At 43.1% G+C, this 224,567-nt stretch overlaps 4 protein-coding genes across 11 annotated transcripts; 2 read left to right on the top strand and 2 right to left on the bottom strand.

Annotated features, from left to right (window-relative positions):
• Positions 1-43,708: 43,708 nt before the first annotated feature.
• On the bottom strand, positions 43,709-98,711 carry LOC117424614 (caspase-2-like). The gene is made up of 5 exons (XM_034041151.3): positions 98,337-98,711; positions 48,455-48,582; positions 47,723-47,872; positions 46,866-46,975; positions 43,709-44,172 (listed from the first exon to the last, which is right to left on the bottom strand). The coding sequence occupies exons 2-5, from the start codon at positions 48,498-48,500 to the stop codon at positions 44,038-44,040; spliced, it is 441 nt and encodes a 146-aa protein (XP_033897042.1). The 5' UTR covers positions 48,501-48,582; positions 98,337-98,711; the 3' UTR covers positions 43,709-44,037.
• LOC117424612 (tyrosine-protein kinase STYK1-like) lies at positions 55,657-122,726 on the top strand. 5 transcript variants are annotated; one of them, XM_058992521.1, is made up of 16 exons: positions 55,657-55,734; positions 55,887-56,037; positions 57,458-57,804; positions 58,770-58,994; positions 73,441-74,235; positions 91,518-91,577; positions 100,124-100,256; positions 105,307-105,427; positions 105,781-105,942; positions 106,284-106,523; positions 111,265-111,446; positions 111,781-111,867; positions 120,810-121,021; positions 121,285-121,325; positions 121,410-121,506; positions 121,754-122,726. In XM_058992521.1, exons 9-16 carry the CDS (start codon positions 105,867-105,869, stop codon positions 121,947-121,949), a joined length of 1,131 nt encoding a protein of 376 aa, XP_058848504.1. In that variant the 5' UTR covers positions 55,657-55,734; positions 55,887-56,037; positions 57,458-57,804; positions 58,770-58,994; positions 73,441-74,235; positions 91,518-91,577; positions 100,124-100,256; positions 105,307-105,427; positions 105,781-105,866; the 3' UTR covers positions 121,950-122,726. The 5 variants fall into 5 exon arrangements, with proteins under 5 accessions (XP_058848504.1, XP_058848502.1, XP_033897040.1 ...); XM_058992519.1 differs by lacking the exons at positions 100,124-100,256; positions 105,307-105,427 and adding an exon at positions 100,439-100,455 and having other exon boundaries at positions 105,765-105,942; XM_034041149.3 differs by lacking the exons at positions 100,124-100,256; positions 105,307-105,427.
• A 343-nt stretch (positions 122,727-123,069) lies between these two features.
• LOC117424538 (gamma-aminobutyric acid receptor-associated protein-like) lies at positions 123,070-185,130 on the bottom strand. Of its 2 annotated transcripts, XM_034040963.3 has the most exons (6): positions 182,765-183,546; positions 181,380-182,314; positions 149,002-149,107; positions 148,426-148,504; positions 125,063-125,181; positions 123,070-124,810 (listed from the first exon to the last, which is right to left on the bottom strand). In XM_034040963.3, the coding sequence occupies exons 3-6, from the start codon at positions 149,089-149,091 to the stop codon at positions 124,748-124,750; spliced, it is 351 nt and encodes a 116-aa protein (XP_033896854.1). In that variant the 5' UTR covers positions 149,092-149,107; positions 181,380-182,314; positions 182,765-183,546; the 3' UTR covers positions 123,070-124,747. The 2 variants fall into 2 exon arrangements, with proteins under 2 accessions (XP_033896854.1, XP_058848525.1); XM_058992542.1 differs by lacking the exons at positions 123,070-124,810; positions 125,063-125,181; positions 181,380-182,314; positions 182,765-183,546 and adding exons at positions 127,974-129,425; positions 184,894-185,130.
• On the top strand, positions 183,594-191,460 carry LOC117424537 (gamma-aminobutyric acid receptor-associated protein-like 1). 3 transcript variants are annotated; one of them, XM_058992543.1, is made up of 5 exons: positions 183,594-183,635; positions 184,650-184,748; positions 185,544-185,622; positions 190,313-190,431; positions 190,957-191,460. In XM_058992543.1, exons 2-5 carry the CDS (start codon positions 184,659-184,661, stop codon positions 191,020-191,022), a joined length of 354 nt encoding a protein of 117 aa, XP_058848526.1. In that variant the 5' UTR covers positions 183,594-183,635; positions 184,650-184,658; the 3' UTR covers positions 191,023-191,460. The 3 variants fall into 3 exon arrangements, with proteins under 3 accessions (XP_058848526.1, XP_033896848.1, XP_033896849.1); XM_034040957.3 differs by having other exon boundaries at positions 183,603-183,763; XM_034040958.3 differs by lacking the exon at positions 183,594-183,635 and adding an exon at positions 183,740-183,879.
• The last annotated feature ends 33,107 nt before the right edge of the window (positions 191,461-224,567 follow it).

Below are 224,567 nucleotides of genomic sequence, written 5' to 3'. Positions count from 1 at the left end.
GTTAGGATCGTTCACACTGAAACGTGTAAGAAATAAAGAAATTGCAATATTGTTAACGATTTTTCGCTTCCCATTATGATCTACCTGTGTGTTCACAGGACGCGGGGCGGACTTGGCATGATTACTGTATATGCTATGTAGCCTAGCTACTACACACATAGATGGGGTAGAGGACATCTACTATGTAATAGTAACCTGTGTATTTACGTAGAATGAACTTGCCTCTCGACATATCTTACTGCCAGCTGACCTCTCCAGCGGCCAGCCTACTAATAAAATTATCATTTTTTACGGATTGTGCTTCATCAAGGGACGGTAACCAAGTCCATCCAGGTCTTGGAGATGGAGCGGTAAATGTACAACCTATTATTAATTGAATAACTAAAGAAATAAATCAGAATGAAAACAGTTCTGGTCGCTGCTGAGAGAGAAACAGCAAAACTGTTTCAATTCCATGAGTTTGGTTACATATTTGTTTTCATTCTGATTATTTATTTGGGCTACAGCGCGTCTCTCAGCTCAACAAAGCCTGATAGGCTAGCAAATGTCAGTGCAGTGTGATACCATAAAAATGAGTGGCTGGATTTGCTGTCAATCAACCAAAGTTTTTTTGTTGGCTCAACTGTTCGTACATTTTTTTATTTTTTTTATTTTTTTATTTTTTTAAAGGTGCTGTAGTTATACTTGTGCACAAGTCCCTCCTCCCCCGAACCTCCAGAAGATTAGGTACCACCGGCAGGCCTGCGTCAGTCAAACGGTAATTAAATTAGGATTTGTGAAATTAAATAACATGGTTTGCTTTGCTTTGAACACCAAATGTTAGTTAACAAAAATGAACAACCACAAGTACGAATTAAATTATATATAGTTTTTTTTTTTTATTATCATAATGTGAAATTGAAATCTGATGCGCATGTTAAAAGTTCAAGTCCTTTGCTTTGTATTTCCTTTTTTGCTTTTAATCGGAAGTGTTCTAAACTGAATCTTTTTTTTTTTTTTTTTTTGCACAACAGTGTATTTGGTTATTGGATTTTCTGTTAAAAAATTGTTCTTTATTTTTCGAAAATAAAACAAATGCACTAATAAGAAATCAGGTTGCCAATTGCACCACTGTGACTATTCACCTTAAAAAAGTTTCCACCCTCTCCTGAAAAAAAATCCTGGCTACGCCCTTGCCAGGGTTTATTATTTAAAAATACGTAAGTGCGCAGTTTATTTCAAACTTTCAAAACTTAATAACATAACCAAAGAGTGTCTAAGACCCTTCACCGTTACATTTGTTCTCGTGTGAGACTTTCACTTTTTCAGTCAGCGAAAATATGTGCTAAAAACAGAGTGAATTTGATGTAGCCCTGTTAAAATGGCAAAAAGACAGCTACGTTTGGAGTTTTTCTACAACAAAAAAGCTAAACCACCAACGTCAGAGACGTCAACAGAAACTAAACCTGACTTCTGTAGTTCAGAATGTTATTAACAGCACAAGAGTGTGACGATACTTCCATTTCAAACGCTCAGGTTAGTGCAGGTGCTGCTGTCTGTCAATAAGAGACCCTTGCCTGTATTGTTGTTTGCAGCTCTCTTGATTGTGACAATCTGGTGTATAACTGTTTGTGATGAAAGATCTGGTGATGTTAGAAACCTAGATTAATGTTTACATAAAAATGGTTTAAACCGGGTAGTGGGTTTGAGCACAGTTTCGTTTTCTTTTTTCTTTTTTTTTTTTTATTCAAGCCAGGAGTCGCCAATGGGTTAAAGTATTCACCAAAAGAGAAAGTGACTGTGACTACTTTACTTGCAAAGAAACAAAAAACGGTGACTTCCATGTTCCAAAAGTCCACTGAAAACCCTTAAGCATGAAACACATAAAATTTTGAGCTGACAGAGGCGTTTGTTTGCGCAAATATCCCTCTTGAAAAACCAAAAGTTACATAAATTCTTCAGACTGGGTGTAGCAGTAGGTAAAGTGATTCCTTCATCAGCCCAGCTGAGATGTGAATATTTACCTAAAGTTGCCGAGTATCACAAGCAGATTATGGAATTGGTAAAACAGTTTGGTTGCTTGCCAGTGGTCACTGACGAGTTGACTGATGCCCAGTATGGGTTACACATTGTATTTGTTTTGCAAGACCTAAGGTGAACATGCATCTGACGTACTGTCCTTATAGGCTCTTAATTACAACACCGTTTCACAAGCTATTGTAAAGTGTTTGAATAACTTTGACGTTAATTTTGATTATGTCAGTGCATTTATCTCTATATTTGATGTTTAAAAAATAATAATCTGTATGCATAATTTATAAAATAGTTCTGTGCACATTCTGCAAAATACAATACTTTACCTGTGACACTGCTGAGAATTTTAAAGAAAATGTCAGTGATTTTCACAGTGCCTTATTTATAATGTCAGTGATTTTCACAGTGCCTTATTTATAATGTCAGTGATTTTCACAGTGCCTTATTTATAATGTCAGTGATTTTCACAGTGCCTTATTTAAAATGAAGGTGGAGTCAGGGTCCATTCTGCAGGAACAGGATCGCTGTCGCTTGAAAAACTTTGTTGCAAAAGCTTATGTGGTCTTAAAAATAAACTGTTTAGAAGTGTTTGTTTGTTTCTTTGTCTGGTTTTTTATTGATTTCTTTCCTGTGTTTTTCATCCCTTTTTATCCCAATGAGCAATTTTTTATTAGGAACTTTTTATGTAAATGGCTCTTAAGAGAGCCTCTGTTTCTGAATATCTGACACAGAAGAAAAAAAAAAACAGTTCGACTGGGAAAAGGAGTGGAAAGGGGAAGTAGTTTTGAGCCACTGGTCTAATGTGAGCGCTGGAGTGGAAGTTTTATACTATGTAAAAGAAGTAATGAAAGGGTGTCTGGTCACAGTGAAGACAATAATAGGTGATCAATCTTTTTGTTTTATAAATGTTTATGCCCCTAACGGTGGCAAGGAAAGACTGGACTTTTTAAAGAATTTAGATTAGGTTTTAGAAAACTACACTTTAGAAGAAGGATTATTTTTAGCAGGTGATTTGAACTGTCCAGTGAATTTTAAAGAGGACAGAAATCATAGTCCAGCTGATGTCTGGAAAAAACTCATTTTTTACAGCAGACAGTATACTTTACATGGGTACAAATTAGCAACAGTACTATATATCTGGCTAGATAAGATTGTGTTTATGTTTTTAAACAGCCGTTAAACTTGATAAAAATGTCACATTTTCGCCACTAGCCTGATCATAATCTCGTATCTCTCTCTGTTTTATTGCCCTCTTGTAAACACAGCCTATTCTGTTGGAAATGTAATATTAAGATAAGATTGTCTTTGTTTTTTTTTCTGGGAGAGATGGAGGGCTTATAAACAGTGGTGGGATGTGGGAAAGGTTTTTGGGAAAACATTAAAACGAGTGTTAATGAGTCTCTGCATGAACTGGAGCAGGACTTCTTAGAGCTCGAAGGGGCTCCGGACTGCAGCCCAAATGACAGGTTAATTACAAACCTGAAACATAAAAAAACTGCTATTAGCAGATCTATTAGATGTGAAGCTGCAGGGGGTGCTGGTGAAGTCCAGGATGCATGGCTTCCTCCAGGGTGTGCAGGGTCTAACTGAGGCCGAGACAGAGGAGCTGGGGAGGCCACTGTCTGTGGTAGAGCTCTCTAGCGCCCAACAAGGACTAAAAGGAGGCAAAGAATTGATGGACTGCCCTAGAGTTTTTTAAAGATATTTTGGGACTTATTAAAAATGACCTATTCAGCATGTTTGAAAAGAGCTTTCAGAAAGAAGAACTGCCTCTGAGCTGCAGGAGAGCTGTCATCATATGCCTACCCAAGAAAGGTGATCTTTGCAGTATAAAGAATTGGAGGCCCGTAACGCTGCTGTTCACGGACTATAAGATCCTTTCAAAAGTCCTGGCCTGATAGACACAGAGCAGTGTGTCAGCAACTCCTTTCCCTTCTCTGCCAGTCTCTCCAGTAATTAACCAAACCAATGAATTATTATTATTATTATTATTTATTTATTAGCAGACGCCCTTATCCAGGGTGACTTACAATTGTTACAAGATATCACTGGGTTTTTACTGGAGCAATCTAGGTAAAGTACTTGCTCAGGGGTACAACAGCAGTGTCCCCCACTGGGGATTGAACCCACAACCCTCCAGTCAAGAGTCCAGAGCCCTAACCACTACTCCACACTGCTGCCCTGAAGAGACTGGACAGATCTTAAAAATGAAGGACTTGTTTGAACTTTACCTGCCCAGTATGGAAGGAAAGAAACTGTATCAGATCTATGTGAAAGTCAAGCACCAGGATTGGCTTAAGGCTCTACCAGACACTGGAGAGAGCATCTGGGGGTGGGAGAGCAGGACAAGCCAGCCTGGAGGACTCTGTACAAACCCCCCATGTAAAAGATTGGGCGACCTGCAGTGAAGACCTGTTAACCATCTTCACTGTTCACTCCTTCCTCTATAATAAACCCTCAATGCCCCTTCTGCTCTTCTGCTGTTTTTCAGTCTTACATGTTCGACCTGCTTGTTATCCTTTATTCAGAACTGAATTTGTTGTTCACAAAAATGTTTTTATCTTTAGTGTTAACGACACAAAAAGGAAAATGTACTCAATCCAACTGGCTCATTTTCTTTTAGGGCAGGCTAAGTTAGCCATCTTAAAAAGCAGAAAAAAACAAGTAAAAAATGTGTCTCTGTCTGATCGTTTTTCTATTCATGACTATAGCATCTGTCTATCTATTTCTACTTAGATATCTATCTACTTACATGTTTCTATATCTGCCTGATTGTAGAGTCTATCTGACTCTTTCTCTCTCTCTCTCTCTCTATTTCTCTCTCTCCCCCTCTCTCTATTACTACAGTGTCTGACTGCTATCTTCCTGTCTATCAATATTTCAAGTCAATGTCCCTGATAGGCGCTCTCAGTTTGCTTCTGTGTGTCAGTGCCAAGGAGGGAGGGGGTAAACAAGATGATTTGTACTCAAGGTCGACCGGCAGCTCAGTTTACTGTATGCTAATGAGAGAGAGAGAGAGAGAGAGAGAGAGAGAGAGAGTAAAGGAAAGGGTGAGGGGAGAGAGAGGGGAGGAGAGAGGGGAGAGAGATGGAGAAAGAAGAACAGTAGGTAAGAGAGGGAACTAACAGGGGAAGGGGGAAAGTATATATGCACATATCGGAAAGGCAGCGCTATAGATGAAACATTCCCCTTTAAAGGGGGCCAGTGATCATGTTAATAAAGTTAACAGGTGAGAATGTTGCCAGTGGTAAGCTAGTGAGTTAAGAAAAGAGATTTTCTCAATGTGTGTTGGAGTGTGTATCAGTGTGTGTGAGGGTGTCTCAGAATGTGTGTCAGTGTGAGTGTGAGTGTGTCTGTGTGTGTGTGTGTCTTAGTGTGAGTGTGTGAGTGTGAGTGTGCGCTCCCCTCACCTCTGCACTTGGAGTAGGGTTGCTGTTTCTTGCTCTCCGTGGTAATCCTGCTGTCATTGGGCACTCTCTTCTCGGCTGTTCTTTGTTTCCTCCATTCTCCCTCCATCAGCAAGCGAGCCGCCTCCTTCTTAGCAAAGTTCCCAAGCTGCTCTGTGTACTGACCGTACAGCTACCGGAGAGAGGGACAGAAGGGGAGTCACGTACTGGACAAACATTTTTCTACTTCTAGTTCAAGTTTCTTATACAGTAGTCTCTGTGTATAGGAACACCTCCTAAGAGAACACTTCGCCTAAGAGAACACCCTTGTGGTGAAACAGATTTTTCCCATTTTAAATGTTCTGCTAAAGGAACAGGAACTTTGCTTTAAAGAACACCTGTTTGGCATCACTAGTGATTCGTTCACAACTGATACAGTACTGTTTTGTAACGTGATAACTCATCATCATCAAACTTAAATTCAAATAGTTTATTCAATCTTTTCAAATGTAACTTGTCATCGCGAGAGTGTCTTAAGGCACACTGATTGATTTATTAAATATTTTCAGAACTACCATCATATCATTGCCTCATTTAGTATTCTGATTTCCACAAGTGCACTTCATCGCTACAAAATGACATGTAAACAAACGGTGACATGCGCCGCTGTTTCTCGAGCCCCTGAAAAAAACCTGAATCAGACACAAGTCGGCAAGCAATTTGGTGTTTCCTGTTCTGGAAAGTTGCTTCACTAGAATCTAGAGCTGCTGCTGCATTTGTTAACATGTGTAGGGGTGCTATGTTAATTTAGTTTGACAGTTAGTTTGTTAACATTAGTTTGTCTGTTACTTTATTATTATAGTTTATTAACATACACGTGCCTATTGCTTTTCTCTTACTTATTCTATTCATTTCATATGTTGATGCACGTGCTTCATGGGTCATGCAGTAATAAATATCTATTTATTTATTGATTCATATTGTGTCTAGTGGCTATCTCCGTCTTAGAGAACACTTTGGTTAAGAGAACACTTCGCTTGCTTCTCGGGGGGTGTACTCTTAGCCGGACTACAAGTCCGGACTACTTATTACATCTCTGTCACATAGCCACAATGGGAAAAATAGACATACACAGAGGCAGACAGACAGACACCATTCGCAGTTCAACCCACAAAATGGCAACTTAAAATATCCAGGAGTGCTAGCCAAGGGTTCTTTAATATCCATTCTCTTAAGCTTTATTAACATTGTCACTGGTCCCCCTTTAAAGGAGTGCTAACCATCTTTAAAACCCATTCTCTTACCTCTTATTAGCCTCATTAACATGATCACTGGCTCGCCTTCAAAGGAGTGCTACACAATAAAATGTTGCATGTTTCAAAAGGTACTTCGTAATTTAATAAGAAATGTAATATAGTATGTGCAGCACATAAGGCAAGCAACTGGATATAACAAAAACATTGTGGACTTACTTGGTTGATGTAATTTGTAGAAAAAATATTTGGAAGCTGAAGAGCCGGTTTGAAAAACCAAACTGCGAATACTCAACCATTTAGTTTTTTTGTACCATGAGCAATTAAAAGGCAATTTTGTTTTGGTCCTGCCTGTTGAAGAAGGTCCAATTTAGGCTTTGGATGACCTTTATTGTTATTTTATATTCTTATTTTTTCCTCAATTGAAAGCAAGGAAAATGGTGTATTTATGTTGTAGATGGTGTATTTTCCATCTACAACGTACTGTATGGAAATCAAAACTTAACAGCGTAGCCTCACATGACCCAAAATCTGCCTGGCACGTCAAGATTAAGTCTAATTATGAGTGGTAGAGGCTAGCCGCAAGCTTGCATCATGTAGCCAATACAAATACAGAAAAACTGGACAGACAGAGGGTGGTTGCAGGTAGAATACACACAGAATCCCACCCATTTCGAGGATACATTAGCCACCAGCAATACATTTTTATATAGAACCGCTTATCCTATGATGCTTGGACATTCTTTAGCTTTTTAAATCTGATTAGAGTTAGACCTTCAGAGTGACTTTGAACTACAACAGACCCAGGCAGCGCCATCTTGGTACTAAGAATCAAGTTTCTTTTTTTGTCTTGCTGTGCACTAGGTGGTGCTGGCTCTTTAACCCTTTCAGTCCTGAATTATTTTTGTCGAGCTGAAGCATAAACTCCCTTTATTGAGTATACATGAGAACATGTTTTACATATATTTCTACACTACCTCAGACTGGGACCTAGGAGTCCTGTGAGGTTCCAATGTGATTTCCAACGGCACATGTAAATACAGCGGTCCAACTAGGACTGAAAGGGTTAAAGACACTGATGATCTAGACTGGGTTACAAATGTTTATGGCAGACAAGTAGAACTGGAGAGGAGCTGCCGAACTCAGGTCATAATATAGGAAATATAAAAAGAAAGACACAATGCTGAGCAGTTGCAATAAGAAGCACTCTGAAATATTATTAATATCATGAAAAGGTGAATAGCAAACAGAAGAATAAATACATGTGAATCAGCTTACACCAGATCCTGTTAAACAAGTACCAACACCAGTATTGTGAATATTGCACAGACCTGCTGGTTACTGCCTCTGCGATGCATTGGGAGCCTGTATCGATTGTTCCTCAGCTGTTTCACTGAAGCGCAGGTGAGCACAGCTGTGGTGCATCAGAGAGACAACCCAGTTATATAAAACACTGCCGGATTAATTATTGAACCAGTTCTGGGGTGTGAGGGGATGTGTCAAATAAATTGTACTGCCAAATTGGTAAAAAAAAAAAAAAAAAGGAAAAAAAAGAAACAACAGCGAGCTGTCATAAATAGATCATTGAGAAATATTCAGCCTGACAGACTAGTGGAGGGAGCTATGATTTATTACACATTTTACGATAGGATACTTTTATAAAGGTCATTAGAACTACCCTTTTTTTAACCATTATTTTTATTCCTTTTTCCAATTTTTATCCAAATTTGGAATGTCGAATTATTATTCAACATGGCTCACTGTCGCAAGCCCCGAACAATCTCTGGAGAGACGAAAATGAGCACTTGCATCCTCCGAAACAAGTGCTGTCACCCATCCACTGTTTTCCGCTCTGCAGCCATATTCTGAACTTACAGCGTCAGAGGACCGTGCAGTTTCTGCAGGCGTCCGGCTAGCCACAGGGGTCGCTGGTGTGTGGTGAGCCAAGGACTCCCCAGCCAACCTAACCCCTACCCCGCTTGGCCAATTGTGCACCGCCCCCTGGAAACTCCTGTCCACTGTCGGCAGTGGCATAGCTTGGATTGAACCAGCGATCTCCAAGCTATAGGGTGCATCCTGCACTCTGGGCGGAGTGCCTTTACCGGATGCGCCACTCAGGAGCCCCAGAACTACCTTGTTGAGAAGACGTGCCACTGTGCCACTGCCAGCAGTAACCAGACCCCATGCATAACCCCTCCATAGGTACCTCTGAGGTCAGTTAGAGGCCTCTCACTCAGGTTGTCAGTTCAGAGTCAGATTGTTCAGGCTACTGTTGGCATCGTTTTAGAAACTGTTCTTCTGCTACCTGTGTAAAAGTATTACAACTCACATCATCCCTCACTGTTACTGCAGGCATACAGGCATGCTGGGAGGTGTAGTTTTTACTTTGACTTGTTGTAACGCTAGTGTCAGACTTTAGCAAGAGCCTAATTGCTCTGGTTGCTGCTGGCAGTGTAGTCCCATTCATTATATACTTCTATGGTGTTGTTATAAAAAAAAAATATATCGTTCCTATGACCCTTTGCTGTTTCTAAAAGTATGTAGGCATGCTGGGAGATGTAGTTGTCATTCTGATTCTGGCTGCTCATTATTCTGATTGCTTCTGGCACAGTGCTGATCATTTTAACAGCTCTCAACAAGATATCTGAAAATAAAATCTCTTCATTTTATTTCCATTTCTGTTTTACTTCCCAGAGTATATATGGCATTCCTATCATACCCCCCTGCTGCTGCAGGTCATAGACGGAGGACGATTGTCTGTCTGTCTGTCTGTCTGTCTGTCTGTCTGTCTGTCTGACTGTCTGACTCTTTAGTTCACAGAAAGCAGCTGTGAGCAGTTAAAACTACAGTATCAGAGGACATAAAAACAAACTGGAAAGACAACAATGTCTGTATTGTTTGAAAGCAATGACTTTTGCTAAAGAAGGACCTTAGCAAGTTTAATCAAAATTCGATAAGCGGTTCTGTGGATATATGTAAAAATGTATGTAGACAGACAGACAGATGCCTCCATATACTCCTAGATACACTGAGTTTGTCTCAGTTTCTTATAAGTATTTCTAGTACAGCCTGTATGAAATTGTATAACTGTAAGCACAATCCTTCAGATTCGAAATTTGCATAGAATTGTATGGAAGTATTCATAACATGTTGTCAAAGGCGTTGTTGTAACATTTGCAACTATAATGCAACAACATTAGATCATTTATTGGATCTCACTAACTGCAGTCACAGAAAAGCACTCGAAATGCTGAATTCTCAATTATAAATAGGTGAGTCGTCTGAATAGCCGTATACATGTTATGTTGGCTGCAGTGAATCTGAAGGATTCTGCACATAGCTATAATCTTATACTGGTAGGGTTCAAATAAAGGGTTACCATTCACTCTATAATCTTTGATTGTGTTTCTCTGATGTTATGGAAGAAATCACAATCAAGCTCTGCAGGTTGAAACACATGTTGTTTCCCAGGCTTGTCAATGTTTAATGATGCAGTTTTAATTGCACATCTATTAATCAGAGAGACAGAGAATGTGCAACAATTGAGGTTTCTTCCTCTTTTTCAGAAACACTGACACATTCCCACGACTCGAGACAACAGACCCTCTCTGCCCTAGCTCTCTCTGACGTCTGAACTAAAAACTGTTTCCTGTTTGCGTAAGACAGGTAACAAATTAATTTTAAAAACAAGAGCTGAGATCTCTCATGATCACAAACTCCAGTCTCCATTACTGCCCCCTTAAATGAGAACTACCCATTTTTAAAATCCATTCTCTTACCTCTTATTAGTTTTATTACCATTATCACTGGACTCCTTTAACACTAGAGCTACCATGAGCGCTCAATTTAACTGCCCGATTAAAAACCACATAAATATTATATAATGAAAGGACAAACAGTCTGATATAAGTCATAGTTTTGTTCAGGCACCTCATAAAACATCTGCACAACTGAAACATTGTAAAAATGAATGAACATTTGAACAGAAATGGGTTTACATACAGACATATTAGATAAAGTGCAACTGCAAAAAAAAAAGATTAAAAAAAAAACATTTGAAAATAAATAAGTACAAAAAGAAATGGGTTTATATGCAGACATAACAAAGTGCAAATACAAAACCAAAACTATGTAAAATAAAAAAAGAAACATTTGACCATAAATGGGTTTTCTATACAATCGCAGCAGCACACATGTTATCAAAGAAACCTCAGTGTGAGCACAATCCACACAAATGTTGTGCTTCTTCACATATGCAGTGCACTTTCCACTCACTGTCTTTGCACATTGGGCACAGCTATCAAGAGTCTTGTTACCATTGCATTTGGCAACCTGGCATTGTCGTTGTTTGCGGCTGGCACCGGGGTCGTTACCTTCAGCTGTGGGGACCTGCTTTACACTCTTCTTCTGTTCAAAATGTTCTTCGGCTAGCTGCAATATATCATTCATCCTCATTATCTTCTTGCCCATCCATTCCAACAGGCCTTCTGCGAGACCCAGCTTTCCGTGCTATCTGGTCTAAAATTTTAAATCCATACTTTGTTGTGTTGTAAAACTCCGCAGTCTCCATTTTTTTCACCAGTCCCAATGGTAACTGACAGATGTAAGGGGCGGAGCATAATTCCATTCTTCCTCGGCTTACACTTGTAAAGTGTTAGAGTGCTTCAGAATTGTAGTGGAGTACAGCTCTGTGTGCAGGTCCCCTGCAGATGGTGGCACTTCTCTCCTTTGCTTATTTACACTTCCAATCAAGCTTGTTTTTTTTCAATTATTTAGCCAATTACAGTGAGGTAAAGAAATTGTCGGTGGTAACATTTCTCCCTTTTCTTAAATAGGGTCCCATTAGCCGAAGTACCACACTGTCACCCAGTGTTGATAGCTGGGCGCGTCTCATCCTTGCCAAACTAAGGGCAGCCATTGACCAAATATCTGGACTGAAAATCAACGGCCAGCCAAAACTTGTTCCCAAATTTATCAGCTTTGTTAGATATATATTCCACCGACACCTTTCTTTTGTTGGAAAAAGCTGCTCATCCACTGTAATATTCTCACCCAGTTTATAACAGAGAATGCTGTTATCAAATAAGTCGTTCGGTGCCATTGTCTTGGGTGGGGGGGAGAAGGTCCCCACTTACTGGACCACAAGCTGTCCAGTGACAAGCTGTTGGCACCATATGCTCCACAAACAAAAAATAGTGCAATAAATGTTTCAAATTCCTCCACGGGCATTGACCAGGAATCATCATTTAGTTGTCGGTGGGCTTCAGCTTCAATGCAGCATTGTATGTGGCGAAACATACGCTCATCGGTCAATAAACGGAAGGCTCAATACGCTTTCGTCAGAGACATTGCATTTTGCATATGGACACCTCCTTCAGAAATTTTTTTTGACCCCTTCTTCCTGCAGCGTGGAGACCAGGATTTATAATGTCCCAAACAGTGCCATCACGACCAACCTCTTGAACACCTGGGGGTGCTGGCGCTACCGCCAGAGAGTGTGAGCAGAGTGAAGACAATTTTACATGGAGTAGAGGAGCAGAGCTGGGTAGTTGCTGGAGCCGAGCGTGGAGTGGACATTTCTAGCCCACTCTTTCACAGCACTGAGAAAAACTGAGCACGGTTTTATTTTTCTTAAGTACATGTTCGGTCATGGAGTTTGCACAAAAGATTTTATTTAAAAGAAGGTGACTTTACAGCATTTTCCATCATGCCTGACCATGTTAACCATTCATTTTCCAGTTTCAAACCAAAATTAGGCACTTTTATGTTTTGCAGACTTTAGAATTGCATTTTTTGTCTTTTATATCCAATGTGATTGACATAGCACTTTATAATTCATTATGGAGGGAAAAATATTTATTCTCCCGATTGTGGAGGTGCATTTGTGCCATATGTGAAAAACATCATCAGTGTGTCCATCTGTCTGCAGTTACTATATAGCCTATATTGTTCTACGGTTCTGCCCCAATACAGCACTGTGAACACGGTTTATATTTTCTGCACTCTTAAGGATAGTTCATACACTACAGCGTGGTCCGTTAGCCTCGTTGTTAGACTCACTCATATGTGTTCATGGGTTGCTTTGACCTCCTTGTGAGATATTACCATACAAACAAGCCCAGTATAAAGCTAATTTGATACAAATCATATGCAGAGTTCGAAATAGGTCAGTACACAATATCCTAAGAACCTGTTAAAAACCTGTTCATTGCAAGATGATATTTCATGACTTTTACTTTATTTTCAATTTACACATTCTTTCAGTACCAATCAATAATAATGAGAAAGCGTCTTCGAAATTAATTAGATAACTTCTCTGAGCACTTTATGTAGGCTTTTGTCTTTGCTGATCATAGCTGGGGATTGTTTTTTACTTGGGTCAAGCTATGTGATTATAACAAGGAAGATTAAATAGTATTCCTTTCTGAATGTACATTACATCTTTTCTTCTGCAATCGACAACACAGTGGGGGGAAAGACAGCTAGTTTATTTTTATTTTTTAATAGAGCGGATATTATGCTCACATTCTCTGGCTACCGCAAGAGAGGCTGGTACAGGTGCAGGGGATGATACAGGCGAAGCGGCTGGTACAGGTGCAGGGGCTAAGACATGTGAAGCGGCTGGTACAGGTGCTGGGGCTGATACAGGCGAAGCGGCTGGTACAGTGCAGGGGCTGATACAGGCGAAGCGGCTGGTACAGGAGCAGGGGCTGATACAGGCGAAGTGGCTGGTACAGGTGCAGGGGCTAAGACATGTGAAGCGGCTGGTGCAGGTGCAGGGGCTGAGACATGAGAAGCGGCTGGTACAGGTGCAGGGGATGCCACAGGAGTGATTCTTCTTCCACATCCCTGTCCTGTCCTCACTTTCACTGCTGCTGCACTTTGCGGCTGGCTTTCTTTGTGCTCCCCTCAGCAGCAGGTGTAGTGGCTACCTTTCTCTGTGCTCCCCTCAGCAGCAGCTGTAGTGGCTGGCTTTCTCCGTGCTCCCCTCAGCAGCAGGTGTAGTGGCTGGCTTTCTCCGTGCTCCCCTCAGCAGCAGGTGTAGTGGCTGGCTTTCTCCGTGCTCCCCTCAGCAGCAGCTGTAGTGGCTGGCTTTCTCCGTGCTCCCCTCAGCAGCAGGTTTAGTGGCTGGCTTTCTCCGTGCTCCCCTCAGCAGCAGGTGTAGTGGCTGGCTTTCTCCGTGCTCCCCTCAGCAGCAGCTGTAGTGGCTGGCTTTCTCCGTGCTCCCCTCAGCAGCAGGTTTAGTGGCTGGCTTTCTCCGTGCTCCCCTCAGCAGCAGGTGTAGTGGCTGGCTTTCTCTGTGCTCCCCTCAGCAGCAGGTGTAGTGGCTGGCTTTCTCCGTGCTCCCCTCAGCAGCAGGTGTAGTGGCTAGCTTTCTCCATGCTCCCCTCAGCAGCAGATGTAGTGGCTGCTGAGGTTGGCCCGGCGGTTGCCCTGCTGACGCTGAAGCCGGGGAAACCTCGGATCCGATCTGATTCTAAAGATGGCAGCAGCTCCTCCCCCTTTGGCACTGGAGAAGGCAACGGCTCCTCCCCTTCCGGCTCCGGAGACGACAGCAGGTCCTCCCCCTTTTAAACTGCAGTCCTGGGGCCCTATCTCACTTCTGACATCACAAGTGACAGGGTAGCGTCACGGCCCAGACTGGCTACCAGTAGGAATTAGACCCAGGAAAGAGACAGAAAGCTGCAGCTTAAGCGCTGGTGCTCATGTTTATTAACAAAACAAACACAAAAAGAGGAACAAAATAATCTGGCAAAGGGCTAAAATAAAATGTTCAAATAAAAGAATAAATCACTTGTAGGCTGGGCACTAGCCAGTATCAAGTTGCAAAACAATACAAAACTCTCACCCCTCACCCCTCACCCACAAACTCCTGCAACAAACTAAGGATTTATCCTTAGGGACAGATTTAACCCCATCCCTGCCAATCTTACATTCTCACACACACTATTTACAGCAGCAGGGCTTCTGCCTTGCCACAGGCTCATACAGTGACACACATGTAGTGGCAAGCAGGTTTCGGGGGGTGGAGGGGGGGGGGGGGGTGGTGCTCAGGTCCTTAAAGCTGAAACCGATCTTCCTTTGCGGTGTAAACAGGATCTTTCCTCCTTCCATTATGGTAGAATAAACTGGGGAAGAACATAACTGCCAGACCAAGAGGAGACATACGCAGTGTGTAAATGAACTGGATTGCAGGGTGCTGTCTGTCTGTGTGTAGCTTTAAGAACCAAGGTCTTTCTTTCTTTAAACAAATTATTTTATCAGTCAGATATCTCACCAGAAGGACGTTTCAATGTTGCTCTTGAGCGTTTTAATTAAAAATATAATGTTTTTTTTTTTTTTTGCATGTCACTCAGTACCAATACAGTGGACCATTGTACAAAGCTTGATATTAAAGATTCAGTTTCACTCAATTAATGAAGCTAGTGAGGGACACACAGTGCGTATTACAACCAATCAATCAATATCTGTATCTCTCTATCTATAGTGTTTTACACTGGCATTGCCTGCTGTGTACTGGGCAGAGCCTGGCTGTACTGTCCTGTACACAGGGCAATGCTAAACCCTGTATAGAACTACAGCAGCTGCCCAACAGGTGCTTAGACCTCTATGTCACAGGCTTAAACTAATGTCATTTTTCAACCCCCCGGGGGGGGGTGAACTGCTTCTGAAAAGACTCCTAAAATTTGATTTATGTGGTGAGGTGATTTTAGAAATTGCCACTAGGGGGTGTTCAACTTAAATTATACTTATCTGTACAAAATCACCTACTAGGGGTGTAACGATACACTAATGCTGCGATACGATACACATCACGATACATGTGATGGTCCTGATGGGCTACTTGTATGATGCATAAGAAGATTAAAGGATCATTTAATGATGGACTATTTTGTTAAATGAGAATGTATTGATAACAGCTATAAAGCACACTCATTCTTCATTCAAGAGCCACTTGGTGAACTGCAATGAGCTGTGCTGTGTTTCTGGTCTTGTATCACAATACAATCGACACATACCTTTATTAAGATACAATATATCATGTAAAAAAAGAATCACAATTCATTTATACACAATTAAACCTTGCACCTCTATCTTCTAGTGGTCATTTTCCAATACCACCTCATATCAGAAATGAATTCAGCTATTAGCAGTCTTTTCAGAAGTAGATCCAGAGGCCGAAAAATAGGACATAAAACAGGAAAGAGATTGAATATAAGGCAGCTGTATATGGTATAAAGCAGTCCTTTAAATTCTGGCTTGTGACAGATTAACCATCTCTGAAAAAAAATGTAAATGTTAAATAAAATACAAAAATATTATTTAATTACTGATAATATCAGGGTGATATGTTATTGTTCAAACCATTGTTTAAGTAACCTAAGCACAATGGTGCATCAGAATACTGATTCTGTTTAAAATCAAGAAAGAGCTGCACTCTGTGAACAGCAGCATCTCCAGCAGTGTGGGTGAGTCTCTGCAGTTTCTGCAGGTTTAGTCCCTTTTTAAAATGTAAACACTGTGATTCAGCCTGAAAGTGGCAAGACACAAAACCAACACAAATCAGGAATTGGGATTAAAAATAAAAACTTACCGGTTGTGGATCTGAAAGTGCGCCGGGTTCCAGTTCAGCTGTTACCTCCCTCATCCTCTCAGTCTGTGTGCATGTCTCTCCCTATCTCTCTATCTGTGGGTCTCCTACCCCCTCTCCCTCAATCTCTTTCACCCTCTCTCTTTATCTCCCTCTCTCTCTCCATCTCTAGCTCCCCCTCCCTCTCTCTCTCACTCTCTCAAGATCACTGGTGTCTGGTGGTCGGTTGTATTCATTTGAAGTATAACTCTTTAAGTGAATTCTTCACACATCCCAGGTATTGACTGAAATGTGTTCAGTTACTTTCTGTAACACTCTCAGACTCAAAAAACTCAAGGGAATTGAAGATGTTTTATGCAACTCACCACAGGAGTTCAGTAATCAAAGAGTTAAGCAATCTAGTTTTTAATATTTATTAGAATGCAATCCATGCAAAAGGAGAGAGGGAAGGAGGGAATGTAGAGAAACAGGGAGGAAGGGGTGTAATATTGAGGGAGAAAGAAAGAAAGAAAGAAAGAAAGAAAGAAAGAAAGAAAGAAAGAAAGAAAGAACACAGAAGAGAGGGAGAGAAGTGGGAAGAGAATAAAGATGGAGGAAGTGAAGAGAAAGATTGAAAAGGAGATATGAAGCTCTGAAGGAGCTATGAAGAGAGGGAGCAGAGAAGGAGGGAGAGGGGGAGGGAGGGGGCTGAAAGGAGATTTGTCTGCACTCTCCTATGTCAGCAGCTCTCAATTAATAATTCTCCTGCTGCTTGTCTGTAAAACTGATTCTATCTCCATCAATAACAACTGATTTAAAACAAAGACTTCATTAAATACCCACAAGGCTCTGTACTGCTTCTGGGCTTCATCATGACCAGAGTCCTGTCATGAAATGCTGTCCTCCAGCAGCGAGAGCCAGCACCATGTAGTGCACACACACACACACACACACAGCGAATAAAGTCTAATTTTGTATTGCTGGAAAATGACAGTAGCTGTGCACTAGATGGCACTTGATCTTACTACCTCATAAAAGTTTACCACTGTAAATGTGAGTCATTAATCACGCTTTGCCATGTTTTATAATGTGATTTAGCAATGTTTACCTATGTTTTACCATGATTTCAATATATTGCTTTGTTTTTACAATAGGAAACTTGTATAATTGGCTATACAGTCACTGTGGCTGAACTAGAATAGTTAACATCTAACTGACACCTAGAACTGAAGAGCAGTTATTGAGTACAGACCACATAATTTACCAGTACCAGTATGATAAGAAGCTCCCCGAATGATTGAAAATATCACAAAAAGGTAAGGGGATAGCAATATATATATATATATATATATATATATATATATATATATATATATATATATATATATATATATATAATTTTGACGCAATAAACTTTTAAAATAAAAATAAATAAATAAAATGCACTTTTACATAACGTTTCCGTATTTACGCTGGTTAGGATTTAAGATTATTAGCTTTAAGAAGCTGCTGGTTCTTCACCCAGCTCTTACTGGAAATGTATATGGAAGAAACCCCCCCCACTGTGTGTGTGGGGTGGGGGCTGAGAGGTCAGAAGGAAAGAACACTGTAACCCAAGCTGTACAGTTTAAATTTAGAAATCCATGTGTTACTACTGTGAGACACTAGTGTGTGTTGCAAGCGGGACACGAACCTGACCTGTACTACCAAGCGAAGCAAATAATAAAAAAAAAATTGCCTGGACTGCTTGGTGCAGCTCCTGGGTATCGCAGATCTCCTGGGTATCGCTCCCCCTCCCCTCTCCCCCTCTCTCAGGATATTGTGTGGGTTCCTCGATACCTTCGTTGTGTATCTGAATCGCCAGGTGGTTGTCGTCATGCAAAGACAAACGATGTTAACACGCTTCCTGACAAGATAGTGAGTGCACACTGAGCTGGTAACATGAATCAGTCATAGAAATAGCTAATAGCATCATCAGTCTACCTGGCAGTTTCTACCAGCTTCAGACAAAATGTTGTAGCTAATTATTAAAACAGAGTTTTCAGTTTATCAATGACTTTTCCTCTTCATTAAGCATTTCTAGTGATTGATGAGTATCCTGTTGGATCCTGGTTCTCTTTGGATATAGAGCTGTTTGTAGCTTTTTTTTAAATTCTCTCTCTCTCTCTCTCTCTCTCTCTCTCTCTCTCTCTCTCTCCACTCCTTCCCTCTTTTATCTTTTGTAAGAGATGTAATCTTGTGCAGTTTGGGCGATTCCTATTATTCCTGTTATAACGAGACACTCATGAGCTACTATTAAACATACTGAATGCTGTTATTTAACTTCAGAACTAGGCTCTGTGTTCCACGCACTGGGTGGCATCTGCACACAGGTGTACCATACTGGAAGACAGGCAAACCTTGAATGGAGATTGGTAGCTTTCTGATATAGTGGACCACCATCACAAAGCGCTTTACAAGTGTACAATGCAGGGCATAGTACATTAAATACAAACAGTAAAACAAAAAACAATTGAAATACATTAAATACAGGCATATTACAATACATTAATTACAGGCATATTACATTAAATACAGGGTTAAGATGAGGAGAGAAGGAAGAGAGAGCAGGAGGGGCAATCGTTGGGGAGTCAAGGTGGTCAAGTACTATACTGGGTTTATGGCAGGAGAGCATATATGGTGTATAAATGGTGTTGATTTTGTTCTGAAAGAAAGAGGAGAAATCATGGAAGGTAAGAAAGGAGGATGAAAGGCTGGATGCAGGATTTGATCAATGGTTTGGTTTACCGTGTCCCATGGATATGATTTCAGAGAAGTACTTCACCCTGGCAGTAGCGAGCGAGTGAACTGTTAGTCCAGACGATCTCCATTTGCGCTCAGACTTGTGACAGGCAGACTTAAGCAGTCGAAGTTCGATGGTATACCATGGAGAGTTGCAATCTTTCTTCACTGTTCTGGTTGTAAGCGGGGCAACTGTGTCGATGATCTGAGTAAGGGTGGTGTTGAAGAGGGACACCGCAGCATCGACCGAAGACGGAAGAGTTCCAAGAGTATTATAGGATTTAGCAGATCACTTGTTTAATTGAACCAGTTAAACCTCCAGCCAGACCCGAAGTATCTCATCATATCATTTTATCTGTTAAACCTGGAGTGGAATGGGCCTCCAGGACAGTGATTGGACACCCCTGGCTTTCAAAGTACTGCAACGTGTGTGTTTACAGCTTTCTTACCTTTTAAATTATTAGACTGTGTTGCATGGTAGACTGTACTGATTAAAAAGAAACAATTAATTAGCAGTAATTGAATAACTGCAAAACCTAGTACTAGATTTTGAGTTCCCCAGAAAAAAACAGGCATATTTTGTGTGTCAATACTTGATTTAAACTCCTGTGTTTTTAATACTTGTTTCACCAGGTTACGGGGTGAACTCCTGATCAAGTCAACTCTGCTCACTCAACATTTCTGTTCAATCCCTCAAAGGCTTTGACTGCAGGGGCTAGCTAGTTCCTTTGAGCAGTACAGTCTATAGACCTTTTCTCAGTTGCCCATAAAGCTCTACGTGTTGCAGGGATCTGTTTTAAAGTAGCTCTGGATTTATTACTTTTGCCCCCTTTGAGAGGAAGCAAGTGGAGAGATTATGGTTTTATTCAACTAAAGTATCAACTAAACAAAGGAAGTGTGTGCTTCACCTGTTTTAAACCCCAGTGTCATCTGAAAATTCAAGATCCCTGGCTTTGTAAATAAATGCCTGATTTATGCCACAGCAATATTTCCTGAGCAGTTTTTTCAGAGCAGCAATACTGAGATCTGCTATTTTACACAACAGCACTAGTGCTCACTAATATGAACTAAATATTAACTCTGCTGCCAGACAGAAGTCGACATTTGAAAAGCTTTAGTTTATCAATAGCAAACCAGCCTGTCAGTGGCATTCACCACCTGGTGCCACTACTGTAAATACAAAATCAGAGCAATCAGGGACAAGAAGAAATTCCACAGTCCTACTCTGCCTCCACACACACCCAGACCCTGATACACTCACTAACCTGGGCTAAAGAATGTCCTAACCAGGAATCATAATTGGATAAGCGCTTCTCTAGATAAATGTAGTGCCAAGAATATGCATTCCCAATGGGGAATGACAATTAAAAACAAAAACAATTTTGTACCCTTAGTTTAAGCCAGAAAAAAAAATCAAAACACGGCTTTCTAATGCTGTCTTCTTGACTGTGACAAGAATTCCTAGTTCCAATTCATGATCACTTTATCTGGTAAAAACATAACATTGTCTTCCATTCGGTTTACCTCTATCAACTCAACTCTTTCACGCTCAGTATCTGTGTATCTCTGAATAGCTAATCAACCTCCTCTTCAAAAACATGCTGGACATTTTAATGATATTGGGAGGGATAGCTGGTTAACATTGCATCTCACAAATGTGCTTCTGCAAACATCCAAGACAGGCACACTGAATCTGGTACCAGTGCTCTCAGTTACTATTGCACAATTATATAGATATCTTGTTTATAGATAGGTATATAGATAGACAGAAAGATGTGACAATAGATCAAATAGATCAATCTCTCTATAAACAAATCTAAATTGTACAGTACAAAATCCAGATTGTACCAAGCTATACAAACACATAGTTGCTATATATACAGTACTGTGCAAAAGTTTTAGGCAGGAGTGAAAAAATGCTGTAAAGTAAGAATGCTTTCAAAAATAGACGTTAATAGGTTATATTTATCAATGAACTAAATGCAAAGTGAGTGAACCGAAGAAAAATCTAAATCAAATCCATATTTGGTGTGACCACCCTTTGCCTTCAAAACAGCATCAATTCTTCTAGGTACACTTGCACAAAGTCAGGGATTTTGTAGGCATATAGTCAGGTGTATGATTAAACTATTATACCAAACAGGTGCTAATGATCATCAATTCAATATGTAGGATGAAACACAATCATTAACTGAAACAGAAACAGCTGTGTAGGAGGAATAAAACTGGGTGAGGAACAGCCAAACTCAGCTAACAAGGTGAGGTTGCAGAAGACAGTTTACTGTCAAAAGTCATACACCATGGCAAGACTGAGCACAGCAACAAGACACAAGGTATTTATACTGCATCAGCAAGGTCTCTCCCAGGCAGAAATTTCAAGGCAGACAGGGGTTTCCAGATGTGCTGTCCAAGCTCTTTTGAAGAAGCACAAAGAAATGGGCAACGTTGAGGACCGTAGACGCAGTGGTCGGCCAAGGAAACTTACTGCAGCAGATGAAAGACACATCATGCTTACTTCCCTTTGCAATCGGAAGATGTCCAGCAGTGCCATCAGCTCAGAATTGGCAGAAAACAGTGGGATCCTGGTACACCCATCTACTGTCCGGAGAAGTCTGGTCAGAAGTGGCCTCCATGGAAGACTTGCGGCCAAAAAGCCATACCTCCGACGTGGAAACAAGGCCAAGTGACTCAACTATGCACGAAAACACAGGAACTGGGGTGCAGAAAAATGGCAGCAGGTGCTCTGGACTGATGAGTCAAAATTTGAAATATTTGGCTGTAGCAGAAGGCAGTTTGTTCGCCGAAGGGCTGGAGAGCGGTACACGAATGAGTGTCTGCAGGCAACAGTGAAGCACGGTGGAGGTTCCTTGCAAGTTTGGGGCTGCATTTCTGCAAATGGAGTTGGTGATTTGGTCAGAATTAATGGTCTCCTCAATGCTGAGAAGTACAGGCAGATACTTATCCATCATGCAATACCATCAGGGAGGCATCTGATTGGCCCCAAATTTATTCTGCAGCATGACAACGACCCCAAACATACAGCGAAAGTCATTAAGAACTATCTTCAGTGTAAAGAAGAACAAGGAGTCCTGGAAGGAAGGGGGGAGAAAACAAAAAAACAGAAGGGAGACTACATCAAAACAAGAGCAACAACTCAGGTAAGACCACTATTAAATGTATTTATCTTAATGCTAGAAGTCTCAGAAACAAAATGTTAGAACTTGAAGCTACTGCACAAACAAGCAACTACGATGTGATAGGTGTTACAGAAACTTGGTTGTATGAGAGTGATGGAGACGAATATAATATTAGTGGGTACACACTGTATAGGACAGACAGGCAGGACAGAAGAGGCGGAGGGGTAGCGCTATACATAAGAAATAGCCTTGAAGCCCAGGTGTTAAATCAGGACAAAGAAAACAATGCAGAATCAATATGGGTCAGAATAATGGACACAAATTCAAAGGGCATAATAATAGGAGCATGCTATAGACCGCCAAATTCAGACGCTGAGCAAAATAATCTGTTATACAATGACATTCGAAATGCGTGTAGAAAAGGAGAAGCCATACTAATGGGGGATTTCAACTTCCCCTGTATAAAATGGGAAAACCCAATGGGGGGCACGACGGACGAAATTGAAATGGTGGAAATGACAAATGACTGCTTCCTAACGCAATTTGTCAAGGCACTGACTAGAGGGGAGGCATGCCTTGACTTAGTCTTTTCAAATAATGAAGACAGAATAACTAAAACAGAGGTCAGAGAGCCATTGGCAAACTCAGACCACAACATGGTCTCATTTGAAATATTTTTAAAAACCCCAAAAGTAATGACTAAAGCTAAGGTTTACAATTTTAGAAAAGCAAACTACGAAGGTATGAAACAGAGACTAACAGAAGTAGATTGGAGTAAAATAGAGAAAACATCCACAGAAAAAGGGTGGCTGTTTTTTAAAAATGTAGTACTAGAGGCACAAAACAATTACATCCCAAAAGTAGACAAATCTAAATCTAAAACAAAATGGCCAAAATGGTTTAATAGATCAATTAAAAAAAATATTCAGCGAAGAAAGGCACTTTACAGAGCGTTTAAAAGGGACCAAAAACAAAGCACACAGAAAGAGTACTTGGAACTGCAAACACAAGTCAAAAAGGAAGTTAGAAAGGCCAAGAGAGAGATAGAAATCAGTATTGCTAAGGGGGCTAAAACCAATTCCAAAATGTTTTTCCAATATTATAACAGCAAGAGAACATTCAAAGAGGAGGTTAAATGTCTAAGAGACACAAATGGCAAAATCATAGATGAAGAAAAAAAAATAGCAAATATATTAAATGATTACTTTTCACAGGTTTTTACAAAGGAGGACACGGACAACATGCCCCACATGTTGACCTGCTCCTATCCAGTTTTAAATAACTTTAGCATAACACAGGCAGAAGTGTTAAAGGGACTAGGAGCTCTTAAAATAAACAAATCCCCTGGGCCGGGTGAGATCCTCCCAATAGTATTCAAAGAAATGAAAGAAGTTATTTACAAACCGCTAACCAAGATCATGCAACAGTCTCTTGACACAGGGGTTGTACCAACACACTGGAAAATAGCAAATGTAATACCAATCCACAAAAAGGGAGACAAAACCGAACCAGGTAACTACAGACCAATAAGCCTGACTTCTATTATATGTAAACTTATGGAAACTATAATAAGATCCAAAATGGAAAATTACTTATATGGTAACAATATCCTGGGAGACAGCCAGCATGGTTTTAGGAAAGGGAGATCATGTCTAACTAACTTACTTGACTTTTTTGAGGATGCAACATTGAAAATGTATAATTGCAAAGCATACGACATGGTTTATTTAGATTTCCAGAAAGCTTTTGACAAAGTCTCGCATAAAAGATTAATTCTCAAACTGAACGCAGTAGGGATTCAAGGAAATGCATGCACATGGATTAGGGAGTGGTTAACAGGTAGAAAACAGAAAGTACTGATTAGAGGAGAAACCTCGAAATGGAGTGAGGTAACCAGTGGTGTACCACAGGGATCAGTATTAGGTCCTCTGCTATTCCTAATCTACATTAATGATTTAGACTCTGATATAGTAAGCAAACTCGTTAAATTTGCAGACGACACAAAAATAGGAGGAGTGGCAGACACTGTTGAAGCAGCAAAGGTCATTCAAAATGATCTAGACAGCATTCAAAATTGGGCAGACACATGGCAAATGAAATTTAATAGAGAAAAGTGTAAAGTATTGCATGCGGGCAATAAAAATGTGCATTATAAATATCATATGGGAGATACTGAAATTGAAGAAGGGAACTATGAAAAAGACCTAGGAGTTTATGTTGACTCAGAAATGTCTTCATCTAGACAATGTGGGGAAGCTATAAAAAAGGCTAACAAGATGCTTGGATATATTGTGAGAAGTGTTGAATTTAAATCAAGGGAAGTAATGTTAAAACTCTACAATGCATTGGTAAGACCTCACCTAGAATATTGTGTTCAGTTCTGGTCACCTCGTTACAAAAAGGATATTGCTGCTCTAGAAAGAGTGCAAAGAAGAGCAACCAGAATTATCCCAGGTTTAAAAGGCACGTCGTATGCAGACAGGCTAAAAGAATTGAATCTATTCAGTCTTGAACAAAGAAGACTACGCGGCGATCTGATTCAAACATTCAAAATCCTAAAAGGTATAGACAATGTCAACCCGGGGGACTTCTTTGACTTGAAAAAAGAAAAAAGGACCAGGTGTCATAAATGGAGATTAGATAAAGGGGCATTCAGAACAGAAAATAGGAGGCACTTTTTTACACAGAGAATTGTGAGGGTCTGGAACCAACTCCCCAGTAATGTCATTGAAGCTGACACCCTGGGATCCTTCAAGAAGCTACTTGATGAGATTCTGGGATCAATAAGCTACTAACAACCAAACGAGCAAGATGGGCTGAATGGCCTCCTCTCGTTTGTAAACTTTCTAATGTTCTTATGTTCTTAAGTGTTCTTCCTGAGCAACATCCGAAGAATCCGACCCTTCCTCACCAACTATGCTACCCAGCTCCTGGTCCAGGCCCTGGTACTCTCCCGTCTAGACTACTGCAACTCCCTCCTGGCTGGCCTCCCTGCGTCCGCCACCCGTCCGCTCCAGCTCATCCAGAACTCTGCTGCTCGCCTGGTGTTCTCTCTACCTCGCTTCGCCCACGCTACTCCACTACTCCGCTCGCTCCACTGGCTCCCGATCACCGCTCGCATCCAGTTCAAGACTCTTGTACTAGCCTACAGATGCCTTGATCAGACTGCACCCAGCTACCTCCAGACCCTCATCTCTCCCTACACCCCCACTCGACCTCTCCGCTCCGCCTGCACTAGAAGACTGGCTCTACCTCCGCTACGCTCCCCTGCCTCCCGAGCCCGCTCCTTCTCCACCCTTGCTCCGCAGTGGTGGAACGACCTTCCTACAGATGTCAGGACTGCCCAGTCCCGGACCACATTCCGACGCCTCCTTAAGACTCACCTCTTCAAACAGCACCTGTAGAACTCCTCTGCTGTATCCTGGGACACTATCACCCTTCATTTAAATATGCTTTATTTTGCTCTTATCTGCCCCCTATTTTACTGCATTTAATCCTGTACCTCAGAATATTGTAATCTGCCAAGTGTTTAATCTGTAGTATTTTGTACTTAATCATATCCTGATGTAACTATCACTATTTAATCATATCCTGATGTAACTTTCACTATTATCTGCTGTATTATTGAATTGTGGTTTGTCACACTTGAGAATTATTGTATTTCTTGTTCTTATTGTATGACTTATATTGTAACACTTGAATGTATTTGTATTTGCTTGCGATTGTAAATCGCCCTGGATAAGGGCGTCTGCTAAGAAATAAATAATAATAATAAATAATAAAGTGATGGTATGGCCCCCACAGAGCCCTGATCTCAACATCATCGAGTCTGTCTGGGATTACATGAAGAGAGAGAAGCAACTGAGGAAGCCTAAATCCACAGAAGAACTGTGGTTAGTTCTCCAAGATGTTTGGGCCAACCTACCTGCCGATTTCCTTCAAAAACTGTGTGCAAGTGTACCTAGAAGAATTGATGCTGGATATTGATTTGATGTAGATTTTTCTTCTGTTCACTCACTTTGCATTTTGTTAATTGATAAATATAAACTATTAGCATGTCTATTTTTGAAAGCATTCTTACTTTACAGCATTTTTTCACACCTGCCTAAAACTTTTGCACAGCACTGTAATATATATATATATATATATATATATATATATATATATATATATATATATATATATATACAGACGTGCTCAAATTTGTTGGTACCCTTACAGCTCATTGAAAGAATGCTTCATTCCTCCTGTAAAATGATGAAATTAAAAGCTATTTTATCATGTATACTTGCATGCCTTTGGTATGTCATAGAATAAAGCAAAGAAGCTGTGAAAAGAGATGAATTATTGCTTATTCTACAAAGATATTCTAAAATGGCCTGGACACATTTGTTGGTACCCCTTAGAAAAGATAATAAATAATTGGATTATAGTGATATTTCAAACTAATTAGTTTCTTTAATTAGTATCACATGTGTCTCCAATCTTGTAATCAGTCATTCAGCCTATTTAAATGGAGAAAAGTAGTCACTGTGCTGTTTGGTATCATTGTGTGCACCACACTGAACATGGACCAGAGAAAGCAAAGGAGAGAGTTGTCTGAGAAGATCAGAAAGAAAATAATAGACAAGCATGGTAAAGGTAAAGGCTACAAGATCTCCAAGCAGCTTGATGTTCCTGTGATAACAGTTGCAAATATTATGAAGAAGTTTAAGGTCTATGGAACTGTAGCCAACCTCCCTGGGCGCGGCTTCAAGAGGAAAATCGACCCCAGATTGAACAGAAGGATAGTGCGAATGGTAGAAAAAGAACCAAGGATAACTGCCAAAGAGATACAAGCTGAACTCTAAGGTGAAGGTACGTCAGTTTCTGATCGCACCATCCGTCGCTTTTTGAGCGAAAGTGGGCTCCATGGAAGAAGACCCAGGAGGACTCCAGTTTTGAAAGAAAAACATAAAAAAGCCAGACTGGAATTTGCTAAAATGCATATTGACAAGCCACAATCCTTCTGGGAGAATGTCCTTTGGACAGATGAGTCAAAACTGGAGCTTTTTGGCAAGTCACATCAGCTCTATGTTCACAGACGAAAAAATGAAGCTTTCAAAGAAAAGAACACCATACCTACAGTGAAACATGGAGGAGGCTCGGTTATGTTTTGGGACTGCTTTGCTGCACCTGGCACAGGGTGCCTTGAATCTGTGCAGGGCACAATGAAATCTCAAGACTATCAAGGCATTCTGGAGCGAAATGTACTGCCCAGTGTCAGAAAGCTCTGTCTCAGTCGCAGGTCATGGGTCCTCCAACAGGATAATGACCCAAAACACACAGCTAAAAGCACCCAAGAATGGATAAGAACAAAACATTGGACTATTCTGAAGTGGCCTTCTATGAGTCCTGATCTGAATCCTATCGAACATCTATGGAAAGAGCTGAAACTTGCAGTCTGGAGAAGGCACCCATCAAACCTGAGACAGCTGGAGCAGTTTGCTCAGGAAGAGTGGGCCAAACTACCTGGTAACAGGTGCAGAAGTCTCATTGAGAGCTACAGAAAACGTTTGATTGCAGTGATTGCCTCTAAAGGTTGTGCAACAAAATATTAGGTTAGCGGTCCCATCATTTTTGTCCATGCCATTTTCATTTGTTTTCTTATTTACAATATTATGTTGAATAAAAAATCAAAAGCAAAGTCTGATTTCTATTAAATATGGAATAAACAATGGTGGATGCCAATTACTTTTGTCAGTTTCAAGTTATTTCAGAGAAAATTGTGCATTCTTCGTTTTTTGTGGAGGGGTACCAACAAATTTGAGCACGTCTGTATATATATAGCAACAACATCAGTCTACCCAGCTCTTTCTATCATGTTCTCTGAAGGAGGAAGCCAAAACATTGCAGCTAATTATTAAAATAGCGAGTTTTCAGTTTATCAATTACTTTTCTTCTTCATTGAGTATTTTGATTGATGAGTATCCTGTTGGATGCTTATTCTGGGATATGCAGCTGTTTATTGTTTTTGAATTCTCTCTTTCTATATATACAGTTGTAGTTGTAGGAAATGTATAATTTCTAGAAATTTCTCAAAACAAAGAATTTTGTGGATGAGGAAAAAAAGTTACAAAGAAATAGATGTCTACAATGATTTATTTCAGCAATATTTTTTGCAAACTCCAAAAATGGTAATTTAAAAGTATTCATACCCTTTGATGCTCAATATGAGAATGTAGAACCTAGTTCTAGAAAATGCTGGATTGTAGGTGAACATTCCAGGACAGTATAAAAGGGTTTGGCATAGAGTGATTGCTGTCATTACCAATAAGTCAATATTGGAAAAAATAAAGAGCTATCTGAAGCCCTTAGGCAGAAAATTATTTATTGTCATAAAGCTGGAGAAGGATACAAGAAGATTTCCAGCATTTGAGTATCCAATTTCAACTATTGTTTCTATTATCAAGAAGTACAAGACTCATGGTACTGTCACAATGCCACCTCAGTCTGGAAGAAAGAAGGTTCTTTCACCAAGAACAAGTAGAAGAATTGTGAGGAAGGTTAATAACAATCCAAGATTGACTGCCAAAGATATTCAAAGTGAATTGGCTGCAATGGGACTGGGGTTTCCATTTCAACCATAGGTTGAGTATTGCATGGTGAAGGTCTCAATGGTCGCAGGCCAAGGAAAAGGCGACTATTAGGAAAATGTCACAAGGATAATCGCTTAAAGTTTGCAAAATGGCATTTGAATGATGGATATGAGTTCTGGTCAAAGGTTTTGTGGAGTGATGAAACAAAAATTGAGCTATTTGGTCACGCTGATAGTCATTACATTTGGAGAAAGTCTGGTGAGGAGTACAAAGAAAAGAACATGATACCTACTGTCAAGTATGGAGGTGCTAATATCCTTCTATGAGGCGCTGTTTTTCGCTACAAAACTTGTTTTAAAGCGCAACTGGACGTCCCAACACAACGTCCAACACAACAACAAACCAAAGCACACATCAAAATCTACTACAGAATGGTTAAAGAAGAATAAAATCAAGGTTCTGCAATGGCCTAGTCAATGTCCCGATCTAAATCTGATTTATAATCTTTGGTATGAGTTGAAGAAGGCTGTGCACAAGAGAAGTCCTTGGAATTTTAATGAACTGGAACAATTTGTTGAAGAATGGTCAAAAATCACTAAAGAATCAAGCCAAAACTCATTGACAAATATCCTAATCGTTTAAAAGAGGTTATTATTGCTAAAGGTGCCTTAACTACTATTATTTTCATTTTGCTTGTCAGGGTATGAATACTTTTGAATTAGCATTTTTGTTTTGCAAAAAAAAATTCTGAAATAAATAATTGTACACATCTATTTCTTGTATTTTTTTCCCCTCATCCACAAAAGCAAAACTTTTGCTACAAAAGATTTTTCCTATAATTATTAGTTTTTTCCATTGAGGTATGTAAACTTTTGACTACAACTATATATATATATATATATATATATATATATATATATATATATATATATATATATATTGTAACACAGCAGGGAGGGGGTTAATCCTCCCTGCATGAAGAAAAAACATGTGCGGAATGCACATTGTGTTAATTGTTAATTATCCCCTGCACCTGGTAATTATTGTTAAATTAGGACCAGGTGCAGGGTATATAAGGGGTGCAGTCAGTCTGCTCACGGCTGCTGTGTAGAAGGAGGCAGATAGTGTGCTCTGTCTCCGAGCAGTCATGCTGAAGTGAGTGCCGTGTCAAACCTGTGTGGTTTTAGTTTGTTGGGTTTTGTTTGGTGGGGAAACGGCTTAGCCGTCCTACTTGTAGTCAGGGTGTTCCTGAAAGTGAAGTTAGTGCTCGTAAAGAGTTAGGTGTTTGTTTTTGTTTTTGGTATTTCTGTTTGTATTATTAAAAGTGCGCGGAAGCGCTGAACCCCAATTTCTGTGTCTGGGTCAATTTTTAAAGGGGCAACGAACCTAAGTGGGGGCAAGTTATCACAAAATATATATATATATATATATATATATATATATATATATATATATATATATATATATATTGTAAGAAAGAAGTAACGTCGCCTTTAAGAAATGGCGGCGCTATTGAGGAAAATGAAACAAACAGCACCCAGGAAGCAGAGCACTAATTAGTAGGGCGGGGTTCCTGGGGTATATAAGGAAGTAGGGTAGGACAGGACGGGGGTGATCGTGGGGAGCACCGCCGGATTGTCCTGCAGAAAATACCCAGAAAGATAGAGAGTGTTATAAAACTTTGCAAGGTAAAGTGAACGTGTTTTTGTTTGGTGAACAAGAGTTTTGTTTTGTTTAAATTGTGAGCGTTTTCCTCTTGGTGAGGTAGCCTTTTGTTTGACGAGGGTAATTTGTTTTATTTAAACGTTTGGATGAACGCCGCTCCTCAGTGTTAAGTAAAGCAGTTCCGCAGCTTCCGTGTCGGTTGAGCACCGTCACAGCGGCCGTCTGTGTGACTGTGTGGAGTATCCGGGACCTGGAAAGGGATTGTGAGTACGCGCTGCAGGAGCAGCGGGTAGAAATAAAAGGAAAAGAAAGCGGACTGAAACAACAGTTTGGTTTGCAGGACACAGTTTATTGTGACAGAAAATAAGCACGTTTTACACAGGGGTGCTCTGGAACCTCCCAGGACACTGGCTGCCGGGGTTCTTCCCCACAGTCTGGATATAGTCATCAACGCCGTTGGGCACGTCTTGCTCGGGAGGTGGGACACAGGAGTGGCCATCCAGGAGCTGTTATTCAGGGCCCCATTACATACTCCAGCCAAGAGTCTTCCCGTTGTTTGTTACCTGTGTTGCAGCGAGATTCCAGCAGAGGGAGTCGGCGCTGTCCTTACCTGTTACCTGTGTTGCAGCGAGACTCCAGCAGAGGGAGTCGGCGCTGTCCTTACCTGTTACCTGTGTTGCAGCGAGACTCCAGCAGAGGGAGTCGGCGCTGTCCTTACCTGTTCCTGTGTTGCAGCGAGGCTCCAGCAGAGGGAGTCGGCGCTGTCCTTGCCTGTGCTGCAGCGAGACTCCAGCAGAGGGAGTCGGTGCTGTCCTTACCTCTGTGTCAGAGAGACTGCAGTGAGTGAGGAGTCTGTGGATATTACCCGTGTTGCAGGACTACACCAGCGGAGGGAGCGGTTGGACTACGTGGATTACAAAGCTCCTACCGCTGGGAGAGCCTACACTGACCCTTCCTCGGGAGCGGACTTCTACAGGCTCCGACCTGTAGGACTTGGTATTCTATAGTAGATAGAGAGGGGCGAAGAAGTGAGACAGTTAGTGACCCGTACAGGGCATTAAGTGATTCAAAGAGTCTGTTGTGTCTGAATATTGTAAATAAAAGTTACTTGCCTGCAATCTCTACGTGTCTGTGCTCGTCGGTGGAAGCCGTGGAAAGGAGTATCCCGCAGGGTACCCCGCCAGTTTGTTACAATATATATATATATATATATATATATATATATATAGTACAAAAAATGTCCTGCAATGATCACTATTTGAATCATTCGAGTCACAGTGAATATGACTGATGAGTATTTTTGCCATTGACTTATCTATTAAAAGTTTATAAAGCTATCTGTCCATCTTCGTTCATCACTGGTGTCACTTTATAAAGAGGGTCGTTGACAGTTCAAATTCATGTAGTACTCAGTATTGATTGAGTACCAGTAATTAATCAAAGTCGGTCCTTATGAAATTGTGCTGCTGTACTGGAATAGCACAGCAGGTCCAAACACACAGAATTATGCAAACTGTATTTGGTGAATAAATAGCCTAAAAATAAGTATCCACTTTGGATTGAGTTATACTGTATTAATAATCTGAATTATCAAAGGAAAAATCAGCATTGCCAATTGTAACCTGCAGGTCTGATAGATTATATATATATATATATATATATATATATATATATATATATATATAAAAGAGAGAGAGAGAGAGAGAGAGAGCTGGTTTAATATCTATAGTTAGATATTGTACACACACACACACACACAGATAGACATAGAGGTGTATTGTTCAGACAGTGTTATGTGTTGTGCAGTATTGCAGGGCACTGAGAAAGCAGCAAAGTAAAGTTCTCTTGTTCTATAGTAAAGTATAAAAGGTACCTTACCAGAGTCTGCTGGTATCGCAGTGCTTTCCTCTGCGAAGCATCTGCAGCCATTGACACCTTGTCACTAACACTAACTAATAGGGACGTCCTCACACACACACACACAAGCGCACGCTCTGACATACTTACCCACTCCAAAACAGAATCTCTCTCACGGCAACCGAGATGCAAACACTGAGCTGAGCTGAGCTGACTACGGTGTTGCACTGCCTATGTGTGCACTAGCTAGCTGAATGCAGTACGTCTACCTATCTCTCTTGAGTACAGTTTATCTATCTACAAATGTATCATTTTTCTTTTTTATCTCTGACTGCAGTATATCTATCACCTTTTGTTGCTTTATAGCCTGGAATTAAAATGCATTAAAATATTATTTTTTTTTCATTTATCTACACATCCTACCCCACAACTTCCAAGTGAAAAAAATATTCTAGAAATTTGTAGAAAATTAATTAAAAATAAAAACTGAAATAGCTTGGTTGGATAAATGTCGACGCCCAAGCAATCCTAAATTAGCTCAGGTGTAACCAAACGCCTTCAAAATCACACACCAAGTTAAGTGGCCTCCACCTGTGTTAAATTGTAGTGATTCACATGATTTCAGGATAAATTCAGCAGTTCCTGTAGGTTCCCTCTGCTGGGTAGTGCATTTCAAAGCAAAGACTCAACCATGAGCACCAAGGCGCTTTCAAAAGAACTCCAGGACAAAGTTTATTGAAAGGCACAGATCAGGGGATGGGTATAAAACAATTTCAACGGCCATTAATATCCCTTGGAGCACGGTCAAGACGATTATTAAGAAGTGGAAGGTGTATGGCACCACCAAGACCCTGCCTAGATCAGGCCGTCCCTCCAAACTGGATGACCAAGCAAGAAGGAGACTGATCAGAGAGGCTACCAAGAGGCCAATGGCAACTTTGCAAGAGCTACAAGCTTTTATGGCCAAGACTGGTCAAAGTGTGCATGTTACAACAATATTCCAAGCACTCCACAAATCTGGCCTGTATGGTAGGGTGGGAAGAAGGAATCCCACCTTGAATCCCGTTTGAAGTATGCAAAAAAACACTCAGGAGATTCTGTAGCCATGTGGCAAAAAGTTTTGTGGTCTGACGAAACTAAAATTGAACTTTTTGGCCTAAATGCAAAGCGTTATGTTTGGCACAAACTCAACACAGCACATCACCCAAAGAACACCATCAGGTAAGACAACTATTAAATTTACAGAGGCTAGGGTGTGTGAACTATGCATCAGCTGCAGTCACTTACAACTACGTCTCACCCGAAAGACGGCGCACAAGGAAGTTAAGTGACTTGCTCAGGGTCACACAATGAGTCAGTGGCTGAGGTGTGATTTGAACCAGGGACCTCCTGGTTACAAGCCCTTTTCTTTAACCACTGGACCACACAGCCTCCTATTAAATGTATTTATCTTAATGCTAGAAGTCTCAGAAACAAAATGTTAGAACTTGAAGCTACTGCACTAACAAGTAACTACGATGGGATAGGTGTTACAGAAACTTGATTGTCTGAGAGTGATGGAGAAAAATATAATATTAGTGGGTACACACTGTATAGGAAAGACAGGCAGGACAGAAGAGGTGGAGGGGTAGCGCTATACATAAGAAATAGTCTTCAAGCCCAGGTGTTAAATCAGGACAAAGAAAACAATGCAGAATCAATATGGGTCAGAATAATGGACACAAATTCAAAGGGCATAATAATAGGAGCATGCTATAGACCACCAAATTCAGACGCTGAGCAAAATAATCTGTTATACAATGACATTCGAAATGTGTGTAGGAAAGGAGAAGCCATACTAATGGGGGATTTCAACTTCCCCCGTATAAAATGGGAGAACCCGGTGGGGAGCACGACGGATGAAATTGAAATGGTGGAAATGACAAATGACTGCTTCCTAACACAATTTGTCAAGGCACCGACTAGAGGGGAGGCATGCTTTGATTTAGGCTTTTCAAATAATGAAGACAGAATAACTAAAACAGAGGTCAGAGAGCCATTGGCAAACTCAGACCACAACATGGTCTCATTTGAAGTATTTTTTAAAACCCCAAAAGCAATGACTAAAGCTAAGGTTTACAATTTTAGAAAAGCAAACTATGAAGGTATGAAACAGAGACTATCAGAAGTAGATTGGAGTAAAATAGAGAAAACATCCACAGAAAAAGGACGGCTGTTTTTTAAAAATGTAGTACTAGATGCGCAAAACAATTACATCCCAAAAGTAGGCAAATCTAAATCTAAAACAAAATGGCCAAAATGGTTTAATAGATCAATTAAAAGAAATATTCAGTGAAAAAAGGCACTTTACAGAGTGTTTAAAAGGAACCAAAAACAAAGTACACAGAAAGAGAACTTGGAACTGCAAACAAAAGTCAAAAAGGAAGTTAGAAAGGCCAGGAAAGAGATAGAAATCAATATTGCTAAGGGGGCTGAAACCAATTCCAAAATGTTTTTCCAATATTATAACAGCAAGAGAACATTCAAAGAGGAGGTTAAATGTCTAAGAGACACAAATGGCAAAATCATAGATGAAGAAAAAAAATAGCAAATATATTAAATGATTACTTTCCACAGGTTTTTACAAAGGAGGACACGGACAACATGCCCCACATGTCGACCTGTTCCTATCCAATTTTAAATAACTTTAGCATAACACAGGCAGAAGTGTTAAAGGGACTACGAGCTCTTAAAATAAACAAATCCCCTGGGCCAGATGAGATCCTCCCAATAGTACTCAAAGAAATGAAAGAAGTTATTTACAAACCGCTAACCAAGATCATGCAACAGTCTCTTGACACAGGGGTTGTACCGACAGACTGGAAAATAGCAAATGTAATACCGATCCACAAAACGGGAGACAAAACCGAACCAGGTAACTACAGACCAATAAGCCTGACTTCTATATGGTAACAATATCCTGGGAGACAGTCAGCATGGTTTTAGGAAAGGGAGATCGTGTCTAACTAACCTGCTCGACTTTTTTGAGGATGCAACATTGAAAATGGATAATTGCAAAGTATACGACATGGTTTAAGATTTCCAGAAAGCTTTAGACAAAGTCCCGCATAAAAGATTAATTCTCAAACTGAACGCAGTAGGGATTCAAGGAAATGCATGCACATGGATTAGGGAGTGGTTAACATGTAGAAAACAGAAAGTACTGATTAGAGGAGAAACCTCAAAATGGAGCGAGATAACCAGTGGTGTACCACAGGAATTAGTATTAGGTCCTCTGCTATTCCTAATCTACATTAATGATTTAGATTCTGGTATAGTAAGCAAACTTGTTGAATTTGCAGACGACACAAAAATAGGAGGAGTGGCAAACATTGTTGCAGCAGCAAAGGTCATTCAAAATGATCTAGACAGCATTCCGAACTGGGCAGACACATGGCAAATGACATTTAATAGAGAAAAGTGTAAAGTACTGCACACGGACAATACAAATGTGCATTATAAATATCATATGGGAGATACTGAAATTGAAGAAGGAATCTATGAAAAAGACCTAGGAGTTTATGTTGACTCAGAAATGTCTTCATCTAGACAATGTGGTGAAGCTATAAAAAAGGCCAACAAGATGCTGGGATATATTGTGAAAAGCGTTGAATTTAAATCAAGGGAAGTAATGTTAAAACTTTACAATGCATTAGTAAGACCTCACCTACAATATTGTGTTCAGTTCTGGTCACCTCGCTACAAAAAGGATATTGCTGCTCTAGAAAGAGTGCAAAGAAGAGCAACGAGAATTATCCCGTGTTTAAAAGGCATGTCATATACAGACAGGCTAAAAGAATTGAATCTATTCAGTCTTGAACAAAGAAGACTACACGGTGATCTGATTCAAGCATTCAAAATCCTAAAAGGTATAAACAATGTTGACCCAGGGTACTTTTTTGACCTAAAAAAGAAACAAGGACCAGGGGTCACAAATGGAGATTAGATAAAGGGGCATTCAGAACAGAAAATAGGAGGCACTTTTTTTTACACAGAGAATTGTGAGGGTCTGGATCCAACTCCCCAGTAATGTTGTTGAAGCTGACACCCTGGGATCCTTCAATAAGCTGCTTGATGAGATTCTGGGATCAATAAGCGACTAACAACCAATACGAGCAAGATGGGCTGAATGGCCTCCTCTCGTCTGTAAACTTTCTTATGTTCTTAAAAATATACTTTGGTAGTTTTTTTATCATTTCTCTCTCTCCCTGCTGACTATTATGATCCACTGAACGCTGAGGCAGACACCACTGAAAGACTGGCCCTGTTCCAATGAGCTGTGCATTTCTAATCCCCGGTGCTGGACTCTACATGCGGAATACAGTTCAGATGGCTAGCTCTTATTTTTAACTCCTGCTAACACTCGACATTCAACCTCAAACGCAGAGAGTGAAAACTTAAACCAGTCAGCAGCAGGCAGCTCTTCATATTGATTGCACATGATATACTGTGAACACAACGTTAGTTTTGTTCATCCTTTCCATAGTATCATTTTTAAAATAATTTCACGACCGGCATCTTCACTTAAATCAGTTGAAAAGGTAAGTACAGGTCATGACATCTGTTTATCTAAACTGTACTGTGTCCTGTGATAACATTACACCTACTTTAAACAAAAAAAACCCACAAGAAAACATTTCATGTCTCATCATTGTATATTTTATACACACACACACACACATATATATATATATATATATATATATATATATATATATATATATATATGATATTTATAATTTTTAGAGAGTTATAATTATTATGTTTTTTATTATTTTTATCCCATTCATTACATATAAAAAGAGGGGATAAAACATGCGCTTTGAAATCTGCAGGCAATTGAAACACATGGAAGACAATTTCAATTTGTGTTACATACAATCAGACCAAACATTCTCTGTGCAGCAAAAAATACATGAAATACTGGCAGGTCTGTATCAAAGGAGTGCCATCCAAGAGTTTAAAATCCACTCTCTTACATCTTATTAGCACTAACAATATTATCGCTGACTCCCTTTTCTTCTGTTGAAGATCTTTTGGTTCTTGTATTTTGGAATATTATTTCAAAGACAACACTATAGTTGAAAAGTTGCTGTTGCTTCCTGGTACCTGATCACTTCCTGTGAGTAGTTAAAACTCACTCCAGTGGTCGAGCTGCTATCAGACCATGTGACTGACAGCGAACCAGGGTGCAGCAGTATTCTATAAAGCGTCTGACATACTTGCATTTCCCAAACCAACATAATAAGATTCTCGCCGCAATAAAAAGAGTATTTATATATTCCTATTAAAAGTAATTAAGAAATGATTACTTGAAATCAATCTTGCCCTGCCTTAAGTGCAATACATTTGAAAATGATTCAAAATCTAGTTAATGACTGATCAATAACAACTGATTTATACACAAAAGCTTATCATTGGTGTTGTGGTTTAACAGTTAAAAGGGTCCCCATCTTTTCATTGCTTGTTCCATTTCCAACTGTAAAGGTTACAAATGAAAAGAAAAGAAGGGGGTCCATTTGACTTCTGCACCAGAACACATCTGGAAAGTTCTCCTGTGCACTGGGTGAAATCCATTGTTTTACTGCTTTATCAGATAAGATTCAAGTTTAAAAAACAAACACTAATATATTGGACTTGATGCTGGGCAGAATATTAAAGTACAAATGTAATGTTAATATTCATCTCCCTTACACTTGTGATAAAAAGATATATTTAAATTGCATTTAAATTAAGAAATTCCCCAAATCTTCTCTGGAGTGTACTTAGTCACTATATAGTTCTCAGGTAAGATTTGGAAAAGTAATTCATTAGCTAGAACAAAAAAAAATCAATAGAATACAAAATGAATATATTAAAACAAAAATAATAAAGTAATAAAATAATACATTAACTTCATTAATTAATAAATACAATCTGTGTTATCCTTTTCGGAGGATTTTCTCATTGCTGAAATTAAACTTGAGTAACGCTATATTTTTCATGATAAGAATTTAATTGTTATGCAGCAACCTGTTTCTGGAATTTCAGTTACATGGTAATAAACATTCAGGGAAATATAAAATTAATTTTAGCTGAAATATATCATTAGAAGTCTTAAAAAGCGACAACATATATATATATATATATATATATATATATATATATATATATATATATATATATATATGGGATATGAGCAAAGAACTGCAATGGCAGTCTAATGGTGTAATTGCATATCAACTGAATATTTATTAATGTAATGTAATATAAAGCATTAACAGGATGCTTTTCCTGGCAATAAACAGTTACAATCAGTGTTGGTTTTCAAAATGGCTGACAACTTTGTCCATGCAGAGATTAAAAAAACAAAAACAAAATTAAAAAAAGACACACGATTAAAGTTTATTGTAACTTAAGTACTATTGGTTCATTTCAAAATACATAATGTTGGCCAATCAGAAAACGAAGTACTGCATGCGGTCTAGTTTGATAAGCCGTTACTTCTGATGTGAGTTTTTAGCTTTCAATCCAGTGAACAAATTTGCATTGTTTGCTCAATACTAGTACATTACTAGCAAAGGACGATCAAGACGAAATACAGTCAGATTAAAAACGCCAAAAATGTCTTGCGACTGAAGCTCTCTCCAATTTCCCTGCCATCATCAGTGTGGTAACAAGCAGGGACATCCATCACATACTAGGTAAGCGTTTTATTATTGTTTTTTTTAATTAGCATCAGTACTGTACGTTTTAGTCGCCAAGAATTAAAAAATGCCAATATGTTTTCGTAATGAGGTCAGCTATAGAGAGCCGTGGATAGTGAACTTTTCTTTGCCACCTTTTCTGTAATTGTATTATCAATAAAAATACATGATTGCCATTTGCTATCATGGAATAGTCCTATGTCATTTCTGAGTGACTGAGTTTAGCATGGAGGATTCGTTGATTTTAATTAATTAGTAATTAAAATAAAATGATGTTGATGTTTCCAACAACTAGAAACCTGTTTGATGGACTATTTTTATCCAAAAGTAAATTTATATATATATATATATATATATATATATATATATACAGTGCCTTGCAAAAGTATTCAGACCCCTGACCAATTCTCTCATATTACTGAATTACTGATGCTGTTTTGAAGGCAAAGGGTGGTCACACCAAATATGGATTTGATTTAGATTTTTCTTGTTCACTCACTCGCATTTAGTTAATTGATAAATATAACCTATTAACATGTCTATTTTTGAAAGCATTCTTACTTTACAGCATTTTTTCACACCTGCCTAAAACTTTTGCACAGTACTGTATATTTCTGTCAATCTTCTTTTTCTTTCTTTAGTTCTTTGTTTCTTTATTTCTTGTCCGTTTATTATGTACCAGTTTAACTAACGTCCTTTTTCATCAACAGGGGCTGCTTCTGAAAAGACTCCTAATAACTGGATTTCTGATGAGTGGAAGCAGTGTGAAAATGGTCCAGTGGGTCGTGTGCTGAACTGTGATTTCTGCCTCTCTGAGATGGTGACTCTCCAGCCCATCTCCTCTCACTCCTGTCTCTCTTCTCTCAGCCTCTCCCTCACTTCCTCACCTCTCCTCTAAGTCACTAGGTTCAAATATGGAGTTGTTTTTGAACCCGTGTCTCTGCCCCCTCTCATCTACTGTAAGCTGATGGGTTCAGTTGTTAAGTTTGTTGTTTCGTAAGCTATGTGCCTTTGACCTTCCCCTTTCTGCTCTCCTTCCCTTCCCCTCTTCCATCTCTATCCCGCTCTCCTTCCCCCATTCCCATCTCTCCCCTTTCCACTCTATCTCTATCCCTCTCCTCCCCTTTCCCCTCCATCTATCCCACTCCTTCCCTTTCCTCCCCTCTATCTCTATCCCTCTCCTCCCCTTTCCCCTCTCTCTGTCCCTCTCCCATCTCTATCCCTCTCCTCCCCCTTTGCCCTCTCCCATCTCTATTCCTCCCCTCTCCTCTCTGTCGATGGGTTCAGTTATAGAGCTGCCTGTTTTTGATGCTCCGTGCCTCGGCTCAGATCACAATTCGTTGCAGTTAAGATGACAGGCTGTCCCTGCTCCAAGTTTGATCCACTTGGTTCAGCTGCAGTATCACAGAGAATCCCAGGCAGACTGAAAACGCAGAGGTGCACACGAGAAACAAGCTTCAGTCACATACCTGAGAAATTGCAGGTCTGTGCAAATACAGTACCTGTAGTGGTGCATGTTTGTTTATCGCGCAACATAATACTATGAATGTTGTGGCACCCATTATAGTTGTAGAATTTACATATATATATATATATATATATATATATATATATATATATATATATATATATATATATATATATATATACATACATACATATACATACATATATACACACACACACACACACATACACACACATATATATATATATATTTTTAAACCTCTTCCTTGCTCACTAGGAATGAGGGTCGACTGGACAGATTCACTTCTATTAGTTTACATTAATGAAGAGACATAGACAGTAGTCTTGTACCATAAAGACAGGGAAAAGGGGCCTACTCGACAGATTCACGTCTATTATGTTTTTACAGTATTTATAGTCTGAAAATACAAACTACAAACAAAAGTTTTAATAAAACATTTTATTTGGTAGTTTGGCAGGACAGTAATACATAGTTCTGTTTTGTTCTTGAACGTGGCAGTGAAATGCATTTACAACCATATGAAGATACTCAAAAAACTGCTGGAAAAAAAAAGGACATCTAACTGCGCCATCTTGTGGTTCAACTTTGAGATGCACCTCCATACAAAAACTTTAAAAAAGCATGCTGCTTAAACCTAAGCTTTTAAAAAAACATTTACATTTAGATGTTAAAATTAAAAAAAAGGTGCCCAAAGATAGGAAATTAACTAAATAACAGTTTGATTTTCATACAAATATATAGTATACCTGGTAAATAAGGATATTTATTTTCAGCTTTTTACCATTTTTAATGATAAATGCCTAGGTTTTACCAAAAACTGTTCACTGTTCCACTGACATTTGGTCCACTCATGCAGGTGAAAATACTGATCTTATACAAAGAAAATCCCTGACTTAACAGAGAAGGAATTAAGATCCTACTGCATCACCCATTCCAGGTTTTACTACAAGCTTGATTAGCCACATTGTATAGGTAACAAGCTCAGGTCTTATTAAACTCGTCGTAAAACCAGCAATGGATAGGCAATGGAAGTCTTATTTCCATCCCTGTTTTATATATGGTAGATACATTTACATAAATAATGAGCTCGTTTACAGGACCAGCCTGTCGGTTTAGTTACTGTATCTCAGGTTCACTCACCAGATTCTCAGACAGCTGGTAGCATCACAGACAATACAATATCATCCGGAAAAATGGGAAATTACCCTGATAGTGTGACTTTCTAACCCTGTACGTGTGATCAGGAGGGGAACACAACTGTCAGGAATGTCTGCTCAGATAAACTGAGCTAACTAGCCAAACAGGGCCAGTCATAGTAAGAAAATGATTTGTTTTTCAAAATCCTAGGTAATAACTCATTTTACCATGCAAGGCAAATGCTGGTGTTTGGAAAATTATGTTTTGAAATTAAAAATCAAAAGGAATGATAAAAGATTTCTTATAAAATGACTTGCACCCAGAAAGGTTAATTAATAAAAAAAAAATCCTTTATACGTTTTGAGTTTTATGGTTAGTTCCCTGTAAGTATATATATATATACACATACATATACATATATATATATATATATATATATATATATATATATATATATATATATATACACATACATATACATTATATAATATATATATATATATATATATATATATATATATATATATATATATATATATATATATATATATATATATATATAGTGACCTCAATAAGTATTAGGACAGTGAAGTCAAAATTGTTATTTTTGCTGTACAATCATGCAATATGAAAATACGATTAAAAGATGAATATGAGGCAAAAGTACAGAATGTCACCTTTTATTTCTGGCTGTTTCAACACATATATGTTTTACCAACTAAGAATAACAGCACTTTCAGAGTTCCATCCCCCCATTTTATGTGAGCATAAATATTGGAACATTTGGCTCACAGGTGTTTCTAATTAATCAGGTGTTTCCTGTTGCATTGATTGTTCACACATAAAAGAGCTGTGAATGTGTAGTCTCAGTTCTATCATTTGCTTTTGCCTTTGGAGTCTGCGTTTGGTGTCAGTAGGCATCATCCAACACGAAGACTAGGGAGCTGTCTATGAAAGAAAAGCAAGCGATTTGGATGCTAAAAGAAAAGAGGAACTCCATTAGAACCATAGCACAAAAGTTGGGCATAGCCAAATCAACAGTTTGGAATGTCCTGAAAAAGAAAGAAACCACTGGTGTCTTCAGCAATCGGCAACAACCAGGTCGACCAAGGAAAACAACAGCAGTTGATGACAGAAAAATGACCAGAGCTGTGAAAAACAACCCTAAAATAAGTGTCAATGAAATCACCAACAACCTCCAGAACGCTGGGGTGAAAGTGCCACAATCTACTGTTCGCAGAAGACTTCGGCAGCAGAATTACAAAGGCTACACTGCAAGATGCAAACCTCTGATCAGCACCAAAAACAGAAAGGCCAGATTAGAATTTGCTAGAAAGTACAGAGATGAGCCAGTAGAGTTTTGGAACAGAGTTTTATGGACTGATTAACCTTTATCAAAGTGATGGGAAGGCAAAAGTGTGGAGAAAAAAAGGAAATGCAGATGATCCAACGTATACCACCTCATCTGTGAAGCATGGTGGAGGTAGTGGCATGGCATGGGCATGCATGGCTTCCTCTGGAACGGGCTCACTCATATTTATTGATGTAACAAATGATGGCAGCAGCAGAATGACTTCAGAAGTGTACAGAAGCATCTTGGCTACCAATGTACAAGAAAATGCCACCAGATTCATTGGGTGGCGCTTCACAATGCAACAGGACAATGACCCAAAACACACTGCCAACGCAACCAAGGAGTTCATCAGAGGAAAAAAGTGGAAAGTTTTAGACTGGCCAAGCCAATCTCCTGATTTCAATCCGATTGAACATGCATTTCACTTGCTGAAGAGGAGACTAAAGTCAGAAACTCCCAAAACAAGCAACAGCTGAAAATGGCTGCAGTAAAGGCTTGGCAAAGCATCTCAAAGGACGATACCAAGAGTTTGGTGATGTCAATGGGTCGCAGACTCACTGCTGTTATTGCATGCAAGGGATTTGCGACTAAATACTAGCTTTTATACTTCTTATATTTGCTTTAAGTTGAATTGTCCCAACACTTATGCTCACATAAAATGGGGGGATGGAACTCTAAATGTGCTGTTATTCTTAGTTGGTAAAACATGTGTGTCTTGAAACCACCAGAAATAAAAGGTGATATTCTGTACATTTGCCTCATATTAATCTTTTACTCGTATTTTCATATTGCTTGAGTGTACAGCAAAAATAGCAATTTTGACTTCACTGTCCCAATACTTATGGAGGGCACTGTGTATATATAAACACAGTATTTATCTGTGCGTCTGTGTGTGTGTGTGTGTGTGTGTGTGTGTGTGTGTGTGTTCGTCTGCATGTGTCTCACTGTCTCTGTGTCTCTTACTGTGTCTGTGTGTCTGCCTGGCTGTGTCTGTTTGTTTGTGTGTCTGTCTGACTGCATATCTGTGTGTGTCTCTCACTGTGTATGGGTGTGTGTCTCTTGCTGTGTCTCCGTGGGTCTGTGTGTGTGTTTTAGCAGCTTGGCCGATATCCTGGGAACAGGTAGAGGTCTTTGTCGAGTGAGTTGCGGTACTCAGACATTTCTTTACAGCGGTGGAACTCAGTCCCGGGTGCGAATCCTTCCCTCTGCTTGATCAGGGAGTTCACCTGGCAAAGCAAACAAGACCTGTGAGGAAGTGAGTCAGACAGGGGAGCACAGACACACACAGGCAGGGTGCTGAGAGATCAACAGGGGAGCACAGACACACACAGGCAGGGTGCTGAGAGATCAACAGGGGAGCACAGACACACACAGGCAGGGTGCTGAGAGATCAACAGGGGAGCACAGACACACACAGGCAGGGTGCTGAGAGGTCAACAGGGGAGCACAGACACACACAGGCAGGGTGCTGAGAGGTCAACAGGGGAGCACAGACACACACAGGCAGAGTGCTGAGAGATCAACAGGGGACACAGACACACACAGGCAGGGTGCTGAGAGGTCAACAGGGGAGCACAGACACACACAGGCAGGGTGCTGAGAGATCAACAGGGGAGCACAGACACACACAGGCAGGGTGCTGAGAGATCAACAGGGGAGCACAGACACACACAGGCAGGGTGCTGAGAGGTCAACAGGGGAGCACAGACACACACAGGCAGGGTGCTGAGAGATCAACAGGGGAGCACAGACACACACAGGCAGGGTGCTGAGAGATCAACAGGGGAGCAAAGACACACACAGGCAGGGTGCTGAGAGATCAAAAGGGGAGCACAGACACACAGAGGCAGGGTGCTGAGAGATCAACAGGGGAGACAGACACACACAGGCAGGGTGCTGAGAGATCAACAGGGGAGCACAGACACACACAGGCAGGGTGCTGAGAGGTCAACAGGGGAGCACAGACACACACAGGCAGGGTGCTGAGAGATCAACAGGGGAGCACAGACACACACAGGCAGGGTGCTGAGAGATCAACAGGGGAGCAAAGACACACACAGGCAGGGTGCTGAGAGATCAAAAGGGGAGCACAGACACACAGAGGCAGGGTGCTGAGAGATCAACAGGGGAGACAGACACACACAGGCAGGGTGCTGAGAGATCAACAGGGGAGCAAAGACACACACAGGCAGGGTGCTGAGAGGTCAACAGGGGAGCACAGACACACACAGGCAGGGTGCTGAGAGGTCAACAGGGGAGCACAGACACACAGAGGCAGGGTGCTGAGAGATCAACAGGGGAGACAGACACACACAGGCAGGGTGCTGAGAGATCAACATGGGAGCAAAGACACACACAGGCAGGGTGCTGAGAGGTCAACAGGGGAGCACAGACACACACAGGCAGGGTGCTGAGAGGTCAACAGGGGAGCACAGACACACACAGGCAGGGTGCTGAGAGATCAACAGGGGAGACAGACACACACAGGCAGGGTGCTGAGAGATCAACAGGGGAGCACAGACACACACAGGCAGGGTGCTGAGAGGTCAACAGGGGAGCACAGACACACACAGGCAGGGTGCTGAGAGGTCAACAGGGGAGCACAGACACACACAGGCAGGGTGCTGAGAGATCAAAAGAGGAGCACAGACACACAGAGGCAGGGTGCTGAGAGATCAACAGGGGAGACAGACACACACAGGCAGGGTGCTGAGAGATCAACAGGGGAGCAAAGACACACACAGGCAGGGTGCTGAGAGATCAACAGGGGAGCACAGACACACACAGGCAGGGTGCTGAGAGGTCAACAGGGGAGCACAGACACACACAGGCAGGGTGCTGAGAGGTCAACAGGGGAGCACAGACACACACAGGCAGGGTGCTGAGAGATCAACAGGGGAGCAAAGACACACACAGGCAGGGTGCTGAGAGATCAAAAGGGGAGCACAGACACACAGAGGCAGGGTGCTGAGAGATCAACAGGGGAGCACAGACACACACAGGCAGGGTGCTGAGAGATCAACAGGGGAGCACAGACACACACAGGCAGGGTGCTGAGAGATATACAGAGGAGCACAGACACACACAGGCAGGGTGCCATCCTTCTGATTTCCATCACATACAAATACAATATATATCATAGAAGTCACGTCCCCACTGGAACCTATCAGCAACAACTGCACTCATAATGCCACTGAGTGTAGATTTCACACTCACAATGTCAATGAGAAAGCATTTGAAACGTTTAACCCTTAGCGGTCCATTTATTCAGCGTGTCTCAGGCGTGTCAGGTCCAATTTATTTTCACAGTAAAACAGGTTTAAATGGCACTGCATATCAACACGACACTCAGTACTGCATCTCCAGCACCGCCCCTCGTTCACTGTTTTTTCACATACCTCTTGATAGTAATGCATACAGATAAATCATCTCCTGATCACTCGTTTTATCACCAAACTTGTCAATAATGCGATCAGAGTCATTATTTTATTATTATAACATCTAAAAAAAGCTCTGTAAATGTCTGTGATATTCTTTGAGCGCTGGATGCAGATGCAGCTATCTTGTTTGTTTATGTCCGTGTTATCTATGTGATGCCGGGGCTACCTCTATTCATGAGATACGCCCCCCTTTTTTTTTGTTTTTTCGGCTTCTCTCGGCTCTTATCGATCTCACTTGGCCATTGAATGGTTTTCTCGGCTTTTTCCGGAGAAAAAACAACTAGAGACCTGTTTTTTGCGTCTTTTTGATGATGTCGGACAGAGTCCGACATAGGACCACAAAGGGTTAAAACTGCCTCTATTCTTTCTCCTTTCAAAGAAATAGCAGTTAATTAAGAAGGGAGAAAACGCTGACAATAAGACCCTTGTTTCTTGTAAGTGCTGGCTGAGAGCCTGTGATGGAGTGTCTCCCTCCTCACCTTGACCAGCATGTCAGCTACATGCTTGTCCTTGGCGCTGTGGTAGAAAACCTCACTAAGAGCCTGAATGAACCACGAGCCTCGCTTTGTATTGCGCAGAGCTGCCGTGCCTGAGAAGAGAAGAGAAAGCAGTGAGGAGCTGAAGTCTGGACGGTACACATCAAGGATAGTTCAAGATCGCACAATACCCTTAAGAGTTTACAACTGTATTTTTCCACGGTATTGTTGCAGTTTCCGCCCATGCTTTTCCCATGGTTATATAAGGCTGAGTTGATACAGCGATCCATCGTATCGTTTGATAACCATGGTCAAGCATCCATTTTTTTTTATTTTTCTATTTTTTACTTTTGACACCATTTCTTCTGTCTGCTTGAGTTTTCTCAATGTGCATTCACACCCTGTCAAACATAATGTAATTGAATTTGTAAAGCACAGTGCATGACAATGTACTGTTGTCACAGCCTAACTGTGAACTAACCAAATTAGCAAAACAACAAGGGAGCGCTGTATTTAATCTGAGAGAACGGTCGTTCCTAAATTCTCAACAGAAACCCACACAGCAGGGATGGAACTAAGACTCCCAATGCATAGCAGTTTGATCCATTCCTGGTTTTACTATGAGTTTAATAAGACACACCTGAGCTTGTTACCTATACACTGGGGCTAATCAAGCATGTAGTAAAACCTGGAAGGCGTGAAAGTGCTATGCAATAGGAGTTTTTTTTGCACAAAGATGCTCTCAGTCAGATGGTTTAAACAGAGGTGTGTCTGCACTGCAGAGGCAGCTTCTCTTTATAGTTTATGGCCCCTCAGAGCAAGCATGGTGACCCAGGTCCCCAGTTTCCCAGCCCGTGTACCTTTGAGGAAAGCGTATCCACAGATCATGTCAGACTGGATGGGCAGCCTCACTTTCAGACCCTCCTCCTTCCTAGCATCCCTCTGCTCACAGCCCGGAGATTCGGACCAGTCCGGCCCGTCCCACTGGTCCACTCCGGAGTCCGTCTCATCTGAAATCAAACAGCGTGCTTCAGAGTGGCTGCGGCTCACACAATAATCCCAGAAAACATACTTCTTCCGTTCGCTACAAAGGTCTCAAAATTACCGTTTTGAAAGAAACACGTGCTATAGCTAACATGTTTTTAAATGATGATTATTATTATTATTTGGTGCAACACATTATTTGGTGCAGGTTAAAAAAATCTGTTTGTTTGCAAGCCATGCTTTCAGACAGTGCCACAGTTGCTTGGTCATTTCCAAAACCCCCATGCCAAGGATTGAACTATATCCCCAATTGCAGAGCAGTTTCCCCCATTCCAGGTTTAAATATCAGCCTGATTAGCCACAGTGTGTATAGCTAACAAGGTCAAGTTTGTCTCATTAAACTCATAGTAGAATCAGAAATTGCTGTGCAATGGAAGTCATATTTCCATCCCTGCCACCCCATTCAATGGCTTCTTTCCTTTTTTTTTTTTTTTAAATGTTATCAGCTGCTTTTGCTATTGACTGGCATTATGTGCAAATGCGAAGTGGGGGGGACTGTGCTGGGGGCAAATGACAGTATGAAGACACCCAGCATCGTGGCCACTGACCGGGTCCCCTGCACTGAGACCCTGCTCTGCTCTTCTGCTGTTCCATCCTGCGAGTCAGTACAGCTCCTCTGGAAAGGCTGCGTTGTTTTATTCACTGATGCAGAAGAAAACCGGAACAGTGGACATCGCTGTGGAATAAAACAAGTTTTGTGTATTGACTAGCATAAACACTGTTTTCAAAAAAGCCGCAGCTGGTTTCACAGAACCTGTTACCACTCTCAAATAACACTGGAAAGTCCAATAAGATTAGTGCCAATTGGGGGCAGTGAAACCAGCTGCTATAAAGTATGCAAGTTTACTGAAGTGAACTAAGAATTTAAGGCATAAATACCTTTTAAAAAATGCACTTATAACTGAAAGGTATTTCTAATGTATTTTTAGAGAAGGAAGCAAATGCTAACCCTTTCTATTTTTTGTCTACCAAACTTTTATTTGCTTAAAAAGACAAAAATGTAACTCTGGGAATCATCAAATCGTCTCTGCTCTGCTCAGATTAGCACCAAAAGCACAACACTGCATGTACTTGAATGTACTTCAGTGTTTGCTCCAGGACTTACAGACTGAGGGTCAATATGGCCCCCACTCTAAATTTTATGGGGACATTTTCTTCGGTGAGGGGATCAATATGTTTGATAATTCAGAACTAACCACCATTTCTTATTTTTGTTTGTTTTTAAATGTGCCAGCAGATTTTACTGACCTTTTGTTTCTGAAGAACAAAACATAAATCTGTAAAGCTGTAGATACAACCAAGGTGTCTCTACACTACTCACTGTCATTTCTGGGTAAAATATTGAGAAATGTGTCAGTGACGCTTGTGTATCACTGAGCAGAGGACATTCATTGTACCAGATCACGTTAACAGGGGTTTTCAATATTTTTAAGCTACATACCACTTTCCAAAAAAGTAGTCCACCGCATACCCCATCTGAGATACAGTCATAATAAAATTAAAACAGAAAAAAAGGTTTCTACAATAACATGATACAACAAAACGCTTTAAACCCCGTTTGTGCACCTGTTCTCACTCCCCCTCCCCCATCTGATTCCAGCAGCTTTTTAAAGCTGTCGCTGTTACCCGTCATGCAGTGTGGGTTTTCCCCGTTGTTGGGAAATCTAGTTCCTAGTTGGTCTATGTCTTTTACTTCTGTCCTGCCTGCGTCTTCCTGACTACACAGGGGACCGTAAGCTGCGTCTTCCTCGGGATTACTCCTGGTACCTGCTGTTTCTGACCCCTTCGAAACTCTTTTAATATCACAATATATATATATATATATATATATATATATATATATGTATAATTGACAACAGAACTGGCAGAAGGCACAGGTGTCGTTGTCCATCAAGTCAACAGTACGAAGGTCACTCTTGAAATCAGGACTTGAAGGATGTGTTCCAGTAAGAATACCTCTGTTAAGAGGGGAACAAGACTAAAAGGCTATAATATAAAAACACAAAAATTGGACTATGGAACAATGGTCAAAGGTGCTTTGGACTGTTGATGGATGGCCGACACCTGTGCCTTCTGCCAGTTCTGTTGTCAATTCAATGCTTGTCTTCTTTCTATTCCTTAAGGATATTATCTTCAAGTATTGCTCATCCTTGTTAGACAGCTTTTTGGGTCTTCCAGTCCTGGGTTTGTCAATTCAAGATGATGTTCCTCTGTACTTGTTGATTATGCTTCGGATACCATGCCTTGAAAATCGAGTGATGCAAGGTATTTCAGTCAATGTTTTTCCTTCTTTATGCAAGTCAAGGTTGTTATAATAACAGAAAACACTAGTGGAGGCTTTGAGTAAGTTGTTGATGCTTATAATGCATCAGAGTAAAAAATGCAACATGTCTAAGCCTTTTGCACAGCAGTGTATATATTTCTTTTTTTTATTAGAATTAAGAGTAGGCCTTAAGAGTCTGTTTTTTGGGAAAATTAATAGACTGACCTTTAGATCTGTGTTGCATTGTCTTTAATGTATGTTCAGTTAAGTGTTTTTTAAAAAAAAAAAATAAATAAACAAATAAAAACAGACTACCTCTAATTTTCTCCGAGAGACATCCTCCCACGGAAGTGTCGAGACGAGGTCTGAGTTGTTAATGTAAATGAGGCTTAGAAGAATTATTATGAAATACAAAGACACGTTACCCGACTACTTTCAAACACCTTGCCACCCCCCACCCCACTAGAATTAATTCTGTGGATGCCCATGGGTATATAACATTTTTTTTTGGTCATGTATTTAAGATTAGCAAATGAAGTCGATAGGATGTCTGTGATTTTTGCCTGCCTTTCGCCTACTTTAACAACTTTGTTTACAAAATATTTTATGCAAAGTATGTTCAAGTGACCTGGTCTAGCTATATTAATGTTGTATACAGTGCATTTTTAAACATACACTGGCAGTGTGTAACAGTTACGTTTATTAGAATAAACTATGATGGGCTACTGTTTTCTTTGCTCTGCTGACTAGTGGAGAAAATGTGTTTATCAGCTGAATTGGGGTAAAACGTTAAGATATGAAAAGTGTTGTCAGTCAGAATACAACAATAATATTCTTCTGCTGATGGGCGGCCTTAAGGGGACCCGAAGCCCTCTGCCTTTTGTCTGCCTTCCCAGTTTTTGTCCACCAGCCGCCACTGCTCAATAAAGAAGAAAAGTAATCGATAGACTGAAAACTCACTGCTTCGCGCCTTCTTCAGATAGCCAGGTAGAGTGATGTAGTTTAAATTGGAAAGCGGCACAGTGACTTACAGGTGAGTGTTCTAAGAACCTTGTGACACAGACAGTACTGTGGGGGAGTTCTATCCTAAAAGGAGGCATTGTCTTCCAGGTTCAGCCCATGGGGAAGTAAGGCCTTTAGTCTGTCTTACGTCAAGGCTATGGGTTTGAGAGGTGAAGTGCTTTGCAGCAGGTTGATCCAGCTTTTTGGTAATTATGGCAGATGTATGGTTTCTGAAACAAGTGTGCAGGTCATTAGTGCCTTTCCCCACATACTGTTTCTCACAGCACGATGTTTTCACTGTATAACATTGATGACATTGGGAGATCTGTTTTATACTGTAGGTTGTACTTGGTGTGGTACTATGGAAGTGACAGTTTCTTCAAGATGATCACATCTATTTGAGGTACAGTGGTGAGATCCAGGCTGTATTAATTCAGCTCTTACTAACAATTTACAGAGATTATGAGGTTGGCAAAAAGATGTCAGATATCTCATGTAGCACAGTTAAATCAGTTATATAATACATTTACCATGGCTTTGCACTTAACTTTTTCATCAGAAATGCCAACGTTATTTATAATCCAACCTGTGTACAAAAGCTAACAAGTACATGCAATGAATTATGGGTAGAATCCCCATCAGTTGTAATAATACATCTCCCGTAGAGAGATGCCTGTGCTGTATGACTGGGGTGTGTGCACTGTGAGCTGTCTGACAGGGAATGACAGGAGGTAGTAGAGACAGCACACCCTAAAGCAGCTGGGATCCAGGAAAGTGCAAATACCAAAATGAAACAGAGGAGCATCTCCCCACCACAAAAACAAAGTCCCTGAGTGACGCTCCGGTGTTGTGCCAGATAGTGTTGCGCAATTGTAATAATCAAGTCATAATGTGCAATATATTGTATAACCGTATTGATTTGATACTTTAATTGTTTTACATTCTTTGTTTTTGAAGATCAGAGGACATTGTAGTGCTAATTTGTGCATTTACTACTGTAGCAGAGCAGAATACTGTATCAGTTTACCATTTAATGTGCTGAGAATGCAAAAATACTTCTCACTGACACTTTTTTAGAAATATGTTATATTAAAAAAAAATGGTATTAAAGTTAAGATATATGAAGGTTGAAATACTCCGCAACAGTTATTTTTTTATACAGGACTTAAAGATGTACTGTATACGTTTGGAACAAAACCACTGAAATGCAATTTTTTGCCAGACAAGATTAGGCAGAAAAAATAAACTAGGCATGCGCAAATAAATTTGCATGCGCACTGACTGCAATTGCGACACTTCTTTTGATGACACTATTTGGCACAATAAAGGTCCGCTCTGGCTGCACTACGCCGCCATACCTGCCAAGTCTCCCGTCTCCCGGTGAGACTAGAAACTCACGATAATGTAGATTTCCAATTGTAATGCATTATTACTTTAAGTTAAATGTGTAAAACAAGCGTTCCCACGCCCCGCCCGCTCGCTCTACAGGGGAAACAGTAAAAAAAGGTATGAATATATCTTAATCCAGCACCAATTTCAGGACACTTCACACTTGCACACCTGATCTTAGCCGAACCAAGCCGAGCCCACCCAGCGCGGCTCGGGTGTGTTCGCACTACTGTTAAAAGTAGAAGCTGCACTGGCGCAGAGGACACAAGCGCACAGGCATCAATACAACTATTATTATTATTATTATTATTATTATTATTATTATTATTATTATTATTATTATTATTATTATTATTATTATTATTAAGCTGGCAGACACCAATAAGGAATTACTGTATTGTAGTGTCAAACTGGCCAGGTTTTGTTCATTGAAGAATCCGTTTATGTCCTAATGGTTATCTTACTTGTTCTTACTCACAGTGTAAACTCACATATTTCTCCTCGAACTCAACCCTCCTCTGTAGTCTACTAAAGTAGAGCTATAGACATTCTTCTGTATATGACATCATCGCAGAGCTCCCTTTCCCTTATACAATCAGTTAGAGAGAGAGGGGGAGTGAAGGGGAGGGGAGTGTGAGTGTGGCATTACTCAGCATCGCATTACATGAGGACTATGAATTTGAGTGAAAAAACAATATTAGTTTGAATCACGTTGTTTACTAAACTAAATAAACAGTCATGCCCCGATTTTTTGGGGTCAAATTATGAACATACCTTTTACAATGTGCCACTGAATCCATAACTAAAATGAAAAAAAAATAATTGAATGTGTGTGTGTGTGCACACACCTTTCCGTTAATATTCAAAAGACAAATACAAGGAAGCGTGTGTCCAAATACCAAATATACCTTAAATAAACTGGACTGTCTACAAGGAATTTCTGATACAACAGATCGCACAGGAGGCTAAACAATGCAGTGAACAGACACCAACAGAGAGAATATTGAATTGTTAAACTGAAACGTAAAAGTTATTGTATTTCTTGCTCTTATTGTATTACTTGTATTCTAACACTTGAAATGTATTTGCTTACGATTGTAAGTCGCCCTGGATAAGGGCATCTGCTAAGAAATAAATAATAATAATAATAATAATAATAATAATAATAATAATAATAATAATAATAATAATAATAATAATAATAATGAAACTAACAGTGTAGTTAACTAACAGATACGATGAAGGAATTATATTCTATATCAAACTAAACAGGATTGAGGGACACTGTCTGCGACTTTGGAAGAATAGTGGAAGAATGTATATAACTTCTCCTGTTATATGCCATTATCTACAACACTTTATTTTCTATTTTTGTGTATATCCACATTTATTGGGACATTATAAAGAAATGTTGAATAAAATACAAATAATAACACGAATGTGTGCTTTGCCCAGGATGGAAATTAGTTCACTGAATCAGAGAGAAGTTTAGTCGTTTTGGTTAAGGCAAAGAACAGCACAAACAGGACAAAACTTGTGTGGGAGCCAAGAAAAACATGTTGTTTCTAATAGAGCTGATCTCACAAGAGGTCTCTGACACTCCCCTTACAATTACTGGGACAGAGGACCTAATGCACAACGACTGGGGGAGGGGCGTTCATTTGTCGTTGTCCCTTCCCTATTTTACCCAGCTGCTCAGACCCCTTCCTTTCTTTCTTTCTTTCTTTCTTTCTTTCTTTCTTTCTTTCTTTCTTTCTTTCTTCTTAAATATCCTGATATCCCAGAATAGATAATATTGTACTTTTCAAATATGGGGCTGACTGCCAAGACCAGCATCACACTGAACGCAGTACACGGTTTGTCAGTCACTGTTGCAGAAGCGCATCTTCTGGGGCGTAAAACAAAGAACAAATATAATCACCCAAGGGGGTCATTCTGAGCTCAGAGGTGGAGAATGAAGAATATTTTGGGGCACCACTGCTGCTGGGGTACAGTTTGCTTGAAGAGGTGATTGTACTGTGTTTCAGTGTTTAGAAAATAACTGAAACAAGTTCCCAGTAACTGCAGCAACTAGTACCAATCACAGTTTTATTTGATCAGGCTATACCCTGATAAACCACAGCTGGGTTTTAGAGCATTTTACAGCACTGCAGGGGAATCATCCTAGAGTCCTGTAAAATGCTCTCAATAATCCAGCAGTGGCTTATCAGGGTATAGGCTGATTAAATCAGCCCTCAAAATACTTCACACAGAAGAAGAACAACTACAATCTAGGGACCAACCCTTATAAAAGTAAAAGCACAGCAAAGTGTAATAAAGCACAGTGAAAGCATGGTGAAGCTCAGAGAGGGTTTGTACAGCGGTCTGGGATGCCATGGCATGAAGGGCGCTATATTAAAATAAATGTGTATTGTAATAGTTAAAGAAACAACAGAGCAAACAAAGAGCTAGCTGACAGACGTCAGGGTCTGGTATCTCAGAGGCAAGCTCTCTGTGTAAAATGTAGTAAACCGACCTGTGGACGTGTTTAAACCCGACAAGTCGGGATGAAATGGGCAGCGAACGCCCCTTCCCCCCAGCCATTCTGCTTTCAGTCAACTTCCCCAATACTAGTTGGAGGTGTGTATGTGTTTGTATGACTTGTTATAACCCAGAGCCACAATGTTTTCTGTCAGTGTTTACACCCTTAAATGGAGCTCTAGCTAGACTGCGTCACAGAAGGAATATTTTGGCTAAAAAAGAAAAAAAATAGTGAACTAACCCTTTATATGAAAGAAAAAAGAGAGACAGAAAGACTGTTGAGAGCCAAGATTTGGATTTTACACTGCCACAGCTGCAGGCCGACACAGGCAGTATCCCTCAATCCTACTTGATGTCTGTGTGATGGAGTTATTTTTTTTTCTTCACAGTTTAGTTTCATAAAAGCTACAAACAGTATAGAATGGTAAAATGGAATGAGTTTTTGTCAACTCCAAATTACAGTCAGGGTTTAGAAGCTGGAGAATGCGGAAGGAGGAGGGGTTCCACAGAATGTACACGGAAATGTGAGGCGAAGGTTTTTTAAACTAGTACACAGGCAGGCACTAGCATTTTTGGGGGGGGGGGAGGTGGGGGGGGAGTGAGATAGAGAGTAGAGAGGGAGCGGCGAGAGAAGATAGAAGCAACAGGGACTATGTGAGTGCCTTATTTAAAACTGTGGGTATGGGGTTCATACTTTTCTGCCATTAAAAACAATCTATTATAGTAATTGTATTATGTATATACACATCAATGTGTGCGTCTACTGAAATGTTTCTTACTCCTTTTTTCCCCTTTTATCTATTTAGGTGGGACGGACTGCACTTAAACAGAAAGGGAACCAGTCCACTCGGAGAAAGAATCCTTGAGGAGGTCCAGAAGCATTTAAACTAGAAAGGAAGGAGGGAGAAAACAAAAAAACAGAAGGGAGACCACATCAAAACAAGGGCAACAACTCAGGTAAGACAACTATTAAATGTATTTATCTTAATGCTGGAAGTCTATGAAACAAAAGCTTTGTTTTCCTGCTCAACATATCGCCAGTGAAGGCCAGAATATTAGTAGCATGCAAAGTGTAGTCTACTGCCAGGATGGAAATGAGGTTTCCATTGCACAGCAGTTTGATCCATTCCTGGTTTTACTATGAGTTTAATGAGACACACCTGAGCTTGCTACCTCTACACTGGGGCTAATCAAGCTCGTAGTAAAACCTGGAATTGGTGAAGCTGCGATACAATATGAGTCTTATTTCCATCCCTGTACTGGGAGACACAGAGATGCCAGTTTGCACACACAATCCCCTTTTACGACTGAAACTGCAGTTTGGTATTCTCCTCTTCTCTACTAGATAATGCCCAGTTGGTTCTTGTTGCCTTTGCTGTAGGGAACTAGTGGAGAACTTGGAGAGCAGTAACATGTGTTTGGTAAACCCAGCAGCATGGAGCCTCTGTTTACAGTGAAAGTTGTTATATTGATATTCGCTGGTTCCTGGCGCCTCAGTGACCTTGTGTTATCCCTGCGTCTGGGATATAACGAGGTAATTGTACTTACTTTTATCAGGAAAGCACACAAAGTTATTCCACATACTGTAAATCTGTCTTTTTAATATTGTTATCCATAATATTACATTTGCTTACCTGATGGCCTCCAGGTTTCATGCTGTTAGCATGATCAGGAACTTTTTCATATTGATGACTCTAATTTTGAGCTTATGGGAGATGGATGTTACTGAAGTTGAACTGTACCTGTTTTTCCACTTCATGTAGCCTGATGGTGCTTTCATTTTCTATTTAAGCCAGGGGTGGAAACACATTCATTCAGGTTGATTTGCTGCTCGAACAATTTACTTTATTCACAATTTGTCCCCAGTGCTTAAATTCTTCCCTGGCCTTGTCAGTAAAAAGTAGGTCAGTATTATGAAAATGTAAATCACTCCATGCAAGTCTGACTTGCATGCTGATAGACAGATGCCTTCATATAATGGCAAATTCTGAAACTTGTGCTAACGAATGTTCTAACCAAGATTTATCTCAATCGAATAAGTACTTAAGAGGTTTAGTAAAACCATAAGTGCAATAGACACAGACAAACAGAGCGGCTCTAGTTTGTACCCCCCCAGATTAAGATGCATTCCATAGTTTGTGTTACAGTCCTTGGCAAGTTTTATATCACAGGAAGGACAAGCTGCCCAAGATATTTACAAACAGGCATGTAGACATGTACAGACCTGCACATGCGACAGTTGATTTTAAAGAAGCCTTGGATAACACTCTTAAAGGGGCTGTGATGATGTCACTAGTTCTAAGAACAAAATTTATTTGAACTTTGGTTGGCACTGCTTTTAATAAATCCTAACCATTTTGTTTCCTTCTCTAATCAGATATCCGACAGCTACAGTCTCCATCATGTCTGGGTCTCCCAGTAAAGCCACCAGAATGACTTCCACAGTCACGATTAACATCTCCATTCCCAGTTTCTACAACCCAACCAAAAAATTTGCACCAGTGGCCCCTCCCAAATGTAAATTTGGAGTGCCAATGCCTAGCCACATCTCTCTACCACCCGTGGACCAATCCCAGGCCAGCCAGCCTCCAGCTGGCACAGTAACCCCTCCTCCCTCAAATCTTGTGACTTCATCAAGCTCCACCCTTCCAGGCAGCTCCAGGGCTATAATAGGTCGAGTTGGGGATGTACCACTGCCAGCTCCGCCACCTCCAGTTGCAGAAGGTAAAGGATTTAATTGATTTATTATCATAGAACTACAAACATGGAGGTCAAGTGTGTGTGATCCAATGGTTGCCACCATATTGATTTGTCTTTTGCTAATGGCAAATTGATTTGATTGATATAGATTTTTCCACAAAATCGACACTAGTCTGGGAGAATAGCGTGGGGCCAGGTGTTAGAAACTCATACTAGTCCTGCACCAAGCCTTGGGTCTCAGAACTCCTTTTGAAATGATCAGGTATAGTAGGTGCCAGGTCTGAGCAGTGAGGACCCTAGCTAAATCTTCTTTGAATTGCAATTCTCACCACCTGAGTCTGGAGGTTTACTGCTGTGTTCGTTGTCCATCCAACCTTAGAGGGAGGAACAATGTGTTTAACATAGACAATTGTAATCCTGGCTCCTGTTATATACTTCTTGCAGGGAGTCCTGAGGCCTGAGTTTCTAACTACGCTTTGTGGTGATTTTTGATTGATTCTGCAGACCAGTGCCCTTGTAATTCCCTGTGATTTGTTCTGCATAACTGTTCCCATACAAGATAGTCTGAGTCCAGGACATGTCAGTTTCAAACAATAGAGTAATCACACTCTCAAAAGGAGACAAGACCCACTTCTGTTAGTCCCAAAGATCGGCTCATCTTTTGAGTTATAACAAAAGCTTCTAGAAACTTAAGCTACATACACAGGCATGGAAATAAGACTCCAATTGCATAGCAGTTTCAGATTCAAGCTTGATTAGCCCCAGTGTATAGGTAACAAGCCCAAGTGTGTTTTACTAAACTCATTGTGAAACCTGGCATGGATAAAACTGCTCTGCAATGGGAGTCTTATTTCTGTCCCTGTTTATGTAGTGGAATTATGTCAATTAGGGAGCCTGAAATGATAGGATATAAGTTAAGAAAGGCAAGGAGGAAAGGAAAAGCAAATTTAGCCTTAATTTAATTTCCCTACATCTCTCTTCTCTCACAGATTTTCCACCGCCCCCCCACCCCCCCGTCATTGGTTGACTGTGACCTGCCGAGCCCGCCCCCCTGTCTGGACAACACACCCCCTTCATTTGAGACCACCCCCACCAGCTTCCCAGCTCCGCCCCCACCACCACCCCCCTTCGAGGAGCCCTTCCCAGCACCCCCCTCTGCTGAAGAGACCTTCCCTTCACCTCCTCCTCCCCTACCCAGCAACACTGGGAACCAGGTAATATCTACAAACATGGAGACCAGGTGCAAGGGTCTATAGTGACGGTGCTATTTTGATTGTAGTTATTTATTTATTTATTTTATCACTTGGTAACAAAAACACATAGCGGTTTTAGGAGAATTCTAGTTTATTTATTGCCCAGTAAGCAGTGCTGCAGACACAGGTGATGAATTAAATTACAACTTGATTCTGGCATTCCTTAGCACAGGTTATCGATGGCAAAAGCCTGTGCCTGTCTGTATGTAACACTGCTAGACGACGCTTGTCCAATTGCGACGGAACTTGGTGTGGGCATTCCTTATCACCGGCTGTATTGGAATATGAGGGTGTATGGAGGCGTCTGTCTGTGCATGTGGGGCTCACGTGCAGTTTTGAAATTAATCAAATTTCATAGCAAATAGATCCCCTTAGTAGGGACAGACCCCTATTAGCACCTTTCATTGTAAAAAAAAATAGATATATACTGTATGTATATATATATATATATATATATATATATATATATATTGTGAAAGAATCGCCCTAACCGCGGTTCGTTGCCCCTTTAAAACACGACCCAACACACACAGGAATGGATTTTTTAAAGCGCGGTTGCGCTATTTTTAATGAAAACACAAAAACAAAATAAACAAAACAAACACCTAGCTCCTCTTTGAGCACTAACTAAAACAAAACAGGTTTGGTTATTAGTAGCTTATTGATCCCAGAATCTCAAGCAACTTCTTGAAGGATCCCAGGGTGTCAGCTTCAACAACATTACTAGGGAGTTGGTTCCAGACCCTCACAGTTCTCTGTATAAAAAAGTGCCTCCTATTTTCTGTTCTGAATGCCCCTTTATCTAATCTCCATTTGTGACCTCTGGTCCTTGTTTCTTTTTTCAGGTCAAAGAAGTCCCCTGGGTTGACATTGTCTATACCTTTTAGGATTTTGAATGTTTGAATCAGATTGCCGCGTAGTCTTCTTTGTTCAAGACTGAATAGATTCAATTCTTTTAGCCTGTCTGCATACGACATGCCTTTTAAACCCGGGATAATTCTGGTTGCTCTTCTTTGCACTCTTTCTAGAGCAGCAATATCGTTTTTGTAATGAGGTGACCAGAACTGAACACAATATTCTAGGTGAGGTCTTACTATTATTATTATTATTATTATTTATTTCTTAGCAGACACCCTTATCCAGGGCGACTTACAAGCGTAAGCAAATACATTTCAAGTGTTACAATACAAGTAATACAATAAGAGCAAGAAATACTAATGCATTGTAGAGTTTTAACATTACTTCCCTTGATTTAAATTCAACACTTCTCACAATATATCCGAGCATCTTGTTGGCCTTTTTTATAGTTTCCCCACATTGTCTAGATGAAGACATTTCTTAGTCAACATAAACGCCTAGGTCTTTTTCATAGTTCCCTTCTTCAATTTCACTATCTCCCATATGATATTTATAATGCACATTTTTATTGCCCGCATGCAATACTTTACACTTTTCTCTATTAAATTTAATTTGCCATGTGTCTGCCCAATTCTGAATGCTGTCTAGATCATTTTGAATGACCTTTGCTGCTTCAACAGTGTTTGCCACTCCTCCTATTTTTGTGTCGTCTGCAAATTTAACAAGTTTGCTTACTATACCAGAATCTAAATCATTAATGTAGATTAGGAATAGCAGAGGACCTAATACTGATCCCTGTGGTACACCACTGGTTACCTCACTCCATTTTGAGGTTTCTCCTCTAATCAGTACTTTCTGTTTTCTACCTGTTAACCACTCCCTAATCCATGTGCATGCATTTCCTTGAATCCCTACTGCGTTCAGTTTGAGAATTAATCTTTTATGCAGGACTTTGTTAAAAGCTTTCTGGAAATCTAAATAAACCATGTTGTATGCTTTGCAGTTATCCATTTTCAATGTTGCATCCTCAAAAAAGTCAAGTAGGTTAGTTAGACACGATCTCCCTTTCCTAAAACCATGCTGACTGTCTCCCAGGATATTCTTACCATATAGGTAATTTTCCATTTTGGATCTTATTATAGTTTCCATAAGTTTATATATAATAGAAGTCAGGCTTATTGGTCTGTAGTTACCTGGTTCGGTTTTGTCTCCCTTTTTGTGGATCGGTATTACGTTTGCTATTTTCCAGTCTGTTGGTACAACCCCTGTGTCAAGAGACTGTTGCATGATCTTGGTTAGCGGTGTGTAAATAACTTCTTTCATTTCTTTGAGTACTATTGGGAGGATCTCATCCGGCCCAGGGGATTTGTTTATTTTAAGAGCTCCTAGTCCCTTTAACACTTCTGCCTCTGGGTGGAAACTTGCAAAATGGTGTCGAGTATGTGTTTTAAACCCAAAAGGATTGTACAAAAAGCCCATCTAACAATCCACCCTACCCCCGACATGAATGTAAGTATACTCATCATCCAGGATCTTGCCTGGCTGGAGACAGTACACCACACACAATTAATGACAGCTTTGCACCACTGTGGCCGAGCTGTTGCAGTGATGACGTCACGGACCAGGAAGGAGTAACAGTAAACAAGGAATGGTGGTGGTGAAACTGAACGCTACAGTGCTCAGTGCTTTTATTAAATAATAAATAAACAAAAGGTTTAAACAAACACAAAACAAACAGGCACGTTGGCCAAACAAATAAATAAATAAGGTTTAGCAGTTGTTTAGCTTCTACTCTCTCTCAAAAACCCATCTCGCCTCTGACACTCTCCCCTTTAGCACGGACAGCTGGAGGCGCTTATATTCTGGCCGAGGGGTTAACTAGCTGTTAATTATCTTATTACCCCTCGGCCACAGTCTGCACGAGTTTAGTAAGGATGCGTGACTGTAAGCTAGTTAAATAATCAGTAGCTGATCAGTCACGCATCCTCACAAGGTTTTTAAAATACAAAACAATAACAAATAACAGTCAGCTTTCACCGTAATATAAAACATAAATCATAATATAAATAAATAACAAACAAAGGGGTGGGACACTCTGCCACAACCAGATACAGGAGGAACTGAATAAGATCGGGACAAGGGTGTCAGTAGCACAAGCACAAGCATCGCTGGCCGGTAACCAAGGCAAGATTATCTTGGCAAATGCACAAACTTGTGGATGGGGAACCTTGTGTGGGCTAGGAGGTAATATCGGGACTGACTGGGCAGACTGGTGGAAGATGACAGGACACATTTCCTCTGTCTGTGCTGCAGTAGCATTGATTGTATCATTGGTTGTTGTGTGCTATGTAAAACACATCTTGAAGCGACAACAGACACTAATGTCCAACCTCACAACAGCTGCAATGGTCTGCAACCTGCCTACAGGTGGACATGAGAACTACAGCCACCAAGGCTACACTCCACTGAAACGAGGAGAACAAGGATCAGAAAAGAAGACAGAGCGAGTTTTAGGGTCATGGTAAAGATGTACCCCGCTAAAACAAACCACGTGCTATTAACCTCTGGTTTGGATCCCTGGATCAAGAATCATCTGTGTTCCAAAAAAAGGGACTGAAGAGGAGAATTATTTAATTCTGACGAACTTTATATCTTGTGTGTTACTTGTGTACCTTGTATTTCTATATACATTTAATTGAACACAAAATGCCTTTCAGATTGTAGCAGACAGTGATTGCATCAGCTGCAGCTGGTCCTCGGGCTTGTGAACAACAGTACTCCCCATCCCCAGGCCACCACTTCTGATTAGTATGGGACTGTCTCTGTTTTGATTTTATCTTGTGCTGTAATAACAGAGAATTGCCTGAGACAGGAGAGAAGTTCCACCACAGTCGACACCCCGTCAGACCAAAGGATTTACACCCTGTCCCCAGGAAAGAACTGCCCAGGATAAACTGGTCCTGGTAGGCTCCAGCATAGCTGGAACCACATATAATGAACGAAAGGCTTTGTCACAAACTTCTGTGACATCCCACCCAGAGACACACCCTACCCTGTAAAACACTGTATAAAATCTACTCTTTACCGACTCTTCCTTTGTATACATCTATTCAAATATCTGGAGCTGATAATCAACCTGAATCCTGAGTCTCTTGGATAGAGAAGAATAAATCCACTACAGATTGTTTCTGTGTTGTGCTGCGGGCTCCACCCCTCCCCCATGTCTCAGCTGCTCTGAGTTTCAGCTTTTTATCTGCAGTGTTTAAGCTGCAGTGTTTTCGGATTAAAGCAATTAAAGATGTAATTTAAAGATGTAATTTCTCCTTACTGCTTCTAACTGCCTGTACTTTTCCACGACTGTACTTCTCCCACGCTGTCGCTGGAAAGACTGGCTGGCTTTTGTTTGTTTCTGTGTTGTGCTGTGGGCTCCGCCCCTCCCCCGTGTCTCAGAATGCCGGCGAATTTGAATCAGCTGCTCTGAGATTCAGCTTGTTATCAGAAAAAGACACGCAGCCATTAGACTTTAAGTTGCAGTGTTTTCTGATCAAAACTCAGTGTTTTGAAAAAAAAAAATATATATATATATATATATATATATATATATATATATATATATATATAGTGAAAGATTTGTAGTGGTATTACAGGGTTTACAAAACAAAAGATTCCTATTCCCTCTATGGGACTTACTCACTTATAATATCTTCTCTACTCTACAAACAGAAGTCCACAGACTTGGATTTTCCACAGGGCAAGGTAAGTTTCCTTCTTTACACGTACTTTTCCCTGTGGCACACTGCAGCACTTCAATTAACACAAATATTCACTTTACAGCTTTAAAGAAAAACTCCCAGGTTCCCAGTAGGGTATAAACGTGGCTAAACAGCGCCACCTTCGAAGGGTTGGAGAAACAGGTAAGTAGCAATGTCTGTGTGGGCCAAGGGTGACCCCTTCCGGTTAGAAGCCCCGGCGGTAAAGAATCCATAGTGGTGAGAGGATGACCTCTGGTGGTCAGCGTGGGTAAGATTTAGGAGGAGTCCAAGATGGTGTCCCCTTTCCCCCCTGGGAATGTGGTGGCAGGTCCATGTGGCAAACACAAACACAATAAGCTTGCAGTGTCCCCTTTGTTCCATCAACAAATACAACTGTCTTCAGTTTATGGCAGATAAACAATAATCTCTCGACGGTGATTTTAATCACCCACCGTCATAATAATTACACGTTGCACAACACAACACTCTTTTAAATAAAAGGTACAATACCCTCAAAGTAATTGGCAGACGCGGCAAGAAGCTGACGTTGATTGAATCCCAGGAACACACAGGAACCGTTCTCTTCCTTGACCAAACACCGACTGCCCTGAGCTACAGAATTGCAGGGTTTTTATATCCAGAGGCCATGCCCTACTTCAATTAGGCCCTGTGGCTCTCTGGGTAGTGTAGTTCTTAGCTCTAAACCACCATTTCTTAAAGTGTCAGAGCCCAGCTCTGACACTATATATATATATATATATATATATATATATATATATATATATATATAGCTGACCACATTCCTGACCTTTTGTCCTCTGCTAACAAAAGCAGCCTGAGGCACCTGGGTGGGGGGAGGGCAAAGGTGCAGCATCCAAAACATCTGCAAGAAACGTGATCTCTTGAATACATCTTTGAAAAACAGCATTCTGTCAGCCCATTCCTCAGAGAAATATTCTTTTATGTCTGTTTTTACATTTAGTCCCATATTCAGCACAACACCAAAAAATGCCTTCATCTCAGGTAACGTAACAGGCTTCCAGGAGTTCCAAATAGAATTATGACGCCGCGGTCCTGTTAGTTTTACGCTCACATGTCTATTAGTTTCATGTACAATTTCAGTAAACAAAGCATTTGTGAAAAAAAGTTGAAAAAACTCCAGTGCAGTTCTCAAAGTAGTACTCACTTGAAATCCCTTATTTAATGGCGCAGAGGAGACAGAGAAAGGCAATGCAGCCTGAAGAACTGTAAATGGTAGTTTTGTGAAAGCATCCGCACTTAAAGATGCGCGTCTCCATTCGCCCTCTGGCTGCGCGTCTGGTTCATGGTCACTTTCCTCAGAGTCCTCAGTAAGTGAAAAATTTACTTCCTCGTCACTAGATTGTTCAAAATCATCATCCAAACTGCTTTCGTCTGTACTTTCTTCTTCTTCCATCATCTGTGCAAGTTCTTCAGGCTGCATTGCCTTTCTCTGTCTCCTCTGCGCCATTATCACTTTGTGCGTCTCGTCTCCGTCTGTTCAATTTGGCTTTGCTCAGCTTGTATATGGTCTATTCAGTTGTCTCCGCCTTCTTTCCGATCAGAGACGATTAGGAAACGACTTGTCTCGGCTTTTTTTGTCTTAAATGAAACACAGGCTGTGTTAGATCATGGTTTTCGGCAATGTCGGACAGAGTCCGACAATGGACGGGAAAGGGATTTTCGCGATGTCGGACCAGGTCCGACATAGGACCGCAAAGGGTTAAAGAAAGTTATGCAACACACAATGCCCCTGTGTGAACAAGTAATCGCCCCCTTAGACTCAATAACTGGTTATGCCACCTTTAGCAGCAATAACTGCTTCAACTCAGTGACATTTGTGGGTTTTCGAGCATGAACTGCTCGTTTCAGGTCCTGCCACAACATCTCAATGGGGTTTAGGTCTGGACTTTAACTAGGCCATTCCAAAACTTTAAATTTCTTGTTCTTCAATCATTCTGATGTAGACTTGCTTGTGTGTTTCGGATCATTGTCTTGCTGCATGACCCAGCTGCGTTTCAGCTTCAGCTCACGGATGGATCGCCTGACATTCTCCTGTAGAATTTGATACAGAGCAGAATTCATGGTTCCTTCAGTGACGGCAAGGCGTCCAGGTCCTGATGCAGCAAAGCATCCCCAAACCAGGACACTACCATCACCATGCTTGACCGTTGGTATGAGGTTCTTACTGTGGAATGCAGTGTTTGGTTTTCGCCAGACACAGCGGGACCCATGTCGGCCAAAAAGTTTCACTTTTGACTCTGTCCATAGAACATTGTTCCAGAACTCTTGAGGATCATCCAGGTGCTTTTTGGCAAACTTGAGACGAGCATTCATGTTCACCTTAGTGAGCAATGGTTTCCGCCTTGCTACTCTGCCATGAATCCCATTATTGCCCAGTGTCTTTCTGATGGTGGAGTCATGACCTTAGCTGAGGCGAGAGAGGCCTGCAGATCCCTGGATGTTGTTCTAGGGTTCTTTGTGACTTCCTGGATGATTTTACACCTTGCTCTTGGAGAGATTTTGGCAGGACGGCCACTCCTGGGAATATTCACTACTGTCCCAAACTTTCTCCATTTGGACAATATGGCTCTGACTGTGGTTCAGTGGAGCCCCAGAGCCTTAGAAATGGCTTTGTAACCCTTTCCAGACTGATAGGCATCAACAACTTTTTTCTGGATGTCTTCAGAAATTTCTTTTGTTCGTGGCATGATGTGCCTCTAGAACCTGTGTGCTAACAACTTCACTCTGATGGTAAGGGCCAAAGTTAGTCAGATTTATATTGGGCAGTGCTGGCCCAAATTAGGCCTGGTTGTTAACCAAAGTACTCAAACAGCTGGCCCTAATTATCCCTTTAATTGGGTTGTGTTACCTAAAGGGGGCAATACGTTTTTCACACCTGAAGATTGCATGTTTAATTACCTTACACCAAACAAATGAAAGAAGCACCAAACTTTGGTGTTATTTTTTCTCTCAGACTCCCTCTATATACTACTACAACCCACAAAAAAATCTGACCAAATACAATGTGAAAATTGTGCAAAAATGCAGAAAATCAGACAGGGGGCAAATACTTTTTCACAGCACTGTACATATATACATATATAAGTTTTCTACAACGTGGTTTTGCAATACTGAGGATTTGAGGTAGTTACCGAATTCGATGCAACAGCTCACAATTGTAATGCTGTTTTTCTTAAACTTAACTACTCAGTAAAGTATTTGTACTTCTCTTTACTCGTATGTACTTACATGTACTGAATATGTAGACTATATATGGAGCTCTATTTTCAAAACATTCAGTGACTATTTAAACTCAGCAGAAAGACTACCTGCCCTGATAACTCAAATATAGGTTTCAGTGCCTTATACAGCAATGTACAGTGGCTCTCAAAAGTATTCACCCCCTTTGGACTTTGCCACATTTTATTGTGTTACAACGTGGAATCAAAATGGATTTAATTAGGAGTTTTTGCCACTGATCAACACAAAAAAGTCCATAATGTCAAAGTGAAAAATAAAATCTACAAATTGTTCTAAATTAATTACAAATACAAAACAGAAAATAATTGATTGCATAAGTATTCACCCTCTTTGCTATGACACACCAAAATAAGCTCTGGTGTAACCAATTGTCTTTAGAAGTCACATAATTAGTTGAATGGAGTCCACCTGTGTGCAATTAAGGTGTTTCACATGATTTCAGGTTAAATACACCTGTCTCTGGGAGGTCCCACAGTTGGTTAGTACATTTCCTAACAAAAACTACATCATGAAGACAAAGGAAAATTCAAAGCAAATCCGGAATAAGGTTCTTCAAAAGCACCAATCAGAGGTAGGATATAAGAACATTTCCAAGGCATTGAATATCCCCCAGAGGACAGTAAAGTCCATTATTAAAAAATGGAGAGAATATGGCACAACTGTGAATCTGTCTAGAACAAGCTGTCCTCAAAAACGGAGTGTCCGGGCGAGAAGGGCACTAGTCAGGGAGGCCACCAAGAGGCCTATGGCAACTCTAAAGGAGTTACAGTCTTCCACGGCTGAGCTGGGAGACACTGTGCATATGGCAACAATAGCCCAGGTGCTTCACAAAACTGGCCTTTATGTGAGAGTGGCAAAAAGAAAGCAATTGTTGAAAAAATCTCACATCAAATCTCGGCTAGAGTTTGCCAGAAGGCATGTGGGAGACTCTGAGACCAAGTGGAAGAAGATTCTATGGTCTGATCAGACCAAAATGAGCTTTTTGGCCTCAACGCTAAGCGCTATGTTTGGCGCAAGCCTAACACCACACATCATCCTGAGAACACCATCCCTACCGTGAAGCATGGTGGTGGCAGCATCATGCTATGGGGATGCGTCCCTGCGTCAGGGCCTGGAAAGCTTGTGAAGATAGAGGGCAAAATGGATGCAGCAAAGTACAGAGAAATCCTGAAGGAAAACCTGCTGAAGTCTGCAAGAGACCTGGGACTTGGGAGAAGATTCATCTTCCAGCAGGACAATGACCCCAAACACAGCTAAAGATACACTGGATTGGCTTAAAAACAAAAAGGTCAATGTCCTGGAGTGGCCCAGTCAAAGCCCGGACCTCAATCCAATTGAGAATATGTGGAAAGAGTTGAAAATTGCTGTTCACTAAAGGTCCCCATCCAACATGACGGAGCTTGAGCAATTTTGCGAAGAAGAATGGGCAAAAATTGCAGTGTCCAGATGTGCAAAGCTGGTAGAGACTTATACAAATAGACTCATGGCTGTAATTGCTGCCAAAGGTGCCTCTACCAAATATTGCCTCATTTGGTAGAGGTGGGGGTGAATACTTATGCAATCAATTATTTTCTGTTTTGTATTTGTAATTAATTTAGAACGATTTGTAGATTTTATTTTTCACTTTGATATGATGGACTTTTTTTGTGTTGATCAGTGGCAAAAACTCCTAATTAAATCCATTTTGATTCCATGTTGTAACACAATAAAATGTGGACAAGTCCAGGGGGGGTGAATACTTTTGAGAGCCACTGTAGATACAACAATCTGCTTCATCAGAAACAATGCAGACAGTGTTGGGTCTCCAGTTTGTTTCCATTCCATCAGGTAGTTTTAGTTGCAGGCAGGCAGACGCACAAGCTTACTCCCTCCTTGAAGCTCTCTGTCACCCTTTCTGTCACTCTCATGATAACTAAACAGTCAGACAGAAAGCAAGCCTGCTACTACCTAATGCAGCAGAGATTGCTTCAAGTTCACAAACCCTTAGTGTATAGATGCATCTCCTCTTGCGTTCAGCTTTGTATTTGTTTTGGTTCCTTCTTTCTAGGTGTTGTGTCGTTACAGAAATGTCTGGAGCATAGATCTAAAACTGAGACCCGCCTTCTTAGGGGGGTGATGCATGGATCTGTGAGTGGGAAAGGGTATAGAGATAGTATCGGGGAGGGGGAGAAGGAGGAGGATGAGGGGGAGAAAATAAGTGGCGAGAGGAGGGGATGGGAGGGGAGCAGAAGTGGGTGAGGGAAGGAGGGGAGAAGAGGTATGGATGGGATGAGATTGGGGTAGCGGGAGAGGGGAGAAACTTAGTAAGGGCATGTGAAAGGATGGCTTGACGTGCACAGGTGTGGTGACGTCATGGACCAGGAACACAAAACCAAAACAAGTAATGGCAGGACAAACTGAAACGCTACAGCGTCCAGTTATTTTATTAAATAATAAAACAAACAAAAGATTTAAATAAGATTTATGTATAAACCAGCACTCTTAGCAATTGTTATATTTGCAGTTCCTTACCTCCTGTCTCTATTCTTCTATTGTTGTTCTTTTATATTCTGGCCAAGAGGTAAACTAGCTATCAATTAATTATTATCTTATTACCCCTTGGCCATAGTCTGCACGAGTTTAGTAAGGATGTGTGACTGTCAGCTAGTTAATCAGTAGCTGATCAGTCACGCATCCTCACGAGGTTTTAATAATCAAAAATACAAAATAACAAATAATGGCGGCGGCTTTGCATCTGCGCCGCAAACAATAAGACGATAAATAATAATAAAAAAGCACACATTGAACCCAACGATGTACAGTAAGATACACACACATTATATATATATAATTAAGACTTGCATTTTTTTATTATTACTCTGTTACAAGTGAGTCTGAATACTAAGTTTCATTCATTGTGTTGAGTTTGAAAAATAGTTGCACTGACGGACACAAATAAAAGCTGTAACCAGATTCATACTCCTGCGTCTTTTTGTGAACTTGTACAGTATAATAATTTATAGCACAAAACAGACCCCCAGACCACCCAGGGATGCTACATATATATTTTACATTGTTTCACCCCCCCCCCCCCCCCAACATAAGGCAGCCAAATAATTGAAGTTTAACATAGCACTAGCTTGTACTTTAAAATATGTTATGCCTATTTAAGCAAATTAGAAAAACAGTCAGGAAAACAAGTTGCACTTTTTTTTTTTTTTTTTTAAACCTTTAAATCCGTTAACCTGTTCTGCAGTCCTACAGTACCTACATCAATTTCAAACACCATTTCCATCACTTCACACCAATTTAAATCAATTATTAATATTCTAAACACGCACTTACTATCATACTTATAATCAAGGGGCATTCAACGTATTTCATAAGGTATATTTCCCCAAAAAATAACTGCACTCTTACCGTAAACTTTTGACTATCTATATGGGGCTCAGATCGGCGGGAAGAACGGACGTTAAACCCGCCAAGCATTGTCTCCTCGAATGACATTGAAATACAACTAAATCATGTATTTTGGATCTTGGTGATACTGCAACAGGACCATCATAGCCTTATTTACCTGTGTATCCAAAAACTGTCTTTCTTAAGCAAAACCATTAATTTTCATCAGAATATTGAAATACGTTTTCATATTTAGAGTACAGTAAAGCAGGCAGATGCGGTTCCCTTTCAATTCGAAGACGACCACTAACATTATGTATGGGATATTCCTGCCCTTGAGGTAGGTAATGCTGAGCTCTCTATACCAGAGCTGCCGAAGGCCCCTTCCTGGGATGACGCCTTCGGTCCCACCCACCGAGGGTATAAAACCGTCACTCTCTTTTTCCTTCTCAAGACAGTAAGGTAAGACCTCTGTGTTTAGCTGAGCATGTTGATAGGAAAGAGCCCTTGAGTCGATTCGGGTCAGTTGTATTTCCCTAGCATTCGTGCTGAAAGCTGGCTTGCCGCTTTCCTGGAATCAATGACTCTTGAAAAAAGACCAAGTTCTTTTATCTTTCTGTCTTTCAGTGGCCTCCCCGACTGCGTGTTAGGCCGCTCTTTTTTTACCTGTCTGTCGTATGTGAGCGACTGTCTGTGCAGTCATCTGCGAGTGAGTTGTCTTTTCTTCTTGAGAGTACACAGTATCCTCCTCAGGGCCAGGCCTGGCTGTATCCCCACTGTCGAGTGACCTCCAGCCGCGCTCTCCTCCTCGGGGCTAGGCTTTGCCATATCCCCGTTGTCGAGTGGAGCCGCCGGCCGAACCTGACCGCTGCGGTGAGTCGGTTTGTGTACCTTCGGTGTACTCTCTCTCTCTCTCCTTCACTATCTCTCTCTAATAGCATGTCCTCTTTAGTCAGCTCACTGTGTATTGGAGCTCTGGACAGAGCATCGGCGGTAACAAGGTTTTTCACTGGTACGTGAACAATCTTGTATGTAAAGTGAAGTAGACGCAATCTAAATCTTAATATGCGTGGAGGTAGGTCATCAAGAGCTCTCGCACCTAATAGTGAAATCAAGGGCTTATGGTCTGTTCTGAGAACAAAGTCCAAGACCAACAGATATGTTTGAAATCGCTCACATGCCCATGTTACTGCCAGGGCTTCTTTCTCAACTTGAACGTACCTACACTCTGTCTCAGACATGCTGCGTGAGATAAATGCCACCGACCGCCATTCACTTGATGGTTGGAGTTGGGTGAGGACTCCTCCCAGGCCATATGACGATGTGTCTGCAGACACCCTTGTCTCCCTGTTGGGGCAATATTGTGCTAGGGCTGCTGGAGAACTGAGTTCCTGTCTCACCTTCTCAAAAGCACTTTGTTGTGCTGTTCCCCAGGTCCAGACATTGTCTGCTCTCAGCAGGTCTCTTATGGAATGGCTGTCACTGCCGCTCCGGTGTCCAATTTGAAGGTCATGTGCTGCCCATTCACTGTCACAGTCTGGTGCCATGAATCTGGTTGATTTTGGGAAGTCATTTCACCAAGAAAAATGTTTTCTGTCTCTAACTCTTCAGATTCCAGAATATTATCTACCCTTTTTGTCCTGCACATCGCAGCAAAATGGCCTTTCTTGTGACATTTCCTGCATTCTGCATATTGTGCAGGGCAACTATTCAATAAATGAGCTTGTGTCTTTCCGCACCGCCCACAGCCTTTTCTGGAGCCTACATTTGCGAGGATATCCCCCTTTTTGTGTCTTTTTTTTAAAAATTTACTGTGTCTACATTAGATTCTTTCAGTTCAGCAGAAACAGACTCACGCATTATTGGCTGCTGCTTTTTTATTTCTTCTTGTTGCCGAATCTTTATGATTGCTTTAGCCAGTGTCAGGTCAGAGTCTAGTTGCAAACGCTCTGTTAAACCATGATCTCTTATGCCGACAACAGGTCTATCTCTGATCATTTCCTCTTGGAGTACCCTGTATTGGCAGTGTTCTGCTAGTTTATGAACTGCAGATAAAAATGCTTCGGCTGTTTCCCCGGGTTCTTGACATCTTTTTTTAAACTTTGCTCTTTCATATATTACGTTAAGTTTACAAATAAAGTGTTTCTCAAAAGCATCCCACACTGCTCTGTAGCTCCTTTTATCCTCTTCCGTCAGCGCTAATGTGCACAAAATATCGTCTGCATTATCAGCCATTGTATACACAAGTGAATTTACTTGGTATTCTTCAGATCTCTCGTTCAAACCTGTCGCTATGCAGAATCTCTTGAATCTTCAGATCCAATTTGGCCAACTAGCAAAGTCAGAAAAATTTAAATTTTCAGCTTGTGTTGGTAAAGAGTTTCTCTCCCTCACTCTCGTGCAGGCGCTCTCGCAGGCAGGCTCGGGAACTCTGTATCCCAGCAAACAAATGAGCAAGATGGGCTGAATGGCCTCCTCTCTTTTGTAAACTTTCTTATGTTCTTATGTTCTTATGAAAGTGTAGTATGGGGAAAAAACAGGACTACACCTTCCAGAAGAACACAGGCTAAAAAGTCTTAATTTGTTAATTATCACCTGCACCTGTCTATTATTGTAAATTATATCCATGAGCAGGATATGTCTGTGTGTGTGTCTGTGTCTGTGAATGCCTGTATCTGTGTGTTGGGTGTCTGTCAGTGTATGTGTCTGTCTGTCTGTCTGTCTGTCAGTGTGTGTGTGTGTAGGAACTATACCCTGTAAAGGGTTAAGTGAAAAAACTGTTTAAAATAAAGACATTTATCACTGTTGCTGAAACTTAAACTCAAGACAAAAACAGTGTCTATAATGTGCACAGTGGAAAAACACATATCTCATCCGAGACATCTGCAAGGGCTTAGAATAAAGGTGTCAACCACAAACTATACTTTACAGTTACCCAAAGAGGCCCAGTTAAACTGGACACAAGAAATGCCAACAAAGCTTAACAAAGAGCTAAATGCAAAACCTGACCATATAGGGAAAAGAAAGCGAGACTGAAAACAGCAGAAAGCTATAGAAACAAACAAAAAAAACTATTTAGTGCAGTTGTTGTAAAGCTTTTATGCTGTTTTGATTCGATTATCTGCTTGGACTTTCAGTTTCCGACTGACTCAGCCACAAGCTTGTACGCTGCATCAGCTGCGATACAGAGACTCGGGTGACAGGCTGCAAGGACCGGCAAACACGACGGAGAGTGACAGAGGACGACGGAGTAAAACTGTCGTAAATCAGCCGAACAACTTAGAATCTACCAGAACACAAACTGTCTTAGATCCCATTGGGATTGATGATTCTACGGACCAAGCACAGAAGAACACAACAATAGGAAACTTAAAGGGACAATTCTCAACAAGCAGGCTGTTTGCTCAGGCATTCAGGATTGTTAAGTATAACCTTTGATCTGCACTTTTATACATGAAACCTAGTTACTATTATTATTATTATTATTATTTATTTCTTAGCAGACGCCCTTATCCAGGGCGACTTACAATTGCTACAAGATATCAAGATATCATACTAACTAATTAAGTGGGTGGGGGGTGGTGCCTCTGTCAGGCTGATAAAGTCCTATTTGAATGCAGTTGAACAGAGCTGAGAGAGTGTGAGAGAGGCAGTCGAGCCTGACAATCGAGTTATTCCAGTCATGGGAGGAGGCAAGGTAATGTTGGGAGGTAATTCAGTACAGTAGGTAAGAAAGGAGGACACACAGAAGGTGTGACAGTTTAGGGAACGCACAGAGAAAAGAAACACAAATTTACATTTGTGAGAAGGAAAAGTGAACGAACAGGGTGATGTCTTTTGAAGGAAATTATATATTGTTTTAAAAATGAAGATGGTTTGGATCTTATTGGCTCTGTTTGTCTTCAAAGGAAGCAGTGTGGATCAAAAGCAAGGTATTGTCTGTCTCTCTGTCCTGTCTCGGTCTGTCCTGTATGAACAGTACTTCCTGCTGATCAACAGCTCTATTTGAAAAAGTCTTGAAAAAGGTACACTTTTAATCAAATTAACTGAAGGCTGTTGTAGTATGTTTACCTATCTGACACAACTTCATAGTTTTATGGCTGAATCATATGTACTCTCTGCTATCTGTCTGTCTATCTAGCACTCTGTCTGTCTATCTACCTATCTGTTTGTCTGTTTAGTCTCTTTTTCATTCACCTGCCCGTGTCACAGTTTCAGTAATGAAACAGAATGACACATTTGAAAGCTTTAGACAGAGCCCAGTTTGACACTTCAATCTGATTCCTGGGTGAAGGCTTCTCCTTCCTGCACAGTTTGGCCTTCTTTCTGAACTTCATCAGACACACAGGCGTCCTCCCTCCTTGAAATCCTCTGTCACTCTCATGTGAACTAAACAATCAGACAGATAGAGAGAGACAGCCATCCTGCTACTACTTGCAGCAGAAGGGGGTTATGATAGGAACGCCATATATACAGCGAGCTCTGTTTCAGCTTAGGGAAGCAAAAGAGAAATGGAAAAGAAATGAGGTCTCCTCGTCCCTTTGTTTTTGCACACTGATAACATACTCAACACCTTGTGAGCTAACAACCAGTTAAACATGGAATCATTTAATTGAATCAGTGACATTGTTCGTTAATTGAAAATTCATATCTGACCTACTTGTACCATAAGAGACAAGGAAACAGTTAGTTTACTGGACAGATTCACAGAGGATTTGCCATATCTAGCGAAACTTGGTTCAGACATTCTTTAGTGTACGATATTAAGAGTATCAGAATCTTGTAATATAAGGAAATGCCCTTTATCCCTTATAGTTTTGTAAGACAAGGTGTTTTCCTGACGCAGTGATGGAACGTCACACACCAAACCAACCGGTTTAACTGCTTGGAGATGTGTGTGTGTTTGGGTGTGACTGTGTAGCAGTGTTTGAACAGCTTAGATCCCTGGCTGTTATACAAAAATAACTTCCCTGTTAAAAAATGTGTTTATATTTCAGTGTGTGTGTGTATTTGAATGGGCAGCTTCCTTAGCTACCAGTACAATGAAATCAGGCATATTTCAATCAATCAATCAATCAATCAATATTTATTGTATATAGCACCTTTCATAATGGACCACCATCACAAAGCGTTTTACAAGATAGTGAGGAACAATGCATAATACATTAAATACAGGGAATAGTACATTCAATACAAACAGTCCATTAAATACAAACAGTAAAAAACAATACAAATACATTAAGTACAGGTATAATACATTAAATACAAGGCTAGTATGTGAATTCTAGACATTGTGGATGCATGTGTCATGCAGAATCATACGAATAAGATGGAGTGAAAAACCTGAAATACCAATTTAGACAACAGCTAATAACAGATATCAGGCTTGAAGAGCATTGAAAGCAAGAGGGAACAAGTGGGTCTTGAAAGTTGATTTGAAGTGAGCGACTGTGGGAGCTACATGCACTAAAGCTGGGAGAGAGCTGCAGAGAGTCAGGGCCATGAAGCTAAAAGAGCGCTCTCCGAGTGTGGTACACTTTTGCTTGGGTATAACAAGCAAGCCAGAGTCAGAGGACCACAGCTGATGTGCAGGGACATAGCGGGTCAGCAGGTTGGAGAGATACTTTGGACCTGTGTGATGAAGGGCCTTGTAGGCAAGCAGGAGAATTTTAAAAGTAATCCTGAACTTTACAGGTAGCCAGTGCAGCTGGGTAAGACAGGAGGTAATGTGATCATGTTTTTTACATCTGGTAAGGATCCTTTTGAACTAGCTGCAGTCGGTTTATGGCGCGTGACAGCAGAACGCCATAGAGACAGTTGCAGTAGTCGAGTCGAGAGGAGATGAATGCATGACAGAGTATCTCTGCATCTAGGAGGGAAAGGTAGGGACGGACCTTTGAGATGTTTCGGAGGTGGTAGAAGGAGGATTTGACTCCAAAGGAGAGGTTACTATCCAGAAGTACAGCAAGGCTTCGTACAGTGCGGGAAGACAGCAGCAGCAGTTTCCGAGGTTCAAGGCAGCAATATTGAGATTCTTGAGTTGAGCTTTTGATCCTACTAGAAGTGTTCAGATTTGTTAGTTTTGAGCTGAAGAAAACTGGCAGACATCCAGGCCTCGATGTCTTGGATGCAAGCTGAGAGCCAGACCATAGCAGAGGGGCATCCAGGGTCGAGTTTTAGGTAGAGCACAATATATGATCATTTCCCAGTTCTGGATGATGGAAAGCAGCTCCCCAGCTCCCTGCTTGTATTGTCTGTGATGCTACCAGCTGTCTGAGTGAATCTGGTGAATTAACCTCCATCAGAGCTTGAAACCAGCCTGCCCAATGCAATGCAGTGTGTGTCTGTGTGTGTCTGTCTGCATCTGATGTGTCTGTGCGTGTCTGTGTGTATGTGTGTCTGGCGTGCATGTCTGTGTTAATTAGTGATTTTATTCAGGATTACAACATTGATATTCTCAATTTAACTGAAATACGGCTTGGACCGAATGTCAATATTTCCCTGATTGTGGCTTCTCCACCTAACTATTCTTTTTCCAGAAAGCTCGCTCTACTGGACAGGGAGGTGGACTTGCTACTGTTTTTTGTAGTGAACTTAGAAAAGGTTATTCATCTTTTGAAGTTCTAACCTTGACATTAAACAGTCCATTACCTGTTCATATTGTAATTATTTATCGACCACCAAAGTCAAACCCACTATTTCTGACAGAATTTGGGGATCTGCTATATATATTGACAATCAAATATAAAAACAGAAGAACATAATAAAGTTTACAAACGAGAGGAGGCCATTCGGCCCATCTTGCTTGTTTGGTTGTTAGTAGCTTATTGATCCCAGAATCTCATCACGCAGCTTCTTGAAGGATCCCAGGGTGTCAGCTTCAACAACATTACTGGGGAGTTGGTTCCAGACCCTCACCATTCTCTGTGTAAAAAAGTGCCTCCTATTTTCTGTTCTGAATGCACCTTTATCTTATCTCCATTTGTGACCCCTGGTCCTTGTTTCTTTTTTTCAGGTCCCCTAGGTCGACATTGTCTATACCGTTTGTTCAAGACTGAATAGATTTAATTCTTTTAGCCTGTCTGCATACGACATGACTTTAAAACCCAGGATAATTCTGGTTGATCTTCTTTGCACTCTTTCTAGAGCAGCAATATCCTTTTTGTAACGAGGTGACAAGAACTGAACACAATATTCTAGGTGAGGTCTTACTAATGCATTGTAAAGTTTTAACATTACTTCCCTTGATTTAAATTCAACACTTCTCACAATATATCCTAGCATCTTGTTGGCCTTTTTTTATAGCTTCCCCACATTGTCTAGATGAAGACATTTCTGAGTCAACATAAACTCCTAGGTCTTTTTCATAGTTCCCTTCTTCAATTTCAGTATCTCCCAAATGATATTTATAATGCACATTTTTATTGTCTGCATGCAGTGCTTTACACTTTTCTCTATTAAATTTAATTTGCCATGTGTCTGCCCAGTTCTGAATACTGTCTAGATCATTTTGAATGACCTTTGCTGCTTCAACAGTGTTTGCCACTCCTCCTATTTTTATGTTGTCTGCAAATTTAACAAGTTTGCTTACTATACCAGAATCTAAATCATTAATGTAGATTAGGAATAGCAGAGGACCTAATACTGATCCCTGTGGTACACCACTGGTTACCTCACTCCATTTTGAGGTTTCTCCTCTAATCAGTACTTTCTGTTTTCTACCTGTTAACCACTCCCTAATCCATGTGCATGCATTTCCTTGAATCCCTACTGCGTTCAGTTTGAGAATTAATCTTTTATGCAGGACTTTGTCAAAAGCTTTCTGGAAATCTAAATAAACCATGCCGTATGCTTTGCAATTATTCATTGTCAATGTTGCATCCTCAAAAAAATCAAGCAGGTTAGTTAGACACGATCTCCCTTTCCTAAAACCATGCTGACTGTCTCCCAGGATATTGTTACCATATAGGTAATTTTCCATTTTGGATCTTATTATCGTTTCCATAAGTTTACATATAATAGAAGTCAGGCTTATTGGTCTGTCGTTACCTGGTTCGGTTTAGTCTCCCTTTTGTGGATCGGTATTACGTTTGCAATTTTGCAATCTGTCGGTACAACCCCTCTGTCAAGCGACTGTTGCAAGATCTTGGTTAGCAATTTGTAAATAACTTCTTTCATTTCTTTGAGTACTGTTGGGAGAATCTCATCCGGCGCAGGGGATTTGTTTATTTTAAGAGCGCCTAGTTCCTTTAACACTTCTGCCTCTTTTATGCTAAAGTCATTTAAAACTGGATAGGAACAGGTCAACATGTTGGGCATGTTGTACATGTCCTCCTTTGTAAAAACTTGTGAAAAGTAATCATTTAATATATTTGCTATTTTTTTTTTTGTCTATGATTTTGCCATTTGTGTCTCTTAGACATTGTCACAAAGACGGCCGGAGTGGGTGGCGTCAGACCAGAAGCAGGAAATAAACAGACAGAGAGCGGTGTGGTTTGGTGGAGCTGAGCGAATGGTTTCGCTCAGCATTTAATAAACAGCACAGAAAATAAAAGGTTTTAACACAAAACAGGACACGGCACTTGTAGCCAAAATAAACAGACAAACAAAACGAACTAACACTTAACAAACAGTGTACGGAGACAAACAAACACGGTGAGAACAAACACTTTACGTTTATTTTGCTTTTCTTTCTCCTTCTCTCTCTCCCGTTCTCCACTCTCGAACACCCAACCCCGAGTGAAAGAAATGTGCATCTATATATACTGTTGTGCTGGGATTCGATTACTAATTAATAATTCACTTGAATCCCAGCACGTGAATTAATTCTGTGCAACCCCGTGCTCACATATTACATTTAACCAGCATGTGAAGTGATTTGTGCCCTCCTCGTGCCTAAATACAAATCTACATTTTTAAATACACGTGAAACACAGACCCGTTTATATCCCGTGTACCAATGACTATACACCAACATTAACACACGCACGCAACACACAACACATAATATGCACACAGGGGCGGGGCACATTGCCACAGACATTTAACCTCATCTTTGAATGTTGTCTTGCTGTTATAATATTGGAAAAATATTTTGGAATTGGTTTTAGCCCCCTTAGCAATGTTGATTTATATCTCTCTCTCTTGACCTTTCTAACTTCCTTTTTGACTTGTGTTTGCAGTTCCAAGTACTCTTTCTGTGTACTTTGTTTTTGGTCCGTTTTAAATGCTCTGTAAGTGCCTTTTTTCGCTGAATATATATTTTTTAAATTGATCTATTAAACCATTTTGGCCATTTTGTTTTAGATTTAAATTTGTCTACTTTTGGGATGTAATTGATTTGTGCCTCTAGTACTACATTTTTAAAAAACAGCCATCTTTTTTCTGTGGATGTTTTCTCTATTTTACTCCAATCTACTTCTGTTAGTCTCTGTTTCATACCTTATTTTGCTGTTCTGAAATTGTAAACCTTAGCTTTATGATATGATATTTTATTGGTGATTTTAACCTTCATGTTGATATTGATTCTGATTCTAACTCCTTGGAGTTTTTTAGGCTACTTGATTCCTTCGATTATATCCTGCATGTCAAAGGTACTACGCATAATCATGGCCATACTTTAGATCTGTTAATTTCTCGTGGTTTAGTTGTTAAGAAGATCATAACTCTAGTGAATCTGCCAGTATCTACAAATACTGTGGACTGTACATTTAAATCCTGGGTAATTCATTCTTCAACAGCTGTTAAGCTTTCTGATGTCTTGAGCTCATTACCAGTCCTCATCAGTAGATGAGCTGGTTAATACTTACAACACCACCTTAACTGGTATCTTAGATACTGTAGCACCAATCAAAACTCGGAGAGTGTCTTTTAAAAAAAGCTCACCGTGGTTCAATCATACAACTCGTAAGATGAAATATGAGGGTCATAAACTAGAATGGAGATGGCAGGAATCTAAATTGCATGTTAATTACATCGCATGGAAGGGCCACCTGGTTAAATATAGGAAGGCTCTGGCAGCTAGATAATCATATTACTCTAATTTAATTGAAACAAATAAAAATAATCCTAGATTTCTTTTTGCTACATTTTTGATAAATTAATGAATCCTTCCCCTAATAGCCCTACCCTTGACATTGGCTCCTCTCACAGCTGCAATGACTTGTTACAGTTCTTTAAAAATAAAATACTAGACATCAGAAATGAGATTCCACAGACACCTTCTATTAAGAAGGAGGACTCTGGCAGAATTTTACCAACTACACCTATTAGGCTACTATGGGAGCTTTTTCTTTGATTACCTTATATGAGAGCTACTACATGCTCTCTTGATCCTATTCCTACAAAACTATTAAAAGATATTCTTGGTGTTATTAATACCCACATTTTAAATGGTTCACTTTCCTCCGGTATAGTTCCCTCAGCACTTAAGGTAGCTGTGGTAAAGCCTATGCTTAAGAAACACAATTTGGACCCTAAAGTCCTCAATAAGTATAGGCCAATCTCCAACCTACCATTCTTTGATAAGGTTCTTTGATAAAAAAAAAATAAAAAATAAAAATTTTGTCATTAAAACTCAAAAAGTTGACTTTTAAATCAAAATTTCGACTTTAAAAGGCGAAATTTGGTGTTTTTAAAGGTGAAATTTTGTCTTTCAAAACACTTTAAAAACATGAAATTTAGACATTTTATAGCCAGTTGGGTCATGGGAAAAGCCAGAGGAGGCAAAACTCTGAACTCTTGCTGACAGCATTGCTGCCTGAAGCGTCAAATTAACTTCCGCTGGGTTTTAATAAAGAAAATGCATTTCCCCACATACAGTGCCTATAGAAAGTCTACACCCCCTTTCAAAATGTTCACCTTTTGTTGCCTTATAGCCTGGAATTAAAATGCATTAAAATAGTTTTTTTTCATGTATCTACACATCCTACCCCACAAATTCCAAGTGAAAAACATATTCTAGAAATTTGTAGAAAATAGCTTGGTTGGATAAGTGTCCACCCCCCTTGTAATAGCAATCCTAAATTAACTCAGGTGTAGCCAATCGCCTTCAAAATCACACACCAAGTTAAGTGGCCTCCACCTGTGTTAAATTGTAGTTATTCACATGATTTCAGGATAAATTCAGCAGTTCCTGTAGGTTCCCTCTGCTGAGTAGTGCATTTCAAAGCAAAGACTCAACCATGAACACCAAGGCGCTTTCAAAAGAACTCCAGCACAAAGTTGTTGAAAGGGACAGATCAGGGGATGGGTATAAAAAATATCAAAGGCCTTGAATATCCCTTGGAGCATGGTCAAGACAATTATTAAGAAGTGAAAGGTGTATGGCTCCACCAAGACCCTGCCTAGATCAGGCCATCCCTCCAAACTGGATGACTGAGCAAGAAGGAGACTGATCAGAGAGGCTACCAAGAGGCCAATGGAAACTTTGCAAGAACTACAGGCTTTTATGGCCAAGACTGATCAAAGTGTGCATGTGACAACAATATCCCAAGCACTCCACAAATCTGGCCTGTATGGTAGGGTGGCAAGAAGGAAACCATTACTCAAGAAAGCGCCCTGTCTGATTTTCTGCATTTTTGCATATTTTTGACACTGAATGTTATCAGATCTTCAACCAAAACCTAATATTAGATAAAAGGGACCCTGAGTGAACAAATAACACAAAAATGTGATACATATTTAATTTATTTATTAAAGAAAGTTATGCAACACCCAATGCCCCTGTGTGAAAAAGTAATCGCCCCCTTAGACTCAATAACTGGTTATGCCACCTTTAGCAGCAATAACTGCAACCAAACGCTTCCTGTAGTTATTGATTAGTCTCTCACAGCGCCGTGGAGGAATTTTGGCCCACTCTTCCTTGCAGAACTGCTTCAACTCAGTGACATTTGTAGGTTTTCGAGCATGAACTGCTTGTTTCAGGTCCTGCCACAACATCTCAATGGGGTTTAGGTCTGGACTTTGACTAGGCCATTCCAAAACTTAACATTTCTTGTTCTTCAACCATTCTGATGTAGACTTGCTTGTGTGTTTCGGATCATTGTCTTGCTGCATGACCCAGCTGCGCTTCAGCTTCAGCTCATGGACGGATGGCCTGACATCTGATACAGAGCAGAATTCATGGTTCCTTCAATGATGGCAAGGCATCCAGGTCCTGATGCAGCAAAGCATCCGCAAACCATGACACTACCACCACCATGCTTGGTTCTTACTGTGGAATGTGTTTGGTTTTCGCCTGACACAGCGGGGCCCATGTCGGCCACAAAGTTCCACTTTTGACTCATATGTCCATAGAACATTGTTCCAGAACTCTTGAGGATCATCCAGGTGCTTTTTGGCAAACTTGAGATGAGCATTCATGTTCTTCTTAGTGAGCAATGGTTTCTGCCTTGCTACTCTACCATGAATCCCATTTTTGCCCAGTGTCTTTCTGATGATGGAGTCCTGAACACTGACCTTAGCTGAGACGAGAGAGGCCTACAGATCCTAGGGTTGTTCTACGGCCACTCCTGGGAAGATTCAATACTGTCAGAGCCTTAGATTATTATTATTATTATCATTATTATTATTTATTTATTTATTATCAGACGCCCTTATCCAAGGCGACTTGCAATTGTTACAAGATATCACATTATTTTTACATACAATTACCCATTTATACAGTTGGGTTTTTACTGGAGCAATCTAGGTAAAGTACATAGCTCAAGGTACAGCAGCAGTGTCCCCACCGGGGATTGAACCCACGACCCTCCGGTCAAGAGTCCAGAGCCCTAACCACTACTCCACACTGCTGCCCTAGAAATGGCTTTGTAACCCTTTCCAGACTTATAGGCATCAACAATTTTTTTTCCGGAGGTCTTCAGGAATTTCTTTTGTTCGTGGCATGATGTGCCTCTAGAACAGGGGTGGGCAATCCTGGTCCTGGAGGGCCGGTGTCCCTCCTGGCTTTTGTTCCAACTGTGCTCTAAATTACTTAATTGTACTGATTATTACCAATTATTGGTCTAATTAAGTAATTTAGAGCACAGTTGGAACAAAAGCCAGGAGGGACACCGGCCCTCCAGGACCAGGATTGCCCACCCCTGCTCTAGAACCTGTGTGCTGACAACTTCACTCTGGTGATTTATATTGGGCAGGGCTGGCCCAAATCAGGCCTGGTTGTTAACCAAAGTACTCAAACAGCTGACCCTAATTATCCCTTTAATTGGGTTGAGTTAACTAGGGGGGGGCAATAACTTTTTCACACCTGAAGATTGCATGTTTGATTACCTTGCACACCAAACAAATGAAAGAAGCACCAAACGTTGGTGTCATTTTTTCTCTCAGACTCCCCTCTATATACTACTACAACCCACAAAAAAATCAGACCAAATACAATGTGAAAAATGTGCAAAAATGCAGAAAATCAGACAGGGGGCAAATACTTTTTTACGGCCCTGTAAATGCATGAAACTCTGAGGCACTGACACAACAAAATATGAAAAAAGTTCAAGGGGGTGTACACTTTCTATAGGCACTGTATATTATAGAATCATATATATTTGAAAAAGCAGTTAACGATTGGAGTATGCATGTTTTACTCGGGATTGATCAATAATTAATAATTAGGCAATATACAGTTTTTAATTAAGGCTGTTTTATCAATAAAGAGTGTCTTACCCCATTGATAATTTTTATACTGCATAGACAACTGTCCCTTTAAAAAAATACATACGTAATTTGCATTGCTCCAAACGTATGACATATTATATTATGACACCACCAGAGTCTATAGTCTTCCAAGGTGTCATTCCTAAATGAAGAACGGATGTCCCAAAGTAATTTCTATTTTTTATACAGTGTGCGCACATATATCTTAAAAAAATTAAAAATAAAAATTTGGGTGTAACAGGACGAGGTGCCCTGTACATTGATTTGTTTATTTTATTTTAGAACGGGGTCCCCCTCCGCCCCTGTATTATTTTGTATTTGTTTTGTATTATTATTATGATTTATTTATTATGTATAGAAGACGGCGAAGCGCCGCAGGTTTTGTTATTGTTTATTATTGTATTTATAGATGACGGCGTAGCCGAGTGTTTGTTTGTTTTTGTATTAAGTAGCGTGGATGGGACCCCTGTGGCCGATAGGGCGCCTGTGGCTCTGCAGCGGAGCCGCCAGATCTGTGTTGTCCTCCGGCACTATAGGTCTGGTGGCATTGCTGTGGATCTGCAGTGCGAAAAATGACGGCTTGGCAGGAGCACGTTTCGGAGGACGCATGCTAAATTGGGGTGAAAATCGGGGTAAAATAATTGGCGACGACTAAATTTATAAAAAAAAAAAAAAAAGTAGCGTGGATGGGAAGCACCATCCACACAGTAATTAGAAAGCTTGTGCAGAAGGTGGCCATCTCCCGAATTAATTAGGTGATTTAATTTGTTGCTAATCGGGAGATGGTCACCTGTATAAAAAGCCTGCAGCTCTCCATCTCGGGGTGGAGGAGAGGAGAGGAGAGGAGAGGAGAGGAGAGGAGAGGAGAGGAGAGGAGAGGAGAGGAGAGGAGAGGAGAGGAGAGGAGAGGAGAGGAACGGAACAAAACTTAAAAAAAACACACAGGAACAGTGAAGGCAATCTGCCCAGCCTGGCCTGTGTTTTATTTATTTTGTGTTCGTGATTTTGTTTTGTTTACCTGTTTTATTTTGCTCTGTGTTTTTTTGTTAAAACCTTTTATTTAATTTTGTATTTAAATAAAACGGTGGCCAGCCGAGTCTTTATTATTTGAAAACTGCAGTGCCTGGTGTCAGTGTTTTTAAGTTCCTGCTTCTGCCGTGACGTCACCGCCCAGCCATTCCTGTCACATTGGGCAATGAGTTTAACACATCTGCATCGAGCATGAAAATGCCCAAACTGTTTTATACATAAATTAAGGGTGCTTACAACCTAATATGAATGAAGGTTGACAGAGTTGGTGACATTTTTTCAGTAACATGGCATGAAAGGGCAGTTGTAAGGAAGCAGGATCTGTCGCCACGGAGCCAGCACAGATACCTGAGCACTACCTTCACGGCACAGCACTGACACGCACCACGATCCCAGAGTTTTTGAAGAGCACAATTGTGTGCACCGGAGACGTGGGATTATTAACTGTGTGTTGTATTATTTTTGGGTTTGCAAGCCCACCATGTTCTCCCAGATACCATTGCTGGTAAAGGGGTGGTTTCTTTTGTTTAAATAAACACTGTCATTTTGGGAACATTAACTTTGTTTGGATATTGAAATCAATACATCACTTCATTATCCCAGGTTTAAAAGGCATGTCGTATGCAGACAGACTAAAATAATTGAATCTCTTCAGTCTTGACCTGAAAAAAGAAACAAGGACCAGGGGTCACAAATGGAAATTAGATAAAGGGGAATTCAGAACAGAAAATAGGAGGTATTTTTTTTACACAGAGAATTGTGTGGGTCTGGAACCAACTCCCCAGTAATGTTGTCAAAGCTTTTCTGACCAACAGGAAGGTCTTTTGTGGTGATGTTTTAACTTTGCAACTGTTTTTCATGTTTTGAGCAAAAATCTAAAATGGCAAAGAAGGATGAGAACACTAATTCCGAGGTAGGTATCTAATTAACATACCTCTCGTGCAAAAATCTATAAAGTGTTATGTGACAGACCATGCATTTTCACGAGATGTCTGGCACGTGCTAACAATCGCCCCTGCCAGACCACAGCCAAACCAAACATAACATTTTTAATTAAAATAAAATTTAAAATAACACTAAATATATTTAAACCATACACTAATAACAAAACATACTAATTTTAAATAAACACAGCACCATGCATTTTTTAACACCAAACAATACATTTATTTACACACAGGGCTTTGCCCTGTCCCCTTTAATTATGTGCAGGGCTTTTCCTCTGCCCTGTCACAGGTTCATGTGGTCGGAATGACTAAAATGGTTCTGCCTGTTTCAAAGAATTCTAATGGAGATGGGAATCTATTTCAGACAGGCTCAATCTAAAGTAAACCACCAGTTTGGACCTTACAGAAGAGCAAGTGCTACGAAGATATCGAATGCAGAAGGCTACGATATTGTATTTATGTGATGAAGTTCAAAAGTTATTAAGTTTCATATTTGCAACCGGGTATGGGGGATATTTTATGCCAAAATGAAAAATAAATAAATAAATACACATATTTATTTATGTATTTCTATATGTATTTATGTATTTATGTATTTGTGTATTTATTCATTTATTTTTCATTTTGGCATAAAATTTCTCTCAAAACCAGGTATATGAAACTATAATTTAATTAATACAGAACACACCCCTTTTTTCTCTGTCCTGATCTATTAAATGTATTTCTCTTGTTTCTCCATATCTCCTGACACACATATATGTTTTGTTTTTCTCCTCTTTACTACCTTTCAATCCCACCTGTCCATTGATCAAATCCTGAAATGATGCAAAAACTGACATTTGCAATAACAGTGTGCCCCGGACTGGATGGTTCGGCAGTTCAGTCAGAAGTCGGCCATCCAGAAAGGGGGCAGAGTCACAATACCAGAAGTCATCGTCTTAATGCAGTATGAGATGTGTCCGTCATGGATTGGAGGATACGTGATTGCACGCACTACCAAAGGGGGCGTGACTGAAGGTATATCAGGGGATGTGGCCGAGCAATCTGTTTCTTTGTTACGGTTACGGAAAGACCTGTAAAGGACTACTGTTGTAAAAAGAAACCGTGAGCTTTTGTGTTTTGTTTTGTCTCTCTATTAAACTGTCACGGTTGTCATTTATAGAAGGCTAAACTCCAGGAGCTGTAGCTAAACAGCCCCAACCTCCCTAGAGCTTGCCTTGACCCATGCAGAATGGGTCGAGGCTCTGCTTGAGGAGGGTGAGTGTGGCCGGGCCTCTGAGGGGGACCAGCGAGAGGGGAGAGAATGACTGATTGCCCCAGGTCCACTGCACGTCAAGCCAAGGTAGAAGAGAAGGAGACTGCAGACAGCCACGCCGCTCCTCCCTTGATCCGGACTGCATCCACACAGGCCCCCCCACCCACAGGTCTGTGCTTTTACTGCAGCAAACCTGGGCACCTACAGTGGCAATGCCCCTCCACCACAGCCCCACTCACCAGCTCATTGCCAGGAAACATCCTGTCTCCCATACTTACAACATACACCTGCGCTCACACAGCTGGGGCCCAACAGCCAAGCTGGGAGAGGGTGGCCCCCCTCTCTCCTGAAGCCACCGACAACAACCCACATAGACCACCAGTGGTAGTCGGGAGAACCACCTCAGGGGACTTCTGTCATGTTCCAGTCTGGACTGAGAGGGACCCCTGCACCGCCCTGGTGGACACCGGCTTGATGGTGACCCTGGTCTGCCCCGATGTTCTCCCAGAGGGGGTCCGGCTGGAACCCACAATGGTCCAACTCCGCACAGTCACCAGGGAGCTGATGCCAATGAAAGGGAGGGGAAGCCTGGCCATACAAGTGGCTGGGCGGACAGTACACCACTGACTTTCTGCGCTACATGGGCAGGCAACGGGCCATTGCATTTACAATGGAACCTGGCCCTGGCCTTGGCCTACCCGGAGGGGCCAGCCATCCTGCAGGGGCAGCTAGGCCGCGACCGGGACCCCTTTGCTCGTCAGGGCCAGACCGCCAGGAGAGGGGAGCCAATGAGCCAGCCATACCCACTGTTGGGCCAGGGAACTCAGCCCTTCCCCGGGCCCCACCTCAATTACATGTAACCTGCCAAACTGTATTTTTGTTTTGTTCATTTGATTTTTTAAAACATTTTTTTTGTATTGAATTTTATTTTATCGGGCACCACCAACCATCGGGCCGGGCTCCATAATCCGTGCTCCATAATCCCGCTTATGTACACCAATGTAACGTTTTGTCAGGTTTATGAAGCAGGACTCAGGGAGACAGTGTGGAATTCTCGATTTTAGGATTTATTGCTAATAATCCAGAACACAATGACCCCGTCGCCTACCCCCGCCCCCAGGGGCAACACAGCCTTCCGACAGGCCCAGCACTGGAGAGGACTTCAACCCCCGCAGCCCTCCATGCCAGCCCAGAGGACCTCAGCCCTGTGTTGGCACCCTCAGACCCCCACTCCACCTTCTTGCTGGACACTGACGTGAGTGACGAGGGGATCGGAGCTGTCCTGTCACAGCCTGGGTCAGACAGTGAGTAGGTAGTCGCATACTACAGCCGGTCGCTCAGCAAGACCGAGCGCTGGTACTGTGTGACGTGACGGTAGCTGATGGCAGTGGTCAAGTTGGTCCGCCACAATCTCTGCGGGCTCCCCTTCACAATGCAGACAGACCATGCAGCTCTTTAGGTTGCATGCTGGATAGAACAATTACAAGAATTTAACTATTCCATCCAGCATCAGGCAGGGGAGAAGCACGCTAATGTGCACACAATGCAACTGGAGGGAACAGAAGGAGGCCGAGTTGTCCTCAGGAAGTACAGAGCAGTGCTGTGCACTGGTGCCAGTGGAGAGGACGGAGTGGAGGAGGCACCAGGAGGCTGACCCAGATCTCTGTCCTGTGCTGCAGTGGCTGGAGGACCAGTGGAGACCACCCTGGGAAGAGGTAGCAAGACACTCTACTGCCACACATGGGCTGTGGTCGCTGTGGACGGGGCTGGGTTTAAAAGATGGCATCCTCTAACGGCAGTGGAAGGCAACAGGGGAGGTGAGACGGCAGGTGGTTGTCCCCCAAGCGCTGCGCCTGGAGGTGCTCAAGGTCCACCATGGGACCCCAGGCACCGGCCACGTCGGGGTCACGAAGATGCTCTGGCGGCTCCATCAGTCCTTCTACTGAGGGTAGTGCAGACGGGAGGTCGTGGACCTGCCAGCGATGCAACACCTGCATTACTCGAAAAGGGCCCCCGGGCCAGTCGCATGCCCCCCTCCAGCAGTACCAGGTAGATGGACCCATGGAGAGGGTCACCGTGGATGTCTTAGGCCCCTTTCCATGCTCAGAGAAAGGGAACCATTTCGTCCTGGTGGTCCTTGACTACTTCACCAAGTGGCCGGAGGCATACACTCTGCCAGCCCAGGAGGCAGAGACAGTAGCTGAAACACTGCTGGAGGGGTTCTTCAGCCGGGATCCCCCAGAAGCTCCATTCAGACCAGTGGCGCAACTTTGAGTCTTGGGTCTTTGCGGAGATGTGCCAGCGCCTGGGGATCCAGAAGACCCGGACCACCCCCGTCCACCTGCAGAGTGATGGATTGGTTGAGCGTTTCAACCGCACGCTGGTCGTGCAGCTGGTTGTGACCACCGCCAGCCACCAAAAAGACTGGGACACCCACCTGCCTCTTGTGTTGCTAGCCTGCCGTTCAGCTATGCAGGACTCCACTGCCTGCACTCCAGCTCTGTTCATGCTGGGTCATGAGCTCTGCACGCCAGCAGACACCCCCAGTGCAGCCCCGGGTCCTGAGTACACCAGGGGGCTGCTGATACCGGCTGGAGGTAGCCCATTTGAGACTTTGACGAGGGACTAAGGGGGTGGGGGAGGTCAGTGTAACGACCCGGACAATTGCATCATTGCATGACTTGTTGTCTGTCCCATTTGTCTGTCTTGTCTATATTTTATGTTAAATGTATTGTAAGGAGAACAGGTCACACTGTTACTTAGCATGGGAAGGGGGAGTGAATGAGCACGTGAATGCGTGCTGCTGCTATATTTTATCTGTTTTATGTTGTTGAAGCTGACACCCTGGGATCCTTCAAGAAGCTGCTTGATGAGATTGTGGGATCAATAAGCTACTAATAACCAAACGAGCAAGATGGGCTGAATGGCCTCCTCTCGTTTGTAAACTTTCTTATGTTGTTATGTTTTTATCTCTCCCAGTTAGCAGTGTGAAAAGGGGGACTACAGAGCATGGGTTTGATTGGTTGGGCCAGAAAACGGTGGGAAATGAGGAGAGGGTATATAAGGGGTGCATGAGTCACACTGGGAGGGACAGCGAGAGTGACAATGAGAAGAGACTGCAGCGAAAGCTAGAATGATAAAAAATGATAAAAGGGTTTATTATTTTGGTGGCGTGAATTCCGGCGCCTAAAAGGAATTCATTGTTTATTAGCAAAAAATCCTAAAATTCCACACTGTCTCCCTGAGTGCTGCTTCATAAACCTGACAAATGTTACAGTATCTTTTTAATTTAGCCAGTAAAATATTTTCTACACAATTTAAAATGAAATAGACTTTATGGTAGTAAAATAATAATAATAATAAGAAGAAGAAGAAGAAGAAAAATACATTTCACAGAGCAGCTAAATAATATGTTGACTAAGTAATTTACTGTAGTAACTAGTTCTATTCATACAACAAGCTACCTCACTGAACACGGCTTCTTTTCTGACAGCGATATACACTTATGCCATGAGATAAATGCTAGCAACATCTATCTTTTACAGCGATTTGCTGAAAATAATCGAATGGCAGCATATATTAAATTATGTACCTGTCAAAAACTGAAATCGTGCTGCTCATCGTGGTGACGTCAATTTGTACAGCAATTGATAATTAACGGCACAGCAGTCTGTCACAAATGTGCATCACTGGCACAGAGCCGGTGGTTGCTTTCAGCGACGTTGGCACGGAGTGTTAACGGGCAATGTGTGTCCAGTTTTCAGTGTACTAGAAAACCGGACAGCAAATTTAAATAACAGACAGTTTGCAACTTTAGCTCTGTGTGTGTGAGTGTCTGTGTTTGTCTCTGTGTGTGTCTGTGTGTATGCGTGTCGGGCGTGCATGTGTATATGTGTGTGTGTCTGGGTGGATGTGGGTCTGGCCTGCATGTCTATATGCGTGTGTGTCTGTGTGTATGCATGTCTGGCCTGCATCTCTATATGCGTGTGTGTCTGTGTGTATGTGGGTCTGGCCTGCATGTCTATATGTGTGTGTGTATGTGTGTATGCGTGTCGGGCGTGCATGTGTATATGTGTGTGTGTCTGTGTGGATGTGGGTCTGGCCTGCATGTCTATATGCGTGTGTCTCTGTGTGTATGTATGTCTGGCCTGCATGTCTATATGTGTGTGTCTCTGTGTGTATGTGTGTCTGGTCTGCATGTCTATATGTGTGTGTCTGGCCTGCATGTCTATATGTGTGTGTGTCTGTGTGCATGCGTGTCTGGCGTGCATGTCTGTGAGTTTGTTACTGCCAGACTAATCTTTACTAATGTCGCTGTTTATTTCCACAGAACAAGAAGTGAAGTACGTTTCCACAGACGATAAGTGTAAACCAGGAGACACTCTGTGTGGTGAGTAAAATCAGAACCACTGAACAATAGAACAAGCTAAGAAAGAAAGAACTGAACAGCTACAGTGAAGCAGTTGCAGCAGTCAGACCCGCTCAGCTCATTGTGTGAGCTGCTCTCATCTCCACACAAGATAAACTAGGCAGCTGAGCTGAACAGCAGAGACTGGAGGGAGAAACAGCATGTTGAAACCTGAACTCTGATCCATGATAACAATGCAGCAGCACATGATCGGGTTGGTTTTAGAGATAAAGATTACACAAATGCAGACTTAAAGTCTTTAACCTGGGTGTTTAAAATCAATCAGAGGCTACTGCCCTGAAGTGACACATTGATTAGCAGCAGTTCAACTGATTTATTTCGGGGACCTTAACACCAGAATGACCAAGGCAGTCATTTTGACCATTTATTTAAACTTAACACTAGAACCGCCGGGTTTATGCTACTACCTAGAACAGCCGGCAGCAGTTATTTTGACGGGTACATTTCAAACAGCTTCGATATAAAAATGAAAGACAAACTTTCAGATACAACTCAAAAGATGTATTCATGAATATCATATCTAACATTTGTATAGCAGAAACGCTGTATTTAAAAGGCTTTGATTTCAAAATTAGCACATATAATGCATGACTTAAAAAAATGAAAAACTATAATAAAATAAACATTTGAGAAGAAAATATTGTGTAAACTGGTATATTTACATACAACATTGTAAAAACTATGTAATTATTTACAAAAATAACAAAAAAGAAAGTAACTCAATTGCCATTGTGTAGCATGAATGCACATTCAGGGAAACATACTTCAAAGTAGCCCTGTGACGGAGCTATTGTTGAGTGGCGTATGAGTGGTGACATCACATACCAGGAAGTAACAGAAACCAAACAATAAATGACGGATGTGAAACTGAGCGCTACGGCGCTCAGCTATTTTATTAAATAATAAAACAAAAGATTTAAACAAAACAAACACACTAAACAAACAAAAGGGCATGTTGGCCAAACAAATAGAAATAAACAAATAAGTATCGTGCTGGTGTAAAACCAGCACGCTTAGCAGTTGTTTCGCTTTCTAAATCTCGCTCTCTCCTTGCTCGCTCTCCCATACTCTCCTCTGTACACTCCCCCCTCTAGCACGGACAGCTGGAGGCTTTTATATTCTGGCCGAGGGGTTAACTAGCTGTTAATTATCTTATTACCCCTTGGCCACAGTCTGCACGAGTTTAGTAAGGATGCGTGACTGTCAGCTAGTTAAATAATCAGTAGCTGTTCAGTCACGCATCCTCACAAGGTTTTTAAAATGACAAAAACAATAACAGATAATAGCGCCGGCTTTTATCCGTGCCGCAAACAATAATACAAATAATAAAACAGTGCACATATATATAGGGGCGGGACACTCCACCACACATGCCCCCCCTTGTGCGCAGCACACATGGCCTCAAAAGACCACCTACCTTAGTCCTCAAAGTCCCGGTTTACAGTCCCGGCCCAGGAACAGGGGCAGAAACGGGCCAAAGGTGATGGCCACGGTGGGAGGTCTTCCTCCCACCCCAACAGCTGTAGCAGCCTGGCTGACCACACACAGGCCGGCTCCTCCGGCCAAAGCAATCTTGCGGCCGCCCTGTGGCCTGTGGGGGTGGTCTCCTGACCTCCCCCCCCCCACGCTCCCTCTTCTGGGGCTCCAGCCACCGAATTTCCTGCAGCGAAAGTGCTGCGGGAAGAGCTGGTCTCCTGACCTGCCCCCCTTCTTCATGGCCGGCAGCTTCCCAGTCAAAGCAGAGCCGGCGGCGACCCCAGGCAGCGACGGCAGCAGCGGACCCTCGGGAGGCGACAGCAGCAGCGGACCCTCGGGAGGCGACAGCAGCAGCGGGCCCTCGGGAGGTGATGGCAGCAGCGGACCCTCGGGAGGCGACAGTAGCAGCGGACCCTCGGGAGGCAACGGCAGCAGCGGACCCTCGGGAGGCGAACTCGGGAGGGGAGCCCCTGACCATGGAGGCGGCAGCGGGAGCTCCACTTCTCCCTCGTACCCTGCAACTGGTGGCTCCACAGACGATGCGGAGCAGAAGACAACCCCAGGTGATGCGGAGCCGCAGGCAACCCCAGGCGATGCGGAGCAACAGGCAACCCCAGGCGGTGTGAGGCAAGCATCCTTGGGCGGTGCGAGGCACGCATCCTTGAGCGGAGCGAGGCAGGCATCCTTGGGCGGAGCGAGGCAGGGCAGGAGCAGTCCTTCCCATGGCGGTGGAGGTGGAATCAGCAAGTATTCACCCTCTGCTGGTGGAGGTGGGAGGGGCAAGCAGTCCTCCCATGGCTGTGGAGACGGAACCAGCAGGTATTCACCCTCTGCTGGTGGAGGTGGGAGGGGCAAGCAGTCCTCCCACGATGGTTGAGACGGAACCAGCAGGTATTCACCCTCTGCTGGTGGAGGTGGGAGCGGTAAGCCGTCCTCCCAGGTTGGTGGAGGCAGAGGCATCTCCCGCTGCTCTGCTCCTACTGGTGGAAGCAGTGGAGGTGGGGACAGCGAGTAGTCTCCTCCTGTTGCAGGGAACCGGTGCTTCTCCTTCTCCTCCTCTTCCTGGAGAATGGGGCAGTTGACCACAAAGTGGCCCCACTCCCCACAGGCAGTGCACCATTTCACAGCCTCAAGAGCGCTGAGGTAGGCTTCCCAGCTGCCCTTCGGTCATCCCTCCTCCTCCTCTCCAGGGTGGGGGCAGTTGACGACGGAGTGGCCCCCCTTCCTGCAGGAAGGGCACCAACTTGAGGCCTCGACCAGGCGAAGGTAGCCATCCCAGCGTCCACTCTTGAGCTTCCCTTTCTTGGGCTCTTGACGCTTGGGCTCCACCTTCTTGGGCGCTGGATGCACGGGCTCCCCCCTTCTGGGCACTGGATGCACGGGCTCCCCCCTTCTGGGCACTGGATGCACGGGCTCCCCCCTTCTGGGCACTGGATGCACGGGCTCCTCACCCTCTGGGCGCTGGAGCCTGCTTCTTCGCCTTCTTAGCACAGCCCCTCCTTCCCTTCTTTAGGACCAGCAGTTTCCCCTCCTGCCATGGAGGGGTTGCAGACGGCAAAGCACCACTCCTCCCCTTTGAGGCAGGTGAGACAGGTTTCCTGATCCACCTGCGGCGATGGTATGGCCTTCAGGTGGATCCACTCCTTCGCAGTCTCCACCTCACCTCAATCGAAGGCCTGCACAAAGAGGGGGTCTTCAAAAACGGCCTTTGCTGTTCCTGGCCCAGCTCCTGGAGGCGTTGTTTATCCCACCGCTGCCACCATATTTGACCGAGCTGTTGTTGAGTGGCGTATGATTGGTGATGTCCAGTGCTACAGCGCTCAGCTATTTTATTAAATAATAAAACAAAAGATTTAAACAAAACAAACACACTAAACAAACAAAAAGGCATGTTGGCCAAACAAATAGAAATAAACAAATAAGTATCGTGCTGGTGTAAAACCAGCACGCTTAGCAGTTGTTTTGCTTTCTAAATCTTGCTCTCTCCTTTCTCACTTGCTCACTCTTCCGTACTCAGCTGGAGGCTTTTATATTCTGGCCGAGGAGTTAACTAGCTGTTAATTATCTTATTACCCTTCGGCCACAGTCTGCACGAGTTTAGTAAGGATGCGTGACTGTCAGCTAGTTAAATAATCAGTAGCTGATCAGTCACGTATCCTCATGAGGTTTTTAAAATGACAAAAACAATAACAGATAATGGCGGAGGCTTTTATCCGTGCCGCAAACAATAATACAAATAATAATACAAATAATAATAAAACAGTGCATATATATATATATATATATATATATATATATATATATATATATATATATATATATATATAGATATATATATATATATAGATATAGATAGATAGATAGATAGATAGATATAGGGGCGGGACACTCCGCCACAAGCCCCCATATTAGCACAATCCACACAGAGGTAACGCTTATCAACTTGTTGTGTGCATTTACCACATATGCTCTTTTACACTGGGCACAGATATCAGAAGTTTTATTTTTATTGCACTTAGTTACCTGGCATTGTTTTCTCTTGCGTATGTCACTTGATGCGCACTGTATCCAGGTTGAGCTGCGTTCCCCTGCTGCTTTGCAGTTTTCTGATCGAAATGTTTCTGACAAAGCTCTGTGGCTAGCATCAAGATGAAATCTCTCCTACTGATATTTTCCCCAGTGCATTCCTTGTACAAAACAAAGAAACTGGTGGCTGCCATGTCCAGTACATTGTAAAATACAGCAACTGGACACCGGTGATTGCTTTCATTGAGTACTAGATAGTGGAAACTCTCTTCTTGCTTTGTTTACTGTTCCAATCAGGCTGTTTATTTTCTTTTTTTCTTCAACTGTTTTACGAATTGCAGTGAAATAAAAAAAATTGTCATTGGTAACAGTCATCCTTTTTACAGTTGTCACCCAGTCTTTGACCAGCTGGGTTTCATCTTTGCACAGGTAGGGGTAGGGTCCGCTGCCAGCCAAAACATGATCCCAAATTTGACAGGTTTGTTTGATATGTATTGTGTCCAGCAACATTGTGCTTTTGACGGAAACAGCTGCTTGTCCATGTAATGTTTTATGTTTAGCTTGAAGCAGGCAATGCTGTTTTCAATTAAGTCGTTCCAAGGCAAATATATTTGTAGTTGCTCTCAAATCAAAACACAAAAATTAAGATTTCTCGAACAATTCTTGTAATAGTAATATATAAGACAGCAGACTATATATGCTCACGTAGACAGCCAGATGAATGTTCACCAAGGAATTGATAGGATTAAAATAAATATTTGGATAACACATATCTAGACTTCATGAGCAATATTCTATTCAAATACATACTGCTGGAGGGAGAGATAACAAACTGGCTTATATGCATATAAAAAATAGTGTATTGTAGGTTATATTAACAATAAAAGCATATATTGTAATAGCCGTCCAAATGACGGCTTTTGGCGGTTCTAGGTAGAAGTGCTTATAACTTATTTTTGTGATTCTGACTTTCAAACACCGTCAGGATATTTAATACATGTATTTAGGAAATGTCAAGAACAGACAACACGCAGAGTAATTTAAATTTTAAAAGTGAAACCCATCAAAATGACTGCTTAGGCATACTTTGCATGTGTTTAAGATAAGGAGCTGTGCTTTCCTGACTTTTCTTAAATATATGTACTAATTCCACTGACAATGAAAGAATCGCATAGCTGCAAAAATTAGCAAGATAAAATACTGTCATCCCTATTCCGACCAGGCACGGTCAACATTTCCGATGCATATAAAACATTATAACAATGAAATGTTGTGGTATTATTTGTGTTCAGCAGTCAGGACTTGCAGCTGTATTGAAGTTTGATTATATCAATCTGCATACCTCAAGTGAGTGGTCTGTTGACATTTCTAGTGTTTCAATGAGCCTCTGATAGCCATCAATCAGCTTTGACAGCTCAGAACGCCACGCTGTCTGTCTGCACTGGTTACTATAAGTCACACGTTTTTCTAAGAAATGTATTGTTGCCCCAATCCACATTGCAAATGGATCGCTGAAGAGAAAAGAGTGTTTGGAATTACTGCAAATTTTACCAAACAAGATTCTGATGCAGCAAAGACGGACAAAGTGGTAAGTGCAGTGCGTATCTGTGTAATTTGTGCCAGCACTTAGACTTTATAAACAATTGTAAATGAAGACCATTCTGTTCAAATGTGCATTTATTCCTTTCATTATAATATTTATGATGTTTTTAACACGCCAGTCAAATTGACCGGTCATGGTTGCTCTAGGTATGCCTATAAACACAGTCGTTCTAGTGTTAAAATGCTAATCCTCTCCAAGTACATGCAAATGATTCTGATGGACAAAGAGCTCAACAAAGTGACTCCAGTAAAATTCTACCTGAGCACAGTACAACACACATTATGGTAAGCATAAAAAAATAGTAATAATATATATATATATATATATATATATATATTTGTCAAGGTCCCAGGACACTTGACCAGGAGATTTTTGTAAGGGATAGGGTTAAGGGAGTGAAGAGGCACAGGGGAAAGGTGCAGGAAGGTGTTAACTCCCTGACAGGATGGTCTGACTAGTGACAGGATGGTCGAGATTTTGAAAATTAATTCAATGTCCACAACTGTATTTGCTGTACATCAGCGGCTGACAATCTTTACTTTTGTCAAGGTTAAGGCAGCAGAAAGATCACAACACAAAAGTCTTCACTACCACCCAGCGGTAGACTTTAGAACTGTCTGTGTGGAAATGTATCACTGTCAGTCCGACACCATTACCTCCACCAGAGTATCCTTACCTACAAGGGTGTACTTTAATAAATCCACACAGATCACTATTTACACTATATACAAGTTGCTAAAAGTCCATACCTAGACCTGCGGGTCTAGTTAAAAGTCTCTAATGTCTTTTAAGCAATAACCATGAGATGCTTGTCACGTCACTGTTCACGGTTAATTGTTTGCTTAAGGTCCAGGTTTAAATGTCCATCATAGATACAAACAATTACGGTTCACTCCACACATAAGTTAACACATCAATTTCCCAGTTATATTAAAAGGTTGTAGATGTCTTCTTCAAATCAGACTTTTGCAATACATAATGGCTTAACTGCTTCTATTACTTTGCTTCATTTAAAGTACTCCTTTATCTCAAGCAAGGGTTAGTTTACACATGAGTGTAACTCAGTTGCTTTTTCAAACAGTTGATTCAAGTAAGTAATTCTTTGTTTAACTTACTGTCTTCCAAGGAAACCTTCATTCCATTCTAGATCACTTGTTCCTGTTACTCCTGCGCTGAGCACATGGCCAGTCAGCTTCTCCAACAAACTCTGTTTTTAAATGGACTTTGAAATTAAATGGACTTTGAGGCTTGACTCCACTCTCACAAGTCCATGCTTTCTTTCAAAAACGTCTCTGAGCAAACAAGAACTTTTACTTTGCATCCAAACTCTTGACTACAAACACACTCTTCACGCTCCACTCATGTGCAAACACACCCTGCCCATATTAAAGATGTCCACATTTCAGATCTGGGTCACAGGTTAATGATACAGAGTTCTCTTTCTTTCTTCTAGATAAGTCTGTATCATCTACGACATCACTATCTGAAACAGCGCCACCTCCACAAGTGATCACTCCATTGTCATTACAACAAATAATCTTTACAAAAGTTGCATTGTGGCAGGATAGCAGCACAGGGAAGACTCAGGGACAGAAAATGCAGTGAAACCAAAATATTTTAATAGACAAAACACAAATAAAAAGGCACAAGGGCCAAACAAAAGGTTTCCAACAAAACACTGGAACAAAATAAATCATTCTACAGACAACACTTACTCTGTGTCTCTTCAAAACAAAACACTCCAAACCACCCTCTACACAAAGGGTTTCACCTGCCTTTTATACTCTGTGGCTGGAGCCCAATTAACTAATAATTAACAATTAACCCTTTGCAGTCCATTTATTAAGTGCGTGTCAGGCGCGTCAGGTCCAATTTATTTTCACACGCGCAGTTAATTTTAGACGCGCTGTTTAAAAGTTTTTTTTTTCACAGTCAAACGGGTTTAAAAGGCCCTACATATCAACAAAGCACTCACTAGGCATCTCCAGCCCCGCCCCACCCTTTCGTTCGCTATCACTTTCACATATGCTAATAAATAAATAATAATAATAATAATAGTCGTACATACCGATCGATCATCTCCTGATCACTCGTTTTATCACCAAACTCCTCAATAATGCAATCTAAGTCATTATTTTATTAATATAACATCTCAAAAAAGCTCTGCAAATGTCTGTGATGTCCGCACTTAAGGCTCCAGCCACATTCTCACATGTATTTTCGCAGGGAGGAATTTACCCCCCTCCCTGCTGATCCAAACCAAAACAAGAATCACAATAAACATAATGAAAACAGTAAAAATTACAATAACAAACAACACAAATTATAGGGGCGAGCTAGCACCCCATCACATGCATATATTTCACTTGAAAAATGTATAGATTATGTATTATAATGTATATGTTACAATATAAGACACCCCCACTGTTCTATATCCTTAACTAGGCTTGCTACTTTTCGATATTAATCAGTAAAGCTCGTTAAACATCGAATTCCCCAAAAATATGATTTCGACTGAATTAAATTTATATACAATAAAACGTTGGTAAAACCACTTGTTATTTTCTTACCAAAAATAACATTTTAGAAATCATCTCTAGTTTGTGTAATTTTTATACTTGCTGTCTGTCCCGTCTCCGTTCCTGAATGGCTGGGTGTCACTGTCAGTCATCTCAGTGGTCCGTTAGTACTGTAGTTTCACCCTGTTCTGACAGATCTCGTTGACTAAAGCAGTGCTAGACTGCTCTCATTTGCCAGCTACAGCGCCTGTCATTCAAAGCGCCTACTTTGAAATTAGCAGGTTAAGGTGTACGTAAGCTTTTGCTTTAAGTATATGGTGACAGTTACTAGTTTGATTTGAAAATGGGGCGCAAAAGAAAAACACGTAATGAATATTGTGCAGAATACCGTGGCCGACGGCTGAAGTCTCCACGGCAAGATGCAGCAGGCCTGTCTGCCTTGCCTTCTAATGACTCTGAGTCTGGCTGTGCTGAAGCAGGAGATGGGGGAGCTCAGACTCTGAATAATGAGTGCAAGTTAGTTCTGTTCAACTATCTAATGTTTTGCTCTATGCATATTATTTTTTTACTCATAAATTTATGCAATAAAGGTCTGTGTAATACACTTTTATAGACAATTTTTAAATGTATAGCTCAGCTGTGACCAAACGTTATTTCAGTTAGAATGTTGGTAACCATGGTTCCCTTTCAATTCGAAGACGACCACCAACGACATTATGTATGGGATATGCCTGTCCATTGGGTACGTATCGCTGAGCTCTCAATACCAGAGCTGCCGATAAGCCCCTTTCTGGGATGATGCACTCGGTCCCGCCCAACGAGGGATTAAAACCGTCATCCTGAGGAAGCCATTTCTCTTTTTCCTTCTCAAGATGGTATAGTAAGACCTCTGTGTTGAGCTGAGCGAGTTGATAGAAAAGCCCGGGGCTAGGAGCTGCCGCATCCCCACTGTTGAGTAGACCTCGCCGGCTGCGTAGGCCCGCCCACCTCATTGAGTCGGGCCTTGTAAACAAACAGTGTGCTCTCCCCTGTCTATTTCCAACGTGGTTTTCGCTGTCCACTTCCGACTCGTCCGCCACAGCTTTGGCCCTTCTGTCTCCCTGGTGTATGCTACGCCCTGACCAGGTGTGTGACCGCGCCGTTAGGGTAGGCACAGTTGCATAGCTGCCCCCCGGTGCTTCAGTACTGTGGCGCACGCATAGCCCTTGGTTCTTCAGTATCTCGGTGCGCAAAGTGCTCATTGCTCACGACACATGGTGCCCAGCGCTACAGCGTCAGTGCACAGACAGTGCTCGCATTACTCTGTGCACGTGGTGCTCGGTACGCACGGTGCACACGGTGCTTGGTACCCACTGCTACAGCGCTAGTGCTTGAACGCACTGTGCCGCATGGTACATGGTGCACGTAGTGCTCACAGTACTCGGTGGGCACGGTGCTCGGTACGTGCAGTGCACATGGTGCACACAGTGCATGATACAGTGTTTGGTGCATGTAGTGCACACGATACACAGTGCAATCAGTTCCTGATACGCACAGTGCTCGGTACAACCGGTGCACGCGGTGCTCAGTGCACGTGGTGCGCACGGTGCTCGGTGCATTGCACCTCGGTGCTTCAGTGACTGGTGCAAGTGGTGAGCGCAGCACACGGTGCCCCCCAGTGCTTAGTGCACTCGGTGCACACCTGACTAGGTGCGTAGCGCCCCAGTGCTTGGTATAAACAGCGCTCAATGCACCCTCCGTGCCCGGTGCTTATTGCACTTGGTGTGCGCGGTGCTAAGTAAGGACGCTCGGTACACCCGGTAGCCCAGTGTTTAATACACTAGGTGTGTACGGTGCTACGCTAGGGTTCCCGGTGCACTTGGTGCTCACAGCTCCAGCGAGCTAGTCCCGGCAGTGCGTACAGTGCATGTCACTCGGTGCGCACAGAGCCAATTGCGCACAACACTCCAGTGCTTGCTGCGCTTGGGACACATACTGCTCGGTGCACTTGGCGAGCATAGCTCCAGTGCATGCACAACATTAACAAGCACCATGTTGAGCATCCAGTGTTTCCACCCCTGCACATTGTGCGGTGTGAACCTGCCACTCCAAGACAAGCATTCGCTCTGCGTGCAGTGCTTGGGAGTCCAACATGCATTGGGACCGACCGGCATCAGCACAGAGTGTGTTGAAGCAAGCTGCTAGGCTCGTTGCATTAGAGGACACAGAGAAACTGGGGCTAGCAAGTTTCCCCCCGGTTGACTCCACTATCGCGGCCTTGGTTAAGGCTCCATCAGTGGGTGGATTGCCCAGAGCCCCCATGTGCCCTAACCTTCAATGTAGGGTTACGGAGACACACCTAAAGAGGGCTTATGCAGTGGAAGCGCAGGTGACTCGCCTAGCTAACACGGTGAGTATTCTCACCGCGTACCTTGATGGCATGCTTACAGAGACCCTGCTCCCACAGTCGATGACCATGAAGCTCCACCTCATATCTAGTACGCTGCTCCAGATGTCCTGCCTTCAAGGGCAAGCCCTAGGCCGAAGCCTGGCAAGCCTGGTGGTAGCTCGCAGACAGCTATGGCTGTCGCAAGCTAGGGTACCTGATACACATATGGCGGCGTTATTAGACGCACCGATATCCCCTTGGCATACATTTGGTCCAGTTGTGGAGGAGATCCTACAGCGCTCCCTCCAGCAGCGCGAGGCATCTCGGCAGGTGGCCGCTCTGCTCCCTCCCCATGCCCTGGCACAAAGTCGTGCCACTGGCAAGTCCTCGGGCGAGGACCGTCACAAGAACGGTCCCAGTACCCATGGCCCCGCTGTGTGACCTGAGGCACCACCTACAGGCCTCAGCTGCGACAGAAATCCGAGCCCCTCCACAGACCAGGAGGAACATGGGCCGCTGTTCGTCCACGCAACAGTGTTCCAGGAGGCAATTCCAGGGCCATCGCTCTAGGCAGCCGCCTCAGAGAGCTCTGCCCCAGCCTCAGCAGAAGCCCTGAGGGCCTGCGGCCTCAGACCCCCTTTACCGTACAGCAGCTGCAATATTGGCGCTTGCACCTCAGATACCTGGGTGCTCACTACCATACACAACGGTTATGCATTACAGTTCCATTTGGGACCTTCTCCTCCAAGGAGTCTCGCCCTCTTCAGGTCTCGGTACTAAAAGAGGAAGTGGCAGACTTGCTGTGCAAGTGAGCCATCCGTCTCGTAGACAGTACCTGGGAAGATGACGGTTTCCGCCCCATCTTAGACCTAAGATTCTTAAAGGAAAGGTTCCAAATGCTGACTCCAGTCCGTCCGACAAGGCGAGTGGTTTACCACCGTGGACTTACGGGATGCATATTTCACGTTCCCATTCGTCCAGTGCACAGGAAGTATCTCTGCTTCGCCTTCAGGGAAGCGTTATGAGTTCTCTGTGCTGCCATTCGGCCTCTCTCTAGCCCCATGTACGTTTTCAAAATGCGTAGACGCTGTCCTGGCCCCCTTGCATTGCAGGGGATCAGAGTATTAAACTATCTAAACGACTGGCTAATCTGTGCTCAGTAGCGGGAAGGAGCAGTGGCTCACACAGCAATGGAGGCTGGGCCTCACCATCAGCAATGCAAGGAGTCAGCTTTGACCGGTGCAGTGCACGACGTACTTGGTACTCCAGGGTGGACTCCAGTACGATGCACGCATACCTGTCAAACAACAGAGTAGCAGCTATTCAGGGTTGTCTCTCTCTGTTCAACAGTGATCAAAGATCCTCTTAGTACAGTTCCCAAAACTGTTGGTTCAGATGGCTGCAACCATATCAGCCATGGAGCAGGGTCTGCTACGCATGCGCCTGCCCAAAGCATGGCTCAATGCGTTCCATTACATCCGAAGTACAACAGACACCGTCGTCTGATGATGTCTCACACGTGCTCAACGGCCTTGAGATGGTGGAGGATATCCTCCCACCTCCTCATGAATGGCCCAGAACGCCAATACTGTTGTTCCCAGCCTTCTTGGAGAAGGTCTGGTTAGAGAAAACAACAGTTCTCCTAGTGGTCCTTCGGTGACCCAGGGGAACATGGTTCTCGACTCTATGCCAGCTCTTACAAGGCTAGCCCTGGGAGATCCCACTTTGCCTGGATCTCCTCAGTCAGGCAGGAGGCACTCTCTGGCATCCAGAACCTGCCAGATTCCAGTTATAGGTCTGGCCCTGAAAGGGACCGCTGGACAGCCCTAAGGCTATCTGGCGTGGTGGTGGCTACTCTGCAGAGCACTAGGGCAGACTCCACTAGGTTGCTGTATGTGTACAAGTGGAAGTATTTCCAGATTTGGTGACCAGCTTTCTTGCCCCATGCCAGTTATCTTGCAATTTTTGCAATAACTGCTCGATGCTGGAAGATCACCTTCCACATTGAAAGTGTGTTTAGCGGCTATCTCTGCATGCCATGCCCTCATGGATTCAGTATCTCTGGGTGCGCATTTTCTGACGACCCGATTTTTCACGGGAGCTCTGAGGTTACGCCCTCCTTCGAGGACTGTCCTCCCAGAATGGAACCTTGATGTTATACTGGAGGCTCTCATGAAGCATCTGTCTATAAAGCATTCCTCTTGGCTAACATCTCTGCTAAACAAGTCAGTGAGATACAGGCGCTGTCGATGCACAGCTCCTGTATTCGTATTTGGGACAATGGCAGCAGTGTGTCACTACGTACAAACCCTGTTTTCCTCCCCAAGGTGATCACAGCCTTCCACATTAATCAGTCTGTGGAACTGGAGTCCTTCCATCCACCCCCATTTTCTTCGGAGGAGGATGAGAGATTGAATTTCCTCTGCCCAGTGTAGGCATTGAGATGCTACGTGGATAGGACAAGAGCTATGTGTCATTCTGACCATCTCTTTGTCTGTCACGAGATACTGACCCTAGGACAGCCCCTCTCAGAGCAGCGTCTGTTGCATTGTATTGCGGACACAGTCTCCACTGTGTATGATGGTGCCAGCTTGACCCCACCTGGAAGGGTAGCTGCACACCCCACTAGAGGGTTAGCTAAATCTTTGGCCCTCTTTAGAGGGGCCTCGCTGTCCGATATTTGTACTGTGGCTAGCTGGGCTACGCCGCATACTTTCTCCAGGTTATACCACCTTAATGTGGTAGACCCTGCCCTGCCTTCATTAGGCACGAGGGTCCTTGAGGGTGTAGCCTCACACCACTAACCCTGGGTTATGTGGTGCTGATGCGTCCCTCATATGCTGCTGTTCCTTCTCCCTCGCGACGGCTCTGGTATACATTATCCCATACATAATGTCGTTGGTGGTCGTCTTCTCGTTCAGGGAACCAGTTTTGTTTTGTTGCATGTTGAATATGATAAAGGGGTTTCGCTAAATGAGATGTTTTTCAATGGCATAAAAGTCTGGTTTTTTTTAAAGTATAAAGGTCGATTTCACCCATTCTCTGCTTGAATTGAAAAATAAAGATCGAAAACAGATAAATTCTTTCTAAAATAAACGTTGATATTAATCGTTGATTTGGCAAAAAATTAAAAATCGAATAGTAGCAAGCCTATCCATAACATTAGTGATTATACACCTATGTATTACTATATTTAAGGAGGCAGTGTGGTCCAGTGGTTAAAGTCCAGGGCTTGTAACCAGAAGGTTCCCGGTTCAAATCCCATCTCTGCCTCCTTGTGTTCCATCCTGCGGATGAGAAGTTTAATCAATGTACTATTGTAAGTGATTCATACATAGTCTACGCTTTGTGATGGTCATGCACTATATAAAGATATTAATATGTACAGTTGCAGTCAAAAGTTTATTAAATGCTAAGAGGTGCATGTGCATGTGTATGTGGTCGAGGTGTGTGTGTGTGTTGATTCCCCGCTGCTCTGATTATCTGTGTGGTCTCTGTCTCTCTCCTCAGAGGTGCGTGTGTACGAGGTCAAGGTGATTGTGTGTGTGTGTGTGTTAGTGTAGATTCACAGATGCTCTGATTATCTGTGTGGTCTCTGTCTCTCTCCTCAGAGGTCAAGGTGTGTGTGTGTGTGTTGATGCTCTGATTATCTGTGTGGTCTCTGTTTCTCAGAGGTGCGTGTTTACGAGGTCGAGGTGATTGTGATCCCAGTGCTGCTGGTGGCCAGCTTCATCTTCACCTTCCTCTTCATCCTGGTCATGAGGTTATGCCCATTCACATGCCAGCATCTCCTGGGGACCAAGAAGAAGAGAGGGGCCTTCCCTGGAGTCGCAGGTACGAGAGAGAGAGAGAAAGAGAGAGAGAGAGGACCAGCCTCCTTTGAGAGTCTGCCTATGAATGTAATTTATGTAGATCCTGTCGACCATGTCTGTCTGCTTGCACTTGTGTGGTTGTGTCTGTCTGTGACTCGTCGTCTGGGTTGCCTTTGTTTCTCATCTCTGTGTTCGCAGTGAACCAGCCTGTTTTCTCAGTGTGTGTGTATCATAGCGTGCTTGTGTGTGTTTTATATTGCTATCACATCAAAGATTATCATTGCATATTCCTGTGTATTGTATCTAATTCAACCCTTCTCTCCCCCTCTCTCTTACACCCTCCCCCTCTCCCTCTCCCTCTAGCCCCCATCTCGCAGCCCCCTCAGGGTAATGAGTACATCGCCTTGAGCGCTCCCCCCGCTCAACCTCCAGAGATCCCCCGAGAGCTCATCTCACGTGTGCTCGAGCCGCTCCCCTCCCAGCTGCCCCTGCTCTACCCGGGATTCTCACAGGGGGGTGCCAATGTCACGCTGCAACGAGGACAGTTCTCTACCCCCACCCAGCCAACAGGGGGCAGAGCGGTGATCGTGAGAGCCCTGAACGGTGAGTCTGCCTGTCTGTGTCAGTGTGTCTGTGTGTGTATCTGTGTGTGTCTGTGTGTGTTTCTGTGAATCTGTGTGCCTGTGTGAGTCTGTGTTTGTGTGTTTGTCATTGTGTCTAAAGGTCTATTCAGTTGATCTTACAATGGCTACAATATGTACAGCGGCTCTCAAAAGTATTCTCCCCCCTTGGACTTTTCCACATTTTATTGTGTTTGTGACAGGATGAATGGTGCAGTGCAAGAGATGTAAAATGTCCAGACTGTTGTCTCCCAAAAAATAATCCTTTTTAATAATAAACACAAATATCACAAAAATAATCCACAATCGAAAAATAATAAGAAGCCCCGCTACCAGCGATGGTATTGGGGCAAAACACGGCAGAGTCCAGGCTCAAAACAAAAGAAACAAACAGACACTCTGATAACCACAGTCCTCCGTGCACGAAAATGTGCTCTTTTCTTCCGGGGCTTGTGGTGCGTGCGCTGTGCGGTGTAGTGCTCTGCGATGAGGGGCGTGCTCTGGGGTAAGTTAATACACAAAAACAAAACACGTAATTTTACAAACACACATCGGCTCCTGCCGGTCGCTCTCAGTATCTCAGCGCAAGGGGAGGTACTGATGTAGCTGCTTCCCCTTTGTACCCAGTAAACTCCTCCCTGCATTCAACACATCGCCATGGTTTCTCCAATAGAGGGCTGCCCCGCAGCTGACTGCAATGGAATCGTCCTGAGTACTTGCAGCTACGCGCCCCTCCTAATATGGTTACCTTCCGGTTTCCACCTACCACCGAGGTGGCAGATCTAGGAGGTTGCATACCTTCCCCCTTACACAGCGCCCTTTCTGGTTGGGAGGGAAATTTACAGCATTAACCCTTTCTCTCTCTATCACAGTGTTACAACATGGAATCAAAATGGATTTAATTAGGGCAGCAGTGTGGAGTAGTGGTTAGGGCTCTGGACTCTTGACCGGAGGATCGTGGGTTCAATCCCAGGTGGGGGGACACTGCTGCTGTACCCTTGAGCAAGGTACTTTACCTAGATTGCTCCAGTAAAAACCCAACTGTATAAATGGGTAATTGTATGTAAAAACAATGTGATATCTTGTAACAATTGTAAGTCGCCCTGGATAAGGGCATCGCCTAAGAAATAAATAATAATAATAATAATTATTGCCACTGATAATTGCCACTGATCAACACAAAAAAGTCCATAATGTCAAAGTGAAAAATAAAATCTACAAATTGTTCTAAATTAATTACAAATACAAAACAGAAAATAATTGATTGCATAAGTATTCACCCTCTTTGCTATGACACACCAAAATAAGCTCTGGTGTAACCAATTGTCTTTAGAAGTCACATAATTAGTTGAATGGAGTCCACCTGTGTGCAATTAAGGTGTTTCACATGATTTCAGGTTAAATACACCTGTCTCTGGGAGGTCCCACAGTTGGTTAGTACATTTCCTAACAAAAACTACATCATGAAGACAAAGGAACATTCAAAGCAAATCTGGAATAAGGTTCTTCAGAAGCACCAATCAGGGGTAGGATATAAGAACATTTCCAAGGCATTGAATATCCCCTGGAGCACAGTAAAGTCCATTATTAAGAAATGGAGAGAATATGGCACAACTGTGAATCTGTCTACAACAGGCTGTCCTCAAAAACTGAGTATCCGGGCGAGAAGGGCACTAGTCAGGGAGGCCACCAAGAGGCCTATGGCAACTCTAAAGGAGTTACAGTCTTCCACGGCTGAGCTGGGAGGCACTGTGCATACGGCAACAATAGCCTGGGTGCTTCACAAAACTGGCCTTTATGGGAGAGTGGCAAAAAGAAAGCCATTGTTGAAAAAAACTCACATCTAATCTTGGCTAGAGTTTGCCAGAAGGCATGAGGGAGACTCTGAGACCAAGTGGAAGAAGAAAATAGAGCTTTTTGGCCTCAACGCTAAGCGCTATGTTTGGCGCAAGCCTAACACGGCACATCATCCTGAGAACACCATCCTTACCGTGAAGCATGGTGGTGGCAGCATCATGCTATGGGGATGTGTCTCTGCGTCAGGGCCTGGAAAGCTCGTGAAGATAGAGGGCAAAATGGATGCAGCAAAGTACAGAGAATTCCTGGGGGAAAACCTGCTGAAGTCAGCAAGAGACCTGGGACTTGGGAGAAGATTCATCTTCCAGCAGGACAATGACCCCAAACATACAGCCAAAGCCACACTGGAGTGGCTTAAAAACAAAAAGGTCAATGTCCTGGAGTGGCCCAGTCAAAGCCCGGACCTCAATCCAATTGAGAATATGTGGAAAGAGTTGAAAATTGCTGTTCACCAAAGGTCCCCATCCAACTTGACGGAGCTTGAGCAATTTTGCACAGAAGAATGGGCAAAAATTGCAGTGTCCAGATGTGCAAAGCTGGTAGAGACTTATACAAATAGACTCATGGCTGTAATTATTATTATTATTATTATTATTATTATTATTATTATTATTATTATTATTATTATTATTATTATTATTTAATTCTTAGCAGATGCCCTTATCTAACAATTGTAACAATTGTTACAAGATATCACATTATTTTTTACATACAATTACCCATTTATACAGCTGGGTTTTTACTGGAGCAATCTATGTAAATCTATGTAAAGTACCTTGCTCGAGGGTACAGCAGCAGTGTCCCCCACCTGGAATTGAACCTACAACCCTCCGGTCAAGAGTCCAGAGCCCTAGCCAGCGAGCCAGCACTTACCCCAGAGCACACCCCTCATCGCACAGCGCTACACCACACAGCGCTGCGTTTGATACTGTGGATCATTCCATCTTAATTGATCGTCTTAAGGGATGGGTGGGCCTAGATGGTGAAGTACTAAACTGGTTTAGATCCTACCTTACAAACGACAGTTCTTTGTTTCACTGGGGGAGTCTGTGTCGGGTTTAGCAAATATTACCTGTGGTGTCCCTCAGGGTTCAATTCTTGGTCCAATATTATTTTCTTTATACATGTTACCTCTAGGCCAGATTATTCATAAACATGCTGTAAATTTCCACTGCTATGCTGATGATACACAGTTATACATCTCTGTGAAACCTGGTGACATTAGCACAACATCAGCCTTATTTGAGTGTATCACTGACATCAAAACTTGGATGTCCTTAAACTTTCTGCAATTAAACTCTGATAAGACAGAAGTGTTGATAGTAGGCTCTCAGCAACAAATTGATTTATCAAAAATACATTTGGGGGACTTAACTCCTAATTTGAAGTCTGAAGTGAGAAATTTGGGTGTTATTTTTGATTCTACTTTAAGTTTCGAGTCGCATATTAAAATGATTTTATGTTTTTATCATCTAAGAAACATTGCCAAAATTAGATCATTTCTGTCTTTATCTGATGCTGAAAAAGTAATCCATGCTTTTATTTCATGTAGACTGGACTACTGTAATGCTCTTTTTTCTGGACTTACTGCCAAGATTTATTAAGGCTGCAGCTTGTGCAAAATGCAGCTGCAAGCGTCCTTACCAAAACCAAAAGGAGAGCACATATAACTCCCGTACTTGCTTCTCTGCACTGGCTTCCAGTGAAATATCGAATTGATTTTAAAATTCTATTGCTTACATTTAAAGCACTAAATGGAATGGCACCAGATTACCTCTCAGAGTTGTTGTCTCTTTATCAGCCTCGGCATGCATTGAGGTCGACTAATAGTGGCCTCCTCTGTATTCCGAGGGTGAGGCTCAGGAGGAAAGGAGAGGTTGCTTTTTGTGTTCGTGCTCCGCAGCTGTGGAACTCTCTCCCCGACCATGTCAGAGGTTCACCTACAGTAACTACTTTTAAATCTAGGCTTAAGACCTATTTTTATAATTTAGCTTTTTGATTTTATTTATTGTTGTTTTTAGTTGTTTTAAATTATGTCTTATCTCTTTTTGCAATATATGATGTTTTTTTTTGTTGTTTTTTAACTTATTCATCAATTTATGCCGTTTTATTAACTTTGATTTTAATCTTTGTGTTCTGTTACCTTCTTTTTTGTTTTTTGTGCAGCGCCTTGAACCTTGTGGTATGAAAGGCGCTCTATGAATAAAGTATTATTATTATTATTATTATTATTATTATTATTATTATTATTATTATTATTATTATTACTTACCACAAGCCCCGGAAGAAAAGAGCACATTTTCGTGCACGGAGGACTGTGGTTATCAGAGTGTCTGTTTGTTTCTTTTGTTTTGAGCCTGGACCCTGACGTGATTTGCCCAAAAACCATTGCTGGTAGCGGGGCTTCTTAATTGCTGCCAAAGGTGCCTCTACCAAATATTGACTCAAGGGGGTGAATACTTATGCAATCAATTATTTTCTGTTTTGTATTTGTAATTAATTTTGAACAATTTGTAGATTTAATTTTTCACTTTGATATTATGGACTTTTTTGTGTTGATCAGTGGCAAATACTCCTAATTAAATCCATTTTGATTCCATGTTGTAACACAATAAAATGTGGAAAAGTCAAAGGGGGGTGAATACTTTTGAGAGCCACTGTATATATCTCATCTATCTAACTACTACTGTTGGCTATCGCTATAGCTACAGTATCAGGATGCGAGTGTGTTCTTTTCTCTCCCCCTCTCCCCCTCTCTCTCTCTCTCTCATCCCCTCTCTCTCACCCCCCGCTCTCTCTCAACTCCTCTCTTTTCTCCATCTCACTCTACCTCTCTCTCACCCCTCTCTCTCTCCCTCTCTTCTCAGAGTCGGCCAGCCGCGCTGAGGCTCAGGAGTTCCTGGGGCGTGCTCGCTTTGAGGTGGAGCTGGGGAAACACCCCCACCTAGTGGAGACGCTGGGGGTGTGCAGCCAGGGAACTCCCCTTCTCATCATCACTGAGGAGCTGCAACACAGGGACCTGCTGGACTTCCTGTGGAGGTGCAGGAGGGTGAGTGAGAGAGGAGAGGGGAGTTGGACTTCCTGTGGAGGTGCAGGAGAGTGAGTGAGAGGGGAGAGGAGAGGAGGGGAGAGGGGAGCTGGACTTCCTGTGGAGGTGCAGGAGGGTGAGTGAGAGAGGAGAGGGGAGGAGAGGGGAGCTGGGCTTCCTGTGGAGGTGTAGGATGGTGAGAGAGGGGGAGGAGGGGGTGGGGGTCTGCTTGGATTCCTGAGGAGGTGCTGACCAGTGAGTGAGTGAATGAGAGGAGAGAGTGGAGGGGAGGGTCGAAGGTTTGTTGCTCTGCTCTGCTCTGCTGTGCTCAGCTCTCCTCTGTGTTCTGTTTCAGGATGTGCTGCGAATGGATCAGGGCATCCCCTGTGATCTCACAGAGAAGGGCGTGTTGAGAATCGCACGAGAAGTGGCCAGCGGACTGGTGAGTGGAGCAGAGCGCTCAGATAACAATTACCAGGAAATTACAACTGAAATGACTTGGAGTTAAAACTGGGACCCTACTGTGTGTGTTATTATTATTATTATTATTATTATTATTATAATTATTATTAGAAGTAGTAGTAGTCCTATTTAAGGCCTAATGGCCGGACTACACCAACTGCCCAGTGGCAGTCGGTGCACCGGACGCCCAAAGGCGGCCGGAGAAAAAATTCAATTTAGCACCCCTAAAATAGGGGTGCCAACAAAGACTAGGCCTTAACTAATTAAAGAAAGAACCTGTATAAATGTCTGTAAATTAAATTTGTAAAACGAAAGGGGAGGTGGTACAGAGCACGCCCCCTAGAGCCCACTGGTCGACAAAGGTGGCCATGTCGCCAGCGGACTCCGCGTGGGAGTGCTCTAACTGAACCCGAGATCGGACTAGGGCCCTGAACATGGCCCCACAGTCAAAGAGACCCTCCCCGATCATCTTACGCTTCCTGGTCTTGTAGATGGCGAGTCTAGCAAGAGCCAGGAGCAGATTCACGAGGAGGTCTCTCTTCTTGGTGGAGCCACGAACAGGGTGCCCGAAAATGAGGAGGGTTGGGGAGAAATGCAGCCAGAACTGCAGCAACAGATTCCTCAGCAGCAGGAAAAATGGCTGCAGCCTGGCGCAAAGAAAATAAATATGAGCTACCGACTCGGACAATCCGCAGAAAGGGCATGCGGCGTCCGAGTCGGTAAAGTGACGCAGGATCTTTCCTGACGCGAGCACTCCGTGCAGGACCCTCCATCCCAAGTCCCCAGCTCCTCTGGAGACCAGCGGGGAGTATAGGGCCTCCCACCGGGGGTCGGAGGGTCTCCCGCCAAGCGGTGTCTCGGCGGGAGACGAGGGCCGGGAAGTGGAGGGTGTGGAGCGTCATCGCGTACAGGGTTCTCCTCGACGCGGATCGGAGGGGGGTCGAGGAGAACTGCAAGATCCTGCTCAGGTTGTTCTCGAGGGGAGGCCGGGGGGGGGGCCCGCGCCTTGGGTTCGATCAGCAGGACCGGAGAGCTGGGGGTAGGGGGGGGGATGGAAGATGGCTCCCCGGTCCTGAGAACTCCCTCGAGATACCTGACAGAGTCTGGGTGCAACGCTGCTTTGCACTCCAGGATCGCTCGGCCGGCCGTCCTGACGGTCGCCCGAGCCGCCCTGGCGACGAGCGACTCGGGGGTCAGCCACTCAGACCGCTCGCGATCAAGGAGATCCCAGACTCTGGTCACCTTGGCCGAGATCAGCGCGCGCCGCACCGAGGGGGACTCCAACGCCTGCGCACCCAGGTGGGGGTTGTGCAGCAGGGGCTCCAGCAGGAGTCCTTCGCCCTCGGTCGGAACGGCGTCTCGGCCGACGTTAAACATGCTCCGGGTCCTGAGCAGGTCCTGGTAAAAGACCGGTCGTAGCCCAGGTCGTGCAGCTGGCGCAACAGGAGGGACGCCAGCGTGCACCACTGCGGGGCCGGGTCTGCGTACAGGAATCTCTGCAGCGTCTGGAGGCGGAAGGTGTGCACCTGGCTCTTGATGCACACCAACCCTTGCCCTCCCTCGGCCAGAGGGAGGCTCAGAACTGCTGCAGAGACCCAGTGCTTTCCAGCCCAGAAGAAGTCTGTCAGCTTCCTCTGGACCCTGGACACAAACTCAGGGGGCGGGCTCAGGACGGTGAGTCGATGCCAAAGCATCGACGCCACCAGCTGGTTAATCACTAAAGCCCGTCCCCTGAAGGAAAGCAGTTTCAGCAGACCCGACCACGACCTAGCAGCCACTTTGTCCTCCAACTCCACCCAGTTGGCTGCGACCGAGGTCTCCGCGGGGCTCAGGTGGACTCCCAGATATTTAAAACTGTCCGCGCTCCACTTGAACTGCTGGAGCGCGACAGGGAGGGAGTCCACCTGCCAAGGACCCACCAATAACCCGGAGCACTTGTCCCAGTTGATCCTGGCAGAGGAAGCGGCAGAGTAGACGCTCTGGCAGCTCCGCATCCTCTCCAGGTCAACTGGGTCGGAGGCCACCAGGAGCACGTCGTCGGCGTAGGCCGACAGGACCACCCTCGTGTCCGACGCACCGAGCGCCAACCCCGTGAGCCTCCTGTGAAGGAGGCAGAGTAAGGGCTCGATGCACAGCGCGTACAGTTGTCCGGACAGAGGGCAGCCCTGACGCACTCCTCTCCCAAACGCGAGGGGCGCGGTCAGGGACCAGTTGACCTTCACAAGGCACTCGGCAGAGGCGTAGAGCATCCGGAACAGGCCGACGAAACGTGGCCTGAATCTGAACGCTCGCAGGGTTCCAAAGAGATACTCGTGATCCACCCGGTCGAACGCCTTCTCCTGATCCAGCGACAGGAAGGCGACCGACCGACCGGTCCTCCTGCAGTAGTGCAGGAGGTCCCGAACCAGAAAGATGTTATCAAAAATCGTCCGGTTCGGGACAGTGTAGGACTGGTCAGGGTGGATCACGTCTGCCAGCACGGACTTGAGCCTCAGGGAGGCGGCCTTGGCCACGATTTTATAGTCCGTGCATAGCAGCGAGACCGGGCGCCAGTTCTTCAGGCAGCGGAGATCCCCTTTCTTGGGCAGGAGCGTTATCACCGCCCGCCTCATCGAAAGGGGCATCTCCCCGGCCTCGTAGGCTTCCGCCAGGACCCGCGCAAAGGCGGGCCCCAGCAAGTCCCAAAACTTCTTATAGAACTCCACGGTCAGCCCGTCGATGCCCGGCGATTTGTTATAGGGCATCTGACCGAGGGCGTCGGAGAGCTCAGCCAGGGTCAGCTGGCCCTCGAACTCGTCCCTGACGCCCTCGCCAACCATGGGAAGCCCATCCCACAGAACCCTGCATGCGTCGGAGTCGACGGGATCCGGAGAGAAGAGGGCAGAGTAGAAAGCCCTGGCCCTCTCGTTCATGCTCTCTGGATCCACCAGGAGGCAGGTGATGTTCTTGCGGTCTCCCTTCTTTTTCTCCAACGTGTAGAAGAAGTGTGTGCCACGGTCCATCTCCTGGAGGAACTGGACCCGCGTGCGCACAAATGCCCCCTGGGACCGCTGGAGCTGCAGGTCCCGCAGGGTGCACTTCTTCTCCTCGTACGCGCTCTGCTCGAGTTGGTCCCCACGAGCCAGGCGGCTCTCCAGATCGAGCAGCTCCCTTTCCAGCCGCTCGATCCGTGAGTCCCTCTGCCTGCTCGCGCCCCTCGTGTACTCCTGACAGAGGATCTTGATCTGCGCCTTCCCCAAGTCCCACCACTGACGCCACGTGGGGAAGCGAGATCGCCTGCCGTGCCAGACCGTCCAAAAGTCCCGGAAAGACCGCTCAAAGCGCTCTTCCTCCAACAGGCTGTTGTTGAAGTGCTAGTAGGCAGCGGCGTGCCCAGCTGGCACCACGGCCACCATCACGGCCACCAGGCTGTGGTCCATGAACAGCGCCGGCCTGATGTCGGAGGAGCGAACGCAGTGAGCGTGGTTCCGCGACATGTAGAACCTGTCGATCCGGGACTGAGACACCCACCCCTCCCTCACCCGGGTGTAGGTGAAGGCCGAGGCGTCCGGGTGTTGCCACCGCCAGATGTCGACCAGAGAGAGCCGAGCAATCAGCTCTCTCAGGGCGGCCGACGAGAGTGGGTAGGGCTCGCGCCCCACCCGGTCCGCGGCCTCGAGGGTGCAGTTGAAGTCCTCCCCAAGGACCACGAGCTCGTCGGCGCCGATGGTGTTCAAATGGTCCGACATCTGGCGGAAAAACTGGACCCTCGCCGGACCCGAGGACGGAGCGTACGCATTCACCAAGTGAACAGTAGCATCCCTGTCCCGGATCCGGTGGTGCAACAGACGGCCCGGCACGACGTTGACCACATCGAGCACCGTGGGAACAAAGGACCCGGAGAAGAGCATCGCCACCCCGCACGAGGACTCGGTGAGGTGGCTGAACGACACTCCCCCCCCCCACTCTAGCAGCCAGTTGGCCTCGGCCTGCGGAGTGGAGTGGGTTTCCTGCAGGAAGCACACAGAGTAACCCCCTTTTTTCAGGAAGGAGATTACCTGGGCCCTGAGGAAATGGTCCTTGTATCCGTTAACGTTCACGGTCCTGATGCGATACATGATCCTCTGTCAGGGTTAGTTGGTGACACTCACGGGAGATCCTGAGATCTCCCAAAGTTCACCAACTGGTTGTGGAGCTTTCGGGCACGAATGTGCACGCTCATGCCCGAAGTTTTGTTGGCGTGTCGTGGCCAGCTGGACCTTGTCCCTGCGGTGGATGGTGGCCTCCAACAAATCCAGGAGCTCCGCCGCAGGGATGTCCGGAGAATGGGCGGACAGACTCTCCGAGCCCACGCTGCACGTGGACTCCGAGTCCTCCTACCGCTCCTCCGGTTCTCCACCGCCCCCCTCGCAATGGAGAAGCACAATGCACTCACGTTGGTGGGTGAGCGCGTTGCGTCTTATTTTAATCTTAACAGAGTCTCCCAGCACCCCACCCCCAGGGGACGCAGTGGGAGAAACTGGCGGAGGGACCCTCACGGGGACCGTCTGCACCCTTGATTTCGGGGGCGCAGACGGACGCTCGACATACGCCGCCGAGCCAGACGGTCTCGTCCCCGCTCTGGGTCCCTCCTTCGAGGGCTGAGGCACGGTCTCAGGCCTATCCTCGGTCCTCGGAGGGAGGGGATCCACCCTCTCGGGTCCTTCCCCTCCCTCTGCGGTGGTCACCGGACCGGGCTCCATCATGATTGAGGAGCCCGGGACCGCCTCGGGCGATGTTTCCCCCCGATGGCCGCGCAAGGGCCGGAGCCCTCGTCGCCGTTGGAAAGGGAAGCCCGAGGCGGTTGTTCTTTCGAGGGCTCCTCCTGTGCCCCCTCGGTGACAGAGACCGGTTTCCTGGCCCCTTTGCGTGTTGGGGAGGGGATCTACCTTGAGGGCACCACCTTCTGCCCTCTCCGGTTCTTCCCCTCCCTTCTGCGCTCCGGCGGCCGTTGTACGCATGGGCTCCGCGGAGCCCACCTCTGCCTCAGGGGATGTCTCTGCATCCCCCTCCGTGGCAGCACGAGGGCCGGAACCCCCGTCGCCGCAAGAGATGGAAGCCTGAGGCAGCTCTTTTTCTGGGGGGGCTCTTTTCCCCCCTCCATCCCCTCAGTGGGGGTCGCTTGCATGGGCTCTGCGTTGTCTGCGGAGCCCATGCCTGCCTCGGGGGCCGAGTCCGCCTCCTCGTCGGAGATGGGAGCCTGAGGCAGCTCTTTTTCTGGGAGGGATGAATCTTCCTCCCCCTCCGGCCCCTCAGCGGGGGTTGCCTGCATGGGCTCCGCGTTATCTGCGGAGCCCGCTTCTGCGTCGGGAGCTGGTTCAGCCGCCCCCTCCTCGGCAACACAGGGTTCCGGACCCGTGTCGCTACCGGAGGAAGGCGGTGCCCGAGGTGGGTGTTCTTTTGGGGGCCCCTCCTGTGCCCCCTCGGCGACCTCCGCTGCGGCCGGCCCCTTGATGGTAGAGTCGGAGCCAGCTTCCGAGGTCTTTTGTGTGACGGGGAGGGGATCTACCTGAAGGGTTCCTTCTGCCCTCTCAGGTTCTTTCCTCCCCTTTGGTCCCTCAGCGGGAGCTTCTTCCATGGGCTCCGCTTCTTCTGCGGAGCCCTGGACCGCCTCGGGGGATGGATCCTTTTCCCACTCTGTGGCAGCGCGAGGGCCGGGGCCCTCGTTGCCGGTAGAGGGGGGACGCCCAATCAGTCGCTTTTGTTTTGGGGGGCCCTCTTTCGCCCCCCCAGGGACCCTTACTAAGAGGCCGGTACGTGTGCACTTGCGTGCACATGTGGGAAGGCGCGCTCGTGCCTTCCTCTTCCCCCTGATGCTGCCGGAGGCGGTCCCCAGCCTTGTCACGGTGACGGGGAGCTCACCTCATTCCCGGGGATGAGGTGTTTGGTTTTTCTGGCGGCTTTGCCGTCCTGCCTCGTGGGGGGTGCCGTCGAGGGAGTCCCTTTCTCAGGGACTCCCCCTGACCCACCGCCAGATGGTGCGGCGGTGGACTTCGTCGCCCCCTGCTTGGCCGCCCCGGTGGACCTGGCCGATGCCTTCTTTTTACAGTGGGCGACCACGGTCCACTCGGCGACCTTCTCCCCCTGCGCGCTTTCGGGAGGCGCTGAGGGTCCGGCCGCCTCAGGGGCTTTCTCTCCCTTTCGCCCCCCGGATGTTACTGGGAGGGGGGCGAGTGATTTTTTGCCGCCTCTTTGAGGGCCCCGAGGGCGAGGTGGACTCGGAGGGGAGCGGTGCGGGCGCGGCTTTGCGCCTTGCTGGAGCTTGGGGCACCACATCTCCTCCAAGGAAAAAAAGATGACATAGTTGGTCCCCTCGAAGGGGACCACAAAGCTGCCCTCCACCGTTTCCTGACCCGCCAGGTGGATGGTCACCTGGCGGCGGAAAGACAGCACATGGCGGAGGGCCTGGTCTTTGCAGCCCAGGGGGATTGGGTGGATGGCTGTCTTGAGCTCCCCCAGGGCTTGCAGATGGGGCGTGAGCAGGGCATCCTGTATAAAAGGTGGCACATTAGACAGGATGACCTGTCTAATGTTTTTTTTTTATCCAGCGCACCGAGTAGGCAGGCTGAAACAACGCGTCTCTGTCTTTTTTTTCTTTTTAAGCTGCAATAGCAGAGGAAAAAACAAAACACCGAGCGCTGTAAGGTTAAAAAGCAAAGTGCAATCGCAAAGCGATGTAGGCTGTTGAAAAGATAAAGAGTAAACACAGCGCAGTTGTGCAGCATTTATAGCTGAATTCACAGAAGCGGGGTTTCTGATTCCAGGGAAGTGGCAAGCCAGCTTCCAGCAATTAAATTGCAGAGGAAACCCAGAAAACTCGAGAGAGTGCTATTTCACACAGTCTATATCACAGCAACTGGACAGAGGTGTCTAGTCTGGACTACGTGCAGTCACACGCCCGGGGCAGCGCATAGCCTACAGCGGAGTGGAGCACCGTCTACAGGCAGAGGGCAATAAGGCACCTCGTACCCGAGGGCACTATGCGCACTGAGGTACTAGACACCTGCCTACCAAGCACAGAGTACCGTAAGCACTGTGTGCACCGTGTACTAGCGCTGTAGCAGTGAGTACCAAGCACCGTGCAGCGCTGTGACTGTGCACTAACGCTCTGCACCGAGATACTTAAGTACCAAGGGCTATGCGTGTGCCGCGGTACCGAATCACTGAGGGGGGTGGGGGGGCGCTACGCAATTGTGCCTACCATAACTGCGCAGTCACACACACCTGGTCAGCGCGTAACGTGCACCAGGGGAACACAAGGGCTGAAGCCGCGGTGGGAGAGTTGAAGCAGACAGCAAAACCACGGTAGAAAGATAGTGTAGGGGAGAGCACACTGTTTGTTTACAAGGCCCGACTCACCGAGATGGGTGGGCCTACGCAGCCGTCGAGGTCTACTCGACAGTGGGGATGCAGCAAGGCCTAGCCCCGTGGAGGAGAGCACGGCTGGGAAAGTCACTCAACAGTGGGGATAGGGCAAGGTCTAGCCCCGTGGAGGAACTGTGTACTCTCAAGAAAGAAATAGACAACCACTCGCGGGTGACTGCACAGGCAGTCGCTCACACACGACAGACAGATAGCAAAGAGTGGCCTACCACGCAATTGAGGAGGCCGCTGAAAGACAGAAAGGTGAAAGGCTCAGTCTTTTCAAAGCTGTTGATTCCGAGAAAGCAGCGAGCTAGCTTTCAGCACAAATGCAAGGGAAATACAATCGACTCTTTTCTATCAACATGCTCAGCTATCTTACCTTACCATCTTGAGAAGGAAAAAGAGAAATGGCTTCCTCAGGATGACAGTTTTATTCTCTCAGTGGGCAGGACCGAGTGCATCATCCCAGGAAGGGGCCTATTGGCAGCTCTGGTATAGAGAACTCAGCGATACCTACCCAATGTGCTGGCATATCCCATACGTAATGTCATTGGTGATGGTCTTCGAATTGATAGGGAACAAAAATTCAGGAAACCCCCACAGGCCTGCAAGCAAGACTTGATAGAGATCTCAATATTAACCCAACAGAATTGATTACCACTCTGAATGATTGCAAAATACACACAATGGTGCGGGAGGGGTGAAACAAACCTGATTAAATGTTACCTCTAGCTGTATGTACAGTACTTTAAGACATGCAGGCTGCTTCAGAATATCCCTGAACAGGACATGGCCTAGTGCCAACTGTCCTTGCTAGCAACACCTTAATCCAATTCAGTCATATACTGTAGGGTCAATAACAACCAGGGCTGCAAACCATTTCTCCCCTCTATAACAACTTTATTACGATGTCCATTTAGAGTCACTCTCTACACCCTGGCACCCCCACACTGTAGATTCACTCTCTGCACCCTGACACCCCCACACTGTAGATTCATACCCCACACCCTGGCACCCCCACACTGTAGATTCACTCTCTACACCCTGACACCCCCACACTGTAGATTCATACTCCACACCATGGCACCCCCACACTGTAGATTCACTCTCTACACCCTGACACCCCCACACTGTAGATTCATACCCCACACCCTGGCACCCCCACACTGTAGATTCACTCTCTACACCCTGACACCCCCACACTGTAGATTCATACCCCACACCCTGACACACCCACACTGTAGATTCATACCCCACACATTGACATCCCCACACTGTAGATTCATACCCCACACCCTGACACCCCCACACTGTAGATTCATACCCTACACCCTGGCACCCCCACACTATAGATTCATACCCCACACCCTGGCACCCCCACACTGTAGATTCACTCTCTACAGCCTGACACCCCCACACTGTAGATTCATACCCCACATCCACTCTTCCATAGTTATAGCTTGTCACAGGTGATCTATTTTTAACTTATTTTTCTATGTTCTAACTCCACCCCCCATGCTCTGTGATTGGCTGTTTCAGGAGTATCTGCATGGGAAGGGCTATCTCCATGGTGACGTGGCGGCTCGCAGCGTGCTGATTGGAGAAGGGCTGACAGCGAAGCTGGGCAGATTGGGCACTGCCTACTGGACCCACAGCAGGGGGGCGGTGCCTGCAGGAGAAGGGGCATGGTTTAGGAAGTGGCACGCCCCCGAGAGACTGGCCAGGAGACCCACAACTCCCAGCAGCGATGTGTGAGTGCAGTATCTCTATTGATAATACACTGTGATGCTCTGTGTGATTGCAGTGTGATATTATAGGGAATCTGTGTGAGTGCAGTTCTGCGTCATAGCCAATGGGGGAAGCAAATCTCCCTTGGCAATTCACTGTGATTCTGTATTGGAGACCTGTCAGTGCAGTACTGAGCTGTTGCCAATAGGTGGTGACAACATGCCATTGATAATGCTCGGTGGTTGTTTGTGTTTGGTAATCATACTCTGTGCATTTTTCTTTTCAGGTGGTCGTTTGGGATCATGCTGTGTGAGATGATGACTTTAGGTAGGTAAGCGCTCACCTATCTCTGATGGGCTCAGTGGCTTTTACCCCCTTTGATTGAGTGGATCCCTTCTGTTGTATTTGCAGGCGATGCCCCGTTTCCTGAAATTCCCCCTGAAGAGCTTCTGCAGCAACTGCAGAGGGGCTACACATTGAAGAGACCCCCCAACTGCAAAACAGCGCTGTGAGTCTGCCTGTTTGTGTGTGTATGTTTGTGTGAGTCGGAGTTTGTGTGTGTGCCTGTGAGTCCAGGTGTGTGTGTGTGTGTCTGTTTGTGCGAGTCTGTGTGTGTGTGGGGTGTGTGTGTGTGTGTGTGTGTTTGACCGTTTTGCATTTCTTGTTCAAGGAAATCAAAGCTCATTATTTCATAATAAAAAAATGCTCCAGTCAAGAAATACAACCACTGACAGATGCTCCCTCCCTCTCTCTAGGTATAACATCATGAAAGCTTGTTGCCAGTGGAAAGCATCAGACCGTCCCTCATTGGCTGAGCTTTCCCGCAGGCTTCAATCAGGAGAGAAGCATGGTGATGACAGGACAGTGCTTCGAGTGCCAGAGCCAATCAACATGATCCAATATCTGAGGGAGGCAGGCTTTCCCCTACCATCTGATTACTCCATCCTATGAGGCCACAAGTCCCGCCTAAACTCAACCACAAAGACCAACTGGACTGTCAACAAGGCCCACCCTTCTGTTACAGCAGAGTGCACAAAAGGCTAAACTCTGGAACAATGTGGTGCCAAGAGATAATGGAAGTAAAAAATAACAAACTGGACTGTCAACAAGGTGTTTATTTCTTTCTGGTAAGGCAGGCTGAAGGCTAAACTATACTAGAATCAAGGTTGTAAAAGTTTAAACAGTCACAAATGGCATAGTATTTTACTTAACAAATAACTGGGATCATGTTTCTTTATGAGGATCTTGTATAGATTTTTACTTTTATTTTCAGGTTTCACCTTTTCCAGTAACTTTTTACATTGCAAAAACACCGCAATTGATGACTTACTGCATGAGTATTTGAAAAAGGAAAATAAAAATACGATCATACATACTAAATCTGAAGTCGTCTTTTTTAATGAAAATGTATAGGATAAACGTAGATTTACAGAACCAGGCAGACTGTAGACTAAGACTGCAAGAAGGAATTGTATGTAGGGTCAAACTGAACAGGGAAACTGTTTGTCTGCAGCTGTATTGAAACTAAATCTCTGGGAGAATGTAGTAAACTAACAGACACCAAGAAGATATTATATTGTAGTGGACTGACAAGGACTCATTCATTCTACCTTTTCGTTAATTCTTTTTGTTGTTTGTGGTGTTCTGCAGCCACTGAAGGCATCAGTTAGTGCTTTTGTAAAGCTTGTATTAAACAACTGTGCACAGCTGTGTTGCAATTTTCTTTGGTACTGTTAGTCTGTTTCTGTTTTTTTTTCCCCCTTCAGATTTTTTCACACAAGTTGATGGCAAAACTTAGGTTTGATTGTTTGCTGCCATTACCCAACTGACAGGTACCTCCACATGCCCCCAGACTCAATAACTGAATGTCCTCACCAAGTTTCATCACAATCGGACAGACGGTTTGGTAAAGATATATGACAGCCACAAAAAGGACAGACAGAGGCCTCCACTGTGTCCCTTGTGGAGATAATATGAACTGATATTATTTGAAAGAAAAAACAAAAAAAACGCATCTTTTCAAAAAAATTTTTTATATATATTACGAGATTTCATTTTTTTTTTTTTTTTTTTTTTTTTTATTAACGTTTTACAAAAAACAAACAAACAAAAAAACCCACCCAAGTAAACAGCTTGAGTTTCAGTGTGAAACTGAATTCTTGAAAATGCAGGAGACAGAGACAGAAAAGCGCTTGTCATGCCAATAAAGCATTTGAACTTGAACTTGCCAGAGAGAGAGAGACAGAAGAGTGCTTAATTCACTTTTCCACTGGGAGAAAAATATATCAAAAAACAAGGTGACGTTTCATTTAAAGGAGTGCTAAACACAGCCTCTTTAAAATCAAATATCTGACCTTTTATTACCAAATCTTCTATTAGCACTGGCAACATTATCACTAACACCCCCTTTCTTCTGTAGAAGATCTCACGGTTCTTTGCTTGCCTTTTATACTTCAATTTGGATCAGACAGATCTCAAAGACAACGTGATAGATGCAAAGTTGCTGCTATTTCCTGGTACAGGATCACTTCCCAAGTGTTGTAGTGAAAACAAACCAATGGGCTCGCTGCAATCAAGACATGCAAACTACAGCAAATGTACCAGGATGCAGCAGTTTGCTACAGACCGTTGTTTTTGAAGGATCTGCTTTTCCTGAATTAACAGAAAAAAAAAGATTTTCAGCATAATAAAACATTGGTTAGCACTTCTTTAACAAATAAATACTGCCATCCAATCAGCTTTTCCATTTTTATATATTATGATCATTTTTTAAGGAAATATACTTGATTTTTGATAGCTTCACATCATTAATAAAGAGATCTGTCAGGTCCAGTGAAATCAGGTTTAACTCCCAATTATTTTTAAATCCTCTAATTATGTGTTTGTATAACTTAACATGTGGGTAGTTGCTGTAGTTTTAGTGTTTTGGTCATGCCAGCATCTTACTGTACATAGGAAAAGCACAGCGAGACTCAAGCCAGCAGCCTTTATATAAGAACTTTCCATTGACATGCTTGATAATTTCTGTAGTTCTACCAGGCTCTGTCCAGCGCACAGCAGGCAATGCCTTTAGATCTGAACTTTATATAGACATGCCGAGTAGTGTTTTACATAGTGTGGTCACACGAGCATAGCCCTATGTACAGGACAGAACGTTTTTATGACTGTGTATTGAGTTTGGGATCAGGTTTCTCAATTGTGGACATAAAGCTGAAAGACACGCAGTTCCATTTCACAAAGTCCTAAATACATTTTTTTCCCAGCAAAATATATTTTTTTAAACTTCCATTTTCAGCTAATCAATGTTTGATCAATAAAGCAAAGACTTTACCAGCAGTGTCAGGGTGCAGCAGTCAAAAAGGTCCCCATTGTTCCTAAAGCATGAGGTTAAAACTGAAAGAAAGGTGGGGCCTTTTAGACTGCTGCCCCCTGACACTGCTGGCTTCCTGTATACTGTGTAAAATAATTGGCAGCAGCACTTTTTCAGTTTACAAATGCTTTCACAGCAAACCTCCCAGGATTGGGTGCAGGGTTAGTGTGAGTTTCCAACCTTGTTGTCATAAAATATTGCTGAATAATGGGAGAACTGTACTGTACTATACTGAGAGTACCAGCAATATGGAGTAATGGACTTTGTTCATGCAGATTTTCATTTCCTAATTATCTTTACTGGGCACACATCTGTGTGTTACATCACATTCTCTCTGCCTCTCTCCCTGTCTCTCTCCTTGTCCTTGTCTTCTGTCCCTCTAGCCATACACACTCTCATTGCTGTAGGCAAGGTACAGGAAGAAGTCTTCCTCGTGGTGTTCCTGAAAGAGAGAAAAAGAGAGGAAATAGTTATCCACTGTTTAGAAACACTGTATAGGTGTAAAATTCAGGATTCAAACAAGTATTTAATGTACTTTCATTTTGAAGCAGAAGCAACTGAGAAATGCATTATTAGTACAATATTACATCACAATGCATGTGTGCATGTCTCATTCTGTGTGTGTCTCTATACTGACCTCATACACTTGTGTGCATGTCTCATTCTGTGTGTGTCTGTGTGTCTCTTTACTGACCTCATACACTTGTCCCATGGTAGCGCTGGAGGGAGGCAGCACATTATTGACAAAGAAGAAGAGAGCCTCTTCAGCTTGCAGCTCTATCATCTTCCGAATCAGGAAACAGAACTGACCCACTGAGACAAGGAGACAGAGCAGGCATTACAGGGTTAATGAAATCACTCCATCACCAGTCACTTCTACTAGCTGCACACGGTATAAATACTAACAGAAGAAACTAGGAGTGTTCGTTAACAAACGCTCAGACTTAATCAATGTCTTAAAGCCTGTATTCCTAGTAAAATGAATTTGGAAATGATAACCTGAAATTCTGAAATTAATTCAGCACTGCATGAAGTAGTGTTCCGCGGTGTATCGATACCTACAGTATATCATGATATCAAAATCCTATCATAACTAATATCAGGGGAAAATAAAAATACGATTTCAATACTATGTTTTTTGGAGCTTTTAAAACAAAACTCTGTTATTAGAACATAAGAAGAACATAAGAAAGTTTACAAATGAGAGGAGGCCATTCAGCCCATCATGCTCGCTTGGTTTTTAGTAGCTTATTGATCCCAGAATCTCATCAAGCAGCTTCTTGAAGGATCCCAAGGTGTCAGCTTCAACAACATTACTGGGGAGTTGGTTCCAGACCCTCACAATTCTGTGTAAAAAAGTGCCTCCTATTTTCTGTTCTGAATGCCCCTTTATCTAATCTCCATTTGTGACCCCTGGTCCTTGTTTCTTTTTTCAGGTCAAAGAAGTCCCCTGGCTCAACATTGTCTATACCTTTTAGGATTTTGAATGTTTGAATTAGATCGTCGCGTAGTCTTCTTTGTTCAAGACTGAATAGATTCAATTCTTTTAGCCTGTCTGCATACGACATGCCTTTTAAACCCAGGATAATTCTGGTTGCTCTTCTTTGCACTCTTTCTAGAGCAGCAATATCCTTTTTGTAACGAGGTGACCAGAACTGAACACAATATTCTAGGTGAGGTCTTACTAATGCATTGTAAAGTTTTAACATTACTTCCCTTGATTTAAATTCAACACTCCTCACAATACATCCGAGCATCTTGTTGGCCTTTTTTATACCTTCCCCACATTGTCTAGAGGAAGACATTTCTGAGTCAACATAAACTCCTAGGTCTTTTTCATAGTTCCCTTCTTCAATTTCACTATCTCCCATATGATATTTATAATGCACATTTGTATTGCCTGCATGCAATACTTTACACTTTTCTCTATTAAATTCCATTTGCCATGTGTCTGCCCAGTTCTGAATGGTGTCTAGATCATTTTGAATGACCTTTGCTGCTGCAACAGTGTTTGCCACGCCTCCTATTTTTGTGTCGTCTGCAAATTTAACGCGTTTGTTTACTATACCAGAATCTAAATCATTAATGTAGATTAGGAATAGCAGAGGACCTAATACTGATTCCTGTGGTACACCACTGGTTACCTCGCTCCATTTTGAGGTTTCTCCTCTAATCAGTACTTTCTGTTTTCTACATGTTAACCACTCCCTAATCCATGTGCATGCATTTCCTTGAATCCCTAGTGAGTTTAGTTTGAGAATTAAACTTTTATGCGGGACTTTGTTAAAAGCTTTCTGGAAATCTAAATAAACCATGTTGTATGCTTTGCAGTTATCCATTTTCAATGTTGCATCCTCAAAAAAGTCAAGTAGGTTAGTTAGACACGATCTCCCTTTCCTAAAACCATGCTGGCTGTCTCCTAGGATATTGTTACCATATAGGTAATTTTCCATTTTGGATCTTATTATAGTTTCCATAAGTTTACATATAATAGAAGTCAGGCTTATTGGTCTGTAGTTACCTGGTTCGGTTTTGTCTCCCTTTTTGTGGATCGGTATTACGTTTGCTATTTTCCAGTCTGTCGGTACAACCCCTGTGTCAAGAGACTGTTGCATGATCTTGGTTAGCGGTTTGTAAATAATTAACACTTCTGCCTCTGTTATGCTACATTTATTTAAAATTGGATTGGAACAGGTCGACATGTGGGGCATGTTGTTTGTGTCCTCCTTTGTAAAAACCTGTGAAAAAAAGTAATCATTTAATATATTTGCTATTTTTTTTTCTTCATCTATGATTTTGCCATTTGTGTCTCTTAGACATTTAACCTCCTCTGAATTTCCTCTTGCTGTTATAATACTGGAAAAACATTTTGGAATTGGTTTTAGCCCCCTTAGCAATATTGATTTCTATCTCTCTCTTGGCCTTTCTAACTTCCTTTTTGACTTGTGTTTGCAGTTCCAAGTACTCTTTCCGTGTACTTTGTTTTTGGTAAATGCTCTGTAAAGTGCCTTTTTTCGCTGAATATTTATTTTAATTGATCTATTAAACCATTGTGGCCATTTTGTTTTAGATTTAGATTTGTCTACTTTTGGGATGTAATTGTTTTGCGCATCTAGTACTACATTTTTAAAAAACAGCCATCCTTTTTCTGTGGATGTTTTCTCTATTTTACTCCAATCTACTTCTACTAGTCTCTGTTTCATACCTTCATAGTTTGCTTTTCTAAAATTGTAAACCTTAGTTTTAGTCATTACTTTTGGGGTTTTAAAAAATATTTCAAATGAGACCATGTTGTGGTCTGAGTTTACCAATGGCTATGGCTTCTCCGTTTCTACACGCATTTCGAATGTCATTGAATGTCAACACCTGGGCTTCAAGACTATTTCTTATGTATAGCGCTACCCCTCCGCCTCTTCTGTCCTGCCTGTCTTTCCTATATAGTGTGTACCCACTAATATTATATTCGTCTCCATCACTCTCAGACAACCAAGTTTCTGTAACACCTATCACATCGTAGTTACTTGTTAGTGCAGTAGCTTCAATTCTAACATTTTGTTTCTGAGACTTCTAGCATTAAGATAAATACATTTAATAGTGGTCTTACCTGAGTTGTTGCCCTTGTTTTGATGTGGTCTCCCTTCTGTTTTTTTTGTTTTCTCCCCCCTTCCTTTCTAGTTTAAATGCTTCTGGACCTCCTCAAGGATCCTTTCCCCGAGTAGATTGGTTCCCTTTCGTTTAAGTGCAGTCCGTCCCACCTATATAGTCCTTGTTGTAGAATATGCTCCAATGTTCAAGAAAGGTGAAGCCTTCCTGTGTGCACCACGATTTCAGCCATGCATTTTGATTTTGTATTTCCAGCTGTCCATATGGTCCTTTGCAAGTATCCCAGAAAATACCACAGTTTTGGTCTTGTCTTTTAATTTCCTTCCTAGCTCTCTGAATTTGTTTTGCAGGGATCTTGGTCTGTCTCTTCCAATGTTGTTTGTACTGATGTGGATGACTACTACCGGGTCGTCTCCTGTTCGTTCTAGGAGCCTGTCCACGTTCTCAGTGATGTGCTTGACAGAGGCTCCTGGAAGACAGCACACTGTTGTAGTAAGGGGGTCCAAACTGCGAACTGAACTTGCTGTGTTTCTCAATATGGAGTCCCCAACAATCATGTCCTCCCTTCTTTTTGCTGCCTGGTCAGCACTGTGTATAGGGTCTTGGATGTTGTTTCTTTCGTTCTCTTGATGTTTGTTTTGGTCGTCTAAATGTTCAAGTGGCTCAAATGTGTTGGATGTCTGGATTTCTAGTGGTTGTGTTTGACGAAGTTTCTTTTTGTCCCTGCTTCTGCCTATCTGAACCCAGCTGTTATGACTCTCTTCCATCTCCCTGGTGGCTTTCAGTCTGCTAGGGGTGCAGACTTTCATGAATTGTGGGTGTGTCAGCTCCTCAAGCTCCTGTTGCTGTCTCATTTCCTCCAGCTCCTTTTCTAGCAGGGTTAATCGCTGAACCAAGTCCTGGATCATGCAGCACTTTACACAAACTTGGTTGAGCTCTGTTGGGTTTTCTCGGATTTCCCACATCATGCAGTTGTCACAGATTACTGGCTTGAAGACCATTTTTTTGGAAGTTTAGTTTTGCTTCTGCAGCTGTCAATCTGCTTTCAAACTGCTTCTAACTGATTGTACTTGTCCACGACTGTACTTCTCCCACGATGTCGCTTCCACACGCTGTCATGGGGCAAGTTCAGCATGGAAGAGGGGTTTTTAGTCTCAGTTCAGCTCCTCCTACATGGCACAAGGCAGCCCCAGCTCAACGGAGGAAGACGGTAGTCAACGAGGTGCAAAAGCAGGAGAGGATGAGGTGTATAAAGGCCATTTCCCAGGCCAAGCAGGGAGAATGGATGAGATGGGAGAGTGTGGAACAACGCAAGATTGGCTGGCAAGACCTATGGTCAATGGAACAGAGCTGGATCAGTTTCCTCATCAGGTCAACATATGATGTTCTCCAATCACCACAGAACCTAAACCTCTGGGTAGGAGAGGATCCCTCATGTCCTTTGTGTTCATCACCTGCAAAATTAAGGCACATTTTGATAGGATGTAAGGTGGCTCTTAGCCAAGGATGGTTTACTTGGCGCCATGACCAGGTGCTGCGATGTTTGGCCTTGGCATTGGAAGACAAGCGTAACATGAACAATAAGTTGCCACCTGTTCCATAAATTACCAACAAAAGACAACATTCCTCCGCCCAGGAGAGCAACCACCAAGAAAAGGTGTTAAAACCAATCCTTGCCCAGGACAACTGGAAGCTGCTAGAGACTGGAAAATGCTGGCAGATGTTGGTCAACGGCTTATTTTTCCACCTGAGATTGCCACCACTAACCTTCGACCAGATATTGTCTTGTAGTCTGGATCAGCACGCCTTGTTCACCTGGTAGAGTTAACAATGCCATGGGAGAATGCGTAGACGAGGCGTATGAGAGGAAGAAACTGCGGTATGTGCAACTAGCCAACTTACAGTTTATTATAGTAGCCAGAGTGGTTGCCTTTTGTCTAATTAACTTTCTTTGCAAGATTGTTAACAACCAAACAAGCATGATGGGCCGAATGGCCTCCTCTTGGTAGTAAAATGTCTTCTGTTCTTATTTAAGGTGCACTAGGGCGTTGTTTTGCAGACATTTGGCTTCAATACACTTAAACAGAATTCTGTTCTAATTGCACGTAAGAGGAAGGCATCTACATTAGTGGCCCATTTTTTTTAGAAATGTACCATTAAATATAATGCTTAACTTTGAATTTGTCACAATTAAATTGCGTATGTTAGCAGTGTTTTTAGTAAAGCAGTTCTTTGCCAGAAATAAGTTTTATTGTCCGCTGAACTAATTTTATTAAATTATTTGGAAGTGGTGATTTTCAAAATGTCTATAAAATTGTAAAATGAATGCAGTGTTTAAAATTAAGGAATACAACATTTAAACGTGTGTTTGTTTAAAAAAAAAAAGTTTTACAGTGTACATGAATCAATCAGGCAAGCCTAGTTTAGCATTATACTCTGTGTTTACTTGTTTTACTTTCTAAAATATTTGAACAGTGTAGATTCATAGAGGTATTATATTGTATGTGGCTTTTTAAAAAAAATTTTAGTCATTGCCAATGAGTTTTTTTTATTATTATTATTTTCTCCCCAGTTTGAAATGCCCAATTATTTTTAGGCTCAGCTCACCGCTACCACCCCTGCGCTGACTCGGGAGGGGCGAAGATGAACACACGCTGTCCTCCGAAGCATGTGCCGTCAGCCGCCCGCTTCTTTACGCTCTGCAGACTCACCGTGCAGCAGCCTCAGAACTACAGTGTCGGAGGACAACGCAGCTCTGGGCAGCTTACAGGCAAGCTCGCAGGCGCCCGGCCAGACTACAGGGGTTGCTGGTGCGCGGTGAGCCGAGGACACAGTGGCCGACCTAACCTTCCCTCCTCCCGGACGACGCTCGGCCAATTGAGTGCCGCCCCCTGGGAGCTCCCGTCCACGGTCAGCTGTGGAATAGCCTGGACTCGAACCGGCGACGTCCAGGCTATAGAGCGCATCCTGCACTCTAGCGAGTGCTTTTACTGGATGCGCCACTCGGGAGCCGTATGTGACTTTTTAAGAACATAAGAAATGTTACAAACAAGAGGAGGTCCATTTGGCCCATCTTGCTCATTTGGTTGTTTATTGATCATTTTTTCATTCCTTGGAGTATTTGAAGCTGGCCGAAACACCAGAGCTCTCTTTTCATATGTAAGAAATAAAGAAAATGATGTATTACACATTGTGTTGCACTTTCTTATCAGTGTTTATAGTTTTTTTTTGCAAAACTCAAAAAATGCTAATCCAAAAGTATTCATACCGACAAGGAAAATGAAAATAATAGCTAGTTGAGGCACCTTTCGCAATAACAACCTCTTTTAAACAATTAGAATATTTGTCAACGAGCTTTTGGCATGATTCTTTACTAATTCTTTAGTGATTTAGTGATCAACGCAAAATTGTTCCAGTTCATTCAAATTCAGTGGACTCTCTTGTGCATAGCCTTCTTCAACTCATACCAAAGATTCTCAATCGGATTTACTTTGACTAGGCTATTCCAGAACCTTGATTTTATTCTTCTTTAACCATTCTGAAGTAGATCTTGATGTGTGCTTTGGATCGTTGTCATGTTGGAACGTCCAGTTGCGCTTTAAACAAAGTTTTGTAGCGGAGGGTTTCAGATGATCGGCCATGCTTGACAGTAGGTATCATGTTCTTTTCTTTGTACGCCTCACCAGACTTTCTCCAAACGTAATGACTATCAGCGTGACCAAATAGCTCGATTTTTGTTTCATCACTCCACAAAACCTTTGACCAGAACTCATATGCATCATTCAAATGCCATTTTACAAACTTTAAGCGATTGTCCTTGTGACATTTTCCTGAGAGTGGCTTTTTCCTTGGCCTGCGACCATTGAGGCCTTCACCATGCAATACTCGACCTAAGTTTGCATACCCCAATGGAAATTTACAATTTCTAGAAATTTCTCAAACAAGAATTTTAGGAAAAATCTTTTGTAGCAAAAGTTTTGCTTATGTGGATGAGGAAAAAAAAGTTACAAGAAATAGATTTCTACAATTATTTATTTCATTTTTTTTTTTTTTTTTGCAAAACTCCAAAAATGCTAATTCAAAAGTATTCCTACCTTTTGATGCTATGATAGTATTGTTTACAAGGTGCTAGAAATTTCAGTATGATAAAAATCTAATTCTAGAAAAGTCTACAAAATACTGGATTGTAGGTGAACATTCTTAGAGTATAAAAGGGTTAGGCATAGATGATTGCTGTCATTATCAATAAGTCAATATGGGAAAAAGTTAAGAACTATCTGAAGACTTTGGGCAGAAAATTATTTATTGTCATAAAGCTGGAGAAGGATACAACAGGATTCCCAAGCATTTGAGTATCCCAATTTCAACTATTGTTTCTATTATCAAGAAGTACAAGACTCATGGTACTGTTACAATGCTCCCTCGGTCTGGAAGAAAGAACAAGAACAAGTAGAAGAATTATGAGGGCTGCCAAAGATATTCAAAGCGAATTGGCTGCAAGTGGGACTGGGGTTTCCATTTCAGCCATAGGTTGAGTATTGCATGATGAATGTCTCAATGGTCGCTGGCCAATGAAAAAGCCACTCTTAGGAAAACGTCACAAGGCCAAACGCTTAAAGTTAGCAAAATGGCATTTGAATGATGGATATGAGTTCTGGTCAAAGGTGTTGTGGAATGCAGAAACAAAAATCGAGCTATTTGGTCATGCTGATAGTCGTTACGTTTGGTAAAAGTCTGGTGAGGAAGAAGAATAAAGTCAAGGTTCTGGAATGACCTAGTAAATGTCCTGATCTAAATCCGATTGAGAATCTTTGATATGAGTTCAAGAGGCTGTGCTCAAGAGAAGTCCTCGGAATTTGAATGAACTGGAACAATTTTGCCTTGAAGAATGGTCAAAAATCACTAAAGAATTATGCCAAAAGCTCACTGGCAAATATCCTAATCATTTAGATGCCTCAACTAGCTATTAATTTAATTTTCCTTGTCAGGGTAGGAATACTTTTGAATTAGCATTTTTGGAGTTTTGTAAAAAGAATTGCTGAAAAATGCATACATATAGGCTCGAAGTTAATGTATATTTGGTAGCATTTTGCTATTTTTTTTATGCAGTAGCATTTGTCTGATACCTTATGCTGCAGTTATGCTATTAGTTTTTTTAAACACATACATTATTAGTATCTTTCATAAAGCAGGAAACCATTGCTAATAGAGTTTCTCGATTTGTAGATGACTGAGGTTTGTACCGCCCCAAGTAGATATGTGCGAGGCAAACCATGCTAATCGTATTGGACAGTGGAGTACAAATACCTATAGTACCACAATGTGGATACAATTTCAGGGTATGAAGTTAGTTTTATAGCCCCAAATTAAAATTAAATGACGTTAAAAACTCTTTTGTAAGAGAACAGGTAATGACCTAACAGGATATTAAGTTTATTCATTGTCTATAAAATGCTAATTAAATCTGTCATGCAGAATGGCGGCTCTGGTTTTGTTATAATGTTAACCCTGGTTTCAACCACGCTAAAAATGAACACATAATAGGTAGATAATTATTACTTAATCAAAATTCTGACTACGAAAAAAAAAACAGGCAAGTAACGGCTTCCTTGTTTTATCAGTACGAATGATAGACGAAATACAATCTTGAGGTGCATTAATGTACTGTAAAAATCGTTTTATAGGTCGCAATGGCATAAAAGTCAAAAGAATGCTTTCGCTCAGCATTTAATAACCAGCACAGAAAATAAAAGGTTTGAAACAAAAACACAGGGCACGGCACTGGTAGCCAAAATAAAGAGACAAACAAAACGGACAGACACTAACAAACAGGGACGAACAAACACGGTGAGAAACACTACTTATTATTCTTGTTATTATTATTTTTACCTCCTCTCTCTCTCCCGTTCTTTCGCCCTGAACACCCAACCCTGACTGAATGAAACGTGCATCTATATATACTGTTGTGCTGGGATTCAATTACTAATTAATTATTTACTTGAATCCCAGCACGTGAATGAATTACGTGCAACCCCGTGCTCACATATTACATTTAACCAGCACGTGAAGTGATTTGTGCCCTCCTCGTGCCTAAATACAAATCTACATTTTTAAATACACGTGAAACACAGACCCGTTTATATCCCGTGTACCAATGACTATACACCAACATTAACACACGCACGCACCATACAACACATAATATGCACACAGGGGCACAGTGTTTAAAATACTTTAACAATTAATTTTTTTCCTACATGCTCAACACCGATAAATAAAGAAAGATACACAGGTTTAGTTTCAAAATAACCCTTGTTTACAACATTTTATTCCATTATAATTTTACAGTGTTGGTTTTTGTTTTTAGTTAAACTCCTAGAAACTATTCATTTTTCAAAATTTAAAAAGTAATAATTAACAGAGCGTAAAATCAACTTATACATCTCACATCACATCTGTATTAAACTAACTGAATTTTATTTGAGCTTAGTACCCAAACAAGTTCAAGAACATATCTTCTTTGCTTTACTGAACATTTCTTTCCAAAACCATACTTAGACAATAGTTCCCGCTGCATTGGTGTGACAGAGATCGAATGATACTTGGTGTTTGATCTCCCTCCCGACCTGTGAGGGCACTGTGTAAAGGGAACAGAGTACCCTGGACTAAATGACATTTCAATTTATTCCTTGGGTTAGGTTGAAGTCGGCCATCTAGAAAAGGGGCAGAGCTACGGTACCCAAACTCAATGACCCGGATGGGAAACTGCGTGGCATCTGCGGATTGGAGGAGCGGATGCGCTCGTTAACCTAGGGGTCATGGGGGAGGGTATATAGGGGTCGTAGTGTAAGCAATCTTTTCCTTTGTAAATGGTTGGATACGACTTAAAAGGAGAGTCTGTTGTTGCTGAAAACCATGAGTGTTTGTCTTGTGTTTGTTAGTGTTTGTCGTAACTGTTGTCTGTTTCTACCAGTAGCACGGTGCGGAGCTGTAGCGCAAGCCAGCACCAACCCGGACATCACTTTCACCCCTTCATTCACAGAGAACTGTATTGCACCTCTTGCACTTATTCACTGTCACTAAAAACTGTGTTTGTGTTCTGTGTTTAGTGTGGGTGTACGTACAAAACTGGACTTTTTGGTTACGGGTCAAACCCATAAGGCTCTGGACATTGCTAATCATTCAATAAACACCCTTGCACCTGGAAATTGTTTGTCAGTTTTGTATCCGCTCTGCACTGCACTCACCTGTATTCACTTATCACTCTGTCAGAATTGGCAGTTGTCCCGCGTTATACCGCCCACCTTTATAACGCCACCCTCACATACCGCCAGCTATTCTCTCTGAACAAATGTCACCAATATAAAAACAGTACTATTTTTACACGTTATATCGCCACCCCACTGTCTGCCATCCGCCAACTTCCCAAGCCAAGCAAACATAAGTTTCCCTCATTGTAGCGCCAGCGAAATAATTATGGCCAATTAAAACAACAAAGTTATGCAGTAAACCTTTGTTAACTCAACGTTCATACCAATGTCATCAACACTCCCTCTCCCAAACAAAACAGAAAGTACAAAATGTTGACCCTACATTTAACACCAGAGGAAAAGAAAAAAAATATGCATACATCTGAAAATAAGAAAGCAAGACATTGCAAATGTTTTCTTGCGTAAGTGAGGCATATTGTTAATCGAAGGACAATTAGAGACATTGTAATGGATAAAAACAAATGGCTTACCTTGATGGAACGGGCAGATTTGTTTAACCTGAAAAAGGCTTGACGCAGTCTAAAATAAGTGACTTTTATAAACCACAGTAAATTATTTTTTATTTTTTTTAAAGTACGGTAAGAGGTTTGTTTGTTTACGTGCACATTTTGCATAAATGAAGGTTGACTTCTGACTCAGACTCTGGTGCACTCTGGACTGTCACTTTTCTGCTAACAAAGCTGATTTCATCTCTGCCTTTGTCTCCCACCTCTCTCTCGATTTCCTTGCTTTCACTGAAACCTGGCTGTTCCCTGATAACACTATAACTCCTGCTGCCATGTCCTCTCTCTACGTCCTGTCCCATACACCACGTCTCACTGGACGGGGAGATGGGACTGGTCTTCTCCTCTCTCCCTCCTTACTCTTTTCTGTCCCCTCCGACGTCTCCTCACTCTCTGTTAACACCTTTGAATTTCATGCTGTCCAACAAACCTCTCCCTGTCAACTCCTGCTGATTGTACTGTACCGTCCCCCTGGACCTCTCGCTCACTTTCTTGATTAACTCGACTATCTACTCTCCTCCCTCCCCTCTCTGTCTACCCCAACTGTCCTATTAGGCGATTTCAATATCCATCTCTCCAACCCCAGCCACTCTGCCAGATTCCTCCCTCTCCTTCACTCCTTCAACTTCTGTCTCTCTCCATCCCCTCCTACCCACAAAGCTGGCTGTCAACTGGACCTCACCTTCACCAGGGCCTGCCGCCCCTCCACCCTCTGTCACCCCCCTGGACCTCTCTGATCACTATTTCATCTATTTTTCTCTCTCTCCCATCTCTCCCTGCTCCTCCTACCCCCACTGTCACCTCTCGCCGTAACCTCCGCTCTCTCTCCCCCTCTGTCCTTGCCTCCACCGCTCTTTCTCTGTGCTCTGCTCAGCAAGAACCACACTGCGATCTGCTGAAAAGAAATGGAAGAGAACCAAACTCCCTGCTGCCCTACACCTCTACCACTCCCTCCTCTCCTCCTTCTCCTCTACTCTCTCCTCTGCTAAATGTTTTTATTTCCAATCTATAATCCAAGTCTCCACTAACAACCCACATAAACTATTCTCTACCTTCTCCTCCCTCCTAAACCCTCCCCCTACTCCTCCGTCCTCTATCTCCCCTGATGACTTTGCCTCTTTCCTCTCTTCTAAAATCTCAGATATCCGCAAACTCTTTAACACCTCTCCCTCCCCCCCACCCCCTCACGCTCCAACCCCTACACCCACTGTGTCCCTGTGACAAAGATGGCTGCAGGGAGGAACTCAGACCAGAGAGAGAAACACACAGACAGAGACGGTGGTGATGCTGAGCTGAGTGCAATGGCTGCACTCAGCGTTTATTAACAAAATAAAAAGGTTTACCAAACAGAACACAAAACAGGACACGGCACTACACGCCAAAATAAACAGACAGACAAAACGAACTACACAGACAAACACGGTGAGCTTCTTTTACTATTATTACTTTTAAATACCCTCCGTCTCCTAACCCGTTCTCCACTCACCGAACACCAACCCCCAGTGAGTGAAAACATGCAGCTTTTATGCAGTTGTACCGAGATTCGATTGCTAGTCAATCATTCAATTGGAATCTCGGTACAACTGCACGTGAATTAATTAAAGTGCAATTCCCCGTGCTCACATATTACTTTTTACTTGCACGTGATGTGATGTGCCATCCCCGTGCCTAAATACAAATATACAATTTACACACACGTGAAACACAGACCGCTTATATCCCGTGTACCAATGCCTATACACCAACATTTACACACAACACGTAACATAACATACACAGGGGGGGCACTTTGCCACATATACCCCCCCTTGTGCAACGCACACATGGCCTCAATGGCCACCTCCCCCCTCAGTCCCAAAGTCCCGGAAGAGGGGGAAGCAAGTTGTTTCTGGGGGTGGCCATGGTGGAATGTCTGGCACCCCCCAATTGTTCGTGGCTGGCAGCTCCCTCTTCCAGGGCTTCAGCCACACTATCTGCTGCCGCGAAAGTGCAGCTGGGGGAGCTGGTCTCCTGACCTCCCCCTCTTTCTTTATGGCCGGCAGCTCCCCTTCATGGAGCTCCGGCCACAGTGTAGCGACCCGAGGCAAAGCAGAGGCCCCGGCGACCCCAGGCGAAGCAGGACCCTCGATGACCTCAGGCGACGGCAGCAGCAGCGGACCCTCGGGAGGTGGAGGCAGAGGCAGCTCCTGCTCCTCTCCCTCGGGTGGTGGTGGTGGTGGTGGAGGCAGAGGCAGCTCCTGCTCCTCTCCCTCGGGTGGTGGAAGCAGAGGCAGCTCCTGCTCCTCTCCCTCGGGTGGTGGTGGTGGAGGCAGAGGCAGCTCCTGCTCCTCTCCCTCGGGTGGTGGTGGAGGCAGAGGCAGCTCCTGCTCCTCTCCCTCGGGTGGTGGTGGAGGCAGAGGCAGCTCCTGCTCCTCTCCCTCGGGTGGTGGTGGAGGCAGAGGCAGCTCCTGCTCCTCTCCCTCGGGTGGTGGTGGTGGAGGCAGAGGCAGCTCCTGCTCCTCTCCCTCAGGTGGTGGAGGCAGAGGCAGCTCCTGCTCCTCTCCCTCAGGTGGTGGAGGCAGAGGCAGCTCCTGCTCCTCTCCCTCGGGTGGTGGAGGCAGAGGCAGCTCCTGCTCCTCTCCCTCGGGTGGTGGAGGCAGAGGCAGCTCCTGCTCCTCTCCCTCGGGTGGTGGTGGAGGCAGAGGCAGCTCCTGCTCCTCTCCCTCGGGTGGTGGTGGAGGCAGAGGCAGCTCCTGCTCCTCTCCCTCGGGTGGTGGTGGAGGCGCTGCCGGCTCCTCCGACAGCGGGGGTAGGGCTGGTGGCGCTGCCGGCTCCTCCGACAGCGGGGGTAGAGCTGGTGGCGGGCGTCTCCGCTGGGCTCCCTTCAGCAGCAAAAACAGCGGCTGCTGTGGAGCCTGAGCTTCACGCCCTCGTCCCTCCCAAAAAAAAATAGGGGTTTGGGCCTTCAGCTCCTCCCCTCCGGACACAGGACGCACCGACTCCTCCCTCTCGGGCCGTGGACGCACCGACTCCTCCCTCTCGGGCCGTGGACGCACCGACTCCTCCCTCTCGGGCCGTGGACGCACCGACTCCTCCCTTTTGGGACGTGGACGCACCGACTCCTCCCTCTTGGGACGTGGACGCACCGACTCCTCCCTCTTGGGACGTGGACGCACCGACTCCTCCCTCTTGGGCTGTGGACGTTCGGGCTCCTCCCACTCGGGCTGTGGACATTCGGGCTCCTCCCACTTAGGCGCAGGACGTTCGGGCTCCTCCCACTCAGGCGCAGGACGTTCGGGCTCCTCCCACTCAGGCGCAGGACGTTCGGGCTCCTCCCACTCAGGCGCAGGACGTTCGGGCTCCTCCCACTCAGGCGCAGGACGTTCGGGCTCCTCCTCCCCTGGCTCCTGCTCTGGGCAGTCCTCGTCCTCATGCCCATATGCAATGCACATGGTGCACCACCTTGGCTCCCTCTGCTTCCTCCTCATTTTTCCCCCTCTCTGCCTCCTTCTGCTCACCTTCCTCCTTTGGGCTGGTTCCTCCTCCTCTTCCTGGAAGGGGCAGACAGCCACCGTGTGCCCATACACCCCGCAGGCAAGGCACCAACCTTGGTCCTCCAACCTGCCGAGGAGATCCTCCAGCTCACTGCAGCCGTCTCTCCAGTTCCAGCCTTCCATTTTTTTTTTTTTTTTTTTTTTTATTTACTTTTCCACAAAAAAAAAAACTGCGGTTCCCGCTCTGGCCTGAGCCCTGGAGGCGCTGTTATCCCACTTCTGACACCACGTGTGACAAAGATGGCTGCAGGGAGGAACTCAGACCAGAGAGAGAAACACACAGACAGAGACGGTGGTGATGCTGAGCTGAGTGCAATGGCTGCACTCAGCGTTTATTAACAAAATAAAAAGGTTTACCAAACAGAACACAAAACAGGACACGGCACTACACGCCAAAATAAACAGACAGACAAAACGAACTACACAGACAAACACGGTGAGCTTCTTTTACTATTATTACTTTTAAATACCCTCCGTCTCCTAACCCGTTCTCCACTCACCGAACACCAACCCCCAGTGAGTGAAAACATGCAGCTTTTATGCAGTTGTACCGAGATTCGATTGCTAGTCAATCATTCAATTGGAATCTCGGTACAACTGCACGTGAATTAATTAAAGTGCAATTCCCCGTGCTCACATATTACTTTTTACTTGCACGTGATGTGATGTGCCATCCCCGTGCCTAAATACAAATATACAATTTACACACACGTGAAACACAGACCGCTTATATCCCGTGTACCAATGCCTATACACCAACATTTACACACAACACGTAACATAACATACACAGGGGGGGCACTTTGCCACAGTCCCCTACTAACTCACCCTCCTTCTCTCCCCTCTCAGACTCTGACCTCCCTGCTCCAGGGCCACAAACCCACCACATGTGTCCTGGACCCCCTCCCCACTCCTCTTTCAAGCTGCTGCTCCTGCTCTACTTCCTTTCATCTCCTCCCTTCTCAACACCTCTCTCCTTTCTGGTCTCTTTCCCTCTGCCTTCAAACAAGCCTCTATCACTCCCCTCCTCAAAAAACCTACCCTCGACCCCACCTCCCACCAGAGTTACCGTCCTGTCTCCCTCCTACCCTTCCTCTCCAAAACCTTCAAGCAAGCAGTACACCGCCAGATCTCTGCTTTCCTGTCCAACGACTCTCTGCTCGACCCTCTCCAATCTGGCTTCCGTTCTGCTCACTCCACTGAAACTGCCCTCCTGTCTGTCACTAATTCACTAAACTCTGCCCAAGCTGCCTCTCTCTCCTCTGTCCTAATTCTCCTCAACCTCTCTGCTGCCTTTGACACAGTCGATCACTCTATTCTACTATCCTCTCTTGCTGACCTGGGAATCTCTGGCACTGTCCTACCTCTCCAACAGCACTTACCAGGTAACCTGGCGTGGAGCAACCTCCACACCTCACCCTCTCTCAACAGGAGTCCCCCAAGGGTCAGTCTTGGGTCCTCTCCTGTTCTCTCTCTACACCCGCTCTGATCTCTCTATCTCCATTCCTCTGGAATCTACCACACTCTCTCCTCCTCAGCTAAGAACCTCAGAGTCACCCTGGACCCCTGCCTCTCGTATTCCCAGCACATCTCCACTCTGGCATGCACTTGCCAATTCTTCCTGAGCAACATACGAAGAATCCGACCCTTCCTCACCAACTACGCCACCCAGCTCCTGGTCCAGGCCCTGGTACTCTAGAATACTGCAACTCCCTCCTGGCTGGCCCCCCAAGTCCCCCACCCATCCGTTCCAGCTCATCCAGAACTCCGCTGCTCGCCTGGTGTTCTCTCTGCCACGCTTCTCCAATGCAACTACACTGGCTCCCGATCACTGCTCGCATCCAGTTCAAGACTCTTGTACACGCCTACAGATGCCTTGACCAGACTGCACCCAGCTACCTCCAGACCCTCATCTCTCCCTACATCCCCACTCGACCTCTCCGCTCCTCCTGCACTAGAAGACTGACAGTACCTCCTCTACGCTCCCCTGCCTCCAGAGCCTGCTCCTTCTCCACCCTCGCCCCGCAGTGGTGGAATGACCTTCCTACAGATGTCAGGACTGCCCAGTCCCTGACCACATTCCGGCGCCTCCTCAAGATTCACCTCTTCAGCCAGCACCTGTAGAACTCCTCTTTTACCTGTGGACACTTTATCACTCTTCCTTAATGTGCTTTACTTGCACTTATCTGTTCCCTATTTTACTGCATTTAACCCTTTGCGGTCCAATGTCGGACCCTGTCCGACATCATCAAAAAAATGCAAAAAACGGGTTTCTAGTCGTTTTTTCGATGGAAAAAGCCGAGATAACCATTCAATGGCCAAGTGGGAGCGATAGGAGCCGAGACAAGCCGAAAAAAAAAAAAAAAAAAAAACGGCGTATCTCATGAATAGTCATACTTGCCCCTGGCATCAGATAGGGGCGGCCATAAGGAAACAAGCTGGCTGTTACTGAATCAGCACACAGAGAATATCACAGACATTTGCAGAGCTTTTTTGAGATGTTATAGTAATAAAATAATGACTTGGATCGCATTATTAAGGAGTTTGGTGATAAAACGAGTGATCAGGAGATGATTGATCGGTATGTACGCCTATTATTATTATTATTATTATTATTTATTTCTTAGCATATGTGAAAGCTATAGTGATAGAAAGGGTGGGGCAGGGCTGGAGATGCATAGTGAGTGCTTTGTTGATATGCAGGGCCTTTTAAATCCATTTGACTGTGGAGAAAAATACTTTTAAACAGCGCGTCTAAAATTAATTGCGCGTGTGAAAATAAATTGGATCTGACGCGTCTGACACGCACTTAATAAATGGACTGCAAAGGGTTAATCCTGTACTTTACAAAGTACTGTACTGTAATCTGCCACAAGTGTTATTCAATCTGCAGTATTTTGAATTTAATCGTATCCTGATGTAACTATCACTGACACTGTTATCTGCTCCGATATTGAATCTTATTTTGTCATATACTTGTACTTACTAGAACTGAAATCATTGTATTTTATCTTGCTCTTAATTGTATTAATACTTGTACTGTGATTCTTGAAATGTATTTTTTGTTTACGACTGTAAGTCGCCCTGAGTACGGGCATCTGCTAAGAAATAAATAATAATAATAATAATAATAATAATAATAATAATAATAATAATAATAATAATACTTAAACTAAAGCATCAGTTTTGTAAACAGCAGAATATTTTTTTCTTTTTTTTACTTTTTGTTTAAAAAAAAAGTGTTTGCCTGTACATATTCAAATTTTTTTTTAACTGCTTAAAAAAAGAATGCTGTTGAGCGTAAATTGCTTTGTGAAATAAATAGATGGCATTGTTCAATGGGGGATAGTATTCAGCAGGCTTACAGTTGTGCCACAAACAGTGAAGTTCAAATGACTAGTACAGGAAAAAAAAAAATCGTACACTTTGTTTTGATGGAATTGTTGTTTGGGTGATTTGACACAACATTTTTTTTTATTATTTTTATTTTTTTTAAGTATAAACTGTTCCTCAAAAGTAACCATGTATGTTTCATACAGATGGGAAAAGATGATAAAACATCACTAGTAGACCTACTGTTGTGTTAAGAACTACTAATGGTGGAGATACTGTAATTGTATAACAAAAAAAATAAAACATTTGAATTTATTGCAAACATAGAAGGTTGTGCCCAAGCCACTTGCCGCAGTGCCTCTCAAATTTTAAAAAAATGATGTCAAAAGTTGCCAATATGCAGGCCCGTCATTGTCGTTGATGTCCGTCAACTCCAGCACATCTGGGGCCGTATTACAGAACAATTTCCTAACTTGCTTTCTTATCTTATCTTTCATGGTTTGGATAGGATTTTTCCTAACTTTACAGAAGCATTTCCTAAGTCAGCAGTGCCTACAATTTCCTAAGTGTCTCCCCCTATCCTAACATTAGTTAGGAAATCCTATCTAGAGACAATATTATCCATAAACGACTGATCGAGTCTGAATAGAGCAGGTTACAGCTCGAGCTTCAGGTAACTGTCACCAAAATATACATGTTTTTAATTATGGCGTATAAACTCGATTTAGTTGTGGCAAAGAAACACAGGACTCTAAATTTTACTCGGGAAGAGAATAAGGATTTGATAAAATCGCAGAAAAAGCTACAATAAAATCTAGTTGACAACAATATATAAATACCGCTATTAAAAATAAAAAAAAATGAAGCCATACTTATTCAATTTCAGTCATGAACACAATTTTATTTTAATTAGGAATGCCAACACACAACAAAGTAAAGTAAAGCTAAAAATAATAACAATATTGTGATATGTTCGTGCCTCCGGTGTGAAAGTGTGTACAGTAATATAATTTTGTACATTAAAGAGTCCAAACTTGTATTTTTCGAGTTACATTACATATATGAGCCGCTGGTTATAGTTCAATGGAGCGTCTCACTGTGTAATACAATAACACGACAGAATCAACACAGAATACTTCATATCTTATTACTCAGTGAAGTTTCAACTATCAATAATAATAATCACTGACATTAACTTGTGAGTGCGACAGACTCCATAACACGAACCGTTACCGTAGCCCAAATATACAAATGGATCATTATGGTTCACTACAGAATATGCTGTATATAATAAGACCTAAATGCCCAGAAATATTTGTGCAATACAAAATATAAAATCTAAAGCACAACAACAATAATAAATGTGCATCATTTTTTTGTTTTGTTTTTTGCATGTTTTGTTCAGATCTTGCAAACTAACCAACAGATAGGACAGGAAAATAAGTTAGGAGAGCATTTTCTGCATATTTTGTAATACAGACCAATAAGCCTGACTTTTATTATATGTAAACTTATGGAAGCTATAATAAGATCCAAAATGGAAAATTACCTATATGGTAACAATATCCTGGGAGACAGTCAGCATGGTTTTAGGAAAGGGAGATCGTGTCTAACTAACCTACTTGACTTTTTTGAGGATGCAACGTTGAAAATGGATAATTGCAAAGCATACAACGTGGTTTATTTAGATTTCCAGAAAGCTTTTGACAAAGTCCCGCATAAAAGATTAATTCTCAAACTGAACGCAGTAGGGATTCATGCATGCACATGGATTAGGGAGTGGTTAACAGGTAGAAAACAGAAAGTACTGATTAGAGGAGAAACCTCAAAATGGAGAAACCTCAAAATGGAGTGAGGTAACCAGTGGTGTACCACAGGGATCAGTATTAGGTCCTCTGCTATTTCTAATCTACATTAATGATTTAGATTCTGGGATAGTAAGCAAACTTGTTAAATTTGAGGATGTAACTAAAATAGGAGGAGTGGCAAACACTGTTGCAGCAGCAAAGGTCATTCAAAATGATCTTGACAGCATTCAGAACTGGGCAGACACATGGCAAATTAAATTTAACAGAGAAAAGTGTAAAGCACTGCATGCAGGTAATAAAAATGTGCATTATAAATATCATATGGGAGATAATGAAATTGAAGAAGGGAATGATGAAAAAGACCTAGGAGTTTATGTTGACTCAGAAATGTCTTCATCTAGACAATGTGGGGAAGCTATAAAAAAGGCCAACAAGATGCTCGGATATATTGTGAGAAGTGTTGAATTTAAATCAAGGGAAGTAATGTTAAAACTCTACAATGCATTAGTAAGACCTCACCTACAATATTGTGTTCAGTTCTGGTCACCTCGCTACAAAAAGGATATTGCTGCTCTAGAAAGAGTGCAAAGAAGAGCAACCAGAATTATCCCGGGTTTAAAAGGCATGTCGTATGCAGACAGGCTAAAAGAATTGAATCTATTCAGTCTTGAACAAAGAAGACTATGCGGCGATCTGATTCAAACATTCAAAATCCTAAAAGGATTTTGACCTGAAAAAAGAAACAAGGACCAGGGGTCACAAATGGAGATTAGATAAAGGGGCATTCAGAACAGAAAATAGGAGGCACTTTTTTACACAGAGAATTGTGAGGGTCTGGAACCAACTCCCCAGTAATGTTGTTGAAGCTGACACCCTGGGATCCTTCAAGAAGCTGCTTGATGAGATTCTGGGATCAATAAGCTACTAACAACCAAACGAGCAAGATGGGCTGAATGGCCTCCTCTCGTTTGTAAACTTTCTTATGTTCTTATGTTCTTCTTAATATAACTGGGCTACTATTGATGTGCAATAATTACTATTTATGTGCAAACTATAATGAGTTTATCAAGTGTGCAATATGATGTTTTTGATTCAGCCGGATATAATGTTTGTTGGGCCAGATGGTTAACTATTGAGTGCTATAATATAACTTTGGATGTAATTTATTATGAAATAATTTGTTCTGTATTTGAGCCAACTCTTCAAAAGGTCTGTTACCTGCAGAGTACAATAACTGCTCAATTTGTACTGTCTCTCTGGGTTCTGTTCCAGCTTCTTCTCTCCTCTGTCCTGTTTATAATTCCTCGGCATAGGATTGGAGTGGTGTTACTCATAAAACGTGCACATGTTATGTCCTAGTAGCGGTTTGGTCACAATTAAATATGGTGAATTGTGTATTTGCCAGGCACCCCTGATAGCTAATCGTTACACTATTATCACTTTCTATTGCTTTAAAAAAAATGCACATTAAATGATAGTGGCATTAAAATATACAAAAACCAATACATGCTGTAGACTTTATTTTATATTGCAAAATGAAGAATAGGGCACCACACGCTCACACACGCACACACACACTCAAACTCAAACAAAGAGCCTCTTATATGCATTATTTTCAAAGTCTATATGACTGCATACTATTTAGAATTTTGTGTGCAGAAATACAATTTACATAGTCTACTAACCAATAATTCCAATATGTGGGCCAAAATTGACACAGTTAGCACAGTTGTGATGATAACGCTTCATTTATAATAACCAATGCGCTTAAATTTCACGATAACTGCTTGGAAGCTGTAAAGTTGCTCGCAACTCTAGTTTATTTTTATTTTTTTTCGACAAAAGGGTATTCCTTTACCTTCAGTCTAAGGCGGTTCACAATCAACACAGATAATGCGCTTTCTGCACAGGGCACAGCTGTCTGAAGTTTTATTTTTATTGCACTTGCCAACCTGGCATTGGCGTCTCTTGCGGCTCTCAGCGGGGTTGCCAGTTTCAGCTGTGGGTACACGCTTGGCAGTCTCCCTCTGTTTCAAATGCTTCTTGCGAAGTTGCTGTGCTAACGGTAAAATATATTCTCTCCTTGGTAAATTCTTCTCCGTGCATTCTTTGTAAAGTACCCAGGAGTTGATGGCTGTTAGGTCCAATACATTGTAAAACACCTGAACAGACCACCGCCAGGAACCAGCTTTCACGGAATACTTCCGTGCCATCTGATCCAAAACATCAACTCCATATTTTGTTGCGTTGTAAAACTCCACGGTCTCTGGTATTTATTTTCACTAGTCCAAATGCTAATTGACTGACCAAAGCAGCGCAGCTGGCAAGCAGACGCCAGCGTTCAAAGGCTGATTGAAAACAATAGACTGTCAGTCATTCACTCAGGCAGAGAGTAGAGACTAATCTGATTACAGCTAAACACATTGCGAACTGGTGAATAAAAATAATAAAGTAGAATACCGTTATGTATAATCACAATACAATTCTTTTCTGTGTGGCTGTTAATGTGACTGCTTCCGGGGCTTTTAGGTATAATGTAATATATATCCTTTATTTCTGCACTAGCGCGTTTCATGCTTTGTGAGACTATTTAATACATACTGTGACAGGGTGTTACGTCACGTGCGTGGATAGCCGCTGTTTACAAAGTACAGAGAGACAACTGGGGGTGGAGTTGAAACGTTGGCACAGGCGCGCAGGACTTATTAATACAGAAACGAAAGTAAAGGTGGTCTTGTGACGTTACCAGCCATGGTAACGCACAGAGGACACATACAGCAAGCTGTACAAAAGGCAAAATAAAACACAGTACAAAAACTACAAATAAAAGGTGCCCCAGAGGGCGAGCGTTAGCCTTAAAACGAGGCGTCCCGCTCCAGGAACCGGATACACTACGTAACCCTCGCTATACATCACATAGGACCACTATCCCCTAACTAACCTACTCATGAGCCGGTATTCATACAACGACTCCTGCTGCTTCATACAGCCTTGGCTGGTCATTGCCTTACCAAGCACCGCTTGCAGTCTCAGGGTGGCGTAGTGGTCATTCCTGCCGAGCGGACCCTCTCCTCCCGAGTATACGCCGCTCCCCTCTGGCATGGCGTTGCAGTTGCCCCGAGTCATCTCCCGCGGATGTTTTTGAACTGACGGACACTCGGTCAAGACCCGCCCACCTGCTAATTGAGGTCCAGCACAGCCAATCACTTGCTGCCCTTCCCCTCAAGCAAGCCTAGCAGGCAGCAAGTCTCAATCAAGCGCCCGTCTGTAAACAATAAATGTAATTAAACAAATCAACTCCAAAACGACACACAATAAACCCATTTCCCCATACAAATTATACCAACACTAAACACATACATACAGAAAGGTACACAAACTCACAGCCCCAAATGTGTTACACGACTGGAGAAAATTACATTTTAAAACCAAAATCTGCCAAAATGACACAGGGCTTCTAGTGTTAATAATAAAATAATCTCTTCTTCTTCTCCTCCTCCTCTTCTGTTGAGGTTTCAAGGGAGTCTTCCCAAAACACAGACATATTTATTTTGCCAATTGGACAGTTGTTTTTCACTTGAAATAGTTGCTTGTTTTTTTTTCCACAGGAAAGGAAATTGACACTTGGGTATATACGTGTTGGTGTGGTACTGTCTACCGCGCATCAAAATAGAAGCGACGCGCTGGTGTGTTCTGGGCCTTAGCCTCTTATGCATTTCGCACTTGCAAAAAATGGAATTTGGCAGCCATTTAACATGTAATGGACATAAGATCCAAAGTATCGTGATAGTATTGAATATCATGATACTGTGCATGGTATCGTATCGACACTCCATAAATGAAATATTGCAGCATTCCAATACATTGCACTGTAAAGCAATAATGCACAGAGCTCACTGGCACTGCCAGGGTGCTGCAGTGGGAATAGGGTCCTTTCCTTTGTTGTTCCCCTGCTATTAAACCTACTCATGGAAGAGTTTATAAGGATCAATAGGGAACGTGTTACCTGTTAAATCGGAAGGCACCAAGTACTTCTTTTTATCCAGTTCTGCAACACGAGATTTAGGTGCCTTTTCCACTATGACCTAAAGAGACAAAAAGACACAAGGCATTTGTACCTGACCAGTGTATCAGCTGAGAATTAGTTTTAGTGTTAAGTGGCCTCTCTGTACCGCCCTGTACATAGGTAAATGCCTGTGTGACCACATTCAAAATATATATAAGACTATAACACACCATTTACACAGTGAGAAGCGCACACTAGCCTGCACCCAGCCCTGGATTTCAGAACCCAACTACAGTACAAAAATATTTTTTAAAGAGGAGTCAGGTGTTTCATCAATCAGGCGCCTGTTAAATAAATCAGCCAGAACTGGGTGCAGGGCTAGACTGAGTTTCTAACAGTGCTGTAATTAACATATAATTGTGCTGTACTGAGCGCACCAGCAATACAGAGTACTGAGAGCATCGATAGTGTATTCCACTGCGTACAACAGAGTCAGGCTGCAGGCCAGGAAAGGGCTGCTCCAATAGAACAGAGGTGTTTATTAGATCCTGTATCTGATGGCACACAAACACTCACTGGGATTTTGTCCGGGTACTTGGCTCGTATTTTCTCCCCCTCTGCTCTCCGCACCTCGAAAGGCAGGCTGCGCTTGTACTGCCAGTTCATTATGGACTTGAGAAAGCTGTGTGAGAGACAGAGGGTGTGGGAGATGAGGCGGGGGATGGAAAGTGGGATAGGAAGGGTATCTTCTCAATTTGTGGCTACACAGGTTGATTCACAGGAAAAAAAAAACACATTATGCTAGAGGCAGTGCGATAAGAATGAATGCATGGTGTGGATATTTATTTCTGTAGTATTCATTTTTTTAATTTTTTTTATCATTCTAATTATAACCGCCTATAATAAGCAGTCATTACAGAAGCATGCCTATTCTGTTCTTATCTTATCTTATCTATTCTGTTCCATTGTATTGGGCTCACAGAGTGACACAGATGCTGTGACCAGCAGGTTTCAAGGGGGAGGAAGCTTGTCTCTACAGCTGAAAAACTGCCTTGCCTAAGTGGAAGGTAAACAATCTGACAAGGGACAAGGTCAGATTTCTTTCTGATAAGGTAACCGAATTCTATATTTGCACTGGCTGGCGAAACGTTTAATTTGGCTCTATTGTTTTTAAATGTCATTCATTCATTTAATATGTACCCATAACAGTCAAACAAACATATATTATTTTTCAGACTCCCAAAATGTCGGAAAGCAAAACAACAATATCACACCTGTCCCGCCTCCTCAGATTGACTTGATCAATCGTAGAGCAGAGATCTAGATTGACAACAGAAGGGACAACTCTGATCAAGGGTCGGGCGTGCCTATTTGAAATCAATACGTGTGTAAAGCAATCGCTGCCAGTGCTGTCAACGGACAGGCGGGATTAATAGGGGCTTGCCTTTCACGCACCTCTTGGCTCCTAACAGCCAATCAGAAAGGAAAATATACTGTGACTTCGGCTCTACCCAATCGGAGAAAGAAAATGTCTTACTGGGGCCGAGTTTTAGTAGGAAGGCGGAATTACTGGGGTTCAGTCGATAAGGTTGTTTTTATACTTGTGGAGGTTCTCTGCTTCAAGAAAATGTACAGGAGACAAAAAATTGTAACACCTGCCATAACGCCATCAATAGGGTGTAGGTGCCACAGTAGTCTGACCTGGCAGCATGTGCACAAAGGGTTAAATTATTTAAAAAATCAGTGTTTCGGACAAAAGCCCGTCTTCAGCGTACCGAATCATTAAACCTTTTGACGTGTAGGCTACAAATACAGACGTGCTTAAATTTGTTGGTACCCCTCCACAAAAAACGAAGAATGCACAATTTTCTCTGAAATAACTTGAAACTGACAAAAGTAATTGGCATCCACCATTGTTTATTCCATATTTAATAGAAATCAGACTTTGCTTTTGATTTTTTATTCAACATAATATTGTAAATAAGAAAACAAATGAAAATGGCATGGACAAAAATGATGGGACCGCTAACCTAATATTTTGTTGCACAACCTTTAGAGGCAATCACTGCAATCAAACGTTTTCTGTAGCTCTCAATGAGACTTCTGCACCTGTTAACAGGTAGTTTGGCCCACTCTTCCTGAGCAAACTGCTCCAGCTGTCTCAGGTTTGATGGGTGCCTTCTCCAGACTGCAAGTTTCAGCTCTTTCCATAGATGTTCGATAGGATTCAGATAAGGACTCATAGAAGACCACTTCAGAATAGTCCAATGTTTTGTTCTTATCCATTCTTGGGTGCTTTTAGCTGTGTGTTTTTGGTCATTATCCTGTTGGAGGACCCATGACCGGCGACTGAGACAGAGCTTTCTGACACTGGGCAGTATGTTTCGCTCCAGAATGCCTTGATAGTCTTGAGATTTCATTGTGCCCTGCACAGATTCAAGGCACCCTGTGTCAGGTGCAGCAAATTAGCCCCAAAACATTACCGAGCCTCCTCCATGTTTCACTGTAGGTATGGTGTTCTTTTCTTTGAAAGCTTCATTTTTTCGTCTGTGAACATAGAGCTGATGTGACTTGCCAGAAAGCTCCAGTTTTGACTCCTCTGTCCAAAGGACATTCTCCCAGAAGGATTGTGGCTTGTCAATATGCATTTTAGCAAATTCCAGTCTGGCTTTTTTATGTTTTTCTTTCAAAAGTGGAGTCCTCCTGGGTCTTCTTCCATGGAGCCCACTTTCGCTCAAAAAGCGACGGATGGTGCGATCAGAAACTGACGTACCTTCACCTTGGAGTTCAGCTTGTATCTCTTTGGCAGTTATCCTTGGTTCTTTTTCTACCATTCGCACTATCCTTCTGTTCAATCAGGGGTCGATTTTCCTCTTGCGGCCGCGCCCAGGGAGGCTGGCTACAGTTCCATGGACCTTAAACTTCTTAATAATATTTGCAACTGTTGTCACAGGAACATCAAGTTGCTTGGAGATGGTCTTGTAGCCTTTACCTTTACCATGCTTGTCTATTATTTTCTTTCTGATCTCCTCAGACAACTCTCTCCTTTGCTTTCTCTGGTCCATGTTCAGTGTGGTGCACACAATGATACCAAACAGCACAGTGACTACTTTTCTCCATTTAAATAGGCTCAATGACTGATTACAAGATTGGAGACATGTGTGATACTAATTAAAGAAACTAATTAGTTTGAAATATCACTATAATCCAATTATTTATTATCTTTTCTAAGGGGTACCAACAAATGTGTCCAGGCCATTTTAGAATATCTTTGTAGAATAAGCAATAATTCATCTCTTTTCACAGCTTCTTTGCTTTATTCTATGACATACCAAAGGCATGCAAGTATACATGATAAAATAGCTTTTAATTTCATCACTTTTCAGGAGGAATGAAGCATTATTTCAATGAGCTGTAAGGGTACCAACAAATTTGAGCACGTCTGTAAAACAAACTTTTCATTGTATTTCATTTTTGTAAACTGCAGTCGTATCTCCTTTAAGACAAAGCTATATATATATATATATATATATATATATATATATATATATATATATATATATATATATATATATATATATATCGACAAATATACGAATATTCGAACGAATATTTTTTACATGTATTCAGACACGAAAATCAGATGTTCGTATTCGCTACAAATGACAAAAATACCTTGCACTTATTTACCTTCTCACCAGAATTTGCGCAACAGTTTTCAAAAAATGGCAAATGAAAAACAGCTCAGTGTGTGATACAGTATGTGAGATATAGTGCGTGGCTAAGTATGTGAACTTGTCTCACGCACCAAATGCATGTCTGTCACAGGGCTCCCCTTGGTCGTAAAACCTGCCAAGAACACACTGCCCATAAATTTTGCAGACATTAAAGGTTTGCTGACATAAGGGGGTTTAACAGTAGTTAGTTGTCTGTGTGTGATTCTTTCTGGCCTGACGTAATCCCTGCAGCTAGCCTGTCATACGTGGTTGTCAGAAGCGGGATAACAGCGCCCCCAAGACTCAGGCCAGAAAGAGTACTGCGTCCAAGAGTACTGCGTCCATCATCACCAGCAGAGGAGCTGGAGCTACCTCCACCACCCGAGGGAGAGGATCTAAAGCGGAGTTGGCCATCGTCCAGGGATGCCTTCACGTCACCGCCCGGGGATGCCTGCCTCGCACCGCCCAAGGATGCCAGCCTCACTTCGCCCAAGGATGCCTGCCTTGCATTGCCTGGGGCTGCCTGTTGCTCCAAGGGAAGCTGTCGGCCACGAAGGGGGCGGGGTCTGGAGACCACCAACCTCAGCAGCAGTTTCGCTACCCGAGATCGTGGGGGAGGTCAGGAGACCTGCTCCCACTGCAACACTTGTGCTGAAGTAAGTGCTGTGGCCTGAGCCCCACGGGGGAGATCTGCCGGCTACAAAAAAGGGTGAGGTCAGGGGACCACCTGCCCCCCCAGCCTTTCCGCTGCCAGGGTTACAGCGGGAGGAGACAGCATTGCCAGTAGCAACCCGGCTACTGGGAACATTGCCACCCATGAACCCCTTAAAGTCCCTGTTCTTGGCCTGGACTTTGAGCGAGACTTTTGGGATTTTAAGGGGGGAGGTGGCCATTGAGGCCATGTGTGCTGTGCACAAGGGGGGGGGAATATGTGGCAATGTACCTCGCCCCGTGTGTATTTTTGTATGTTGCATGTGTTAATGTTGGTGTATTGTAGTTGGTACACAGGATATAATGTGGGTAATGAGCACGAGTGTTTAAAATGTATAATTGTATTTAGGCATGGGGATTGCACTTCACGTGCATTTAAAGTACTTAATATGTGAGCACTGGGTTTTCACAGATTAGTTCACGTGCTGGGATTCAAGTGAATAATTAATTGGTAATTGAATCCCAGCACAATTGTATATATAGATGCATGTTTCATTCACTCTGGGTCATGTGTTCAGGGCGAAGGAACAGGAGAGAGTGAGGAGATAAATTATAAGAAGCAATTGCTACGTGGTGTTGGAGAACCAGCTGAGAAACCACTTAAATCACGCACCGTAGGAACTGTGTCTGTGTCTTTGTGTTTTGTGTGGGTGATAAAACTGGACTTTTTGGTTGCGGATCAAACCCATGGGATTTTACAAAACCGAAGTGATACACGCCGCTGTAATCACTTCCAGCATTATTATTTACAGGTGTTTTGTATTAAGGCTCTGGACATTGTAGTAATTTATCAATAAACACCCTTGCACCTGTTAGTAATCGTCCGTGTGATTTGTATCTGCACTGCACTCACCTGTATCCACTCACCACTTTGCCACACTCCCATATGATATTTATAATGTACATTTTTATTGCCTGCATGCAGTACCTTACACTTTTCTGTATTAAATGTCATTTGCCATGTGTCTGCCCAGTTCTGAATGCTGTCTAGATCATTTTGAATGACCTTTGCTGCTGCAACAGTGTTTGCCACGCCTCCTATATTTGTGTCGTCTGCAAATTATCAAGTTTGCTTACTATACCAGAATCTAAATCATTAATGTAGATTAGGAATAGCAGAGGACCTAATACTGATTCCTGTGGTACACCACTGGTTACCTCGCTCCATTTTGAGGTTTCTCCTCTAATCAGTACTTTCTGTTTTCTACATGTTAACCACTCCCTAATCCATGTGCATGCATTTCCTTGAATTCCTACTGCATTCAGTTTGAGAATTAATTTTTTATGCGGGACTTTGTCAAAAGCTTTCTGGAAATCTAAATAAATCATGTCACATGCTTTGCAGATATCCATTGTCGATGTTGCAGCCTCAAAAAAGTCAAGTAGGTTAGTTAGACACGATCTCCCTTTCCTAAAACCATGCTGACTGTCTCCCAGGATACTGTTACCATATAGGTAATTTTCCATTTTGGATCTTATTATAGTTTCCATAAGTTTACATATAATAGAAGTCAGGCTTATTGGTCTGTAGTTACCTCGTTCAGTTTTCTCTTCCTTTTTGTGGATCGGTATTACGTTTGCAATTCTCCAGTCTGTCGGTACAACCCCTGTGTCAAGAGACTGTTGCATAATCATGGTTAGCGGTTTGTAAATAAGTTCTTTTATTTCTTTGAGTACTATTGGGGGGCCCAGGGGATTTGTTTATTTTAAGCGCTCCTAGTCCCTTTAACACTTCTGCCTCTGTTATGCTAAAGTTATTTAAAATTGGATAGGAACAGGTCGACATGTCGGGCATGTTGTCCGTGTCCTCCTTTGTAAAAACCTGTGAAAAGTAATCATTTAATATATTTGCTATTTTTTCTCATCATCTATGATTTTGCCATTTGTATCTCTTAGACATTTTACCTCCTCTTTGAATGTTCTCTTGCTATTATAATATTGGAAAAACCTTTTGGAATTGGCTTTAGCCCTCTTAGTAATGTTCATTTCTATCTCTCTCTCTTCGCCTTTCTAACTTCCTTTTGACTTGTGTTTGCAGTTCCAAGTACTCTTTCTGTGTACTTTGTTCTTGGTCCCTTTTAAATGCTCTGTAAAGTGCCTTTTTTCTCTGAATATTTATTTTAATTGATCTATTAAACCATTTTGGCCATTTTGTTTTAGATTTAGATTTGTCTAATTTTGGGATGTAATTGTTTTGCGCCTCTAGTACTACATTTTTAAAAAACAGCCATCCTTTTTCTGTGGATGTTTTCTCTATTTTACTCCAATCTACTTCTGTTCGTCTCTGTTTCATACCTTCATAGTTTGCTTTTCTAAAATTATAAACCTTAACTTTAGTCATTACTTTTGGGGTTTTAAAAAATACTTCAGATGAGACCATGTTGTGGTCTGAGTTTGCCAATGGCTCTCTGACCTCTGTTTTAGGTATTCTGTCTTCGTTATTTGAAAAGACTAAATCAAGGCATGCCTCCCTTCTAGTCAGTGCCTTGACAAATTGCGTTAGGCAGCAGTCATTTGTCATTTCCACCATTTCAATTTCGTCCGTCGTGCTCCCCACCAGGTTCTCCCATTTTATACGGGGGAAGCTGAAATCCCCTATTAGTATGGCTTCTCCTTTTTACACGCATTTCGAATGTCATTGTATAACAGATTATTTTGCTCAGCGTCTGAATTTGCTCCTATTATTATGCCCTTAGAATTTTTGTCCATTATTCTGACCCATAGTGATTCTGCATTGTTTTATTTGTCCTGATTTAACACCTGGGCTTCAAGACTATTTCTTATGTATAGCGCTACCCCTCCGCCTCTTCTATCCTGCCTGTATTTCCTATAGTGTGTACCCACTAATATTATATTCGTCTCCATCACTCTCAGACAACCAAGTTTCTGTAACACCTATCACATCGTATGATCACTCGTATGATCACTCTTCGTCCCCAGAGCACACAAGTTGAAAACTTCGTTTCTGCTAAAATATGGACGCACGACTTCACTGTCCCCTTGGTTTGGCCAGCCATTTAGGGTACAGTCCAATACCCGAGACAAAATTGTGTTGTTGTCTGTAACCAGCGTGAATCTGCAGCCATACAAATATATGTGAAATTTCTTCTCCCCAAATATTATGGCTAGGGCCTCTTTTTTTTGATTTGTGCGTAATTTCTTTCTCTAGAACTGAGCGTTCTGGATGCAAAAGCAATGGGTCTTTCTTCCCCACTTTTGAAGACATGTGAAATCAGAGCTCCAACACCACACCGCGATGCATCACATGCTTTTTGTATCATAATGAACCAGCGCTTGGCTTTTAAGCAGCATTTGCTTACACTTGCTGAAAGCTTCATCACATGTCTTGGTCCATTGCCAGGTTGTGTTGCACTGTAGTAATTCATGGAGGGGGTGTAGCACTGTGGAGAGTTGAGCCAAAAAACGTCCATAATAATTCAGTAGGCCAAGAAATGACTGGAGTTCAGTCACATTCTGAGGTTTGGGAGCTTCCTAATAGTGGACACCTTTCCTTTGGTTGGGTGTGGCCTTCTGCATCAATTTGGTGTCCCAGATACTCCACACTGGTTTGCATGAAACTGCACTTTGCAAGTTTCACCTGGATTCCATAGCGTTCTAACCGGGTCAGTACTTCATTCAGTGTTTACAAATGCTTCTCTTCTGTTTCTGCAGTGATCAAGATATTATTATTATTATTATTATTATTATTATTATTATTATTATTATTATTATTATCATCTAAGAAGCAGGTTACATGCTCCAGTCCTTGCAGGATCTGGTCCATCACTGATTGAAATATGGCTGGGGCACTCAAAACTCCATAAGACAGACGGTTGTAACGATACAAGCCCTTATGTGTGTTTACAACCAAGTACTGTTTGGACTCTTCATCAAGTTCTAATTGCTGGTATGTGTGAGACAGCTCCAATTTAGAGAAGCACTTTCCACTAATGTGGCGAACAAATCCTCAGCTGTAGGAAGGGGGTATGGCTCTTCCTCTACACTAATTAACAGTGACCTTATAGTCTTGGCATATACACAGTGTCTTATCTGCTTTTGGTACCACTACTATCGAGGCGGCCCATTGGCTTTGATCCATTTTTTAAATAATGCCTTCCACTTCAAGCCTATTCAGCTCCTTGTCAACCCTTTCCTTCAGTGCAGAGGGTACAGGGCGGGCCTTGTGCAAGCGTGGCTTGGCATCAGGTTTCATTATTATGTCAGCTTTGAATTCTTTAATAGTCCCCAAACCTTCCTTGAACACTGCTCTGTTTTTCTAATGCTTGTTCTGAAGTCAGTTGTGCTGTGCTTTTGAAAAATGCTCCCCCAGTCTAAACGAATGTGCTTCAACCAATTTCTTCCCATTAAAGCTGGAATACTGCCCCTAGCAATGACTAGTTGCAAGGTTGCAGATTGCTTCAGATTGAATCTTTCTATTGCATCTTTCTTCATCCACATTAAAAATGGACACATAATAGGTAGATTATATATATATATATATATATATATATATATATATATATATTGTAACATAGCAGGGAGGGGGTTAAAATCCTCCCTGCGTAAGTCTGGTTTATTGTTTAATTAGTTTTGTTAATTGTTTTATTGTTTAATTATCCCCTGCACCTGGGTAGTAATTGTAAATTAGGACCAGGTGCAGGGTATAAGAGAGAAGCAGTCAGTCTGCTGAGGGCTGCTGAGGAGAAGGAGGCAGAAGGGGTGCTCTGCTTCCAAGCAGTCGTGAAAGTTTACAGAAAAAGTGTAAGTTTACAGAACAGTGTTTTGTTGTTGGGCAGGTAAACGGTTGTCCTGCATGTTAGTTAGGTTCCCGTTTGTGGTTAGTTAGTGCTAATTTAAGAGCTAGGTGTTTATTTTGTGTTTTGTTTTTGTGAATTAAAAATAGCGCATCAGCGCAGTTCAAAATCCATTTTCTGAGTCCTGGGTCTGATTTTAAAGGGGCAACGAACCCGAGAGGTGCAATCGTATTACATATGGTGGCAGCGTGTTGGCGCCTCTACGACCCAGTTAAAATGGATTTTAAAGATTTGATCGAACAGATCAAAAGAAACGCCGCTGCTCAGAAGGAGCAGACAAGGAGATGGAGAGTGGAGTTAGGGCTGCTGGAGCCAGAGCCCACAGCTGGACCTGCTGCTCCACAAGTGGGAGGTGGAGCTGCCGCTTTCAGAGCCCAGAGGGGAGGAGCCGCCGCTTCCACAGCCCAGAGGGGAGGAGCCGCTGCTTCCAGAGCCCAGAGGGGAGGAGCCGCCATTTCCAGAGCCCAGAGGGGAGGATTTGCCGCTTCCAGAGCTCAGAGGGGAGGAGTCGCCGCTTTCAGAGCCCAGAGGGGAGGAGCCACCGTTGCCAGAGCCACCACAAGAAGTCAAGGGGGAGGACGTGCCGCCATCCCTGCAAGCCAGTCCGGCGTTGCCATGGGAGGTCCCTTGTCCCGGCAGTGTGGACACCAGGCCGGAATGTCCAGACCTCCCTCTGCTTGACCTGGCTCCCAGATCGCAGTACAGCCAGGCACAGTCACTTGCCTGGTCACTTGCTACACTCCCCCTGGAATCCCAGACGTCGCTGCGCAGGAGGAAGACGTCACTGCGCAAAAGGCAGATGTCGCTGGTGCTCCCCCTGCTGGTTGCTCCGTTCCCCCTACCTACTGCTCCACTCCCCCTGAGATTCAAGACGTCGCTGCGCAGGTCCACAGCCACGCGCCTCTGCCTGCCAGTCATGGATCTCGGTCACCGGCCTGCGCTGTGGTCGCCCTGGACAAGCCATCTGGGTCCCTCCTCATCGATCCTAGGTCCCTCCCTGGAAACGCCGGAGGGACCAACCCACCCTCAAGCCCGCCCGTGGAAAAGGGCGAAAATTGACATTGCTGGACTTAAGTGTGGGTGGTCTTTTAAGGGTGGAGGGAGGTGGCCGTCGAATGGCCGGTGTCTTGAAAAGACAGCAGGGGGGGAGTGTAACATGGCAGGGAGGGGGATTAAAATCCTCCCTGCGTAAGACATGTGCGCAGGCACATTTTTGTTAGTTTGGTTTATTGTTTAATTAGTTTTGTATATTGTTTTATTGTTTAATTATCCCCTGCACCTGGGTAGTAATTGTAAATTAAACTAGAAAGAAGGGGGGAGAAAACAAAAAAACAGAAGGGAGACCACATCAAAACAAGGGCAACAACTCAGGTAAGACAACTATTAAATGTATTTATCTTAATGCTAGAAGTCACAGAAACAAAATGTTAGAACTTGAAGCTACTGCACTAACAAGTAACTACGATGTGATAGGTGTTACAGAAACTTGGTTGTCTGAGAGTGATGGAGACGAATATAATATTAGTGGGTACACACTGTATAGGAAAGACAGGCAGGACAGAAGAGGCAGAGGGGTAGCACTATACATAAGAAATAGTCTTGAAGCCCAGGTGTTAAATCTGGACAAAAAAAAACAACACCGAATCAATATGGGTCAGAATAATGGACAAAAATTCAAAGGGCATAATAATAGGAGCATGCTATAGACTGCCAAATTCAGAAGCCAAGCAAAATAATCTGTTATACAATGACATTAGAAATGCATGTAGAAAAGGAGAAGCCATACTAATGGGGGATTTCAACTTCCCCCGTATATAAAATGGGAGAACCCGGTGGGGAGCACGACGGACGAAATTGAAATGGTGGAAATGACAAATGACTGCTTCCTAACGCAATTTGTCAAGGCACCAACTAAAGGGGAGGCATGCCTTGATTTAGTCTTTTCAAATAACGAAGACAGAATAACTAAAACAGAGGTCAGAGAGCCATTGGGAAACTCAGACCACAACATGGTCTCATCTGAAGTATTTTTAAAACCCCAAAAGTAATGATTAAAACTAAGGTTTACAATTTTAGAAAAGCAAACTATGAAGGTATGAAACAGGGACTAACAGAAGTAGATTGGAGTAAAATAGAGAAAACATCCACAGAAAAAGGATGGCAGTTTTTTTAAAAATGTAGTACTAGAGGTGCAAAACAATTACATCCCAAAAGTAGACAAATCTAAATCTAAAACAAAATGGCCAAAATGGGACCAAAAACAAAGTATACAGAAAGAGTACTTGGAACTGCAAATACAAGTCAAAAAGGAAGTTAGAAAGGCCAAGAGAGAGAGATAGAAATCAATATTGCTAAGGGGGCTAAAACCAAGGTAACCAGGTAACTACAGACCAATAAGAATGACTTCTATTATATGTAAACTTATGGAAACTATAATAAGATCTAAAATGGAAAATTACCTATATGGTAATGTGGCAGGATGGTTTGCAGTGGTGAGGTGTGGTGACGTCACGGACCAGGAAGTAACTGAACCAAAACAATGGATGGGCGGGTGAAACTGAACGCAACGGCGTTCAGCTGATTTTATTAATAAACAAAATAAATGATTTAAACAAAACAGCAAAACAGAAACCAAAGGGCACGAGGGCCAAACGAATGAACAGACAAACAAGTAAGTGTCGTGCTGGCTAATCCAGCACGTTTTAGCAATTGTTATTTTCTGTCTCCTCTCTATCTCCCCGTACCTCCTCTCTGTACACCCAACCCTGCAGCACGGACAGCTGCAGGTTCTTATACTCTGGCCAAGGGGTTAACTGGCTGTTAATTATCCTATTACCCCTCGGCCACAGTCTGCCCGCTAGTTAAATAATCAGTAGCTGATCAGTCACACATCCTCACAGGGTTTTTAAATATACAAAAACAATAACAAAAGACGCAGCGCTTTTATCCGCGCCGCAAACAAATACAAATAATAATAAATAAATACATAGGGGCGGGACACTCCGCCACATGGACCAATATCTTGGGAGACAGTCAGCATGGTTTTAGGAAAGGGAGATCGTGTCTAACTAACCTGCTTGACTTTTTTGAGGATGCAACATTGACAATGGATAATTGCAAAGCATACGACAATGTTTATTTAGATTTCCAGAAAGCTTTTGACAAAGTCCCGCATAAAAGATTAATTCTCAAACTGAAAGCAGTAGGGATTCAAGGAAATGCATGCACATGGATTAGGGAGTGGTTAACATGTAGAAAACAGAAAGTACTGATTAGAGGAGAAACCTCAAAATGGAGCGAGGTAACCAGTGGTGTAGGGATCCGTATTAGGTCCTCTACTATTCCTAATCTACATTAATAATTTAGTTTCTGGTATAGTAAGCAAACTTGTTAAATTTGCAGACAACACAAAAATAGGAGGAGTGGAAAACACTGTTGCAGCAGCAAAGGTCATTCAAAATGATCTAGACAGCATTCAGAACTGGGCAGACACATGGCAAATGACATTTAATAGAGAAAAGTGCAAAATATTGCACAAAGGCAATACAACTGTGCATTATAAATATCATATGGGAGATACTGAAAATGAAGAAGGGAACTATGAAAAAGACCTAGGAGTTTATGTTGACTCGGAAATGTCTTCATCTAGACAATGTGGGGATGCTCGGATATATTGTGAGAAGTGTTGAATTTAAATCAAGGGAAGTAATGTTAAAACTTTACAATGCATCAGTAAGACCTCACCTAGAATATTGTGTTCAGTTCTGGTCACCTCGTTACAAAAAGGATATTGCTGCTCTAGAAAGAGTGCAAAGAAGAGCAACCAGAATTATCCTGGGTTTAAAAGACATGTCGTATGCAGACAGGCTAAAATAATTGAATCTATTCAGTCTTGAATAAAGAAGATTCAAAATCCTAAAAGGTATAGACAATGTTGACCCAGGGGACTTTTTTGACTTGAAAAAAGAAACCAGGGGTCACAAATGGAGATTAGATAAAGGGGCATTCAGAACAGAAAATAGGAGGCACTTTTTTACACAGAGAATTGTGAGGGTCTGGAACCAACTCCCCAGCAATGTTGTTGATGCTGACAACCTGGGATCCTTCAAGAAGCTGCTTGATGAGATTCTGGGATCAATAAGCTACTAACAACCAAACGAGCAAGATGGGCTGAATGGCCTCCTCTCGTTTGTAAACTTTCTTGTGTTCTTATGTTCTTATTTGTGCTGAAAGCTGGCTCACTGCTTTCCCGGAATCAACGACTTTGAAAAGACCAAGTCTTTTGCCTTTCTGTCTTTCAGCGGCTTCCTCGCTAGCGTGGTTATCTGTCTGTCGTGTGTGAGCGACTGCCTGTGCAGTCACCCATGAGTGGTCTAGTCGAGTCTATTTCTTTCTGAGAGTACACAGTTTCTCCACAGGGCTAGGCCTTGCCGCATCCCCACTGTCGAGTGGACCTCACCGGCTGCGTAGGCCCGCCCACCTCGGTGAGTCAGGCCTTGTAAACGCTAGTGCACAAATGCACGGTGCTGCACGGTACTCAGTGCACATGGTGCATGTGGTGTACACGGTGATTGGCCACTGCTACGGAGCTAGCGCAAGAGCGCACGGTGCTGCACTGTACTCGGTGCACATAGTGCTACGGTACTCGGTGTGCACGGTGTATGGTGCACACGGTGCACGGTGCCACTGCTACACTAGTGCACGGGCATACAGTGCTGCTTGGTACGCATGGTGTTCGGTACCCTCCACTACAGCGCTAGTGGATGAGCGCACGGTGTTGCACTATTAATCAGTGCTTGAGCGCAGTGCAAGCTGTGTTCTGTGCACAGCCCTTGCAGAACACCAGACCCATGTCAGGCAAGTCAGGTTCCACTCCTGCACGGCCTGCAATGCAAATATCCAACTTGAGGATAAACATACACTCTGTGCGCGGTGCTTGGGCATCCAACATGCCACCTTGGCAATCGAGAGAAACGTGGCCTGCAGCATCTGTGCAGCTTTTCAGTTCCGCGTCCTCGGTGGCCGGACCGTCGGCGGCTCTTGGAGCCCCAGAGCCCCTCCTCCATGACCTGTCCCAGGAACCCCTGCTGGACATCCTCGATGCGCAGGCCTCCCGTAGTTGCTCCCCATCTCCACAGGCGAGAAGGGTGAAGCGTTCCAGGTAGGCGAGGGACATTATGGACCTCAAAGCCCAGATGGCCCAGGTCCTGGAGCTCTTGGCCAAACAGGCACCTGCAATCTATTATATGTAAACTTATGGAAACTATAATAAGATCCAAAATGGAAAATTACCTATATGGTAACAATATCCTGGGAGACAGCCAGCATGGTTTTAGGAAAGGGAGATCATGTCTAACTAACCTACTTGACTTTTTTGAGGATGCAACATTGAAAACGGATAACTGCAAAGCATACGACATGGTTTATTTAGATTGCCTGAAAGCTTTTGACAAAGTCCCGCATAAAAGATTAATTCTGAAACTGAACGCAGTAGGGATTCAAGGAAATGCATGCACATGGATTAGGGAGTGGTTAACAGGTAGAAAACAGAAAGTACTGATTAGAGGAGTGTGGCAAAGTGCCCCGCCCCTGTGTGCATTTGTGTGTTCTGTGTATGTATGTATGGGTGCGTATGTTAATGTTGGTGTATAGATTGGTACACGGGATATAAACGGGTCTGTGTTTCATGTGTGTTTAAAGTGTATAATTATATTTAGGCACGAGGATGGCACATCACTTCACGTGCAGATAAAATGTGTATAATGTGTGGCACGGGGTTGCACGTAATGAATTCACGTGCTGGGATTCAAGTGAGTAATTAATTAGTAATTGAATCCCAGCACAACAGTATATATAGATGCACGTTTTAGTCACTTGTGGTTAGGTGTTCGGAAGAGGAGAACGGGAGAGAGAGAGAGAGAGAGAGAGAGAGAGAGAGAGAGAGAGAGGGAGGGAGGAGAGTTAAAGATCGTAAAAGTGAAGATAAGTGTGTGTACTCACCGTGTTTGTTTGTCTCCGAGCACCGTTTGTGTTTAGTGCGTTTTGTTTGTCTTTTTACTTTGGCGTATAGTGCCGTGTCCTGTTTTGTGTACCGTTTAAAACCTTTTATTTGTTAATAAACGCTGAGTGCAGCCATTGCACTCAGCTCATCACAACCACTGTCTCTGTATTCCTTCCTGCTTCTGGTCTGACGCCACCCACTCTGGCCGTCTTTGTGACACGTGGTGTCATCGTGGGATAGCCGCGCCTCCAAGCGTCAGACCAGGAGGCGTCTGGATTAAAAAAAAAAAAAGTCAATGGCAGAAGACGCCATCAAACTGCGGGGCTGGTTCCTAGAGAATGCTGGGCTGGAGGCCCAGTCTCTGCCCATAGTCGTCCGGGCCCTGTGGATGATGGACAGTGAGAGATGGGAGGCCTATCAGGAGGAACACACCCCAAACACCTTGGAGGAAGGTGTGGAGTTTGTCCTCAGCTACCTGGAGGCAACCATAAATGAAAGTCCTACGCCTGAGTGGAAGGAGCCCAAACATCCTACGCCTGAGTGGGAGGAGCCCGAACATCCTACGCCTGAGTGGGAGGAGCCCGAACGTCCTACGCCTGAGTGGGAGGAGCCCGAACGTCCTACGCCTGAGTGGGAGGAGCCCGAACGTCCTACGCCTGAGTGGGGGGAGCCCGAACGTCCACAGCCCAAGAGGGGGGAGTCGGTGCGTCCACAGCCCAAAAGGGAGGAGTCGGTGCGTCCACAGTCCAAAAGGGAGAAGTCGGTGCGTCCACAGCCCAAAAGGGAGGAGTCGGTGCGTCCACAGCCCAAAAGGGAGGAGTCGGTGCGTCCACAGCCCAAAGGGAGGCAAGTCGGGGCTTCCACAGCCCTGGGACCCAAGCCACCAGCAGAGGGAAAATGCCTGCTGGTTCAGCCCCAAGAGCTGGAAGGGGAGGGGTTACAGGCTCAACCCCCTGAAAATTTTTGGGGGGGAGAAGGGCAGGATGCTGTTGTCCCCCAGCAGCCTCTCGCTATGCTGCTGAAGGCAGCACGGCGCGCACATGCCCAGCCGCCACAGCAGAGGGAGCCAGCACCGCCAGGAGCAGAGGAGCTGGAGCTGCCTCTGCCTCCACCACCTCCAGGAGCAGAGGAGCAGGAGCTGCCTCTGCCTCCACCACCTCCAGGAGCAGAGGAGCAGGAGCTGACTCTGCCTCCGCCACCACCACCGCAAGGAGCAGAGGAGCAGGAGCTGCCTCCGCCTCCACCACCTCCAGGAGCAGAGGAGCAGGAGCTGCCTCTGCCTCCGCCACCACCACCGCAAGGAGCAGAGGAGCAGGAGCTGCCTCTGCCTCCGCCACCACCACCGCAAGGAGCAGAGGAGCAGGAGCTGCCTCTGCCTCCGCCACCACCACCACAAGGAGCAGAGGAGCTGGAGCTGCCTCTGCCTCCACCACCGCCAGGAGCAGAGGAGCTGGAGCTGCCTCTGCCTCCACCACCGCCAGGAGCAGAGGAGCTGGAGCTGCCTCTGCCTCCGCCACCGCCCGGAGCAGAGGAGCAGGAGCTGCCTCTGCTGCCCGTACCTCCGCAGGGAGTACGGTGGCCGGAGCCCCAGAAAGGGGAGCTGCCGGCCACGAAGAAGGGGGAGGAGGTCTGGAGACCACTTTCCCCAGCAGCAGTTTCGCTGCAGGAGTTCTTGTGGCCGGAGCCCCACAGGAGGGAGCTGCCGGCTATGAAGAAGGGGGAGGTCGGGGGACCACCTGCCCCCGCAGCTTTTTCGCTGCAGGACGGGACCAGCATGCTGTCAGCCGTGCCACTACCGGCAGGGGAGCTGACAGCATTTCCAGCCATGGGCCCACTGAAGCCTCCCTTCCCAGGCCGAGACTTTGGCCTGGACTGCTGGGTATTTAAGGGGGGAGGTGGCCGTTGAGGCCATGTGTGCTGCGCACAAGGGGGGGTATATGTGGCAAAGTGCCCCGCCCCTGTGTGCATTTGTGTGTTCTGTGTATGTATGTATGGGTGCGTATGTTAATGTTGGTGTATAGATTGGTACACGGGATATAAACGGGTCTGTGTTTCATGTGTGTTTAAAGTGTATAATTATATTTAGGCACGAGGATGGCACATCACTTCACGTGCAGATAAAATGTGTATAATGTGTGGCACGGGGTTGCACGTAATGAATTCACGTGCTGGGATTCAAGTGAGTAATTAATTAGTAATTGAATCCCAGCACAACAGTATATATAGATGCACGTTTTAGTCACTTGTGGTTAGGTGTTCGGAAGAGGAGAACGGGAGAGAGAGAGAGAGAGAGAGAGAGAGAGAGGGAGGGAGGAGAGTTAAAGATCGTAAAAGTGAAGATAAGTGTGTGTACTCACCGTGTTTGTTTGTCTCCGAGCACCGTTTGTGTTTAGTGCGTTTTGTTTGTCTTTTTACTTTGGCATATAGTGCCGTGTCCTGTTTTGTGTACCGTTTAAAACCTTTTATTTGTTAATAAACGCTGAGTGCAGCCATTGCACTCAGCTCATCACAACCACTGTCTCTGTATTCCTTCCTGCTTCTGGTCTGACGCCACCCACTCTGGCCGTCTTTGTGACAAGGAGAAACCTCAAAATGGAGTGAGGTAACCAGTGGTGTACCACAGGGATCAGTATTAGGTCCTCTGCTATTCCTAATCTACATTAATGATTTAGACTCTGATATAGTAAGCAAACTTGTTAAATTTGCAGACGACACAAAAATAGGAGGAGTGGCAGACACTGTTGAAGCAGCAAAGGTCATTCAAAATGATCTAGACAGCATTCAAAATTGGGCAGACACATGGCAAATGAAATTTAATAGAGAAAAGTGTAAAGTATTGCATGCGGGCAATAAAAATGTGCATTATAAATATCATATGGGAGATAGTGAAATTGAAGAAGGGAACTATGAAAAAGACCTAGGAGTTTATGTTAACTCAGAAATGTCTTCATCTAGACAATGTGGGGAAGCTATAAAAAAGGCTAACAAGATGCTTGGATATATTGTGAGAAGTGTTGAATTTAAATCAAGGGAAGTAATGTTAAAACTCTACAATGCATTAGTAAGACCTCACCTAGAATATTGTGTTCAGTTCTGGTCACCTCGTTACAAAAAGGATATTGCTGCTCTAGAAAGAGTGCAAAGAAGAGTGACCAGAATTATCCCGGGTTTAAAAGGCATGTCGTATGCAGACAGGCTAAAAGAATTGAATCTATTCAGTCTTGAACAAAGAAGACTACGCGGCGATCTGATTCAAACATTCAAAATCATAAAAGGTATAGACAATGTCAACCCGGGGGACTTCTTTGACTTGAAAAAAGAAAAAAGGACCAGGGGTCATAAATGGAGATTAGATAAAGGGGCATTCAGAACAGAAAATAGGAGGCACTTTTTTACACAGAGAATTGTGAGGGTCTGGAACCAACTCCCCAGCAATGTTGTTGATGCTGACACCCTGGGATCCTTCAAGAAGCTGCTTGATGAGATTCTGGGATCAATAAGCTACTAACAACCAAACGAGCAAGATGGGCTGAATGGCCTCCTCTCGTTTGTAAACTTTCTTATGTTCTTATTTGTGCTGAAAGCTGGCTCACCGCTTTCCCGGAATCAACGACTTTGAAAAGACCAAGTCTTTTGCCTTTCTGTCTTTCAGCGGCTTCCTCGCTAGCGTGGTTATCTGTCTGTCGTGTGTGAGCGACTGCCTGTGCAGTCACCCATGAGTGGTCTAGTCGAGTCTATTTCTTTCTGAGAGTACACAGTTTCTCCACAGGGCTAGGCCTTGCCGTATCCCCACTGTCGAGTAGACCTCGCCGGCTGTGTAGGCCCGCCCACCTCGGTGAGTCGGGCCTTGTAAACGCTAGTGCACAAATGCACGGTGCTGCACGGTACTCAGTGCACATGGTGCATGTGGTGTACACGGTGATTGGCCACTGCTACGGAGCTAGCGCAAGAGCGCACGGTGCTGCACTGTACTCGGTGCACATAGTGCTACGGTACTCGGTGTACACGGTGTATGGTGCACACGGTGCACGGTGCCACTGCTACACTAGTGCACGGGCATACAGTGCTGCTTGGTACGCATGGTGTTCGGTACCCTCCACTACAGCGCTAGTGGATGAGCGCACGGTGTTGCACTATTAATCAGTGCTTGAGCGCAGTGCAAGCTGTGTTCTGTGCACAGCCCTTGCAGAACACCAGACCCATGTCAGGCAAGTCAGGTTCCACTCCTGCACGGCCTGCAATGCAAATATCCCACTTGAGGATAAACATTATCCCATACATAATGTTCATTGGTGGTCGTCTTCGAATTGAAAGGGAACGTTAATAATAGAGAAGACGACCACCAACCGCGAGGTCGCATCAGTCGCCTTCACGGGTTCGATGGAAAAAGAGAAATGGCTTCCTTAGGATGACAGTTTTATTCCCTCGGTAGGTGGAACTGAGTGCATCATCCCAGGAAGGGGCCTATCAGCAGTGTTACCTACCCAATGGGCAGGCATATCCCATACATAATGTTCATTGGTGGTCGTCTTCTCTTTCACGGAACCAGGGTTACGGTAAGTAATCTAACATTCTCGCCACCTGTCCATCACGGAGGTCCTCCGAGATTCTTAAGGGAGTCCGCCACCTCTCGAGGTCGTTACACTATATATATATATATCTATCATGTGTATTTTACAGTAAAGTGTCAATGACAACAAAATGATGTTAACTATTATTATTATTATTATTATTATTATTATTATTATTATTATTATTATTACTGTTGTTGGGGGATCAGTCATTTAATAAATGAAGAGTATTTTTTTCTTGGGCTTTGCGCTTCAAATCCGATATACGGTAATCTTCAGTAAACACTATCTGAGACCATGGATACTCAAATGCAATGCAGCCTTCAAAAATCATTTCTATAGGAGCTTTAGTGAAATGCATTTTGATTGGTTTGTCATCCCTGAATTTTATCAGGATTTTTTATCACAGTAATTATTTTGTTGACAATCTTCTTGGCTGTTTTGATATGCTGTAAGGTAACGCTATATTGTCAGCGTCGAATCATTGTGTACGCAGAATCTTCCGGTGTCATGCCAACTCACCCCCTGAGTCACATGACATGTCAGCGTCTGTTGCTGTGTGCATCCCTGAGTCACATGACATGTCAGCGTTCTGTTGCTATGTGCATCTCTGCTTAGCTCCACTGTAGCTATGAGCGTACCTACTTTAGCTCCACATGTCTTGACACTGACATTTAGTGACATTTAAAAAAAAGTAAAACTGCTAAATAAATAAACATTGTAAGGACTTGTAAACTCGACTAACCGTGGTTTGATTGATTGTCTGAAGTCTGACAAATGCTTTTATGCTAATATGAATAAAATAACACACACACACTCACCGCCTTTTCTACCTTCACCCTTAAGATCTTATTCTCTTAAAGCCTTATTCTCTGTAAACAAATTGAGTTCTTAATTAGAGCTACTATTACATTAAAAAGAAAAAAAAGGATTTGCTCTAGGTTCCTTTTGAAGTTCTCTAACATATTGTGTTAGTTCTTTATCTGAATAGGTAAACCACTAAATTACAAAATGTAACTTCAGGTTTCAATATTTAGGGAGTCTGGGCCAGCCGTAACTTTCAGCCCTAACCAAATACTGTACGCAAACACCGTTTATCATTACTTGCAACAAATAAACAAATGAATTCATTTAACTTAATTTTTTATTTATTTTTAAAGGCAAGAAGCATCAGGACTACATAAAACAGTATGGGAAAGCAGGGCCAAGAATTGGCGATTTCTTAATGCCATCAACGTCAACTGCCAATACCACATCAACTGTAACTTCCATGTCAACTACAAGTTCAATTGTTGCATCTCAACTTGCAACTAAATAGTCAACCTCATCAGCAAGCACCATGCAGTCTTTTGTGAGTTCAAATCCAGCTTTGGTTGCAGAAATTTGCTGGACAGCCAAAGTAATCACTAGTCATGTGAAGGGATCAGCAGCATTTTATAATTTGTTTAATTGGTGCAATAGCTAAACAGCTCACTTGTGGGGAAAAAATAAACAGCATACCTTGCAACATTTGGGATAGCGACCCACTTCATTTCTCTGCTAAAAAACAAAGCCAAGAAACAGTCAGGATATGTTTTGCTGTTTGATGAGAGTTTGAACTGTGAGATGCAAAGTAGTCAGCTAGATGTCCACATCAGATTCTGGAATGAGAATTGTGTCCAGTCATCAGATTCTGGAATGAGAATTGTGTCAAGATACTTGACATCCTACTTCATGGGTCATCATACATCTGAACAGATTTATGAGAAATTTGAAACAGTGTGTGTGGACTTAAGCTTCAATAATCTTGTGCAACTCTCCATGGATGGACCTAATGTTAATTGGAAGCTGTACTCCATGTTGCAAGAAAACATTGAAAAGCAAACAAGTAAGAACATGCTCAATGTGGGAGTGTGGTAGGGTGTGGGAAGACATAAGACAGACACAAAGGTCAAATATGAAACGCCGGCACAGGCGCCCAGATTTATTAGGGTGAGCTTGGTTGGCAGGTGTTTTGTTATAGTTCAGGGAACTCTACCAACAATGGTATTGTGCCCTGTCTTCATACAACACACACAGGTGTGTGATCCAAAGGAACAATAAGGGAAAAGGCGAAAGGAAAAAGGAAAACAAAATACTTTAAGGAAAAACTACAAAATAAAGTGTGCAGGTTTTTACCGCGGCTCATTGCTCCTTCTAGTGGTGGGAGCCCTGAGGAACAGGCACTGTTCTGCACCCTCTCATACACTGTGGGACGACTCAGTCCCGCTAAACTCACTCACTAAAAACAGTCTCCCAGTAAATAAACCCGTGTGGCTTGCTTGCACCCCGGGTCTGTAAGCCTTGCGCTGAATTGCCACTCCGTCTCTCCGAGTTGCTGCTCCGGAGCCTCTGACTGTTCAGGATTCGGCCGTGAAGTCATGCTCCACTATGTTTCCTGTATGAGCCAGAGAGGATACAAAACTGCGCCTTTTTATTAATTCATTCACCCCGTGTAGTCCCACCCCCCAGCCAATGACAGAACATCAGCCGATTTCCTCACAGCTGAGACCTGTCAACAAAACATTGCCTGACAGCGTGGGAATACACAGAGAATACGAACCCCCTACAGGCTCCCGCATGCACCTGACGATCAGTCCAAATCCCTCCCCTCTCACAGGGAGCTTTGGCTTAAATGTACTGCACAATTCATTCCAAGGTGAATGTGCAGCAACAGATTGGGAAATTGACCATGCCCCTTCAAGTCTGCGATGGCTGTTTAGATTCACCAGCTTGTCGTGAAGACTTCATAACTGTGACAGGTTGCACAAGTTTTCCCCTGGACATCTGCAGACACAGATGGCTTGAAAATGTTGAGGTTGCTGAGAGAATCCTTCACATCATACCTTATGTTGATCAGTATGTGAGTGCAGCAAAATCTGGAAAAGTTACAGAGGCAATCAACAAATCATTTAGGCATGTCCAGACAGTTAGTAAAGATGTTTGTTTCATGGCCAAGCTGAACTTTTTCTTGTTGATTGCCAGAGAAATCAAACCATTCTTAAAACTTCACCAGACAAACAAACCAATGCTACCATTTCTCTCCAGTGACATGGCGTCTTTGATCAAGGGACTGATGGAAAGATGAAATAATGAGAGATACCACATCTGCATCTAAACTTCTAAAAATTGACATCCAAAACCCAACAAACCACATGGATGTATCCAAACTGAATGTTGGCTTTGTTACAGAAATAATTCTGATGGAACTCAAAGCAAAGCAGCAAACATCTGACAAACAACTTTTGGAATTCATGTGTAACTGCAAGTCTTTTCTGCTGAACATGGTAACTAAACTGCTATTGAAATGCACACTGCATTACCTTCTGGTGAGAAACGTGAACAAAATACAATTCAATTTTTCATCCTAGGATTCTCATTTCTAATAAAGAAGCATGTAACAGAAAACTGACCTGTGTTCTGTGGCTACTGGCTGAAGCAGGTCTCATCCCAGGAAGCAGGTGTCATCTGGAGGAATTTCTGAAGGAATTTAGCCATTTTTATGAGATTCCTCTTCCTTTAGTAGCTGCAGACCTGAGGTTGATAGATTGGATACATTCTTTTATGACGCTATTATCCTGTCACATGGACAAGTAACAGTTGAGCATGGATTTCAGTGAACAAAGAAGTGATGGTGGAAAATCTTGCTGAGCAATCCCTGATAGCGCACAGCGTATCATTAATGACCATGTTCACAGTGTGGGAGGTGTGCTTAACATCAGTTACTCCAAAGAGCTGCTCCTTTCAGCAGCAGGTGCTAGGCAGAAGTACCAGACATATCTGGAGGACCAACGCAGAGAAAAGGAGGCTCAGAAGAAAAATCAACAGAAAAGGTCCTTGATGGAAGAGGTTTGAAAGATCAGTGTAAAAAAGAAGCGAATGGAGGAAGATGTCCAAGTCCTCATGAAATCAGCTGACAGCTGTGCAGAAAAAGCTGAAGGAACTGGCAAACTGAGTTTAATTTTAAATCAAATAGTTTGAGAAGAACTGCCAAGGAAAAGCAAGAACAACTTAAACCTGTGGAGGTGGAGCTAGAAGACAAATTGAAAGAACTAAAGGAATCATTTGAGTCTAACTGATGGAATAACTTGCTTGTAGACAGTATAATATCTCATTTAACATTGATTTTATTTAGTTTTTCAAGTTTTGTTCAAGATCAGCTATGCTGGACTGGATTTATTTTATTTATTTATTTTACTTTTTCCCCTTTAATCTGTAATTTGATTTACTATACTAAATTATTGGACTATTGCTCGCAATACTGATTGAAACACTGAATTTTGTTATACTGCATTTAGAATGAAGCAGTGATGTGCAATTCGATTCTTTTTACTGACTCGATTCATTTGATTCAGTTCAGTTTGGTGAATCAGTTCAAAAGATTCATTGTTTGATTCACTGACGCAAAACAATTACATCTTGGCTGAATCACTGGGTTTACATATGAAATTGTATTATACTTTCTAAAAGTAACTACGTTTTAGTAAAAAAAATCCTTAAAGAGAAAGCTTAAGTGTTAACTATTTATTTTAAACTATGTCATTTAGCTTTAACTACAACCTATTTAATAACCTGAAATTTTGACAAAAATGAAAAAGTAGAAGCTATAGTGTAAATGAAATTAAGATAGTCGATGTCTTACTTCTCTTTTTATACGGGATTGTACAATATACAAGTGTAGCAATTAATATGTGTTATTTATTCTGCCAGTTCATGTGTCTGTCGCGGGATCTAGCCAGACTTCCAGGGTTTCGATACATTTTTAACTACCTTTTATTAATGTCTTCTGTGTGTGTTTGCATACTAAATTTTTTCAATAGTCGAGATTATGAAACTGACACCATTGTGGCTCCAACATAGAGTCTGCAACATGTACTAAACTATAGAGCATTTGGAGCCAACATGGCAGATTTGGGATTAAGTTTCATAACTTTCTCAACAATACGATCTAAACCCACCGGTTTCCCGGTAACGATGAATCAGAGACAAGAACAGCAAAAGGCAAAGGCAACCTTGACTATGAAATAAGCAGTGCTCAGCACACGCACACCACGTGCACTTCAAAATAATACATAAACAACTGACTATACAGTCAGCACTCGGATATCAGTCATGTTTTACCACCCTTATTAAAGAATAAAACCAATCACCAGTTTCTCATACCATTTATATGCTGATGATGCTCAGATTTTCCTCTCCTTCCCCACCTCTGACTCCACCATCCCCTCCCGTATCTCTACCTGTCTGTCTGCTATATCCTCCTGGATGCACTCGCATCACCTCAAACTCAACCTCTCTAAATCTGACCTCCTTTCCATTCCCTCCTCCTCCTCCCCCTCCTCCTCTGATCTCTCTATCTCCATTCCTCTGGAATCTACCACACTCTCTCCCTCCTCCTCAGCTAAGAACCTCAGAGTCACCCTGGACCCCTGCCTCTCTTATTCCCAGCACATCTCCACTCTGGCACGCACTTGCCGATTCTTCCTGAGCAACATACGAAGAATCCAACCCTTCCTCACCAACTACGCCACCCAGCTCCTGGTCCAGGCCCTGGTACTCTCCTGCCTAGACTACTGCAACTTCCTCCTGGCTGGCCTCCCTGAGTCCGCCACCCGTCCGCTCCAGCTCATCCAGAACTCCGCTGCTCGCCTGGTGTTCTCTCTGCCTCGCTTCTCCCACGCAACTACACTGCTCCGCTCACTCCACTGGCTCCCGATCACCGCTCGCATCCAGTCGACCTCTCCGCTCCTCCTGCACTAGAAGACTGTCTGTACCTCCTCTATGCTCCCCTGCCTCCAGAACCCACTCCTTCTCCACCCTCGCCCCGCAGTGGTGGAATGACCTTCCTACAGATGTCAGGACTGCCCAGTCCCTGACCACCTTCTGGCGCCTCCTCAAGACTCACCTCTTCAGACAGCACCTGTAGAACTCCTCTTTTCCCTCTGGACACTTATCTCTCTTCCTTAAATGCGCTTTACTTGCTCTTATCTGCTCCCTATTTTACTGCATTTAATCCTGTACTTTAGAGTCTGTCACAAGTGTTATTTAATCTTTAGTATTGTGTATTTAATTATATCCTAATGTAACTATCACTGACACTGTTATCTGCTCCGTTACTGAATTGTATTTTGTCATATACTTGTACTTGCTAGAACTGAAGTCATTGTATTTTATCTTACTCTTAATTGTATTAATACTTGTACTGTGATTCTTGAAATGTATTTTTGTTTACGACTGTAAGTCGCCCTGGATAAGGGTGTCTGCTAAGAAATCAATAATAATAATAATAATAATAATAATAATAATAATAATAATAATAATAATAATATATATGTAACAAATTAATGCACTTACCCGTTACACATGATTTCAGACTCCATCACCAGTTTTCTGATACAAAGCCCATCTTTTCAATGTTACAATTTATCAGAATATCCGTCACAGCCCTCGTTTAATATATATACAGTGCCGTGAAATAGTATTTGCCCCCCTGTCTGATTTTTCACATTGTATTTGGTCAGATTTTTTTGTGGGTTGTAGTAGTATATAGAGGGAGTCTGAGAGAAAAAATGACACCAAGGTTTGGTGCTTCTTTCATTTGTTTGGTGTGCAAGGTAATCAAACATGCAATCTTCAGGTGTGAAAAAGTTATTGCCCCCCTAGTTAACTCAACCCAATTAAAGGGATAATTAGGGTCAGCTGTTTGAGTACTTTGGTTAACAACCAGGCCTGATTTGGGCCAACCCTGCCCAATATAAATCTGACTAACTTTGGCCCTTACCATCAGAGTGAAGTTGTCAGCACACAGGTTCTAGAGGCACATCATGCCACGAACAAAAGAAATTCCTGAAGACCTCAGGAAAAAAGTTGTTGATGCCTTTCAGTCTGGAAAGGGTTACAAAGCCATTTCAAAGGCTCTGGGGCTCCACCGAACCACAGTCAGAGCCATATTGTCCAAATGGAGAAAGTTTGGGACAGTAGTGAATCTTCCCAGGAGTGGCCGTCCTGCCAAAATCTCTCCAAGAGCAGGGCGTAAAATCGTCCAGGAAGTCACAAAGAACCCTAGAACATCCAGGGATCTGCAGGCCTCTCTCGCCTCAGCTAAGGTCAGTGTTCATGACTCCACCATCAGAAAGACACTGGGAAAAATGGGATTCATGGCAGAGTAGCAAGGCAGAAACCATTCCTCACTAAGAAGAACATGAATGCTCATCTCAAGTTTGACAAAAAGCACCTGGATGATCCTTAAGAGTTCTGGAACAATGTTCTATGGACAGATGAGTCAAAAGTGGAACTTTTTTGGCCGACATGGGCCCTGTTATGTCTGGGCGAAAACCAAACACTGCATTCCACAGTAAGAACCTCATACCAACGGTCAAGCATGGTGGTGGTAGTGTCATGGTTCGGGGATGCTTTGCTGCATCAGGACCTGGACGCCTTGCCATCACTGAAGGAACCATGAATTCTGCTCTGTATCAGAGAATTCTACAGGAGAATGTCAGGCCATCCATCCGTGAGCTGAAGATGAAGTGCAGCTGGGTCATGCAACAAGACAATGATCCGAAACACACAAGCAAGTCTACATCTGAATGGTTGAAGAACAAGAAATTAAAGGTTTTGGAATGGCTAGTCAAAGTCCAGACCTAAACCCCATTGAGATGTTGTGGCAGGACCTGAAACGAGCAGTTAATGCTCGAAAACCCACAAATGTCACTGAGTTGAAGCAGTTCTGCATGGAGGAGTGGGCCAAAATTCCTCCACAGCGCTGATAGACTAATCAATAACTACAGGAAGCGTTTGGTTGCAGTTATTGCTACTAAAGGTGGCGTAACTAGTTATTGAGTTTAAGGGGGTGGTTGCTTTTTCACACAGGGGCATTTGGGTGTTGCATAACTTTCTTTAATAAATAAATGAAATATGTATCTAGTTTGTGTGTTATTTGTTCACTCAGGGTCCCTTTTATCTAATATTAGGTTTTGGTTGAAGAGCTACATTCAGTGTCAAAAATATACAAAAATGCAGAAAATCAGACAGGGGTCAAATAGTTTTTCATGGCACTATATATATATATATATATATATATATATATATATATATATATATATATATATATATATAATTTCTAATGCCAAATCAGTCTGTCTTGTATTGTGCAGTTACACAGCGCTTCCTCCAGTTTCACCTGACAAAAACAGCCAAAACAAAGCGAAAGAGACAAGCTAGGGTAATGTAACAGTTAATCATTAAACAGTTTTAGATACTGTGATGTATTTCTTTATTTTTAATCTGTGATCTTTTGTTGCTTTTGTGCATTTTCATTTGCAAGTGAACTGTGACATTAGGACCTTATAAAGCACTATATTCTGCAATTTGAATACAGACTTTGGATACTGTTCTGGAAACTGTGTTGTTGTTGTTTTTTAATCTTTTGGTTTTGCTAAATTGCATTGCTTTTATGTTTTATGCAGTTCTGTGCATGGATAACATTTACACTTCATTTTGCTGTTAGGTCGTTGTAACAGGGCGAGGAACCCTGTACAGTGTTTTCTTTATTTATTTTTAGAACGGGGTCTCCCCCTCTGCCCCTGTGCAGTTTATTATTTTGTATTTGTGGTTTATTATTATTATGATTATTATTATTGTATTTATATGACGGCGAAGCGCCATCGGTATTGTTTTTGTATTTATTGTATTTAAATATGACGGTGTAGCCGAATGTTTGTTTGTTTTTGTTTCACACTGTTTAGCAGTGTGGATGGGAAACCCCGTCCACATTAGAAAACCTGTGCAGAATGTGACCGGGGGATTATTAAATAATTGATAGGTAGTTAATCCCTCGGTCACTAATATAAAAGCCTGCAGCTCTCTGCACTCAAGGTGGGTGTTAGGAGCGAGAGTGGAGAGCAAGAGGAGCAAGAGAGAAAACGAGAAAACGAGAAAACGAAACAGAAAACAAAACTTAAAAGAAATACCAGATTAGTGAAGGCTACTGCCCAGCCTGACCGGTATTGTTTATTTTGTGTTCGAGATTTGTTTTGTTTAAATATTTTATTTCGCTCTGTGAGCACTGTGTTTTCTGTTTAAACCTTTTTATTTTATTTTTGTTATTTAAATAAACAGCGCCCCACGTATTTTTGAACTGCAGTACTTCCCCGGTGTCAGTGTTTCCCTTCCTGCTTCTGGCCTGACGTCACCGCACAGCCACCCTGTCAGTCGTTAATGGAGAATTTTACATACTGCTACAATACGTACCGGATTTAAAAGTATGTACTGTATTACAGTTAACGTGTTGTCTCTTTAGTTTTGGCAAGTGATATTTTCAGAATCATATCGTTCTGAATTAAAATACTACTTCTGTTAAAAATATAGTACTGTACCTACAAAACCAATATAGTACATCTAAATAGAAGCCTACTTATTTTAAAACACAGTCCTTTCAGATATGTATTTTTGATATTGTCAGTTTTTCAGGGAACACAAAAAAGATATAAGGGTTGGAACGGGCCAAAATGAAATAATCAGATATGCGTCACACGCATTTAACCGTCACTGCAGTCAACATTTTATAGGGTTGGATATGTGAGTGCTAACTGTAGTAGACATGTACATTTAAATAAATACAACTTGGGGTTTTCAGTTAGCTAGATGACACATATGAATGAATGCAGCTCATGTCCCCAGCTGCTATAATGCTAAGAAATAAATAATAATAATACAAAGTACAATGTTACACATTTGCCTAAATCTGGGAAAACCAAAACATTTGTCTCTTAATAAGAGGTATGTTTATTGTTACTCATGTGTATAATAATTGTGGGCTCTGTGTAGACTACAGTTGGAAATTTCAGAATGATCGGTAGATTGGAGAGTAATCATTTCATGAGTTGTTGGGCTGGTAAGTTGACTTGTGTCATGTAGCGTGTTTGATATGGTGAATCAAATGAATTGATTCAAACAGAATTCTAAACCGATTCCTGTGATTCACCGTAATGAGTCTTTTAAAAACAACGAATCATTCACAAACTGCACATCACTAGAATGAAGCACTCGTATACAGCAGCCCAAACCGACTTGGTGACATTGAATAAGAAAGTTTACTGCCAGAGCTAATCTATACATGAAAAGTGAGCTTAATTTTGATTTTTGCTAATAAGCCTTATTTTTACAGTTGGTTATTAGCATCATCAACATTGAAAACTGTTAAACTCCTTAAATTAAACTGTATGATCCCTGTATATAGTAACCAGCGTGCATCTAAAACATAGAGGAAAAAAGTAGTGGCTCACACAGGTGATAAGAACATAAGAACATAAGAAAGTTTAAAAACGAGAGGAGGCCATTCAGCCCATCTTGCTCGTTTGGTTGTTAGTAGCTTATTGATCCCAGAATCTCATCAAGCAGCTTCTTGAAGGATCCCAGGGTGTCAGCTTCAACAACATTACTGGGGAGTTGGTTCCAGACCCTCACAATTCTCTATGTAAAAAAGTGCCTCCTATTTTCTGTTCTGAATGCCCCTTTATCTAATCTCCATTTATGACCCCTGGTCCTTTTTTCTTTTTTCAAGTCAAAGAAGTCCCCCGGGTTGACATTGTCTATACCTTTTATGATTTTGAATGTTTGAATCAGATCGCCGCGTAGTCTTCTTTGTTCAAGACTGAATAGATTCAATTCTTTTAGCCTGTCTGCATACGACATGCCTTTTAAACCCGGGATAATTCTGGTCACTCTTCTTTGCACTCTTTCTAGAGCAGCAATATCCTTTTTGTAACGAGGTGACCAGAACTGAACACAATATTCTAGGTGAGGTCTTACTAATGCATTGTAGAGTTTTAACATTACTTCCCTTGATTTAAATTCAACACTTCTCACAATATATCCAAGCATCTTGTTAGCCTTTTTTATAGCTTCCCCACATTGTCTAGATGAAGACATTTCTGAGTCAACATAAACTCCTAGGTCTTTTTCATAGTTCCCTTCTTCAATTTCACTATCTCCCATATGATATTTATAATGCACATTTTTATTGCCCGCATGCAATACTTTACACTTTTCTCTATTAAATTTCATTTGCCATGTGTCTGCCCAATTTTGAATGCTGTCTAGATCATTTTGAATGACCTTTGCTGCTTCAACAGTGTCTGCCACTCCTCCTATTTTTGTGTCGTCTGCAAATTTAACAAGTTTGCTGACTATATCAGAGTCTAAATCATTAATGTAGATTAGGAATAGCAGAGGACCTAATACTGATCCCTGTGGTACACCACTGGTTACCTCACTCCATTTTGAGGTTTCTCCTCTAATCAGTACTTTCTGTTTTCTACCTGTTAACCACTCCCTAATCCATGTGCATGTATTTCCTTGAATCCCTACTGCGTTCAGTTTGAGAATTAATCTTTTATGCAGGACTTTGTCAAAAGCTTTCTGGAAATCTAAATAAACCATGTCGTATGCTTTGCAGTTATCCATTTTCAATGTTGCATCCTCAAAAAAGTCAAGTAGGTTAGTTAGACATGATCTCCCTTTCCTAAAACCATGCTGGCTGTCTCCCAGGATATTACCTATAATTACCTATATTATACCATATAGGTAATTTTCCATTTTGGATCTTATTATAGTTTCCATAAGTTTACATATAATAGAAGTCAGGCTTATTGGTCTGTAGTTACTTGGTTCGGTTTTGTCTCCCTTTTTGTGGATTGGTACTACGTTTGCTATTTTCCAGTCTGTTGGTACAACCCCTGTGTCAAGAGACTGTTGCATGATCTTGGTTAGCGGTTTGTAAATAACTTCTTTCATTTCTTTGAGTACTATTGGGAGGATCTCATCTGGCCCAGGGGATTTGTTTATTTTAAGAGCTCCTAGTCTCTTTAACACTTCTGCCTCTTTTATGCTAAAGTTATTTAAAACTGGATAGGAACAGGTCGACATGTGGGGCATGTTGTCCGTGTCCTCCTTTGTAAAAACCTGTGAAGAGTAATCATTTAATATATTTGCTATTTTTTTTTCTTCATCTATGATTTTGCCATTTGTGTCTCTTAGACATTTAACCTCCTCTTTGAATGTTCTCTTGCTGTTATAATATTGGAAAAACATTTTGGAATTGGTTTTAGCCCCCTTAGCAATATTGATTTCTATCTCTCTCTTGGCCTTTCTAACTTCCTTTTTGACTTGTGTTTGCAGTTCCAAGTACTCTTTCTGTATGCTTTGTTTTTGGTACCTTTTAAATGCTCTGTAAAGTGCCTTTTTTCGCTGAATATTTATTTTAATTGATCTATTAAACCATTTTGGCCATTTTGTTTTAGATTTAGATTTGTCTACTTTTGGGATGTAATTGTTTTGTGCCTCTAGTACTACATTTTTAAAAAACAGCCACCCTTTTTCTGTGGATGTTTTCTCTATTTTACTCCAATCTACTTCTACTAGTCTCTGTTTCAGACCTTCGTAGTTTCCTTTTCTAAAATTGTAAACCTTAGCTTTAGTCATTACTTTTGGGATTTTAAAAAACATTTCAAATGAGACCATGTTGTGGTCTGAGTTTGCCAATGGCTCTCTGACCTCTGTTTTAGTTATTCTGTCTTCATTATTTGAAAAGACTAAATCAAGGCATGCCTCCCCTCTAGTCGGTGCCTTGACAAATTGCGTTAGGAAGCAGTCATTTGTCATTTCCACCATTTCAATTTCGTCCGCCGTGCCCCCCATTGGGTTTTCCCATTTTATACAGGGGAAGTTGAAATCCCCCATTAGTATGGCTTCTCCTTTTCTACACGCATTTCGAATGTCATTGTATAACAGATTATTTTGCTCAGCGTCTGAATTTGCTCCTATTATTATGCCCTTTGAATTTGTGTCCATTGTTCTGACCCATAGTGATTCTGCATTGTTTTCTTTGTCCTGATTTAACACCTGGGCTTCAAGGCTATTTCTTATGTATAGCGCTACCCCTCCGTCTTTCCTATACAGTGTGTACCCACTAATATTATATTCGTCTCCATCACTCTCAGACAACCAAGTTTCTGTAACACCTATCACATCGTAGTTACTTGTTAGTGCAGTAGCTTCAATTCTAACATTTTGTTTCTGAGACTTCTAGCATTAAGATAAATACATTTAATAGTGGTCTTACCTGAGTTGTTGCCCTTGTTTTGATGTGGTCTCCCTTCTGTTTTTTTGTTTTCTCCCCCCTTCCTTTCTAGTTTAAATGCTTCTGTACCGCCTGAAGGATCCTTTCTCCAAGTAGATTGGTTCCCTTTCTGTTTAAGTGCAGTCCGTCCCACCTGTATAGATAGTCCTTGTTGTAGAAAGTGCTCCAATGTTCAAGAAAGGTGAAGCCTTCCTGTGTGCACCACGATTTCAGCCATGCATTTTGATTTTGTATTTCCAGCTGTCCATATGGTCCTTTGACTATCACACAGTCAGTCAAGGTTGATTGATGGGCTATCAGGAGGCTCATTAAAAAAACAGAAATGTCAGAAGACGCTCACTTGAGGAATGCAGACTGATATAATCAAACTTCAATACATGGCGGTAAATCCTGACTGATAAATACAAACAATACAGCAACATTTCATGGTTATTTGTATCAGTCAATTTGACCGCTCCTGGACAGAATAGGTATTTCAGTATTTTATCTCACTAATTTTTGCAGCTATGCGATTCTTTCTTTATCGTGGTAATTAGTACATATATTTAGGAAAAGCCAGGAAAGCACAGCTCCATATCTTAAACACACGCATCACAATTAAAATTTAAATTCCAAAAATGGTCAAAATGACCACCTTGGTCTTTCTAGTGTTAAATAGGAAACACATCAAACAGAAAAAACACCATGACATGCTTCACAATCGAATTCTCTCTTGGCCCCTGCCATTCTTATTGTACTGTAGCTATAAGTGGCTGATTTGGCAGCTGCAAATACTTTGTGAACAGATCCACTGTAGTTGATTTTGCAGGACAGCAAAGCATACACAGCTGGTGTTGTTACTTTCATCACACAACACATCTAAAGGCTGAGTCTGGTACTGCACATTGACCTCGTCATCAAAGGACGAGCTATGCCACCTACAAGAAAAAATAAATTAAAAAAAACCTTCATAAAAAAGTCCATCATAAAAAAATAAAAAGCCAAAATTTACAAAAACGTGGTATTACAACGTTGTTCTTTACACTGCACAATACGTGGCGGATCAAGTAACATTTCATTGTCAACTACTATTTTAATTAAATGAACACACTATTGCTGTATATAAACACGTTATCAATCAACCTGAATTTCTAAAGCTGAATATGTAATAGAATCGCCTTTCACTATTTGTGTGACTTTTAGACTTCCCTGCAGAATGCAATTTGTGAGTCTGGGAACATGTACTCTGTACTTTACTGTACTGTAATCTTCCACAAGTGTTATTCAATCTGTAGTATTTTGCATTTAATCGCATCCTGATGTAACTATCACTGACAGTGTTATCTGCTCTGATATTGATTCGTACTTTGTAATATACATGTACTTACTAGAACTGAAGTCATTGTATTTAGTGGGGCTAGTGAAGCAAGAGTCCCCACTTTAAATCTTCGACATTCTTCTTCTTCTTCTTCTTCTTTGGCACGCTACTCCTCTTACACCATTTAAGCTAGAAATGCCGTTCAAACTTTAAAACGTGTAGACCGGTCTGGAATAGTGTGCTTGTATACAACTTTTTGATATATTTTTATAATTTTTAAACTATTAAGCTTTTTGTCCTTTTTTGTCCATCTTCATTCGCTTTTTTCAACATTCTAAAGCTCCCCATTGTTTAAAAACTCCCAGACTTCCAACATTCTATTTACTGCAAACGATGTAACTTTTGACACAAATCAGATACTTTGACCTCTTTCCCAATAAAGCAAGCACCACAACTTTACTTGTAAAGTTACCATCTAGTTTATCTTGCTCTTAATTAATACTTGTACTGTGATTCTTGAAATGTATTTGTTTACGACTCTAAGTCGCCCGGGATAAGGGCGTCTGCTAAGAAATAAATAAATAAATAAATAAATAAATAATAATGCCTACTACAGATTTGCTGAACTAGTCACAACATTTAAAGGTCTCTGCATATGTAACTGTCTTGATAGCCGTTTTTTCTTTGGCAACGAAAGATTAATATTAATTGAAGCGCTGGTTTTCTGAGCGTGACTGTCTTTTTGATGTATATACATTTTTTTTAGTTTGTTTGTTTTTTGTTTTGTTTTTTTACCGGGAGGGCTTATCGCAAGTGTGTACGTCTGAATGCATCACTGCATGCATGCCTTACAAAGGGCTCCCCTGGGTCCTAAACCCTTTTACGTACAGACGGGTATTGCAGAAACCACAGACCGTACATGACTGTTGCAGAAACTAAAGGTTTGATGACATAAAAGGCTTTAACAGTAGAGTTTTGAGAAAAATACGGGAGAAAATCTGTCCAGGGAGTTGTCCGGGAGAAGTGTCCAAACAACGGACGAGTCCCGGCATATAGGGAGAGTTGACAGGTCTGCATTTTTGTCAATGTTTTTAAACTGCAGAATTGCAAAATCATCACTAGGCCCCGTGGCACACAGAACCAAAATAAAAAGGGATGTCGAAAACATTTGAAATAAACTAAACGGTAAGCACTTTGAACTAATTTGTCAGTGAAATACATACTTATTATTTAATATAACTTATAGCTCTTTAAGGGTATACTATTTGGATGCGGTCATTTTTAAGGCAGCTGATTTGGTTCATTCTACATCCTCCCATTATTTTGTTTGTATTGGTTCTTCCCGGTATCCCCTCCTTTGCAGAGAGTTTCTTAGTGACGTCACTGCGCTGTTGTTTTGATAGCCCAAGCACCGCAGTCACTGCGCAACAGACAGAAAAACACTGCATCAATACAAAACCCAATTAAGATTTATTGCAAAATAGAAAACACAACACAACCTAAAGACACCAAACTAACTGGAAGCGTTAGGGAAAAGAGGGATACACCGACTGGGAACGGGAAAGGAAAATATAACCGTTGAATAAAAAAATTTAAGTAAAAAAAAAAACTCATAACAGAAAGATTATAAGGTTTCAGTTATTGCGGATAAATAAAAGCTGCTGTGTTTTTCTACGTCGAATATTGTACAGGGGCGGAGAAAATATTAGCTGTCGATTGTTATAGAAAGAACGACAGATACACAATAAGAGCTTTGTACAGTATAAAATATAATAATAATAATAATAATAATAATAATAATAATAATAATAATAATAATAATAATAATAATAATACAAATACATCGATATTGTTATTTTATCACATATTGGGGAATCGTTGGTAGAGACATTCTGCAGACTTCATAGTTGCTAGCGATTTCATAACACCGCGCACTATTTTTTAAAAATACACAGCTAGTCACTATGAAGTTTCTATACAAAGAAGACCACCCATTTGAATATAGGAAACGAGAAGGCGAAAAAATTCGCAAAAAGTATCCCGACAGAGTGCCAGTAAGTATTATTATTATTATTATTATTATTATTATTATAGTGGCATATGATGTACATGTTAATTGCCTCGTTTTATCTCTTGATAAACATCTATTGTTCTTAATGTTCACTATTAATTTGCTCTTTATACGGTGGAATGCCATACCTGCGGTTTTACATTCTTCCATCCACCCAGTTTGTTCCCTCACATGCCTCCCAATATCAGCTTTCTGAGCTTGTAAAATGTTGTCAGTGTACAAAAACACAACAATGTAAACAAAGGGGAATGGAGATCTCATTTCTGTTCATTTCTCTGTTTCCATTTCTGTTTTTCTTCCCTGAGCTCACTGTATATACAGCGTTCCGATCATACCCCCTGCTGCTGCAGGTCGTAACAGGAGGATGTCTGTCTGTCTGTCTGTCTGTCTGTTTAGTTCACATGAGAGTGACAGACAGAGTGATAGAGAGCTTCAAGGAGGAAGGAAGCGTGTGTGTCTGCCTGCAGCTAAAACTACCCGAGGGAATGGAAACAACTGGAGAGCCAACACTGTCTCCACTGTTACTGAGGCAGCTGAGTACACTGTCTGCAGCTTTAATAATACAATGCCTGGTTATCTGCAGACAGACAGAGCTCCACAATCCTGTTCAGTGTGATACTACAAAATAATTCCTTCTCATCTGTGCTAGTTTACTACATTCTCCCAGTTTAGCTTGTGTGCACTCCAATAAGAAAGAAAGAAAGACTTGCATTTCTGTTTGTTGTGGTCTTGTTTTGCTTTGTAATTTAATTATATTTCTCTATTCTGCCCTCTACAGGTGATTGTCGAAAAAGCGCCAAAAGCCAGGGTTCCGAATCTAGATAAAAGAAAGTACCTTGTGCCATCGGAGCTCACAGGTATGTGTGACAAAACAGCCCAATACATTTACTGACCAGTCTAGTTGGTCACCACCGCAGGAACCTGTAATGATAAGTATGACTGCGTGAGTTTATGAGACTGCCATCTGGTGGATAGGGGAGGAGAATAAAGAACGAGTTGATTGAATAGCTGGAAGTCTGTGTCACGTCTCTGATTTGGATAACAAATATTACTTGGTGTCAGAAGTAATTTTAGAATTTTCATCACACAATGGATACGCTGCAGCCACCAAAACTATTACATTTTGAAGGAAACGTCTCAGAAAACTGGAGACGATGGATTCAACAATTCAGACTTTACATGAGTGCAATGGAAAAAGACACCAAGCCCCCGGAAGTGCAATGGCAACGCTACTGCACTGTGCAGGAGAACAAGCCCAAGAAATATACAACACATTCATTCTCAAGGAGGAGGAAGCAAACAAAATCGATATCTTAATTAAGAAATTCGAGGAATACTGCACTCCAAAAAAAAATACTACATTTGAACGTCACATTTTCAACACCCGAGTCCAAAAGCCTGACGAAACATTTGATCAATTCCTGACGGATCTCCGGATACTCTAAAAAAACTGTGAGTACAAACACCTTGTTGATGGTATAATTCGTGATAGAATCATAGAGGGGGTTGTAAGCAATGATGTACGAAGGAGAATGATGTACGTGAAGACAATCTAACTTTGCAGAAGTCTATAGAGTGCACACAGCAACAAATGAAAACACTGACAGGGGATCATGTTGTGAACTTGATTTCCAACAAACCACACGAGATGAGAACACATAAATCAAAACCAAGACAGGTTGCTAACAAATACAACAAGGCATATCTGCCTGGAACTACTGTGGATATGAACATGAAAGGGGGCAATGTCCTGCTTATGGAAAGATGTGTAAAAAATGCAATCGGAAAAATCACTTTGCAAAGGTCTGCAAGAGTAAAACTGTACACAATGTAGAGGTGAAGTGCGACACTGATGAAGAAAGCGCCACGTCCTTTATAGGAGCAGTGACGCAGTCCAATTCGCAAGATGCGTGGCATGTGAATCTAGACGTAAATCAACATAGAATCAAATTCAAAACAGATACAGGGGCACAGGCAAATATAATTCCTGAAGAACTAGTTAACAGGATTAAGAAAAATACGCCAGTTACAATGATTAGCACAAAGAGCCGTCTATCTACGTATGGGGGAAACAAACTGCCAGTCAAAGGGAAATGCATGCTACCCTGCAGGCACAAGAACAGCACGCACATGTGTGAGTTCTACGTAGCTGATGTTAGCTCAGAACTGATCTTAGGACTGAAGGACTGTGTAAATATAGAGCTTGTAAAGCTTATAATGAGCATTGAAGATGCAGACCAGGAAGACAGTGTCATTAAAAATTACAGTGATGTGTTCAAAGGCATTGGCTGCCTCAGTGAACCATACCACATACAGATAAAAACAGATGTAATTCCAGTTGTGCATGCACCCAGGAAGATACCAATAACTTTAACAGACAAGCTGAAGAGTGAGCTCGAGAGAATGGAGGAACTAGAAGTGATTGCGAAAGTAGACAAGCCAACAGAATGGGTCAATTCTATGGTAATTGTGGAGAAGACAAACGGAAGTCTCAGAGTGTGTCTTGACCCCAGAGAGTTGAATGCAGCCATATGCAGACAGCATTTTCAAATTCCCACTGTAGACGAGCTAACAAGCAAACTTGCAGGATCTACATGGTTCAGCACACTGGATGCCAGCTGTGGCTACTGGCAAATACCACTCACTGAAGGGTCATCATATCTCACCACATTCAACACTCCATTTGGGAGGTATAGGTACTTAAGACTTCCTTTTGGAATAAACAGCGCACAAGAAGTATTTCACAAACGCATTACCCAGCTGTTTGAAGACCTAGAAGGAGTTGTAACCTACATTGATGATATCCTAATTTTTGGGAAAGATCAAAAGGCGCATGACTCCAGACTCAGACAGGTACTAGAGACAGCTAGACAGATGAACCTAAAGTTTAATGCTGCGAAAAGCAAAATAAGAATCAAAGAGGTCAAGTACCTGGGCCACACACTCAATCAGCAAGGAGTGAAGCCAGATCCAAGCAAGGTACAAGCCATTGCAGAGATGGAACCACCAAAGGATAGGAAAGAGCTTGAAAGTTTTCTTGGAATGGTTACTTACCTGGGAAAGTTCATTCCGCACCTATCCAACTTAACAGACCCACTCAGAGAACTTCTTCAGAAGGACATTGCATGGCACTGGGAGAAAACTCATGAAGACGCAGTGAAGAACATAAAGAAAACACTAATCGACAAAGCTGAAACCTCACTGAAATACTATGATGTGTCACAGCCAGTGAAAATATCAGTGGATGCCTCCAAATCAGGATTAGGAGCAGTATTGATGCAGAATAATTTGGCTGTAGCTTATGCATCAAAAGCACGAACAAAAGCACAGACTAATTATGCCCAGATAGAGAAGGAAACACTTGCCATAGTATTTGGGTGCCAAAGATTCCACCAGTTTATTTATGGCAAGGAAACAGACCACAAACCGCTTATGTCTATCTTCAAGAAACCACTAAGCAGTACTACACCCAGAATACAAAGACTATTGTTGAAACTACAACCATATCAGCTGACCGTGACACACAAACCTGGGAAAGAGATGTATGTGGCAGACACACTCTCCAGAGCATTTCTAAATGAAGATGATCATGACACAGATGACAAACTGGAGGAAGAACTCACAGCACAAATACATATGGTACTAACCAACATCCCTGTAAGTGAACAGAAACTAGAGGAAATCAAGTCAGAAACAGAGAAGGACAACACTTTGATTTCACTCAGAACAATCATTCAGAATGGATGGCCTAATAACAAGGGAGAGGCGCCAATGGCTGTACAAGACTACTGGAATCACAGAGATGAGCTCAGCGAGACTGATGGATTGCTGATGAAGAATGACAAGTTGATAATACCAGCTTCAATGAGACAGGAGATGCTAAAACGAATTCACCTGGGACACTTGGGAATTGAGAAGTGTAAGCTGAGGGCTCGGGAAGTAATGTTCTGGACGGGAATGTCAGGTGACATTGAGGATACTGTGTCCAGATGTGATATTTGCTTACAACACAGGAACTCACAGCAGAAGGAAACATTAGTGCCCCATGAGATCCCAGAAAGGCCATGGCAAATCCTGGGGACAGACCTATTCTCATGGCATGGAAGTGACTATCTGTTAATTGTGGATTACTACTCAAGGTACTTTGAGACAGCTCAACTGCCAGACACAAAGAGTCAGACTATAATCGCCCACACAAAATCTATTCTAGGACGACATGGGATTCCAGAAGAAATAAAGTCTGACAATGGGCCACAATTCACAAGTGTGGAATACAAGAAATTCGCAAAAGAATGGGAATACAAACACATAACTGTCTCACCGCGTAATCCGCAAGCTAATGGTTTAGCGGAGAAAACTGTACAGACTGTGAAATGACTATTAGACAAAGCCAGAATGGATGGGAGTGGTCCGTACCTCAGCATTCTAGAGTATCGCAACACTCCCATTGGAGAATGTGGATCCCCAGCACAAATGTTGATGAATAGAAGGCTTCGATCTAAACTACCATGCTCTAAAAAACTACTAATACCTACTATGCACAAAACATCAGCTGAAATCAAGCTTCAACTGGAAAGAAGTAGACAAAAGCAGAAATTTTTCTATGATAAACATGGGAAGGATCTACCGGCTCTCAACAGAGGTGATTCCGTTCGAGTTCAAAGCTACATGGATGGGAAATGGAATCGGGCTGTTGTGAAGGACTTGGCACAAACACCTCGATCATACCTTGTTGAGACACCGGACGGTCAAGTTCTGAGACGCAACCGCAGACACTTGATGATGACCAGAGAAGCAGCACAGGGGGAGACTGCTGACAGCTGGAATCCAGAGAGTGAGTGGCAAGAAAAATCCACAACACCCTCTGAGACTGCTTCAACACACAAAGGCACAACGCAGCCTAGAACTGAGCAAATTCAGTCTCATACCTGATACCTTAGTCTGGGCAGACTAAGGTATCAGAAACAATCCGCACATCAAGTGGACGAGAAATCCGGAGACCAGAGAGATACCAAGATTGAAAAAACAAAAAGTAATTGCAGATAGGAAACAGGTGCAAATACAGAGGCAGAATAATCCTCTCATCCGTAGGAGTTTTGGAAGTCCACCCAAGCTCTTTAGATAGTTAGACATAGTTTTAATAAACATATTTTGACATTAAAATACAGTAATTGGATGGCCAGAGACTTATTGAAAATGTTTGTTATTTTATTTCATTTTTAGAGGGGAGATGTAATGATAAGTGACTGCGTGAGTTTATGAGACTGCCATCTGGTGGACAGGGGAAGAGAATAAAGAACGAGTTGATTGAATAGCTGGAAGTCTGTGTCACGTCTCTGATTTGGATAACAAATATTACAGAACCTATTGACATGAAGGACAAGTATCCCATCCAGACAACGGTTCTGAATTCATTGGTAGTGAGTGGAGATCATTTTGAGGTGCCACTGCACTTGTGGGACGTCTGTCTGTCTGTCATATATACATTTGTATTTAATATGTTTTTTCTGCTTCTCCCTCTCTCCCTGTCTCCCCCTCCTCTCTCAGTGGGTCAGTTCTATTTCCTCATTCGGAAGAGGATTCACCTGCGTCCTGAAGATGCTCTCTTCTTCTTCGTCAACAACACCATCCCCCCAACTAGTGCGACCATGGGCCTTCTGTACCAGGTGACACTCCACACTGCCTGCCTGTCTGTCTACCTGTGTGTTTCTGTGAGTGTGTGCCTGTGCTTGTCTGTCTGTCTGTGTTTGTCTCCGTGTGTGTGTGTGTGTGTGTCTGTCAGTCTGTGTGTTTATGTTTCTGTCTCCGTGTCTGGGAGTGTGTGTGTGTGTGTCTCTGTGTGTGTCTGTGTGTGTGTCTGTGCTTGTCAGTCTCTAGGGGTTTGTCTGTGTGTCTATGAGTGTGTATGCCTGTCTGTCCCTGTGTCTGACTGTCTGCATGAGAGTGTGTTTTTCTGTTTGCATCTTAAGTAATTAACTAATTAAATAGTTATCATATTTATTATATGGAAATAAGTCATACAAGCAATGTTATTGCTGTTCAGTTCTGTGCTGTGCTGTGCTGTGCTCTGCTGAATGGAGTGCACAGATCTGCCTGCAGTGTTGATTGAGTTTGTCCTCTGGGCTCTGTTGAAGCTCTGAATTAGAGCATGCACACTGATCTCTTCTTTCTTTCTCTCTTTTTTTCTGCAGGAAAATCATGAAGACGATTTTTTCCTCTACGTAGCGTACAGTGATGAGAGTGTGTATGGACTGTGAGAGAGGGAGAGGGGAGAAGAGGATGAGGGGGTGAAGACGGGAGGGAGATGAGGGAGTAGGGGAGTGGGAGAGAATGGGTGAGGAGAAGGATGGGAAGAAGTAAAAAGAGAAGGGGCAGAGGAGGAAGAGAAGGTAAGAGAGGAGAGGGGAGGGACAGCAGATAGGATAGTAGGGAGGGAAGGTGAGAGAGGAGATATGGGCAAGGGTAGGTGAGGGGAAGAGGGGGAATAGAGGAATAACAAGGAAAGGAGTGAGGGAGAGGGATAGTAGAGGACTGAGACATATCCCTTGATGTACAGAATGTGTGTAGAATTGTAAAGATATTTATCCCTGAAGAGATAACTGCTTTGTTTCTGTCTGATCTGTTGAAACAGGATTTATATTCAATTCCGTTCAGTTCCGTTGATTTTGTGCAATAAATTATGTTGAGAATAATGACCATGCAAACGAGTCTGATTTTTACTCTGTGTTGTTGTATTGTTTAGTTTTTATTGGAGATGATTATCAGTAACTTCCAGAACTTTCATCTCTCTCTCTCTCTCTCGCTCTGTGCTGTAATATCATCTGGGTTTGAATATCTTGATCCCCCCTTTTAGGTTTTTAAGAACTGAACTCTAGCTTGTGCAAGACATTGAGTGTATCAAAACCTGGGGATAATGTGGAAGAGGTCTGTCTGTCTGTCTGCCTGGCATGCTTAGCGTTTCACATGCATCCAGTGAACCATTAGCTCAATTTGTGATGAAACTTGGTCAGGACATTCTCCAGCACAACTTACTGAGAGTATTACAGAGTTTCATGGAGTCTGTCGGTCTGTCTGTCTCTCTCGGTCTGTCTTTCTCTCTCTCTCTGTCTGTGTGTCCACTGCTCTGTAAGCACATGTCTTGACAGTTAAGAGCACTTCACTGGGACTCTCTCCCCAGATAGCAGAGCAGAGGGCTGTTCTGAGAAAGATAAGCTGGAGCCACTTCATAGAAAACTGACAAACAAAAGGCATGTCCATTCGCGCCATTCTCCTCTTCGAGCTGCTCAGATCTCCTCTGCTGTAAGTGACAGGAAGCACACGCAGTGTCTCAGGCTTGGCAGAGCTCCTATTGAAAAGTTATATGGGGGTGGGATAGCGAGGGGAAGAGGAAGGGGAAAGGGAAGGAAAAGTAAACCAAATGAACCTGCGTCACTGTGTTTGTATGAACAGTGCCATCGGTGTTGAGAGAGGAATGCAGGTTTGTGGTAAGCTAAGAGAGGCGCCAGAGTGGAAAATACAGAGAGAGACACAGTGTCACACAAAAACCAGAGTATCAGACTACCTCCGTCCTGCAACACCAGAGGAACTGCATATGTATGGAGGAAAGCTGTCACTATGGAACGGAGAATGGCGGGACTGTCCACCAGGTAATAGTTCATGTAACTTTCTTTTCAACTTGTCAGACTGGAAATGACATTAGTAGAGTCACGCGATAAATGCGTAAGGGAGGCAGCACCTGTGTTGAAAACTGGAAGAAAGGGGGCGGCAAAGAAAGCTGTGGAAGATGCAAAGGCTGCCCTTCAAATTGGTGATATCATGGGGCAAGTTCAGTATGGAAGAGGGGGTCTTGGTTTCAGTTCAGCTTCTCCTACATGGCACAAGGCAGCCCCAGCTCAAAGGAGGAAGCTGGTAGTCAACGAGGTGCAAAAGCAGGAGGAGAGGATGAGGTGTATAAAGGCCATTTCCCAGGCCAAGCAGGGAGAATGGATGAGATGGGAGAGTGTGGAACAACGCAAAATTAGCTGGCAAGACCTATGGTCAATGGAACAGAGCAGGATCAGTTTCTTCATCAGGTCAACATATGATGTTCTCCCATCACCACAGAACCTAAACCTCTGGGTAGGAGAGGATCCCTCATGTCCTTTGTGTTCATCACCTGCAACATTAAGGCACATTTTGACAGGATGTAAGGTGGCTCTTAGCCAAGGACGGTTTTGCGATGGTGTTGCGATGTTTGGCCTTAGCATTGGAAGACAAGCGTAACATGACCAATAAGTTGTCACCTGTTCCATCAAAACATTACACACAAAAGACAACATTCCTCCGCCCAGGAGAGCAACCACCAAGAAAAGGTGTTAAAACCAATCCTCGCCCAGGACAACTGGAAGCTGCTAGAGACTGGAAAATGCTGGCAGATGTTGGTCAACGGCTTATTTTTCCACCTGAGATTGCCACCACTAACCTTCGACCAGATATTGTCTTGTGGTCTGGATCAACACGCCTTGTTCACCTGGTAGAGTTAACAGTGCCATGGGAGGATGCTGTAGATGAGGCGTATGAGAGGAAGAAACTGCGGTATGCTCAACTAGCCACTGAAGCGGAACAGCGAGGATGGAGAGTCCGGGTTTACCCAGTGGAAGTGGGTTGTCGAGGATTTGTGGCACACTCTACAACCCGGTTTCTCAGAGACGTCGGATTCAGTGGCCAAGAGTTGCATCGCACAGTGAAGAACTTATCTGAAGCAGCAGAGAGGAGCAGCAACTGGCTGTGGTTGAGACGGAAAGATTCTGGCTGGGGATCTCAAGCACAATAGAAAGAAAGAAACGCTGATGTACAGGTAAGTAAGCTGGGCTGAGTTGAGTGGGGGACGGAGGGGGGTGATGCTGGGACGCCAGAATCACCGTCAAGCCCTCTTGAGGTGTCATGGGCTAGTCGACGAAACACTGAGGATGGAAGGTGCCCACTTGAAAACCCCAGAGATGTACCCTACTTAGCTCAATCCAGACGGTTGTCATGCTGATGCGCTGGGGAGGCCGCACTGTGGTTGATCCCCAGAGCCAGCATCGCAGCCGTTGTGTGTGCTGATGCGCCAGGGAGGCAAAATAAGCTGATCCCTGGAGCCAGCATTACACTTCAGCCATTAACACCAGACAGAAGGATATCTACATCATCATATGGAAGGAAACGTAAATGGATGGAGACACATATGGATCACATTAGTTTACTGTAAAGCTACGTCTTGGTGCTTATCTTGGCGAGAGCCGAGTTCAAATCAGCATGAAGTTTTAACATCTACTCTCGTGTAATGGAAATCATGAAGATCTGCATACGTCCAGTGACTGCTGTGAATAGTGCAGCTGGCAACAAGGGAAAGACCTTGTGACAGCCTGGAGAGACAGCTGACAGGAGGAAAGAGACCCCATTGGGGCTGGTAAGGGTTAGCTACCCTTGTCGGCAGTATCCAGCTCTGTGTTTACAGGATGCTGGAGACACCCACCCAAGGCTTCTAAGACATTAAAGAGAAAAATACCCCTAGAGTCTGCGAGAGCGGGGGCGGAAGATGACTCAACGTTGGACAACACGGTTAACGACTTAGGAACGGAAACGGATATGAGTATGGAGAGTACTTCACAAAAGACTAGTTCAAGATCTGCAGTTAACAAAGACATGGAACTCCAGGTTTGTGTCTGCGGCTGGAGCAAGGCGACAACGGTCAGGGGTTTGAAGATTCATCAAGGGAGAATGAAATGCTTGAGGGAGAAGGGACAAGGGCCTCGCATTGATCAGTACTTCTTACGAAGTCAGTCAAGTCAGTCGAATGAAATCCAGCGACAGAAAGCAAACCACAGTTCGCAGGATATCAGCACCCCTGTCATAGATGTGAGGAGGACTTGCATGGACACAGTTAGTGATGAACCTAATGATCCTTGTGAACCCGGTCAGACAAACCAGCATAAGAGAGAAAAGAACCTCAACGGGCACAAGCACAACTCTTGGCCACTGAATCCGACGTCTCTGAGAAACCGGGTTGTAGAGTGTGCCACAAATCCTCGACAACCCACTTCCACTGGGTAAACCCGGACTCTCCATCCTCGCTGTTCCGCTTCAGTGGCTAGTTGAGCATACCGCAGTTTCTTCCTCTCATACGCCTCATCTACAGCATCCTCCCATGGCACTGTTAACTCTACCAGGTGAACAAGGCGTGTTGATCCAGACCACAAGACAATATCTGGTCGAAGGTTAGTGGTGGCAATCTCAGGTGGAAAAATAAGCCGTTGGCCAAGAGCTTGTGAGAAAACTGCATGGGACACAGTAAACACAGATCTCTGCGTTGCATTGGAAAGATTAAGTGGAACAGTTGAAAAGAAGCTGGATAAATTTGGGGACATCATCTACGCATATGGAAGTGAGAGGTTTGGAGTTGAAAAAAGGAAGGAAAAAGTACAAACTATTCCTGGAAAGTCTAGACGGCAGCCGGAGATTGAACGCTTAGTTAGAGAAAGGAGACAGCTGAGGAACCAATGGAGAAGAGCAGAACAAAGTCAGAAGGAGGGACTCAATCTCTTACAAAGGGTCATAAAAGATAAGCTTGCAACATTGCGCAGAGCTGAGCGCCTACGGAAACGCTACAAAAAGAAGGAGCGTGCGAGAGCTAACTTTTATAAAGACCCATTCAAATTTGTAAAGAAGTTATTCACCAGTGAGAAGAATGGCACACTAAAAGCATCTAAGGTTGAGCTGGAGAGATATTTGGAGGAAACACATACAGATTCAAAAAGGCAGGAGCCTATGTCAATTCCGTCAGACATCCCACCTATCAATCCACCAGAATACCAAATGGAGGACTGTGCACCTAAGTGGAAAGAAATAGAGCAAGCTGTGAAAAAAGCCAGGGCTTCATCATCTCCAGGGCCTAATGGAGTTCCGTACAGAGTGTACAAGAGTGCTTCAGGAGTTCTACGAATTCTGTGGAAATTGATGAAAGTGGCATGGGAAAAACAGGTTGTACCAAGAGCATGGCGCCGAGCAGGTGGAGTCTTTATACCTAAAGAAAAAGATTCTACAAGCATCAGTCAGTTTCGTCCCATTTCCCTATTAAACGTAGAAGGCAAGATTTTCTTCAGCATTATTGCTCAGAGATTGTCAGCTTACCTATTAAAGAACTGCTTCATTGACACTTCAAAACAAAAAGCGGGCATTCCAGGTTTCCCAGGTTGCTTAGAACACATCAATGTGATCTGGCAACAAATTCAATCAGCTAAAAAGGAGAGGAAGGAGCTCCATGTGACATTCCTGGATTTGGCTAATGCATATGATTCAGTGCCACATGAACTACTTTGGGCAGCATTTGATTTTTTCAGTGTACCGATGACAATAACAAATTTAGTGAAAGCCTACTTTGGAGATTTGCAATTCAGTTTTTCAACTTCAGAATTCAGCACTACATGGCAATGCCTAGAGGTTGGAATAATGGCAGGATGCACCATTTCTCCACTGGCTTTTACCATGGCAATGGAAGTAATCATTAGGGCATCAAAATGGGTAGTAGGAGGAGAGCGCTTGGCTTCTGGAATGCGACTACCACCAATTCGAGCATACATGGATGACATGACAACCATGACTACAACAGTAGCCTGCACTAATCGATTATTGGGCAAATTAACCAATAACATTGAATGGGCACGAATGCAATTCAAGCCCACTAAATCAAGGAGCATCTCTATAATTAAAGGCAAAGTAGTAGATAAAACATTCTTCATTAATGGTGAGGCAATACCAACAGTGTCTGAGAAGCCAGTGAAGAGTCTTGGGAGATGGTACGACGGGGATCTAAAGGACACAGTTCGTGTGGGAGAAGTTAGACAACAAGCAGTGGAAGGGTTGAAGAGCATAGACAGCTGCGCTCTACCAGGTAAACTAAAACTCTGGTGCTTTCAGTTTGGTCTACTGCCGAGGTTGCTGTGGCCACTGACTGTGTACGAGGTTTCTTTGACAACAGTAGAGAAGCTGGAAGCTTTAATCAGTTCATACATCAGGAAATGGTTGGGAGTTCCATGCTGCCTCAGCAGAGTGGGACTTTATGGTAAAGGAATACTGCAGCTACCAGTCTCTGCTCTAACCGAGGAGTTTAAGTGCGCCAAGGTCAGACTGGAAATGACATTAGTAGAGTCACGCGATAAATGCGTAAGGGAGGCAGCACCTGTGTTGAAAACTGGAAGAAAGTGGGCGGCAAAGAAAGCTGTGGAAGATGCAAAGGCTGCCCTTCGAATTGGTGATATCATGGGCCAAGTTCAGCATGGAAGAGGGGGTCTTGGTTTCAGTTCAGCTCCTCCTACATGGCACAAGGCAGCCTCAGCTCAACGGAGGAAGCTGGTAGTCAACGAGGTGCAAAAGCAGGAGGAGAGGATGAGGTGTATAAAGGCCATTTCCCAGGCCAAGCAGGGAGAATGGATGAGATGGGAGAGTGTGGAACAACGCAAGATTGGCTGGCAAGACCTATGGTCAATGGAACAGAGCAGGATCAGTTTCCTCATCAGGTCAACATATGATGTTCTCCCATCACCACAGAACCTAAACCTCTGGGTAGGAGAGGATCCCTCATGTCCTTTGTGTTCATCACCTGCAACATTAAGGCACATTTTGACAGGATGTAAGGTGGCTCTTAGCCAAGGACGGTTTACTTGGCGCCATGACCAGGTGTTGCGATGTTTGGCCTTAGCATTGGAAGACAAGCATAACATGACCAATAAGTTGTCACCTGTTCCATCAAAACATTACACACAAAAGACAACATTCCTCCGCCCAGGAGAGCAACCACCAAGAAAAGGTGTTAAAACCAATCCTCGCCCAGGACAACTGGAAGCTGCTAGAGACTGGAAAATGCTGGCAGATGTTGGTCAACGGCTTATTTTTCCACCTGAGATTGCCACCACTAACCTTCGACCAGATATTGTCTTGTGGTCTGGATCAGCACGCCTTGTTCACCTGGTAGAGTTAACAGTGCCATGGAAGGATGCTGTAGATGAGGCGTATGAGAGGAAGAAACTGCGGTATGCTCAACTAGCCACTGAAGCGGAACAGCGAGGATGGAGAGTCCGGGTTTACCCAGTGGAAGTGGGTTGTCGAGGATTTGTGGCACACTCTACAACCCGGTTTCTCAGAGATGTCGGATTCAGTGGCCAAGAGTTGCGTCGCACAGTGAAGAACTTATCTGAAGCAGCAGAGAGGAGCAGCAACTGGCTGTGGTTGAGACGGAAAGATTCTGGCTGGGGATCTCAAGCACAATAGAAAGAAAGAAAGAAACGCTGATGTACAGGTAAGTAAGCTGGGCTGAGTTGAGTGGGGGACGGAGGGGGGTGATGCTGGGACGCCAGAATCACCGTCGAGCCCTCTTGAGGTGTCGTGGGCTAGTCGACGAAACACTGAGGATGGAAGGTGCCCACTTGAAAACCCCAGAGATGTACCCTACTTAGCTCAATCCAGACGGTTGTCATGCTGATGCGCTGGGGAGGCCGCACTGTGGTTGATCCCCGGAGCCAGCATCGCAGCCGTTGTGTGTGCTGATGCGCCAGGGAGGCAAAATAAGCTGATCCCTGGAGCCAGCATTACACTTCAGCCATTAACACCAGACAGAAGGATATCTACATCATCATATGGAAGGAAACGTAAATGGATGGAGACACATATGGATCACATTAGTTTACTGTAAAGCTACGTCTTAGTTGGTGCTTATCTTGGCGAGAGCCGAGTTCAAATCAGCATGAAGTTTTAACATCTACTCTCGTGTAATGGAAATCATAATTATATATAAAATTCAAATATGAATTCCAGCATGCCTATTCATGTTGCGTCACAGAAATATATATATTTAGGTTTTTGGTGTGTTCTTTTTGATTTGGGATTGCATTATTGTGTATGACCCTGGATTGTTCGGATAACCCTGTTGGCTGTTTTGATCCTATTTTGGATGACTACCTGATTGTTTGTGAACTCTGGATTAACATTACGACTCTGATTGGACTTCCCTTGAAAATAAACACACAGGTAACATCCTGTTTAAAATAAACTTACACTCGTTGTGTCTATTGTGTTGTCCCCGCTCATACTTGTGAACAGAGTACACAAAGAAGGACCAACTTTGTCACTATAAATAAATATATATATATATATATTATTACACACACACACACACACACACACACACATACACATACACATACATACATACATACATACATACACACAGAGCCCTGTTAATCCGTGCAGATTGGGACCGATTTGAGTCAGAATTACTGAAAAACACAGATTAGTTGAAATTGAGTTTACTGTTTGGGAAATCCCTGCACTATTAATTGAAAACTCAAAAAATGCAATACAAATAAAATATGTCTCAACAATGGTCAAAATATATGCTGTACATAATCAGCGTTGTTCAGAGGCAGAGAGAGCTGGTTTAAAAAAGTAAATGATCTTGCTCTGAGTCTTGAATTGTCGTAACTGCTCTTCATATTTAGACTGCCAGACTAACAGAGTCTTAAGTCTGCTTTCTGCTCGCTTGTCACTGGTTTCAGTAACTACAATACAGTACCGTCCATTGACTTGCACTATACTGTACTTAATTAAATTAAATTAAATTACATTTTATTTCATTTTGACCGTCTACTTCCGCACAGATACGCTGATTTACGCACAAATACATTTTGATAATGTACTGTATTAAACCGCACAGATTATCGAAACACCTTTGAAACAAGGATTAATGGGAGTCTACTGTGTGTGTGTGTGTATATATATATATATATATATATATATATATATATATATATATATATATACAACAAAAACATTGTCAATGTAAAAAAACAAGTTAGAAAAATACAACAGCCGTTTAAAGGGGTGATATCAAACACAAAAGTCCAAGTTAGGAGAAGCAATTAGGCCAATCTTGTCAAGCATCGAGCAAATAGGCACAATTGGAAAGGTGCTGGGGCCCAAGATTCACACAATTCTTGCTTCTAACTTGGCTCCTTTTTTTGATTCACAAATGTCATCCCCTGACATTTGTGAATGGTGATTGCATGAGCACCAATGACTGGGAACTGCTCTCGAACAATGTAGACTCTATCCATGATTTCAAACTTTGAGCATAAATGTTGAAAGGTATGGGTGACTCCATTGTTAAATTTGGTGGTTATGGTTTTGAGCATACTTGTGTTTTCCAGATAGTAGGAAATTGATGAGACCAGTGGCAATGTCAATGTTCTTGCGAATTTGCTTAATACAAATGTAAAAGATACATTTACTACCAAACTAAATACAAATGCAAATCCTGAGGACCCAGTGTTTGCTGATTTGTGTTCCAACTGAGCTTTAAATTACAAATTGAACCCTCAATTGAATGAATAAAATGTCTAATCAGAGCATTTTAATTATTTGTAGAAATGGCTGGCTGCACAGGCTTCAATTAACACAAATCTAGGACTACCTAATGTTAACTCAGGTAAGGTAGTCCAAGATCACTGCTGATCAGGGTTTGTGAAAGCAGCCAAAAGAGTTGGATATTTCAAGTTATTTCTAACATTGCATTAAGTCACTAATTGTTAGTTCAATTGTGGGATCAATTTAATAATTGAGAACTCAGTTGGAACACAAACAGCAGACACAGTGGGCCCGCAGGACCAGGTTTGTGACATAAATGATGAGATATATGTATATATTTATATATGTGTGCATTGCACAATTATTATTTTTAATTGTTTTCTTTGTTATGTTTAATAAACATGAAGTTCTCAAAAGTGTCCTTTAGTTTGTATCTTTCAGGTTAATCAACTTTACCAGCAATACTGAAAAGTCTCTCCACTTCTTTATGAGCATTATTATTAAAAAGTGTTTAAAATTGAAATATTTTTGAAGCTTTCCCATGATTTGAAATTCAAATGCAAATTCTTATATTTCAGAATATACAAATACCAAGTCAAATGCAAATAGTTCAGTAGATTGCATTTAAATTATTATTATTTATTTTTTAGCAGACACCCTTATCCAGGGCAACTTACAATTATCACAATTATGCATTATAAATATCATATGGGAGATACTGAAATGGAAGAAGGGAACTATGAAAAAGACCTAGGAGTTTGTTGACTCAGAAATGTCTTCATCTAGACAATGTGGGGAAGCTATAAAAGGCCAACAAGATGCTCGGATATATTGTGAGAAGTGTTGAATTTAAATCAAGGGAAGTAATGTTAAAACTTTACAATGCATTAGTAAGACCTCATCTAGAATATTGTGTTCAGTTCTGGTCACCTCATTACAAAAAGGATATTGCTGCTCTAGAAAGAGTGCAAAGAAGAGCAACCAGAATTATCCTGGGTTTAAAAGGCATGTCATATGCAGACAGGCTAAAAGAATTGAATCTATTCAGTCTTGAACAAAGAAGACTACGCAGTGATCTGATTCAAACATTCAAAATCCTAAAAGGTACAGACAATGTCGACCCAGAGGACTTCTTTGACCTGAAAAAAAGAAATGGAGATTAGATAAAGGGGCATTCAGAAGAGAAAATAGGAGGCACTTTTTTACACAGAGAATTGTGAGGGTCTGGAACCAACTCCCCAGTAATGTTGTTGAAGCTGACATCCTGTGATCCTTCAAGAAGCTGCTTGATGAGATTCTAGGATCAATAAGCTACTAACAACCAAGCGAGCAAGATGGGCTGAATGGCCTCCTCTCGTTTGTAAACCTTCTTATGTTCTTATGTTCTAACAGCAGTGTCCCTCACCCGGGATTGAACCCACAATCCTCCGGTCAAGAGTCCAGGTATAATGAGGTATAAACACTGCTGTTTAGGAATAGAGCACTTTTTTTTACTATACACACATTTCATTTACATACAAACGTTTCACACGTCTGTGGTTTTACAGACGAGGCAGAAGTTGTCTTCTTATTCGCTAGCTTCTCATTCACTCAGCTTCTTATTCGCTGGCTTTTAGTGCATAAATGTATTTGTCTACGTTGAAGAAGTAGACTTGATTTTAACTGGTTAAATCACTTTGGCCACCGATTTCTCTGCTGGTACCTGACAAGGGGCAACCCCTCTGCAAGACTCACTTGTATTTAGACCGGCCCAATGTGGTTTACTGGGGAAGAACAGCGGGTAAATATGCCACATATGGCAATCGCTCAGCATCTTATTTGCTCTTTATGTATCTACGTTGAATAAGTTGCCTTGCATTTAACGGGTAAAATCACGTTGGGCCGCCAATTTCTCTGCAGGTACCTGGCGAGGGGCACCCCCTCTGTAAGCTACACCTGTATTTAGCCCAACGTGGTTTACTGGGGCAGAATAGAGGGCAAACATGCTGCATATGCGAATTGCACAGCTTCTTCACTGGAAAAAGCCTTGCATTTAAAGGGTTAAATCACTTTGTGCCGCCGATTTCTGTACTTATTCAACGTAGATACATAAAGAGCGAATAGGAAGCTGAGCGATTGGCATATGTGGCATGTTTGCCTGTTGTTCTGCCCAAGTAAACCGCATTAGGCCAGGCCAAATACAAGTGTAGCTTGCAGAGGGGGTGCCCCTCGGTGGGTACCTGCAGAAAAATCAGTGGCCCAACGTGATTTAACCCATTAAATGCAAGGCTACTTATTCAACGTAGATACATAAAGAGCGAATAAGATGCTGAGCGATTGGCATTTGTGGCATATTTACCCGCTGTTCTTCCCCAGTAAACCACGCTGGGCCAGGATAAATACAAGTGGGGTTTGCAGAGGGGTTGCCCCTTGTCAGGTACCGGCAGAGAAATCGGCGGCCCAAAGTGATGCTTTTTCCAGCGAAGAAGCTGTGCAATTGGCATATGTGGCATGTTTGCCCTCTGTTCTGCCCCAGTATACCACGTTGTGCCGGGCTAGATACAAGTGGGACTTGCAGGAGGGTTGCCCCTCGCCAGGTACCTGCAGAGAAATCAGCAGCCCAACGTGATTTAACCCATTAAATGCAAAGCTACTTATTCAACATAGATACATAAAGCGACTAAGAAGCTGAGCGATTGGCATATGTAGCGTAGCAAGTTTACCCGCTGTTCTGCCCCAGTAAACCACGTTGGGCCGGGCTAAATACAGGTGTAGCTTGCAGAGGGGGTGCCCCTCGCTGGGTACCTGCAGAGAAATCAGCGATCCAACGTGATTTAACCCATTAAATGCAAAGCTACTTATTCAACATAGATACATAAAGAGTGAATAAGAAGCTGAGCAATTGTCATATGTGGCATGTTTGCCCTGTGTTCTGCCCCAGTAAACCATGTTGGGCCGGGCTATATACAAGTGGGACTTGAAGGAGGGTTGCCCCTGTTGAGGTGCCTGCAGATAAATCGATGGCCCATCGTGATTTAACCAATTAAATTCAAGGCTACTTCTTCAACATAGACAAATACATTTATGCACTTAAAAGCTTGCGAGTAAGAAGCTGGGCGAATAAGAAGCTGGCGAATAAGAAGCCAACTTCAGCCTCGTGTTTTACAGTGAAGTGTATGAAAAGAAGACAGACGCAGCCATAATACAGTCAAATTTAATGTCACTTCTGTTAATGTCACACTCTGCTTATTCTCATCAATTTGAAATGTCCAGGCCGGAATATAATGCATGCTGTTTTGTTTTAAAATGTATTAATGATCAATGCATTGCTGAGTTTGTTGCGCTCACGTATCAGGTGGTGTCTGGAATGATCTAAATGCAATTAAAACAGCGGGTGGAGGCGTGAAATAAATATAATTATAACTTCTCTTATGCAATTATTTCAATAGCGATTAATACCCTTTGCGGTCCATTTATTCAGCGTGTCAGGTCCAATTTATTTTTACACGCGCAGTTTAAATTTATTTATTTTTTTTACAGTAGAACAGGTTTAAAAGGCTCTGCATATCAACAGGACACTCAGCACTGCATCTCCAGCCCCGCCCCACCGCTTGTTCGCTGTATTTTTCACATACCTCCTCATACCGATAAATCATCTCCTGATCACTCATTTTATCACCCAAGTCATTATTTTATTACTATAACATCTAGAAAGCTCTGCAAGTGTCCGTGATATTCTTTGAGCGCTGGATGCAGAAGCAGCTGTCTTGTTTGCGTGTGTTATTATCTCTGTGGTGGAGAATAATAGTGAGTAGCTGGCGAGCCCATGCGACCCCGGAATCTTTTTTAAGGCGAGCAAAGCAAGGTGGGAATTATTTAAGACGAGCGCAGTGAGCTGGCATCAGTCAATTAAAAGTAAATCAGCTCATTTTTGCTGTTTAATCTACTATTTGGTAATTAAACAAGTAAAACTTCAAAGAAAAGTTTGAAGTATCTGGTATTGCCAGGCAGTCTCCCATCCAAGTACCAACCAAACACGCATATTATTATTATTATTATTATTATTATTATTATTATTATTATTATTATTATTATTATTATTATTATTATTATTTTAGCAGACACACTTATCCAGGCCAACTTACAATTGTGACATACAATTACCCATTTATACAGTCGTGTTTTTTACTGGACCAATCTAGGTAAAGCAGCCATGTGTCCCCCACATGTGATTGAACTCCGATTACTAGTGTCTCGTTGTATAAAGCCACTGAAATTCACGATTTCACGAATTTCACGGAAATCGTGTATTTGACTGCCTACCGTGAAAAATGTAAATATTGTTGATTTCTGGGTGAGGTATGAAATCAGATTCCGAAACATGGCAAAAATTGCATGCTGTTTTTTGTCAATTCCACCAAACTGTGGATGCAGAATGCGCAGTTTCTGCATATGGACATGTTTTACACCACAAAGACAAACCATGAGTGTTGAAACTGTAACAAGATGCACGATTATTATTCATTTTCGTACAGCAGCAGTGTCCTCCACTTGGGATTGAACCCACGACCCTCCGGTCAAGAGTCCAGAGCCCTAACCACTACTCCACACTGCTGCTCATTCTGGTCTTCAACAAATAACTAGTGTTCTGCTCACAGGCCAGATAAGTGTGTGTGTGTGTGTGTGTGTGTGTGTGTGTGTGTGTGTGAGCGTGCTTGCATGCGCGCACACACAAACTGCGAGATGGATAAAAAGTCGTATACGATTTCTTCTTTTTGCTGTTCTTAAGATTATGCCCCTGTTGAGGTGCCTGCAGAGAAATCGATGGCCCAACGTGATTTAACCAATTAAATTCAAGGCTACTTCTTCAACATAGACAAATACATTTATGCACTTAAAAGCTTGCGAGTAAGAAGCTGGGCGAATAAGAAGCTGGCGAATAAGAAGCCAACTTCAGCCTCGTGTTTTACAGTGTAAGTGTATGAAAAGAAGACAGATGCAGTCATAATACAGTCAAATTTAATGTCACTTCTGTTAATGTCACACTCTGCTTATTCTCATCAATTTGAAATGTCCTGGCCCGAATATAATGCATGCTGTGACTTTGATGTTTTGTTTTAAAATGTATTAATGATCAGTGCATTGCTGAGTTTGTTGCGCTCACGTATCAGGTGGTGTCTGGAATGATCTAAATGCAATTAAAACAGCGGGTGGAGGCGTGAAATAAATATATTTATAACTTCTCTTATGCAATTATTTCAATTGCGCTAAATACCCTTTGCGGTCCATTTCAATAAATTATAAGTAAATCAGCTCATTTTTGCTGTTTAATCTATTTGTTAAAAATACAAGTAAGACTTCAAAGAAAAGTTTGAAGTAGCTGGTATTGCCAGGCAGTCTCCCATCCAAGTACCAACCAAACACGCATATTATTATTATTATTATTATTATTATTATTATTATTATTATTATTATTATTATTAAGCAGACACACTTACCCAGGCCAACTTACAATTGTGACATACAATTACCCATTAATACCTTCGGTTTTTTTTTACTGGACTGTGACAGGCTGGCTCGCAGTGGTGAGGCTGATGACGTCACGGACCAGGAAGTAACTGAAACCAAACAATGGATGGGCGGGTGAAGCTGAATGCTATGGCACTCAGCGTTTTTAATAAATAAATAAACCAAAACAAAAGATTTAAACAAAACAACAAAACTGAAAACAAAAAAGGCGCAATGGCCAAACAAATAGAAACAAGTATATTTTTTAAATATAAATTATAATAAATACGCGGCGCTGTTATCCGCGCCTGCAAACAATAATACAAATAATAATAGGGGCTGGACACTCCGCCACATGGACCAATCTAGATAAAGCAGTAGTGTGTCTCACACATGTGATTGAACTCACAAACGTCGGATCACTAGTGTCTTGTTGTATGAGGCCACGGAAAATTCACGATTTCACGATTTCACGTATTTGATTGCCTACCGTGAAAAATTTAAATATTGTTGATTTCTGGCTGAGGTATGAAATCAGATTCCGAAACATGGCAAAAATTGCACGCTGTGTTTTGTCAATTCCACCAAACTCTGTGGATGCAGCACAAGCAGTTTATGCATATGGACAGGTTTTTACACCACAAAGACAAACCATGAGTGTTGAAACTGCAACAAGATGCACAATTATTATTATTATTTTTGTAATTTATTTTAGCACAGCAGCAGTGTCCCCCACCTGGAATTGAACCCACGACCCTCCGGTCAAGAGTCCAGAAACCTAACCACTATCCACACTGCTACCCATGCTAGCCTTCAACAAATAACTAGTTTTCTGCTCACGGGCTAGATAATTTCTCTGTGTGTGCGCGTGAGTGTGTGTGCGTGTGTGCGTGTGTGTGTGAGAGTTTGTGTGTGTGTGTGCGCGTGCATGTGCGCATGTGTACATGTGTGCGTGTGTGAATGCGCACGCGTGTGTGTGAGTGTGTATGTGAGTTTGTGTGTGCGAGTGTGTATGCGTGTGTGAGTGTGTGTGTGTGTGTTGGTAGCTACTGTTGACTCAGTAGCTACCATTAAATGTTTCAACCTCGGTGACTTTCTTTGATGCTCTATTAATTTTAGACAACTTCCAATATATATATATATATATATATATATATATATATATATATATATATATATAATTTATTTATTAATTTATTAATTTATTTTTTTATTTCTTTACATGAAACTTGTACTTTTTATAGGTATATAAATGTCAATTGCTGTGGATTTAGACAAGGAAGCTACATGCCACTCTTGTGTGCAATTCCATTCTATGGTATTTACCAAACAAACAGGAAACTAGAAATTTTCAAACAGGAAATCGAAAATTTCTACACGAGCAGCACCTTCAGGTTTTCAGCGAAAGCTGGTCAGGCTTGAATGTAAGCTTAAAAAATGAATGCATTTCAACAGCTGCGCAGTGTCCTCTTCAAGAACGTCATGTTGCGAGTTCAAACCACGGTATTTTTTTTTTCCTGCGATATGTGCTGTTTTAAAACATAAATAATTTGTTTAATATAAATGGTGTGGATATCAAACTGCTTGCACCAGGGCCGTGTTAAGCCAATGGGCTACATGGGCTGAAGCCCAGGGCCCCGCCTCCTAGGGGCCCGCCGTCTCTGTAAAGTCAAACTGATAACGGTTGATTAATAAAAAAGCATGAACTAAATTAAACAATTTGCTATTTTTAAAAACATTTTGTGTCCTTTTGGGATGCTGTAGTTATTTGACGCAATAAAAAATCTTATGCTACCTATACCTACTGGGGTTCAACTAAAATAAGCTAAGCTGAGTAGCTAGCGGCAAACATGTCACGGAAATACGAGAGCGGTGCGAAAAAAAGAAAAATCACCTAAACTCAAACTAGCTAAAGCTGAGGAGGTTCTAAATAGTACCCCAAAACTAACTACATTCTTTAAAAGTCAGTGTCAGAAGAATGAAAGTGAGGAAGAGCCACATGATTAAGAGGAGCAAGCAGAGAGCGGCGAGTCAGTTAGCGCTGAGTGCACAGCCACAGCAGAGGAGAAAAATGAGAGCGAGCCATTGAACTGCCTGCTTAAGCCTGGGAGAAACTGACGAAACAGATAATGCTATTGCTAGCTCGGAACGGCATGTTGGGGTCCGATAACTGAGGAGGTGAGATCGCACTGGGTGAGCAAGGGCCCCATTATTTGCCAGAATAAAGGCAGTATTTTTTCTGCCTCAGAGAGAATTTAATGAAATACTGAATTACTGAATTTAATGACTCAATCATTTAAGTCTCATGTCGATTGAACATGACCTGCTTCGCCAACTGGACCTCACGGACATTATTAAGGAATTCTCAAGTTTGAAGGCAAGAAAGCATAAGATCTACCGTTCCTCTCAATATATATATATATATATAGTAGCGATCTCGGTTCCCGCAGGCAGGCGCATCACACAGGGCGAGGCAATCCACACACAGGCGGAGGGCGGGTGCAATATATATATGTATACTGTGGTTGATACCCGGAGCCAGCATCGCAGCCGTTGTGTGTGCTGATACGCTAGGGAGACAAATAAGCTGATCCCTGGAGCCAGCATTACACTTCAGCCATCAACACTACAAGCCTGGGGTCGTCGAGGGTCCGGCTTAGAACTCGTGCAGAAGGTGGCCTTCTCCCGAATTAATTAGGCGATTTAATTTGTTGCTAATCGGGAGATGGTCACCTGTTATAAAAAGCCTGCAGCTCTCTAGATCGAGGTGGGTGTTGTAGGAGCGGAGAGAGCGAGAGCGATCGTGTGAAAACGAAACTAAATTATAACATACAGGAACAGTGACAGCGACTGCCCAGCCTGACCTGTATGGTTTATTTATTCTTTATTGTTGATTTTGTGTTCGAGATTTGTGTTTGTTTACTCTTTTATTTTGCTCGGTGAGCACAGTGTTTTCTGTTTAAATATTTTATTTATTTTTGGTTCTCTTTAAATAAAACGGCGCCCGTGCCACTGCACCATACCTTTTGTTTTTGTTGTGCCTTCTTCTGGTCTGACGTCACCAATCGTCCATTCCTGTCACAATACCTAATAAGAAAGAAGCCGTTACTCAAAAAAGTACCATCTGAAAGCACATCTGGAGTTTGCCAGAAAGCATGAGAGTGACCCAGCTTCGATGTGGGAAAATGTTTTGTGGTCAGATGAGACCAAGATAGAGCTCTTTGACCAAAACTCAAAGCACTATGTGTGGCGCAAACCTAACACTGCCCATGCCTCAAGACACTCCATCCCTACAGTGAAGTATAGTGGTGGCAGCATCATGCTGTGGGGATGCTTCTCATCAGCAGGGACTGGGCATCTTGTTAAAAATGAAGGAAGAATGGATGGAGCAAAATACAGGGAAGTACTGCAAGAGAACCTGTTTCAGTCTGCTAAAAAAACTGAAGCTTGGGAGGAAATTCGCCTTTCAGCAGGACAATGATCCCAAGCACAAGGCCAAAGCAACATTGGAGTGGCTCAAGAACAAAAAGGTGAATGTCCTACAGTGGCCCAGTCAAAGTCTTGATCTCAATCCCATTGAGAATCTGTGGCACTATTTGAAAATTGCGGTCCACAAGCGTCGTCCAACCAACCTGAACAACCTGGAGCAAATCTGCCAAGAAGAATGGGCCAAAATCACTCCGACACTGTGCAAAACTGGTACATACTTACCCCAAAAGACTTAAAGCTGTTATTGCAGCGAAAGGTGGCTCTACCAAATATTAATGTGTGGGGGTTGAATACTTATGCAAGCAAGATATTTCAGTTTTTTATTTTTCTTAAAAATATTTTCCAACATAAAACCAATGTCACCTTTCAATAATTGATTTTGAGTTTCAGTGTTTTAAAATAAAATATGGTCAAGAACGAAATTTCAATGTACCATTTGTAATTCAGTAATATGAGAGAATTGGTCAGGGGTCTGAATACTTTTGCAAGGCGCTATATATATATATATATATATATATATATATATATATATATATATATATATATATAATATAAGAAAAAAAGAAATCAATTATTCTACCTTTTTAAGTAATGGTAGCTACTGAGTCAACATTTACATTGTAATGTTTAAAACAATCTTTTAAAATGTAACAAACATGGGTCATTTAAATGTGTTGGCTGAAAAAAGTAACAAGCAGACACAACTTATTAAAACAAAACAAGTTTGAATGACAAATTCGGCAACATTGTCGAGTTTTATAAACATTTAAAATTTAGGCTGTGTTCATATAGTAATTAAACGGACTGTGTTGCATAGCGTTACGCTGACTAAAAAAAAATGTTAAAAACAGGGTTAAGTGCAAGTGACAAAACCGAAACTGAGTTTTTCTTTACACACACTAAATTATATGACGTTTTAAACCACATAACATTGTGCTACTTGAGCGAATCAACCTATACAAAATAATCTTAAGAACAGCAAAAAGAAGAAATCGTATACGACTTTTTATCCATCTCGCGGTTTGTGTGTGCGCGCACGCACACACACACACACACACACACACACACACACACACAATTACTCACTTATCTGGCCTGTGAGCAGAACACTAGTTATTTGTTGAAGACCAGAATGGGCAGCAGTGTGGAGTAGTGGTTAGGGCTGTGGACTCTTGACCGGAGGGTCGTGGGTTCAATCCCAGGTGGGGGACACTGCTGCTGTACGAAAATGAATAATAATCGTGCATCTTGTTACAGTTTCAACACTCATGGTTTGTCTTTGTGGTGTAAAACATGTCCATATGCAGAAACTGCTCATTCTGCATCCACAGTTTGGTGGAATTGACAAAAAACAGCGTGCAATTTTTGCCATGTTTCGGAATCTGATTTCATACCTCACCCAGAAATCAACAATATTTACATTTTTCACGGTAGGCAGTCAAATACACGATTTCCGTGAAATTCGTGAAATCGTGAATTTCAGTGGCTTTATACAACGAGACACTAGTAATCGGAGTTCAATCACATGTGGGGGACACATGGCTGCTTTACCTAGATTGGTCCAGTAAAAAACCCGACTGTATAAATGGGTAATTGTATGTCACAATTGTAAGTTGGCCTGGATAAGTGTGTCTGCTAAAATAATAATAATAATAATAATAATAATAATAATATGCGTGTTTGGTTGGTACTTGGATGGGAGACTGCCTGGCAATACCAGATACTTCAAACTTTTCTTTGAAGTTTTACTTGTTTAATTACCAAATAGTAGATTAAACAGCAAAAATGAGCTGATTTACTTTTAATTGACTGATGCCAGCTCACTGCGCTCGTCTTAAATAATTCCCACCTTGCTTTGCTCGCCTTAAAAAAAGATTCCGGGGTCGCATGGGCTCGCCAGCTACTCACTATTATTCTCCACCACAGAGATAATAACACACGCAAACAAGACAGCTGCTTCTGCATCCAGCGCTCAAAGAATATCACGGACACTTGCAGAGCTTTCTAGATGTTATAGTAATAAAATAATGACTTGGGTGATAAAATGAGTGATCAGGAGATGATTTATCGGTATGAGGAGGTATGTGAAAAATACAGCGAACAAGCGGTGGGGCGGGGCTGGAGATGCAGTGCTGAGTGTCCTGTTGATATGCAGAGCCTTTTAAACCTGTTCTACTGTAAAAAAAAAAAAAAAATTAAACTGCGCGTGTAAAAATAAATTGGACCTGACACGCTGAATAAATGGACCGCAAAGGGTATTAATCGCTATTGAAATAATTGCATAAGAGAAGTTATAATTATATTTATTTCACGCCTCCACCCGCTGTTTTAATTGCATTTAAATCATTCCAGACACCACCTGATACGTGAGCGCAACAAACTCAGCAATGCATTGATCATTAATACATTTTAAAACAAAACAGCATGCATTATATTCCGGCCTGGACATTTCAAATTGATGAGAATAAGCAGAGTGTGACATTAACAGAAGTGACATTAAATTTGACTGTATTATGGCTGCGTCTGTCTTCTTTTCATACACTTCACTGTAAAACACGAGGCTGAAGTTGGCTTCTTATTCGCCAGCTTCTTATTCGCCCAGCTTCTTACTCGCAAGCTTTTAAGTGCATAAATGTATTTGTCTATGTTGAAGAAGTAGCCTTGAATTTAATTGGTTAAATCACGTTGGGCCATCGATTTATCTGCAGGCACCTCAACAGGGGCAACCCTCCTGCAAGTCCCACTTGTATTTAGCCCGGCCCAACGTGGTTTACTGGGGCAGAACACAGGGCAAACATGCCACATATGACAATTGCACAGCTTCTTCGCTGGAAAAAAGCCTTGCATTTAAAGGGTTAAATCACTTTGGGCCACCGATTTCTCTGCAGGTACCTGACAAGGGGCAACCCCTCTGCAAGCCCCACTTGTATTTAGCCTGGCCCAATGTGGTTTACTGGGGAAGAACAGCGGGTAAATATGCCATATATGCACAATTGCTCAGCTTCTTATTCGCTCTTTATGTATCTACGTTGAATAAGTAGCCTTGCATTTAACAGGTTAAATCACGTCAGGCCGCTGATTTCTCTGCAGGTACCCAGCGAGGGGCACCCCCCTCTGCAAGCTACACCTGTATTTAGCCCGGCCCAATGTGGTTTACTGGGGCAGAATACCAGGCAAACATGCCATATATGCCAATCGCTCAGCTTCTTATTCGCTTTATGTATCTATGTTGAATAGGTAGCCTTGCATTTAACGGGTTAAATCACATTGGGCTACTGATTTCTCTGCAGGTTCCTGGCAAGGTGCAACCCCTCTGTAAGCTTCACCTGTATTTAGCCCGGCCCAACATGGTCTACTGGGGCAGAACAGAGGACAAACATGCCGCATATGCCAATTGCACAGCTTCTTCGCTGGAAAAAGACTTGCATTTAAAGGGTTAAATAAGAAGAACATAAGAACATAAGAAAGTTTACAAACGAGAGGAGGCCATTCAGCCAATCTTGCTCGAGTCGCTTATTGATCCCAGAATCTCATCAAGCAGCTTCTTGAAGGATCCCAGGGTGTCAACTTCAACAACATTATTGGGGAGTTGGTTCCACTTGAAATGCTCTTTGTATGACTTGAGGTGACTAAGACACACACTCACACACACTGAGACTGTGTGTGTGTTTTTCAGTGTGTGTGTGTCCAGGTGTGTGTCTGTGTCTCAGTGTCTGCTGTGCAGAAGAGCACAATTACTATGGACAACAGGAATTACCAATTAGCCTCCATTATCATACAACAAGGACAGGGTGTTACTTCAGGACACTATTTGTCTGTTCTTGCTGTGGGTGCTACTGGAAAATGGGTGCATGCAAATGATGCACTTATTGAAGTCAAACCATGGTCAAGAAATGCAAATGAAATGTATATGGCCTTTTATGAAGAGATCTAATGCTTTACAAATGCCTTAGCCTAAGTTCATAACACCACTATATCAAGGAGAATAATGTTTTTTTTTTTCCAGCATTAAAATGTGTTAGTATACTACCCTTTAGCATGGACATGCATATTTACCTTTTGAACCATTCATAACATTGTAGTTTTGTACCAACGTAAATATTGTAATGGACCTTGCTGATTGCCCATTAGGACTATCAACGCACACCTGAGTTTGATTAAGGTAAAGAAGTCGGTCGGTCGGCAGGTGCCGGCGATCACGATTTGATTGCCTGAACTTTAAAAAGGGGACTAGCGCTCAACTCAGGGTGCCTTACTGGGATAGAGTGCTCAGTGTGAGCACTGGGATGACTAGTCTATAAGGGGACTGACTGATGAGAAACCAGGGAAATATTCTTTTAAATTGCTATATTATTGTTGTAGTTCTACTTTGTAATCTGGGTGTTTTATTGATCTTAACCACATTTAAATTCCAAATTGTTACACTGTATTTAAACACTGTATAGATAGTCCTTGTTGTAGAATGTGCTCCAATGTTCAAGAAAAGTGAAGCCTTCCTGTGTGCACCACAATTTCAGCCATGCATTTTGATTTTGTATTTCCAGCTGTCCATATGGTCCTTTGCAAGGTGCCAGCAGTATCCCAGAAAATACCAGAGTTTTGGTCTTGTCTTTTAATTTCCTTCCTAGCTCTCTGAATTTGTTTTGCAGGGATCTTGGCCTGTCTCTTCCAATGTTGTTTGTACCGATGTGGACGACTACTACTGGGTCGTCTCCTGTTCATTCTAGGAGCCTGTCCACGTTCTCAGCGATGTGCTTGACAGAGGCTCCTGGAAGGCAGCACACTGTTGTAGTAAGGGGGTCCAAACTGCGAACTGAACTTGCTGTGTTTCTCAATATGGAGTCCCCAACAATCATGACCTCCCTTCTTTTTGCTGCCTGACCAGCACTGTTTATAGGATCCTGGATGTTGTTCCTTTCATTCTCTTGATGTTGGTTTTGGTCATCTAAATGTTGAAGTGGCTCAAATTTGTTGGATGTTTGGATTTCTGGTGGTCGTATTTGACAAAGTTTCTTTTTTTCCCTGCTTCTGCCTATCTGAACCGAGCTGTTTCGACTCTCTTCCATCTCCCTGGTGGCTTTCATGAATTGTGGGTGTGTCAACTCCTCAAGCTCCTGTTGCTGTCTCATTTCCTCCAGCTCCATTTCTAACAGACTTACTCATTGAAGCAAGTCCTGGATCGTGTGGCACTTTACACACACTTGGTTGAGCTCTGTTGGGTTTTCTCGGATTTAACATATCATGCAGTTGTCAAAGATTACTGGCTTGAAGACCATGTTTTATTTATTGATTTATTTTGGGGGGGAAGTTAAGTTTAGCTTCTGCAGCTGTCAACCCGCTTTCAAACTGCTTCTAACTGCGCTGTACTTGTCCACGACTGTACTTCTCCCACGCTGTCACTTCCTGTGACAAAGACGGCTGCAGGGAGGAACTCAGACCAGAGAGAGAAACACACAGACAGACGGTGATGATGAGAGAAACTGAGTGCGATGGTTGCACTCAGCGTTTAATAACAAATAAATAAAAAGGTTTAACAAACAGAACACAAAACAGGACACGGCACTCGAGCCAAAATAAACAGACAAACAAAACGAACTACACAGACAAACACGGTGAGCTTCTTTTACTATTATTTTACTTTATAATACCCTCCGTCTCCTAACCCGTTCTCCACTCACCGAACACCAACCCCCAGTGAGTGAAAACATGCAGCTTTTATGCAGTTGTACCGAGATTCGATTGCTAGTCAATCATTCAATTGGAATCTCGGTACAACTGCACGTGAATTAATTAAAGTGCAATTCCCCGTGCTCACATATTACTTTTTACTTGCACGTGATGTGATGTGCCATCCCCGTGCCTAAATACAAATATACAATTTACACACACGTGAAACACAGACCGCTTATATCCCGTGTACCAATGCCTATACACCAACATTTACACACCACACGTAACATATAACATACACAGGGGGGGCACTTTGCCACATATACCCCCCCTTGTGCAACGCACACATGGCCTCAATGGCCACCTCCCCCCTCAGTCCCAAAGTCCCGGAAGAGGGGGAAGCAAGTTGTTTCTGGGGGTGGCCATGGTGGAATGTCTGGCACCCCCCAATTCTTCGTGGCTGGCAGCTCCCTCTTCCGGGGCTTCAGCCACACTATCTGCTGCCGCGAAAGTGCAGCTGGGGGAGCTGGTCTCCTGACCTCCCCCTCTTTCTTTATGGCCGGCAGCTCCCCTTCATGGAGCTCCGGCCACAGTGTAGCGACCCGAGGCAAAGCAGAGGCCCCGGCGACCCCAGGCGAAGCAGGACCCTCGATGACCTCAGGCGACGGCAGCAGCAGCGGACCCTCGGGAGGTGGAGGCAGAGGCAGCTCCTGCTCCTCTCCCTCGGGTGGTGGAGGCAGAGGCAGCTCCTGCTCCTCTCCCTCGGGTGGTGGTGGAGGCAGAGGCAGCTCCTGCTCCTCTCCCTCGGGTGGTGGTGGAGGCAGAGGCAGCTCCTGCTCCTCTCCCTCGGGTGGTGGTGGAGGCAGAGGCAGCTCCTGCTCCTCTCCCTCGGGTGGTGGTGGAGGCAGAGGCAGCTCCTGCTCCTCTCCCTCGGGTGGTGGCGGTGGAGGCAGAGGCAGCTCCTGCTCCTCTCCCTCGGGTGGTGGCGGTGGAGGCAGAGGCAGCTCCTGCTCCTCTCCCTCGGGTGGTGGCGGTGGAGGCAGAGGCAGCTCCTGCTCCTCTCCCTCGGGTGGTGGCGGTGGAGGCAGAGGCAGCTCCTGCTCCTCTCCCTCGAGTGGTGGCGGTGGAGGCAGAGGCAGCTCCTGCTCCTCTCCCTCGGGTGGTGGCGGTGGAGGCAGAGGCAGCTCCTGCTCCTCTCCCTCGGGTGGTGGCGGTGGAGGCAGAGGCAGCTCCTGCTCCTCTCCCTCGGGTGGTGGCGGTGGAGGCAGAGGCAGCTCCTGCTCCTCTCCCTCGAGTGGTGGCGGCGGGAACAGCAGCTCATCTCCCTCCGGTGGCGCTGCCGGCTCCTCCGACAGCGGGGTTAGGGCTGGTGGCGCTGCCGGCTCCTCTGACAGCGGGGTTAGGGCTGGTGGCGGGCGTCTCCGCTGGGCTCCCTTAAGCAGCAAAAACAGCGGCTGCTGTGGAGCCTGAGCTTCACACCCTCGTCCCTCCCAAAAAAAAATAGAGGTTTGGGCCTTCAGCTCCTCCCCTCCGGACACAGGACGCACCGGCTCCTCCCTCTCGGACCGTGGACGCACCGACTCCTCCCTCTCGGGCCGTGGACGCACCGACTCCTCCCTCTCGGGCCGTGGACGCACCGACTCCTCCCTCTCGGGCCGTGGACGCACCGACTCCTCCCTCTTGGGCTGTGGACGCACCGACTCCTCCCTCTTGGGACGTGGACACACCGACTCCTCCCTCTTGGGACGTGGACGCACCGACTCCTCCCTCTTGGGACGTGGACGTTCGGGCTCCTCCCACTCGGGCTGTGGACGTTCGGGCTCCTCCCACTCAGGCGCAGGACGTTCGGGCTCCTCCCACTCAGGCGCAGGACGTTCGGGCTCCTCCCACTCAGGCGCAGGACGTTCGGGCTCCTCCCACTCAGGCGCAGGACGTTCGGGCTCCTCCCACTCAGGCGCAGGACGTTCGGGCTCCTCCCACTCAGGCGCAGGACGTTCGGGCTCCTCCCACTCAGGCGCAGGACATTCGGGCTCCTCCCACTCAGGCGCAGGATGTTCGGGCTCCTCCTCCCCTGGCTCCTGCTCTGGGCAGTCCTCGTCCTCATGCCCATAAGCAATGCACATGGTGCACCACCTTGGCTCCCTCTGCTTCCTCCTCACTTTTCCCCCTCTCTGCCTCCTTCTGCTCACCTTCCTCCTTTGGGCTGGTTCCTCCTCCTCTTCCTGGAAGGGGCAGACAGCCACCGTGTGCCCATACACCCCGCAGGCAAGGCACCAACCTTGGTCCTCCAACCTGCCGAGGAGATCCTCCAGCTCACTGCAGCCGTCTCTCCAGTTCCAGCCTTCCATTTTTTTTTTTTTTTTTTTTTTAAATTTACTTTTCCACAAAAAAAAAAAACTGCGGTTCCCGCTCTGGCCTGAGCCCTGGAGGCGCTGTTATCCCACTTCTGACACCACGTGTGACAAAGATGGCTGCAGGGAGGAACTCAGACCAGAGAGAGAAACACACAGACAGAGACGGTGGTGATGATGAGCTGAGTGCAATGGCTGCACTCAGCGTTTATTAACAAAATAAAAAAAAAGGTTTAACAAACAGAACACAAAACAGGACACGGCACTCGAGCCAAAATAAACAGACAAACAAAACGAACTACACAGACAAACACGGTGAGCTTCTTTTACTATTATTTTACTTTATAATACCCTCCGTCTCCTAACCCGTTCTCCACTCACCGAACACCAACCCCCAGTGAGTGAAAACATGCAGCTTTTATGCAGTTGTACCGAGATTCGATTGCTAGTCAATCATTCAATTGGAATCTCGGTACAACTGCACGTGAATTAATTAAAGTGCAATTCCCCGTGCTCACATATTACTTTTTACTTGCACGTGATGTGATGTGCCATCCCCGTGCCTAAATACAAATATACAATTTACACACACGTGAAACACAGACCGCTTATATCCCGTGTACCAATGCCTATACACCAACATTTACACACCACACGTAACATATAACATACACAGGGGGGGCACTTTGCCACACTTCCACACGCTGTCGCTCTGAACACTAGCTGCCTTTTGTTTGTTTGTGTTGTGCTGCGGGCTCCGCCCCTCCTCTGTGTCTCAGAACGGCGCAGAATTTGAATCAGCTGCTCCAAGTTTCAGCGTGTTATCAGAAAAAGACACGCAGCTATTAGACTTTAAGATGCAATGTTTTCTGATTAAAGCAATTCAAGATGTAATTTAAAGATGTAATTGTACTTCTCCCACACTGTCGCTTCCACACGCTGTCGCTCTACTTGGTAAAGACCTTATCCTCTGGCCCAAATAAAATAACCTGGTGCTAACAACCTAAAATCTTTAACTTAATCTGAAGGTAGTGCCTTCAGTGGCGTAGACGGCTACCATGTCATATTTTAAACCCAGCTTAGCCCTTGCTACAGTATGACCTTTATTGCTAATAAGTAGCGGAATGTTTAGTCACCAACGAGGTATTTACTGTTGAAGTCTAATTGAATATATGGATGTGACAGGGCGAGCAGCCCTGTACAGGGTTTGTTTATTTTTAGAACGGGGTCTCCCCCTCCACCCCTGTGTTATTTTGTATTTGTTTATGATTTATTTATTTATTTATTATTGTATTTATAGATGACGGCGTAGCCGTGCGGTTTTGTTTATTTTAAAACATGTTCTGCAAGAGGCGAGATTGGTGCTCGTCCTCTGCCAAGAATAATGAATAAACTCGTGCAGATTGTGGCCGAGGGGTAATAAAATAATTGCCAGCTAGTTAAACCCCTCGGCCACGATATATAAACCTGCAGCTCTCTGCACTCGGGGTGGGTGTATGAGGAGCGGGAGTGGAGAGAGCGAGGAGAGAGAAAACAAACTTTAAAATATACAGGAACAGTGACAGCGACTGCCCAGCCTGACCTGTATTTATATTTTTTGTTTGTGATTTGTTTTATTTAAAATATTTATTTTCGCTCTGTGAGCAGTCTTTTTGTTAAAACGTTTTTTTTTTGTTATTTAAAAATAAAACGGCGCACCGCGTCATTTATTTTGAACTGCAGTATTGGTGTCAGAGTATTTTTACTTCCTGCATCTGGCCTGACGTCACCGCCCAGCCATCCTGTCACATGTGGTGGCAGCAGTGGGATCACCAGCGCCTCCTGGACTCAGGCCAGCGCGGGTACTGCATTTTTTTTCCTTTTTTTTCATTTTTCTATTACGTGGAGAATGAGGAAGGAGAACGAGAGGAAAGAGGATGGGAAGGAGGAAGAGCTGCAGAGAGCTGCAACAGCAGCAGCAGCTGAACAAGAGGTGGTGGTCCCGGGTACCAACTCAATTTGGCCCCCTGGACTTGGCAGCCGAACAGGAGCAGTGGAGGATGGAAGGGGCTCCCATGTGCGGCGCCTGTGGCGAGTTTGGGCACGTCCGGGAGGACTGCCCTTACGGGGACCCCCAGTATGAAGAGGCGTGGAACCAGGGTCTGGTAGGGGACCCTGCAGAGTGGTTCTGGGCAGTGGACCAGACCCGGTCACATCCTGTGCCTGAGAGGGAGGAGTCCGAACGTCCTGCGCCTGAGAGGGAGGAGTGGGTGCGTCCACAGCCCAAAAGAGGGAAGGCCGAACGTCCACAGCCCAGGTATCCGCCAGCAGAGGGAGAATACCTGCTGGTGCCACCTCCACCTCCGTGGGAGGATGACTTGCCACTCCCACCTCCACCAGCAGAGGGAGAGTACCTGCTGGTTCCGCCTCTGTCTCCAGGGGAGGACTATGTGTCGCTCCCACCTCCGCCAGCAGAGGTAGAATACCTGCTGGTGCCACCTCCTCCGCCGTGGGAGGACTGTATGTCGCTCCCACCTCCGCAAGCAGAGGGAGAGTACCTGCTGGTTCTGCCTCCACCGTTGTGGGGGGACGACTGGCCGCTCCCACCTCCACCAGCAGATGGAGAGTACCTGCTGGTCCCGCTTCCATCACCTCCAATGGTAGGAGCAGAGCAGCAAGACCCCAGATGATGCCGACGGCGGGAGGGGAGCCCCTGGCCCTCAAGGCGGCAGCAGGAGCTCCACTTCTCCCAATGGTGGTGGTGGTGGTGGAGGTAGAGGTAGCTCCTGCTCCTCTCCTCTTGATGGTAAAGGCGGCAGGGGCTCCTCCTCTTCTGGCCGCCAAGGCGGCAGGGGCTCCTCCCCTTCAGGCTGCGCAGGTGGCAGGGGCTCCTCCCCTTCTGGCAGCGAAGGCGGCTCCTCCCCTTCTGGCAGCGAAGGCGGCTCCTCCCCTTCTGGCTGCAGCAGGGAAACCAGCAGGCATGTTCCCTCTGCTGGCGGTGGTGGAAGCGGAACCAGCAGGCATGCTCTCTCTGCTGGTGGAGGTGGGAGCGACACACAGTCCTCCCAGGGCGGTGGAGGTGGATCCAGCAGGAACTCTCCCTCTGCTGGCGGAGGTGGGAGCGACACACAGTCCTCCCAAGGCGGTGGAGGTGGAACCAGCAGGAACTCTCCCTCTGCTGGCGGAGGTGGGAGCAACACCCAGTCCTCCCAGGGTAGTGGAGGTGGAACCAGCAGGAACTCTCCCTCTGCTGGCGGAAGTGGGAGCGACTCACCGTCCTCCCACGGAGATGGAGGCGGAACCAGCAGGCATGCTCCCTCTGCTGGCAGGTACCTGGGCTGTGGATGTTCGGCCTTCCCCCTTTTGGGCTGTGGATGCACTGGCTCCTCCCTCTTGGGCTGTGGACGCACTGGCTCCTCCCTCTTGGGCTGTGGACATTCGGCCTCCCCCCCTTGGGCTGTGGACGCACCGACTCCTCCCTCTTGGGCTGTGGACGCTCAGTCATCTCCCTCTTGGGCTGTGGACGCACCGACTCTCTCTCCAGGTCCGTGTCTCCTCTCTCAGGTGGTGATGGGACCAGCAGGCACTCTCCCTCTGCTGGTGGGAATGGGCGTAGCAGGCACCCCTCTGACAGGAGAGGGCAGTTGAGTGGAGAATGCCCCCGCTCACCGCAGATGGGGCACCAGCAGTCATGCATGACCACCCGGAGGATGGCATCCCAGCTGCTCTCCCGCTTGGTGGCCGTGGCTGGTAGCTCCCACTTCTGGGGTCTCCCCCGGGGTATCTGGTCCTGGCTTGCTTGGGCAGCCCACTCCTCTCCCTGGTATTGGGTGGGGCAGATGGCCACGGTGTGCCCAAACTCCCAACAACCAGGGCACCACTCATCTACCCCCACATCCCCTGGTGGCAGCTGTTGCCGCCGCTTTTGCTGCTTTCTGCAGCTCTTCCTTCCTCCCATCCTCTTTCCTCCCATCCTCCTCTTCACTCTTCTTTTCTCCCTCCACACAATAAAAAAAAAACAAAAAAACAAAAAGCTGCAGTACCCTCTTCTGCCTGCGTCTAGGAGGCACTGCGATCCCACGCAGGACACCACATGTGACAGGAATGACGAGCGGTGACGTCAGACCAGAAGGCGGCACAACAAAAACAAAAGGTACGGTGCAGTGGCTCGGGCGCCGTTTTATTTAAATAATCCAAAAATAAAATAAATATTTTAAACACAAACACTGTGCTCACAGAGCAAAATAAAAAGGTTAAACAGAAACAAATCTCGAACACAAAATAAATAACAAAACCCAGGTCAGGCTGAGCAAATGCCTTCACTGTTCCTGGAGTTTTAAGTTTCGTTTTGTTTCTCTCCTCTTGTTCTCTCTTCTCGCTCCAAACACCCACACCGAGTTGGAGAGCTGCAGGCTTTTTATAACAGGTGACCATCTCCCGATTAGCAACAAATTAAATCACCTAATTAATTTGGGAGATGGCCACCTTCTGCACAAGTTTTTTTATGATGCTTCCCATCCACATGACTAAGCAGTATAAAATAAACAAACGGCTACGCCGTCACTAAACAAAACAATAAAACATACAGCGCTCGCCGACAAATATAATAATAACACGGGTGGATTATTATTATTATTTTTTTTTTTTCCTTCCAAAACATGCTCAAAAACTCACGAAATTCGGTACACTGGTAGATGCCTATGGATGATAGTCGGTGATATTCAGCAATTTTGCGCAAGTCACATGGTTCGGCAGCCATATTGGATTTTGCAGAATTTGTTAAAACGCCTATGTATCTGAAACCGCTTACTGCAGAGTTCTGAAAATTGCTATATATGTTGAGGGTTAGTCCATGATTAACTGTTGTTAATATGAAGCTGATTGGTTCCGTGGTTTGGCAACCACATTAATTAATGACATAAAATTACCATAAAAATATAAAATCATCAAAATTCAAACATCTTCTTCTCTGAGACCGCTTATCCGATTGAAACAAAAATTGAAATAAAACATCTCAGTATGGTCATCTGTTACGCTTGTTCAAGGGAAGTTGCTACTGTGAAAATCATGGCGTCCATGCTGCATGACATCATCAACATACGCAACTGGATATAAAACTGTGTATAACTTCTTATCGGCTGCACCAACGCACAAAATTTGACACGGATGTTGAGGACTATGTGATGTTGTGTCGTGTTCAATATGGCGGCCTTTGGTCACATGGTGTGGCAGCCATCTTGGATTTAATGAAAATTTTAAGCAATTTTCAAAAGTCTTCTTCTCATGAACGGTAAATAGTACAGCTGTGAGAAATTTTGTACATAGTGCGCTCATGTCCATGATTGATTCTACTTAAGGAAAAATGGATCAGTCACATGGTCTGGCAGCTATGTTGGATTTTGCGTGAAACGCTTAAACAACAACTCCTCATGGGCCCTTTGGCCGATTGATGTGAATCTTGGTTATACGTTATCTTTGTACTGTCCTCTAAAAAAATTAGGCAGGAAAAAGTTCCTACATCAACAAACATGACCGCCATGAGCTAAACAATATGGGTTACATGCCAGTTTGCTCATATTTTACCCTGAAATGACATTCCCACCACTGGGAACAGCTGTTAACATGGTACAGTCAACAAGCTAGAGAAAAAATCTTTCTTAAAACGGCCATTTTTTGCTGGTGTTTAACAAAAACAGTTTTACTAACTCATGTAACTTAATTACAGTGGAAAGGATGATATTAATTCACACGTACAAACAGTATACAGTATATAAAGACACATACTGTAAACTACTGTTGCAGCTGCATCCACGTGAAAAAATAAAAATAAACTAGAGTTGCGAGTAACTTTACGGCTTCCAAGCAGTTAGTGTGAAATTTAAGCACATTGGTTGTTATAGATGAAATGTTATCACAAATCATTTTGGACACAGCTGACTGTGTCAATTTTGGCCAAAATATTGGAATCACTGGTTAAATGATCAATGCTGAAATCTCATTGGCCCACAGCAGACATGTTTTGTACTGTAGCAACTTCCCTTGAACAACCGTAAAAGATAATCATACTTAGATCATTTATGCTCATTTTGGCTTCAATCAGAACTCTGCATGTTATATAACAACCATCTGCAGTCAATAAAAAATTATGGGAAATTAAGTTTTAGAGCCAGCTTTAAATTTGACCTTTAGAAGAACTTAACCATACTATATAAAACTATTTATGCATTACACATTACACTACTTGCATTACCTATAGTGCTCATATAAACACACCAGTTTTGTAAAACAACAAAAGTCACATCTAATAAATTACAAACATACTTTTTTTCTATACCTTGCTACACCTTGCTATATTTTTTCTATACCTTGCAGACTTTTCCATGTTAACAGCTGTCCCCAGTGGTGGAAATGTGTCATTTCAGGGTGAAAACTGGAAAACTGGCATGTCATCCATATTGATTTGCTCATGGCAGTCATGTTTGTTGATGTAGGAACTTTTCCTGACTAATTTTTTTAGAAGACAATACAAAGATAACGTATAACCAAGATTAACATCAATCGGTCAAAGGGCTCATGAGGAGTTGTTGTTTAAGCGTTTTAAGCAAAATCCAACATAGCTGCCACACCATGTGACCGATCCATTTTCACAGCTGTACTATTTACCGTTCATGAGAACGACTTTTGAATATTGTCCAAACTTTTCATTAAATCCAAGATGGCTGCCACACCATGTGACCAAAGGCCGCCATATTGAACACGACACAACATCACATAGTCCTCAACATCCGTGTCAAATTCCGTGCGTTTTGGTGCAGCCGATAAGAAGTTATACACAGTTTTATAGCCAGTTGCGTATGTTGATGATGTCATGCAGCATGGACGCCATGATTTTCACAGTAGCAACTTCCCTTGAACAAGCGTAACAGATGACCATACTGAGATGTTTTATTCCAATTTTTGTTTCAATCGGACAAGCGGTTTCAGAGAAGATGTTTGAATTTTGATGATTTTATATTTTTATGGTAATTTTATGTCATTAATCAATGTGGTTGCCAAACCACAGAACCAATCAGCTTCATATTAACAACAGTTAATCATGGACTATCCCTCAACATGTATAGCAATTTTCAGAACTCTGCAGTAAGCGGTTTCAGATACATAGGCGTTTTAACAAATTCCGCAAAATCCAATATGGCTGCCGAACCATGTGACTTGCGCAAATTTGCTGAATATCACCGACTATCATCCATAGGCATCTACCAGTGTACCGAATTTCGTGAGTTTTTGAGCATGTTTTGGCAGGAAAAAAAATAAATAAATAATAATAATAATAATAATAATAATAATAATAATAACAAAAACAATAGGCTTCCCCAGCCTACGGCTTGGAAGCCTAATAATAATAATCCTAACAATAACAATAGGCGTCCCCAACCTACGGCTTGGAA

This window comes from Acipenser ruthenus, chromosome 19, assembly GCF_902713425.1.
Source record: "Acipenser ruthenus chromosome 19, fAciRut3.2 maternal haplotype, whole genome shotgun sequence".
NCBI lineage: Eukaryota > Metazoa > Chordata > Actinopteri > Acipenseriformes > Acipenseridae > Acipenser > Acipenser ruthenus.
The sequence above is the reverse complement of the archived record's forward strand: the minus strand, read 5'-3'. Positions and strand labels throughout refer to the sequence as shown.

Excerpts from the sequence above, each read along its gene's own strand:
- LOC117424614 (XM_034041151.3), bottom strand. The coding sequence starts at position 48,500 with ATGGAACAGCAGAAGAGCAGAGCAGGGTCTCAGTGCAGGGGACCCG. Across the intron at positions 46,976-47,722 it reads TGGATACGCTTTCCTCAAAG|GCACGGCAGCTCTGCGCAAT; the intron begins GTACACGGGCTG and ends TTCTCTTCTCAG. Across the intron at positions 44,173-46,865 it reads TAGCTGACATGCTGGTCAAG|GTGAACTCCCTGATCAAGCA; the intron begins GTGAGGAGGGAG and ends TTGCTTTGCCAG.
- LOC117424612 (XM_058992519.1), top strand. The coding sequence starts at position 74,169 with ATGAAGATGGTTTGGATCTTATTGGCTCTGTTTGTCTTCAAAGGAAGC. Across the intron at positions 121,326-121,409 it reads GTGTGAGATGATGACTTTAG|GCGATGCCCCGTTTCCTGAA; the intron begins GTAGGTAAGCGC and ends TTGTATTTGCAG. Across the intron at positions 121,507-121,753 it reads CCCAACTGCAAAACAGCGCT|GTATAACATCATGAAAGCTT; the intron begins GTGAGTCTGCCT and ends CCCTCTCTCTAG.
- LOC117424538 (XM_058992542.1), bottom strand. The coding sequence starts at position 149,091 with ATGAACTGGCAGTACAAGCGCAGCCTGCCTTTCGAGGTGCGGAGAGCA. Across the intron at positions 148,505-149,001 it reads AGTACCCGGACAAAATCCCA|GTCATAGTGGAAAAGGCACC; the intron begins GTGAGTGTTTGT and ends TTGTCTCTTTAG. Across the intron at positions 129,426-148,425 it reads GGTGCCTTCCGATTTAACAG|GTGATGAACACAAAGGACAT; the intron begins GTAACACGTTCC and ends TTAATTTTGCAG.
- LOC117424537 (XM_058992543.1), top strand. The coding sequence starts at position 184,659 with ATGAAGTTTCTATACAAAGAAGACCACCCATTTGAATATAGGAAACGA. Across the intron at positions 184,749-185,543 it reads AGTATCCCGACAGAGTGCCA|GTGATTGTCGAAAAAGCGCC; the intron begins GTAAGTATTATT and ends TGCCCTCTACAG. Across the intron at positions 190,432-190,956 it reads CCATGGGCCTTCTGTACCAG|GAAAATCATGAAGACGATTT; the intron begins GTGACACTCCAC and ends TTTTTTCTGCAG.